Source organism: Pomacea canaliculata, linkage group LG9 (assembly GCF_003073045.1).
Source record: "Pomacea canaliculata isolate SZHN2017 linkage group LG9, ASM307304v1, whole genome shotgun sequence".
Classification (NCBI taxonomy): Eukaryota; Metazoa; Mollusca; class Gastropoda; order Architaenioglossa; family Ampullariidae; genus Pomacea; species Pomacea canaliculata.
The window spans coordinates 20,409,234-20,678,166 of NC_037598.1; the positions used below are offsets into that span (position 1 = coordinate 20,409,234).

General features: G+C 40.3%; 13 protein-coding genes across 27 annotated transcripts; 2 read left to right on the top strand and 11 right to left on the bottom strand.

Moving 5' to 3' along the window:
* Positions 1–3,083: 3,083 nt before the first annotated feature.
* LOC112572386 (UDP-glucuronosyltransferase 2B10-like) lies at positions 3,084–7,186 on the bottom strand. The gene is made up of 2 exons (XM_025252040.1): positions 7,066–7,186; positions 3,084–5,095 (listed from the first exon to the last, which is right to left on the bottom strand). The coding sequence occupies exon 2, from the start codon at positions 5,083–5,085 to the stop codon at positions 3,559–3,561; it is 1,527 nt and encodes a 508-aa protein (XP_025107825.1). The 5' UTR covers positions 5,086–5,095; positions 7,066–7,186; the 3' UTR covers positions 3,084–3,558.
* Positions 7,187–8,440: 1,254 nt separating this feature from the next.
* Positions 8,441–14,578, bottom strand: LOC112572387. 4 transcript variants are annotated; one of them, XM_025252043.1, is made up of 5 exons: positions 14,181–14,578; positions 12,759–12,980; positions 12,258–12,404; positions 10,288–10,586; positions 8,441–9,933 (listed from the first exon to the last, which is right to left on the bottom strand). In XM_025252043.1, exons 1-5 carry the CDS (start codon positions 14,181–14,183, stop codon positions 9,441–9,443), a joined length of 1,164 nt encoding a protein of 387 aa, XP_025107828.1. In that variant the 5' UTR covers positions 14,184–14,578; the 3' UTR covers positions 8,441–9,440. The 4 variants fall into 4 exon arrangements, with proteins under 4 accessions (XP_025107828.1, XP_025107826.1, XP_025107827.1 ...); XM_025252041.1 differs by having other exon boundaries at positions 12,759–13,019; positions 14,181–14,577; XM_025252042.1 differs by lacking the exon at positions 14,181–14,578 and having other exon boundaries at positions 12,759–14,164.
* A 1,887-nt stretch (positions 14,579–16,465) lies between these two features.
* LOC112572388 (ninjurin-2-like) lies at positions 16,466–25,026 on the top strand. 2 transcript variants are annotated; one of them, XM_025252047.1, is made up of 3 exons: positions 16,466–16,621; positions 22,981–23,160; positions 23,514–25,026. In XM_025252047.1, the coding sequence occupies exons 1-3, from the start codon at positions 16,571–16,573 to the stop codon at positions 23,676–23,678; spliced, it is 396 nt and encodes a 131-aa protein (XP_025107832.1). In that variant the 5' UTR covers positions 16,466–16,570; the 3' UTR covers positions 23,679–25,026. The 2 variants fall into 2 exon arrangements, with proteins under 2 accessions (XP_025107832.1, XP_025107831.1); XM_025252046.1 differs by lacking the exon at positions 16,466–16,621 and adding an exon at positions 19,772–20,069 and having other exon boundaries at positions 23,514–24,799.
* Positions 25,027–27,726: 2,700 nt separating this feature from the next.
* Positions 27,727–52,894, bottom strand: LOC112572512 (potassium voltage-gated channel protein Shaker-like). The gene is made up of 3 exons (XM_025252224.1): positions 52,329–52,894; positions 41,012–43,857; positions 27,727–32,409 (listed from the first exon to the last, which is right to left on the bottom strand). Exon 2 carries the CDS (start codon positions 43,286–43,288, stop codon positions 41,954–41,956), a length of 1,335 nt encoding a protein of 444 aa, XP_025108009.1. The 5' UTR covers positions 43,289–43,857; positions 52,329–52,894; the 3' UTR covers positions 27,727–32,409; positions 41,012–41,953.
* A 20,368-nt stretch (positions 52,895–73,262) lies between these two features.
* LOC112572607 (neuroglian-like) lies at positions 73,263–243,543 on the bottom strand. 8 transcript variants are annotated; one of them, XM_025252357.1, is made up of 26 exons: positions 243,412–243,543; positions 242,378–242,592; positions 240,918–241,007; positions 240,358–240,463; positions 239,634–239,829; positions 238,622–238,796; positions 238,226–238,354; positions 237,532–237,631; positions 236,858–237,042; positions 236,478–236,609; positions 236,093–236,251; positions 235,491–235,672; positions 235,006–235,191; positions 234,491–234,683; positions 234,224–234,384; positions 233,322–233,531; positions 232,836–233,073; positions 232,386–232,519; positions 231,884–232,097; positions 231,272–231,394; positions 82,002–82,184; positions 81,601–81,720; positions 80,882–81,040; positions 80,339–80,530; positions 75,690–75,771; positions 73,263–75,494 (listed from the first exon to the last, which is right to left on the bottom strand). In XM_025252357.1, the coding sequence occupies exons 3-26, from the start codon at positions 240,967–240,969 to the stop codon at positions 75,005–75,007; spliced, it is 4,101 nt and encodes a 1,366-aa protein (XP_025108142.1). In that variant the 5' UTR covers positions 240,970–241,007; positions 242,378–242,592; positions 243,412–243,543; the 3' UTR covers positions 73,263–75,004. The 8 variants fall into 8 exon arrangements, with proteins under 8 accessions (XP_025108142.1, XP_025108147.1, XP_025108148.1 ...); XM_025252364.1 differs by lacking the exons at positions 73,263–75,494; positions 75,690–75,771; positions 80,339–80,530; ... (1 more) ...; positions 81,601–81,720; positions 82,002–82,184 and adding exons at positions 226,977–228,757; positions 229,177–229,237; positions 229,599–229,775; ... (1 more) ...; positions 230,566–230,685; positions 230,840–231,022 and having other exon boundaries at positions 240,918–242,592; positions 243,412–243,542; XM_025252362.1 differs by lacking the exons at positions 242,378–242,592; positions 243,412–243,543 and having other exon boundaries at positions 80,375–80,530; positions 240,918–241,171.
* LOC112572610 (neuroglian-like) lies at positions 82,608–114,955 on the bottom strand. Of its 3 annotated transcripts, none has more exons than XM_025252368.1 (19): positions 114,803–114,955; positions 113,952–114,047; positions 113,563–113,668; positions 113,253–113,448; positions 91,028–91,202; positions 90,593–90,721; positions 89,818–89,920; positions 89,140–89,330; positions 88,733–88,864; positions 88,323–88,481; positions 87,945–88,126; positions 86,401–86,586; positions 85,921–86,113; positions 85,634–85,794; positions 85,242–85,451; positions 84,586–84,823; positions 83,869–84,002; positions 82,976–83,188; positions 82,608–82,730 (listed from the first exon to the last, which is right to left on the bottom strand). In XM_025252368.1, the coding sequence occupies exons 2-18, from the start codon at positions 114,001–114,003 to the stop codon at positions 83,063–83,065; spliced, it is 2,673 nt and encodes an 890-aa protein (XP_025108153.1). In that variant the 5' UTR covers positions 114,004–114,047; positions 114,803–114,955; the 3' UTR covers positions 82,608–82,730; positions 82,976–83,062. The 3 variants fall into 3 exon arrangements, with proteins under 3 accessions (XP_025108153.1, XP_025108154.1, XP_025108152.1); XM_025252369.1 differs by lacking the exon at positions 114,803–114,955 and adding an exon at positions 114,468–114,490; XM_025252367.1 differs by lacking the exons at positions 113,253–113,448; positions 113,563–113,668; positions 113,952–114,047; positions 114,803–114,955 and adding exons at positions 92,179–92,374; positions 93,414–93,519; positions 93,785–93,873; positions 94,630–94,766.
* Positions 99,386–111,187, bottom strand: LOC112572612 (neuroglian-like). Its single transcript, XM_025252370.1, has 14 exons — positions 111,058–111,187; positions 110,040–110,142; positions 109,318–109,508; positions 108,904–109,035; positions 108,488–108,646; positions 107,762–107,943; positions 106,733–106,918; positions 106,216–106,408; positions 105,977–106,086; positions 102,677–102,727; positions 102,276–102,485; positions 101,512–101,749; positions 100,732–100,865; positions 99,386–99,991 (listed from the first exon to the last, which is right to left on the bottom strand). The coding sequence occupies exons 2-14, from the start codon at positions 110,111–110,113 to the stop codon at positions 99,773–99,775; spliced, it is 2,079 nt and encodes a 692-aa protein (XP_025108155.1). The 5' UTR covers positions 110,114–110,142; positions 111,058–111,187; the 3' UTR covers positions 99,386–99,772.
* On the bottom strand, positions 123,809–136,690 carry LOC112572613. 2 transcript variants are annotated; one of them, XM_025252372.1, is made up of 5 exons: positions 136,639–136,690; positions 136,044–136,299; positions 135,446–135,669; positions 135,130–135,192; positions 123,809–124,100 (listed from the first exon to the last, which is right to left on the bottom strand). In XM_025252372.1, the coding sequence occupies exons 2-5, from the start codon at positions 136,256–136,258 to the stop codon at positions 123,952–123,954; spliced, it is 651 nt and encodes a 216-aa protein (XP_025108157.1). In that variant the 5' UTR covers positions 136,259–136,299; positions 136,639–136,690; the 3' UTR covers positions 123,809–123,951. The 2 variants fall into 2 exon arrangements, with proteins under 2 accessions (XP_025108157.1, XP_025108156.1); XM_025252371.1 differs by lacking the exon at positions 123,809–124,100 and adding an exon at positions 133,883–134,631.
* Positions 138,197–141,919, bottom strand: LOC112572614 (short-chain collagen C4-like). Its single transcript, XM_025252374.1, has 5 exons — positions 141,812–141,919; positions 141,223–141,475; positions 140,628–140,848; positions 140,312–140,374; positions 138,197–139,847 (listed from the first exon to the last, which is right to left on the bottom strand). Exons 2-5 carry the CDS (start codon positions 141,435–141,437, stop codon positions 139,393–139,395), a joined length of 954 nt encoding a protein of 317 aa, XP_025108159.1. The 5' UTR covers positions 141,438–141,475; positions 141,812–141,919; the 3' UTR covers positions 138,197–139,392.
* LOC112572615 lies at positions 143,991–148,139 on the bottom strand. The gene is made up of 5 exons (XM_025252375.1): positions 148,068–148,139; positions 147,503–147,769; positions 146,408–146,583; positions 146,004–146,066; positions 143,991–145,513 (listed from the first exon to the last, which is right to left on the bottom strand). Exons 2-5 carry the CDS (start codon positions 147,730–147,732, stop codon positions 145,059–145,061), a joined length of 924 nt encoding a protein of 307 aa, XP_025108160.1. The 5' UTR covers positions 147,733–147,769; positions 148,068–148,139; the 3' UTR covers positions 143,991–145,058.
* Positions 154,799–176,653, top strand: LOC112572608 (receptor-type tyrosine-protein phosphatase kappa-like). Its single transcript, XM_025252365.1, has 29 exons — positions 154,799–155,332; positions 159,060–159,134; positions 159,508–159,753; positions 160,447–160,623; positions 161,059–161,154; positions 161,509–161,643; positions 162,023–162,157; positions 162,684–162,821; positions 163,525–163,656; positions 163,955–164,092; positions 164,419–164,556; positions 164,941–165,058; positions 166,152–166,276; positions 167,248–167,570; positions 167,858–167,945; positions 168,394–168,473; positions 168,998–169,034; positions 169,368–169,465; positions 169,842–169,970; positions 170,489–170,631; positions 171,182–171,317; positions 171,547–171,690; positions 171,990–172,089; positions 172,425–172,498; positions 172,769–172,909; positions 173,225–173,350; positions 173,715–173,869; positions 174,138–174,273; positions 174,502–176,653. The coding sequence occupies exons 1-29, from the start codon at positions 155,230–155,232 to the stop codon at positions 174,571–174,573; spliced, it is 3,738 nt and encodes a 1,245-aa protein (XP_025108150.1). The 5' UTR covers positions 154,799–155,229; the 3' UTR covers positions 174,574–176,653.
* LOC112572609 (neuroglian-like) lies at positions 203,610–213,578 on the bottom strand. The gene is made up of 19 exons (XM_025252366.1): positions 213,487–213,578; positions 212,818–213,002; positions 212,451–212,582; positions 212,069–212,227; positions 211,452–211,633; positions 210,959–211,144; positions 210,435–210,627; positions 210,168–210,328; positions 209,268–209,477; positions 208,598–208,835; positions 208,133–208,266; positions 207,633–207,846; positions 207,126–207,248; positions 206,606–206,788; positions 206,331–206,450; positions 205,881–206,039; positions 205,369–205,545; positions 204,939–204,999; positions 203,610–204,514 (listed from the first exon to the last, which is right to left on the bottom strand). The coding sequence occupies exons 1-19, from the start codon at positions 213,558–213,560 to the stop codon at positions 204,244–204,246; spliced, it is 3,162 nt and encodes a 1,053-aa protein (XP_025108151.1). The 5' UTR covers positions 213,561–213,578; the 3' UTR covers positions 203,610–204,243.
* LOC112572616 (neuroglian-like) lies at positions 214,140–217,288 on the bottom strand. Its single transcript, XM_025252376.1, has 5 exons — positions 216,927–217,288; positions 216,326–216,431; positions 215,538–215,733; positions 214,578–214,752; positions 214,140–214,310 (listed from the first exon to the last, which is right to left on the bottom strand). Exons 1-5 carry the CDS (start codon positions 216,976–216,978, stop codon positions 214,171–214,173), a joined length of 669 nt encoding a protein of 222 aa, XP_025108161.1. The 5' UTR covers positions 216,979–217,288; the 3' UTR covers positions 214,140–214,170.
* Positions 243,544–268,933: the final 25,390 nt, after the last annotated feature.

The window sequence follows — 268,933 nt, forward strand, 5'->3', positions numbered from 1 at the left end:
GCATTCAGGAAACGTCCCATCATTCACACCCTTTCATTCGCACGTGCTCAGTCCTAGTACTCTAGGTCCCTGACAGAAGCCATGACCAGACAATGCGCTGCGACTGGATAAGACCGCAGTTTTAATCAAAATTTTGGATGCAAGTACACGTGTTTGTCCTGAAGAAGATAGCCATGGATAAATTTGTGCTGCGAAAAGGAACTGATTGCGGTGGTTTTTTTGAAAGAAAAAGTGAAGAAACGAGCGATGTGCAAGTTTTGGGTGCTGGAGCCGATGAAAAACCAGAAAGGCCTGCTACGAAAGTAAGAAGGTATGACAATGAATACTTGAAAACTGGTTTTACAAACATTATTGTTGATGGTAAAGAACGGCCACAGTGTGTTGTTTTGCCTCGCAAATATTAGCTCCAGAGGTATGAAGCCAAACAAACTACGGCGCCATTTGGAAACTCAGCATGCGGAATTAGCTTGCAAACCTCTCGAATTTTTTGAAAGAAAATTGCAAGAATACAAAAGAGCCAAAAAAACATTTGTCTCACATACATCAATTCCTAAGAAAGCTTTGATGGCTTCGTATCAAGTTTCCTATCGCATTGCTCAAAACAAAAAAGCACATACGATCGGAGAGTCATTAATACTGCCTGCAGCAATGGACATTGTACGGACCATGATAGGAGAAGATGCTGCTACGCAACTGCAAGCCATTCCTTTGTCAAATGACACAGTTCGCCGAAGAATAACTGAGATATCTGAAGACGTGTCTGATCAGTGATCAGTCGTATAAAAAGCCAAAATTTTGCTTTGCAGTTAGATGAAGCTACTGACACTGCAGGTGACTCACATTTGATTGCTTACATTCGTTTACGTGTGGGAAAATACTCTTCTGGAAGACTTTTATTTTGCAAGAAAATTGAACGCAGAGCAACAGCCCAAGATTTTTTTGGATTGTCGATGACTTCCTTAAGGACCAAGGCATTTCCTGGAGTTCCTGCGTCGGCTTGTGCACAGATGGCGCCCCTGCAATGGCTGGAAAGAACAAGGGTTGCAATCTCTTATTAAAAAGGTTGCTCCAGATGTAGTTGGACTCACTGCATGATCCACCGTGAGTTCTAGCTTCCAAAGATTTGAGTGTTGAGTTGAACACAGTGCTAACAGATGTCATAAAAATGGTGAACTTTGTAAAGAACAGTTCTGCCAGATCTCGAATGTTTTCTCTTATATGTCAAGACATGGGAGCCGACTATGACACCTTGCTCTATTACTGCGAATCAAGGTGGTTGTCGCGTGGAAAAGCTCTCGCAAGAGTCTTTGAATTGCGGGAAGAATTGTGGGTGTTTCTGAAGGAGAACTCTTTCAACAAGGCTGACCTGCTTAAGAACGACCGATGGCTGCTGCTAATGGCATATTTATCTGACATATTTGAGAAGCTGAACGTTGTGAATACTTCTCTGCAAGGGAAGGACACCACCATATTACAAACAACTGACAAGATGAATGCTTTCGTCCGAAAAATTTCGTTGTGGACGCAAAAGATACGCCAAGAAAATATTTTTGATATGTTTCCGTGCTTGTGTAAGTGCAAGGCTGACAACTTGAATCTTGATCAGGTGAAGAATGTGATTATTGCCCATCTAAACGGACTGCAAGAAAGGTTTCAGCATTATTTCGCTGAAATTGATGTGACTAAATACGATTGGATTCGTAATCCATTTCTGGCTGATCCTAGCACAAGCGGGTTGTCCACGCAAGAAGAAGAGCAGCTCATCGACCTTTCGAGTGACCAATCCCTGAAAATGGTCTTCCAAACAACACCAGTGCCAACATTCTGGATTAGCATCAACGGTGATTATCCTCTCCTTTCTGAGAAAGCAATGAAAGTTCTGCTGCCATTTTCAACTTCATATATGTGTGAGCAAGGATTTTCAGCATTGGCAGCACTGAAGTCTCAATACAGAAATCGTGTGGACGCAGAGGCTGAGCTGCGAATAGCAGTGGGTACGAACATCGCACACAGGTTCGCTTCTTTATGCAACAGCAAGCAGGCTCAACCTTCTCATTAATCAAAGTGAGTGTCCAATAAAATAATATTTATTAGCTTTAGTAAAATTTCATTAACAGTTATACTTCTTGCAGATACGAACTTTGCTCTTCCGTTGTTGAATTGCATTGATTTCCTCGACGCGGCGTTCTAGGTTAGCTAAGGCTCCCCCCCCCCCCCCCCCGCTCTTCCACCGACCTAGCCGGCTAAGGGGGGTCGCGGACGTACCGGTGTTCGTCAGGGGGGTCGCCACATGTAAAAGGTTGAGAACCGCTGACTTAGCCCATCCAAACACCTATCCTAACACAGTACCCTACATAATTATCAATAAAAACAAGTACAGTAAAATATTGTCTAGTACACTACGCTTTGTCATCACTGTCGCCTTCATAGGAGCAGATCCTGTCACGTGTTCAAGGATCTTTATCGTTGATAATCGTAGCGACAGTCGAGCGACTAAGTCATAATGACCTGCCAATTTCTGTTGCTGTTTCCCCTTCTCAGATTGCCTTAGGATATCCACTTTCACCTCCATGGTGATGGCCTTCCTTTTCTATGATGCACTGACCTCGTAAGTCGGAATGAGCGTAATATAAAGCGTCGTAACCACGAAACGACGTAACTCGAGACCGTCGTAACCCGAGGACTGCCTGTATTAATGGACACTGATTTTCCCCCCTCTTGTCGATGGCGCTTAAAATACATGTCTAGTGCCTTTCCTTGTTTTGTCTCAGTCGGCAATAAATAAACTGTGACAAATCACATTAAAGATTTCTCACGTTGTCTGCTGTAAAGTTACAGATCCCAGTTCGATACCCTTATGGTTCAGCGAACATTCCCCAGTGGACCCAGCTGTCGGAGATGGATACCTAACTCCATATGAGGCTCGGGTAGGCGAAGTAGCCCTCACACTAAAATGATCCCGAGGCGTAAACAGACGTACCCGACTGTATATGGGAGTGAGTGGGTCTAGGCCTCATCAACTTTAGAGTATGTGGCTGAGGGAGAAATAAAAGCTGTGCAGACAAGAATAGAAACGTCAGGTACTTTATTTTTTTACTGGTGTACAGCTAGAAAACACAACATTACAAGACGTCGAGATTTGATGTGTACGGGGTACATGATAAGTCAGCTTGTAAGGCTACTGTCGAAGATTATTTCTCCCTGGTTAAAATAATAGTTAAAGGTTAATTGGTTAATCAAGATGGAGTAAGTCCGTAAGAGCCTTGGTCTGATCTCTTGATCTTGCTCCTCTTCTGATATATGCGCTCATCCTCTCGTGCTTTCCGTTTTTGTTTTGTTTACTTATAGATTTGGCTTGTGCCATTTATTGTTGTTTACGAGGAAGATCACGTGACATGTCACTGCTGATGACATTGCTGTGACGCGGCGGTCGGGTGTCCGGTGTGCATGATGTCGCGGTGATGGCCAGTCAACGAACTATATCAACGTTTTATTTTGTTTCTTTGCCTTTTCCAAGAACTCTGATCACAATCTCAAAATTGTTTTAAGATTTCGTGCTTAGTCAGCTTTTGATTTTCGTTGAAAGCACTTTCCCCAGAAACACCACAGTGCAGCAGACATCAAACACAAACAAACAATAAGCGCAGCGACGATGAAGAAGACAACGTCCAGCAATAAGAACTGATACAGTGGAATCTCTTGGCCCGCAGACCTCATGTAACCGCCGCCATATTTCATCACGTGATCAAGCCAGTATGCGCCTCGTTCTGCCGGCACACCCATCTGGTCGTGGAAGAGGCGAGACGCGCGTGCGATGGCGTCGCGGTAGGCTGAGCTTTTCCACAAAGTCATCAGGGCGCTGACAATGTCCGACACATCCGCAGTGCGCAGGTCCAGTGTCAGCCCGAAGCCTTTCTGTCGAACTCTTTCGGCGTTGTAGAACTGGTCGTAAAACAACGGGATGCTGAGCATTGGCACTGCGTGATACAACGCTTGGGCCTGGCTGCTGGCTCCACAGTGGGTCACCAAGACCTTGGAGTTTGGGTGAGCCAGGAGATCATTTTGTGGTATCCAAGGCATGATCAAAATTCTGCCGGGGTCTGGTGATGTCCTGTTGGCACGAAACACAACTTTCATTGGCATGCTCTCCAGAGCCGACAGCAATTTACTGACAGCGCCCTCGGGCAAGTCGAGAACGAGAGAGCCGAAGGAAACAATGACGACACCGTCCTTGGCGTTGTCCATGAATTCCTGAAGATCCTCAGACAGAGGTTTTGCTGGCGAAGCCGCTATTCCGCCAGTGACTTTAGTATTGGGTAAAGATGGTCGAGGATAGTCCAGAAAATGGTCATTCTCAGACAGGTACACCTCCGCCCTGGCTCCCAACATAGTCATTGGAATATAGGGCATCTCAGGTGCATACAACTCCACGGCATTTTCCGGACAAAGAGGATGCCCCATGTAGAGAGATACATAGGACAGAAAGTTGTTCAAACGCTCCGCGAAGGTCATGTGCTGGCCGAGGGGAAGGAACTCGATGGGGTCGACGGCGGGAGAAAAAGGAATTCTGCGGAAGAAGGGGTCCTGTGCGAAGTGCAGGCCGGCAAAAGGTATCCCCATCCTGTAGGCGAAGATAAGGTAGATTCTCGAATGATCACCATCGTCGCACATGAAGAGATCTGGCTTGGCATCTCTCATTGTCTGAAACAGCGACTGGTTGGTCATGATCTCGTCGTTCAGCTGCCACATCAACTGGATGTGATTCTCTATTTCTGGTTCTCTCCCCTCGAAATATGGTTTCAAAAACAAGGGCAAGGCAATGTCGTCTTGCATGGAGATGCTGGTGGTGTACTCGATGATGTGCACTCCCTTCAGGTCAAGGTAACCCTTTCTGACGACGTCGGTAGACAGAACGACCCACACCTCGTGACCTTTGGCCCTCAATGCTTCCGCGAGCGTCAAGTGCATGACGGCATGACTTGAAATAGGGAGTGACATCAGCATGACACGCTTGGTTTCGCATGGTGCCGAGAACATCATCATGACACACAAACACAGATGCCAACACGCTGTCCTGCGTTTCATTGTGTGAATCCTGCAACAAATGATGTGTGTCTAATTAATACTTTCGTGCTGTATTCAACCCAAACTCACACAAAGACACAGCCTGCAGTCAGTAGTAGTATTAAGTAGCTCTAGAGCGCACTTTCCCCTCTACAACCCAAGGTGGATGCCCTCACAAGCAGGGATGGGATGGGGGTGTGAACAACGATGTGCATGCGATTCAGCATCAAACCGAAGCTACCAGTTGTGTAGATAAAACAAAGCAGTCCGCAGCTCATAAAAGCGATGTACAAATATACATACATATTAGGGTAATCAAATAAAATGAAGAAATTTTTATGAACGCGCCTTTGGAGCAGGTAACTATCTACTGAGAATCTGTCTAAAGAAAGCGCCTGGGGCTTGACTTGGTTATAATAACCGTCTAAGTCAGTGGTTCGATCGAACCCTAGGGGTTCGGTGAGTCGATCTCAGGGGTTCGGCGGAGCCTCAGCCACGGAAGTCAAGACACACCCGCAATTCGTGATGACACTAAAGAAGGGTTCGGTGAATGTGCATATAAAACTTGTGGGTTCGGTACCTCAAACAAGGTTAAGAACTAAGTCTAAGTGCTACATGATCGTTAGCTGTAACTGTATCTTTCTTTGTCACCGTTAGGGACAAGTGAGGCAAGATATTGTGGCTAAGGACCTAGATAAAATTACTCGAGGTCAAGACAGCTCACTTCTCTAACCCTGATAGTGTAGCCTTCAGGCGACAGAGCAGTTGAGCAAGTACCCGTGACAGTATTTTTCTAGCGCTGTTGACAACTCGCATGTCCTTGGGTACTGTAGGTACATGGCCTCGCTTCTTTCTTCGGACAATATTTGTTCATTAGATAGTGCAGTGCCACATATTTTGACACTGACATTGCTCATGCTACTGACAGAATTTAGTACGTGTCCCGTTAGTCTACAACGTGAATTCATTCTAAAATGACGTTGCTTTCGACTCCCTGGTAGCAGATGATGATGATGATGATGATGATGATGATGATGTCTATTTATAATGCACAGGTATCTATTCAGAAGAATGCTCATTGCACAGAAAAAAAAAACAAACAAAAAAAACAAACAAACAAACAAACAAAACAAACAAACAAACAAAACAAACAAACAAAAAAACAAAAAAAAGAAATAAAAAAGAAGAAAAAGATAAAGTGAACAAATATATAAAACACCAGAAAAGTAAAAATAAAGACAGAAGTGTTGCTGGGTTGTTTAAGTCTGTCTTAAATAAACAGATAGGTCTTCAGTCTTTTTCGAAACAATTATATGCACAATAGTCAGAGTTTTCAGTTTGATTTATTGAAAGAAAAGTATGCAAGAAAGAAGCGATCAAAGAAAATTTTTTTGGTGGGAAATGGTTGATTTACAATTGTGATGCTTACTGGTGTGTGTTGTGGTGAATCTGCTGTTTACGTGGGTTGATTGGTTCTTGTAATGAGTCTGGCGGAGCCAGCTGCTCACATCACTGGTACAGCCAATGAGATGCTCATGGGATGAGCTGATCGCGTGATGTGATGTGTGTTTGGGGCAGTAAAATGCTCACATGATGAGATGTGGAATCACTAGTCACCCCTAATGGCAAGCTTTCGTTCAAGATGGCTGTGTCAGCGAAACAGTCTTGTTCTTTCATACAAGTCCATTCTTGTCAAATAGTGACGATGCTGACTTTTTTTTCATTTACTATTTTTTGACTACAAAATGAAAAAAAAAATCTTTTTTAGTGTTCCGTATTGAAACTGAAAGAAAAAACTGTATTTTGTGTGTGACTTTTGTTCGATATATCCAAGGTCAGAACTAAGAAGAAGTCGACCCTAGTCGGCCATTTCTTGTGTGCTTTGCCATTTGACCCTGCTCTTAGATAACTGTAAGAGTTGGAAATACAAGTGAAAATAAACGATACACTTTCATTGTTAGAGGATGAAATTCAGAAGTAGCTGTAGTGTGTCATGCGTACCTTGTTCTCGCGTAGCAATTTCCCTCGTAGTCCTCAAACTTGAATTTTGTGGTCGACCTGTCAACCTGTGCTTTCTAAGTTCTTCGCTCTGTCTTAGTGCGTGTGTGACAGAAAGATTGCGAGAGGGATTGGTATATAAAGGTCATAGGTCATTGCCGCAGTATAACTCGGTAGAATTTTTATTTCAGGTGTCAGTTAGGAGTGAAAAACAGATAGAAACATAGTACTTCTATTTTTGTCTGTTTTTTTTTTTTTTGTTAGTTTTTGCTTTCAGTCAATAAAACTATGAAGGACGGATCGACTTGTCCACATGACTGTGATGTCACGGTGACATATTACACACAGCCTAAATGGATGCGCCTCGACAGACGGTTTCAACTTACCGGTCTCAACATCTAAGACTGATTAAACTCAGCAAAGAGAAATTTCGAAGTAATATCTATTTAAGTTGGTTGAAATTAGCTTGAACAGTAAGGAGACATAAAGAGGACACACAAATCATATTCAACAGTTCTTCGTTCGTTACAATAACAATATAAAGCCATCGCGTATCTAAAGGTTAATTTTAAAGAAAAAGAACACTGAATGCTAATCTGCACACTGCATTTTATTGCTTTCTTTTCGGCTTTGCATAGGGGCATAAATTTAGAAAGAAAATAGAAGTGAATAATTTACTGACTCGTATCTCACACATGTGTGTCTGTGTGAGTGCGCATGTATGTATATGCATGTTTGTGTGCATGTGTGTGTGAGTGCATGTGTATGTGCATGTGTGTGTGAGTGCATGTGCATGTGTGTGTGAGTGCATGTGTGTATGTGCATGTGTGTGTGCATGTGTGTATGTGCATGTGTGTGAGTGTATGTGCATGTGTGTGTGAGTGCATGTGCATGTGAGTGTGAGTGCATGTGCGTATGCGTGTATGAGTGCATGGGTGTGTGTGCATGTGTGAGACAAAGAATGAGGAGGGGGTTACGGGGTCCTCTGCAGTGAGTGGTTGCAGACGTCACTGGTGTCTGGCTAACCGCCCGTTAGCGTGTAGGGAAATGCCTGTCGCCACAGGTGGGTAGAGTTAGTTCTCCACTCTCGGACAGTCGTCCTCGCGATCCGACTGCACCCAGCTGAGGCCGGTGGGGCACTTGCTCTCGTCCATCTTCTCCTTCAGACCCGGGAACCGCCTGCAGTCGTCAATGGCTTCCGCCAGGGCCTTGCAGTTCTTCTTCTTGTCAGCACCGGGCTTTGGAAAACCACTACACACCCACTCCACACATCTCTGGTGACCAGCAACAACATTTAGTGTACATTCGGTCTCACCCAGGGACACAAGCAAGATTATATTTTTTGCTAAAAGAAACAAAAGTAGCACAGAGACTCCATATAGGTTATTTATAAATACAAAACTGATGCGCTGCAACTTCGTGGGGGTGCATGAATTTTGCTGTCATTAAAAAAAATTACATGCATTAGGCGCATAGACAATTACAAAAAGAACAAATTTTTACAAAATGTTTGAGGATTCTAGATAAATTTCTAGATAATACCTTTTTTGTGAAGGGGAAAATTACTTCCAAGGATGTAATCTATACAGTTCCTTAATATATGGAAATTAAAATTAGTGATACAGAATCTTATTTTAAATTGGCGATGCAAAATTAATTTGCATTCACAACATTTTTTAAAATCTTTATTTAATAAAAGCAGACAGCTGTACATACCTGGTCAGAATTATTTTAACGGTTTTCAGGATAGCAACGTTTACTCTTGTTTATTTTTGTCAAAACTGTGGTTAAGATTAACAGTGTGGATTTGCCGCGCGTAAAACATACACAGGGGAGGAGATATAGTAAAAAGAAGGAAAACACACAAAAGCAATGAAGAGTGCTAAATTCCTTGGCGGTAGTATTTTTATATAAATCCGGATATATCCTTAGAAGCATTTTTGAAACTCTATTACACGCTAGCCTGTCTTGGTTGATGCTGCTTTACTAATCCGCACTGTACTTGTAAAACCGGTTTTTCATCTTGACTGAACAGTTTGATCAATAGGAGCGTTCAGTCATAAAGCAGGAGTGGACAAACACCGTCAACCATGGATGACCCATGAAGCAATGTCATTAATGTAGACCTATCGCATACCTGTGTTGATTATGATCAACGTGAATGGTAAAGATAAAAACTAAAGTATGTTACAAGGAAAGAAGATTATCTGGGTTTATTTTCCATTTGTGTCGTCGATAACGGATGGCCGTGTCATTGAAAGCTACACCGAGTGGTGGAGCTGCAAAGTGTTGCCATGGAAATAAGGACAGTATTTTGACACAAGGGCAGTCAAACACTACTCAGCAATCATCCCAGGTGCAGCCCGTCACCTTTGACCTCAAGTCAGTCCCACGTCCAAGCTCTCGCCTCCGTCAGCCACCAGAGCTCGCCGCAACAAGCTGATCAACGCATTTTCATTGGTCAAAAGTCGCTCGAGGGCGCTGCGAGCCACCGCTAGTTGCTTGGGGGTCAAGGCCGCCCACAGGTTCACCGGCTGGAGGTCAAAGTGCGGCAGGTTCTGTCTCTCCAGGAAGTGAAGGAGGGTGGCGAGGATGGAGTGGACGCAGCCCTCCAGGGTCCGCCGCTGCCAGCGCGGGGAGAAGTCCACGTGGAAGTCCACGTCGTGCAGCACTGCAGTCTGCAGGTGGTAGCACGTCAGCGGCCGCAGGCGCCAGTCACGTGGTAAGACGTGGCAGAGGAGGTGCAGAGCGCGCATGCGCAGACTTCCGTCCGTGCGGCAGATGGAACAAAGGAGCTGGTATTCTCGCGAGCTGAAGCATGGCTTCCAGGTCAGATCATCCTGACCCTGAGTCTCAAAAGAAGCGTAGTCCCTGGTGCAAAACAATAATAATAATAGTAAGACAGAAGAAGAAAAATGAGCTGCTTCCTCTAACGTCCTCAAAACATTTCACACCCAATAGCTACCTCATTTGTCCATTTTAAAAGTATTCGTCGGCGTTTCATCGCTTTTAACATCATTTCCCACAATATGTGCACATAAAGTCATTTTTTTTACAACGATGCGTTTTAACTTTTTAAACACAGTTTTACGTGATCTATGGCCTTATCTGAGTATTCATTAAAATATGTACCTTTTTAAATTTTATTGTGTTGCAATCTGATTGATATTTCAGATAATGTTGTCTATTGTTTTCGTTTGGGTTTCTGTATCTTAAAATACTTACCTGGTGACGTAATAGATACCGTCGTCCTCAGGTAGACACAAGCAGGGCACGAGATCGGCATGCCACCCACATGCCAGTTTGATGCTGAATCTGAGGTCGCCAGGTGCGAGGCTGACCGTGATGTCGGCATCAGACACTCCATGCTTCATCAGCGCAGTCTTCCACAGTCTGGCGCAGGTGACGTGCAGCTTCCGTGGTGACGCCAGCTGACCATCGCTGGTACGCACTTCTCTCGGCAGGGTTTGATGAAGCCGCCTCGCGTTGGTTGGTAGTCTGATTAAAAAACGGCCAGCTTGTGTCTGAGGAACGATTGAGTGCAACAGGTCAGAGCAAAGTCCTGGTCTGTCTGTTTGTCTGTCCGTCATAATTATTTTTATTTGTTTATTTTTATTATTTTTATTTTATTTATTTATTTTTATTTATTTTTTTTTTTTTTTGCTTTCGCTCCCTAATTGAAACATACATAAAGTCTAGTAAAAAAAAATCATTCCTTTCTCTCTCTCTTTTTTTCCTCGCTGCTTTCTAGCTCTCTCTCTCTGTCTTTTCTGAACTGCTGAGCACCGCCGACAGTAAGCGATACCTTGTCTTACTGTAACTAGACACCTTGGAACCTTTCTGTTTATTAACACACGGCAGACACACGAGAAACATAAAATGTCCTGCCCACAGTCTCTCGCCTTTTTCTCTTAACTGTTATCTCCCTTCAACAAAGGGCCCGCAATAAACCACGTCTCAAATAACGGGTGGCGTCCCTTTACATAAAGCTTCTACCCGACGTTACACGAATTGACGGACATTAAATAACGGAGCGTGAACAGCGTTCGTTGACTGAGCTAACGTCTACATGTAGAAAATAGCATAAAGTTCAAAGGTGAAGGCCTCCATAGCCAAGACGCAGTTGGGTGGGGTGGCAATAAGTATAAGGGGTTCAAGGTGGTTAGGGTACGACAAGTTTTTACCTCCAACTGCTTGGGTGAGGATGGTTGCCTTTCAGTCAAATGACAAATTATTTTACTAAGTAGGGTCACAATAGGCAAAGTTATGCTGTTTTATATCTAGCGTTCGATCTAAGGAAAGGAAAATAAAACGCTACTTTACTATCAAAACAAAGGTAGTAAAGAGGGAAAATTAGAATATGTACAAAGATTGAGGTTGTCTAGTTTGATAGGGATTTTTGACTACTTAATAAGTAACATATGGTTAATAAACATTTTTTATTGCTAGTAGCGCGTGTTGACGTGGAATGGTAGGTCTATGCAAGCAGCCAAAGGTTTAAAAATAAATGTTTTTAGAAGTCCTGCTTTGAATAGGTATACACTGTATAGTCTGTTTGTTGGAGGTTTGAAAGAAGACTGTTCCACAGGACGGTACTCGAATACTTCAGACTCGTCTTGAATAAGTCGATTCCTGGTATGGGGGCTTTAATTTGAGGCAACCTTTTCTTAACTTGGTATAAAATAGTATATAAAGTCTAGGGGACATTTCGCCTCCTAGTATTTAATTGAAGAAAAGTACTTTTGTTGTAACTTTATCTGGATATAAATGGCAGGACCCTACCCTCGAGATATCATGAGGGTATAGCAGAGATCTCCAGAAGGTTTTCTGCTCCTCAGTCAAGGGTACTTACCGTTGGTATACTCTCTGATGTCTCATGAACCTTTCACACTAAGGAGGATTGTGACATGTTTCGTAAGCAGTTTTTTTTAGATGAACAGTGTTAGGCTTCGTAAATGTTCGTAAACATGTTTGATTAAGGTTCACCGTTTGACGTTTTGTAAACATTTACACTAAGGTGCACCGAGTGACGTTTCTTAAATATTTTTCATGGAGGTAAACAGTGTGACGTCTATTAAGCACTTGAAGATGCACTTCTATGTTGTGTGAGTAGTGAAGGTTTATAGTACATAGACACGTTTCCATGTTGTATAGGTGTAGACAGAAACATTTAGATAGTAGACGACATCACATACCGGCACCAGCGCCGCCTGCTGAACGTTGCATGGCATCAGACAGGTAACAGTCGTGGTGGGCCTCACCTGCCAGTGCGTGAAACACTGCACGTGCACCGGCGGAAGCACGTCCAACCCCACACGGTTTCGCCGCAAAGAAAGCTCGATCTTACCACAGGAAACACAAATACTACGAAAGGTAGAAATGAATCGTTAGCAGAACAAGAAAGATCAAACTATGTACAATATTTTTTTTCTCCGTCTCCATCTTTTCTTTTGCTTTCTTTCTCGAGCTCAAGCATAATAAAAATGTTTATTCTTATTTACTGGTTTTGATATGCTGCTTTACTATTAACACTATACTTGAATCTCCTTCATTACCTAACAATGTCATAAAAATTATTAACAAAGATTTCTTACTTTTCCGTTTCTTGTTGCTGTTGGTTTCCACTCAGTCTCCTTTGAGGTTAACGGTAAACAAATAAATAAGATGAAATGAAAGATGAAGTTCCTCAAATTTACCTTCTTAAGAATGTCATGTAGCTGGGCTCTGGCAGTGGCAACAGCTAGCGGGTCCTCTGCCTCCCCAGGCCCCAAGTCCACAAATCTCTGCAGGGCTCGACCCACAGGCCCCACAGGTGAGCGTTCGGTCAACTGGCGATGTAACTCCGGCAGGTACACGTGAGTCAGTCGGGGCAGAGTTACTGGTCCTTCCACAAAGCGGACATTACCGGACGGCCCCCTCTTTGGAAACGACATTACTTGCGTTACACTGCCAGGAGACTGTTACCAGGGCATTACAGGAGAGTTATTTTAGCAGCAAGAACATCTGAGTAACATAAGGCTACGACTTAAGATAAAAAGATTAGAATTTTATTTTAATGCATTCTCCTCACAACCCACTAACCTGTCTCGAAAGAAACTGCAAACATTTGTCTGCTAACCAACGCTAAATGATTTATAGGTGGCAAGTGACATGATGATTACCTACACTAATAGTAGATAAAAATTACTTCAAAGGAACAAAGAGAATGAAAGACATCCAGTCAATGTCCGCCATTTCATAAAACTTCAAAGGAAAAAACGTTATCATGTTATCACTCTTGCAAATTAAATATCGCAGTGACAGTCTGGGACTGTTTGTACCGAGTTCCCTCGGTAGCGAGATTTTACAACCCACGAAAGAAATCGAATATTCAAATACATTAAATTGCATAATGTGTACCTGAAGCAAAAAAAAAAATAAATAAATAAATAAATAAAAAGCAAAAAACACAAGTCGTATTTACAACACATTGAATAATCTTGCTGAAGATATATCTTATATTTCAAAGGGAAAGTGTAAATGTGGGGCATATCAATGATAAAATAAAAATAAATATTTTATCGTCTAGGGCCTGCCTTCATAGTAGGAGGTCAGTGAGTGCTAAAGTTCCCAGTGTTTGCCGAAGCCAGGTACAGAAGTGTTCTCTCGTGTTTTTACAGTAAAGCGACGCCTGAGCTATATGGTTATAAATATATATTATTATTGTTCATATGAAGCCGAATATTATGTTACTTACAAACATCTTTTAGTGCACATTGTTTGTTACATTTGAACAGCTCCTTAAAGGTTAATAGAAACATGCATGTGCGCATGCGTGTGTGTGCGTGTGGTGAGGGAGGGTGTGATGGACGTGTGTACCGCGACATGAAAATGAAAGTAGGTAATGTCAATAGGCCGCAGTTTTCTCCTCTGATGTTTATGTCGTAAAATTTTATGGCCTAATTTTCTAAAGAAAAAGTAAATCTATGTGAGAGCAGGAAAGAAAGAAAGACAAAGAATAGGAGATAAGAAAACGAAAAGAAAGTGGGTAGATATGAGAAATGAGTACCACACATGATATAAACTATGCAAATCATGAAAAGATAAGCTTGTTGTTTTCATGAAACATTATTACTTACCATTAGAAAATGCGGCTTACAACAGACTGGTCATGGCTGGGGCAGATGAAAATCCAAAGAAAGACACTAATCCTTTAAAAGCGACAACATGATATCAGATAAAGAAGGCGCCTGTACCCTCTTGCCACAAGTAATGGCGAACTCGTCGGCTTTTATACGGGTACCAGTGCTGCGCATATTCAGGTGAGAGAGAGAGTGGGGTGGGGAATATATTTAGGGGTCCTGAATGTGGGGTCTTTATACCTTCAAGGCGACACAAGACGGAATTCTTGTCGTCACCCTTCTGACCTTTTGGAAAAGACGGTTGAACAGATCAGGCGAGTTCGTCTTTGCAGTTGCTTCATTCATGCATGTTGACAATGTAAGCATTGAGGGTATGGGGAAAGTGACTGGCCCTGTGCTGTAGTGAGATAGGTATACAGTAAGTTACGATATTGACACATCGACATTGACACATTGACATTGACACATCGATATTGACACATCAAGTATAAGTATGCATGCACTGCAAGATACGATAAAATAAACAAACATGGACACAAATATCTTCTAACATAAAATTATACATGTATATACATGTGTATAAATCAATATGTACCTATACACGTACATATATAAATCGATACGCGTAAAATTCGATACATATATAGATCGATATAACACACACACACACACACACACAGAACCATTCACGCTATTTTCTTTATGAAGAATTCTTTTTCTGTTCATGTCTAAGAACAAGTCGCGATCTCCAGTAAACACTCGTGCAGATTACAGACAACAGGCGTTGCTGCCAGCAACGTGTCCACAATGGTTCTCAACGGGATTATTGTTGCAGATTCCTGACTAAATGTCACATGACACGCGATGATTCTGACCGACGAAATTCTTGCACATAACATAGTCTACAACTTGAGAAAGAAACTGTGTGCCTGGTTGTCATAAATAACATGTTAGGAAACCTTTTTTTTATTGCACATGAAGCAGTCACATCAGTTCAGGTCTATTACTTCCCTTCGAGTTCAGCGAGCCATAAAATCCGATTACCAATATCACGGGAAATAACTCTTATTTTTGGCCTTATAGGAATTGAGTGGGAGGTTGTCTCCCATTTAATGTTGCGTTAAAGCTTCCTACAAACATCCGGTTAGCTTCTGAAATAAAAATGACGGAGGATGAGGGGGCGGTCAAAGTGATCAAACCTTCTCTTTTGTTCCTTTGTTTCCTGCTTCAGTTCGTATTATTAACGACACCCAAGCACACAATACGTAGCTCACCCTACGTTTTGTTTGTTTTTATTTTTATTATTAAGGGAGAAGAACCGAGTTAATTATTACAGCGCAACGTCGAAGACGGCTAATACCACACAAGAGACAGGATCATTTTTTCACTCTAGAGGAGTAGCTAAAAGAAAACGGAGGGAAAGAAAGAAAAAGAGGAATGACAGAAAGAGAAAATAAGCAGACAAGAAAACATTTTGAAAATATGGACAGAGGTGTTGCAGTGAGGGTTGGAAGTTAATTGTCCTTTAATTTGGGGTGAGGTAACATTTGTGGCCCTGTTGAAGTGTGTTTGAGAGTGAGTTGTGGATGTGTTTGTTGATTTGTGTATTCTGTTTGTGTGTGTGTGTGTGTGTGTGTGTGTGTGTGTGTGTGTGTGTGTGTGTGTGTGTGTGTGTGTGTGTGTGCGTGCTATATCTCTGTCCTCATAAAGCCAGAAACTCAAGCTGCATCACAATCTATTGTTCCACATGCAGAAAGAAATTAAGTATGACGAACACGATTTTCTGCATCGAATTGTCAGACGTATGACTTGTGGCGCCTGAAGGGAGTGTTAAGCCAATGTCTGATGCATGATGTGTGTGAGAATAAAGTTCTGTATTATCCAGTATGTGCATATTGCATGCACATAGAATAATCTAAACAACAACTAACTAGCTAGTTAACTAAGAAAATAAAAGGTGCCTAAGCAGTCTGGACCACATCCAGCCCAGGTGAACCTATAAATCTGTCAGCAATCCTATTTGAAGATCTTAAAATAGGTTTTGCCCATCGGCTATTCGTGTGCCTTTAGAATATTAATATGTTTGATTGATATTGAGGGTCGCTGAATGGAGTAAGACTGGTCACATTTTCTCACAGACATATTTACTTACGCATATAAGCACACGCATACACACGAGCGCACACTCGCGAACACACACACACGAGTGTGCACACACGCAGACACACTATCACACACATGTGCGTACATTAGAACTGGTACAGCAACGTTTGGAGGACGACAGCCCAGTGCCTGTGGTCACATAATAAGCAGCTTCCCTTGTGTCACCTGCAACACTCATCTCCTGACATTTCGCCGTCAGCAGCCCTCGTGAAGCTCGCGGCATCATGGCAGGCTTCGGGGAGCGTATTACCGAGTCTCCATTCGAAGGACCGAAGGTAGGAAGGAGATTTCAAATAAATATATTGCGGAACTTTAAAACCTTATAAGTGGAAGCCTAGAGAGGTTTTGATGTCTTTAAACTAAGCTCCAGACTTCTCATTTTGACCGTTTTCTGGTGTGTGTGTATGTGCGCGCGCCTGCTTGTGAACGTGCGTGCAAGTGTTCGCAAGAGAGGTGAGGACTTGCCACCTAGTCTGTTACCTTTGTTTTCACACTTTCTTGTATTCCTACCTCACCTTCCTTACCATCTGTTCTGTTGTGCTAATTGTTTCTCGGCTTTTATCACCATGTCTGTTTGTATTTTTCCTGTCATTATTTCTCAAGCAACCTCCCACCGTATTTTGCCGTTTTTCTTAGCAGACTTTTCCCCTTCCCTGATCTGTAACTTTTTCCCCTGTTAGTCTTATCGCCCTGTCTGTTGCTGTTTTTCTTGTCATTCATAAACCCTACCCCTTCCCAAGTCTTTTCACTTAATTGTTTGCTTTTCAAGTCATTGTTGCCTCTCTGCTTTCTCTAGTTTTTCATTGCTGCCGTCATTTCTTTGCTGCCTGTGGTTTTCAACCCTGCTTTCCCATCCCTTGGTCTAATTCCCATTTTTTACTCATCTATACGCTTTTGTTTGTTTGTTTTTAAAGTCTTATTAGCTTTGCCTCTCTGTGTTTAAGCTGCTTTGAAATGCAGAGCAAATTTGCTCCGGTCACATTGTGTGGAGTCGCACGTTCTCCTGACAACCTCAGTGCACATGTGAGGAGACTTCTGTCGAGCGAACTTAGGTGTTTGGGTATTGAATGGGAAGGCGAAAAGCGGGTGGAGATGTTTACATTCAGCAACATTCTCTTTATTCGGGGTGGCTAGGAGCTTTGCGCTGCCTACCTTTCTACCTTCTCTTTTCTAAGTTCCAAAAAAAAAAATTATAATATTTTAAAAGGAAAGAAGAAAGTCGTCTACATTTTCTATTCAAGTGTTTTTAAGTGTGCGTCAACCCTCTGACCTCACGTGAAGCCCGTGTTTCCATGACAACACCCACCCTCTTTAACCCACTCCTTCGTCTCTTTTTTCAACTGGGTCGGTAACACCATGCAAGATTTCCCTTTACCAACACAAAGCCACCACACGGAGTAGCCGGCAGGGTTGTAATTACGGAGGAGGAGAAGCTTCTGGAAGCTTCAGACATGGACAAGCAGTCATCGTCTACAGGCCTTTTGCAGGTCGACCAGCTGTCACCTGCTAGAGATATCGGGGTGGAAGTGACGAAATCACACCCCCTGAGCTTGGAGACTGTCGAGGATGAAGAGATGACCGTTCTTATCGCCTCTCCTGCAGAGAAAGTGTTTGAGGACGAGGAGGGGGTTACCCCTGCCCATGAATGTTCGCTGTCTCCTGAAGGTAGAGATGCTGATGTGCAAGAGAAGGTTAGGGAACTTTGTTGAAAGATTATGCTTCGTTGTCCGATTTTTCTGGTTAGTGCCTATCACTAATACAGTGAGGGTTGACTGTCCTGGGTTCAGATCTTGTCTCGGGCACGCTGTTCTTTCTTTGCACGTTTACAGGGCTAGATGCTTTGCTGTGATACAACCTTGCTGGCTCGGCGTAAAACACAATTTTCCCCACCCACCCACCCACGAACCCACACACACAGATAAACAAAGTTCGGGGCACAACTTTCTTACAGAAGAACGGATGTACCTCAAAAGGTCGATCGATGATATTTGAGAAGAGGGATCGAGGTTCAACTCTGGTGTGATCAATTTTTCCAATAGGAATATAGAGTGGGACGTTGTATTGTGTGCCATTAATGAACTGCCTTTAATGAACCGCGTGATAGAGATATATGTTGTGTCCAGTAGAAGCTGATCGATTGTCCACCTGATGGAGTTCGGAAAGTTTGCCTTTCCCAGCACCTAAAAGTCTGCATGTTCAAATGTTACTCAACTAACATTGTTTAAATGAAGCAAACACTGTGATGTGGGATTGATGTGCGCACTCTTTTCACAAGAAAGGGAGTTTTGTTACCGTAGAACATGAAAAGCCCTTTTCGTTACCTTTAATTATAATGCTACAGTTCATTCATTGTTCGACTATAATACTTTTAATTAGAATGGTTAAAGTCTTTGAACACATTTTATCAGTTTAACGGGATCATGTGCTTTTTGAGCATCAAGATGTCATTTTGTTACCGATGAACTTAAAAAGCTGTGTCGCCCCGAACTACTTCCCTCTCAATGACCTCTTGTGTCAGGTCATGTGACCCCGGTATAGCGGGAGAGGCAATCAGCAGTCCTAATGGCGCCATCATCGGCAGTTGAGCTGAATTACCATGAGTCACTCTTCGCACCAATACTAACATAATCGCCCATGAAAATGCTGTTTTTAAATTATTGTACTGAAAAATGTACTTGAGATATCCAACATCGAATATCGCTCCACGTTTGCAGTCCCTGTTCTCTCCATTGTACGACTGGTTTCAGTTTTGGCAGTTGTGGACTGTTTTGTAGGAAGATTATTACCAAGCATTTCAAATGTTGCTGTCCAGCAAGGCAGAAGCTTTATGGATAACAAAACATGATTTTCTCATGTGAAGAAGTAATGTCTGCCCACTCCCTTCCGCGACCCACTCCCCCGTTTTAACCGCTTGACCAACTAAATAAATTTAATAAATAAATAAACGTAAATTTAAACAAAAGTGATATACTTGTAGAAAAATAACCAATCAACTCGTTAACCTGTCGACTTCTTCAATTTGCACATCCTCGTCATCGTCATCATTGTAATCAGTGTATCATCGTCATCGTTGTGATCACCATCATTGTCATCATCGTCATGGTTTTATCGAGAATGGTGGCTCCAAAACATTCTCAATTCTCTTTCTACCCAGTGACCAAAAGCAAGTTTAGGGACTACTTTTCCCTTATCTGTAAGGATACGTAGCATATATATATAATGCTTCTCTCATCACAAGGGAGCTAGTCATTTCCCGATCACTCTCCCCATATAAGTATGTAAGCAGTTAATCTTCCTGCTTTGTTGCAAGTGACTGTCATTCTTTTCAATTTATATTTGCAATATGGAGATACCGACTGTCCTCGAGTTAAATTTAGAGAGGGTTTTTTTTCAAACCTCTTGTGTAGTTCACAAACACGAGATCTGTACATTAGGCGAGCATTCGATAAGAAGTCACGTGGTTTGTTTCTCGATAACGTAGAGACAAGAGGGGCCCCATATTTGCGAGGCCCGCCCAAGCCAAACGGTTTGAACCCTCAGCAAAGTTGGGCATCGCCCTGGCGGTCGGAAGCAGCTTCTAGGTTTCTAAGTGCTGAGAGGGTCGCCATCGCAGACAACATGGCCGCCTGCTAGGTGATCGTTTGTTGTCTCCGCGTTCACCACCTGATGGAACTGGAAAACATGGCTGGAGAGGAAGGAAATAATGGTTCGTCAGCTGACAAGGTAGCCGCATGCTCATTGTTTTGAACTTCGTGTTGTGGGGTAGCTTTCATGGCTAATTTATTAAGTACTCATCTTTGTCTTGCACCTCTTTGAGGCTGGCTTTGGTGGTGTAGACGGAATGTAGGTGGGAGGGAGAGATATTGGGGATAGATGAGAGTGTTTGTATTCACTTGTATATATATAGTGCCTCTTGGGGTGAAAGAATAATAAAGAATATTGAATTGAGACCGTTGCTACTTATAGAATACTCAATACCCATCCTTATGTTAAGACGCAAGTACAGTTTTCAGGTTGTGTCCTCTTTCCCATCATCCTTTGCAAGCAAAAGCAGTTTTTTCTAAAATTTTTTATCATTTATATTTAATATGATACTTATCTGTCATATTGTTCTCCAAAACAATCGTTCAAGGGGAGCGAGGAGCTTGATCAGACTTAACGTTTGTCTGCGGTTTGTTTTTCTTTCTCCTTTCCTCTCTCGCTCTTTACTTTCTCTTCGTTCTCTCTTCTCTCTGGATGTGTCTAGCAGTCAAGGCGTGTGATGGCAGGAGCAATCGTGAACCGAGCAAAGCAGATCAGGTCTAAAAATAAGCACATTGCTCAAGCACCGGAGGGAGGAAGTGCGCATGTGTGTAGTGGAGGTGAGGAGTGCAGAGGCAGATGCCCGGGAGTGCACGAGCACTAGAGAGACAGAAGAGTGTGTGTTGGGGGACGGGGAGGGTATGTATTGCGCTCGCTGTGTTTGCGCATGTCTGTGTGTTTCTATGGCCCCGTCCCTGGCCCCGTGGGAGAGAAAGGCGAACTGAATTCCACACTACTTGGCTCGAGTTCAACCGGCATGACCCCCTCTTCTCAAGTACACACATTGAACATCAACAGTCCCTCCCTCCGTTCACAAATTAGAATTTGGCACAGCCCCCTCTCCCACCCCATTGTGTGTAGGGTGATATAAGCTGTAGTTGCTGCTAAAACACCACAACCCTCCCCCCTATCGTATGTAACCTCTGAGAAACCCTCCCCCTGGTCACTGAACAATCGTAAATGAATTAAACACGTTCCGGCGATTTTCCACACTTGAAATATCTTTCTTCAGAGAAGAATTCTGCAGAGTTAGGAGAAAAAAAATGTGAAGATGCCGAGACAAAGATGGGAGGATGCTAAGATTTTATAAAGCTGGCAGTATCGGATAGTTCGCGTGCACTTGGTTGCCGGGGGCAACGTGGTCTCCAGTTCAGTCGCTCTTGTAGAGAACATGGCGCGTTGCTAGGCGTTGGCCAAATGGTTACCGCCATGCAGTGGGTGGCAGGTGACTGTGGTTAGCTGAGTGCTACACGCTAACCATCCAATTAGTGTCTAGCGATATGCCAAGCATCCGGTCCCTGATTGAATAGCCTTATGAGTCAACCCCTTCCTCCTCCCATTGTATTGTTTTATTGTGTTAAATTAGATATTTATAATAAGAACGTGTAAACAGCTTACTTAAAATAGATGATACACGCATGCACTCACGCACGCACCCACACATGAACACATACACAATAGATATACTTAAACAGATTATTTACAATAGGTGACTCATCTGTAGTAGATATATATACAGACAGTTTTGAGATTATCTTGATAGCGAGTGACGTGCTCGTGATTTGCGAGCGGCTGGAGAAGAATGTAATCTCATGCACAGCTCGGCCAACCTCTATGCTCAGTGCTAAAGTACACAGTTAAACAAATCAGGTTACACCCACCTGGGTAATCAGTCAACTTCCCCACTCAAACACTCCACTCACCTAACACCCTCCTCACACCGGCTAGCGAGCAAGGCTGAGGAAGGAAGCGGGTATGACAGTGAGCATGCGGGAAGGAATACAGTGAACATATGTTCCATCTTTTTCTCATAAATCCTTGCCAGTAAAAATCTAGTCTTATTACCTTTATTCCCGCCCCATGGTCTCTGTCGGGGAAATGGATATCCGAGTGGTTAGAGCACTAGCGCTTGATCCTACAGGAGGTCAGGTTCGATACCCGTGTCGCGCAGTAAAATATCCCTACTCAACCCAGCTGCCGCTCTTTAACGGAATTATACAAACTGTTTTTATTTTGTGGGTATCGGCGATGGGGTAAAAAAGGGGAAAGTCATGTATTCACAGTTGCATTGCACGCCTGTCAGGTTTATGATACTCGAGGCAAAGTATACTTGACATTATCTGTCCATTTTGGAGTGTGGTTTGCGTGGAGGATTATTCGCGATTTTTATGACCCTATTGTTAGAAAGACTGATAAAAGAACTAGACAATGACAAGGCAGACGCACATGCAGCCATTAAAATAATGCATTCAAAAATTGTTGTTGAGGTTAGTGGACAAGTGCGAGTAATTTTCCCAGAATGTCTGTTTTCATTTACTCTATCACCGTTGCCGTGGCGAATGGAAGAGTTTTAAAATGCATGCAGCTGTAGTTTTTGTGGATCAGAAGTTTTATGGTGTAGTTTGATGGTAGTCTGGTTTTGGAGACACAAATGGATGTTTCCTTGGTGCAGACAAGGCAAGTGAACATCTCTGTAAGTAATCATGTAGACAGGCGTATTCACTTATGTTGATGGTCCTGAGGTCACCGCAGGTCACCTGACTTGTGTGTTGTCTCCAAAACTGGATTGCAAAATTGTTTTTAATTTTAATTTTTTTTAATTTTTAATTTAATTTTGATTATAATTTATTAAACAAGCATCCTTTGTGTTCTAATTGTTGAGTAATTTGATTTTCAAGGTGGTCTCGATCTTTTTTCAGCCTGGAAATTGTCTTAGATGTTGATTTCTTTGGTGTGTATGTTTGAGAGAGAGAGACATGGACACTAATTTTTGTGTGCATCGTTCATCACAAATACTAATATTTGTGTGAAATGTTTGTGTGTGTGTGTGCAGCAGTTCCAGCCGACTCGCTCGTACGCCACCAGAAAGACAGTCGCAGAAGGTCTGCTGGACATCGCCCTCCTGCTGGCCAACGCCTCGCAACTGAAGGCCATGGTCACCCTGCCTTCGGACAAACGAGACCATTTCTTCGTCGCACAAATAGTTCTCATCGGGCTCTCCATTCTTCTTCAGGCAAGACAACTCTTGTCGTTACACTCGTTGCTGCCTGTTCTTGTTCACTCCCCTTTTTTGTTGCCCTCCATGTTTATATATAGAGAGGGACAAGTGTAACATTCTCTACGTTGTAAGTCAGGTTGTTACATGGTTACTCTGTTGTAATGTAGTTAACTGTGGTGTTATCTGTTGTATATTGTAATGTAGAGAATAACAGGTGCAATATGCTGCATGTTGTAATGCAGAGAGTGACAGGTGTAAGATATTGTATGTTGTAGTGCAAGTTTATAAATGTGTGCTATGGCATAGGTTGTCTATTTAATGCAGGTAGTAACAGGTGGAATGTCTTCCATTTCCATTTCCTAATGCAGATAGTGACAGGTGTCATTCTCTTCACTCTCGGGATGATGAATCCCAAAGACGAAGAAGGTCATCAGCGGGCCATCAACCTCAACAACGCCTCTGTCGGCCTCATCCTCTTCATCACCATCATCAACGTCTTCATCTCCTCATTTGGCTTCAACTACAGCGTGTGACCAGCTCCCCAAAGACATTCAACCTTATTCCAGCTGAAATACTGTAACCATTACAGCCTGTGAACAGCTTCCAACGGTCCACCAAGTGTATTACAGCTGGAATTTTGTGACAATCTCTATCGTAAGCAGATCAAAACTCCTTTCAAGTAAACCGATCATTTTTTTTTCTCTCGTTTCAAAGGCAGATGGGGGACGAGAGAAACGATTGACAAACACTAGGTGTCCTGAAGTTGTAGGGTAGACTCGGGTACAGTCCATCAACTATAAATTCTTGTCACGTGACCATATGTGACATCATTACGTCCACAAACAGCGCACGTGGTTGTTGTTCCACCTGCCCACCCCTGCCTTCCAATCGATTCCTTATTTTCCCGTGCATAACCAAGAGCACTTAAGGTAATCAAACCATAATTGAAGTAATTGTTGCAGTGTGTGTGCAGTAATCGCTCCACAACGAGGCTCAGCAACTCAAACAACTCGACAAAATGTCAGAGAAACTGCACCCAGTGGTCGATGTTTCCGACGGTTTCATCAGCGCGATATATATTTCATTTGTGTAAAGACCCAGAAAATAACACCAAATGTGTTTTAAAATACTGAAGCAGCATTGTATTCACTAAACATATTGTACTTTATATTTATTCATTCCTGATTTTGTGTGTATGAGAGTGAGAGTGAGAGAGAGTGTGAGAGATTTACCCCCGTCAAGTATTACAACGACAAAAGCTATTTTGAATATTTTCCAATATTTTACCATAATTTTTCTGTTGATAAAACTTATCATTTGATAACCCTTTTCAGAATATTTTTATCAATGAATAAAAAACAAATTTAGTATTTTGAACAACTTACCTTGTCCATTTTGTATCGCAGAACACTGTTCTTTAAGCTAACCCTCAAATTTTAAATTTTTTTCCAGTTTTCTTTCGTAAGCAGCCCAGATTTTCACTCATTGTAGTGTTTATTCAATCCTTTTGTAAACAAACAAATTCTCAATTATCGTTCATTCTTTTAATAAAGAAAACAGGTTCTCAGTTATTAAGTTGTTTGTTCATAGTAAACCTTGTTTCATTGTTGTATTTATTCAATGTTTTGTTTAAATAGAATATTATCTAAATCGTCGATGAGTCTATTTACTGTCGGTAGTGTTTCAAAGGTTGTGTAAAGGTTTGAGTGTTTTATTTTTCTGTTCAGCGTAGGAGGTAGTAGGTTCCTTGATAGATACCCTCCATCACAGCACCCTGTCCTGCAATTTCCCAGAGATGTAATATGTTCCTGACCTGAATGACGAGGAACATCGTCCATCGAAAAAACAAACAAGAAAAATAAAGAGAAACTATTAAAAATAGACAGGATCCACTAGTTTGGTCTTGTGCAAGAACAGACTGAGACAATCAAGGGATGAGACAAAAAAGTGAGAAGACAAAGTGTGCAGACAGAATGAGACCACTAGTTGTGAATAAAACTGATTAAATACAACAAAATTGAAAAAAAAAAGCTTGATGAGTGGAAAATACATCGAGATACATCCAGACCCACAAGGATGCGAACAACAGACTGCTCTCACCCATTCATCTCCCTTGCATCGAGATTGAAACAACAGACGCTGCACCGGAATTCGCAATTCCTGGCTGTGTGAAGTGAATCATCATAAATCATTACCAGGACTCAGAGAATATTTTATTTATCTCCACCCTTGCTATTTCTCTGCTTCTGCTTCTCTCGCCAGCGGTAAGTGGGTGACCCAGCCAGTCCTCCGCAATCACCCGAAGGCACTGCCAGACACTGGCATCCATTATTTACAAAGAACATTCTTCCAGAGGGAGAGTACAGCATGGGTCATTCAGAACTTCACCTGCTCTGATCAGAGTAAACACTAATTTCTCGGTGGGACTTCTGTCGTGTTGCTCTTCGGATGCGGCTCCCGGGGTGTGCTTGATCACATCGGAGAGAGGAAGAGAGAAAAAAAAAACAAACAACCGTTTTATCACATGGTTATGGTTACGAGCAAGTGCCTTTTTGCTGACGATGATGTTGTTTGATGACCAGTTTTTTTTTCTAGTCTATGCCAAGCTGAAAAAGTACTGAGTTAATTTGTTTTATAGACTTTAAGAAGGCGTTGATGTCAACGTCGTGGAGGACCTGAACTTTCTAGAGACAGCATCTCTCAAAATAAATAGGCGACATTTTGAAATCAGTTCCTTAACATTAGCTTACGGGTATTAGAAAGGGAGCGTCGAAAATATATTTTTAAGTGACTTTGTTGGTTGAATTAGTGGGAAAATGCTTCCACCTTGAAGTGATTTGGGGGAAAAGGGAAGGAGGAGGAAACCGGAAAAGTTGTACAAAGAGCGTACCGAGACGGGATTTGAACCCTAGCCGCTCAGTTCAGTGATAACAAGCAATTGTTTTAAATACACTACCGGGGCATCTCCTTATCATTTTTAAGAAGCTACCTTGTAATGTAGAGATGCTGATCCAACTGAGTCAAGGGGAGGTAACTCTTCGTGATGCACTAGACGAAGTAATTCGCAATGGGTTTTCTTGGGGATTTATCGCTGACCAAATGGCTCTGGAGGCTTTGATTCTGAAATCTGGAGAGAAATGAGGGCAGTTACTGTTATTCAGCGCATGCGCAGTAAACACTAATGGTTAAAGCGGAAGTGAGGGTCAGTTTGTTAGCCACTCATCTGCGTTTTACCGAAAGATACGAATACAGAGAAATGGGCGGAAAAGATCACGGTTGTTTTATAAACTGTCACAACAGTAAATAAAAAAAAAAAGTTAGGTGAAAAGTTAATATCATTTTGCTTTAACGATGGTAAATACTCAAAAACTTTAAAGACAAAAATTTCAGGTGTAAGCGATAAGAAGAGGGAACTTTTTGCTGAAAGTAAACTCGATGGTATGGGGTGGACATTATGTATCAGGATTTCAGATAAACAATCCGCACTCAGTCAGCTACATTTCAATATTACATGGTGGGTATGACAGTGAAAACATACAAGCATCACCTCAAAGAGCAAAACAGCTGTTTGCAGTGTCATCTCCAATGTCTCCACCAAGCAGAGAAAGAGATGCATGGAAGGAAAAAACACTTAGTGAAAATTAGCACTCTCACAAAATATACGTCAATATACGTTTTTTGACGTAAAGAAAGACGGTCAAAATATACGTTTTTTGACCGTCTTTCTTTGTGTAGCTTCAAGCAGACATATTCCCCTGCCTCTCACTGACATCCATGTAAGTAAGATTCATGGTACAACTGATACTCACATGAGACCTACTACAACTCATCACACAGCCTCTGACACTCCTTCCAACACTCTCAACGCTGTCGGAGCCTAAAAGTCTCATTGTTTACAGTTTTAAAAACACATGGTAAACAGTCTGGCTTTAATTTCAGTCTGGCACTCTGTTACAGTCCAACAAGCTTTCGATCTCAATACCTTTCGGTCTGTGGATCGCAGTAAAACTGGTTACCATGGCAGAATTTTGTGTAGTACTAAGCTGATTGATCGTCATTCGGTCTGGACCATAGACAAATAACATTTTATTACAAGAGCAGCTTTCCTACCCAGCCATTCAGGTTTCCATTTGCTGCTTAAAGATCGAGGCTAGTCTTAAATGTTTTTTTTTTAAATGATCTGGTTCAATTCATCTCAAAACAATACTTCATGAAATTCTAGACACCAATACCTTCTCTACCTCTGGAGAGATTTTAAACAAATTGCTGTTTGGTCCTTGTCTGCTCTTGTTTATTCAGAACACTATTGCCAGTTGGTTGTGCTATATTCACTTTCTCATCATCTGTTTCATGACTACATGACTTTTTTATTGTCGAAAGTATATCATCCTGGTTTTATTAACATTGACAGTCAGAGTTATTCACGGTCTCCTGAGGTTCTCCTGGAAGTATGGCGATCAGAAAATTGTACTTGTTTGCCGAAGACTTCATCTAATTTTGTTTTCATGTTATTATCACGGGTTTCAGTTTGTCTGCATGACCAAATAAAAACCTGGCATCACAACAACACAACACGATGTACTTCGTTTTACATATTTTATTCGAGTATTAACAACGCTTCGAACAGTAGGCAGTCTGTGGAAGAACAAGGAAGAGCAATAAATATCGTATAGGAATGTAGTACAAATCAGTATTAGCGTATAGGAATTTAAAAAGATAATAATGGTGTAAGAAAGATAAAATCGATGGTACAGTATAGAAAGTACGACAACATAGTTTGTATACACACACGTGCTTCTTTGAAGTTCAGTACAAAAGGATTTGTCATTTTTTTTGCATAGTGGTCAGTGGATTTTTCTTGCATCGGAAAAGAAAGAAAAGTTCTACAAGAATTTACCGAGTTTCTGCCGTTTATTTGTTGAAGTTAATGTAGAAGGATCACTGGGGGTGTGTATGATTTGTCATATTATGGTGCCACATCATGTAATGTGCTGAACTCCAGACAATATAATCTACCGGTCTCTCCATCCCCATGTTATAAATATTTTAATAAATTGTTATTAATATTTTATGATGCAGGAGATAATCTTCACCTATCCTGGTAAGTGTCAGTAAGTGTCAGTATTTTATGACAAGTTTTCGGAACACACACGTGAAATAACTACACACAAAACATGCATAAGCACGCGCGCCCATAAAAGTCATGTATATAGCATACTCATACACATACACATACACATACACATACACATACACATACACATACACATACACATACACATACACATACACATACACATACACACATACACATACACACATACACATACACACACACACATACACATACACACATACACATACACATACACATACACATACACACATACACATACACATACACATACACATACACATACACATACACACACATACACATACACAAGCTTCGATGGTAGCAGCTTTTGACATCAATCAAGACGATTTACTACTTAGCTCTTGTTTATGTGGTCACGCGCACTCTGATTATTATATTAATTAATTAAGGACACCGTTGATCAGGTTGTGATATTTATCTTAACCCGACTTCTGCCATCATTTTGCTTGCTTTCCACTTATCCCCCTGTCCCAATGAAATGCGATGTGAATGATTTGATTTCCTCAGAAAATTTGTTATAACACTCTTTTGCTTAATTTGTGTAAGGAATTATTTGCCGAGGCAATTCTGCCAACCAGCGGCTTGTACAACTAGAAGCCAGGCTGAGTATTGCTCACCATAACATCTTATGCCACTTACAAAATGGGGAATGGATGCTTCTTACTGCTGTTTGAAAACCGGGAACAGAAGAAGAGTTTTATTTCCAAACAAGTGAAAGCCTAAAAGGTTTCACTAAAAGCTTCTTTGTCTTACATTTTACTCCTCTTCATCTCTTTTATTGAACTCGGTCATTGATAGAGAATGGCGGTTAACTGCATGGATCTTTTCATTTATGTTTCTGTTCCCCTTCCCCTCCCACCAAAAATAAAAATAAAAAAAAATAAATTAAGGATTTCTCACCCATCTTAGTGATAACACATGCTCTCTCTGACTCGTTATCTCTTTCTTCACATACACACTCACATACACATGGACATATTCACATGCACGCTCACAGACACGCATACACGCATGCGCGCGCGTGAACTACAGGCCAAAGACATCAACAGCTTTCAACACAATTTTGCGCTTTTTCAGTTGACAACTGCTCAGCATCGATTGGAATCTTCCCGAACAAACCTCTGATAGAGACCGTCAACCGTCGCCGATTCAAACCTTGGTTCAGCACGTGTAACACGGGAGCCCGAAGAACAAGGCCTCTGTCGTGAAAGGAACCTAATATTTGGTTATTATTTATTAATGTCTGGAACATTCTGCGCACCGCACAGCTGCCCATTCTTTTCTCAAGAACATATATCGAGCTTCTGCTGGGCAATGAAACGAATTCTTTCTTCCTTCTTTCTTTTTTAAATGGTCTTCGCGTCCAAGTAATTGGGTTTCCCTTACCGTTTATCATTACCATCGGTAGCTCATTTTTTAAAAAATATCATATATTTACCCTGTGTAATCATATATTGGCCCTGTGTTGTCTAATCATCTTTCACGTGCATTGTGGGTAATTTTTTCATCGATGGCTGTTCCACCCACTTTGTCTGACAACCACATCCCGTAAATCATGTTGACAGAATTATTCCTTCTACATATTGTTGTCCACGCAACCATATCCTGTAGCTAAACTCTGTATTTTTTCATGTTCTTTGTCCACGATGGTCGATAACATTCGTCTGCGTCCTACATTTTGAAGAGATCTCTACTAAAGCAATAGTTTCTACATCATTCAGCTATTTAGCAGAATTTCTCGTGGTCACAGCTACATTTCTGTATTTTCTTACTTAGAAAAAAGGCCCCGATGAAATGATGAACTCTTGACAAGATCGAAGCTGTACAAAGAGCAGCAATCTTGAGGGCGTGCATGTCCAGACAAGGGAGGAGAAACTACTGATGGTCTAAAGACTCCATGTTGGCCTGCTCTGCGCATGCGCTGTAGATTCCCCCTCGGAAGGTTGTTAATGGAGGGGAAAGGGGGTAGCCTTAGTTGTTTGCCGATCAAGCCATCATATCGGTCCGCTGGAGGACGGGACAATGGAAGCGAGTGATGGTGGGCTTGTGATCAAAGACAGGATTCCAATGTAAACGCCAGAGAAACCCAAACACCGACGGACTGATTAAAAATTTCGTTCATTTATGTCAGTGCAGGCCCGCTCACACTCACGCGCTCTCAACCACACACTGGCACGTGCTTGCACATGTGTACACACACAGCCATGAATGGGAGACTGGGAGAGAGAGAGAACTGAAGACAGAGATGGAGGGAAGAGGGAATAAACTGAAAGGGAAAGGTGTCACGTGGATTGGAAAGTGGGACCGACAGTGTGCTGGTCTTCCTTGTCCCCGTGTCAGTGAGGATTAAAAGGTTCTGGGTTCAGATTTCGTCTCGGTCACGTTCTCTATATGTGTTTAGAGGCTTGGTAGTAAAGGTTTTTTTTTTTCTCGGAGCATCCCAGTTCATGAACATCTTCGACATAGTGCGAAATAAACACTAGGTAGAAACATTGTTTAACCTACAACAACAACATAAACTATTCTGTGTGCGTGTGCATGCGCGCACATTTCGAAAAAAAAAACGGTGAATGTGACACAACCCAGAAAAAAATCAAAACTAAATTTACGGAAGAAAAATTCTTGTTTTTCTCTACTTTATAAATGGTAGAGAGCTGTAAAAAGTGTCAGAAGATGACTCAGTGTAAATCTGCATTAACAATACAACGCTTGCAACACATCCCCATGCACTTGTAACAGTTTTTTCCCCTTTATAATACAACCTCTTGGTTTTAATTTAAGATGCATTCTGGGAACTGTGTTCTAGACAGATGATGCATGCTAATTTGTTGTTATACCATTACATTCAAAAAGATATTCTGTTTGCTAGGAAAAATACTAATACAAAAACCGACAGAAAAAATACTAACCTAGTAGGTAATAAATTGCACTTATGCTAAACTTACTCCAAGAACAAATAATTAATTTGTCATAAGAACATGCAGACACCTGTACTAAAACAGATATATTGTATAACAGACTAAAAGATACCCAACACATAAAAAGATATGAAAAATTGTACAAATATATTATACGACTACTTAATAAAAAAGAGAATAAATATACTGCTACACATAAAATGGAATCACTGCGTGCTGCTAGCTTCTTTGGAAAAAATAAGGACCACTGGTAAAAGTATGCAAACAATATTTTAAAAAAACATGGTTTTATTATCATTTTCAGACTAATACTTACTGTCACTCTCCCTCCACCATTGTAAAAACTATGAAATACTGGCTACAGAGTTTGAACATGCCCGTAAATAGACTACCTAAAAAACTACAATACGTTATCATTATTTTTTTTTTCGTGACTTAAAAGCTTTTTTATTTATGAAACTGTAAAACTATTTACCCCTTGAAATGGGCTGGTGGTCTAATAAATATCGTTTGTTTGTTCGCTCACCCATTCACTCATTCACTCACTCGCACAAAGAATAAGAAAGATGTTTTTCCCACCTCACCCAGCTCCTACGATACCGTTTCTGCCTAATTTACAAAATTCCCCATGGTGTTGACCAAATTATCTTTCTGAAGACATCGCGATCATGTGTGGGACCATACACAATAAATTGGTCTCTAATACCTCACACCTCACACCTCACACCTCACACCCCACACCTCACACCCCACACTTTACACGCTGGAGCCCAGGTGTGGGTGTCCTTTGTAAGGGCAAAGGTCAATGTCCTGTCGAGTTGAGTGTCAGTGATGCTACATCAACATGCTAAACTTTGTGCCAGAAAATTTTGCTTCTACAATGAAAAGATGAATTAACCCCTAAGCCATGCATTTCAGTCTACATCAAGATCCTTCTCAATGATTTATTCATTCACCAAATTCAGTATTCTCTTTTCATAGTTAAACAACTCAAGTGTAGATAGAAAAATGAACAAATAAATACTTACTATAACAAATGAGTAGTCAAAAGTGAAAGCTTGAAAACTTTACTTGATAAAAAAATAAAAAACCGATGAAAAGAGAATCGTATAAAGTGCCCCCTATGTAATGAAAGTGCAGGTGATGGCATGGGATATTTTGGCCAGTGAAGTGTCTGCATGCGCCAATCTGCAACAGACAAACAACAAAGTATGTTAGACTGTCTGTCTGCGACACCCTCTGTCTTTCTGTCCATCTGCCTCCTCTATATCTATCACAATCTCCTTCTGACCTAAAACTGTTCAAGCCTCAGGCTAGGTTCACCCTTCTCTGATTAACTCTCATGTCCCCTCACGTGCACGAAGTCAACGACTGCCAGTGGTGTCCACTTCTACATTTTTACAATAATTCCGGCAAGAACACGCAGTCCTCACAAAAGATGGTTCAGGAGCCCTATTGTCAATATAAAACCTAAAAGAAACTCAGTTTTTCTTCTTAAAATATAGCAAACAAGGACAAAATCATAGCAAACATATGAACATTGTCTTTTTACAATAAAGTGAACTGAAAAATGTACATAAATGATAAGAGCTGATGATATGTATGCTGCATGACTAGTGAGGTCACTGGGTGCACAATGAAAGCCTTTCTTACATTGGTCTTCAGTTATTCAGAACATTTTTGGTGTTTCCAAGGCTTTACTGATTCAGGAATTTTTATTATGTCTACTTGTATGAAGACTTGTCTATCTACATATACGTACGAGTATATAAAACAATACATAAATACAAGAAGAGATAGAGGAATGGATATCTACACCAACACATCATCACATCGATGAACTTTTTTTTTCAGATATTTGTATCTAATACATTGTCAACAATTGACTACAACACAATCAGAAATTGCAGAGATTAATTGACAAATAATCAGTGAAACTTCTTGTGATATTTGTCACCTTCACAATGACTAAAGATAAAGGCAAGTAGTAAATAAATAATTAACAGACTAGATTATCAGACTGTACAGCTCTGCATCTGCTTCACATCTAAGATTAAGCTTTTATTTTTGAATATTGGATTTCTTGGTTATAATACTGGAAAATAATTGCTACCAACTCGTTTCCAGGTTGGGACCAGCATAGCTAGTTAGTATGAAGTACACCTTGAGGGAACAACTCTGTGTAACACTCTCGTACCCCAAGGGTTCAGAATGCTAATTGTCTTTCCACTCACGCCATTGCAAAAGCTAGAAATTATCTCACACATGTCCTGCACCCATCTCCGAGCCTTGTGATCTTTTCCTCAGGGAGGTTGAGGCTTCTCTCCAATAAAAACATGACCTTTTGATTCTCTTGCCATTCTCCGTAAAAAGTTCAACAGAAAAATTACACCACAGTAAATGAATCTCTCGCACCTGCCCTGTTTATTTAATCTTTCAGACCATCAGATATCAACCTCGTTCAGCAGAAATTATCTTTACTTTCTTTCAAATGACGGAAGTAAGATATTTACTGTAGTACAAAGGATGACCACTTGAAGTCACTTTCCAGAAAGGTCCTCAGGAGCGAGACCAACAGACGGAATATTGTATCCACTTTGTTCTGTAGTCCCTTGGGCGGGAGACAAGTCGAGTTCCTTCTCGTTCTCGGAGCGAATATGTAAATGAAAGGGAAATGGTGTGCATACAGATAGAGGGAAACTTCTGTAGGATGTCATGTCATCACGAGCAGACCTCAAGTTGCACACAAACCCTCTGTAACATTTAAAAACGCGAAACTGTAACACTTGCACTGAATCTTTAGACACGACCTTTCCGAGTAAATTCCAAAGAAAAATTGTTTTAAATATTAGAAATTAAGTTTTATTTTATTTTAAATACAGTTTTTGTTTAAGTTTGTCACAACACCATAAAGAAAGTTTAATCATCAAGCTTCAGTGTCGTACACTGGATCCAGCTTAACTTTTATGGTAAAATTTCTGTTTTGATTATTAAACATTTTCTTTGATGTAATTAACTTTCTGAAAAGCTGAAATCTATTCGTTTTAAGCCCTGCTTTAATGTTTCCAGTGATATTATTCGTTTAGATGTTTGATATGTTGAAAACGTGGTATTAGAATTCTTGAAACCTTACAGAGTTATCTACAAATAGTAATCAGATTTTAATTAAAAATTTTGAAATGTCAATTATTGATTAAATTCATCAGTTCCTTGCCCTATTTTATGATAGAAAAAAATATTCTAATTAAATTTTTCTTTCTTTACAGTGTGTCAGAGGTAACTCTACACTTTGTGGAGTCAGAAACATTTTTCTCTGCCAGTCGAGTAACATGAAGCTGTGCGAGCTCTCCTGTACTTTAGAACACTTAAAAATGCTATCGGCAAATATTTTTACCTCACCCAGCAGATGATGATTAATGAACAATTATGACTGTGCCATGTTGACCCTAATTATCAACGGGGTCTTGATGATAATGATCATTAACGGAAATCACTTACTGAAAGAGCTTGCAAGTTAAATACTCTCATCAACAATAACCAGTCAATTATATTAATGTTCTGATTATTACGAACAAGAAAAGCTTGTGCTAGTAGTCACAACCGTCCTTTTAAGTACCAAACCCTCGAACCAACATAAACCTCAGGGTATGGGAACATAGCTGAACTAGAAAGAACATGAAACCGAAAGAGGAACAGTGGAACTTTCTGCAAGACTGTAAATACCGGGTAGAGGCATGGAACGAAATGCCACCCGAAACCCATTAGAGAAAGTTAAAAAATGTTTCCAAATCCCACAGCAATCCAGTGACATGTCAACTGCTGTCTGATACTAAAAGGAACTGGTATGATTCCTGAAAACTCTGGGAATCGGTAGAGATCGGTAGAAAGAAAGAAAGGAAGAAAGAAATGGTTGACTGTCAAGAAACGGTCGTAAATTAACAGGATGAGGGGCTGGCACGTTTCTCGGTTTCCCACTATCAGGAGGCTGGAAATGAAAATTCATGTTCTGCCGTCTACACCCACTCACATCCCAACCACCACGACTCCTTCCTTCTCCCTTCTTCCCTCCTGCAGACCCAAATCGTTTCTTGCATCAGTTGCGCTGTTCACATGGACAAACTGCAGGCCGACAATGGCATGCGGACTAATTAATACGGATCGCTAAATGATTACAGTTGATCACAGTTACACATAATCACATAATCGCTGCCTTTCACGTGCAGCTGCTGTGTGTTTACAGTCACGTGAGGTCCACGTCATCCACCACAATATGGCGCTGCGTGTCCCCTTGTAAGATGTCATTGAGTGCCAACCTTGTCTTTCGCCGTTACCATTTAAAGGAGACTAGTCATAAGTTAAAGGAGACTAATGGTCACCCAGAAAAAAATGCTGACGATCCGTAGGAGACTAGTGACGATCTAGGAGAGGTTAGTGATGATTTGAGGGAGGCTAGTAGGTCTCGAAAGGAGATTATGGAGAATTGATAGGGAACTCAAGAGCTAAGGGGACAGATCGGGTATAATTAATTAATTAAACATATTTTAAGGTTTAGTCATTTTTAAACAGGAAAAGTGACAGTAAATTCATTATCTGATATTATATTTCATAACTGTTGTAATGTAAGCCTAAAATTTCAAGTGAAATGATGTGGAAATGTTTGAAAAGGGTCAATTAAAATACACTCATACACACCCAAAGAAACGAATGCACACACACTCGCACGCACGCACCCACCCACACACACCCACACACACAAGCAGCAAACTTAATAAATGATAAAGGTGACTGTTAATATTCTGAGCCAGAACAAGACAAGAGGTGCTCTTTACTTGACAGAGAGGGATGGAGAGCCCGGATGTTGGCTTCACGTGCAGCGGTTTACGAGCTAATTATGCATACGACATGCACGGTGCTGTAAATTCACCTCAGCATCTCTTTCCCTCACTGCCTAATGAAAATATATGACTAATTTCGCTGTGAAGTTTTATTTGAGAAATTGTGATTCAGGCACAAATGAGGACGAAGAAATGTTACATCTGTTGGCGAGAATGTTTCTGAGTACGCGTTCGTTCGTGCATGTGTGTGTGCGTTGAGAGAGTGTGTGTGTGCGTGTGTATGTGTGATTCTGAGAACGAAGAGAGTGTGTGTGTGGTGAGAGGGTGCGAGAGAGAGAGAAGGGTGGGAGTGTGTGAGAGACAGAATATGGACGTGAAGGACCGCTGATGTCTGAGCTTTGCATGTTACAGTTTAGTAAACGGCTATAGCTATCATCATTAGTTTGCTAATAAATTTACTGCGGGCGATGGCCTATGTCCCCCAAAGGGAAGACAATTTAAGTTTTTTTCATCGAGCATCGCGTGCTGATTTACACTGATAAAAGTATGAATATACTCCGTGAGTAGACTCATCAGTCATTATTTCCCTTGCATACAAGTAAGGCAATGTATGTATTTCTGGATACTTGGATGGAGCATATGCATTGATATATAGATGAACCCAATATTTTTTATTAAATGGTGTCTATGAATGTATAAGAGGATCTAAACGACACGTGCTTGCATATAGATGTAGCCTATGTGTGTATAAATGTGTGGATGGATTATAGAACCTGTGTACATCTTTGTGTCCTTTTGGAACTCAGCTCTACACAAATAAATATACGATAAGGTTGATTCCGAGACGGTCAGAAGAACCAACTGACAAACTTGAAGGAGTGGACTGGATTCCGTGCAGAACCTGCTCACCATTGCTCAAGGCCTGAGTTGCGGGCCTTGGCAGGCTTTATCCATGTGCTCTCCCCTACCCCAACTTTCTGAATGTCAAGAGATGAATGAATGAGGTTAATGAAATGATGCAGAAAATAGATAACCAAAACAATAATACATTATTATAAATAATTAACAGAAACAAGTAAACGTAATTTTTTATTGCCTTTTTCTAATTTCTACAACATTTCTAAAAAAAAATCTAATTTTATAATCCAGATATATTTGACTGCACCAACTTGATGGCAATAATCGTTTATGTCATGAATGACAACTAAAGCAGTGTTAACTTCAGCTCAATGCTGCCTCCCCCTCCCCATGCTATTTTACATATCAGAGTAAAAAGCTGACGAGGAGATCGACTGTGAAGCTGCCCACCATGATACGGGTGTTTCTGCTACCCCCAAGCGCTCAACTCCCCCTTTTCCTTTATTTTCGCCCAGCACGTGCCGTGCTCCTGCGTCCAGAGACACATTACGCAAATTGCACGTGCCTGCCTATTGCCTGTATTATCCTACAGTTGTCAGGGAGCCAGATCGGGACAGGGGAGCTCCCATTGGGCGTCGAGAAAGTTCTGGAGATGCCGCGAGCAACAGAATCGTGGGGTGGGTGGGTTTCGGCACCAGGTCAAAAGGTTAGTTTTGCTCTGTTGTGGTATTTTTTTTTCTTTTATGCAACAACTGTAGTTGCCAATCTTCGACAGACTTTTGAACAACGCTGAGTTTCTGGACGCGTTTGGGTTTTTGTTTCGTGGGTGGTCAACGAATCTAAACGACCAAGCGGAATAGTAGTAGAGGATGACGAGTGTTGTTGTAGTTGTCATTATTGTGAATTTTACTTTGTAATCGTCATCAGCAGCATCATCATTCGGGAGCCGAGATATGAACACACGACAGATTGCTTAAGTTCACCACTGCACCGCCATTGAAAGCATCCAGAGAACATCCCCGGATGTTTGTGAATGGACAGCTCTTCTGTGCGTTCCCTATCCCCCCCAACGCTTTTAACATGTCATGGATTAGGTACGATACATCAAGCATTGCCGTTTTCATGTGTGCGCATGCCCAGTAACGAGCCTGCTTAATATCGATAGAATGTTCGAGTTGTTTAATAAACAGTTTTGTTTTCAGCAGAAATGTATAATGCAAATCAATTTGAAACAAAAGAAAAACGTTTGTCATTACGGCCAGAAATCGATCGACTTTGGGCAGATCAACCACTGCGCATGCCCAAACGATAAAACGGAAAAGGAGGATCCCTGGCGCCAGCAGTGCTGAATCACGCATTGAAATATATGTTTGCAACATTTGCTGTAGAAAATTTGCCCTTTGATCCTTGTCGTATTTATTTTACTCCATTTACATTTAAAGAACTTTGTGCGAGTCTGGTCCCAAAATGAAATTGCGTGTCTCACACAAAGCTCCAGGAATTCCTTTGTTACCTTTGAACTCTGCATCAGAGTGGCTCCGAGCAACCGAAGGTCAGCGTATATACGTGATGTAACAACAGGATGATTCAACAGTAAATGATGGGATTTTTTTTTTTTAAAGAATCTCAGATTGTCATCCCTTTAGACAAAGTTGGTTCAGCAATAGTTCAGTTTACTTCGAGAGATGTGTTTATCCTCTTTCGATCATATTGTCGAGGGGAAAAAACCCAATATTATGTCTATTTAAACAGTTGCTCTATGAACTCATTCTTATTGAAAATATGAATATAATGTGCTGTCAGTGCGTGTTAAAAAATATATAGTACATTTCTAGCAGGACTTCAGTTTCCCACGAGAGCAAGGGGAGCTCAATATGAAGCTACATAACACGAGGATGCGCGTTCTCATCTCACTGCCGCAGCCTCCTACCAACTCTGCCGGCAGAAATAGGTGAAATACTAAAAAATGACCGCTGGATTGCTGATGGGTCTCCCTGTTGACCGGGAGGATCTGCATGGGGTGCGAAGGGAGTGTGGAGAGTGGGGAGAGGGGAAGCAACTTTCAGATGGGTTGGTAGTAAGCATGCGTGGTGTTTGCAGCACACAAGTGAGAAACTAGGTTTGGCGAGGGGGACTCATGGAGGGAATTTAAGTCATATAAGGATCACGTCGAAAGGAAGGACAATGAACTCACGCTCGCGAACAGCACGAAGAGCAGGTAACCCGAGAAAAGTCGCCGCTGACGCATCGCTACGTGTTGCGGGCCTTTGCTTACTGTTCCTCCCTCTACCCCACACCCCACCCCACCCGACCTCTCCTGGCCCCCAGCCATCGCCATTTTGGATATCGATCTTCACGTCTGCGCTTTAATCTCTTTATCTCTGAACGAACCGCAGACAAAGGCATGCTAACAAAAGCCCTCGACATCCTCATCACACAGGACACTTTCCAGAACACCACGTTAAAAAAAAAGAAAGAAAGAAATTGCAAACACATTCGAAGCTGTTGTGCGTTTACTTTATTCTGCATCCTCTTTCAGTCGGATAGCAGAGAACTGTGCTTAAAATTTGCGACCTCGTCAACCTCGTGCTAACATTTGTGACGCCTTCAACCTGGGGAATTGCATCCCTTGCTTACATCCAAGACCTGTTTACTATGCTAGCATTTGCGGTCTCTTTAATCTAGGTACTTGCTAAATGTGCTAACCTTTGTGGGGGAAAAGAAAAACAAATAGCAGAAGAAATAAATGAAAGTAAAGCAGGGAAGAAAGGAGGAAAATAATTAGCTAAATCATTAGTTTCTGTGTCCGTACAGACGTGTACTTTCATGTCCTTCGTGTTCGATTTTGCCTTTTTCTAACTTTTTTCTAACTTGTCAAAGAATGGAAGAAATGAACTAAAGATATTGCATGGTAAATGTTAATACAGTTATTTGTCAACGACTCTGCAGAGGATAATACCATAACCAGAATAACACCACTGGGTCTACCACATACATAAATATATTTACCAATGATGGAGAGATCAACCGAGGGTACACTACACAGTCATTTCCATTAAAATATCCCCAAGATTCACTACCCAGAAGACATTTTGCAAAAGGTCTAGTCATATCTCTACCTCTTTGAAGACTTGAACGATTTCTTGTGGACTGAGTCATTGTTGTTTAAGCATCCAGCGCCCCTGACTTTCGATCTGAGACTGTCTTGCGTAGGTTAATAACTGTTTTGCCATGACTACGATGGACAAATATTGTGAGTTTTCCTAGGAAATTATCGACCTTTTGTGCCAGGGACACATGATGGATATTTACATTCTAACTGAATTCAAACCGTTTCGACTTCTTACAAACGTTGAATTGCACCAGACAATGGCAAAAGCTTTTTGTCTCTCTGAAAGGTTCCCTAAAAGCAGAACTAAATATACAATAGTGAAGATGGAACTGCAAATTGTGCCAGCCATCTTTTGCATACAGGAGGTCATCCTAGAGAAACGAATCGACAAGGGACACAAGCTTAAAGCCTGATAACTTTATTTTTTTGAAAACTCAACCTGCACAGAGAGAGGTCAACAGCCCTGACATCAGAAAGGATAATGAATGTGCTTGTGTTATCAAAATTATAGCCAGTGGAATGAGGTTATCCAGCTGGGATCATCTGGTCTTTTGTACAAAGTCACCAAGAAAGGATAGTTAAAGCTATAACGACTTCATTAAATAACATCAGAGAATGAAACATTAATTAAACATTGACAGACAAAGGCCGGTGACCAACATACTCGCTGCAGGTCACCACGTTCCTTTAGCACACTGCTTGTCTTCATTAGAAATTTATATTTAGAAAATAAACCTTTAGAATTGATTAAAATTGTGTGGATTCACAGATTTTGTTGGTGAAGCAGGATAACGGCATCAGCGCTGGATCTCATTGGATCACGTGACCTAAGACAGAAGTCTATTACAGGTATACTCCTGCACCATCCAAAATCAGGTTTGTAAACATAGTAAAAGTTTTGATTTTTCTTTTGTTATTATTATTTTTAATTTCTTAAACTTTTTCGCTACCAACGTGTAAAATATGACATAACACATGTACTCACCATGACATAATCCTGAAGTGCAACATTTTCTTTTGAATCCCCAAGGTTGAAGAAGGTGCAATATGAAAGATCTGCCAGTGAATCGAAGGCGCGAAGCTGCTAAAATCTCCACGTGTTCTGAGTTGCTGAATTCGGCGAGAAAGAAGTTCTTGAAAAACCCGTGTCCTTATTTTGAAGCGTTCACATTTTGTCCCTCGTGTTCTCATCACTCATCCGTCTTCTGCTTCTTTCGTTGCTTGAAAACAGGGAGAGAGAGAGAAAAAAAAGATTGATAACAAGGAAAGTTCAAGCTAGAAACTGACAGAGAAAAAAGCCAAAAGAAAAAGAAACCCTAAATATTAATTTGAGAAAATTACAGGCCAAAGTCTGGGCACTCATTTAGAAGCCAGCTCGAGCACTGCGCTCCTGTGTGCGTTTTCCATATTCAACGCAGAATAAATAAATCTGCTGTTAGGTTTGGCCAATCGGTCCTCTTCTGTCCCTTGACCTGAGAAGTCGTTGGGTGGGGAAGGGTTGCGAGGGATTGGGGACTCAAGGGAAGCCACAGCGGACAGTTTTGGTAGACAGCATCGTCAAGCCCATAAACATACTTTTGCCAAAACGAGGCCCACTGTGTCCTCAAGAGACTATTTCTCGTGTCTAGAAAGGCGAGCGGTCCGTGGAAATAAATCAACAAAAGTTCGACCAGAAACTTCTTCGGTAGTGAAGAATCTAAGTTTATCCCTTTTTGCATTTTCTGATGACGCGACATTTTATTCGTTGGGGGAATAGATCCTCCTTCTCTTTGGATTGACAGAAGGATTGACACACTCAACAGATCTTTTCCTATGCAGAATACACACGAGATGGATAATTATCTTAGAAGATGTAGCAATAGTAGAACATCTTTATTTTCATTTCCAGCCACCAGAACTTTAAAGAATGTACACTCATGGATTCACATCATTGTAACCGTCCCCGGCCCGTCTTGTGAGCGTAGAATTTGTTAAAATTTTCCGTTATGAACGGCACGGGGATAGACAACGTCAGCACGCCAGCCAATGCACACATCATCCCCACCACTTTCCCCAAAGGCCCCACCGGAACCACGTCGCCGTATCCTATCGTCGCCATGGTAATGATAGCCCACCAGAAGCCTTCCGGGATGGACTTGATCTGGGAGCCAGGAATGCCTAGCTCCGCGAAGTAAACGGCAGACGAGAAGAGAAGGATGCAGACGACTAGCGCGACGAGAAAGAGGACCAGCCCGCCGACGCTGGCTTTGAACGTCAAGATCAGCACCTGCAGCCCCGCGGAGTGCTTCGTCAGCTTGAAGACCCTGACCAGACGAATCACCCGCAGGAAGGCAAGGCTGCTACCGGAAGTGGAGTTCTTGCAGTCCGTGGTGGCCAGCAGGTTGAAAAGCGTGACGTAGAAAGGTATAACCGCCGTAACGTCCACCATGTTCTTGAAGTCCTTGATAAAGTCCTTCTTGCTCGGGCAGACGATGCTTCGGACTATCAGCTCCAGAGTGAAGAAAGCCGTGCAGATAGTCTCCAGGATGAAGAAGGGTTCCACCAGGATCGGCTTGCCGTCGGATGCGCAGTTATTGACCTTGAACTGCGGCAAGGTTTCGATGCAGAAGATGGCGATGGATGCGGTGGTGACGACCACAGACGTCACGGCCATGACGTAGGCAGCCAGGGAAGTTTCTGGGTACTCCATTATCATCCAGATCTTGCGGCGCAGCCCCCGTTCTGGCAGCAACATCTTTTCAGCCACGTAGCCTTCGTTCTTGCGGTACTGTTCCACCACCTCCCGTTCGATCTCAAAAAAGTCCAACTCGGACAGGAAGATGTCGTCCGGAACAGGCGGCGGCCGCTTGAGCTGACCGCCATACTGGTAGTAGTTGAAGATTGCATCGAAGGTGGGCCGGTGCCGGTCGAAGAAGTACTCGTTCTTCTGCTTGTCGAAGAACTTCTGCCGCTTGCACGGGTCGCCCAGCAGCGTGTCCGGGTGCCGCTCCAGGGTGGTCCGCCACGTCTCGAAGTACTGACCACTGACGTTGATCGTAATTCGGTCGCAGGTCTCTAGCTGGCACTTGTGCCCTCGAGGTAGCTGCTCGCCGGTCTGGCTGACGCAGGTTGGGGGCCTGGGGGCCGTGAGCAGGTTCCCCCTCTGGCCGTCGCGGTCACCTCGATGGTGGAGCCACATTTCATCGCCGTCGGCATTGATGCGCTCGCGGCTGCTGAAGGTGCGCCGGTACGGCGCCTGGTTAAGGAGCGACACCACCGCCATGGCTGCAGCAACATTTCTGACGACCACCGCTACCTTCAAACTGTTAAGACACGCACGGTCTTCGATGTCACGTGAAACTTATCATTTCAGATTCTTGTCTGATTTATCGTGAAACATTAATAATTTTTTTCTAAAATGTTTAACAAGACATCAGGCTTCAGTCTTCTGGCTCCTGATGATGCGAACGTTGTATCTTGTCCTTCTCTGAAACATTGATATTTTAGAGTTTTCTCTGTGTTTCTTACTTTCTTTTTGGTTCTTGAAATATTCTTGTCACTGATTCTTACTTTTTGGTCAAGGACTGTGTACACGTTCTTCATGACCAATGTTGCTGACTGGTGAAGTCCAGAATCTTGACCACCCTGACCAGTTCTCTGATTGTTTGAGTTTATTTCTTGTTTCCTTTTCATGCAGATTTCACAAGATGCTGCAACGGATGTTGGCCGTTCCTGTAGGGTTTCTTTGCATATTTCAACCTTTCTCAGTCATGTATATCCACATGTGAAGTCGTCCTTTCCATCGGGTCACATTGTCTCTTTTATACTTCCCCAGTCTTCCCCTTGTGACTCCTGAAACACACACATGCTGAAGTGAGACTTCAAAACATTAATCCAAGTTTTCATTTCGATGATATATTTTCATTCTTCCCTCGTGAATTATGATCTGAACTTAATTTGATGTTGGTTAGGAAGAAGGAAGAGCGTTGATCCCCTAGGCACCGATAAATGACAAAATTTCAAGTATAGATAAATAATATGACAATAACGTTTCTCTATTATCAAGGATTAAAGGACAAGTGTGTTTTTGTGTAGCCATTACTCTAATTGTTAAAGGCATACACAGGTACCACAAGAACAAAATGCCTGAAAGAAGAAAAGAGGAAAATATGAAATAGAATGAGCAAAGTGGAAAAGTTGTTGTTGTTGCTGTTGTTGAATGTTTGTCAGCAATCCAGTTTCATGTGGCAAAGAAAATCTGAGATTGTCTTAACATTTCGGAGGAGAATGTTTTAAACTTACAATAAATGTCTTGATGATAAGATTGTCGGTTGTATCAATCTGTAACATCAGTATCGTACCTTTGAATGCATCATTCCGACAAGAAACTAGAATGGATATAACAATGACTACTTCCTTCAGTTATTTATAGTGAACATTCACTTTAGCCTTGTGGTTAATGCTCTGAACTGTGGTTAAGAAGGTTTGCAGGCCTGCTCGGACCTGACTGTGAATAATTATTTACAGGAGAGGTAAGGGCAGCTGTTATTGGACTTCTTACCTTTACTCGAAGAAAATTTCCTTCGGTAATGAGTGCGACAATCAAATTAAAGAATCTCAACTCAAAAAGTCTTCGATAATAGTGTTTTGCACACAATTTAATTAACTCGTAAGAACTGACTGTTTCTAAGGCTAAATATATCTTGTGAAGCAAAATCAGCAGCAAACTGAAGATGGCAATCAATAACAAAATTGTAGAGTGACTTAATTAGCCCTTGTTGGTCACCAGTCTAACTAGAGACTTCTGTTCAAATTTCATCCCTATTCTCTTTGTTGTTATTTATTTATTTATTTATTCATTTATTTATTTATTTATTTATTCCACTTTACAGAACAAAATAGAGTTTTGATACAACCTGACAACGAAAGGTCCAACATAGCAAAATAGTTTTTATCAAAGTAAAATATAATAAAGTTCATGACACGAGCGGGTTGTATCGGAAGGTTCGTGAAAGAATTTGACCTTATCTGATGCTGTACACTTTTTTAATTTTGCCATTTCCTGTACCCATAGTTCGCTGCGGCGCTCACATTTCCGGGCTGTAACTACTTGTCTGTTTTGATCGATGTTGCTACAGGGAAGAGGTCGTAGGTCAAATCGAGAAGCGACTTGGACCTTGAGACGTAAGAATAAAAGGACAGTTATATGTTAAGTTATATGAATGCCCTCGTAGAAGGTTATGACCTATTGAGGTTTACATTAACAGCGGCTTGTCTATTGGAGAGATTTTACAAATGAGCAGGACATTTGGAAAAGTCCATCGAGAACCAAAGGTCTGCAAACGTCTTGTCCAAGCAGCTCCAGAGATGGAGCTTGGATCATTTACCTAAATGAGACTGACGACTCGAAGCCCATAGAAGGGTTTGTTTTCAGAGCTTAAACGGATAATCCTTAGCGCGTATTTTACATAAATGAGTCAACTTCTACACCTCGCTAAGGCCACTCCTCAGTCTGCAGAACATGGAGAAGCTCCCCAAAGATGGCGGAATTTCAGTGAGTTTATGACTCATCCCACTGTTGCCTGCACTACAGCTTAACACATAAAGATGGTCAACATTCTCCTGTTTGCTGGTAAATAGATGTCATCGTAATAAAGTAACAGTTAGTAATCAAAGAATGGGCTTTAAGGGATTCTCCATTCGAGAAGCAGTTGAACGTCTGCGAAAACCTGCCAGAAGACCGGCAGTTGTGCAGTGATACACATCACCAGTAGTCTGGCCCCACAGGATGACAAGGCACCAAACAGAAAGGACTGGACAGCGATGTCAACAGTCTTGTGTCATCTGTCATTTCTAACCAACCACAGCAAACAGTTCACATCGTCCATCGATTCAAGACTCTGTGTCTGGAGAGTTTATTGAGATTTACGTGACATTACCTGACAATGATGGGAAGGCGGTGTTCAAAGAAAAGTTTGTGGTTACCAAGAGCTCAGTCAGAGCTCAAGTTGTCGGCGACACGGCCATCGGTTTGCTATGTTGTCCAGACGTTGCTCATGGTTACTCATTTGTTTGGCGTGAGTCTGTGTCCTGAGGTTTTCAAGTCCATACACCAGACCATTGTGTTTTACAACAGACCTAGCTACTATCTACATGGCAGTGATGTCGGCAAGTTTTATATAAGACTCTGCTGTCAATGGCATGTCTTCCATGTCCATCTGTTCCCTCTCTTTTGCAAGCTGCATCCCCTCTTCCTGCTGGGCATGCTGGATCCTATCAGGTTGGATCACAAAAGAACTAGAGAATTCCTGTTCCATGGCATCTAGCAATAACATTTATTTATTTAATAAGTTAAAACCTCGCTGTGATAGGAACAATCACACTGAGAAGCATTCTGCTTCACGTGGTACTTCGCAAGATGTAGTCAATGCAGCTACTCAAGGGAACCCCAGCATTCACAGAAACATTTTCGAAGCGCGCTGACGGCAGCCAAGAATCGAACTCTATTCCCGAGGAATGGGTAGACGGCTAAATGGTCCTCACATCGATCGCGTGCAACAGTCCTTGACTGAGGAGACCTCTTCATCATATAATCATCAACTGTTCAGCTCGTGATCAAAGTGACTATTCGAGTGTTTTTCCTGTTTTCATTCAAGTTCTCGTACGAGCTAAGTGTTCTGTATATTTATGAACAAGTTCGTCAGGCCGTTACTATGGTGACTGTGATATTTCTGACATTGTTTCGTGTATGGATAGTGACTTTGAATGGTTGCGGATTTTTTGTTGTATTTGTTTTTATTGTAGCGGTCTGTGTAAAGAGTTGTGTATTTTGATTGTGAAAGTTCGTGTGCGTATACGAGATAAAGACAGTCATGGCGCCTTCCCTAACAACTATTTGCGCTGTCCGCGTTTCTGGATTCTTTTTATTCTCACAGAATCCATTCACAGACTGCTTCTGGCATCGATCTTCGTGCATTGTTCCCATCATCTCCTTTATCACAAACTGATGAAAATTTCAAACTGGCCCAGACCTTTGCGACTGAAACCATCCTTGACAATGAACAACACCGAGTTCGACCAAGGTATCAGAAAAATAACGATTCCAAGACAATATTTTGATGTAAGACAAACAAACTTGTTACACTACAGTAGTAACTATCCAGTGTTCGACCAATCGTGTGCGTTAAGCTCAATGAATGATGTTTACACTTCCAAGCCTATTAACTGTTATTGTTGCTGTAGGCTTCATTGGTTCTCTTGGTAAAAGTTGTTTGTTCGAGGGAATACATATTGACAGGGTGTGTAACTGCCGGCTGCCTCATGGGGACATAATACGTCATGTTGACACTCACAGTGTCTAATGCATCCCCTGCACCTGATGCTCTCCCTTCCCACTCTGTCGGAACAACGTAAAAGCGTCTGTTTGTGTGTGTGTGTGTGTCAGTGTGTGTGTCAGTGTGTGTGTGTGTGTGTGTAATTTCCTACACGCTTTATAATTAATGATAAAAAAAAGTTTCTGCACTAATATCTTCCATTAATCAAGGAGGATGCACAAAAAATTCATTCTCTACAAACAGCTCATACAATCAAATCTGCAAAAAAAAGAACAACAAGAAGAAGAAACAAAAAAACCTTTATCTTCCAAAATCTGTCAAACGATCACCCTAAACATTCATTCAAACGCGCACAGCTATTAGAAAAAAGCCCAGAACAGAACAAAAAGAATGTTTCTTTTTTCTTCCTTTTTTTTCTTCTCTCTTTTGTTTCTTTCTCCTTTTTTCGTGGTAACGGAGAATGTTATCTTTAATACATAAAATGGTGATAAATTCTCCTCCTCTTTTTTTATTTCTTTTTGATCAGTGCTAGATCAGCGAGAAATGTCCAGCAATTAATTTAGAGTAATTCAGTTTTGATGTGTGGTACAAAAATATTTCAAGGTATGTCATATTGCCTTTGTGAATGACTATGAGGAGAGAAAAAAAATTAATTAAATTCATGGTTAATCAGCTTTCGTTCATTCAGAAACACGCATGTCGTCAAAGTCGGGTGGCTGGCTAGTCTGGTCTGTTGCTAAACAACTACCCCGAAATAAACACCAGCGATGATTCACTGAGGTTATGCAATCTCAGGAAACCATCCTATGATTAAAACCTGCTACACTCGTGTCCGTAAGTCAATACGAACCTTGCTCGACCCATTCACACAACACCAATGTTTTCACAGTTCACAAACCGTCCTGCTATTGATCTCGCCGTCATCCAGAGAAAGAAAATGTATATCTATACACAACGAAGTCAGACAGGCGGTTTGTCCACCAACACATCACAACTAATCTTTCATGTTAATCTGGACGACTGTATGCTGATGCAGTCAAATGCTGACGCAGGGAAAGAAGAAAAAAAAAAAGAACAGACTGAGAGAATATATGATTTAACCATGAAAACATCTATACAGTATACTCTTGAGAGGCTGGAACTTGCGTCAAACTCAGAAATAGAACTCGGCGATCGACATCATCGGGACAGCAAATCGCGGGCTTACACGGCTACCCGGCTGCTGACGTTGGAATCGTAATGACATTTTCAGCAGGTAAATAGATGAACTGTGAGAAACGGGCGATGTCGGGACGAGAGTGTCCCAGAAGACAGCTGGCACAACGAATGCGCATGAATCTGGGGTCACCTACCTAAAGCGCCGGGGTCACGAAGCGTGTCGGGGATGGGCTTGCACGAGATGACAAAGCAGCCATGCGGAGAGCCGGGCTTCATCAGCAAGCTCTGACGCACCCTGATATCAACTGTATTATGGAAGAGCATTTTACTTTCAGAATTACTGTGTCATTCTGTCTAAAGGTCTTTCTCCTATAAATTGTATTTTTTGTTAACTTTATAAAATGGACGACTCCATTGACACCGTGGGAGGCTAGAAAATTTCTAGAAAAGAAGTCCATGGAAAAGATGTGGAATGACCGAAAAAATTTTTTAAAACTTTAAAACTTCAATACAATAAAATATAATACAACTATTAATCCGCAAGGGCAATTCCATAAAGTGTTTGCGCTAAACAGACACATGTTGAAATAATTTTTTTCTCTCTCTCTCTCGTGTTTGTTTTTTTTTTATTTTTATTGTTTTGTTTTGTTGGTTGGTTTGTTTGTTGTGGGTTTTTTTTGTTGTTGTTGTTGTTGTCGTTTTTGCACTAGCAGCATGTAATGCATGTTTGCTTTGTGGTAATAGATGATTAAGCTGGATGGGAAACCTCTAAAAGATAATCAAAGGGTTTGGAGTAGATGTTGTAGGAATCCCTCTTTGAACTTTTACAGACTGGATTCCGTCCTGTGGAGATCTGAGGAAAGGTTGTACCAAAGAACACTGCCAGAATATTTCAGGCTCGTCTTAAACAAGTAAATTCTCGGTATGGGGATACTGAGATTGAGAGAACCGGTAAGCTGACATACCATGTGCACTGAGGCACTGTAATACAAGGTGTAATTTAAACACTGAGGCACTAAAACACTCTAAGGTGAGTCAACATCTCAGCAGGGATGGGCAAGCTACTTTTAATTTGTAGCTGGCTAGGCTACAGCTACTTTTTTTCAAAATGTAGCCAGCTACACTACAGCTACAATTTTGCAAAAAGTAGCCAGCTACTTTGGGCTACTTTTAAAATGTAGCCAGCTTTTTGGCTATTTTAAAGCGTGATGTTATAACAAGTTAGCTGTAGCCAGCTGTAGCAACATACACAAACATCAAACATACACACAAAACACTATTACTTGCTTTACAAAGTTTTATTATAATAATGAAACGGAGAACTGCGATATACCGACAATTTTATTTAGTGAATCCATAAATGCTTTCATTCATTCCTTGCACCCTTCCCCCCGGCCTTTTTCACACATAAGTACACGTATTTTACGATTATATTAAACATTCTGGATCTTTTTCCTCATCCTGTTTTAGTGACAAAAGAAATTATATAAGTTTTTCCGATAAACATTTGTTTTCTATAACTATTTGTTCCCTATTATGGAATTTTCATGAAAATGTCAACCTCTTATCAATACTGTGACAATGAACAACAGACATTGAAATAAATGATTAGCATGAATATAAGAAAAACACTGCTTAATCTAATTTAGGCAAGCAGATCATGCTACAGTCGTGAAGTAGCCAACATGTAGCCAGCTACAGCTACTTTCTAAAATGTAGTACGGCTACAAGCTACTTTTTTTTAATTTGTAGCCGGCTAAGCTACAAGCTACATCCCCATCTCAGCATCCTCTCCCAACAATGAAACTCAGATTCACCTCATGGCAGCTTTGTGCTGTACACTATGGAAGCTAATGCAAATATCAGCACGCCTTGCCTGCGAAGGACAACATAAAGGTAGCCATTACCCTGGGATAATGACACCCTCGACAGTAATCATGAAGGCGGCTTAATAGGATACAACAATGTGTGCCAAAAAAATGTAATAAAGAATTATGTTTCTACCCTCGCGTAATTGTTGGCAAATGCTGTTCTTGAGAAGGTGATGGAGGAGAAAGCTCTCAAGCAGCAACGACGGCCAGACTTCTGGTTGTGTCCAGAGAAAAGGCAATAAAGACTTGACAAAAACACAAACAGGAAGATGGTCGTTAGGTTTTATCTTCTCTTGATTGTATTTAATCTCCTCTGCTCTCTCCGACTTGCAAAGATAGAGTTCACTGAAACACTTTCCTCCTGAATGTTTACAAACAACCGATGGGAGAGAGAAAAAACAAGGCTGTTTGATTGTTTTGTCTTTTGCGTGGGACTTCAATGAGCTCCAGCCTGGGCCAGGTCTTTGAGTAGACGGTCGAATGCTTCTGAAAATAGCAGCAAGGCCGTTGTTGTTTGAAATGCAACAGATCCTGTTAGTGTTGATGCCGAGCCACGAAGCACTGAGTCGATTTTTCAGTCAGGCTTTCAGTGTTTGCGTGTCCGTGCATGCGAATGGGAGTGTACTGCACGTGCTGTGGACGTGTGCTAATCCAGGTGAGCACCGAGTGTGCGGACAGGGAGGAAAGCAAACACAGAGACATACAAAGCACACGGAGCATTATTCCCTCGACCGTCTCTCTCTCTATCCAGTCCGGTGTAGGTCAATACCATGGTCACCGTTCTGATGCAAGGAAAGTAAACATGGAGACATAGAGAATACATGGATTTCACATTCTCTGGATTGCTCTCTCTAGAAAGTTCTGAGTAGGTCAAACACGTGGTTAGAATTCTGCTGTGAGGTAAACTAAAATGCAGAGACAGAAAGAACACATTAAACTGCTCTTCTGTTTTTTCATGGATTGCATTTTCCCTGGATTCAGGCTCTGTCTCCTCAGCATACCAAGACTGGGTCAATCACTTTGTCAATGTTCTGATGTAAGCACGTTTGCGACTATATTTTGTTCCATATTTTGAGATTTTCCATTCTGCATGTCGTAAACATTGACCACATACTTGACCCACGTGCACTTGCTTCAATCCGTGTGTATAATACTGTTCAAGCAGAATTTAATAATTCCTCGATGCTCCTGATTACAATACGTATCGGAGAGGACAGTGTATATAAACACCACATTTACCGTTTAGTCTACGAGGCAACACACAGTCCTCAGAAAATAACCATCAGAAAAAAACCAAATAACCATCAACACTCTCAACATCACCCATCAGTTCAAGCCTATACAGCAAGTGGAACAGAGGGTGGGTGCGGTTTGGTTGGGTGGGGTCACCTAGAACAAGAACTTCAAAGTAGGACAACTCCTTCCAAGGATTTAACGGTATTGGTTTCTTCAAGATCTTAAAGGAATCGGAGGGTACAGGATAAAGTCTTTTAATATCTTATTTATTACTCCAGTTAATAGATACGACTTATTTGACGATGACCTATTAAAACTTTAATCTTGGAAGATGTATGAATTTCACAAGTCTGAGGTGAAAAAAAGCAGACATCAGAGAAAAAATTGAGATAAATGTTTATAACAAGACATGCATACGAAATCCTGTTTCTGGAAGAAAGAAAAGATTTTTGAACAGACACACAACAATTATAACGTGCACAGCGCAGACAAAAGATTTGCAGAGCGATTGACAGAGAATTTGGTATCGAGGCGATTGTCGCGATCCTTTGTCTTACTACCCGAGCTTTGACGAGCAGCTGTGGAATACCACACGTCATCAAAGTTTGATGTAGTCTATCGTCGTTCTCTTTTAGTTTAAGATTAGTTTTCATCCACGAAAAATATTCAAAAGAACGCAGCTGCCATGCGAAAAGAAAAAAAAATTACGTGAAGTTATACTCACAGAAAATATCTTTTCCTCCGGGACAGAAGAGGTTTTCAGTCTGTGACTGAACGATCAGAATCCTCCCACAAGACACGTCATAGGCACTTTAAGGGGTGGAGGAGGGGAGAGAGAGAGAGCACAAGGCTGTTCACAAAGGCGGGTACGAGCCGCTGATGTGGATGTTGTTGCAACTGTTAGTGACATGATGAGCGTTGCGACTCCGAGGTGGCGGAAATGGAACTGCACGAGCTGGCGGTGGTGAGGCGGCGTGCGACAACGCTGCGCGGCAGGGCGGCAAGACTGACATCTAGCACCTTGCTGCAGGATCTGTCGCAGTCGCGCCGCTGCAGCCGGAAGATGCCGCGGTCTGCGACAAGTTGGTCCTCTTTGTCCTCCGTTTCGCTGCGTGCGACAAGCGTCGTCTGCTTGTGCGGCTTTTTTTTTTTTTTGCAGCCGCTTGCTGCAGCCTCTACCACCCCCACCTTTCCACATCACCCACTCCCAGTCCCCGCGCAACGGACCCGTGGGAAGCTGCGTGCATCTTTCATTGACTGATTTTCCCCCCCTACAGTTGAGGGCCTCCTCAAGGTAGTTGACCTGTTTCCCCATAAAGCACACGTTAGATGGGTCGACTTTTGAATGGAGTGAAATGTGATGGGGAAAGAGTAAGTACAGCCATAGGGTTAAGGTTTGAAACCTAACTGCAACTTTGCTTCGTCGATGTTTGATGAAATCTTTGCAGAAGTTTAGTCTTGGACAGGAAAAAAATTTTGCAAAAAAAATCCATCAAAATAAGATTTCTTTGTAAAAAAGAAAGCCATTTATCGCAGACAGTTTTCATTAGTCGCTTTATTCGACTTAAAGTCTCACCGTGTGAAGCCGGCATAACTCAGGCGGAGGTGTCATGGGACGCAGGACGGAAAGAAGGTGTGTATGAGTGTGAGAGAGAAAGAGAGATTGCTGGTGGAGGGTAGGAGAAGGGGGTAGCTGACTGTGCGCGTGCCACACAGGTCACGTGGTGCTACGTGCGTGCGTGAGCGGGTTGGTGGGGTGTGGAAAGGGTGGAACTGGCATCGCTTCGCATTCAGACCTAACCCGACCGCCAGGCGGCCTGTAAAAACACCCGCGAAAAGATCGATAACTCTCATAGACAATAGCATCCGGGCCAGGACTATAGGTTTAGCATTATCGTTTGGTCACAGTCCATCAACGACGATGTTCGATGAAACTACGGTAAGTGTCCCGAGGATGACAAGAAACATCTCTTCGTTCATCAAACTCAAACGAGTTGCCAGTCGGGTACATTCTGACAATAATTGAAATAGGAAAATTTACTTCCAATCCCTACATTCACCCGATATTCCCAATCCAATATGGAGCAAACCTTTTGGTTGTGGCGGTTGAGGTGAAGTAGAGGAAGTCGCCGGTGGTGGCGCTGTGACGCCGACCTCGTAGCACGCGAACGGCTTTGCGACGGAGCGTGACAATCGATACAGTGGGGTGGGAGGGATGTATACCGCGGGCTTTTCCCCATCCATCCCCCACTCCCAGTACTAGTTTTTGTGCATGCACGTTGCGCCAGCGGGTGGCCTAGTGAGATAATGACAATTATGTTTTAGCATGTTTATACTGGGGCGGGTTTGTTTTGGGGGTTTTCAATCAAGCTCAAATTTCCATCTTGAAAGCGACCTTCGTGACGAGTGAGTGAGTAGGTGAGTGAGTGAGAGTGAGTGAGGGAGGGAGGGCATTTGAAATTTCTTTCACAGTCAATCGTAACTGTTTCGAAACTTTGCTGAGAAATGAATTCCAGTTCTGTTTCCTGTCAATTTCAGAATAGTCTAGGCTTTTCTCAACCAACATTTTTTTCTTGTAATTGTCCTCCTAATACAGTTTTGTTAGTCGTATGTTCATACATTTAGTATCAGAATCTGGATTGTAAGAAATAAAGACTGGGGTGTTTTGGCCGTTACCCAAAAATTCCTCCGCGGGCAACGGTCTGTTCAAACAGTTATTGGCTGAAGCCATATTTATTTTGACAGCAATTGAAAGCTGTGCAAAGACGTGGCCCGTTGACAACTTGAGCTCGCCGATCTCGGAAAACACTTCCTGCGTTTATGGATCACAAATGCAGTAAATCTTCCTTGAATGCTGAAAAATTGGATTTACCTAATTTTACTCCGAGATTAAAAAGGGCTTCTGTTCGGTGTCTTAAAATCACACCAGACTATTTCTTTCCTCTCTTTCATTTTCCTCCTTCTCTCTGAAACCATGGACGTGTATAGGTGGACTGCTGTCTGTCTGCCAAGACCAACGCTTAGCCTCTTGCGAAGTTCTCCGCTGTTAGTCTCGGCGAGCCTAAACAAAGAATATGACTAAACCGGAAGCTTTGTACACACCTGCCTCGTTTTAGTAGTTAATCTGAAATGTAAATAAACCGGAAGCTTTGTAGTCTCATTCCTCGTTTTAGTAGTTAACTGTGAAAAATCGTCTGCCAGCAGTCCAGTAATACAAGTTCGTGCTGAAGTTGTATCAATGACACTTTCTTTCTTTCTCTCTCTTTCTCTCTTTCTCTCTCACGCACACACATTCCCTGCTTAACTATAGATTTCTCTCTCTTACCATCCTTTCCTGCCCTCAACCCTGTTTAAAAAACTGCCGATTTTTTTCTTTTTTGCTTTGAACAACTGGTCCTCGCAGGATCTCCTCCTCCTCCCAGCCCTGCATTTACAGACACGGCCGTGAAGTGGTTTAGACACAGCAGTGTAAGCACCGACACATTCAAGACCGCTGACACTGTGAAGGTGATTATTGGGTGTGGCCATAGGGTGGTCGATGTGCAGGCCATTAATTATTACAGCTCCTGCTCGACCACCGTTCGTTTTCAGCCACCTCCTGATCAGGGGAATGAAATTCGGCGCCTTTCATCCTACTTTTCTTCTTCCCATGCTGCAAATGACTGGACTCTTGTCTTAACTGGGAATGCGTTGATGGCTTATTTACTTATTTATTTTTTAATTATAGTACTTTATATATTTATTTTTCTATTTTATTATGTTTAGTTTTAGTCGGTTTGTTAGTTAATTGTTTTTTTGCTTTAATGTAGGTCATTAATAATGAACACTTACTATAGTATTCGCACAAATTTGCAGATATGAAATAACGGAAATATTGTTATCGTTGTACAAAGTCCAAGGAGGTTAGTTGAACGACTAGGTCACTAGATTATGTCAGTGACAGTGAGTGGCAGAGATGCTCTCTCTTACACACGATTTTTCTTCTTCTTCCTCCACCAAGCTCATCCCATGGACCGGACACTCGAGTGGCAGGCATCGCTTACCCGGCAATTTGGAGGCTCCCGGCCACCAAGAACCCTCCAGCAGTCGTGTTCACGGGTTGAATGGCTGTCTGGAGAAGAGTGATGGACCTGGCAGTCTGAGTGTGAGAAGAGTGCAATCTAGCCTCTAGCACTTCCGGCCATCCAACGCCCTTTCTCCTGGTTTAGGGACATTTTATTATTATTATTATTATTATTAGAGCGCATTTCCTCGTATGAACGACTACAAACTAAATAACAGTCAACAAACATAAGCATCAGCAATCAGATGACACATTGGTAAACATCAACAAAGTGCATCGGTTAAGATTGAGATCATCAGGATATCTCCCCGATTTAGGATTTTTTTTATCATCATCATCAATCATCATCAATCATCATCAATCATCATCATCATCATCGTCGTCGTCGTCATGGACTGCGGAATCCAGTGATTCCAGAGAAGCTATTTACCTGACGGTTGCACACTCTTCCCTCAATAGAAACCGAGGGCGACAACAACTTCCGGCGATGTACAACAGTCTTATTCGGCCACATACCCTGAGTTTGTCTCACGACCTGTGTGCACTGAATCTGTCGTTCACCCAGCTTTTAGTTGCCGAAATATGCGTGCGTATACACTCCGAAAGGTCGAGAAAGAGAGAGAAGGGAGGGTGAATATAAAGGTTTAGTTTTCATTCTACAAAGTAGACGTTAGGGAAAATTTTACATTGAACAATATACTCAGCTGCAAAGCCAAAACAAAACACATGCAAACACAGAAAAACAAAACGTACGCACCAACATATACCAAAATGTATCAACCAACATAGAGACACAATGACAAGCATGAAAGAATCGAAGGAAGATGTCACAAAATGTTTTGAAGGAACATCCAACTGCGACACAGACGACAGCAGAGAACACAGTTGTCAGTAAGATGACTGGCACCGATGAAGCATTAGAGACAACCACGGAAGTCCAGAAAATTCCTGGAGCAGAAGGCAGGCTGACACAAAACACACTTCTCATCGGGGGTTCCATCCTTGCCATTGACCCGCACAGCTCCCACCCAAACCCTAGTCAGCGGCAAATGTAGCGTGGAGAATGTAAGCACAGGTCTGTGTATATCTCAAAAACATAATGGCATGGTCCGTGGGTGATAAAATGTGGAAACTGCAGAGAAGTGGAGGGTAGGCACATGGTTCGTAGACCAGAAAAAGTGAAATTGCAGCGAATTGACGAGAATTATTCCCGTTACGGGAAAAACTTCCGACAAGATGGCGGAGACAGATTAGGGGGCCGAATCCGTTAGCGGGCGATGGAAATGTGGAAACTGCCAGTGCCGACACAAAAAAATGTTCAATAACTGAAAGAAAATTCACAAATTATCAAGGAAAATCCTTGAGTCGAATATTTCATCATCATCATCATCATCATCATCATTATCATCATCAGCATCATCATCATCATCTTTCACAGAGAACTGGGTAGAAGCAGTATATAATTAAGATAACTTTGTGAACTGGATTAGGGTTTAGTTTATGGTGATCTTTAGGGCTAGGATTAAGATTAGGGTTTAAGTAAAGGCTTTTATAGTGGCCAGAAGAACTAATCAGACAATTAAAGCGATCGAGGTCAAGATTTGTTACGCTGGCAACCGGGTTTGGCTGTTCGCGCATGCGTAGAACGGGTCAGGCGCCCAAGTCAGTGTGAAAAAAAAGGTCGCACAGCAGCCAGGGACAATGACCGAGTGCTTGATTCCTCCCCACGTCCTCAGCTGTAATTAATCCGCAGTTCGCTGCAGGAAAGTATACCTTCGCCGACAGGTTGGCACGCACTCCGACGCGGAAAGCGGGACGGCTGATGGAAGAGCCGCGAGTCACGTGTCCGGCTTGCAGCTATTCTTTTGTCCGCACACGACCTTCTTTTTTCATGATCAGGGCTGTAATTCGGGTGACGCATCCTTCGAACAACCACCTCCTCTACCACACAAGCCAAGACATCCGTGAAAAATCGCCAGTGATGTAAACAGCAACAAAGATGCCGGCCTGACTGTTACAAATTTACAAGATGGCAAAATTTGTTTCAATCACTGGGATCGGCACAGTGTGAGGGCGGTTCGGTTGCGCAACAGTTGGCGCATGCCCTCAATATAATAAGGGTTGGCTGGACTGGGTTCATATCTTGTCTCAGGCACACTGTTCTTTCTCTGCATGTGACACCTAAAGCCTTATTGCTGGCTCCGCGTCATCCACCCCATCTACCCCATCAGTATAAGCACCTACAAGTGTTGTCTGAGGTCAGACAGGTGACTCACGGATGTTCTTCCACTATATTGACAATTGTATCTATTGTATCTATTATGTTCAGTAGTATTAATTATATGTCCAATGATGTTTCCTCAAAAATCGAGAAAAAAAAGGTTACTTACCCATATTTGAGAAGATCACTGGCCTCGATGCAGTTATTTCTTTTAACCCGTACCTTCAAATGTCAGTAACTTTTGCTAGAGAAAAATCTCTCATATTCCTGTGTGAGAGTGTCAAAAGCGAGATTCCGACAGACACTTGTAATTGTTTGCAGAGTCATTCCGAAAATCCTCCTGGCTCCACAAACATTGTGTGTCTCCCTGTTCTTACAACTTATCCCACATTTATTTCTCTGTCCTTCCACTTTCCTATTCTCTGTATTTTTTTTCGGTTGAATTAAGCTTGTAGCTAATTAGGAGAAAGGAAAAATGTAAAGCATCAGTGAAGGGGAAAAAGAAGGTGAATGAGAAAACGGGAACAAGGGAGTTAACTCAACATACTTCGGTCTGCCCCGTGGTGCTCTTACAATATTTACCAATCCAAGCTCTGTGATGCATAAAATGGCGAATTACAACGGACAGCGCACGTGCCACGTTCAGTTGCTCACAGACAATGTGCGAGAGAATATAAGAGTTTCAGGAATCAGGGTGTTAGTGTACCAGTCTGTCGTCACCCCACATCCTACACCCGGATGAGATGAAGACACCATCAAACTTCCGAAATAAATGTAGCATCCGAAATTACGCACAAAACATAATGACAAACATATGTCATATATATTATCACTAAAATCAAAATCAAAGATAAAACTCTGGCATGACAGTCTCTTTTGGGAGGAATTAGTTTTGTTGAAGTGAAGTACCTTCGCCTCAATGACTAGAGGGTGAGAGGTTTCCATGTTTGTTTTTGGTGTTTTTTTTTTTTTGGTGTTTTTTTTTGTTTTTTGTTTTTTTTGTTTTGTTTTTTTTGGTGGATCTGCGTTACCCTTTGTGTTAACTGTTTGACCTGAGTTTCTTCTATGATGTTATCTTCTGGATTATTCTTCTCTGTCTGCGCCATGTAACTTCTTTTCTATGGACCAAATGACTAGCTAACTACCAAGTCTGTCTATCTTGCCGTTTCTGGAACTATGTTTTAGCAGCATAGATTAAGCTCTTTGATAACTTGTATGCAATTACTCCATGAATGTTGTCTGCTCTTGATTCAACTGTTATGATACTCATCACTGTGAGGGTCGGAATCGACAGTAATATTCTTCGTAGTCTCGTGTCTCTGTCGCTGGAACATGTGTAACCACTCGGAGATGGTCAGATGTCTGGAGTCGAGATAGTGAGCACTGTGACTGATTCGTATGTTCTGCCGGGTTCCAAATCAGATATATGAACACATTTCTTCTCGAATTCATCTGTTTCCTCTCACAGTCTACCAGTCCTTTCCTATACCGAATCCCTGGCATGCTTCATGAGCAGATTATTCTGTCTTTTATGTCTGTTCATGTGTCTATAGACGTTTGCTTGCTGATACGTTTAGTCTGTTTGTGTGTGTGTGTGTGTGTGTGTGTGTGTGTGTGTGTGTGTGTGTGTGTGTGTGTGTGTGTGTGTGTGTGTGTGTGTCTGTTAGTTATTTACATTTTGTATCTTACTTGTCTTCCATCCCCTACTCTCTCTAGTCAACTCTACACGTCAGCAGTGAAGTTCGTGGTAGAAAGACACAGACCGCACACTTTTTGGTATGCGCATGCGGAATGGCCATGTTGCTCACAATCGATGAGGTAAATACATGTTTTCCACCACGGACATTATATAGCAAAAGATATTTGCTGAAAGAATGTTTGTTTTTCATCGCTACAGTTCGATCAACGAGGTAAATTGCTCATTCGGCACGTGAAATCAAAACCTTCTACCTCACTGTAACTCTGGACCTCTTTGAATCATGTGACCAGCAATCAAATCCTTTCAATGTTGATCTGGTTTATTTTATGAAGATTTTTTTCTGTCATGCTTGTATTTTCATTTTTCAACTCTTGGATATGTTCTAGCAAACGAAGACATGCTGACGACTGTTCTGGACTGGATTTAATGCAACATTTTCTGGAACAGGACAAAGGCTGGTATGACTGATTATTAAAGACGGAGATGCCTCTACCTTCAGACCGTCCAGACAATCAGATCCACACCCAACCTCACAGACACTAAACAGGTCACCCAGCTCCATCCTCAACCAACACACCCTACAAATAGAGAAAAACTATTATAATTATATGGATTCCTTAATATGTCCTTCACTACAAAGATATTAAACAGCCTCCAATGTAGCTACAATCACTTCCCCGTGAATTTGCGGTCCATGACTCAAACTCAAGGAAGGCATCAAGGATTTTCCACGTAAGCCCTCGCTAAGCAGTTTTTTTCCATGTCTTGATAATCAACACAGACTTATTATCAACACAGGTCATCTTAGGACTGTAGAACGTATGAAGATTTACATTGACATCTCAAACCCATCAAATGAATTTAAAGAACCATTTCCGTTATCGACGACGGGGGTACATCCGAAGTTTTCACAAATAACAATAATACAAAAGCGATTTACGAAAAACAAATAAAAAAAACTAAGGCCAATCCCTGATGATGAAAACAAACTGTTAGGAATTCTTATGTGGATAATTACAACCAATTAAATTCGATTAAATGACTACGTTGTATTGTGTTTATCTATCAAACTTCTTGAAGCAAGAACTACAACCCAGGTGATATTTTTAACATCATTTATTTGGCTGCTAAATAATTCAATAAAGGTCAGGCTTATTTTTTGTTAATCTGTACATTTCCATCTCTAACCGTAACTTTACTTGTTCCATTATATCCATCGACATCAATCAGCTGCAGATGTCTTCAGGGAGCATCAAAAGAAACATTATTTGGCTCCTATATATTTTTAACCCAACTGACATGTATAACACGAAATCGTACTGAAACAGGAAAGCTGCATAGTTCGAGCTGAACCTGATAAATGAGTTGCGAACTGACCAAAGCAATTTTGTTTTTGTTGTTTCTGTTTCTGGAAATGGAGTAATCTACAGAAGGTATGTTTTCTCTCTAAACGATTAACCACAACAAATCCAGCCAGGGACAACAAATCTGAGGGAAAACAGGAAAATACTAAATGACGAGGAGAGAGTTGCAGAGTTTTCGAATCCGGTTGTAACATCAACATCCATCAAAAGGAAAAGAAAGAGCCCCTTAGAAACAATCGATTTCATCGAATTCACCCGCTTTCCCTAAAGAGTAGGAAAACGTTGACATTTCATTTGAACTCTTCACAAGAAGATAGGAAAATAAAAACGGAATCGTGCCGTTACATTTGTCAGACGTCTTCGTCCGGTAAAAACGAAACAGGAGGAAAGAAAGAGTTACGCGGCTGATCTTCATTGTGGAGGTACGGAAAGTGTCTTGCATCACGTGATGTTTCTGTAGCTTTCAGACCTCGTTTACAAAGATGGCAATAGACTTCTTCAGTATCAAGCGTTTATATTTAGTTTATCTCTTTTATGGTGTCTTCGGTGCAGGATGAAGATTGTTAAAGGTCTACAAAGGTGCAGAAGATAGTTTTTCCAAACATCTGATTGAATACCAGCCATCATTCTCCTCTGCTGTTGGACTACAAGGCTACAGATATCACCACACTCAGAGAAAGGTAAAAATTATTAACATCGGAAGTATACATGGGTACATTTCTATCCATGACTGTAGGTAGGAGAAGAGCTTTGTCCACCTACCTGTTCATCTGGCATATCCGTGAACATTTCCATGGGTTTTGCCTCTGTCCAGGTATTGATGTTTGCAATTTTGTGTCTCGAAATGAAAAGTTTTCGTTTACTTTGGGTTATGTTACCTTGTACATTTCTGTTGTTATTTTAAAAAGTTGTAAAGTGTTTACAGTTTGATTTCACCCTGTGGCACGAGACCCTGTTAAAGACCATTTAGTCAGTTTACGATCCTCTTTCTTGCGCTTAATGTTGTCTGATGGCATGTTCTGGCTAATAAAAGATCCCTCTGTTGAGTATTAATTATTACTGAAATTTTTATTCTATAAAGTGTTTTAACCCTTTCTTTGTTAAACTGATTATGTTCAAAGCCCAAACCAGAGATGTGAAGGTTTTGCACTCTTGCAGGCCTTTAACATACTTGTCAGGAACGGAGAAGCCCGTCATGTGCCATTTGCTAGAAATTACAAAAACATGGTCTTTCTATTGGCCTGCTGTTTCCTGCAGTTCTCCATGAGCATCCCTGTAAGCTGTTAAAAAAAATTGATTCGGAGGGGAACAAATGGTTTGCTGTAAAGGTCGCTGACCCTTGCACATCCATGGATTAGTTTTCCTGGGCATGTTTGAAGATTATCTTCACTGCTGTAAATCTGCTCTAAGAGGAGATGTTTGCCTATTGGAAGAGACTCGTGTAAAAGTGCAAGCACACAAATCATTTTTATCCATCTTAAGCCCTTAATACACATCAGTCTAGTGATTGGCTTAAGGCAACATGACCGGACCCTTTCCTTTGTGCGCACGCGCAGTGGCGATACTGCTCACAGTCGATGAGATAAATGCACAATTCTTTCTTCCTCACCCAAATTATCTTTAATTATATATGTTGTGAAATAGAATGATCTTACTGCTACAATTCCATAGACATTAGGAGGATCGTTCACTGGACATGCGTAAGACAAAACAGACTTCCCTATTATCCTTCTCGGGCACTGCGATTTTTTTTTTAAATCACGTGACCAACGATCCTGTCTTTCCAATCTTATCCAAGTTTTTGTGGGAAAAGCGATTTTTTTGTAACTTTCACTCGTGTTTTTAAATTTCAAGTATTCACTAATTTTTTTATCTTCAAAGAGGACATTTCTAGACAGCCTGGAATGGATTTAATACATTTTAAAGCATTTACACAATATCATCAAGACAATACTTAAAAACATTCCAGTCAGTTATGATAAAAATCAGCACATGTCGTGAACATCTTCATGTTCATGTATGATACTCGGCCCTCGGACCCAAAGCCTCTCTGGTTTCGTGAGAAATCGATGTATGTCTTTTGATTTTCAAATATTCAGCATCGCGATTGAATTATCAGGCGATGCAGCATCGTCGTATCCTCTGGACATCGTCACGAGAGGAAGTGGGAAATTTTGCCATATCCTCGTTATTCAGAAAAGGGTGTCAGTTGTGATTGGAGGAGTTTGTCTAGTGAAAAGCGTATTGATTCATAAAATCGGACCCGGGGGCCAAAGCTGCAGTTCCGGTAAATGGGTAGGTGGGAAGGGTGGGGAGGGGATGATGGGTGGAAAAGAGAAAAAAAAAAAAGAGTGAAATTTGAGAAAATGAGATATCGTTCCCGTGTAATCTCATAACAGTTTTTCATTCATGGAATGTTTTAACAGCTTTTTTTATTGGCGCTAAGCACTCGAGATAGAAGATAACATTTACTACTTTAAGATGTCGATAAAATGTTGCGCACTGTCAGAGAGAAAAGGCTCAGAGTGTAATTTCAATGGTTTCCCAGAATTTGTTGGAAGTCTTCATACTGATGCTTAGGTCTATATTTCGCTATATTCTAAATTGTGGGTTAGTCGGTCGCTTGTACACGTGGAAATTCAAGTTTGGTGGCGGTGGCGGTTATGGGTGAGTGGCGGTGGCGGTGGCGGTGGCGGTGGTGAAACAAAGTAATATGAAGCAGGTCTCGTCACGGGTTTTCTATTTTTGAGCTCCACTGACAGGAAAATTCCAGTCGTGTCTGCTTTAAATATCACAGTTTTTCATCAGTTACACAAAACTTTTTGTCTCCTCCCCAAACTTCTGCTTCATGCATCAGGACCTTCTCTTCCACAAAAGTATCGATGACATCACGGCTGAAAAGATACTTTGTCAATGTCTGTTTAGTTTTACTCGGTAAACTTTTCTAAAATGAAAACAGCAATATAGCTTAGATTTATACTTATTTTTAAGAGGTCTAGAACAAAGTTCTGTGGTGCTCATCAGCAATTCTCTTTCCAGATGCTTCTGATTCCGATGAAATCGCGCCGGCTGCAGTTACCTCCCGTCGAGTGTAACGTCTCATGCGTGACGAACGTTCTTACGGGTGAAACGTATCACGTGGCTTGATCGACAAGACAGCAGATAAACAACATCAATGATGCCCTAAGAGTACAGCTTTTCGGTCTCACGGGACGTCCGTCCGACTGGCCTCGACCTGGGAGCTTCACTGCTTCCACTCCTCTCGTCCTACATTCCTGTCCTCAGGGACCTGCAGGACATTCCTGCACAGTCTGCAACAAGTGCTCGGGCAGTCGTGACATCTACTTGATTTGATAACTTCTAGTATATTTTTTTTCTTCACAAAAACGTTCTGGTGTTCATGTGTTTGATGATCACAAACACTTGGGGTTTTTTCGCATCAAGAATATGTAAACTTTTGAATTTCCCTGAATGTTAATTGTTCTTGCTAAGAGATGATGCCTTAGTTGCTGACATGGCGCACAACTCCCAGATACCACAGGAATAATAATAATAATAATAATAATAATAATAATAATAATAATAATAATAATAATAATAATAAGTGATTTCTCTAGCGGTTTTATTTCTCCACCATCAAGGAGGACTTAAGCTCATTACACAAAAAAAAGAGGATGTAATAATAACAATAGTAATCATCATCATCATCATCATCATAATCATCATCATCATCACTACTGCTAAGAGCACAAGGTCTTCCATTCAGTCATCAAAATATATGCTTGTGTTAGATTGCTGTCCGTCCACCTCTCTGGCCGCATGCTTGCCTACGGGTCAAAGAGTGGATCCACTTGTGGACGTTCGTGAGTGTACGTGGTGTTGAATTCAAGGACTCTTGTGTTAGGAAACTACTTCCGCTTCTGTTATTATTTCTCTCCCTTTCCAGACGTGTTTTGCGTGGAAGCGCGACAAGACAAAATCGATAACAGCATTAAACAAAATCTTTCTTTCTTTCTTTCTTTCTTTCCTGAGAGCGACGAGGGCAATAGAGTAGGGTAAGGGGGGGAATGGTGGTGGTAGAATGGAGGGGGGAAAGTTAAAGTTTTCATGAGCCTCACTAGGGAAAAAAGTGTTTTAAGCTGGACGAGAGAAACTTCTAAGAGAGACGCCTTCTAATGCGACAGTTTCAAGAAAAGGTACAGGGAAGATTTGGGGCTGTAGAAGATGGTAGGAGGAGAGACAGAGACCCCCCCCCCAGAAAAAAAAATTGAGAGGGAGGTGGGAAGGTGGTGGAGGAATGGTTGAAACGGTGCATGGCGCAACCGCAACTTGTTGCTGATGTTGAACGGACTCAGTAATCTCTGGTGGCGGTGCCGATCATGGTGGTTTGGAAGGTCAGGGATGGGTGGTGGGAGCGAAGAGAAGGGTGGGAACAGTGGCTGGCATGACAGCCAGTGACGTAACCTGCCGCGGACATTTCTGACACCCACAAGCACCGTTAGCAATTTTATTTCTTGCGCTTCCACGAGGAAGGTCCAGCATGTCTCCCTTAGGAGCTAGTCTAATGACGCATAGCGTGGGAATGTCATGTAGCTAACGCATGCGCACTGCCTACAACCCGAGCGCTATCGAATGGCTTCAAAACACACACACACACAAAACTTGCACATGTTTGTGCATCACCATGATCCACCCCCTTTCCAAACCTCCAATCTTTATCTTTGCTGTCGTTATTGTTGACCAGTCGAGTCCCTGGATGACAACAAAAAGTAGCTCAAGTTAGATGCACGTGCAATAACGGATGCATGGCATGCGCATGAGCCCACGTCATCAAGCGTATAAGAATCGTGGATGAAACTGAGGTCGACAGTCAAGTCGACAAACTCTGTCCTGCGTTACTCCCCCAACCCCGCCATTTTGTATTCCCTTTTGGACTCGGTAGTTCCCCGAATATTTTTTGTTCATGATTATTGAGGACCAGCCTATAAGTTAGTTACAGCCTGGACGTGAATTCCTGTCTCAGGCTTGTGTGTACTAAGCTTGTTCTTTCTTTGTTTCTGTCTTTTTTTTTTCTTTTTTTTTCTTTCTTTCTTTCTATCTTTCTTTCTTTCTCTCTTTCTTTTTCTTTCTTTCTTTCTTTCTTTCTTTCTTTCTTTCGTTCTTTCTTTCTTAAATAATCATGTATAGTTTCTTTCAAACACACATATATGCACTCTAGCGCCATACTGACACACAGGTCCATTTATCAGAATCGTGAGTTTGTCTCATTCCCATCGCCTGTACTCCCATAACGGGCCATCACTACCCAGCACTTTGTTCTCCAGCTCAAGGAGTACTCTGCCCACACCACCATCACTACCCCTTCAGTCCCCTCCTCCTACAGCTCCTCCCTCCAAGTCCACACAGTGACAAGGCCTGTATATGTGCAGAGGCGTCTGTAAAAATTAACGATAACATGTCAAAATAATTCTGACGCCGTCTCTCGGGGAATCTCGTCTGGCTCCAACTTGGTCCCATGGCAACTCCGAGAAGAGGGCATGTGCTCTTGAATCAATTCCGTTAGAGCAACGGTTGGAGGGCTGTCTAGATCCATTTCTAGTTTACGCTTGTCCCGAGGCAGTGGTGGGGATCCTGCCGTGAAGCAGAAAGAGATAAAAATGGTCCTGGACACGCATGTACACACACGAACGTACACACATATGAACGTAACACACACACACACACACTAAATAAAAGCTCACAGAACGACAGAGTGATGGAGAAGACCGCTAGGTGACCAGTCCAGCTAAGAAACCCGTTTACATAAATTCTTCTTGGACACGTGCCTAGAGTCCCACGTCTGGCCGAGTTTAAGCCCATCAGAACTAAAATACAATTAACCAAAAGCAAACTCTGCACTTGTGTAAGATGGCCGGACGTAAACGTGTGGTTGGCTGGCTGACTGGCTGGCTGGCTGGATAAGATCATCTTAAACACACGTTTTACGCCGAACAAGTTACTTGTGTGTATGTGTGTTTGCGTGCGCGCGCCAAGTTTACTTTGATGTTGAGAATAGAGAAAGAATATGTACATCATTATCATGGATGAATTCAAGGATAGAGTGACTTCGATGCAATCAGATAAAAAAGGAGTGTATAGGAGGAGTTAGATCGAATGTTTGATTATTTTCTAGCAGAATGTGTAGATAGACTAATGAACTCAAACGGATAGTCGCATACAGTTCTTCTTGTTCCTAGTCACCCTCAGTGGAGCATAGGGCCTGGCCCCATACAGTGCGACGGTTTTTTGGGGTTTTTTTTAAATTTTGCTTCTTCTCAACGGTGTGCGAGTCCGACCTCATCATGGCGGCGTCAGGCAAATGCCGAATGATCAATACAATGGTGTACTTATACTGCGCTGAACCATGAGGCTGGCCACCCAACGGGAGTAGAACATTCGGCAGATGCAAAATTCGTGGGGTTGGTGGGAGAAGCCAGAGCAAACTCTTTGTAATCGTCTGTTTGAACGCCGATGATCTCAGTTTCCGTTGCATCAGAGATCTGTTGAACCTGGATCTCATCCCGAAGCCGTTGTGAACCGGCTCTGGTGGCGCCATCTACGCGAACAAAAGTCGAATGGATGTTAGATACTTTCGCTTCCTTTCACGTTTGTGTGATTCGGTGGTCTGGACACACAACGCTCGAGATGTGAACAAGTGTACAAAACACAAAACACAGAAGATGACAGAAAACTACTCAATTATAGCTAAGAATAAAAAAAATTAAATGGATTTATATGATACCAAAGAATTTATTAATAAAACTTCAGCCCAGGACCGACATTCTTAGACATGGTGAGTGTTATAATGTTACTCACCGCAATGCCCAGTATGTAAACTACTTAAACTTTGCAAAGAATTTCTTTTTCTTTGGAAGAGGAGGGTATCCTATGTTATAAGCATAAATAAGTATCAAAATGCTGACAGACTTGGAAGAAGCAAGCTGGTTACGAACTTAAAGATTAAGTCTGACTTTCAGTCTCACTGTCTGCCTGACTTTCTTTCGACAGATTTTCAAGAGCGACTCGCCGTCTCCAAAGAAAGACTAAAAGGGCGGCGGGACAAAAGGAATTAACTCTGAAGTCTTGATATTGATCAATTCAGATAAGTGGACACGGATGTAATGGCAGGAAGGGACGGAGAAGGCAGTGCGAACTGTAGGACGTGGGCTGCACCTTGGGCTGGAGACACCGCCATCCAAAACGTTTTGCTTCCTCAAGAGACCTGGGTAGCACAACGAAGAAAGACAGCTGTGAGAGAGGGGGAGGGGATGGGGTGGACTGACTGATTGGAATAGGATGCAAGACTGTCGAAGTCTGATTAACACCAAGAAGACTTCGGTAAACAATTGTAAGCAATTACATTTTCTATAAACAATGAATCATTACATCATCGTTACCAGCTCAACTAGCACCGATTACATGAGTTTCAAAATTAATTTTACAACGAACAATGAAGTGGCAGTTCGATCGTTGTCACGACTACCTTAATCATAATTAACTGGTTTAATAAATTCTCTAATTGTAAGGAGTCATAAGTTAAGCAGGCTTTTATTTATTTTATTTTTCCCCTTCAAAGACTCGGCGCACTTCGATTCTAAGGTGCACAAGATTTAGGATGATTATGACAGGTACTCATTTAAGCAGCTTCACAGATTGGTGGTAGTAAAACAACATCTTAACTTTTTAAAAAGAAAATGAAGCCTTTCTGTAAAGCTCGTGACTGCGTTTTTTCCACAGCTGATGGCAATTTCATTACTGCCACCATCATGGCTTTATTGGCTTAATGGCTGCAACATTACCTTCTGAATGCTCCACAAGTACTTCCTAAAACCAACAGATTTACTAACGAACACTATTAAAAAATATTGCTAAGAAAGTTTGTCAATCGACAAAGTGGAAGCTGGAAGCTTTCCGTAAAGATTTCTCTGATTCTAAACTGATTTTTTTTTCCAAACCTTCAAAAGTATTTTCTGTCCTTTTTTTTTTTTTTGGAGGGGGTGTGTAATGGTTCCATACAAATAAAATTCAGTGCTTCTACTGATAACGTTTAAGTGAGGCTGTATATTTTCCTGTGGTGGGTAGAACTGTCTGGTTAAATTATTTTTGAGCTTGAGGATAAGATTGTATTTAAACAAGAAGGCTTTTGAAATAGTTTGATTGGAATGTACTTATTATGACCGTATCCGTATTAAAGTTAATTTTTCTGGGCGCTGCAACTGCTGTCCGAAGTGATATTTTAGGCGGACATATAGAGTGGAATGTCACTATACTATACTTGGGAATGTTTTACTGGACGATAGTGCAACCAATAACATAGGTATTTAAACTAATTTCCAAACAAATATTTTACTATGTACGCCCAGTACACTAAACTGCTCATATTACTCTTTCGTATCCGTAAATACTTGATTATGTGTGTCTGGTAAAAGAAAGGCAAGCCAAGTCGGGACTGGAAGGAGGAGATCTCGCAGTCGAGTTTGATGAATGAGGAGGAAACGAACGGAAAATTACCGACAGCTTTTTTCGTGCGAAGTGTCACATCCAGGGACTGTGCCCCCGAAACGAGATCTGAACCCTGAACCATGACATCCTCACTGCGGACGTTACGATCGGGCATCCTGTCATGAACCCTATAGGACAGCCCGCAGCGCGACTTCCAGCCAGTACCTGCCCCCAGACTCTCATTAATCATCTCGTACTGAATTCGTTACCTCATAAACCCATCCACACCTCTAAATCCCATCACGGTCATTCATCATCATCACATTTCTAAATATTTTTTTATTTTTTATTTATTTTTATTTTTATTTTATTTTTCGTCTCCGTGCGTACCTGTCCAGAGATGCGTGCATACTTTTCAAGGTTGCATCTCTTTCTCTCTGTCTGGTCAAGTGCCGACCACTCAAGACACACCCTCGCCACACTCCTCACCCACCCTCACCCTTTCTTCGGTGGAACCGCTGTTGGCGAGATAGAGTTCTTATTCGCAACGTTGTCGCCGATGTGAAAACGCTTTCCTCGGGGAAATCAGACAAGGGGCTTAACCTCGTTACGCGCCACGAGGATCGACTTTCTTTTCTCCTCATATTACGCCCCCTTTCTTGGCTGGCGACCTTATTAGCCGCGACCTTGTTTCAGGTTCGCGCGCGCTGGGCGTCTGCATGTGCGAGCTTCGTCGAGTATATTTGTTGTTAAAGGTCTACAAAGGCGCAATACTTTTCTTTTTGAAATCACTGAGCTTAAGGCTCAGCACAGAAAATTCTGAAATGCTCAATGAATTCCCCTTTTTCCGAGATTCAAACTTAAAACCATTACAAGTCTGTGCCAGCCTTTCCTTTTTTAATTATATATACTTAATAGCACAGTACAAAGTAATGCTAGACCAAATCCATTGTCGAGATGCACCTAAAATATCAGCATGCAAAGAAAGGGGTCAAACTCGATCGCAACGTCACGGCTGCCTCAACATTGTAAATGTATTGATGTATATCCGAGATAAAACTATGAAACGGGAAAAGTCCGGGGTTATGCCGGAAATTTCATTAGTACTGACGGGAAACATAGATATGAAACGGGTATATAATGGATACCAACAACCAGAAAACCATGGTGCCATTGACAGCGCTGAGAGCGTGAAGGGCAGGCACGTACGTTCCCCTCACGAGCTTACCCTTCAGGATCGCACTTGGTCCCCCACCCCACCCCCAAGTGACGCTAGCTTTTTTATGTTTATTTATTTTTTTTTTTTTAGAGGGGGCATAGTCCGATAGCTTTGCATGGCCATATAGTCCTGCTTCATGCATGTCCTAATGTTTTCGGCGTCTTTCTGTGTATGATGATGAGTGCATGCCGATGAAGACAGATCTGAAGTATGGATATTCAACCAGATTCGGAGAAATGTAATATCTAGCATTGAGTTCTGCCAAGCCATATTATATTTAAAAATAAACCATTGTAGTAGACCTTTAAATATAAGGTATCAGCGGCCTGGTTCACGTCGAGTCTGTTAGATTGACTGCTAAACCTTGCCGCTAGCAAGCGTGAAAGCTGACAGCTAAAGATTAGCCGTAAAGACCTCTCCCAACATATGTCGAATGTTTGATCAAGTTTGGCAAAGCTGTGTGTGATGGTCTCCAGGCCTAAGCCAAGATTTGTCAGCCACTGTGTCTATCAGCCGCTGCCAATATGTTTGCTAATACATATGTCAATACAATGGAGCACAATTACTAAGGCACACATCCCAAAGTTAGCGCCGGTCTCCGGAGTAGATATTACAGTGGCTTATGAACCAGGGGACAAAAACGATACTAAGGAGATTAGAATGTGAACGTAGTTCACTGTCAGCAAAGCTGATCATCCTCCTACAACATTGTATAGCCATACAAAACAGCAGACAGCTACATTGCTGGGACTGTCAGGACCATGGGTTGTCAGTACGATCGAACGACTTAGGATTTTTATTAATATGCATTGAGTGGTTCTCACTCTTACATGTTGAGGCATGAACGCCAAAAGACATGATAATTTTGTATTTTACTTTTATCGTTCTTATGTTTCCTACACTCACATACAAACAGCTAATTGCAGTGAAACAGTATCAAAACTCACGAAAGAAAGCTGAAGCAAAATAATGAAACACATAAGAGTGGTTTCAGGGGACGCTACTCTCATCCATTTACACGAAGTAGTTCGCCCCTTCAAGTATGGCGTCAACGCTTGTAATAAAAGACTTCTATCACACGTCTGTGGGTTAATGGCCAGAAAGATCGATTTTTTAATTGCAGAGGACCTTGCGTTGATAAAAATCCTCCAAATAACTTTAACAAGCACGTCAAATTCAGATCAACAATCACAAGCAAAGCTGCTAAATCAAAATCTCATGCACCAAGAGGTCTCTGCCACTGGGTGGCCTCAAAGTTTTTTTGGGGCTGTGTAGATCAACTACATCGTTTGCTTCTGTCGCTGGCTGCAGCTTCCAGATCTTTTACTCACTGCATACAGGACACCACAGGTAATCTTCCATGAAATCATCAGGATCGTCCTTGTATGGATTGAATCAATGTATTCCATATTCTTTCATTGCTGGGGTTTTCCTCTGGAAAGCAATCATTTCAACGTTTATGTAGCCGTGATATAGCGTTAGTTGATGGCCTGGCGTAAAACACAACCAGCCAACCAGCCTCCCATGTTTATGTTCGGGTAGACACAGCTTCCCTGCACAAACTAAATGAGGACAGATATTGCGTCTTAGCGGCAATGAATCTCGACAACCCTCAAGTGATTCCTAAAAAAACTAATTTTTCGATATCAAATTTATACAAAACTGCTTTTCAGCTCACTCACCTCTTTCTTACACTTGTCATAGAGTTTAGCTTATATTCTTCATATATTCAAAATACAGCTTTATCTGTTAAAACCAAAATTTAGAGCATTTTCACATGTAAAAGATTATCTCTACTGGGCAAGAAATCACTAAATTTCATATTCCTAGGCTGTCCTCAAAACACTAGCCTCTAGCTTTGACAGCTGTCTCGTCAGGAATGCAAGACTTTCGATCTCCCCTCAAAAACTAGGAGGGGATTTCCCCTGAACTGATATGCACACAAGTTCACATTCCTCCCCCCCCCCCCATTTATACCCATTATAGTACTAACAGCTACTACTGACAGAGCAATTGAGATTGAATGGTATTAAGTGTGGATGAAAAGTCCATGAATTGGATGCAAAAGTTTATGTACCAGTGCCGTCCGCTCCTCTTTTTGCTTTGTATGAAAACTTTTAAGGATCCATTTGACATGACAATGGCAATGACGAACTTTATTAATCCCTTTGGGCAATTTATCAGCAATGGCACTAACTAGTTGGTTGCACCAAAGAGGATACCAAAATTAATGACCACTTAGGAGGGAAAGTGAAGCCACACTGACCCGGATGTATCTGCTGTCACGCCCACCTTTCGACGAGTATCAGCAAAGTTGATTCTATTTGGTATCAGTGTTCTACAAGTAGTTCAGCCTGTTACAAAATGTTATAGGCATTGAGTTTGCTGGGTTCAAACTACAAAATTTATTACATTTGAAAGATTTTATTCAGCACTGTATAACTCAGTTTTAAGAAGTGAATGAAAGTCTTTTGTATTTTCCCTACAGTTTAAAAAATGCATTACACATTTTATGTGCCCTTCATTTATATTTTTTATGTAATGTTATACTAATGCCATCAATCACCGACCAGACTAAAGCCATACACATACAAAAATTGAAAGAAATAGGTATTTTAAAAAAATTTATTAAGGGTTATAATCAGGTTATAGCCTCCAGAAAAACCTGTTTTTCTTACAATGGTTTGTTATTACAGGCTATCAAAAGCTTTCTAAGACAATAAAAGGTCCATATGCAAGATGGATGAAGTTTAATGAACAATGAAGTAAAATTAAAAATGGTGGCATCAGAACAAAAAACAAAAATGCTTATTACTTTTACTTCTTTATTTTTGCCAGATCTAAATATTGATATCTTCATGTGTCCTCCTTCCCTAATCTTTCGGCATTTCTTCACACACCCTCTGAATTAGTTCCTTGTTTAAGCCACCAGAATATGAATGTATAAACACGTTGCATATGAACATAATACAAAGGAATGTATGAGACTGCATTCAGAGGATCATATCTTAATAATGCACCTTGTTTGCAACCTTCATAAACATACATCTCAAAATTATTGAGCGATACACATAGGAATACAAAGACATGCATGTCTTCACTCACACATACAGGATGAATTACACATGTAAAAATCTAGAAAATGGGGTTTTGTACAGAAGAAATATGTTGTTATAGGCACTCCAAATGTTTGTACTCCAACAATTGATATGTATCTATGATGTTCATGAATGAAAATATGACTGTACATTTGGAACAGAACAATTATTTACAACTCTGTCTCCTATATGTGAAGCCAAATTATATTTTACAAACATTTTTGCTGGATGGAAAAGAAAGATTTGAGGCATAATGGAAATTTGAACGCCAAGAATATATTTAAAAGAAAAAGTTTGTAGCATACAGCTTAGGACTTCATAATCTTACATCACTTGTTTACACTTTGTCCTTCCCCAACCAGCAGGCATGAAAATCAAGCATATAAAACCTACTTCATATAAATTCTTATTTACTATTTAATAAAGCTGTAAAGATACGTCTGTGCAAAATGAACCATTTTATCTTCCCCCTGTAGGAGCAGTTTTACACCTTAACACATCTTGAGGACTATTCAATACTTGATCTACTCATCTGAAAGCAATGTCCACAAAGAATCATCCTCACAAGGAACTATAAGGAGATTTTTTCAATGCAGATTCCCAGTGTACAAAACAGTAGATGGCCGCTTAGTTTTAAAGAGTGTGACAGTATGGACATAAGACATCAGGCTACATGCATTCCAGTTAATATTCTTCAGGTTTAACTACATGTGGAGTTTGGTTTATTTATTAGTATGTCCAGCGTTTAAAAATTATTTTATTTATTCATTCACATCAGGGGTAGGGAAAGAATGGCTGAAACTTAAACGGAGGGCAATCTGATGCCTGATCTATTTCAAGCAGGGTTCCCTAAGTCCTGTTTCAGTTGCACTATCATAAACTTCGTTTATATTTTCACCCAGCTCCATGAAAATGTCTTATCATTCAACATGAACAAAAAACAATTCTACTGGAATGTACTGTCTTATTTCTGTCTCAGCTGCCTGTTAAGTTCTCAAAAGATGCGGTTTTCTTCTCTGACCTGTTGGAAGCTACATTAAGCTCTTTAAAATACACACAAGAAGAAACTCGTATTACACATGCTGAAAACAGCTTTTGCCATGTATTACAAATGGATATGACATTTTGTTATACAAATCCATGCTTTCATAAGACACTTCCCACTGCATATAGATTTCTGCAAGGCAGCCCCTTAGCAGTGAATGCTAGGGGCATGGATTCAGGGACTGGCTTTATATATCCCTGCAACGCTTTTCTACACAAAAGTGGAAGAGGCAGGGGGTCCACTACCATGAGAATCATTGCGCGGGCGGCTATCTTTGGGTGCTCCATGGCGGTCAAAGCGGGTTGGTTCATTCATGTCGACGTCGGGGTCATAGCTTCCAGAAGGCTTGCGTTCATAGTCTTCATAAGGTGCATCAGAAGGCATGCGTCCTCTTCCACTCTTCGGGTAGTTCTTGGCATGGTTTTCCCTATTGTCATCATAGTCATCATAGTCACGGGAGTAATCCTTGTCTCTGTAGTCATGGTCATTGCGTCCACCCCTGTGATCGTCATAGTCATCATAATCATCACGGCGGTCATAGTCGTCACGGCGGTCATAGTCGTCACGGCGGTCATAGTCGTCACGGCGATCATCATAATCACCACGACGGTCATAGTCACGATCATCATAATCGTCACGACGATCATCATAGTAATCATCCTTAGGCTTTTTGTCATAGTACTTGTCATCATCATACCTGCTGAGACAAAAAAAAGAAACACCAAATTGCTAATGTGATGATCAAAAGAGCAGCAAGATGGATCATCATGAGATGACACACTCATTGTGTTTGCTACTGAAAGTTTCTGAGGTTCAAATCCTGTATTTTCTAAAAGGTTCTATAAATTATGTATGTTTATGCACAGGAACACAGAATACAGTAAAAGATACTCACTCCTTCCTTTCATAGTAGTCATTGCTATAGCCACGAGGCTCTGGACCAAAGTCTGATGAACGTTCAGGTATTCGAGAAGTGTCTAGAATCAAAACAAATCAAGGTCATTTTCTTTCTTTTTTAAGTACACAAACATTTCAGCTTCTGTTTAAAAACAAAACCAAAATGGAGTGTTTTGATGAAGTGAGAGCAATATGAAACAGCACAAGAAAAATTAACCAAGGACTATTCCCAATCATAACCTATGTACTTTACAACAAACCTGTTTTGAAGGGTGGATGCAGTTAGTTGGAAAAAAAAAAAGAAGAGGGGTGGGACATGGGGGATAATCACTATTCCGGATGTCAATTTATGTTGGAACTTTCATTTGGTTGCCCTAGATTTTATGTCTTGCAAAACCCACATTCTGACCTTCATCTCTTCTGACAATGCCTAACAGATATTTACATACATAACTTCTGTAATGTCATATTCTGAAGAGGATTAGACATACTCAGCTAGGTAGAACAGAAGCCACTAATATTACAAACATTTAGCCATCATAGTTACTGATTAGGATGTTTAAAATGCCTGTCTTGGGCACAGGATTTTCTCCCTGGATTTAATTTTCACTGGTCTTTTCAAAAAAATAAAAAAAATACAACTATATTGAATGTTATGACTCATCTCCTGGGCCTGGATGTAGAAATGTGCTAAGCTGACTTGCTTTATCTCTCTCTATCAGTCAACTAAGCTGCAAATATTTTATGACAGCTAAGATAGCATCCAGCTAGGGTGTTATCTTACTTTGCTGGTCCTACCCATGAAGATATACACACTTGTATGTAAATGTAAATGAATCTTTTTTTTCTATTGGGCCAAAAGGGAGGAGAAGAGGGAGAGAGAGAGAGAAAAAAAGATGAAATTGTTTGCACAACATTTGTCTATTATTAACTTAGTAGAGCAATACAAATCAATATTTAGTCTAAAAGCTACAATCTGCTACTACTGGTCACTCAAGCAATTTTGCAGCCACTAGTGTTCAGTATCTTGTTCTTGAATGAATTTGAGTGAAAACAAAAGGGAAAGGGTGTTACAATTTATCAATATATTACTTCCAAGATTTTGCAAGGCTGTGCACACCTAAAATCTTTTTAAAGTCTTCATAGTGTGTTTTTGTGTGAGCTACAAATCACAGCACAAATGACTAACAGATAACGGAAGGGCAAGTAACATTAAAAGGGTGAATAAATTAAAGTAGCACATCTTTTTACCTTGACCTAAGGAGTAAAGGATGATCATTTGGAAGGAAGAAATTGAGGGTATGAATGCACTATGGAAAATTTTCAAGCTTGTTGCTATTAAGAGTTACTGACTCTAGTAGCTGCTCAAATGCTCTGACCAGATTGTGTTTAAGAACGTTACATGGCTGATGAGCAAAATCTGAAACGGCATACAGCAAAGGGAAATACTGAAAGTTCTATAGTACAATCAAACTCCACAGCTGACCAAAAATACAGACCAGTAAAACTTTTACTCAGTCTCATGCTATAAAGTTCTGTAATATCAAGCATTGAAATCATTTAAAAGCACAAAAATATTCCTAATATTCCTACTGTGTCCTCAGATGTAAAGGAAACATGCTCTTTTCTATATTTGCTTTTCATTTGTTTACTTTAAACTATTTCACGCTCTCAAGTTCCTACAATTTATATGTTTATGCCAGGTTTTATTCTACACAAAACACTTTCTATGCCACTTCCCTTGAAAGCCCCACCTCAGCCATGCATCAATTTTTTGGGTACTGGCCAACTGAAAATTGTTTAGGGTCTGCCTTTTCATAACTCTAATGTTGTTTCCACCAAGTTCCATTTGCTGTCTGCTTCTTCAGGTGTTGTGTAAAAATGGTGAAATTTTGACAGAGTATTTCAGTATCAAACCATCCTGGATAAACAATGGCCATGGTACAAATGACCATAATAATTTGGCCATGACAAATCTCAACCTTCTGTACAGGGTGAAGAGAACTATGCACATCTTTCATTTGCACTGCGAAGTCATGAGACTCGAAACGAGCAAAGAAAGCATTAAGAGCATTAGGCAGGGCTGTACTCTCAACGCCTGAGATCGAGATTTTGGCTTTCGACCCCTTCCTCCGATCATCAATATTGGCCATGTTGTTGAGTCTCTGCCAAGCTACTCGGATGTTACCTGTAGCAAACTGAGACTCTATTTTTGACTTGTGTTTTACCTTGACCCAACGGATAGCATCATGGACCTCTCTATGTACCAATTTTCTGTCGTGGGCAGAACCCGTGAAAAACACATGTTTTTTTTTTGTTAAGCACTGCTTTTAGGCCCTTGGTCACCAAAGGTTTGTTGTTAGGATAAACATAAACTGCTTTGATGGAACGGTGCAGTCTACACTTTTTTACTCCTAACTTTTACTCCTGTGTGTTAAATGTCTGTATGAGAATGTAAGCATGCCCTTGTGAGCGAAGACAAATTTCTGTCCTGGGTCTCCTGGACAGACAATAAAGTCTGTTTTGATTTGATTTGATTTTGATTTGATTGTACTTTTGTCAAGCATATACCTGCATGTTTCTAGATGTTTTTCACATGCTCATACAGTGGTTCATTTCTTTGCAAGCAAAACCTATCAGTCTCTATGAAAGGGATACCATTTAAAAACAAAATAACTAAAAGATGTTGCATTAGGGTCAGTTAAGGTTAGGTTATATCATGCATGTAATTGATACAAAGTGCAGGAATCTTCTAAAGGTTTAATTTTAAAAATGGAGACAAGGCTTTTACAAAAGCATGTTTTTTGCATATACCTTCCCATGCATATGAACCAAGCTAAACTTTTAAGCCTCTTTCTCTGTCTCATCATGTCACAGAGTTCTTTATGTTGTATGTCCCAAACAACAACCTTTTCCTCAATGTGTACGCATTTAGGTAATCTCTAGAGTTCCTGCACTTTGGTAATATTAATCACTCCACATGGTTAAAAAAAATAAGCATGCATAAATTACAGCCATAATTTTTATCAGGACAATACACAAAACCACACACGCACATGTTTCTGGCATTTTACTAACTCCAAATCATCATCTCACAAATTCGGACCTATGTGGAATTTGATGATGGCTTTGCCTACTGTGGTGTACATAAATGCCGAAAAAATAAACTGTATTTAGAACAAGGATTTTAAAATAGCACTTCAAAATCAGCACATTATCAAATTACAAAAGATATGCCAGACTAAGAGAGTAGTGCATAATTCTTCAGAATGCAAACTGTCTCTTGGTCTACCTAGCATTTGCAATTTCCAATGGATCAAAGCACCAAAGCAGTGATCTCACATGGCAAGCATGTATAGGTCTGAAAGCAGTGAAGTATGTGCATGCATTTGAATATTCTGAAGTTAAATTTTGGTTTCTTCATTACACCGGAACTGATTAAGTGCATTACAGATAATTAGGTGAGTTTATATAGATATGTATATACAGGATGTCCCAAACATAATATATATACACTTAAATAGCAGACAACTTGGTTGATGTTAATTTCTTTTTGGATTTAACCTGCTGGAACAAATAATAGCAGCCATACCAAGTTCTGAACAAAGAAAATTAATGCTAATGGCTGTTTGGAAACGCAGTTGAGGTACAAAGACAGTGTCTTAATGTTTGCGATCCCACTGCTTTCCATTATAAGCATTACAAGAACAGACTTGCTTTGAAAACAGACGTTCACAAAAATAAGTCACATCTGTAGATTCTATTATAAAAATAGAATGAACAGAATTGCCCTTTGCTGCTGGAACACAGTCTTCACATTGCTCTTCCTGACTATTTCATGAATCATGTTCAGCGCAATGAGCTCTCCTTTTGACTGAGATATTGCACTATACAAATTAACTTATCATTATTATTTAAAATGTAGTTAAATGCATACTGCATTTATAGTCGTTCAAAGAAATGTATAATTTTTCCGAGGACACCCTGTATATTTCACAATATCTTCATGCAAGAGACACTTCCATTTCAAGATTAAATGCAAGAATTAAGGAATTAGGCTCATGATACATAATGATAACTGATAATGCCAGTAACACTGTTTATGCTTATCTCTGTGACCTCTGATAACCAAGCAGCAGAATTCCACCTAGCCTCATCTCCCAAAAGAAAAAAGGAATTAAACACTGATAGATTTTTTTTGCAATATTATCTTCAAAAGTATGCCAACACTGGTCTGATTTGTTTCAGAATCTTTTAGTACAAGCTGATATAATCTGGACTAGGTTGCACATTCTAAACTGCTTGGCACAATCTTGAGGCTGTGATAACTTAAAGATCTAATGCACTCTATTAGACCTTTAAAAACCAGGGACCAGTTCACAGATGCAGACAGTAAACAGTCTTAGATTCTGGGACTTTTCAGGAGAATGACAATCAAGAGAAAGAAGTTAATAGTTCTTTACAACATACTATTGCCTCATCTCAAATTGCTGTGACTGTCTCTGATCCATGACTTAGACCCTGGCACAAGAAACTCAAAAAGCATAAGCATGCAAAGTCAAAAGAGTGTGCAAACAATGACTGACAGAGGGAGAAGAGCCCTCCAAAGCAGCGGAAGAAAAGATAGGTAAGTGGACATGGGCTTACTATCCGGGTATGTACCAGTGTAATTCGCAGCATCACCTCCGTAGTAGGAGCCTGAGGGTGAAGACCTCGGTTTGAACCGCTTTCCTTTGCGAAATAACATGATGAAGACGACAATGAGAGCAATCAGCAGGATGAGCGCCAGCAACATCCCCACAAACCAGCCGATGTTGCCAACCAGTGCAGATGCTATAGCTGAAATGAGAAAATGGATTGTTAAGTACACATCTGTGCCACAGTTTCTGCAAGTGTGTTAATGAATGTCAACAAAATGCTATGCAAATAAGAATTTGTATGTTTACATCCCTAAGCTAAGGGTACAACATTTTATGTTCTTATACTATGGGCTACAAAGCAACAATATTGATGTATTGATGCAAAGCTTCCATTCACAATATCGATCTCCCATCAGATAAGTGAAATAATGGCAAATGCCTTGGTTTGAAAATACACAAAGGGAGACACCTACAGGCATCTATATAAGTAACAAACAGCAAAATAATACTGTGGGAACATCTTAAGACTTAAAAAAATATATTCATTTACCTATTCCATCAGTGGTTACTCGTTCAATGTGAGAAGCCTGTCGCACATTACCAGTGGTGGCAACAACACGCAGTTCATATGTGGTGCCCGATTCAAGTCCACTAATGTTCTTCCAGGTTGAGATAACTTCATCTGTTGATTTCAACCACTCAGGAGCATCTGAAGAAGAAAATGCAATAAGTATTTGCTAATAAATATAAATTTCACATACTTTTACCATTACTCACACCTTGCATGTAGTGGAGTGTAGTTCTTCAAAGGCATCACAGGACTGTAATAGAGGTCATGTAGCTATCTGGCCACCAGGGAATGAGATTCTAAAATCCACCCTTGCAACAGACCACGAGGGCAGTCTTTATCTCCTTTCAACTACATTTCCTTCCCCAACCAGTAAAAGCTCAGATACCCATTCCATAAGCTATATCAAAAGGCCAAGGCATACCACTCTACACAGGACATCAAATTGGTTAGTAGCTATTTGTATCTCTAGCCTTGAATGCCGGTGCTCTCACTACTGACCTATCTGCCCGTACTCATTTTTTTTTACATGTTTCTCAAAAAGGCACAAATCACCTGAAAAAAAGGGGTTCTGGCAGAAACACAAGATAAATGAGAGAAGGTAGTCGGCAAAAAGATTTAAGATTTCTGGTAACACAGAAAAGAAACTAATAATGATGAGCAGAGTACTATTTTACACATTGGTATGTTACTGACTTTACCTTCTCTCCTGTACTCCACAAAGACGACAGTGCCTGACTTGGCATAGGGGTTTATCCACCAAGTAACATTGATGTAAGTCCGTCCAACATCAGTGATGGCAAAGCGTGGTGCTTGAGGGTCTACAAAATGTTAAAATTTTTTAAATGACAACAGGGCAAATCCACAAAACATTCACAAAAATATGTTAACAGCAAAAATCCAGGTAAAATTAAATGTGCATTATCAAAACATTTGCACTTAAATCTTCAAATTGCAAGTGACAATTTGTTTTAAGGCCAGATCAATGATTTGTTAGCTTCTCCAGGCTGTGATGCTGCATTTTGACATGCATGAAACCAACAATTCATACTATTAAGTTTAAATAAGTGCAAGTGATGAAGCACAAGAGAGAGACACGCACCACCAGCTTCTGTTGTAATGATCTCGATGAAGTAGCTCTCACCCCGGCCCTTAGAAGTGCGAGCCCAGATGTAGACACGGTACCTGTTTGTTGACAAGAGGCCACTCAACATGGCAGTGGTAGCATAAGGATCATCAATCTGAGGGTCTCGTTCTTGCATTTCACCAAGGTCCAAGCCTTTCACTGATATCCAGAACAAATATAAATGGCTAACAATGCACATTTCAGGTACAGACTAAGAAATTGTCTAAACACAACAAAAACAAAATAAAATTAAGACCACGATGCTCGTCCTGACTTACAACTACAAAATGTCTAGCAAGACAATGATAGATAAATGATTGTTTGAAGATTGCACAGAATATCTTTTTCGCTTATTGCTACTTCTCTACTTGTCTTCCTTTTGCAAAGTCACAATACTCTCAGTCATTACTTGGTTCCTCTTAGCGTGGGTATGTTTTTTTTCTCTCCTTCGTATGTTGCCCATGTCTTGTTCTAGTTATTAAGCACAAAGAGCATGTTCTTTAGAAGTGCACACTATAAAATTCTTCTTTTATTATTATTGTCTAAAACCTATTTTCACATCACCCTTTATAGTAGCCTTACCAAGTTGATATCCAATGTCATATCCTAAAATATCTCCACGATTTTCATCTGGTGGCTTCCACTCCAAGTTAACATGGTTGTCTCCAATATTGATTGGTCGGAAAAAAGCCACTGGTCCAGGGACTGTTAAAAAAAAAGGATAAAATCAGAAAACAAAACAAAAAAAAACAAAAGAAGCTAAGGTAAAAACAAAAACATTAAAAATCAAAACAAATCACCAAAAAAAGTATCTGAAATTTTCATTAACTAAACAATTTTCAAAATAGACCTCACAATTTTAACTAAGCTTTATATGAGGCTGAATTAATGCATGCATCTGCACTTGTGCAAGTTGGTGTTTTGTGTTTATTTGCGCATTTTCTCCTCACATCCTGCTTTTGTTTGGAAGGTCATAACATCTGTTGGCCGTGAAACATAGTAGTTGTTCATCACAGAGATTTGTGCCTCTACAGTAGTCATTGGTAGAAGATCTTGGACAGTTGTTCGAACTGTCTGCCGTTTCGTGAGGCAAGGGCCTCCTTTGGTAAGATATTCCACTCTCTCAGTGTGTCATCTTTGTACCCTCTCTGCCAAAACTGAATCTAATAATGGGAAAAACAATTTGAAAACACAAATTCAGTCAAAGATTTACATTTGTCATTTAAGTAGCTCTAAGTATCATTAGCTTCAGTCACATTGCTAAGCTTCTTTCACAAAGATCATTCTGGATTTTGTACCAGGAAAGAGCTGAACCAAGTGTTCACACATTTCCATTCCTGCCCACTTTATATAAGAACTGCATTAAATGCAACAGTGTGCCTTATTTAAATTTCAACGCTGCTGTTATTTACACAAATCAGTTATATTTACCTGTTCTGACCTTTATATACATTAGTTGACATGTCATTTTTGCATGTATATATTAGTTGATACTTTAAAAAACACTAATTAAAAATACTATATATAATCTCTTAGTCATGTTATCAATATACATTAATGCAATTCAGCTTTACATCATACAAGTCAAATGTCTGATCCTCAATTTTTTTATTTTAATATTCATTACCTTTGTATTCTTTAACCTCTGGCTCAGTGACTGAATGTGATTTGCATCATAGAGTGTTTATAAGAGAGAGCCACCCACTTTCCTTGTAATGCTGAGCGATAAACATGTTCTAATTATTATTATAATATGGCAAATACTGCGCTCTTGTGTTGTATAAAAGTCACACTAATCAGTTATTTTACTGCAAAAATTTGAAAACAGAAAGACCCTTCCAACCTTGAAACCACGAAATTCCCCATTTATTGCTGTGGGTGTTTTGTTAATTTGTTGATAGTCAAATTCCCAAGTTAACACTGCATAGGTGTCTTCCACCTGCTCTGCCTGGAAAGTCTCAGGCACAGTGTTAGGAACTGAAAAAGAAGGAAGATTATAAAAAGAAGGCTTACAATTTTCTTTAAAAAATAATTTTTTTAAATCAATCCAGGATAAACTGAAATAAAATCAATAGTAACTAAACCCATGATCATTATTATTAATAAATAATTTAATAGTAAATAATAATAAACATGCGATTATATAGCACATTCTCATGTTTATGAAGGAGCATGCCTGCACGAGATTGACAGCATATCAAAGATGGAAAGATAAAAAACAGTACTGATAACTAATAACAAAAGTACTAATAAAAGACATACAGAAGAAGCAAAAAAGAATCAGGTAACAAACAGTAAGGGCGGAGAGTTTCGCGAATCTGCAGACAAGATAAGCAGGCAGATTAGTCAACAGACAAAAAGTGAAAGAAAGGGTCAGATTATTACATGTGCTCTGCACCCATTGTTCGTACCAATCTTTGACATACTAAAGATCAGCAGTCTGTACTGTTTTCATCTCATCTCTGAAAAATTACAATTTCTTATACCTTTGTATTAATACATATACATTACAACTCTTATGAGACAACTTTACAACATGAATTAACCACCTACAACTTACTTGATTCAGCTGTGAAACCTCGAATTTTAGGAGGATCTTGCATTGCATCACCCACACTGTTTTTGGCTTTCAAGGTAATAATATATGGTTCATAGATCTGGTTTCCAACTGCAAAGTATTTTTCTCTCACTCTCCAATCATCAATTGGAAATTGCTGCACACCGGTTGGATACCCTTCTCGCTCATACTGCAAGATGTACTGAAAACCAGGGCCATTCTGCTGAATCTCTGGCATTGGCTGTAAGAGAAATGCAAAAAAAGTATGAAATGCATGCAGATGACTATCAAATTATCAATCCAAAACAACGAAAAAAGCATACCTTGCAAAACTAATCTGATTAACCCTCTTAGCACTGCATAAAAGTTTAAGTATTACAAAGACTGGCTAGTAACTGAAGACTGTGAAGATGACATTAGGTGAAGCTTGTTTGTTATTATTGCTGGTCTCAGGCAAATATAAGACCAAGAAACATACATTTTTTTGAAAAGGAGAAAGCTTGAACTTCACAATAAAAGTAATTAAAATTGCCTTTCCCATGCTTCCCCTCATCATGTTCTATGGGTTAAAAATGTTCACACTTTCAGCAGAAATCTTAAAAAAGACCTAATCATCATTTTAAACTACAGATACATGTTTCTAGGCTCAAACCACTTACTGTCCATTCGATATGCAGAAAGCCAGGTCTGTCTCCAATCGTCCGCAGATTCTGAGGGTGGATTCTCGGACGTTCTGCGTTAGTTTTGCAAATGATTGGGTTAGGAAAGCTGGGGTCACTCTCTCCAATCTTGTTGTAGGCAATGACACGGAAAGTGTAGTTAACCCAGGGAGTCAAGCTCACATTTGCTATACTGTACATGGAATCAACCTGAAAGAATGAAAAAATTTGTAAGCTTGAGGAATTAACATTTAATACAACATTAATATGCAGAACAAAGATAAACTATAAAGATTACAGAACAGTTATAAAACAAAGTAATTCATCATTATTATCAACTTATGGTTATGTTTAAACTTTCATTTTTTCTTTGTAAGTGCAAATATACTTACCCTGACTCCAAAATTCCATGTATCTGGACTGAAACTTGTGTTGTACTGAATCACATAGTACTGCACTGGGGCATTGTTGTAGCTGCCAGGTATCCAGCTCACCGTAGCATTCTGGGTGGCACACTTTTCAACTTTTACCTCAGAGGGAGAATCAGGTCGATCTATACAATGGAAAAAAAAAATCAATAGGATTGTTATTCCCTCTATGCCATGATGTGCAAGTTCAAAAGTGCCAGCACCATAGACCATTTGCTTCTTGGAAAAGATTGCAGATGCCAGAATCTCACCTCTAACTGTCAGCATTGCTGAGGCCTCCTCCTGGTCTAAGCCGTTGGTAGCAACACAAGTGTATGATCCAGAATCGCGTACAATGGTTCCTGATATTGTCAGAGAGTTGTCCTGTTTGTTAGTTGTCATTCGCTGCACAACAGCGGAGATTTCCTTGTTGTCCTTCAGCCATTTGATTTGCAACTTGTCCACCTGTGAGCCCAAGAAATCAGGTTTATTTTCCCTTCCAATTCTCCAATAAAAATGCACATCTTTCCACAAACTGAAAATATTTTCTGAATCTTATTGTCCAGAGTTGTTCATATCTTGCTTTAGTTACTGATGCTACTTTTTTCATAAATGTATCTGTGTATCTCATGTATCAGTGAATACAGATCTCTGCAATAAAGGCAACTGCTTGGTCAATGCTAAAAGAAACAGATTTTCTTTTGCAGCTCTGCAAGATATCACACATGCCTTCAATAGATACACTTGCTTACCTCCTCTGGATCAGTGGTTCCAGAACATGTGAACTTTGCATCTGTGCCTGCATTGACCTCCAGATCCAAAGGTTTCTGCTCTATCAAAGTCTTGCGCCTTACCAAAAGTTTCCCTGAGCTGCTGGTCACGTTGAAGATATTTCTAGCTTCGCATGTGTATAGCCCCGCATCTGACAATACTACTTGCTGTATTGATTAGACAAGGAAACAAAATATATTCTTAAATCTTTATGAAATAAAAGAAAACAAAAGACATGACTTCTGATACAGTGGGCCACCTCATTAAGACCTTCCCTATTGCAACACCCTCTGAGCTCTGACCCACAAAATTTTCAGCAATGTATTTTATCTATATGAATGCTTTATAGTTGACAATATGCGCTATATTAAAACCCTTTGCAGAAATCACGTGCTGGGAAAAAAAAAATAACGTTCACTTTCAAATAGAATGCTTCTGGCCAACAGTTTGCAACATATTATCTTTCTACAGAAATAATGTCAGATAAGTATATTCAGAAGGAGACTACTTGTTAATTGTTGTCTTTTTGTTACTCTTTGTTTGCCGATGCCTATTAGACAAGTGTGCTACATTACGACCTGTAATAATTCACGTTTATTTTAAAAAAAATTGTGACCAGCTATTTGTGCTATATTGGGACTTTTCTTTTTTTTGCAGAAATCACATTTAAAGATATGTAAACAGTGAATGTTAAGACAACCTCATTATCTACCACAGCACACGAGTATTCATTGCTTCCCTTTACCTGGGGAGGTATTCCCCTATAGTCCCTTCACCAAAGTGTAACAAAAAAGAAAAGCATTATGACATGGTTTTTCAACAATGGTAAAATCAGCAAGAATGGCCAAATTAGAGTGAAAATATCAAAGAAAAGCAATTTCAGTGCTTTTTAATTTTCAATGTTTAAATAAATGAACTTGAAATTCTAGGTATTTGAACTTGTGTTATGTTGAATGAAAGCATGGTTGAATGGTGGACTGATCACTATTAACACCAGATTTTGGTGGATTATAGCAAGTCTTGAAAGGGAAGCTATTTACTACTGGTATTTAAAAAATGGAAATGTGTAAACTAAGGGCACCAAACAAGAAAGGCTAACGGTAAAAATACATATATACTATATAGATGTTACAGGCTGCTTAAAAAAAAAAAACTTTCTTAATCTGTATACCAGCTCACACTATAACACACTCCAGTATTATGTGTCAGGCTGCTTATGTTATACCAAATGAGATATGCTGTGGGTCATTTCATTATCTGGACAAAAAGGTTTGAGTGCAATAAATTTGTGTATATGAGAATATGCGTGCAAGTCTGTAGAAACACAGCATTTTTTTAAAATATCATTAGCTTCAGTGAGAGAATAGAATGTGCATTAGAATTATTATCTAAGATCATATTTGCCTTCAAACTGACTAAACACTAAGCTTTTCAGTATTCTGCAAAATATTCTCTTTATGTATATCACAGACTCGCTGAACAAGAAAGTTGTTTTAATAAAAATAATTTGAGCAAGTCAGTTTACTTTTATATAGAGCTCTCCTGAGGGCATAATCTTGTATCTGCCACCGCTGATCTGCTGATTGTCCTTGTACCACGTGATGATAGGATCTGGCTTGCCTGCTACCCTGCAGGTCAAGTTTACAGAAGTTCCCTCTGCTACAAGCTTTTCTGGATCCGGGGGAGTGAGGATTGTAGGAGCCTCAGCTGCAAAGAAATATGCAGGGCAACTTAATGAGCAAATATTTAAATCAATAATGTCTAAATTGCCAAGTTAGCTGTGCTTCATAATAATCTCCACCATTGTCAAGTCTGCTCAACTACATGGTTCAAGAGATGGCGTAAAACATACACAAGGAAATTACAAAAGGAAATAAACTATAAGCTGGTCATAAATACTCACAAAGTACGTTCAAGTAAACATCGCCCCAAATGTAGCCATGTTTGTTTGTGGCATTGCACTGGATCACCATGGCATCCTCCCGGTTGACATTTTCAAACACAATGCGATCAGGACGTGGGCGCTTGAAGCGGTCTGGGGTAATCCTGCTGTCTTTCACATCTGTGGAAAAATTGAGGTAACTGTTCAACATCAAAGAAAGTCAGTTATAATGCTTTTAAAATCCACAAAAAACATACATATTATTCTCCTTGCATTTGACACTTGACCACTGCTAATCCAGTTCCCTGGTGTATGCTATTCACCTCTACTTGTTCAGCAAGATAAAGAGAAGATATCCATTGATAAATGTTGTTACAAGCAAATTATCATGCATCAGTTATCAGAAATAAAAAAGAAAGCCGATATAGTACTTTGTAAGGGGACCCCATTGATGAACCACCAGTACTCTGGTGTTGGTACAGCCTTCGCCAAGCAGTCGAACTGTGCTGTGCCACCAACTCCAATCTCCACATCTTGGGGCTCCAGCAGCCAGTAAGGTACAGCTAAAAATAAATCAGAAAAAACAAAGGTTTTCATTGGTGTTGTTCCATATATCAATGTTGCTAATCATTCCACCAGGTTTTGCAACCTCTGAACCCTAATATATCCCAGAAAATATGTCCTTACAACCACCAGACTATATATTTCTTTCTACCTTTTTTGATAAACTTTCTGAGAAAAGAAGACATTTACAGCAAAGAAATGATTTTTTACGCACCAATTCTATGAATTTAAAAAACAAATTTGTTTTTAAATGGTTAAATGTACCAATACTCACACTCTACACGCACAGACACAGTTCTCTGAACTCGTGTCTGAGTGTTACTGTTGGAAGCCCAACACTCATAGGTTCCTGCATCCTCAAATTGTAGATTATCAATCACCATCTCCATCCCAAAAGCTAATATTTTGGCTCGATCAGGCAGTGGTGCACCATCTGTTCTTACCCAGTGTACATCTGGTGTTGGACTATGAAGCAAAGAGTATATTGAAATCACCACATATTCTCCAGATTAAAATAAAATTGAAATAAAAATAAACGTCTGTAACAAATAATTATAAAAAACAAATGATTTTATATTCTGAGACTTATTTTTCTCTCTTCAAGGAGAAAAATCATTTAACGATAACAAAAATTAGTGTTGATAATCTTACTATTAATAAAGGCATTAACTCCAAGTGTTCAAATATTTATACGAGTCAGTCAAGATAATTAACTGACCAGCTCTCATCTGAATGAACATTATATTATAGGATGATCTTGTCAGTGTGTTTGGTGTTCATTATGACTCGGTAATTGCAGCAATATATTTAACATTGATGAATAATAAATATTAAACTACGAGAACAAAAGATCTCAAAACAACAATTGTGTCAAAATCTAGTCATTGTGAAAGGTCTTCATCAACCCCATAATCATAGCTCACTGAATCTAAAACAAAAATGATATACATACTTTCCAGAAAAAATGCACTTGACCTTGAACTGATTTCCACGAAGACCAAAGTGGTCTTCTGGAGAAGCCCACATGTAGGTCACTGGACTGAGCTCTTCAGTGGCTGCAAAAAAATAAAACCATTTTCTCCATCACAAATACATGGAATTTCTGCTTGTGCACTATGCCAACACTTTGCTTAATCATTCACTGCCACCGCAGAGGCATGCAATGGTCTGTTTTGAAATCGGTGTCCATGATTTTTGTTTAGTCTTTGTGTTGGTTTTTTCGAGAGGCACTTGGAGCCTTTGATGGTGGGTAAAGTGCTTTCTTAATCAACTTTATTTATATTTTGCTGTGCTTCATGTCTAAATGTTTATGCAGGTGTATTTGATGCCTGTCCTAAACCACTGAGCTTGCACACCTATATGTATGTGAAGCACTTTGAGTCTGGCTGATGCTGTAGAAAAGCTTTATACAAATGTGCTTATATCACTATAAATGATGAGACTATTGATATTAGCCATAGTAATTATTTTTTGTTCTTGATAAGTCATGCTAATTGCTCCCAAAACACTGTGGACATAGAATTTATCCTTGTGTAAGAAGAGAATCTTGGACTGGTCTAGATATATTTTCAAACAGTATTAACGTCTTCAAGAAAATGAGTAAACCTGTAAATTCAAAAAAATGTGTAAGCAATACTATTAAAAGACTATTTAAAAACAAGTATTTAATTTTATATGTAACAGTTCAAAGTGGGCAAGTTTAAAGACGTATTTATGAAGCAACTCACTTCCTTGTGGTCTTATGAAAAACTGTGGACCCTGGGTGGGTTTCCTCATCATTTCATTAATTGCCATGCACGCATATGCTCGTCCGTCCATATAGTCAGAAGCCTTGACGTTTGTGATTCGAAGCCGGTCTGTTCATAACAAATGGGCTTGAGCTCAGTTCGATATACTCTTTCCCAATATGTAAGTAAATAACAGTATTCCATACATACCTACAATCATCGCCATACATAGAATGATAGAGAATCCAGTCATTAGAAATGTACATGGATATTGGTACTTTGACAAAACATTTATCATGATCTGTGTTCCACTGCACAAAGTTTAGGAAAAAATAAACATCCTCTACAGAATCTTTTGCAGATATACAGCAAATAGCATATCTTACTTTCTTGATTTATAGTTACATGCATCATACAACAAACAGCATATCTTACGTTCATGATCCATTGTTACACGTGCATCAAGATTCAGCGCATCAAAACCTCCTCCTGTCTTTTTAGCAATCCAGAAAACTTGTGGTGGAGGTATACTCTCAGGTGGAACACAGTTGAGTGTCAATGGTTGTCCAAGCCTAGGAGACACAGTTGTATCTGGTCCAATCTGAAAGTCCTGAAACGATAATCATTCCTCTTTCTTTGTCATAAAGCTTCAGAAATTCTGGAACTTGTCTCAACTACCTTCCCAAGCTAGAAAATCTGACAATGCCACATCACTCCTGCATGCTCAATACTGGCTACATTTAATCAACTCTAGCTGACTTTAAACTCTTAGTTCGCTTCTAATTGGCACTTCCTCTGTTTTTCAGATCTACTCCATCAACACTCCTGCTAGAAATCTCTACTCCTGCACTCTGTCCGTTCCAAGTAAAGGACAGTTTCACACAATATATGTTCTTCTGTGCTTCTAAACAATGGAACTCTCCCCTTACAACAATTGTTACTTAGACTGAAATGCAGAATTTAAATATTTGTTAAAAATTTGGGTTTAAAACATACTATATATTATTTTTCATACATAACAAATATAAAGCATCTGAGCAATTTATTTTACTTAGTACTTTAAATGAGTCAAATGTATTTTTTTTACTTGGTGTTTTTACTCTGGTCTTACTTCCTATCTCTTTTAAGCTTGTTGATGGCATGTTTTATTTAGTAGCTGAATTTGTTGTCAGCATCTTAGTGTGCCATTATTACAGGTTTTAGTGGCTGATTTTTCTGTGTCCACTACAGTGTGCCACTGCATATTGCAAGTTTTAGTGATTGAGTGTGTTGTCAGCCTCATAGTGTGTCATTGTTAGTGTGTTTTCTGTTTCATTTTCTAAAGATTATTATTTATTAGTCTCTACAGACAGCGCAATCTGTTTCTGATATGATCCTGTGCGATATAAATACTCAAATTAAATGAAATTTCCACTAAAAGAGTGATTGAAAAGCTGAACAATACTATTCATCTATAAAAGTTTTATCCCAACACAAGCCTTTCATGAAATACAATTCTACTCTAATTTCACAAATCTAATTTTGCATTTCCAAAAAATGTAAAAACATTGGAAATAACTTCTCCTGAAGGTTTAAAGATGCCTTACCTTCAGCTTTGCCTCTCTTAAGTTCACTTTGATTGAGGTTGACACACCATAGTTGTTTTCAGCAAAACACTGAAATATACCCTCATCTTTATCTTCAGGCTTTGTGAAAACAATCGTGCCAACATTAGCAAGCTGGACTACACGATCATCATTTCCACTTGGGTTGAACTCGATTCCGTTACGTTTCCATTTGTAGCTAAAATTGAAATTGAAATATGCCACCATTAGTTTTTTGTAATGAAGACTGGTGTAAGACAGGGTTGCATATTATTACCAACAATCTTCCTGATGGTCACAGACTGGATTATGCACAAGACAACCCAAGACAACAACAACGGTATTCAGTGGACCTTCACCAAACAGCTAGAGGACCTGGATTTCGCAGATGATATTAGTCTCCTATCTCATCAACAGCAAAATGCATAAACCAAATTAAGTAAGCTAGCAGAGGAAGCAAAGAAGACTGGCTTAAAGGTCAACAGAAAGAAGACTGAAGTAATGAGAATCAACAGCAAGCAGGAACTCCCAATCCATCTTCAAGAAGAGAACATCCTGGAAACAGATTACTTCGTGTATCTGGGAAGCACTGTCAACAAGTATGGTGGAGCAGGTGATAACATCAAAATCCGCATCAACAGGGCCAGGCATGCTTTTAACAGCCTATGGCCCATCCGGAACTTCCGAGCATTATCCTTCATCTTCAAGACCAATGTGAAAGCAATCCTACGGTATGGATGGTTCTGTAACCTGGAGAGTGACAAACACCATCAACAACAAGCTCCAGACCTTTACCAACCAATGCCTATGCCATATTCTGGGAATAAGATGGCCCTAAAGATCTCCAACAGCAGCCTATGGAAAAGAACAAACCAGAATGCCACTAGCCAAGACATCAAAAAGCACAAATGGGGCTGGATAGGACACACCCTGCGCAAACCAGCTGACACCATTTCCAGGAATCCTCAGAAGAAGAGAACTGGGAGACCAAACGAGACTTGGAAAAGAACAGTAGAGAGTGAGGTAAAGGTCGTCAGAACCACATGGTCCCAAAGGAGGAGCCTGCCCAAAATCGGATCCGCTGGCAAAGTGTTGCTGCAGCTATATGCTCCTCGAGGAGTAACAAGAAAATAACTAGAACTAAACCATTAGTTTTATTTTACAAAATTCTTTCAATGTCTATGACACAGTTTGATCAACCACTCCTTATTTATTATTCTTTGACGAATTAAACTTACTTTGGACGAGGAATACCGTCTGCAACACATTGTATTTCCACTGTTTCTCCTGCCTTGTAAAAAACATCAAAGGGTGCTTGCATAAAAATGCCTGGTGGGATTGTGACTGAAAAAAAGGTGACAAATATTTTAAATTAAAAATTACATAATTTATAACACATTTATCTATATGTATATATACCAAGTATTTTGCTTACATATACCCAAAATAATCATACGTCTCATTCAAATTCAGTAATTATCTCCTATATAACTCAGACTTGCACCTGCCAGGTATCAAGACCCTTGATGAAAGTATACTGTGGTGTTGTAGAAAGTGAGGCTTTTGGTTTATAAGGCATACCATGGAAGCAGTAACCAGTTGTTCTTACCTGCACTGATTCGAGTCACAAGACTCAGCAAACTTAGGGACAGCCTCCACATTTTTACAATCAGTCTAGGAACACCTTAAACACTTCATCTGAAAAATGCAGAATCCCATTGGATATCAACACAACAAACATGATTGTTAACAATAACAAAATATTGACTTTTTTGTTATGTTATATTTTAATTCGATTTAGTATCTAGATCAATGTTTAAAGGTAACGCATGAATCAAAAACTATCTGGTCATTCTATTACAAAAAACACAAAGCACTAATGCAATTGGCTACCCGTGGTTTACAAGTTAATAGGTTATAAGTTTATTCAAATCAAAAATGCCTGAAAATTTAATTTCTGTGCACACATTCCAAACGTCGGACGAACAAAATGTTACGAAATGGTAAACTGTAGCTAAACAACAATAAATTTCACAAACTAATGAGCTTTTAACACCTGCAACCATTTTGTATTTCCGGTATTTGAACTTTTTCCCCAGGTGATTATTAATAAAATATTACATCAATAAGTCAATACCATGTCATTTCTGATCGTCAATACAGATAAAGGATAATAAAAAAATAAAAATTTAATGTTCAAGTGTAAAATGCAGTGAGTGAAAAAAACATTTCAAAAGTTTGCATGTTTGACGAACATGGAGGACAAAGCTGACCCCGGAAGCGAGTTATTTGACAATGTGATGAAAACTCTTGTGACAGTCAACATCCTGAAACTTCTTGAAGCTGACACTAAAGTATTTCTTTTTCCTAAGAACTGTGTTACTAGCGGGTCGAAAGTTGTCTTATGTATTGACGAATTCTCCTAAGGATGGAACATAAATGTGCGACACATACCTGGGCTCCATTTGCCTCGGTCTGTTGAAGTAGGTCAGTGACAAGGGGCAGGTAAAAAGGTGACTTCTGTCAGTGGGGACACACCTGTGTCAGGTAAAAAGACAGATCGGACCCAGGACGCTCTGCTAGCGTCTGTGAATCGGACATAACAGTCTTTAGGTACCTTCGAGTTAAAACTGTTCGATAAAGTGTGCTGTCTGCAGTCAAACAATTTTTTGTTCATTTTATTTAATAATTGAGAGCCGAACGTTGAAAAATTAAGCTGCAGTAGTTCACAGTTGTTATTCTAATGGTTATGTTGCGTTGTGATATCTTTGCTTATTCCGAACACGGGTAGAGTGACAATCAGTGCAAAGCTGTGGTGGGTAAGATGGAAGTGTGGAGCCACAAAATTAGTTCGCATATTTTAGTCAGCTTTTACGTAAATAATTTTTTTTAAATAAATGTCGATTTTTTCCTTTATTTTTGTTTCTATTTTAAGTTACCGTCCTAGGTTACACCCGGGGGTAAGGAGATATATATAATCTCTACCTACCAACGTCCCCCAGAGCCACCTCGCATTAATCGTTCTTGCCGTGAGCTAGTTGTATTCAAGGAAGCTGTAACATATATGATTGTGTGATTTGTGTCTATAGTTTTGTGGTGGTTGCGACATTTGTTTTTCCAATAATCATATACTTTTATCTGAATGTCGTTTTTAAGGAGCTTCGTGTAATGTTTATTTGTTTCACGATAAAGAAGAGAGGAGGAAAGTTTATAGATGCGTTATGACACAAATGTTAACTTAGTTTGTCATTTTTATTATTTTTTATATTATTTGTGTCTATTATGTGTGTCATTATTATGTCTAGGGTTTTTATATTATATGTTATATTTTATTTATTATTTATATTATTTATATTTATTTTATATTATAGGTTTTTTATATTAAAATTCTCCTAATTGTCTTGACGCCCACAGTCTAGGCACAATCAGATTAAATTATTTTGGTCCTGTTTTGGGTTTAGAAACCAGCGTCTGTAATTACAGCAACTTCCACCCAGGGGCCGGAATGCGCGTTATTGTTGCTGCCCACCTGACAAGACTCGATGGGATGGGATTTCATGGAAACAAAAATTACGGTCGGGGTTTGGAGGTATAGACCGACATTTTTATGAGCTAGTTAGATGAGTCAGCAGTCAAGTAGCTGAATGTTTGACCAGCTGATCAGTGCTACACTCGTTTAAACCCCTTCTCTGGTCTACATGCATATGGACACTTAATTCCCCCCACACACACACACACACTTACTTTTGGTCGGAGTCCTTGGACCAAAGAAAGCTTGGACGGTTGGGCATCGATACACTAAGTTTTATATCTTTTCACGACGCGCTCTCTTGTATGTCGCATGCTGTCTTCTAAACTGGAAAAAGCTCATATTGTTACAAACCCTCTCCCTTTGATCTACTTGAATACTAAAGTTAACAACAATTACTGCTGGTTAATGAGTCTTTAAAAGATTTGCTTTGTCTTCTAAAACTGGTCAAGCATTTTAACGGATAGTGGCTGATGTCGGTCTCGACTGGCTCTAGCCTTTTCTCTAATCTGTCGAAGTTTTGACATCGTTGTTGACTATGGGGATTTTTTCTATGTACCAGGGTGATACAAGTTTGATCCTTTAAGGTCATTTTTCCTCATTTACTAACCCCTCACGTGTAAACAATTCTATGTTCATGCAGTGATGTAAATCCTAGTGCACGTGTTTTCAGTCTCTATTACGTTACTGAACGAAATGTAGATATTGACAATCGAATTGAAAACATTGTTATTATGCACTGGGAAATAATTTACCATTACAATTACAAGGGGCCGGGAGAGTTCTATGACCCGGGGTTCGTGCTGGCTCTCGGCGGCCTTAGTCTAGGCACGAACTTGTATTACTGTTGGCAGACGATTTTTTTTTTCCCCCACTAAAACGAGGTAGGTGTGTACAAAGCTTCCGGTTTGGTCACATTCATTGCTTAGGCTAGCCGAGCGGAGAACTTCGCAAGAGACTAAGCGTTGGTCTCGGCAGACAGACAGCAATCCATGGTCTAAGCTTCTGAGGTCACTCCCGCTATTCTCCAAATGTCGAGAATGGGCAAAGCTGCTTGAAAATGTTTCTAGCCTGTTACAAGCTTTTAAAAACTTGAACTTGACCTAAAAACTGAATTAGAGTCTATACCGAATCGAAGACATGTTAAAGGTATATTGGCTTTTATCTCAAGATTATGTAAGTTTCCAGCGCAGTCCACAAACACCGTATTTGTGTTGGAATCAAGGGACAGTAGTAGGTATCATTTAAATCTCTATGGCATCGCTATAACTTCCCCTTTTCAGACACTGTGAAATCACTTTTGTCCTTAGTCCTTTAACTGGCCAGGGTGCCGTCAACATTCACATTATTCAATCAATGAAAACCGTTTTCCTGATAGTTGATAGAATATGCATACATACATATATGTTTCATTGTTCAAACTGTCTACATTTTCACAGGTTGCAAGACCATTAAATTATGCCAGCAGCCTGTGTACGATTTTGACGAGTTGTGTTTGTCAAAAATATATATAATAAGCCACCGTATTTTTATTCCCTTTTTATTTTAAACGAGGCAGCTTGCGCACATACGGATATTGTCCATCTGTTAGGAACGTGGGTTATCACCCTTGTCTGTTTTAAGAAGCATGGATTGTTCCCTTGGCTGTGTCTGGACTGAATGGTAGCGAGCATGACATATGAAAGAGACATGACTGAACGATATGTTCATTGCGAACTCAGTTTTGTGATTTCCAAACAAGTCGTCGAGGTAGAAAGACATGGTGAAGGTGAAGATTATTTTGTAAGAGACTAGGAATGCCAGTGATTTTTTTGCCTACACAAGGTAAAAGATATGTATTATTATTATTGTTGTTATCTCTGGAATGGTCGGTGAAGAATTTTTTTCTGTTGTAACATAGACATCTGTTCGAACTGTATGTTTACCAAGTTACAAGGATTTTGAGGAATCACTTGGAGGGCACAAAGACGGGAACAAGGAGGATTATAATTCAAGAAATTGTAGACTTTATAGGTTTGAACTCGTATGGAATTAGAGAATAAACTTGTGTTGTGTATGTATAGTTCTATGACTGGAAGGTTGAGAGTAGCTTATGTGATGTGTAATACGTGATTGGTTGTTTTTAGAGAGGTATTTATTTGAGTTTCTTGTGTGTTCTTAGAATATTTTACAGCCTCCCGATTAACAGAAATGTACAGGTCTTGATTTGTTGTGAGAAAGAACACATGTGGGATACATAGTTTGCCGGTGTCGTTCTTAGACAAATAAGGACGTTTGACTTTCTTTGGAAAATGATTCTTATGATTGTTTTATACAGACTTTTAAACTTGGTCAAACGCACTTCTTTATTCGTGTAGTTAAGAAACACTTTAAGCCAGGCTATTGACGGCAAATTACTTAACTTGTCCACTCCATCGGCTGAGCCTCAGTCTGCTACGAGCTCCATAGAAACCTGTATTAACGACGCCAAAGACTGGATGGTAACAACCTTAAACTCAACGATGATAAAACGGAAGCCCTCCTATGTTCGAGAAAAAGAAATTCATCTTCACTCGTTTGTCCACCAAATCTACTTTACATCCTCTGTCAGGAATCTGGCATTCATTGTCACTGCAGACATGACTATTGCTGTCAGTCTACCGGTCATAATAGACATGTTACAGCTGTCAGGCTGTCTATAGTGAGCTACGCAAGATCAGCGCCATCCATCACATTCTGTCTACACGCACTACCAACACTCTTGTCTGTGTGTTTGTTTTATACAGACTTGATTACTGCAACTCCTTGCTTGCCGGGTACCCTGAATACCTTCTTCACAATTCCAGAAAGTACAGAACTCTGCTGCACGTCTGGTGCTTAAAGCTCGGAAACGGGGATCACGCCGCCCTCCCCTCTCCTTCGTTTTCTACACTGGCTTCCCATCCGTTCTGGTATCCTGTACAAACTGTCCGTGCTGTGTTTAATTTCTTTGCTGGCACCTGCCCTGATTATTTCTCTGAACTGCTCTTCCCCTACGTCCCAGCTACACAGCTCCACTCCTCATTTGATGATTGTCTCCATGCTCTTCCTGTTATCAAAACAACAACATATGGCCACATGATTTTTGGTTATTGTGCAGCGAAACAATGGAACTCTCTCCCTTTCCATATCCGCCACCTACCCACTATTGAATCCTTTAAACATGCATTGAAAACACACTCTTCCGTAAACATTACACCTAACAACCTTTCCCATATTCTTGTCCTTTTTCACACCCTTCCTTTTTGATTATGTTACTCTCTGCTCTTGTTTTTGTTACTGGTTCTTCTTTGCGTTTTCTGTATTTGATTTTATTCTTCGTTAATACTCAGTTTATTCTTGTATAGTTTCATATGTTATTTGTTTGTATTCCTGTCCCTCGTATGTTTTCCATGTTTCGTTCTTTCTTATACGCTTAGAGCATGCTCCTTAGGAGCGTGAGTATGCGCGCTTTACAAATTTTGTTAAATCAGTAAATCTAATTCAGAAAATGGTTATCAAGTAAAGACTAGAAAAGAAAGCAGCAGAAAAAGGAAGACCAGCCAGATAGCTAAAGCCAAAGGGACGCAAAGGGTTTAGTTATCGCAAAGAAGAATAGTTAAATAGCTATTAATACCAAGCTGACACATACTTCCTCAAAACAAAAAAATTCAAGACCAGAAGGTAATGATAAGGAATGTAACTATTCACATTAAGCATGGTGGACAGATTGATGCGAAAAGCATTTAAATACATTAATCACAAGATAGAGACAAAAACAATTGAAAAATGGTGTAAATCAAAGTCATCGTCTAATAGCATTAGTCTACAAACCAAAAAAGGAAGAGCGGCATCCCTGATAGCATTTAAATATTTTATAAACGCTTACAAAGCGTCTCTGCCATTTGTAAACGTTTACAAAATGTTTAAATATTATCTGGGACAGACTTCTGGAATCACTAGACTAAAACAGTAGACACTATGAAAAGAATCAAAACGAAAATATGAATCAATACATGCATCTGCACTTGTGCAAGTTGGTGTTCTGTGTGTTTATCTACGCATTGATTTCTAAAGTCCTGCTTTTGTTTGGAAGGTCACAACATCTGTTGGCCGTGAAACATAGTAGTTGTTCATCACAGAGACTTGTGCCTCTACAGTGGTCATTGGTAGAAGATCATGGACAGTTGTTCGAAACTGTATGCCATTTCGTGAGGCAAGGGCATCCTGTGGTGAGATATTCCACTCTCTCATTGTGTCATTTTTGTACCCTCTCTGCCAAATCTGAATCTGAATATGGGGAAAAAAATATGAAAACTCTAATTCAGTCAAAGATTTACATTTGACATTTAAATAGCTCTAAGTATCATTAGCTTCAGTCACATTGCTGAGATGCTTTCACGCAGATCATTCTGGATTTTGTACCAGAAAAGAGCTGAACCAAGTTTCCACATATTTTCATTCCTGCCCACTTTAAAGAAGAACTGCATCAAAGGCTATGAAAATGTTTTTTAACCACACAGCCTGCAACAGTGAGTTCTATTTACATTTCAACGCTACTGCTATTTACACAGATTAGTTGGCATATGTCATTTTTACACATTTATATACTGGTTGATACTTTATAAAAACTAATTAAAAACACTATAATTGATCTCTTATATTATCATTATGCATTAATGCAATTCAGTTTAAAGTCATATGAGTCAGTCTGATCCTCAATGTCTGATCCTCAATTTTTTACTTTAATATTCATTACCTTTGTATTCTTTTACCTGTAACTCAGTCACTGAATGTGATTTGCATCATAGCATCTTATTGTTAGCCAGTGTTTATGATGGTTTTTTTTTTTTATTATTAGTCAGCAAAGAGAGTGCCACCCACTTTGGTTGGAATGCTGCAGGATAAACGTTCTAATTATTATAATATGGCACTTACTGCGCTCTTATTGTGTGTTACATAAAAGTCACACCATTCAGCTTTATAACTGCAAAAATTAAAAATCAGGAAGACGCGAAGACCCTTCCCACCTTGAAACCACGAAATTCCCCATTTATTGCTGTGGGTGTCTTGTTAATTTGTAGGTAGTCAAATTCCCAAGTTAACACTGCATAGGTGTCTCCCAGCTGCTCTGCCTGGAAAGTCTCAGGCACAATGTTAGGAACTGAAAAAGAAGTAAGATTATGTTAAAATGCATTACAATTTTTCTTTGAAAAAAATCAGTCCATGATCAACTGAAATAAAATCAATAATAACTAAGCCCATAATTATTATTATTAATAATAAATGCTAAATTTGTAAAGTGCATACTCACACTCCTAAGGAGCATGCTCTTAGCACCCAAGAACAAGAACGAGATATGGACAGCATACAAGGGACAATAACTAAAAATCATGTGGCCATATGTTGTTGTTCTGGTGACAGGAAGATAGACAGCATATGAAGGATGGAAAGATAAACAACAGTACTGATAACTAATAACAGTACTAATAACTAATAAAAGACATACAGAAGACAAAAAGAAGAATCAGGTAACAAACAGTAAGGATGGTGAGTTTCTCGAATTTGCAGACCAAGATAAGCAGGCAGACTAGTCAACAGACAAAAAAGTGAAAGAAAGGGTCAGATTATTACATGTGCTCTGCCCCCATTTTTTGAACCAATCTTTGACATACTAAAGATCAGCAGTACATACTATTTTCTTCATCTCATCTAAAAAAATTACAATTTGTTATGCCTTTGTATGAATACATATACATACAACTCTTATGAGACAACTTCACAACGTGAATTAACCACCTACAACCTACTTGATTCAGCTGTGAAACCTCGAATTTTAGGAGGATCTTGCATTGCATCACCCACACTGTTTTTGGCTTTCAAGGTAATAATGTATGGTTCATAGATCAGGTTTCCAACTGCAATGTATCTTTCTCTCACTCTCCAATCATCAATTGGTATTTGCTGCACACCGGTTGGATACCCTTCTCGCTCATACTGCAAGATGTACATAAAACCAGGGCCATTCTGCTGAATCTCTGGCATTGGCTGTAAGAGAAATGCAAAAAAAGTATGAAATGCATGCAGATGACTATCAAATTATCAATCCAAAACAACGAAAAAAGCATACCTTGCAAAACTAATCTGATTAACCCTCTTAGCACTGCATAAAAGTTGAAGTATTACAAAGACTGGCTAGTAACTGAAGACTGTGAAGATAACATTAGGTGAAGCTTGTTTGTTATTATTGCTGGTCTCAGGCAAATATTAGACCAAAAAACCTACACATTTTTGGAAAGGAGAAGACTTGAACTTTGCAGGAAAAGTAATGAAAACCACCTTTCCCATTCTTCCGAGGCAAAGCCCTGATCCTGGCTCATTGTGCTCCAAGGGTTAAAAATGTTCACACTTTTAAGCAAAAATCATACAAAAAGTCTAAACCATGTACACTTGCAAAAGTAGATTGATAAAAATGTTCACACTTTCAACAGAAATCTGTTAAAGGTCCTAACCATTATCATTTTAAACTACAGATGCATGTTTACACATGTTTTCCTAGGCTCAGATCACTTACTGTCCATTTGATATGCAGATACCCAGGTCTGTCTCCAATCGTCTGCAGATTCTGAGGGTGCATTCTTGGACGATCGGGTCTAGTTTTGCAAGTAATTAAAGTAGGAAAGCTGGGTTCACTTTCTCCAATCTGGTTGTAAGCAATGACACGGAAAGTGAAGTTAGCCCAGGAAGTCAAGCTCACATTTGATACATTGTAGTCAGAATCGACCTGAAAGAATTTGTAAACGTGAGGAATTAACATTTAATACATCAGTAACATGCAGAACAAAGATAACCTATAAAGGGTACAGAACAGTTATAAAAAGGTTATTTATCGTTATTATCAAGTTATGGTTATGTTTAATCTGTATTTTTTTCATGGTATTTTCAAACAGGATTTCTAAGGGTAAATATACTTACTCTGACTCCGAAATTCCATGTATCTGGACTGAAACTTGTGTTGTACTGAATCACATAGTACTATCTATCTATCTATTCCTCTTCGTGCATCAGGTTGCACATAAGGCCTCAACCAGAGTCCGCCACCGATGTCGATCGGCTGAAACCCGCTCTAGGTGACCCCATGTCCAGCCCTTTCCTTTCATCTCCCTTTCCACTGTTCTTCTCCAAGTTTCCTTTGGGCGGCCTCGTTTTCTTCGGCCGTCTGGAGTCCATCGTAGGGCGACTCTGGAAAGGTCTGCTGTCTGCTGGCGGAGCACATGTCCAATCCATCGCCAACGCCTTCGTTGAACCTGCGTGGTGATGGACTCGGTTTCAGTTCTTCGGTGGAGTTCTTCGTTGCTGATGGTATTTGGCCAAAAGATGTTAAGTATGCGCCTGAGGCATCTGTTTTGGAAGACGTCAAGCTTGTTACTGATGGTTTTGGTCATCTTCCATGATTCTGATCCGTAAAGGAGGGTGCTGATAACATTTGACTTGAAGATTCTCAGTTTGATCTTCTGGCTGATGTTTTTTGCCTTCCATGTGCTCCTGAGTGAGGCGAAGGCCTGGCTGGCTTTCGCCAGTCGGGCTCGAATCTCCACCTCCGCATCCCCGGTGTTTGACATTTTGGACCCAAGATAGGTGAAACTGTCAACTTCCTCAATCTCTTCTCCATTTAGTTTGATGCCGTCTTGGACTCTGGCGTTCACTCTCATACTTTTCGTTTTCTTTGTGCTGACCTTCAAGCCAAGGTTTCCAGCTGTTTCTGAGAAGGCCTTTGTTTTTTCATGCATGTCTTGGGCGCGTGTGACAGCAGGGCAATGTCATCAGCAAAGTCCAAGTCTTCCAGCGTTGTTGTTGCTGTCATAGTCATGGTCCATCTGATCCCTCTCCTCTCACTGTCGGTGGAAGTCTTCATGATCCAGTCCATGGCCAGGATGAAGAGGAACGGCGACAGAATGCAGCCCTGCTTCACCCGGTACTGACGTTGAAGGGTCTGTGAGCTCCGTGTCACAGACAACCTGGGATTTGAAATCGCTGTACAGCATTGCAATGACCTGAACAAGTTTTGCAGGGACTCCGTAATGCCTCAGGATCTTCCATAAGGACTCGCGGTGGATGCTGTCAAAAGCCTTCTCCAGGTCGATGAAATTGATGTACAGCGGTGTGTTCCATTCGTTGCTCTGCTCCAGAATCTGTCGCAGAATGAAGATGTGTTCGGAGCAGGATCGCCCAGGACGAAATCCTGCTTGCTGTGGTCGGAGGTCTTTCTCAAGAGTTGCCGTCAGTCTTGACAAAACAATCTTGCTGAAGACCTTGCTGGTGAGGGAAAGAAGTGTTATGCCCCTCCAATTATTGCAGTCTCCAAGATCTCCTTTCTTGGGTAACTTGAAGATGAGCCCTGTCTTCCAAGCAACAGGGAGCTGCCCTGATTCCCAAATTTGCTTGAAGATTTCAGTCAGCTTGGGAGCTGTCACATTTATATCTGCTTTCAACATCTCTGCTGTTATTCCATCTGCCCCTGGTGCTTTGCCGCTCTTCATTGTCTTGACTGCTGCTGTCACTTCTTCCAGGCTTGGTGGGTCTGTGCAGATGTCAAGGTCTATAGCTGCTGGCTGGATGTCTGCAAGCTGAGGGGGATCTGGTCTGTTCAGAACCGACTCAAAATGTTCCTTCCAGCGCTGTAGTTTTTCTGCCTCTCCCTCGATGACATTACCGTTCAAGTCTTTCACTGGTACATCACTGTTCTTAAACCCGTTGTTTAGCTGTTTGTTTATCTTGTACAGTGTCTTCAGGTCATTTTTACTTGCTGCATTTTCTGCTTCATCTGCCAGTTTCTCTATGTGGTCTCTTTTGTCGGTTCTTGCCATCCTCTTTACCTCTTTGTTTAGTTTTGCATATCTTTGTCTGAGTTGTTCTTTCAGGCGTTCAGATCTGGTGCTGTTGATTCTTTGTTTGGCTGACTTTCTCTCTTCTATCTTCTTCCATGTCTCTTCTCTGATCCACTGTTCTTTCTTTTTCCGTTGGAAGCCCAGTATTTTCTCTCCTGATTCCTGTAAGACTCGATTGAAGTCGTCTAAGGTCATCTCTTGTTGGTCTCCTAGTGCTTGGAACCTGTTCTTTACTTCCATAGCAAAGGCCCTTTCGATGACTGGATTTTTCAGTTTGCCAGAGTCCACTCTCTGCTGACGTGCCTGTTTTCCTCGTGATCGACGTAGCTTCAGGGAAACTGTGGCTATCACAAGAGTGTGGTCACTGGCAACGTCTGCTCCTCTGTAGGCTCTAACATCTTGAAGTGAGCTCCTCCATTTTCGGTTGATGATGACATGGTCTATCTGGTTCTTTGTGCTCCCATCTGGTGATGTCCATGTTGCCTTGTGGATGTCTTTGTGTGGGAAGAGTGTGCCACCAATCAGTAGGTTGTTTTCTTCACAAAAGTCTGCCAGTCTCTCTCCGTTGTCATTGATGGTTCCGATTCCATGTTTTGCCCATGACATGCTCCCTGCAGGTGTTGTCACTTCCCACCTTGGCATTGAGATCGCCGATGATGAGCAACATGTCATGGGCTGGAACGCTTTCTGAGGCTGCTTGGAGCTGATCGTAAAAAGCATCCTTGTCTTCTGCCTCAGAGTCATTTGTTGGTGCATAGCAAGCTAGCACTGTCAGCTTGGTGTACTTTGAATGGAATCTTGCTCTCAAAAGCCTGGGTCCATAAGGCTTCCATTCCAGCAGTGCCTTTTCCGTTTTCTTGTTGAGGAGTAGAGCTACTCCTTCAGAGTGCTGAGCGTCTGATCTTCCTGAGAACAAGATGGTATGTCCTGACGCTAGTCTCCTCTTTCCCGTGCCGGTCCATCTGACCTCACTGACTCCCAGGATGTCCAAGTTGTAGTTGTCAAACTCCTTGACTAGTTGGAGCATCCTGCCAGTCTGGTACAAGGTCTGGACGTTCCAGCACCCCACCCTCAACTTCTGCCTCGGCTTCAGTAAATCCACTGTCGGGGCGCCAGCTCCCTTTCGGGTTTGGCTGTCGTCCGTCATTAGTCCAGTCACCTGGTGTGCTTCATTACCTCCGCCATCTGTGACGAGTTCTCTGGTTTTAGTTTCTGTAACATACTTTTTTTTTTACATGGTGGGGTTGTTAGCCCTACCACAACCTAATTTACCTCTAGGTGAGGTGTCCACCTTAGTCGCCTCTTACGACATGCCTGGCTGGATGGCAGGGACCCTATTCTTACAATGCTTGCTAGGCAAGCATACCCCGGGGTCCCACAGGGGAACCACATAGTACTGCACTGGGGCATTGTTGTAGCTGCCAGGTATCCAGCTCACCGTAGCATTCTGGGTGGCACACTTTTCAACTTTTACATCAGTGGGAGAATCAGGTCGATCTATACAATGGTAAAAAAAAAAAATCAATAGGATTGTTATTCCCTCTATACCATGATGTGCAAGTTGAAAAGTGCCAGCACCATAGACCATTTGCTTTTTGGAAATGATTGCAGATGCCAGAATCTCACCTCTAACTGTCAGCATTGCTGAGGCCTCCTCCTGGTCTAAGCCGTTGGTAGCAACACAAGTGTATGATCCAGAATCGCGTACAATGGTTCCTGATATTGTCAGAGAGTTGTTCTGTTTGTTGGTTGTCATTCTATCTGCATCAGCGGAGATTTCCTTGTTGTCCTTCAGCCATTTGATTTGCAGCTTGTCAACCTGCGAGACCATGAAATCAGGTTTATTTTCGCCTCCTTTTTCTCCAATACAAATCTACATCCTTCCGCAAACAAAACTATTTTAAAGTGTTTGTCTCTATATAGAACATCTTTGTTAAATAAAATTTTTTGCCAGACTTAGACTTTTATTATTCAGAGTTGTCCTTATCTTGCTTTAGTCACTGATGCTGCTTTTCAATTGTATCTGTGGATGCAGATATCTGCATGAAAAGTAACAACTGCTTGGTCAATGCCAACAGAAACAGATTTTCTTTTGCAGCTCCACAAGATATCACATACACCTTCCATAGATACACTTGCTTACCTCCTCTGGATCAGTGGTTGCAGAACATGTGAATGTTGCATCTGTGCCTGCATTGACCTCCAGATCCAAAGGTTTCTGCTCTATCAAAGTCTTGCGCCTTACCAAAAGTTTCCCTGAGCTGCTGGTCACGTTGAAGATATTTTTAGCTTCACATGTGTACAGCCCTGCATCTGACAATACTACTTGCTGTATTGATTAGACAAGGGAAAAAAATATATTCTTAAATCTTTATGAAATAAATGAAAGCAAAAGACATGACTTCTGATACAGTTGGCCACCTCATTAAGACCTTCCCTATTGCAACACCCTCTGAGCTTTGACCCACAAAATTTTCAGAAATGTATTTTCGCTATATGAATGCTTTAATTATTACAGCTACTTCCCCAATGCAACTCATGGTTGACAATCTGTGCTAATATTACAACCTTTTGTAGAAATCACAGGTTGGAAAAAAAGTTCACTTTAAAATAGACTGCTTCTATTTTCTGCAGAAATAATCTAAGATAAGTATATTCTGAAGGAGACTGCTTGTTGTCTTTTTATGTCACTCTATGTTTACCAAATCCTGTTAGACAAGTGTGCTACATTACAACCTGTAGCAATATCCACATTTAATTTTTTTTTAAATTGTGACCAACTGTTTGTTTTATATTGCGATTTTCATTTTTGTAGAAATCACATTTAAAGATTTGCAAGTAGTGCATTTTACGATGGTTATCTACCAGAGTACACGCGTATTCATTGCTTCCCTTTACCTGGGGAGTTCTTTCCCCTACAGTCCCCTTCACCAAAGTGTAACAAAAAAAAAAAGGCATTATATGGTTTTTCACCAATGGTGAAATCGGAAAGAATAGCCAAACAAGAGTGAAAATGACAAAGAAAAGCAATTTTCAGTGCATATTTTATTTTAAATGTTTAAATAAATGAACTTGCATGGAACTTGTGTACATGTTGAATGAAAGCAATCTGGTGGACAGAACTGAACAGGAAAGTTGTTTTAATAAAGATAATTTGAGCAAGTCAGGTTACTGTTATATAGAGCTCTCCTGAGGGCATAATCTTGTATCTGCCACTGCTGATCTGCTGATTGTCCTTGTACCACGTGATGATAGGATCTGGTTTGCCTGCTACCCTGCAGGTCAAGTTTACAGAAGTTCCCTCTGCTACAAGCTTTTCTGGATCCGGGGGAGTGAGGATTGTAGGAGCCTCAGCTGCAAAGAAATATGCAGGGCAACTTAATGAGCAAATACAGGCAGTCCTCGACTTACGATCGACTTTGTTCCGTTAATTCCTACATCGCCTTGTAAACCGAGTTTCGCTGGAACATACATACATACTGTACACAAATCCTATCCTAACACAGTAATTATCAAAAAACACTTATAAAATACATGTAATAATGAAATGAAACAGGAATAATAAACAGTAATTAAAAAAACACGAAGTTCACGTTACAACGTTTACGACGCATATTAATTTAAACCACTTAAGTCGAAACGAGGCTTTATACAGTCAATGGGAGATGTGTCGCAACCACGAAACATCGCAACTTGGAGCTGACGTAACCCGAGGACCACCTGTATTTAAATAAATAATGTCTAAATTGCCAAGTTTGGTAGGTTTCTTAATTATCTCCACCACTGCCAAATCTACTCCGTTACATGTGGTCAGAGAGATGGCATAAAACATACACACAGTTAAATTACCAAAGAAAAGATGTTTGGAATAAACTATAATCTGGTCATAAATACTCACAAAGTACGTTCAAGTAAACATCGCCCCAAATGTAGCCATGTTTGTTTGTGGCATTGCACTGGATCACCATGGCATCCTCCCGGCTGACATTTTCAAACACAATGCGGTCAGGACGTGGGCGCTTGACGCGGTCTGGGGTAATCCTGCTGTCGTTCACATCTGTGGAAAAATTGAGGTAACTGTGCAACATCAAAGTCAGCTATAATGCTTTTAAAATCCACAAAAACATACATAATATTCTCCTTGCGTTTGACACTTAACCACTGCCAATCCAGTTTCCCTGGTGTATGCTATTCATGCACCTCGAATCTACTTGCTCAGCAGCATAAAGAGAAGACATATTGTTGATAAATGTTGTTACAAGCAAATTATTATGCATCAGTTATCAGAAATAAAAAGGAAAGCTGATATAGTACTTTCTAAGGGGACCCCATTGATGAACCACCAGTAGTCTGGTTCTGGTACAGCCTTCGCCAAGCAGTCGAACTGTGCTGTGCCACCAACTACAATCTCCACATCTTGGGGCTCCAGCAGCCAGTAAGGTACCGCTAAAAATAAATCAGAAAAAACAAGGGTTTTTCATTGCTGTTGTTCCATATATCAATGCTGCTAATCATTGCACTAATTTACAACCTCTGAACCCTAATATATCCCAGAAAATATGTCCATGCAACCACCAGACTATATATATTTGTGCAATTTCTCCCTTTCTTGATAAACTTTTTAAGAAAAGAACATTTGTTCAGCAAAGAATTGTTTTTTTAGGCTCTGTTTCTATCAATTTAAAAAAACAAACTTGTTTTCAAATGGTTAAATGTACCAATACTCACACTCTACACGCACAGACACAGTTCTCCGAACTCGTGTCTGAGTGTTACTGTTGGAAGCCCAACACGCATAGGTTCCAGCATCCTCAAATTGTAGATCATCAATCACCATCTCCATCCCAAAAGCCAATATTTTGGCTCGATCTGGCAGTGGTGCACCATCTGTTCTTTCCCAGTGTACATTTGGTGTTGGACTATGAAGCAAAGAGTATATCGAAATCACCACACATTCTCAAGGTTATCTAGAAGTAAACGTCTGGGACAAATAATTATCAAAAACAAATGACTTAATATTCTGATGAATTTATTTTTCTCTCTTCAAGGAGAAAAACCATTTAACAATAACAAAAATTATGTATCAACAATGAACTATGTGTTGATAATCTTACTATTGAAGAAGGCATTAACTCAAAGTGTTGAAATATGGTATATGTGTATAATCAGCATAAAAAGAAAGAAGAGTTTGTCAAGAGAATTTTAATTGACCATCTAAATGAACATTATATGCAGGATGATTTCGTCAGTGAGTTTGGTGCTCACTGTCATATGACTCGATCAGTGCTTGAAGAAATGATATTTAACTCTGATGAATAATAAATATTAAACTACGAGAACAACAAAAGATCTCAAAACAACAATTGTGTCAAAATCTAGTCATTGTGAAATGTCTTCATCAACCCCATAATCATAGCTCACTGAATCTAAAACAAAAATGATATACATACTTTCCAGAAAAAATGCACTTGACCTTGAACTGATTTCCACGAAGACCAAAGTGGTCTTCTGGAGAAGCCCACATGTAGCTCACTGGACTGAGCTCTTCAGTGGCTGCAAAAAAAAAAAAAAAATAACATTTTCTCCATCACAAATACATGGAATTTCTGCTTGTGCACTATGCCAACACTTTGTTGCTTCATTTTTCACTGTCACTAATGTGTATCACAAGACCAAGGTTTTAAAAAAAATAATCTAGTATCATCAATTAGTCCAAAATTCTATAAAACAATTTTTACTTTACATCTCAGTGTAATCACTCTTCAGCTACATTCCCGAGCATAACCTTTTATCAAAGACTTTATGCAGTGGACTCCTTTTACTAACAATATCAACTGTGCGGATGGCATTCACCTTCTTCACTTGAATGGCTACAATATAGAGGCAGGCAGGTCTGTTCTGAAATCAGTGCTCATAATTTTTGTGTTTGTCTGTGTTTGGTTGGGTTTTTTTTTTTTGTGAGGCACTTTGAGCCTACCTTTGAGGGTGGGTAAAGGGCTTTCTTAATCAACTTTATCAATATTTTGCTGTGCTTCATGTCTGAATGTTTATGCAGGTGCATTTGATGCCTGCCCTAAACCAGTGTGTTTGCACACCTATGTGACTGTGAATCACTTTGAGTCTGGCTGATACTGGAGAAAAGCTCAATGTTAATGTGCTTATTTCACTATAAATCTGGAGACTATATTGGTATCAGCCATAATAATTTCTTTTGTTCTTGATAAGTAATTCATACTAATTTGCTCCCAAAACAATGTGAACAGAATTTTTCATTGTGTAAGAAGAGAATTTTGGAGAATCTATATATATATATTTACGAACAGTAGTATTGTCCTCTAGAATATGAGTAAACCTGTAAATTCAATAAATGTGTATGCAATGCTATCAAAAGACTACTTACAAAAAAATACTTGATATGTAACAGTTCAAAGTAGGCAAGTTTTAAGACATGGTTATGCAGCAACTCACTTCCTTGTGGTTCTCATGAAAAACTGTGGACCCTGGGTGCTTTGCCTCATGATTTCATTCATTGCCATGCATGCATATGCTCGTCCATCCATAGAGTCAGAAGCCTTGACGTTTGTGATTCGAAGCCGGTCTGTTCATATCAAACGAATGTGAACAATGATCAGGTGGTAGACAATGTGTAGTCTAGCAAAAGTCATGGTCAAAGGGAAATAGATTCTGGTGGCAAAGTTGTTTCCACATGAATAAAATGGTCATCTCTCTTTGCAGGTAAAATTAAAAGCTTAAGGAAGGAAAGAATGGTTTGACTTGAAGCAGTGAAAGTTCTACATTTAAGGACATTATATTTATTACTATAAAATGTTCATAATGTTCATCAAACAATTCCCAAAATTATTACTATATGCATCCCAGCAATTTCATCCTAGGCATGACAAACCATCTAGAATGAGGTTGTTCTAGACAAGGTGTATCAAGGTGATTATGTGTCCTCATTAATCAATCATGCCGTCTACAATGTGTACAGGAACAACTGTAAATGCTGCATTAAAAATCTAGTGGAGTGCAATTTTCTCACAAATAATGGGATTGAGCTTGGTTCACAATACTCTTTCCAATATGTAAGTAAATAACAGCATTCCATACATACCTATAATCATCGCGATACATAGAAAGATGGCAAAATTGATCATTAAAAATGCACATGGATATATCTACCTTGTCAATACTACAACCAATGGACCATGCGCAGTAGATGTATACAAAGATGTTATTTCACTGCTTTGACTACTTATTGCATATTATGGTGTCTGCAGGTGTGTGTTTTTTAAACAGGTATTATTCACTGAATCAAACAGTCAAGCTCATCTCAGTTATCTGGCAGAAAAATTGCAATCCACTAAATGAACCAATTATAAATACAAGAAATAAGTAGCATACTAATTTTATGAAAGTAACCAACACAAGTTTGTAGTTGTAGCATCTGATAAAGGCACTTTGACAAAACATTTATCACGATCTGTGTTCCAGTACTCAAAGTTTAGGAAAAAATAAACATCCTCTACAGAATCCTTTGCAGATATACAAAAAACAGCATATATATATCTAACATGATCTATATAGTGACATGTATCATACAACAAGCAGCATATCTTACATTCATGATCCATAGTGACACGCGCATCTAGATTTACGGCCTCAAAACCTCCTCCTGTCTTTTTAATAACCCAGAACACTTGTGATGGAGGTATACTCTCAGGTGGAACACAGTTGAGCGTCAATGGTTGTCCAAGCCTAGGAGTCAAAGTTGTATCTGATCCAATCTGAAAGTTCTGAAACGATAACCATTTCCTCTTTCTCTGTCATAAAGCTACAGAAAGTCTCAAACTTGGCTCCTTGACTCCCTTACCAAGCTAAAAAATCTGACAATGCCACATCACTCCTGCATGCTCACTACTGGCTACATTTAATCAACTCTAGTTGACTTAAAACTCTCAGTTCTCTTCTTATTGACTCTTCATGTTTTTCAGACCTCATCCATCTACATTCCGGCTAGAAATCTCACTCCTGCACTGTGTCCATTCCAAGTAAAAGACAGTTTCATAGGTGCAATATATGATCCCCTTTGCACCTAAACAATGGAATTCTCTCCATTACAACAATTGTTATTCAGACTCAAAGGCAGATTAATTTAAATACTTGTTAAAAAGTTATGTTTCAAAAATATTCTACTTTATTTATTTTCATGCATAGCAAATATTAAGCATCAGAGCATTTTATTTTACTTAGTTCTTTAAATGACTCAAATATATTTTTCTTTTACTTGATGTTCTTACTCTGGTCTTACTACTTATTTCTTTTAAGCTTGTTGATGGCATGTCTTTTTTAGTGGCTGAATTTTTCAGCATCATAGTGTGCCATTATTACAGGTTTTAGTGGCTGATTGTGCTGTGTGAACTATAGTGTGCTATTGTTCATTACAAGTTTAGTGACTGAGTGCGTTGTCAGCTTCAGAGTGTGTCATTATTAATGTGTTTTCTGTTTCAGTGTCTAGAGTTCTTATTATTTATTGATATGCATGGAGAATGCAATCTGTTTTTGCCTGTTACTTTAATTTCCCAAATCTATACTCTAATTTTGTGTTTCCGAAGAATATAAAATTACTGGAAATATCTTCTGAAAGTTTGAAAATGCCTTACCTTCAGTTTCGCCTCTCTTAAGTTCACTTTGATTGAAGCTGACACACCATAGTTGTTTGTGGCAAAACACTGAAATATACCCTCATCTCTATCTTCAGGCCTTATGAAAACAATTGTGCCAACATCAGGAAGCTGGACTACACGATCATCATATCCCTGTGGGTTGAAGTCAATTCCATTACGTTTCCATGTGTAGCTAAAAACGAAATTGAAATATCCATTAGTTTTGTTTTACAAAATTCTTTCAATGTCTACAACACAGTTTGATAAACTACTCCTTATCTTTTATTATTGGATGATAAAAACTTACACTGGATGAGGAATGCCATCTGCAACACATTCTATTTTAACTGTTTCTCCTGCCTTGTAATAAACATCAAAGGGTGCTTGTATAAAAATGCTTGGTGGGATTGTGACTGAAAAAAAGATGACAAATATTTTAAATTAGAAATTACATAATTTATAACACATTTATCTATGTGTATTTCTAAAACTGTTTTGCTTTTATATACCCAAAACAATTTACATGTCTCCTTCAAATTCAGTAATTATCTTCTATATAACTCGATCAGACTTGCACCTGCCAGGCATCAAGACCCTTGATAAAAGTATACTATGGTGTTGTAGAAAATGAGACTCTGTTATAATAGGTTTTGGTTTATAAGGCATACCATGGAAGCAGTAACCAGTTTTTCTTACCTGCACTGATTTGATTCACAAGACTCAGCAGACTTAGAGACAGCCTCCACATTTTTACAATCAGTCTGACAACAGCTTTAACACTTTATCTGAAAACTGCAGAATGCCATTGGATATCAATACAAAGATATGACTATTAATAATAACAAGGTTATTCACTTTTCTGTCATTTGCTATATTTTAATTCAGTTTAGTATCTATTTAAAGTTAACTCGTGAATCAAAAACCATTTGGTCATTCTATTATAAAAAAACACAGCACTAATGCAATTGGCTACCCATGTCTTACAAGTTAATAGGTTATAAGTTTATTCAAACGAAAACTGCTCTGCAAATTTAATTTCTGTGAATATATGTAGACAAACAAAATGTTAGGAAAATGGTTAACTGTAACTAAACAACAATAAATTTCACAAACTAAACAAGCTTTAAACACCTGCCACCATTTTGTATTACTGGTATTTGAATCTTTTTCCTAGGTGATTATTAATAAAATATTACATCAATAAGTCAATACCATGTCATTTCTGATCGTTAATACACATTATTTCCAAACTTAAATAAAACTATAAATTCACTGTGCAATTGTAATTAATTCGTAAATTGCAGTGAGGGAAAACAGAATTTCAAAAGTTTGCCTGTTTGACAAACATGGAGGACAAAGCTAATCCCGGAAGCAAGTTATCTGACAATGTAATGAAAACTCTTGTGACAGTCAACATCCTGAAACTTCTTGAAGCTGACACTAAAGTATTTCTTTTTCATAGGAACTGCATTTTATTAGCAGGTCGAAGGTTGTCTTGTGTATTGCCGAATTCTTCTGAGGATGTAACATAAGTGTGCGACACATACCTTGGGCGTTATCGGCCTCTCATCCCTGTGAAGTAATGAACATTCTGAATGTTCTCAATCGTAAACAGTAAACAACACGATGACGCGCCTCTGTTACTACGAAAACTGTCGTGTGCGCATGCGTAAGTAGCAAGGTTAAGCCAGGGTGACAGCAGTCATAAATTTTAAGACGGAGACCGGAGTTAAGACGGCCCATGCAACGCGCTTTTGAAGTATTTACTGATAAGGGAAAAGTAAAAAAAAAGTTATTTGAGTGAGTAGAGACACGTGCACTTGCGTAAGGGAAAAAGGTAGATCGGACCGATTATAAGGACGATCTATACAGGTAGTCCTCGACTTACGACGTTGATCCGTTCTTATGCGGCGTCGTAAACCGAATTTCGACTAAGTCCGATCATACGTTCATACAGTATTGTACCAAAATAACAGTACAGTACTGCAAACACTTAGCCTATCCAAACAGCTATCCTAACACAGTACCCTATATAATTATCAATAAACATAAGTACAGTAAAATATTGTGCAGTACAGTACGTTTAATAGATTGCCTTATGATATCCACTTTCTACTCCAAGGTTATGGTCTTCCTTTTCTTTGATGCACTGTTATCAGATGAGTCTACCTTTCGTTTGGGAGCCATAATGAAGGGTGTTATGATGTGCAGGAGACTCGTTTTCTTTGTGTAACCGGGTACAGTGTACAGTACACTGAACTCTATGATTTCCGCCGCACGTATAACAGCACAGGTAAGGGTAAACAACACACCCAAGGATCGAACAGACCGGTTATCAGTTCTAATTGCAGCAAAGAAGGCCACTACTCACCTAGCTATCCACAGAAGGGAAAAGTTCAAAGCATAACCGAAAATGTCATACTAGGCCAAAAAACGGACGATTGAAACGTGACCACTGGAAAGGTGAATGGTAGATGTTATTCCATATATTAAGATAGCATTGTTATAAACTTCCCTGCTTTGGGATTTTTGTGCTGTTTTGGATTTGTAAAAAAGGGTCTTTGGTAGCACACAGGTGCTTGTAGTTTGAACATAACATCTATTAATTGGGCTCTCTGTGTTCATTGGAAGGTCGGTGCAACAGGCCTTAAGCAACAAGTCATTATATTTTCACTGTTACTAGGAAATGTTGTATAAGTTCCTGTTCTAGTAGAAATAGATTAATTTTTTTTTTAAATCAACTTTTATTGCTGCTTGAACATTATGACTTAATATAATGAACTTATATTTGTCAAAAGATTTTAGAATGTTCAGGATTACAAATTCCCATCTGAAATAGTAAACAGCTACTTTGGGGTGGGGGTTGGGGGGAAGAAGTCAGCTTTCTTTTTAAGGTTTGGGTATTTGGGAGGGTTGGTTTCTTTCTCACCTTTCTTTGATAATACAAATAACTATTAGTCTAGAATCATCGCACCTGTAATTAAAAATAGCACACTGATTTTGTGGTTGCACTGCTTGGAATATATATCAGTTTCATTCACAAAAATACTGCATACAAACAGTGAAATGTTTATTATCATAAAACAAACACCAGATAAAAACCGTCTCTGGTAGCTCAGGATATCTTGTATAAGACCGCACAAGCATCTAGTGAGTCAGTGCTGAGCGTGCCTTAGTAGCACTAACCAGTAACAAAGTACAAAATGTCCACATTCACAAGGCATGAAGAATACTGAGGTAGGTGGGATGGATTGAGGGGCAGAACCGTGAAAACTTTTTCGCCGCACGATATGTGCTAAGTCCTGATGGCGCTGCACGTGTCTTGGACTGTGTTAAGTCCACAGACAGTTCTGTCACATTTTGATTCCAAGTAGGTTCGTTGAAATGAACCCGGCTTACATGCAAAATCCGTCCCACACTTGACTGTCAAATACAATTGTGTCACAACATGAGCAGTCACAATTGTTGCAGTTGGTTTCTGTGAGTTTTTATCTAGCCTTAAACTTTTTTTGTGCATGTTCACCACAAAGTTAATGAAAGGCAGGTCTCTTCCTGACTGCCAATGGGCTGTGCAAAATTCCATCTCTCTTTTAGACAATGCGAAATTCCATGTTTCTTTTAAACAGTGTCATCACTCTTTGTAAAGCGTGGATTCGCATGTATAGAGGCCTCTCCTCCCTGTACAGCTGACCAGCTGACATCAGCTTGAAGGCAGTCCTCCATCTTGCACCTAGGCACAAGCAAGCTTTTCTCCCTGACAAAAGCCCTTTTTAGGCTCTCCTGGGAGCGTGGATCTCAGGGATGCCTAATTTTAGGAGGTCTCCCTCGCTTCCTTTTGGGAGGCTGGCATTCTTCATTCGGGATCTCATCTTTCTCCCAAGGCCTGCTTGCTGGCTGATTTTGCACAAGTGCGAAAAGGTCCACACCAAAGTTAATTTTTTTCTTTACGCAGTACCTTTTCAGCTCGGTCCTGGAGCGAAATTTCGTACCGCCAGGACTGGAAAATAAAAAAAAGAAAGGAAACATCAAACAATCTGACGGCTTTGTAATTACAGAAAATTGGGGTTATTAACTGATAGCTTGCTATAGACCGAGATAGGACAGAATAGCTATTGCCTGCTTTCCACAAATTGTCAACGATACACGTAAATAACTTGCACTAGCCGACTCGCTATCGATGAATATTCTTATAGAATATAGGATGGAGAAGACACTTACTCCTAGATGCAAATTAAGGGTTCAGTGAAAATGCAATTGTTTCCAAGTTATTGAGTGATGTTCAACATATTACTTCTTAAAATCTGAGTGAACCGCATAGCAGTCCTCCTTTCTCGAGAGACAAGTCTACAGAAATCGCTGAATTTAGAAAGATGACAGACATAACGGACTTTAAGCTACATTCACGATGCCAAAGCTACAACCAATGGGAGAGCTAAGATAACATATTGACCTTTAGTATTTGTGACGTCACGTGAGTATAGAGCAGGAGCACGCAAGGATCACATTCACTTAGACTTTGAGAAACAACATCTTGTTTCCATTTCAACCTAGTTAGTTGAAAAACAAAACCCTGTTGGCCACACTAGAAAGCTACAAAGTGTCGTAAGATAATGTAGGTGCAGTGTTTTGTCAAAGTACTTACCTGTAGATATACACATCACATCTTCCAGCGCACCTTCCCCCTTTCCGCACGACTCCTTCACCCCGCCATCCCTCTGGCAAACGGTGGGTGGAGCTGGTGTCCCTAGCAACGTAACAGCAAATATTTGTATGACATTTATAAGCATAGCATTGCGAGATGTAAAGCTAAAAAAAATGAGCTCTTTTTAATTCTCTTTTCCGGATCCAGATTGTAACTGATATCATTAAATGCTGTAACTACTCTGACATAAGGAACTTAGAAACCTGTCAACCATTGAACTGATGGCTGTGACATTTACCAGGTGAGTTTTGCTCAGACAGCTTTCAGCTACCCGCTGATGAGCTATTTATGATAGTCCATATAACACTTATCTGCCTACTTATGGTTGTTTTTGGTAAGAACTCCGTCTAAGCCTACTCCATACAATAAATAATAGCTCACCGGTGTGCTGGGGTCCGTAAGGTTTTTTCCTCGGGAAGCACCTCAACGTCAGTAGTGACCTCCTCGAGAGAATGTGACCTGCAAATAAAAGGGTGAATAAAGAAAATGCGTGAGCATGCACACACACAAACACACATTAACCTAGTCCATTTACAGAGTTTAAAACTAGCCCATACAACACGTATCTACCTCCTGATGGCTGTTTTTGGTAAAAACTGAGTCTAAACCTACTCCATACAATAAATAATAGCTCACTGGTGTGCTGAGGTTTCTACGTTCTCTTCCTCGAGAAGCAACTCCACGTCGCTATCGACGTCCCCGGGAGAATGTGACCTGCAAATAAAAGAGTGAATGAATGAAAATACACACACAAGAACGCATATTTACCCAGTCCATTTATCAAGCAGCTCGCTTTAACAGAGTTGTAATCTACCATGCTTAGATACTTTAATAATACTTTAAGTAGATGAGCCTCACCTGCTCTCCTCTACGATCTTGCACTCCAATTCCACAATTTCCAACAAGCTGCTCGGAAAAAAGTACCTGAGGGAAAGAAAAGTTAAATCTCGATAAATCATTTAATCTTGATTAACATTTCGGACTAAACACAACAGGAAGTCATTCTAAACTAAAAGCACAATTAGAAGAAATCAGACAAATGTTTACACAATCTTTGAGGTCAGTAAGTACGGAGACTTAATTAATTGTTGTCAAATAACAGAATATAATGCGACAACTTTTATAAATAAAGCAGTGCGAGAGGATAGGAGGCGGGGGAAGAGAGACACAAACAGTCAAACGATTTTTGTGTTTGACTCGTCATCACTATCATCTGTTCCATCTGTGCTTTAAAAGAGAGCTAGGAGCTTTCATCCCTCCACCGTCGGTTAGGTTTACTCTCAATATAAACCCGTGGACCAAATAATAACAGCTCCTGATAAGCGAGTGGACCTAGTCATCGTAAATGACGCTAGACGTTACTTTATTTCCTTCATGTAGGTTGACTTTGTGGAGATATCTAGTGCTAGAGAAGCAGTTACCTACCTCCCCTTATTCATATTATGTATGCCAGTAACTGGCGAATATTTCAGACCTCTAGCACGATGGGAAGTGGATGAAAAATCAAGTACAAAATTCGACCAAACATACATACATAAACAGAAGGAAGCTGTACTCACTCCAAATCGATCAGACATAACCTGTCCTCTTCCGCAGACATCTGAGAGGGTTTATCATCCATGTTTGTTAGTTTTATGTAGGGCGTCCAAACTTTGAACGAAACTCACAGTTGACACTGTTGGTAGGGCACGTGGTTCCGCTCTGAGGTTCGCAACTCAACTAAACCGGTAGTGACGAGGAGCGGCTTTTACAGTTCTAGCTGTGCCACCCAGTCCACTACCCTGACACTATCATCGCACTCCCACCCAGCACGGGAGGACCCTATGATCCCTACCTGTGACATCACCGCGGGGTGTTACGTGTTGTCCACCGACCACCCGCCGCGGGTAACAACTTGTTTTCACACTAGCAATTAATGTGCCCCCATACCATACCCACTCCCCGATCAGTGTCAATCGTTGGGGTTATAGGTCACAATACGCAACAGACAATGGAAACCGGGGGAAGGGGGAGGATTTGCGGTTCGTTAAGAGCGAGTTAATGAGCTTAAAGTGTTCTTCGCACTGTTAATGCAGCTTTTTAGAATGGTCTTTTCATCTTCTTTCCTTCTATTGTGTACTCTTCTGTCATCCTTAAGGACAAAACACCTATCGACTCTGGTTGTTTCAATGTTTATTATCTTAAAATAAAAGCGAGCAAATTTATGCATGTTTTTTTTTTTAGGACAATGAGGTGGATGGAGGCTTCATTAGCGATATGCCACGCGAGTTAGGAATGTGGACAGAGTGAGATCCAATACGCCACGTATATCTTTCACCTAGGTGTCACTGTGAAGTTTGGGGACAGCTAAGTTTGAGAACAGGGAGAGGACAGTCAAAGCTTGCTTTGAACACCGTCAAAGAAAGGCGAGCTTAAATCTTTTCTAATACTGTTGTTAGCTTCCCTGATAAAGCAGATATCAACCTTTGCTGGGATGTGGGGGTGGCTGGGGTAGTTTACAGTTACTTTTAGTATCGAGACTTGAGTCAGTTATGTACTTAATAAAACAAGTGTTGAACGTTGGACCAAGTTTGGCAAAGTTGTGTAATGGGTTGTCAACACAAAGCGCGCGCTCACGCTCTCTCTCTCCTTTCCTCTCTCCCTCTCATCCTCTCTAATCTCTCCCTCTCTAATCTCTCTCTCCCTCTCTCTCTCTCTCTCACTCACACACACACTGTACCTGTATCAATCAGTTTTTGAGGGGAGAGAGAGACGCGGAGAGTGGGGTTTAAGGATGGAAGGATCATTGACTTCTTGATCCGTCTTTTCGGCGGGTGCTGATGAGAAGAAGACGGTCGTGCCTCAAACTATTGCTTTCCACCAGCCCTGAGGGTCAATTAACGACATGAAACAATCCCAGCAATCATCAGTGCCGTCGCCGTGGTTGACCGTCTCGCTTCACAGCACCCACAGCATGACGTCTGGCAGGTGCTAACAGGTAGCACACCAGTCACCTACCCCCACCATGCACCCTTCTCTTGGTGTCAGCAGGGGTCAATCACACACCAAACAATGTCCGTCGTGGATAGGATTTTGACACCTCGAACTCTGCGATTGAAAGGCGTGAAAGCTTGTCATTTGCTTGTCATTTACGGAAAGGACGATATACAAACCCACCATTGTCTCTGGGTACCCAGGCCTCCAGCTAGTACCTACTATCACACAGGGCCACGTGCTCACCTGACGTCATACCCTTGATGCTAAACCCATTCAACCGAAACCACTACGCATGCGTCCTTGATCAAACAGTTCTGTTCGGCCGGTTACTTGCAAGAACAATAGAAGAGATTCTTCCTTTCATCTTTCTTTTACCTAAGTATTTTGTGTTTAAAGCTGTTCGTTTTGTAATAGTTTTTATACTTCAGACACTATTCTCTCTCTCTCACACACACACACACACACAGACACGAGAACGCATAAGAATTTGTAGACCACCAGAACTCGATCATCAATAATAAAAGCCACAATAAGTTAAATGTGATAAAATCTGTGGACTGTAACCAACAGCTGTTACTAAATCGTGTTTGGTAACCTAAAGTGTTTTTCACTGCTGCTTATTTTAATTTATTAAACTCAACGTTCTCTTAATCAAGATGAGGCAATTAAGAGCGTGCAGGTGTGTCGCAAACTTACAGTAACGTGCTTCAGTCACCCGTATCGGGGAAGCGGATGTGGGGGATTGGTGTTATAAGCCGAGACGGGGGGGGGGGGGCATTGGTGTTTTACGCCATGTCAGCAACTAAGGCTATATTACGGCAAGCAGCCAGCCCTGTAAACAGATGCCACGTGCAGAGAAAGAACAGAGTGCCCGAGACGAGAAATGAACTCTGGGCAGCCAACCTTCACTGTATTGGTGACAGGCGCTAACAGCGTTAACCGTTGCGCCACCGGGCCGCTCTTATAAGCCGAGACAACCATAAGACTGTATCATGGCAAGGCGGCTAGCCCTGTAAACAGATGTCACATGCAGAGAAAGAACAGCGTGCCCGAGACGAGAGCTGAATTCAGGACAACCAACCCTCACTGTACTGGGATTGTCCTCAAACCACACTGTACTCCCCTGATTTCAAACCACCGGTGTTACCATGAATGCATCGTGTATATATATATAATCGAGAGGAAAGGTCCTTATAATTATAATACGTCGAGAAAATAGAAATTAATAAAATAAAATTCCTAAAAATGCAGAAATGCGTGGGTCAAGTACGGAATAACTATTTTGGGCATTTTTCTTACGCTAGTTATAGAGCTTTAGAGTTTCAACAAACAAAGTTCATGGGTCATAACAACAACAGGCAATAAATCTCTAGGCAACAACCTTTGCGTCGTCTGCTGTAACCCTCGTAGCACTGCACAAAAATAGAATTACGTAATAAAACAATGACGTGACTCACGCCTCGAGAAAATATCGATTTTCGGGCGTGTCATGAACCAGCCTGGTTCAAGGCCATGACAACCGGGTAGATAATTATGGGTGGGTGTAACGAGACCCAAGGTAGCCGAGTAGTGCTACCAGTTCCAGAGCAAGGAACAGTTGGTGACTCGGGGTCATAACAGGTCACGAGACTGTGAACTGTGGGTCAAGAAAGGACGAACCGTACCGGACTGGGAAGAAAGTGTGGTTTTCGCTTTGTTGACCTGATGTTTGGTCGTTTATTGGTGTATCCATAGTGTGTTTTATAGTATTCAACCTCATTTCTTTCTAAATTTTTTGTTTTTAAATTATAATTTGTTGACTCAGTAACCGCGTTGTCGGCTGAGTTTGCGCACGCGAGTGAGTGTGATTACTAGTGATACACGTGTACGTGCGATTAGGTGGGTGCGAGGACGTGAGTGTGCGAAAGTCGGGTGAGCGAGCCAGCAGGTGTTCCCTTTACCCTCGGGTGAGTTGGGCCCATCCAAAATTAGGTGTACATAAAAGACTCGCATTATACTAAGGATGCGTAAAACATGTTGGAAGATGCCCATCGTGAAGTGGTCAGACGTTACAAGTGTACTCTCTCTCTCACACACTCTCTTTTTTTTTAACTCATCAAATATCCCAAATAATTTGGAAAGGGTTTGTGGAAAGCGTATCGAAAGCAAGCGGAGTCGAAAACAAAACGAAGTTGATTGTCATTTATGTTTGACTTTTTGTTTGCGACAAGAAAAAGCAGAAGATGCCCCAGATGCACTGATAACACTAATGATGATGAAAGATGATTTAGCAAAGAGAAAAAAGTACATGTATCTGTGATTAATCTTCAATTTCTTGTGATTAATAAATTATTTTGTTGTATATCAAATATTTACCAGAAAAAGTAGTGAACGTGTGTTGGTTTCAAGGGGCCCATCATTTCAAGTATAAAATGTAGTTAACTTTGATGATGTTATAGTCCTCTTTAAATTTTCAAATATTAATACAAAATGTAAACAAACCATTCAAATACAAAACAACAAAAATCCCAAAAGATGTATGACATGTAGGAATGTGAGTGTATTTTTATTTTTTTTTCCTCTTCCATCAAAAAAAAAAGAAGAAGAAGGTAACACAAAAAGGCCTCACAAATCTGAGACAATGTAAAAATTGTCATTAGAAATGAAAACTAGTTTGTCAGGTTCTAAAGAAACTTTTACTTCACAGTGTGTACCATCGCAAAATACAGTCTGACCTTTAGTTTCCTCAATCTCTATTGTCTGGAAGAGTGAGTCATGCATATCATAATCGAAATCACTAAATTAGTTTTGTGATCCCTTGCCACGCAAATTTTTTTTTTTTTTTTTAATTAAATTTGTGATGGACGGTGTTAGTTAAATGCAGTTGAGAATGTAAACAAGAGAGTTTATGAGCACGAAATCTTTTGTCAACCAGTGATGATTACAGTGTTCTTGTACACATTTCTGCTCCAAGAAACACTTTCCCGCTTACATATGGTGGGCAAGGGAGACTACCGCACACAGCAGTGATGTAATGAATCAGTTCGCCGTCGTTATTCTTGTCGGACCCGACGATCGTGTGCTGGTCCTTGTCAACACAGACGAACTCTGTTGATGAGGGGTCAAGGGCAAGCACTGGGCGTTGGCGGATGCTCCAGCGTGATCGTAAAATGAGCCGCCAATGAGACCTGAACAGAGGAAAAAAAATTCTGATTCATCTGCATTAAAAGAAACTTATTGCTGACATTATTCATTTAATAATATCTGCTTTCATTAGAGTCATGTCGTGGCCAGAACCAGGATAACACAAGAAGCCATTTTCGGTATCAAAGATGCGATTGTGCTCCTGTATGTTTACAGTCTGTGTCCTAGTGATTGTTGTGTGTTGCTAGGTGTATGTTCGCGTCTATGCACGTTTTAATCTGTATGTGTGTCTGCATGAGCGTGCGTATCTGTGTGGGTAAATATGTACGCGCATGCGCGATGGGAAGTTTAGACCACTGCAATAAAGCTCATCATTTGTCACATCTTCCTATCATATGACCTTCCCCATCATGAGATACATAACCGTTTATTGTGATTATCCTTCTTGTCACCCCGTACTATGTTATTCCGATACAATCTCATTCTAACGCCCACTCGCCCACACACCTCGGTCCTCTAGCATCAAATGTAACCTCAAGCTCGCTGTCATGGTAATGAACTGTCATGCAAAGCTGCTAGCAGATTCCAAAATATAATTACAATCATTAACAACTCGGTCAAAACAAAGCTCTTTAAGCACAAACACACTGACTTACGCTCATGAAGTTGAGAAAGGTCTCTAATCTGGCATGTTGAAGCTGGTGGGATTTATTCATCACACCATGTCACAGGCATTCCGTCACAGACAATGGAGTTGTGGTTCTGGGTTTGCAACTTATGTGTGCGTCTGTGCGTGTGCATGCATACTCTTAGAAAAAAGCAAAGTGTTGAACATCAAAAGTATCAAGATTATGTAAGAAACACCAACAATATTTTTTAAGTAAACGATAAACGATAATTTTTTTTTTAAATGGCGATGTTAACAGTTCACATGTTTGAGCCTACACGAGATTTTGAACACCCTAAAGCTAGTTTTACATTCTAGTGACTTGACTAAATTGTAGACAAAAAGGTCATTTGAGTATTAAAACACACATCAGGGACACAACTCAACACGTACTTTAACAATTTCGACTGTGAGAATCTTTCGTGGTGGCTACGGCCTAGTTGCACGTGTTTAAAAATCTTTAATGGAAAAAAAGTTTCCACTAATATCGTCATTCTTTGACATACCTCTGCCTCCTCATTTTCCTCTCTCTTCTCATTTGGTCATTGCAGCTGTTGGTACTAGTTTCTCTGATGCTTTTCGACTAGAGTTGTTTACGAAAAAGCGTAGCGTAAACTAGCCAACCCACCCACCCGCGTGAGTTTGGTGAGTAGTGTTCACTCCGAGGTTTCGTGACAAGTCCCAATCGCTTGCCCTTCCCGCCCCCCTCTCTCTCTCACACACACACACATGTTCATGTGCAGCTAAAACGCCACGCGCGAACACATTCACACATACTTTCACGTGCACGCACACACACGTGTGTGTATATATATATCTACACACGGGGCGAGTAAGACATAATTTTGCACTTTTCCGTGCCGACCGCTGACCGTTCTCGTTGCGGTCATTGTCGGTGTGTTCTTGACTGAAATCTTATTTTTTAAAATTTGAAATATCAAGTCAGAATGACAGTGATCGACCAATCGTTTTTCGTTTATACAAAAGCCAGAGGAAATTAATTTCATCAAGAGGAAAAACAATAAAGACAGCTAGACCTTAAAGCACGCTAAACTGTAAGTTTTACGACTACTAAAGTTACTGCTACCTCCGATAGTTGCATCCGCGTATGTGACGACAGTGATCGACACATAACACAGGCGCACACGGGTGAAGGATAAACACTATGTATTGTCTTTCATATTCGTTTCTTTCTTTCTTTTTTTTTTCATCCAATGGTGAAATTTTACTACGTACTGACCGCTCAGGTGTGCACGGCTCTCAAATGTTCGTCCTAGGCTGTTGTGGACACTCTTCCCAATGTTTGTTGTCTTTATTAAGTTACTTGACAAAATGAAGATATTGCCAGTGGAATTATATCTTTTAAGCATACTGTTATATACTGGAAAAATAATAAACCATTACAATTAATGGTTAATGTAAGGGAACGGAAAGATCGTCGATCTCGGGGCTTGTGCTGACTCATGGCGGCCCCGTCGAATGGTGATGATAAATATAAACTTTTTTAAGTTTTTGAAATTTCGGAAGTTTTGTGAATAAGAAATAAACTCCAGCCTAAAATAATTACAGCAATAGTCGGCGCTTAAGAAAAACATGTGAAAACTGCAACTGTTTCCCCCCTCCCTCCATCATACAATAACGATAACCCAATTAACTAGAGTTACCTTTCCGCACGTTTGATTTGATCTACGCATGGACGTGTACAGTTAGATATTAACCATTTGTACAACAACTAAATACCGTCTTTTCATTAAATGTTATAACCTGATCAATTCACAGAATAAATAATTCTAGCGATAATTCTACATGTGAAATAACGGGTTGTTTTTGTTTTTTTTATTCTAATGCATATACATATATTTTGGAAATGTAACACAATTAGCCCATTAGAATGCTTTGTTTTTATTATTAAATAATACATACACACAGCATAAAATACTATCACATAAAACACTTTACATAAATAAATTAACAAACATATCCCTGGCAATGCATACAGTACCAATCTTTTCTCGACCTCATCATACCCTACCATTAGATTAAAAAAACTTTCTTCTGTTCTTTCCATTTTTAAAGGCTTATCGTCAACGTTAAAATTATTAGAATTATTTGAGTCAAAGCCATCTTTAAATCCCTGAGCACAATAGCCTGCAAAAATGATAAACGATCACACCAGTCGATCATCCACTTTTTGTGTGTGTGTTTTTTAGTCATCAGTCAAACTTCTGTATCCGCGCAATCACACAGCCTGACATGGTACACCCACCCTTACCTGACAGTTACATTAGACAAAGATCTTGCATGGTCGCCAGCGTGCAGTGGTCCAATTCTAAACTCATGAACGCCTCCCTCCTGCTTTGTGGCGACCCGGCCTTTATACACTTAGAGACACAGATGATGCTTTGAGCATACAGTGAGAGTGGATTCAATCCTTCCGCTTTGTACGCAGCCATCGCAGCGCCAAGTATTTCCTCTCGTGTTTTATAATCTACTTTAGTACAGTCCCTCATGACGACTTTAATGCTGTAAAGCATTCTATTCAGATTTCGGGTGGTTGTGGCCCCGAGGCGGTACAGCTTTAAAAGGATGGACACGTCATAGTTGCGGCAAAAGCCTACCAATGGGCAATAGCATGAAAAAAAGGGCGTATTCAGACACGAGAGAGCAGCTCCACATCTTAGAAGAACGTCCACGAGCTTTTCACGGACCGCCCTGTCTTCAGGACACGCGGCATAGTACAGCGGCGTTCTGCCCTCGTCGTCCTCGACCAGGACGTTGGCCCCGCAAGCGACCAGCTGCTCAATAAAGGCATAGTGCCCAGACTTGCAGGCAAAATGTAGCGGGGTTCTCCCTTGGCAATCTCTCGCGTTGAGATAAACCAAAGGTTGCTGCAGCAAAAAGGACACGCAGCTTTTAAAGCGATAGCTAAGCTGCACTGTGCTGTAGCAGAGGGAGCAATAGTATGCCGTCGTGGGTAACTTGTAATGAAAGAGAATGTGAAGAGCAGTTCTATACAGCCGCTCACTATTTCCAGACATCATGGCGTTGACGTCAGCACCCAAACTGAGGAGGATCTTTATAGCTTTCAGGTCGAGGTTATAGACTGCGGAATGAAGAGGTAGGTAGCCTGCACCGTCGGGTACGTTCAGCAGCAGTGTCTGCTGCTTTTCAGAGATGATATCAGACAAGTCAACGCTTCTCTTAACTGCCAGGTGCAAAGCAGTCCCTAGGCTGTTGGTCTCACCGTCATACCAAGCTCCGTATGAGGGAAGCAGCAGACGTAATAATATGTAATTGTCCAAACCCGGGCAAAGCCCGCAGGAACACTCTCTAGCGATCATCACGTGAGGCAACGTGTTGACGGCTACGGCGGCCTCCAAGCTGAGGTCCGCTCCTGACTTCACCAGAATTTTTGCAATGCTGGCGCCAGGAAGCGTGGCCTTTAGAAGGGCAAAGTGTAAAGGAGTCAAGGCGAAACGTCGGTTCTGCCAAGTGGTGAACTGCCCGGCATTGACATCAGCCCCCACAACCAGCAGCAGCTCCGCGACCTTCGGGTCATCGCTCAGAGCCGCGAAGTGCAGGGCCGTGAGTCCGTCCTTGTTCTGGGCGGTCACTAGCTTCTTGCGTTCGTCTTCGTCCTCACACATCAGCAAAAGGAGGGCAACCATGGTCATGGCAGAGCCCGAGGCAGCGGCCAGCATAAGGGTGGTGTTGTCTCGGCTATCCCTTGCTTGAATGTCAGCTGTCTTCTTCTCGAACATCATTGTGGCCAGATCCTTGTGGCCAAAGAGACAGGCCAGGTGTTGCGGGTAGCAGGTGTAAGGCTCCATGCACAACCAAGGGATGTAAGTTGCCTGGGCCACTAACGACCAGGGTATCTCATCCAGCTGAACGGACATCTTGGAGTGTGGATCGAGGGCTTCTAGGAAAGAGCAGTCTGAAAAGTTAGAAAAAAACAGCAGTGAATGAGTCGTGCTAGTTGCAAAGTGTTAATGGTAATAAGTATCAAACAGCATAATATATAGTACACAGAAACTAATGCCTTTAAAGCCACGAATGCACGTAACCTAACTTTTAAGAAAACTTCATTTAACCTACCGAGACCCAAGAAGTATTCCAAATATATGTTGAAGCTGAGGACATTTTTCACAGACTTTTCGAGCAAAACTTGACCATTCGTTTTCGATAACCATTCCTTTACCTTTACCACGGTATACCAGTGCGTTTGTCTTAACAACTACTATACATTAGCTCATTTATCTCATTAGCCTATTCTCATTAGCAAAACCTGCTGTTTAAGCCTCCCTTACAGTAATACGTAGTTGCTGAAAGAGTTAAAGAATCGAATCCTTTTCTAAATAAAGAACGTGCTTTCGATCTCGCTTTTTTCTTGTCTTTTTACACTTATAGCAGGACGACAAGAATAAAAATTTGTGATACAAATATAAACGTATGTTGAGGTCCTTATGCATACCAGCATCCTCCAATATGCTCCGAGAGTATCCTCCTTCGTTGTCAGTGTCGCTCCTGTCGTTGCTTTTCTCACATCCACAAGCCGACTCCGCTGCAACTCTTCGTCGCAGAGCCTCAATATGCTGACCTCGGACATCCTGAGGGTTATTCTGGACATACTCTGCATTTGCTCTTTCTCGGAAATCTCGGAAGGGGCCGTTCAGAAAGTCAAAGTCTGGAGGAAATAGGTCATATCAAGTATTTACTCTTTCGTCTGAGATATACATTCGGAAATAGACTCGTTTACTCGGCGGTTAAATATCAGTTGTAAAGAATTAATCGAAAACAATTAACAGTTCATGTCTTCCTTATTAAAATGTAGCCCACAGGTCACCTGTATAAAAATAGACGGTCATAATAATCAACTAAATTAAATATTAGACACCTCCTTTTCTTTTCCAAAGGAAAATTTTTGCTCCACTGTAGAATTCTTACTGCTGGAGAGTCAAAAAATTTAAAATATCCTGCCTGCTATTTTCTAGTTGTTATACATTATTATTATTTTCTTGTTTTAACCTATAAAAATCCTGCTTATTATTTTCTATACATTTTTTGTTAATTTTCCGAAATTTTGATTTTTTTAAAGTTTTAAGTACATGACCAAACCTATAAAAAGTATTTAACATCAGACAGAGTACGAAGACGGAGAAAGGAGACCTCTATATGAGAACACTGGGTCGCTTTCACGTGACGTCATCAGTTTTTGCGGGCTGCTTCAGCGGCCATGTTGACTCCCCAGTAAAAGTGGCTTGCAACTGATGGATATCATGATCGTTTGAGATATTAAAGTATGCGGAAACATGTATCTCTAAATGTATCTTTTCATAAGATTCCCCAAATAATTGTGAACCAAGGGGACGAAGCAAGAAAACTTAAGTCGTCTGCTGCGGAAGGCAGCCGTTGACAGTAAGAAACTAGTTTTCGTTACACCAGTAGTCCGTAGTTACTAGTTCAGACACGGCTAGTCGCTAGCTTAGTCCACAGCAGTGCAACCAATGAGGAGACTAGTTGGTCGGGTATAGCGGTATTCACTCCGGACTGGCAGGGCACTAGCTGCACCCGAGCAATGCAAGCGGATCCTGACATAAGTAAAAAAGTAAGTAAAAAACAAAATAACAAGTATTACATACCGCTGTAAAACCGGTAAATCACTTTTGCTGTCATTCTCGGGAGTTGTCCGGTACACAACGTGAAACTGCCCGGATCTGAAGCACACATCAGAATAAAAGCAAATGTTTTCGTCCTATTTGTTTGGATTGCCATAATTTATTTTGAAACATAAATATTGAGATGGCACGTCAGGATTTCTTTTTTAAAACTGAAATTATATTATTTCTTCTCTTGATGCCACCTCCACCATTAGCATTACCACCACATTTTTTCAATAGAAAGAAATTTACAAGCGAATCTGATAATAAAAGTGTCATAAATTAACAAAACAATGTTCTTTTAACTTAAAATTGAACTGAATACTGAAGGTTGACCAGAACGCTGCAAATTACGGTTTCAAATATTTGATGTAAGAGGGAAGACCCACTCTACAAAAATTTAACAAAAGATTTGCTGTCAAAGTTTTCACGAGTATTCTAATATTGAAATGCAGTTAGCTATAAGTAGATTTCTATCTTCAAATTACTTGCCTTTTTCTGCACCTTCGTCTTGAGTATATCACTGTTTTTTCTTTCCTCTGTAGGTAGTGACTGTCACACGTGTGCCGTCTGCACGGAATTATCTCAACTGTCTTCTTTGACTTTTGCGACCAATCCGTACAGCGCCTAAACTGTCACGTGACTTATGTTTGCTGATTGGTTGGTTTGTTCAGTTGAGCTGCCACCTTACGGCGATTACTCACTATGTGGGAGGGGAGGTGATGCGCGAGGAGGAGGAAACCAGAATACCCGAAGAAAAGCCCCGACACCCCCCGGCTGACCCGGAGGCTTATGAGGCGCTAAGATGGTCTGCGCAAGTTCATCAGCTCACATTTATCCGACCAGTCGTCATGGCCGTCCCGCACTGACTATCAAGCATGGCCAAGAGTTATGCAACTTTAAATCCCACGCCTGCTGAGACCCTCAATCTCCTCCTTGCCACCATCCTACCCCAGTAGCAAAGAAAGATGGGGTACATCTGGATTCCATGTCATGATTATCGGAGAGGCATATGACACGTACATCAGCCTGGGTCTCATGGTGAAAATGCGAAATGGCAAAATGAAACCATCAAACACGTTTTGGAAATGTAATTATGTTTAAGAATTTTAGAAAGTGTTACAAAAGGGAATGTTAATAAATGTTAACATATAAATAATTTTAACTGTCATACAACACACTTATTTGGATAAAGGTAAAATGCCCTAATTGAAAAATTAAAGTGTAAGGATTAATAACAATCATAATAATTGTCCATCAGACCAAAGCATTCACTAGGGCTTTTACATCGCTGCTTAATCTTATCATTAAAAAAAAATCAAAGAGCGAACTATAGCTTCCACTGACATTCAGTTTTCTTAATAATGATGTTGTGACAACGGCTCAGTCGTGTGTAAGGTGTGTGTGTAAAAAATAAAGATTTAAATGTACAAATCCTAGATTATCTCGTCTTTAGAAAACAGTTTGCCACAAGTATATTCAATTATAGACATTTTTGTAGTTTTTATTTAAAAAAAAATATACTATAGTCGCTTTAGTGGTAGAACAACCTCAGTCTTAATCTGATAACGCGTACTGACGCAGGCGCAAAACACAGCAAAGATTTAAACATGAAATAAGTGTCGTCTGCATTTAAAAAAAAATCCTGCACCTGTAATAGTTTACTTGCTGTTGCCAAAGTCCCAAGGCTGTCTACGGGACATAAGTCCATGAGTCAAAGGTCGCACGTGCCAAAAGTAAATTACTGGGGTGTAAGGGTGGAGAGAAATAAAGTGGGGAGGAAAATAATATCTTTTGGGTATATTTCGCAAATTCTGTTCCATCTTTTATTACGTCATAGGTTAAAGGTCAGGCTTGAGTGTAGTCACACCTTGCGTCAGAGTCGGCGAGCGCTTCGGGTAGCTTCCTGGCCGGAGGCGCAGCAGGTGACTAAATCAGGTAAACATCTCTTCCACGGTGTAGGTCGAAGACCTTTATCACCAGCCCTGATTATGGGGCACAACAGACTTCTGTCTCTAGTTTTAACTGTTGCTATGGCTGCGGCCTTGCGCTGTGTCGGAGCCAAGCTGAGAAAGCTGGACATAAAAATGCCCTGCATAAACTTGTAACAATGTTGCCCTCTCACCTGGTGTGCTTTGTAGTTCTCAATGATATGATTATTTTTCTCCTTATCACGTAGTAACCTTAAAGAGATGCAAAAGTGCCAACAATTAGGGTTGAATGTGACAGGTCGACAAGCGAAGAACAGCTTACGCAAGAAAAGGGGGCGTGCGTGTCAGGTCACATAGAGGTCATGTGGAGCAGACAGCTTGCGGCGATTTCCCACTAATGGCGGAGAGGGAGTGGGGAGGAAACCTCCGACGCAAAGCACTGCGGACAGGTGTCACATACATACAAGTTACAAATTTGAGTAGTCCTGACCCCTTTTCCAGGGGAACAACAGCATCTATCATATTTAACATTTTCATAAACTGTAGTGTGGAAAAAATACAATTAACTTTCGATAGTACAAATATATAATATGTAAAGCAACATTATTATTTTACATACCAACATGACAGTAATTGAAATTAATTATGTTCATAAAACTACATAAACTAAATAGCATTCTGTGAAAAGGTATAAATGACTCGCACAGAAGGAGATAATAAGATGAATTGTTTCTAAAAAGAAAGAAGGAAATAAGAAATCAATAAGGAAAAGTTAAGGAAGAAAAGATGAAAAAATAAAAAAGGAACAAAATAAGATTGAAGTAAGTAAAGAAAAAACGAAGAATGAAAGCAAAGAAGGAAGAATGTCGGTGACAAAATTAAAGAAGAAGGAATGTAGAATGGAAGGAAAAAAGAAAAGAATAAAGGAAGAGCAGGAAAGGAAGTAAACAAGTCAGATTGGGAGAAAGGAAGGACGGAAGAAATAAAGAAAAAGAAGAGAAAAAATGTAAAAGGGAAGAACGGATGAAAAATGCAAGAAAGCAAGGAAGGATATAAAAACGACAGGAAGAAAGGAGGAAATGAAAAGTGAGGATTAGGAAAATAACACCAATAGTTTGTTACCTAACTGTTTAAAATAAACTGCAGTTTACTCGTCCCGTAAGTCCATGAGTAAAGGGACATGACCTTAGTGAAATGCAGGTGGCTTTCAGAAAAGTCGAGGTTACCAATGATTTTGCATCTAATTCGTTAGTGAAAGAAGAAAGAGGAGACAGAGAGGAGAAGAAGACATCCAGCATTCCCCAGCTTCTACCGGATCGGATGCTTCCCACTCCCCCATCACACACACGAACATGTACACAGACACGCAAACGCACATACGCACATCAATACTTATACACACATACACGTTTCCACACGCATGTACGCTCTCTCTCTCTCTCCCACACGCGCTCACACATATGCACACATATGCACCCACTCACACAGGGGTAAACTATTGTTAATATGTTTATTGCCAACACAAAGAACTGTAATAAACAACAACAAAAACTTGTTTTCCCTTTTCGAGATACCGTCGTTTTGCGTCTCTCGCTTGTGTGTATGTAATTCAGGACGTTCCCATGTATACAGTGATTAAAATGCCATTGCCAGCTAGTCACGTAAACACGTGTATGTAAGCGGTAAAGTAAATGAGCTAGCTACAATATTTAAATATCTGCTAATAAAAAAGGAAACAGAAAAGGTTAAGGACTCGGTTGCTTGGTTACGACAGAAATACAAATGTTACTAACTTAAGAGCGAGTTTGAAGTATACAATATTTATCTGTCCTAGTGACATCTATCCTGCATGTGTATGGTCGTTACTTGGAGCAGACGACACAAGGTAACACTTTCCCGCTTACATATGGTGGGCAAGGGAGACTACCGCACGCAGCACTGACGTAATAAAAGAGTTTGCCGTCGTCGTTCTTGTCGGACCCAGTGCGCGTGTGCTGCTCTCTGTCGACACAAATGTATTCTGTCGCTGCAGTGTGAGTGTGGTGTCCTGCCATGAGGTACCCGGAATACTCCACTATCCATCCAGGGAGGCAAGCGCTGGCAGCGGGTACCATGACGATTGTCGCCCGTGGACTGCGGCATACAGCGCACAGGGGGTCATGGTCACTTTTGGGAAGAGGGTGGATTTGGAGTTCAGCTCCATAGATATAAGCGACAAAGCTCGCGCCGGGGACGTTCTCTAAGACAGGGTTCAAGGGCAAGCAGAGGGCGTTGGCGGCTGCTCCAGTGTGAGTGTTCTCTGAGCCGCCAATAACACCTGAACAGAGGAAAAAAATTCTGATTCGTCTGCATGAAAAGAAAATCTCTTTCATCGTCATTGTAGTCAGTCTGGTTGGTTCAGGGAACGAGATTATTGTCTTCAGTCTAGACCAACGTGCTGCAAGGTCAAGGTCCTCAGCAATGTTGACCGATGATAACAAACTGTTAAGATACTTCGTTTGAACACAATCATTCCAATTTTCTGTAGTTCCAATATTTTCTAAATACGTAGTGTTATACGTAAATCCGTGTCTTGTAAATTGTAATTTATTCATGTCCGAGGTTTGAAGGCAATGTTACGTGAAAATTACTGACCACTGAAACTGGCACCGACACTGCATTTTTACACCAGTGACTTTGGCATGAAAAAAACTATTTAGCATTTTACGAATACTTAGCATGAAAAAAACATCTGGCGTATGTACTAATCTGTGTCTTCGCATGTATTGCCATAGACGCACATACTAAGATAATGACACACAGACGCACATACTACCTGAATAAACCAGCTCTGTGCCATTAGGACAGCCACTGTTGCCCCAGCGCTCGTACACGGCTCCTGTAGACAGAAACACAGTTGAAGCCCTCCGTAGTCGCTGACGTAATCAACATTCTGGGGTCAGAACAATCAGGTCAGCGCTTGTGCTCGTATTAGCTTTAGGAGCGCAGCTCTCACTGACAGACTGATTAACAAACAATGAATACAGTGAAGATAACAACTGATGTAAATGGCAGCATTAAAAGTCAGTTTAAACAAACGCAAGACATTAGATTGCTAGCATCTGATTCTTTCACAGGACGAAGAGTAGAACCTGTGTTCATGATGGTAGAAATGTTCTCGGCGACACGGGGAGGCTCACTGCTGATCTGCGGTGTTCTGCCCACAGGCTTACTTCCGGTGTCCGCCAGCATGGCTGACTGGGCGAGAAGATCTGATCGCAGGACGGACAACTCTCTTTGCACCTGCAGACCTTGAAACTGTGAACGGAGCGCTTGTATTTCGCTCGTCACTTCTCTCAAAAAGTTTTGATGTGGACTGAGAAATAATAATAAACAACATAATGACAGTATATTGTCATTATTTTAGCAAGCATCATTTCTTCTTTGTCATTTCCATTGATAATTGTTGTTAAATATGCAATTTTTTCAAGAAAAAATTAATATTGCAAACTGAAGAGTTAATATTAGTCTATCCACCACAGCGGTTTTTAAAGGGCTCGAGAGACAACAAGAAAAAAGGGAGAGATCCACAAAAAGCAAAAGTGAATCGAATAAAGCAACTTGCATAGGAAAATAAACCAAAGCTACATTAGTCCGTGCCGGTATTTTTTAGCTTAATATCTGCACAATAGTTTATATAAATATACTTGAACAATAAAATTCAGATAAGAGTTGTAGCATTGCACTGACCTTTGTGCACCGCACTGCTCGCCAGCTTTCATTTCCGTCACTGTTCTCCTCAACACCTCGAGCTCCGCCTCGATGTGACGTAACTTCCTCATCTCCAGACCTCCAGACCTTGATGCGGCGTCATCAGCTGTAACGTTTGTCTCCAGACTCCTTGTGTAGAGCACAGGAAGTGACGTCAGGAAGCCGACAAACGACAGCAACGCCATTTTATCCATGAAGAAGAAGGTCTTCTTTTTTATTGTGTGGTAAGAGATTTCTAAAGAATAACAGGAATAATACAAGGTGATCATATATTCCATAGCTTGTATTGAGATACTTTACACCGTGTGACTTTGTATCTGGAATCTTGGGTATAGACTTTAGTGTAGACATAGTGTATAGTGTGGACATTCAAAGACACTTCGCTGAACCAGTGATGTAACGGAACGACGGGAGAACTAAACCAAACGAACCAACTTATCCAAAGTTAACGAGCAAACGAATGAATCAACTAGGTAGCCGTTTCAGAAAGAAAATAAGTCTTTTTTCACTTTTCTACCAAAGAGTTCCTTTACGGAACTGACTAAGTTTGGAAAGATAAAGTTGCTCATCTTACCGTTTATGCGCTGTGATGTGATGGAAGTGGAGAACGTTTAGTGTCTTCTTAAAGACTGTCTCACGGACCTTTAATTTATACAAGTCCAGGACAGGAAGGCTGGGAGAAAAAAATACTGAGCAGAAATGCTAGTACAACTATCTTTTCGTGAGAAAGATTTGTGTTGATCTTTAACACTCATACTCCGGCTAATCAGCGTGTGAAAATATTCAAGACTAATAAAAATCGCCCCTAGGCACTTCGTTCAAGAAAAACATTGTTTATGGGAGGTGTCTTTGTTCAGTGGAGAGATCTGGAATGTATAATATTCTACTGCTTCTACGAATAATTTTACATGAGTCTTTAAAACATAAAACATTGAACTAATTTTTTTTGTTGGAAAATGTGTATAAAGTGAAGCAAGAAAAGATGACAAAATAAAAAAGGAACAAAATAAGATAGAAGTAAGTCAAGAAAAAGCGAAGAATGAAAGCGAAGAAGGAAGAAAGTCGGTGACAAAATTAAAGAAGAAGGAATGTAGAATGGAAGGAAGAAAGATAAGAATAAGGAAGAGCAGGAAAGGAAGTAAACAAGTCAAATTGGGACAAAGAAAGGAAGGAAGGAAGGAAGAAATAAAGAGAAAAGTAGAGAAAAAATGTAAAAGAGAAGAAATGATGAAAAATGTAAGATAGACAGCAAGGAAAGATATAAAAATTACAGGAAGAAAGGAGGAAATAAAAAGTGAGGATTAGGAAAATAACACCAATAGTTTGTTACCAAACTATTTAGAATGAACTGAAGTTTACTCGTCCCTTCAGTCCTTGAGTTGATTGAGGCCTTATGTGCAACCCAGTGTTGTCCATAGGAATGGGAATCCCATGGGAATCCCATGGGAAACGTCCCATGGTATGGGATGGGACCGCACACATTTGTATTTCCCATGGTAGTCGATACTTGATATTGCAAAATAAATTTACTGTTATTTCATTCATCAATGATTTAAATCTTTCCTCTGAATCATCTATTGTATGTGAAGTAGCAAGAATTATAGAACAAAAGCCGAAAAGTGGTTTTCAGTGTTGTCCATAGGATTGTTAATACCATGGGAATCCCATGGGAAACATCCCGTGGGATGGGACGGGATGGGACAAGCATAAATTGCCATGGGATGGGATGGGACGGGATAGAAAAATATGTCCCATGGACAACCCTGGTGTAACCTGATGAATGAAGAGGAATAGATAGATAGATCAGTCCATGAGTAAAGGGACATGAACTTAGTGAAATGCAGGTTGCTTTCAGAAAAGTCGAGGTTATAAATGATTTTGCATCTAATTCGTTAGTGAAAGAAGAAAGAGGAGAAAGAGAGGAGAGGAAGATATCCGGCATTCTCCAGCTTTTACCGGATCAGATGCTTTCCCCCTCCCCCATCACACACACAAACATGTACACAGACACGCAAACGCACATACACACATCAGAGCATATATAAACATACACGGTACATAGACACGTTTGCACACGCCTGTACGCTCTCTCTCACGCACTCACACATATGCACGCACGCACACGGGTCAACTATTGTTAATATTTTTATTGCCAACACGAAGAACTGTAATAAGCAACAACAACAAAAAAACTTGTTTTCGCTTCTCCAGATACCGTCGCCCTGTGTCTCTCCATGCTGACATTATTCATTGATAATATCTGTTTTCATTCTTGTCAGGATGTGGCCACGACCAGCCTGGATATCACAAGAAGCCGTTTTCTGTATCAAAGATGCGATTGTGTTGCTGTGTGTTTACACTCTGTGTCCGTGTGATTTATTCGAATTTCCTTTTTTCTCGACAAGGAAACTCAATGCGTATATGAAGGCAAAAGGAGAAACACAAGACCTGGGAAACAGGCTCAGCAATAAATGTTTGGCGAATGGTTTGAAAATATGGAAAAAGGTAAAATGTCAGTTCTGTACAGAAGCATTGCTGTCATTTTGTCATTTTGGCTAATGCAGTACAAAAATAATAAAGCTAGAAAATATTTATTATCTTAACAAACAATGAGATTCTATAATAGTATATAGAAATGTCTTTTGTTTATCTTCTGACTAACAGATTGGTGGATTGGTTGGTTGGTTGGTTGGTTGAGTGAGTGAGTGAGTGAGTGATTCAGTGAGTGAGAGAGTGAGTCAGTCAGTCAGTCAGTCAGTCAGTCAGTCAGTCAGTCAGTCAGTCAGTCAGTCAGTCAGTCAGTCAGCGATTCATTGACTATTTGAGTAGTTGACTAAGTCACTTACACAGACAGACAGATACGCATCTTTACCATTTGATCTTTCTCATCTTATTTCAGCTTGTTTTGAATACATGTTTAATTGTTTACTATTGTTCTGTGAACGCAAAATCGTTCAGAATTACAATTTTGTCTGCCATTTTCCTAACTAATCATAAATTCCAGTTTCTAACAAGCCAGACAGGTGAAGGTCTACTACAGAGTCTGAAGCAGCCCGGCCAGTGTGTAATTCAGGGCGTTGTCAATAGAAGTTCCTACGAATAGTGATTAAAATGCCATTGCCAGCTAGTCAACACATGTATGTAAGTAGTAAAGTAAATGAGTGAGCTACAATATTTAAATATCTGCTAATAAAAAAAAAAACAGAAAAGGTTCAGGACTCGGTTGCTTGGCTACGACAGAAATACAAATGATACTAACTTAAGAGCGACTTTGAAGTATACAATATATATCTGACCCAGTGACATCTATCCTGCATGTGTGTGGTCGTTACTTGGAGCAGACGACACAAGGTAACACTTTCCCGCTTACATAAGGCGGGCAAGGGAGACTACCGCACTCAGCAGTGACGTAATAAAAGTATTTGCCGTTGTCGTTCTTGTCGGACCCAGTGCGCGTGTGCTGCTCTCTGTCGACACAAATGTATTCTGTCGCTGCAGTGTGAGTGTGGTGTCCTGCCATGAGGTACCCGGAATACTCCACTGTCCACCCAGCGAGGCAAGCACTGGCAGCGGGTACCATGACGATTGTCGCCCGTGGACTGCGGCATACAGCGCATAGGGGGTCAAGGTCATTTTTGGGAAGAGGGGTGAGTTCGAGTTCAGCTCCATAGATATAAGCAACATGGTTCACGCCGGGGTTGTTCTCTAAGACAGGGTTCAAGGGCAAGCAGAGGGCGTTGGCGGCTGCTCCAGTGTGAGTAAAATGTGAGCCGCCAATGAGACCTGAACAGAAAAAAACAAAAAAATCTGATTCGTCTTCATTAAAAGAAATCTCGTTCATCGTCATTGTAGTCAGTCTTATGGCTCAGGAAACGAGGTCAGTGCTTTCAGTCTAAACCATCGTACTGCAAGGTCAAGGTCCTCAGCAATGTTCAACGACGATGACAAGCTTTTAAGATACTTCGTTTGAACACAATCATTCCAATTTTCTGTAGTTCGAATATTTTCTAAATACGTAGTGTTATATGTAAATCCGTGTCTTATAAATTGTAATTTATTCATGTCCGAGGTTTGAAGGCAATGTTACGTGAAAATCACTGTCAGTGGCACCGACACTGCATTTTTACACCAGTGACTTTGGCATCACTAAACTATTTAGCATTTTACGAATACTTAGCATTAAAAAAACATCTGGCCTATGTACTAATCTGTGTCTTCGCATGTATTGCCATAGACGCACATACTACCTGAATAAACCAGCTCTGTGCCATTAGGACAGCCACTGTTGCCCCAGCGCTCGTACACGGCTCCTGTAGACAGAAACACAGTTGAAGCCCTCCGTAGTTGGTGACGTAATCAACATTATGAGGTCAGAACAATCAGGTCAGCGCTTGTGCTCGTGTTAGCTTCAGGAGAGGAGCTCTCACTAACAGACTGATTAACAAACAATGAATACAGTGAAGATAACAACTGATGCTAATGGCAGCATTATACGTCAGTTAAAAGAAACGCAAGACATGAGATTGCTAGCATCTGATTCTTTCACAGAACGAAGCGTAGAACCTGTGTTCATGATGGTAGAAATGTCGGCGACACGGGGTCGCTCGTTGCTGATCTGCGGTGTTCTGCCCACAGGCTTACTTCCGGTGTCCGCCAGCATGGCTGACTGGGCGAGAAGATCTGATCGCAGGACGGACAACTCTCTTTGCACCTGCAGACCTTGAAACTGTGAACGGAGCGCTTGTATTTCGCTCGTCACTTCTCTCAAAAAGTTTTGATGTGGACTGAGAAATAATAATAAACAACATAATGACAGTATATTGTCATTATTTTAGCAAGCATCATTTCTTCTTTGTCATTTCCATTGATAACTGTTGTTAAATATGCAATTTTTTCACGAAAAAATTAATATTGCAAACTGAAGAGTTAATATAAGTCTATCCACCACAACGGTTTTTAAAGGGCTCGAGTGACAACAAGAAAAGAGGGAGAGATGCACAAAAAGCAAAACTGAATCGAATAAAGCAACTTGCATAGGAAAATAAACCAAAACTACATTAGTCCGTGCCGGTATTTTTTAGCCTAATATCTGCACAATAGTTTATATAAATATACTTGAACAATAAAATTCAGATAAGAGTTGTAGCATTGTACTGACCTTTGTGCACCGCACTGCCCGCCTGCTTTCATTTCCGTCACTGTTCTCCTCAACACCTCCAGCTCCGCCTCGATGTGACGTAACTTCCTCATCTCCAGACCTCCAGACCTTGACGCGGCGTCATCAGCTGCCACGTTTGTCTCCAGACTCCTTGTGTACAGCACAGGAAGTGACGTCAGGAAGCAGACAAACGTCAGCAACACCATTTTATCCATGAAGAAGGTCTTCTTTTTTATTGTGTGGTAAGAGATTTCTAAAGAACAACATGAATAATACAAGGTGATCATATATTCCACAGGTTGCATTGAGACACTTTACAACATGTGAGTTTGTATCTGGAATCTTGGGTATAGACTTTAGTGTAGACATAGTGTATAGTGTGGACATTCAAAGACACTTCGCTGAACCAGTGATGTAACGGAACGACGGGAGAACTAAACCAAACGAACCAACTTATACAAAGTTAACGAGCAAACGAATGAATCAACTAGGTAGCCGTTTCAGAAAGAAAATAATTTTTTCACTATTCTACCAAAAAGTTCCTTTACGGAACTGACTAAGTTTTGAAAGATAAAGTTGCTCATCTTACCGTTTATGCGCTGTGCAGTCGATGGAAGTGGCGAACGTTTAGTGTCTTCTTAAAGAGTGTCTCACGGACCTTTAATTTATACAAGTCCAGGACAAGAAGGCTGGGAGAAAAAAATACTGAGAAGAAATGCTAGTGCAACTATCTTTTCGTGGGAAAGATTTGTGTGTTGATCTTTAACACTCATTTTTTTTCCATGTTTGTTTATTCAAACATTAAAAACAAAGGTAGACAAAATATTTACAAGTATGTACAAGTGTCAATAAAAAAAGTTTCTTTCACATATTCAAAATCTGGGAGACGAAAAGTCTTTGTTCATTCGCTGCTTTCACATGTTCTTCTTTCGAGTTGCGTGAGGTGCGGAGGGGAGGATTTCCCCCTCTCGCACTGCTGCCTTCACATTAGCTTACCCCACAGATCGTGGTAGTGCTCTTCTGGCAAAGTGTCTTTGTCCTTCTTCAATCTTGCGTTGACCCTCGAGGTGAAGGCGTCTGCTATCTGGGGTGGTGATACAATGAGTCTGTGGAGGCGTGCTTTGTTTCTCAGTGTCCATATTGCTTGTTTGTACTCTGTGAGAACGATGGTTGCTGCTGTTTGGGATGCTGTCGATAGGGCGGGTGGGAGGGTGTTGAAGCGTATGCAGGCCAGTGTGGGTGCTGTGTTTGTGAGTTTGTTCAACAGAGTGGCTAGTTGCTTGCGTGTTTGCTGTATGCGCGTGCAGTGGAAGAGGACGTGTTCTGTTGTTTCGCTTTTGTTCTGGCAGAAGGCGCACATCTTTTGTTTTGTTATGCCTCTGTGGTGTAGGGTGTCTGCGACTGGGAGGATGTCGTGTGCAATTTTGAAAGACGTGTCTAAGGTGCTTGGGTCTATGTGTTTGTTGCTGAGGTGTTTGAATGTGTTTGTGAAATTTATTTGTGGGAAGGCTTGGGGTACTCTTGGGGGTATGGTGCGTTTGGTTAGAAGTGCTTGATATAGAGTGGCAATGACGAACAGGACTGGACACACTACGGCCACCTATGGTTGGGGCTAGACCTGAGGAGGAGGTTCAGCAACTACCCCTTCACCAACAAGCATCCACACAGCACCGAAGACATACCCCCTTTCTACCAGTCTTGCCGCACAGCTCTCAACAACCTTCTCGCGGCAGACCCCTACTTCAGTCTGAACTCAGACACGAAAACGAAAACTCTATATCAAGCACATCTAACCAAACGCACCATACCGATCTTTAACACTCATACTCCGGCTAATAGCGTGTGAAAATATTCAAGACTGATAAAAATCGCCGCTAGGCACTTCGTTCAAGAAAAACATTGTTTATGGGAGGTGTCTTTGTTCAGTGGAGAGATCTGGAATGTATAATATTCTACTGCTTCTATGAACAATTTTACATGAGTCTTTAAAACATAAAACATTGAACTAATTTTTTTTTGTTCGAAAATGTGTATAAAGTGAAGGAAGAAAAGATAAAAAAATAAAAAAGGAACAAAATAAGATTGAAATAAGTAAAGAAAAAACGAAGAATGAAAGCGAAGAAGGAAGAAAGTCGGTGACAAAATTAAAGAAGAAGGATTGTAGAATGGAAGGAAGAAAGATAAGAATAAAGGAAGAGCAGGAAAGGAAGTAAACAAGTCAGATTGGGAGAAAGAAAGAAAGGAAGGACGGAAGAGATAAAGAAAAAGAAGAGAAAAAAAAGTAAAAGAATGAAAAATGCAAGAAAGACAGCAAGGAAGGAAATAAAAAACGACAGGAAGAAAGGAGGAAATGAAAAGTGAGGATTAGGAAAATAACATCCAATAGTTTGTTACTCAACTGTTTAGAATGAACTGCAGTTTACTCGTCCTGTAAGTCCATGTGTAAAGGGACATAACTTTAGTGAAATGAAGGTTACTTTCAGAAAAGTCGAGGTTACAAATGATTTTGCATCTAATTCGTTAGCGAAAGAAGAAAGAGAGAAGAAGACATCCGGCATTCCCCAGTTTCTACCGGATTCGATGCTTCCCCTCTCTCCCCAATTCCACACACCAACATGTACACAGACCCGCAAACGCACATACACACATCAATACTTATTCACACATACACGTTTCCACACGCATGCACGCTCTCTCTCTCCCACACGCACTCACACATATGCATGCACACAGACACACACACACACACAGGGGTAAAGTATTGTTAATATTTTTATTGCCAACACGAAGAACTGTAATAAGCAGCAATAACAACAACAAAACTTGTTTTCGCTTCTCCTGATACCGTCGCCCTACGTCTCTCCATGCTGACATTATTCATTGATAATATCTGCTTTCATTCTTGTCATGATGTGGCCACGACCAGCCTGGATAACACAAGAAGCCGTTTTCTGTATCAAAGATGCGATTGTGCTGCTGTGTGTTTTCACTCTGTGTCCGTGTGATTTATTCGAATTTCCTTTTTCTCGACAAGGAAACTCAATGCGTATATGAAGGCAAAAGGAGAAACACAAGGCCTGGGAAACAGGCTCAGCAATAAATGTTTGGCGAATGGTTTGAAAATATGGAAAAAGGTAAAATGTCAGTTCTGTACAGAAGCACTGCTATCATTTTGTCATTTTGGCTAATGCAGTACAAAAATAATAAAGCTGGAAAATATTTATTATCTTAACAAACAATGAGATTTTATAATACTATCTAGAAATGTCTTCTGTTTATTTTCTAAGAGACTGATTGATTGAGTGAGGGAGTGATTGAGTGACTGATTGAGTAGTTGACTAAGTCACTTACACAGACAGGCAGATACGCATGTTTATCGTTTAATCTTTCTCATCTTAGATCAGCTTGTTTTGAATACATATTTAATTGTTTATTATTGTTCTGTGAACGCAAGATCGCTCAGAATTACAATTTTGTCTGCCATTTTCCTAACTAATCATAAACTCCAGTTACTAACAACCCAGACAGGTGAATGTTTACTACAGAGTCTGAAGCAGCCCGGCCAGTGTGTACTTCAGGGCGTTGTCAATAAAAGTTCCTATGTATATAGTGATTAAAATGCCATTGCCAGCTAGTCATGTCAACACGTGTATGTAAGTGAGTAAATGAGCGAGCTACAATATTTAAATATCTGCTAATAAAAAAGGAAACAGAAAAGGTTTAGGACTCGGTTGCTTGGTTACGACAGAAATACAAATGTTACTAACTTAAGAACGAGTTTGAAGTATACAATATTTATGTGACCCAGTGACATCTATCCTGCATGTGTATGGTCGTTACTTGGAGCAGACGACACAAGGAAACATTTTCCCGCTTACATAAGGCGGGCAAGGGAGACTACCGCAGGCAGCAGTGACGTAATAAAAGAGTTTGCCGTTGTCGTTCTTGTTGGACCCAGTGCGCGTGTGCTGCTCTCTGTCGACACAAATGTATTCTGTCGCTGCAGGGTGACCGTAGTATCCTGCCATGAGGTACCCGGAATACTCAAGTGTCCATCCAGGGAGGCAAGCACTGGCAGCGGGTACCATGACGATTGTCGCCCGTGGACTGCGGCATACAGCGCATAGGGGGTCAAGGTCATGTTTGGGAAGAGGGGCGAGTTCGAGTTCAGCTCCATAGATATAAGCAACATGGTTCACGCCGGGGTTGTTCTCTAAGACAGGGTTCAAGGGCAAGCAGAGGGCGTTGGCGGCTGCTCCAGTGTGAGTGTGCTCTGAGCCGCCAATAAGACCTGAACAGAGGAAAAAATTCTGATTAGTCTGCAATAAAAGAAAATCTCGTTCATCTTCATTGTAGTCAGTCTTATGGCTCAGGGAACGATGTCAGTGCCTTCAGTCTAAACCAACGTACTGCAAGGTCAAGGTCATCACCAATGTTGACTGACGATAACAAACTGTTAAGATACTTCGTTTGAACACAATCATTCCAATTTTCTGTAGTTCCAATATTTTCTAAATACGTAGTGTTATACGTAAATACGTGTCTTGTAAATTGTAATTTATTCATGTCCGAGGTTTGAAGTCAACGTTCCGTGAAAATCACTGTCAGTGGCACCGACACTGCATTTTTACACCAGTGACTTTGGCATCACTAAACTATTTAGCATTTTACTAATACTTAGCATTAAAAAAAACAACATCTGGCATATGTACTAATCTGTGTCGACGCACGTATTGCCATAGACGCACATACTAAGATAAGGACACAGCCTCACATACTACCTGAATAAACCAGCTGTGTGCCATTAGGACAGCCACTGTTGCCCCAGCGCTCGTACACGGCTCCTGTAGACAGAAACACAGTTGAAGCCCTCCGCAGTTTAAGATGTAGAAGTTGACTCATTCCCCATTCTGATATCCCCACCTCGTCAGATACTTCAGGTCAGAGTTCATGTTTATATTACCTTCAGGTGATAAAAACTCACCAAGTCCTGATTAACAGAATGTAATATATATGGCCTAGCATTACATGCTAACTACGCTGAAGATTATGACCGATTATTCTGATTCTAATTGGCCATGTAATTAGCAAAAGCAACGATGAAAAATCGAGAATGTTTAACACATGGTTCTTGTACAGGGCAAAGCATAAAACCTGTGTTTAGAGTTAACGAAATGCTGTTTACCTGTCTGCGGTGTTCTGTCCACAGGCTTACTTCCGGTGTCCGCCAGCATGGCTGACTGGGCGAGAAGAAGATCAGATCGCAGGACGGACAACTCTCTTTGCACCTGCAGACCTTGAAACTGTGAACGGAGCGCTTGTATTTCGCTCGTCACTTCTCTCAACACGTTTGGATGTGGACTGAGAAATAATAAGAAAGAGACAGATAATCATTTTATTTAGAAAGCATCTTTTTATGCGATGCTGGTCTGATTAATACTTTTTTTAAATTGTATTCTTGTGGTTGGAAGGTGCGGTGTTGATAAGAAGGTGAGATGAAGGCTCGGACTGTTGGCCAAGGAGCCGAGAGGTGGAAGGTGGTTTTGAGGGGTGTATAAGAGCAGACCAGTATAAACAAATCAGACACCGTTTACAGTTTATAGCAAAAGAGAATTTCAGATTTCTGTTATCATTAGGCATTTTCCTTCGTCGCAAAAAAAGTTTCCCTTTAAATTTATTCGAGGTGTAAAGGTTGAGCGGGTTTCTTTGAATATTTTTGTAAATATTCAACTATCGAAAGGAATGCCTAAAACTTTGTTTACCTTTTCACATTACACTATCAGAAGAAAATAAAACGTGACCAGCCCCAACAAAATGAGACTTAACTCGAAAATAATAATTTTTAAAATGCTATCTTTTAAATCTTAAATTTATACCAGATTTTTCCTTGTAAGCCCGAGGTTTGAGGTGTGCAAGTACAGTAGGTGCGATTTTGAGAAAATTTGATTTAAAATGTTTCAGCTATAAAATTAAATGAGAAAAATAGTGTGTCATAATCAGAGGCTAAATTTTAAAACAATAGCCTCAAATGATAAAGTATAGTGTTCTAGCATTTCTAATCGAACTATGAATTTTAATGAAAAATGTCTAAAGTTTTTATGTCAATTAAAAACATTTAATAAAATACTTTAGTCTCACAAACAAAATGGCACATCCCTAAAATTTAAAATTAATTTTAATGGATTTAATTGTTATGCGAGTTGATATTTTTTGTCAATCGAGATTTGAATGCCAATATAAATATTGTAATTATAAGAGCTCTCTAACTTCGCACACTGACCTCTGTGACCCGCACTGAACACCAGCTTTGATTTCCGTCACTGTTCTCCTCAACACCTCGAGCTCCGCCTCCACGTGACGTAACTTCCTCATCTCCAGACCTCCAGCGCCTGATGCTAACGACGGCGATGCGACGTTATCAGCTGTGACGTTTGTGTCCAGGCTCATGGCGTACAGCACAGGAAGTGACGTCAGGAAGCAGATTGACGTCAATAACGCCATTGTAGCCATGGAGGGAGAGAGCTTCTACTTCAGTGTGTGAATAAAACTGGTTGTGGTTAGAAAAAGATAAGAAGGTGATGTTATGTGATCTTTATTTTCTTGTTGTTGAGTATTTTACACTTAATCACGGGTAATCTCAGTTCAAGGAGTAAGGTATCGATATTTAATGACCAACAGAAGCAATCAACAGCCACTCCAGCCAGAAAAATCATAAATTGTCTTACTGCATACAGTCGAGGGATGCAGATCGCCTAACAGACCAACGCTGCATTAAACAAAACCTCTCCTTATGCTAAAGTGCGTATAGCAGTTAAATATTTAATCGTAAAAAATGCTCAACTTACCGTTTATACGTTGTGCTGTCGATAGAAGTCGTGCTGTTCGATGTCTCCTTACCGAGGAGTGTCTCACAGCCCCTCATATTTATACAACTCTGGGGAGAGCACCAAGGAATAAGTATACCGAGCAGAAATGCAAGTGCATAGTCACAGATCACAAAATGTGGATGAGATATCAATGGTGTCCTGATACGACTGTGCACTTTTTCTAATGAAATATTTTATGGAACATAATTAAAAATTGTTGTTCTTTCAATGACGCACAGCAAAATTACCAGCTAAAATATTGTCATTAATCTCAGAAACATTTTGACATTAAATAACAATAAATAGATTCTCTGATATTTGAGAACACAAAACATGGATACAGAAGAAAGTTGGTTTGTTTAATCTATATTGAAAGTGTTTGTTAAAGCTTGTAAAGACAGCCAGCAGAATTGGTGCATAAGAAAAAGGTGCTCACAGATACTATTTGTGTTACAAGTTATTATGGATATGTATCACTACGGTATACATTTGATTCTACTTAACCAAAGACACCACCATCGTGCTAAGCGTAGGAGTCAGATTTTGGTCACACGATGAGCAGGCCACGCCACATCTAAAGTTTTGTAGGTTCAATATAATGTGTACCTTTATCTGTTTAATATGAAAAAAACTCTTTGTCCTTTTACTTTCTAAATTATCCTCGGTACTCAAATATACAAGGAATGACTTTTGCATACAATTTGGTTTCATGTTTAGTATGTGGTGAAATATAAAATAATGATAATATTTTGGGGCTCTAGTGTCAAACGTGTACTACTCTACACTGCAGTCATCTGAAATACATCAGAATCGACAATGCTTTGAGAGCAGTATGTCCTCGAGCACCTTTTCTTTTTCGACTGAGTATAATTTCGATGTTTACAAATATCTTTTCTTGCTGACATTCTAAACTTCAGCTACTCCCGTCCCCACGTGTGTCTGTGAAAGTGATCAAGTGTAATCCAAACCATGGGAACACTTTTGGTGCTGAGTTGTCTTGACTGTAGAGTTCTCTTCTGTTTTAATGATTGAAATGCGTTTTGAGGTAAATTATGTCAACTCAAGCTACGAGCTTCTTGTAGGTGAATACAGTTTGAAAGTAAACCCCAACCATGTGAACTTTCCATTTCGCAATTTCTCACATCGGGCTCAGAGTGTGAAAATAGATATTAATCTTCCAGAGCCGGCAGTTTCCGATACAAAAAGTCACTTTGTGTTTAAATGGCTAATTCTTATTCTTCCATCTAGTCTTCAGCACCAGTCTGCTTCGCTTCGGTTCCTTTGCGTATGTCGTTACATTGCGATCAGCATATTTACACAGTTTAGCGAGTGTATGAATAGAGACAAAGAGCAGTAAACGAGGAACTGAGGAGAAGAAGAGGGGATGGGGTGAGGCATTACGCCGTACAGCAACTAAAGCTACATCCCGGCAAAGCAGATAACTCTGTACACAGATACTACATGAGACGACGACGACGAAGAAGAAGAAGTAGAAGAAAAAGATGAGAAGGAGGAGGAGGAGGAGGAGGAGGAGGAGGAGGAGGAGGAGGAGGAGGAGGAGGAGGAGGTGACGACGACAATGATGCATAGCGATGTATAATATATTGAATCTTTAATTGGGTCTTATATAAGTTTTAGACGAACTTAACTGTGTAGATGTGAAGATTTTCCACAAATTTGTTACTGTAGAACGCGCGGTTTTACACAAACACTTACACCCATGTACGCGGAAAAAAACACACACTCGGCATGTCATTTACACACACACACACACACGGGTATGTCAGTAGACAGATACACAAGCGCACTCAAAGATATCATGCTCACACACACACGCGCGCGCGTGCAGACACACTTGCAAACACACATTGAAACATGTTGTATACATTCCTTTTTTGTCTACAAGAGGGACTGTAGCAGGCAGCAAGTAGAACCAGTCGTCTGCTTGTAGTTCTAGGCTTGCCTTCGTGTCTTTCCATGCTGACATTATTAAGTAATAGCAAGCAGCTGCTGGCACCCTTGCCTGCCACGTTGTCAACAGAAACTGGAGCAGCCTCGACAGATGTGGAAACCATTCTCAACTCGAAGGGAGTGCTTTACATTTTTTTTCTGGTGATTTTTTTTTTTTTTTACATTTTGCGTTTTCTTGAAGAAAGTAAACAAAAATCGTAGTTAGAGGTGAAAGGAGAACCACGGACAAATAATAACGACTTTGTTCTTTCCAACAACATTTGCTTGAAATTTCTGTTTACTGAGCAGCTTCGAGGTAAAAAAAAAATCGTCAGAATCCTGTTGAGACGACGGGTATCATTTTGCCCTTTTTTAAATTACCGTATAAGAACTATAAGGAGATGAAAATTGCTGTAACATTAGTTTGTTTAGTGTCTGTCTGTCTTTATATATGCACAATCTATTTGTGACATCTTATTTTCATTTCTAAGTCTTCTTTGTCTGAGCTTAAGACAAATTTTTGTTCTTATCACTTCCCTTAAACAATAAAGCTTCATTTATTTCTTCATTCATTTTTTTATACAAATACTGTGGCTAGAACCAAAGAATTTCAGAATGCCTTTCATCACTCTCTTGTGAGTGATTAATTAATCGATTTACTGATCGATGTATTAAGTGATTGGTTGACTGACTACTGATTGACTGATAATTAATCGAATTTAGGCATTGATTGGCAGTTGATTTGATTGATTTATTTATTCACGCAGACCGATATTATTGTATTTTACTTTACATTAATGTATTTCACTTTTTTTCTTATTTGTCTTTTACTTCTGACACCAGGATAGAGATACAAGTGTTTCCAGCTAAAGACCGATACAGTTCGACCCAGTAAAAGCTATCTGGTGTGTGTGTTGTCATTGTTGTCGTCATCACTGTTATAGTCGTTACTTAGAGCAGACGACACAAGGAAACACTTTCCCACTGTCATAAGAAGGGCAAGGGAGGCTACCACACACAGCAATAGCCTAAAGAAACACCTTGCAGTTGTCGTCCCTGCTGGACCCAATTTGCGTGTCTTGTTTGTCAACACAGATGTATTCTGATGCTGCTTTATTAAGAGTGAGGTGTCCTGCCATTAGATCCCCGGAGTGCTCCATCGTCCATCCGGGGTGGCAAGCGTTGGCGGCGGGTACCATGAGGATTGTCGCCCGTGGACTGCGAGATACGGCACACAGGGGGTCAAAGTTATGTTTGGGAAGAGGTTGCACTTCGAGTTCAGCTCCATAAGTGTTTGATACGTAGGATGCACCGGGGTTGTTCTCTAAAACTGGGTTGAAGGGCAAGCATAATGCGTCAACGGCTCCTCCAGGATGGTCGAAAAGCGAGCCGCCGATGACACCTAAAGTAAAGATAAACTAAAGATAAAGTGAAAATAAAGTAAAGATTAAGCACGGAGATGATTTGTCTTCAAACGTCAAAGTTTGTAAGTGTGTGCAAGAAGGAATTGTGTTTAATTGTAGATTGGTTTAGAAAACTAGGTTAGTATCCCTGAGCCTGAACCTTCTCAGGCAAAGGACTTCTTCTGGTAGCTACGTAACACAAAAATCTTCATTTTAAGAAAAACATACCAAATTATCAGACAACGCTGAAGTGTTGTGGAAGAAACACACATTTGCTGAAAAGGGCACACACACGCACACACATGCATCCATTGGCTCAAAATAAATACAAAGCATGATACAAAGAATTTTTTTTTTCTCTCCATCCCTGATACTCCTGTTCTGAAGGCAAGAGATTTAAATTGTCACACATCAAGTAGAAATGACTAAACATTACCCACAGTCACAAAAAGCAGCTACAGTCAATGTCGGATGTAGAGGCTCTTTCATAGACTATACTGATTGTACAAAGGGCGTTAAACAAGGTCGCTGTAATTTTCTCACTTGTTATTATTGAACTGGCTTGAGACAACAGAGAAATTATAAACAATGGAAAAAATGGGGAAAATCTTTGTTTGCAACACTGACCACAAGGACTGGGGTCAGACAGTTTTCTTTTAGAACACGTTTTCTCCGTCCCTCTCCCTTCATCTCTAGGTGGAGTCACATTCCCGCCAAACCAGCCATCCAACTTTCTGTATCTTGGGGTTTTGTTTGTTTCTTTCTTCATCGTAACTTTTTGTCTCCATACTCTTCTCTGCTGATTATAAATAAAATCATGCATTACTGCAAGCCATCTATCAAGTGTACCAATCAACAGGTAAGATGAGAAGGATGTAGCACAAAACTGTGTTAACAGTAGAGAAACAGTCGGGGTCTTTCTAAGGGGAGACAACGCCTGCTAGAGATCTCCAAAAATCTGTTGACGCTTTTATGTCCCCTACACAAGACTTTCCGACTCGGTTGAAAAAACAATCACGGGTATGGGACAAGAGAAAATAAAATACTAAAGAGACAAGAATGTGAACGTTGTTCGCTGTCAGCATTGTCTGTCTCCAGCATTCCCCCCACCAAAAAAAAAAAAAAAACCCCAACAAACCGAGCATCTTCCTACCCTACTCCTCACCCACTCGTACTTTCTTCATTCTTTCTCTTTCTTACCATATGATTAGAGTGGCGTCCCTTCGCCGAGCAGGTTTGTGGGAGGCGGCTATCCTCAATTTTGTGTGTGTGATTTTGGTGCCCATTGTGTAGGCTGGTGCTTTTTTCTTTTTTCTTTGAGTCTTTGATGTGTAGGACTGTTTAACTTTTGTTTTCTTCTGAGACCTTTTGATTTTCCGTTGGCTTTCTGACCTGTTAGATCGGAACTCAGGGCCGTTGAGAGCCAGCATGCTACCGGGGCAGACGACTTGCTAAAACTAGAAGCTGATCAAGTTCAAAGATTAAAGAGTGACAAGAAGCTAAAGACAGACAGACAAGAGTTATGTCAGACAAATCAGTAACAAAATACTGTGCTTGTTCCTTATCTCAACTGTCTGATTCTCCACCAGCAAGTCAGCCCTACGACCTCACCTCCCCACCATTCGCAGAAAACAAGGTGAAGGTAGCTCTCATAGTCAGTTATTGTCATCAGAAGTGGTCATCGTGCAGTTTGACAGTGTGGCCTGTGTCTATCAGCTATATACAGTAATAGACAAAGACACAACCACAGTGCATCGAGCTCAGCATCCGCCAACAGGACTGCAGGTGGCTGTTAAATGGATTGGTCTAAAAAAAAACTTACATCACGAGATGTCTTATGTACATAAAGAAGCTGTATTTACCAAGCAACTACAACATGAGACTGTTCTCCCACTTTGCTGTAGCTTCCATCACCATGAACATGGACAGTCAGGCCTCATGCTTTGTGCCCGCCTTTAACGGTGAGGAAAGCGCTATACAAATCAGCAATTAAATCGTTGTTGTTGTTGTTATTATTATTATTACTACTACACCAGGCTAACCGGAAGTCTTCATATTTCTCACTCGGTTATGTTCAGACAGGGCGGTTTCTTCCTGCCATGCAGTCACAACTTTCCTCAGATGATAGAGAAGTGAAAGCAAGCACAGAGGAAACTCATTAATGTTTGTCTGTTGGAACATTGAAGTCATTTTAAAGACGCCCTATCAAGGTAACATTAGACCGAGATGGTGCATTTTCTCGTAGATAATGTAGCATACGGTGATGTAGATGTCCCACTCATTTACCTTGGACAAATAATGTTATATTACCAACATTGTTTATTGTGTATTTTTAACATACGACAAGTAACAATGGACATGAGCTTCACTGAACATGTTTATCCCATGAGCTTAATTTTTTGAATGAAATTTAGTAGTCTACTCTTTGCTTTGAAGCAGGTGTCCCATCACGAGTGTACCGTTAACCAACATCATCATCAAACCCAGAAATATTCAGTGTGCGCATTTTATAACGAAGTTTATAGCACAGACGTGCGACGGATGTTCCTTGCAGCTGGGGTCGTGTGCACGAGCTAGAGGTCTCGATACCACGGGAGTAGCTTTATACCAGAGGTAAAACCACAATTTCTGGGGCGAGTGCGCACGCACACATACATGAACACATACAGGCTCTCTCTCTCTCTGTCACAAAGGTGCACGAGTACATGTACATACTTCTAAGGCGCACCTTTAGACACAAACACTCTACCATACTCCGCCCCGTAGTCCTGTGGGTGACAATAGGTATAGATAACTTCGTGGTACTTATACCTAGGTCTTTTTCGTGGCTATGGCCCCAGTCGAACAACCGACCTCAGTATTTGCCACGAAGCTGCAGCGGAAACCCGTAACATTCAGGATTTCGCCTTTGTTCAGGTCGTCAGGGTCGTACTTCCTTTTCCCCTTCTGTCAGTGGAGCGTTGTCTTGTGTCTTTGTGATTGATGGACAGTTACTTGAGTGCCTCGACAGTCTCGCTTTATTATAGTATATAGCACATTCTTTCTAAAACCTCATTTTAAATAAGCCGAACACACGCGCCATATAGTCTAGGTCACCGCTGCATCCTCGAGTGATGACAATAATTAACACTTAATATTGCTAAAGAAAGAAAACTCCACCCAAACTCTCTGTAAGATGATGTAATTAATCTCACTGATAACAAACAAGCAAACACTTTTAAAAAAGACATTTTCACGAATTAAAATGCATCGAGGAGCTATAATTATTTGATTATGGAAAACAAACCATCTTCTAAATTTTTTTAAAATGTTCGATTTTGTATTACTTAGGCTGGACTGTGTTCTCTGACAACGGTTAGGCAGCATGTCAAATGTACCTGATCGTGCCCACTGGTTTACTTAGCAGGAAAGTAGCTTTCTAAGGATGATTTCACGATAAGAAGAAGGCAAAAGTAACATCAGAACCAGCGACAGCGGTATTTGAGTCGGGTTGCTACCACTGCGCTATCGGGCTACCCTCGTACAACAACGGGACTCGGTTTACTCAAGCAGGTGAGTCTATCTGCACAACCCTGGCAGTTAACCTGGTCTGGGTTTCTCCAGTCTTTTTTCTCTATTTTATAGTCTCTAGACTAGACTTTCGTCTCAGCCAAGTCCGGCAGTCGTGTCCTCCCCACCTCGCCGATGAAAAGTGAGCGGGATGCTGTCGGTGACCTGTGACGGACACGCAGTCAAATCAACTTCCCGGTTGCGGGGCGGTTTTTAACGGCCAACATACGCAAAGCACCATGTGTCTGAAGAAGTCAGTCGCTATGAACACGAACAAGGGCCTGTGGGTGATTGTAGTGCGGGTGTGGATGTATGGATTGTTGTGCACCTCGTCGGCTGAAGGTAGGTGGTACATCTTGATATTGTTGTCAACGTCGTTGTGTGAGAGTCGGAGGGTTTGGTTGAGGAGACAGTTTGTGTGTACAATATTGTGCCGACATCCTGTTTTGGTCTCTGTGCTGGCATAAATATAACCCTTCTCCTTCTCTGTGTATAATTTATTATATATACACACATATGCATGTAGGTGGATTTAGAGATAGAGCAAGCACACACAGGGTCACGCAGCACACATAACAAAACACGCCTGTCTCCACAACACACACCTTTCTCTCTCTCTACACCTCTCGCCTCTCACATACACACACGTTTCGTTTTTTTCTGAAATTACTAACATTAAACACTTCATTTCGAAGAGAGTTTCGCAGCCTTAGCTTTCTCTCTGTGAAACCAGATCGTAAATGAACAAGGACATCTTCGCCGCTTCTCCAAGAAAATATTTCTCGGTTTTTTTTACGAGACAGGCCTGACCATCCGTTCAAGCGTGACATAGGCCACGCTGGGCGGTATATATATAATTATCTTTCTCTCTCTCGCACACACACACACACCTGACTTTATTAGGTATGCAAGGGAGGGACAGGTAACAACAGTCCTTAGTGCGCGACGTGCTCGAGCCCCCTTCTGACTCACCTGCCTTCTCCATCCCTCCCACAATCCCACTGCACACACTGTTCGACTGAGTTGAATGAAAGGAAGGAGGCAGTGGTTTTCCCGAGACAAAGGGCGTGAAACTGTGGCAGAGCCTTTACACTTGGGATAAAAAGCAGCTCTCACGAGAGCTTTCGACATGTATTCACATTCCTTCTTCATCTTGGTCTTGCTTCAGCTGAAAGCCCAATGACTGCTGTGGTTTGTTCAGTGCTCACTATCCTGAGCACGTGACTGAAGACTGTTGTAGACTAAGGGTAGGTGGTGTCACTACTGGTCTCTGTGGATGTAAACAGCTTCCTTCACCCCTGTCTGGAAACGATTTAAGATGGTGACACTATCGAAGAAGAAACTTTTATTGTTATTTTAAATAATATTTTGAATTTTTCACCGGAGGGAACGCCCTTCCGTGTTCTTTTAGTCAGTTACAGTTTTCTCTCCATTTGCTCCTCCCTCACCCTTCCCGCGCTGATAAGCTTGGTGACAGTCATGGTGACAGTCATGGTACCTGTCATGTCCTGTTGTCAGTCTTGTCTTTGGGTGTGACTAATCTGGAGAAAATAGTGTTGCAGGCTTGGTATGGGCACTAATCCCGTAATTCCTAATCCTACCGGAGATAACTCTCGTGACACCTCTGACGTAAGGGATGGTAACTCACAGCCCTCGTGTTCTCTCTGCTGAATGGGACACAAAACTGGTCTTGTTACAACAGAAACATTGACGATCTTTCAGAGAACTCGATGTGCTACTTTTCATCTGCTTTCAAATTTACGCGTGCACACACACACCAATGCAAACCGTGATCAAAGCCTCAAGGAAGACTTAGTTTGCAGAAGGAATGTAAACGGCAGCGAAATGAACCTGTACCTATGCCACTCCTTTGCCAAGCAAAGGCAACTTCAGAAAGGGAATGGGTGCAACGAGACTACACAAACTCAACTCGAAGCTCACGTCCGTGTCGCAAATAGTTGTTAGACAGGTACAATAGACGGGCGGTACAGCAAACAGAGCATGCTCTTTGACCTTTCTTGCCCCCTTAGTTACCTGTCTCCTCCCCTCCCGTGACACCTAATGGGATGTCACCTTCACTGTTTCGCAACATTCAAGAACTCGCTTGCTTCAAATTCATTGATGACCCCGGAGGAAATGACAAAGGTTTCCACAAGAATACGATCCCCGTGACAATATTTTTTCTTTTCTTTTTTTTTTTTTAGACAGTTCTTATCTTCGTGAGGTTAAATAGTCAGAATACAGATAGATTCTCATTGTTATGAGATTATCAGAAAACACTGGCTTAACCACTTTATATACAATGTAGATTTAAGTGGACTTTGATCGTAGGCAACAAAGTATCTACATCAACACTCACTGTGATATCGATGTAGTGTACGAAAGGCCTCCTGTCTGTGGTCTTGACAAGTCCTGTACGAACTTAAAATAAAAGCAGACTCTAGTAAGCCTTTAACAAACACCGCGATATCACAGGATGCGCTTCACTGCTTGGCATCTCATCATCTTTGTGGTTCTTCTTAGTCCTTCAAGGATGCACAGTAAAATGATCAGCACTCAGGGTTAGATGGTTAGATAGTTGCACTTACATTTTGCGGATGGCTTTTTAGCTTTGGCAGAATGTCGCCTTTTGCCGTAAAATTTCTCCAGTTACTAAATAACTTTTAAAGAAATAAAGACAATTGTGTGGTTGTTGCTATCAATATCGTTTTTTAACTTTCTTGAAAATAGAAAAATTAGGGGAAAAAACTTTATTCTTATTCATTGACTGTATCTTGTCTGCAATCTTCAGATCCTCGATACTTCCCTGCTAATGAAAACGTACCAACCATTTCATTCGTGTCTGCTTATTATTGTTATCGTTGTTGTTATTATTTACAGTTGTCAAATGCATGACACGGGGTCTCTTTATACACTTGTTTAAACTGTTGTTGCCGGATGTCTGTGCAAGGCAGCGTGACAGCTGCTTCATAAGTGTCACCGTAACGGTCAACAGCAAACCGTTGGTGGTTGACATCCGGACGTCACGCACTGGAGGGGCTGGCGACAGTTAACAGAGTAAACACAGGCGTGGCACACATCCGAGAGACACAAAGATCTTGGAAAAGGTCAATATAGGTCAGAGGCTACTACAGGTCACAATGCGGCCTCAGTAACCTTAACTCCCATCTACAGCTTTACCTGAAAGAAAAAAAATTAAAGTTAACGAATAAAATAAAATTTCATCATCGCGAAACTTATCGACGTTAGTTTTGTACCGGAACTTTACTGATCTTTCGTTTTATTTTCCGCTCCGCCACGTTTCTCCAAACACGTTTTTTTTTTCTGATTACATCGAGAAGACCCTTTTTAGCCTTATTAGTACACTAATATGTACAGAAATATGTATTAAGATGCTGGGAAAGTTAAAATCTGTAGAGAGAATGTAGTTCAAGAATTCAGGGAAAAGTATAGATAGATATATAGATATATAACTCAGGAAGCGCACTATCTGAATGAGCGATTTTTTTTTTGTCGAGAACTCATTCATCCTCAAGGAATTAAACCTTCATTTCGGGTTTGATTAATAAACAATTTTGTCGGACCAGTCCAAATACAAATTCTTAAAATACCCAACATGACAAGCCGGTTTCTTCTCAAGACTTTTCACGATGTTTTTGGTTTGTTTAAAGCTTACAACTAGAACATTCACACATAAACTGTGTTTTACTTTGTGCTGTTGTGTGTTTTAAGATGTGTTGCTGTGTATACATTCGTATAAAAGGATTCTTGAAAGCTGTCGGGTGTCATCGTAAGTGGGTTGAAGGAGGGAGGAGGAGAATCAAGCAATGTATAAATGCTCATTCTCGCTATATGGCACTAAATATTATACAGTGTTGTTGTTGTTGTTGTTGTTGTTGTTGTTGTTGTTGTTGTTGTTGTTGTTGAAAGTGTTTTTCCCGTAGAAGTTAGGTGTTCACAGTAGCTTTTGTTTCAGCTATTCAATAAGGAGGATTTCTTCATTTTGTATTTTAAAAAGACTTCCAATATCGAAATTTTGGCATTCAATATAAAATGTGTGATGTTGCAGAGGACTATTGCTCTAGTTGTCCTGGAGGTTGTGACTACAGTCGGAAATGTGCCCCAGTCCCTAATTGCAAAGAAGGTAAGAGACAATCAGAATACGAGAAAAGAGGTTAAGTAAAAATTTATAGAAATTAAAAGAAATAAAATAAGAATAACAAAGACAAACACATGCACACACACATGAGTGCACACAGGGACAAATGAACATACACAAACATGTACGCACATACGTTGAAAGAGTGAGACGAGACTAGCAATTTCTAGAGAGAAATACAAGTAGAGTATATTCGAAGTGTAGCTATGAACAGGTAACAGTATGCGAATTACCCTATTTAGAGGCATCTAACACAGGAATCGTCATCTGTTTGTTTTAATGATTAAAATAAAGTGCACCTATGACATATAATTAGCATACAACATCATGGTGTGTGTTTTTGTTGTCGCTTTTCCAGAAAACGTAGCCCTCGGAAAACAGGCTTACAGCAGTTCCTTGTACACATCTAGTGGCGATGGAGAAAAATCCGGGCCACCATGCCTTGCCGTCAATGGAAACACAGGAACAACATTTCGACCCATCAGTGATTACCCTGATTCTCCAAACTGTGTCCATACCAGGCCCGAATACAACACTTCTTGGTGGGTCGACCTGGGAACCATCTACCCCGTGTCGAGAATCACTATATACAATCGGGACACAAGTGAGTAATATAAATAAATGTTCAAAGCTTTTTCAAGCTTTATACATTCCAGTGTCATTTGATGACATTCAAATCCTGATGGCTTTTATTTCTGGTACGTCTGTCTCTCCAATTATCTCTTACAATACACTTAAACTATGGAGGTAAGGCGGATAACCATTGACACCCTCGGACCTCTTATGGCCAACCGGATCCTTAAACGTTCCACACGAGCACGAAACATGTTAGTTTGCTTTTGTATTGTAACCGTGCCATCCTGCTCTAATCGGGGCCTAGTTGCGATTAACTGAGAATATAGAGAAGATTGACAGAGGAGAGTAGAACAAAGGGAAAGAGAAGGAGCAACAGAAAGAGAATGGAGACAGCAATCTCACTGCTACACAGTTAACATCCAAAATCCGTTAATTAAACATCGATACTAATCATAAACAGATACTAAACTTATAGAATTCCACCCCGATATACAAATAACAATCATGTATAAGCCCTACAACAAACCTGACAAGTTGCCGGCTCAGATACGTCTCATTGCCCATCGACTGATCTCTCCTTTTTCAATGGCACATTCGAAATAAAACAGATTTATTTGATCCTCACTTCAACTGTCTGGACGGAGATAGAAGATCCCAAACGCCCATTATTATTTATTTATAAATCCATACTCATTAAATTCATTCATTTATTTTCTTTCAGACTCTGACAGGATCCGTGGGGCAAGAATTTATGTAGATAATCAACCGTGCTACACCTTTCCATACAACAATTTTCCACTCAAAATCGAGGTGACATGCAACATTCCTACAAGAGGACGCACGGTCACCTTGGTCAAGGAAAACAGTTTCTTAAACTTCTGCGAGTTTCAAGTCTGGGGTAAGCCACGGGAAGAATGAAATTAAAAGTTAACCCTGAACAGTTATTTAAATATTGAAAGAGGAATAATGAGGATAACAAACAAACAAGGTAACCCCTCAAATAAGTCGCATCATCCTGACTGTTGTCTTCCCCTTGTCCAGATTTTCTTCCTCCTAATGTTTGTTACGGATCGCAGCTACGAAGACAAATACTTATTTCTGTAGCTGCCATTCCTCTTACAGCTCTAGAGCTAGGAAGTGTTTTCTAACAGCAGCTAGAGACTTGTCACAACTAGTGTCTTCTTTTTTTGATTTGTCCTCCCCTCTGTATTTCCTACACTTGTTTGCATCTGTACGTTCAGGGAAAAAGCAATATCATCAATATTGGAATAAAGGGAATGTTGCTTTATTCATTTCAAGAATTCCAAACATCTCACTGTCCAGTCTTTTTCAGTCTGTCTTCCAGGTCGGTTCGGACCAACATGCGACCAGTTATGCAGGTGCAAGGAAAACGCTACCTGTGACCAATATTATGGCTACTGCTCTAATGGTAAGTATTGTAGAGTAGATAACTTGTTTTCAAGACTATTGTCTTTGGTCTGACAGTTGGATGCGTGTGTGTATGTGTGTGAGGTGTGTGTGTGTGTGTGAGAGAGAGAGAGAGGTGAGGAGGAGGAGGACAATTTACGTTATGATCACTGTTGAATAATTTATTTTCTGTCATTATTTAGTTTGAGCTTAATGATCGATGTCCATGGTTTAACAGTTTTGGTGCATCATCTGTATATAGCTCTGCTTTGCTTTAGACTATAAGAAACATCATGAAGATCAATCGCTTCATTCAAGATCCTTATGAGCGAAGACGTGGTCATCATTCATGACTGCTCATTGTTTGGGTTGGCAGGTTGTGAAGATGGCTTCTACGGTCTGTCCTGTAACCAGACCTGTCATTGTAAAGACAACTCAGCCTGTGATTTCACCACCGGAAGGTGTCCAGATGGCTGCCAGAGCGGATGGATGGGTCTCAGTTGTAACACAAGTAAGGAAAGCACAATGATCAACTATTAGTTAAGTTCAATATCCACGGCATCCACCAACCATATCTCTCTCCGACCGTCCATGGACATAGCGATACACCTTCTCATATATATTCAATCTGCTCCCACACCCACTCACACACCTTCTCACACCTTCTCACACCTTCTCACACTCTTTTCTTTTTTTTTTCGTTCTCTCTATTTTAACAATGTATTATGTAGCGCATACGGACATTGAAAACTATTCTGTAGTCATCAAGAGATAATTCTGATTGGTGTGTCTGTGGCCGTGGCTGTGGCTGTGGTTGTGGTTGTCGTTGATGGCATGGTAGCCAAAGGTATGAAACTATTTTACTTCCATCTGTCTTTTCCCCCTTGCAGCGTGTTCAGCTGGCACTTTTGGCCCCAACTGTCAGCAAACATGCGGCAAGTGCAGTTTATCTACCTGCAACGGAACGACAGGTGTGTGTGAAAGTGGGTGCGCTGTAGGATATACGACAGCTTACTGCAACAAAAGTAAGTATCTAGATGATATAGTCAGCTTTCACCACAATTATTTGACAATTTTTAAAATTCCATCGGCTCAATTTTTTTTAGTTCCGATTGGTTATTTTAATTTAGTAAAAATAAATTTTGAATTTTTGCTTCAAATTTGTGTGTCTTTACACACAATCCTAATAATTTCAATAGTTTTTTTCCACGTATCATAATTTGTATCAACAGTATTACGAAAATGTTTTTGTTAAATTACTATTTTGTACTCAAACACATCTATATTTACAAACTGATTTCTGTCGTGTGGTTTGTATTTTAATTCTGGCTATTAAAATGTTCTGAACTTTAAAAAAAAACTATGAATAATAAAATGTTCTATAAATCTTTAAAAAAAATAATAATTTAAGTGGTGGGAATTCTCTGCTGGACATTGAGAACTCAAAGCTGTGGATAAATGTAGTTATTTCAAAAGTAGTTAAAGGTGTGCATTGTTAAAGGTCGGACTGTGAGATTAAAGACCTGTGTGGTTGCTATGCCTCTTTATCAGCCTGTGACAGCGGGACCTATGGAGTGGAATGCAGAGGACGATGTGGAAAGTGCAAGAATGGCGACCCGTGTGACGTCACAACTGGTGTCTGTCCGGGCGGTTGCCAAGCAGGATGGCAGCTTTCCTATTGCGATACAAGTGAGATTTAATCCTGTGAGACTTGTGATAATGATGGTGGTCGGTGGGAAAGTAAGTATAACCGATGACTGGACAAGTGGACATGTGAAAAGTGTGACGTCACTGGTTACTGAGTTTGGTGACTAGAGCTATTCAGAAAACCGTGAAGGTGTGATGGTGTCACACGTGTAGGGCGTGGGCTGATGGTGCAAGAGGAAGAAGCTGGTGACGAAACATCGGCTCGTGACACTGACGAGTGTTGAGTGGTTCAAGAGTAGGTTCCGTTACAGTTGATGATGATTGGAGCGAGCTTTAAGTGGTTGTGGGAGGAGCGAGTTTACTGATATACTGTTTGTAGTGTGGTGATCGTGATGCTGACGGTAGAGGATAACCATGTAGATGTTGAAGATGAAGACAATAACGATAACGATGAAAACAACAGCGAACACAATAATAAAGAGGAAGATGAAGAACTTTGCTGTTCTTTGAAGTTTCAAACTTTATTTTATCAGGATAAACAATTCATACACTGAGGTTTGCTTTTTTTTGGGGGGAGGGGTGTATGGTTGAATATAGTTGACTCTTTTCTTTCAATTCAAAATTGTCCGACCAGGACTGAACTGCTGGGGCTTGCATTACTTGTTTCTCCTTTGAAAGATCAGTTGTCTACCAATTGTCCATCAAATAACAAAAGTTCAAATGTTTGTGTTGTTCTATAATTCAGGTTGCAGACCAAGAACTTACGGCGAAAATTGCTCTTTTACGTGTGGTCAGTGCAACAATGGGGAAGCGTGTGACGTCAGTTCCGGTGCTTGTGCTGCTTGTAAAACCAACTTCGTTGGCTCATTGTGCCAAGGTAAAAAAAAAATACATAAATTTGTAAACAAGTGTTTTATCGCTGAAGTGGCTACGAGTTTGCTCTTTAAACAATCATCTCTTTACCCCGTTTGTTCACAAAGAGTCGAGTGCATGAGAGTCTTATTTCCGGTCCAAGCATCAGTGCCCATGACGACGAACTGTCAGTTCATGTTTGTCATAGTGTCATCCTCTGGCTAGCACTTGTTTCTTGCGTGGTTGCCTGTCGGTTCATTTTATTATTTCCTGCTTTCAACACATTTTCCGTGGCGTTCACTTTGTGTATTTGGTTTCAACAGACTGCGTCACGGGCAAGCACGGGAATGCATGTGACCGGAAGTGTGTGAACTGTGACAATGATGGGTCATGTGACCGACTCACGGGGCAGTGTGTACACGGCTGTCTCGCTGGCTGGATGCCCGACAAATGTGTGGCAGGTGAGTGGTGAGTGATATTCAGGTGAGGGATGACACGGGTGAATGTGATACAGATGACTGGTGACTTTTGGGACGAGTGTATGCTGGTACAGGCCAGAGATGAAGCCACAGGTGAGGGAGGAAACAGGTAAGCCATGGTTAAGGTGAAAGGTCAAAGTAGAAAGATATATGAGTAGATGAGACATACGGTTGGTTTGCAGGTAGAACCAAGCTTATCACAAATAATAAACTTCTGATCCATCATTTTTTTCTCCGACAACATCCATGATATTAACAATACCTTAATATGAACCATGATGTTTACCTAGTGTCCACCGCTCTTGCAGAGTGTCCAGATGGAAAATTTGGAAAAAACTGTGCCCAGAACTGCGGCAACTGTAGCTCGTCGGCTCCCTGTCGCCATGACGACGGCAGGTGCGAGGGCGGCTGTGCTGATGGCTTCGAAGGCGATCTTTGTCAAGCAGGTATCACTCCCATCCCTCCCCAGGACCTACCTGTACCTACGCATATACCGAATAATTTATTACGAGGCAATAAAATATATGAGAGAAGCAAATGCCCAGGATTCTAGACACACGTGTTAACATCACTGACCTTAGTTTTTTTGAGCGAAATGCTACATTAACTAGTTTATTTCAAGGATCTTTCGAGAAAAAGGTCTTTGTTTGGAAGGAAGGATAATTCTTTTTGTCAAGCCATGCTTATTTATATGTATGCATTACCCATTACAGATGTTACTAATAAGTCGACTTTCCTTGAGGCTATTGTACTGGTTTCCTGATTCTGTCTTGCAGTTTTCGTTTCCCTCTGTTAAATTAATCACATGAGCTACTTCCTTGATTTTGCAGTTATCGGTCTTGAACCACCAAGTGAAAGTACACCAAAAGCGTTAATCATTGGTGTTGTCGTTGGCGCTGTTCTCCTGGCTGTGATCGTCATCGCTGTGGTCATCGTTATCGCCAAAAGGTATTTTTATTTCTTTTTTTTTTTCTTCTCAGTTTTATCTCGGGGATTGTTGTATAAGGCAAAAGAAAGACAAGCAGTTTTTAAAAGAAGGATAACTCAGATCGCATTATCTGTAAATAAAATGATAGAGACACGTGACTCATGTCCCTGTTAACGAGATGCCATAGAGTTTAATTTAAATGATGCCAGCTTCTGTTTCCGAACATGGTGTCTAGAAAGGAAAGCTAGGCAGGAGTAGTCCATGCCAATGAATCTTTATCTTTATATCCGTGATGTCAGTCTTGATGTTTATGAACGCAAGAGGTCAAAGGCAAGATTTCTACTGGAGGAAGTATACTCAATAGGCTGAGCATTGAAATCCGTGGTTTAAACTCTGGACCTTTTAATATTTTGTTGTTGTTGCTTTTGGAAGGGAAAGTGCTTCCACCTCGCGGTGATTTCGCATTGAGGGAAGGGGGGGGGGATGGGATCTTGTGGGATGTGAGTGAAGGAAGGGGGAAGTGTTATGTTGTCTAGTTTTAACCCTTTGCCTACCTTATATTAGAGTAGATTTCAATGGCTTGTCGTTATTGATGCTGCTAATGACAATATATTATGCCAAGGTTTTCTTAGGTGGGTTGAGGCAGTTATTAAGGTTTAGTGCAAGTCTGTAAAAGCAAAACAAAAATGAAAGCAAAGGTATTAGGAGATTGACGACCAACCTAAACATTTTAACATCGTACTTATTGTTCCAGTTTATGAACAATACTCTAGGACTCCCCCCCTCCTACTCCACCGCAACTGCTCTTGAACCTATGAATCCGAAAGTACCCGGATCTTAAAGAACTAATTACCGCATATTTTTTAACTAACAAAAAGACAAACAGGACATTTTTTTCTATCGCAACCCTTTACAACTTGTTCTTCGGTTTGCTGTGTCAGCTGAGTATTATGCAATAAATCATACAAACACTGCAAGATGTACTTTCGGTCATCAAACGTTGATGCCGAGTTAAAATATGATGCGAATTCTGGTGCAGGCTCCAATTGATATTGTTGTTAATATGATTAATATGTTAATATGCAAATGTTTGAAAGGTGATGTGTATTGTAGGAGGAAGCGGCAATCTCGACAGGACGCCACAGAAGACCATTCTGTCCTGCACAACAACCACATATACGCCAACCCCGACAAACAGGAAGAAACAGTCTTGTCATTCACTCCTAAAACTGTTGAAAGTGAGTATACTCCTTCTCTAGTCTTTGTTTTCTACTTTTTCCCATTTTTTCCTTCCTCTAACCTGACATGATATATTACAACAAAATATTTATGGCTTCAACTATTTCGGTTGCCAAAGGAACGATTTTTCAGAAAAGAAATTGTGAACTGTTTCTATAAAAATAAGTGCATTTCATCGTGTTTTTTTCTGTCTTAGAGTTCGTCGTGTATGGGAAAACAAAAGGGAATAGAAATTTTAACTTCTCTTTTTTCAAAATAATTTGAGTCAAAGTAATGGATTGTTTTCATGAAAAATATGATAAAAAAATCAGCTTGTGTACTATATGTTATTTCCTTGTATTGTATTCAGTCTTTCATAGCACAGACTAGTTTTCTCTCCTCCTTCTTCCTCCCCTCATTCCCTGTCTCCCTCCAACTTTTTTATGATGGGCCAGTGGCGCAGTGGCATAGCGCTTGTCACCAATGCAATTAGAATCAGGAGCGCCGGAGTTCAGGTCTCGTCTCGGACACGCTGTTTTTTTCTTTGTATATGACACCTGTTTTCTCTTGACGTAGTCTTAGTGTGAGAAACTCAGTCCGGAATCTCTCTTTGTTAGTCGCTTTTTGCGAGGAGGGTCTGTACCCTGCCTATTAGTGAGCTCATCTGTAAAGCAAAAGGTCGCTGACTCAAGGTTTGTTTTTGCCGGTGGGTGGAACCCCTCTCCTGTGCAGCAAAATAAATACCTAGTTTATCATGAAAGGTAAAGTAGTGTAAGAAGTGGACTCGACTCCTTTGATTAGTAATGCTTTAGAAACAGTAAACCATTTGCTTTCACTGCCTTGCAACCATTAGGCTTCAAAGAAAAAGTTTTTCACCATCACAACTTTCCTCTTATTTACAGTCGGTTAATTTTCTTCTCTTAGTTCTAGCTCCTTTCACCAAAGTTCGTTTTATTTCTGTTTTTGTTTACTTCACCCGCGGGCAAGGCAGACTACGGACAAGCCAAGGACAAGACTCCAGCGAGGAAAAAAGTCGAAAAAGTTCAAATCCTCCGGGAGGACGCCTCCGACAACATCTACGTCAACGTGGCTTTGGCGAAGTCGGCGAGTGAGAGCTCACTGGACACCCTCATCGACGACGACAATAACGGCCTTGACCGCTCCATGGAGTCACTGGGTGACGACGTGAACCTGTACGGAAATGACGAAAGCGTGTACGCCACCTTCCAGCAGTTGTCTGGCCCGCAGTTGGACAGCGTACAGCGCCACCTCGTGGACCGGTTGGCGTCTGGGCAACTTCCGGTCGTTTTTGATGTGAGTTGACGGTAGTAAACTTTTGGACACTGGTTTGCGAATATATCTGCATTTATTTATTTATTTGTTTATTTATTTATTGTGGTGCTGGTACCTGACTTCATCGAGGGCTGGGAAAGGTAAAGCAGGGAGGAAGAGATGGGCACCGCCATAACACAAAACTGTTCCCGAGAGAAGTGAGGTCTTTAACACCTCCCCACCCACCCCCTTAGACTGAAAAGTCCCAGAACTACTTTTATTTATGTTTTGTTTACTGTCGTAATTGTTGCTCTGTTGCTCATTTTCAGGAACTACCCAAAGGCTTGACTGACGACCATCACACAGCCAAGATGAAAGTCAACTTTAAGAAAAACAGATTTGCTTCTGTGTTGCCGTGTATGTTACTGTACATGAAAGTTACTTATGTTTATCTATATATCGTCGGCTGCTTTGTTACATTGTGAGGCACACAGAGTGTGAAAGAGGAGGTCAACAATATGAGTAGAAGAGTTCATGTGTGCGCGAGTGTGTATGTCTGCGTGTGTATTCGCTCTTGTCTATACGTGCGTGCATGTGTGAGCGTATGTTGTTCTGATGTTCATATTAACTCTGTCTTCTGCACGTAATATAGTCACAATGTAGAGATATTGCACGAAGGTACACACCCACCAACACACGCACGCACCCACACCAACAAAACAATAATAACACTCACGAAAAGCAAACAAAAAAATTATATTTGATATAAAGTTTCATGTATCTTTAACTAAACCCTTCAACTAAAGTATTTTATCACACTGCTCAAAACATTTAATTGTTATTATAATTATTATTCTGACACCAGATGACAGTTATCGTGTTGTTCTGAGCGATGGTTACTGTGAACACAATGCCACCGATTATATCAACGCTAGCCGCATTACAGTAAGAAAAACAATTGTTTATATTTATTTCTGACACAGATTACATTAAAGGACTTTCGACAGCGATATCTTAATGGTTTTATCTGACTGTCGACATTGTTTAGTCACTTATTTCGTTGACTAAGCCATTGAATATACAGTTTTGAAAAGAATTCAATGAGCTGGGAAAGGAGATCATTTCCTAGGTGGTAAAATCACGTGACTATTTTTTTCTTCTTATCATTGCTGATTTTCTTTGAACTATGGTGTCAGATGGCACTATTATATGGGAAGTGATCAGGAAATGGTCACTGAAAGGAATCCTAATGTTACTGAGTTTAATTATAATAATGGCAATATCAAGTGGGAGGGAGGTAGGAGAGATGACAAGACAGCTGTATTGTATAGGTCATATCAAATGGAGTGCACACCGTTTGAATTGATTAAATTAATAAAATCTCTAATAACTAAAACCTGCTGACATCTCAAAAGAATTTTTTAAAATTTATTAAATAAAATTTATAAAAAATTTTACTGTTTTAACAGGGATATCACAATGAAAAAACATACATCGCTGCTCAAGGTAAGCTGGCAACGATTTCTGTTTTAATTATTCAATAATTTAAACTCATGATTTGTTTTTCCTTTGTTTTCATTACCCCTTCTGTGACTATTTCTTTTAAATATATATATATATGCGGGGTTAAAGCATTTACAGAAATCAAATGTCTGCTGAAAGGTAATACTCAATTTTATAAAGGAGTGTTATAGATGTCCTGTTGCTAAAGGTAAAAGCAAGCTTTGCAACCCGAAATTTTGATCAGAAATGATTCAGAACGAATGTCGGTATCTATAATTTAACTTAGAATTGTATCATTCACTTGCTTTTCTCTTTTCCCTTTTGTTGAATTTTTAGGACCACGGGATAACACTGTGGTCGACTTCTGGCGGATGGTGTGGCAGGAGCAGGTGACTCAGATCATCATGTTAACCAAGCTGATTGAAGCAGGAAAAGTAAGTACATAAAACAGCAATGTACCAAAGCAAATAAATTCTTTTTTTGAACATTTCGTTACAAGAAACTGTTGCTAATCTGAATGACTGCTGATAAATGTTTGTAATCCGTTCATTGGTTTACAAGTATCTCTGCTCAGCTTATTGCTTCACACATATTTCTGCTCATCACCAGCTTACAATATATTTCTGGTCACTTGATTTTCTGCTCAGTATTTTGGTTAAAGCAATTTTTAATTTAGTGTATCAGTTCACAAAGGTCATTAAAGCGCCATGAGCTTGTTTATAAGGCTAGAATAAATGAGCTTTTTAAAAATTACTATTTATAATTCTTGTTAATTTTATTATAACACTGGGTTACACGTTCTGGTCACAGGAAAAGTGCTTTGAGTATTGGCCTTCTCCGGGGAGCTTGGAAACCTTTGGCCCCGTCACTGTCGCTGGGTCAGAGGTCAGACACAGAGCCAACTTCGCCATCAGGAAGTTCATAATCCGCATGGAGGGGGTAGGTGGTCGTTGTCGTCTGCCAGACATAGTTTTGTAGACACTGGTTGCAGACGAGACCTTACATGCCTGAGGTTACACTTCTTTAGCACGCACTGAAAATGGAACACATTATTAATGTCCTTCTTAACAGGACAAATTTCAGGAGAATGTTTGACCAAGCTTAATAATGTTTTTACAGGACGGTTATATTTATGGTCTTTACAGATCATGATTCTGGTAAAAGTAATGTTCAACACAAATTTTTTGAGTCATATCTGAAAAAAAAAACACCTGTGAAACTAATATCTAATGTTTATCCATCTTAATACCACGAAACACTCAAGTCACTGAGCATCGTCAAAGTTTGAAATCTCATAAAGCAACAGTCCTGAGAGGAAACCCAGCAAATTAAGTTGTCAGGATATTGCTGGATGACATGCACCGTGCAGGATAGAGAACCTTCTTGTAACTCATTTTTCTCGCATCATTGATCTGCAAGTCCTGAATCTTCGAAAGCCTTTGTTCTCACCGCCACAGGTAGAGCGAAAGGTGGAGCAGTTCCACTACCTGGGGTGGCCGGACCACGGAGTGCCGGCAGTCGCCTCCCTTCTCAGCTTCTGGCATTTCGCACGTGCACGGACCCCCCGCCGCCCCCACGGCCCTCTTCTGGTGCACTGCAGGTAACCCTTCACCTGCTCCTCCTCCTTACCTGTCCTTAACTTCACTTGTGGCGTGTTTCATGCATTCATAAGTACACAATATAAACATGCTATTACACAACACAATAAAAACATCACAGCTGAGGGTTTGGGTTTCGAGCTATGTGTATGGCGCACGTCCGAAGGCCTTTCAATACATTATCATTGTCAGTTGTCAACATGTGGCTTTTTTGTTTATTTTTTATTTCTCTCTCTGTATATATATAAACACATAACCCATCTCCCCCTGTCTCAGCCTATCTCTTTCTTCATTTCATTTTATTGGCTATAAGCCCTGGGGACATTTTTAGCCATACCATGATATAAAACATAAACCACACAATCAAAATTTCATATGTACAGCAATTGCTGACAACATGGCAAAAGATGATCCATGATGCTAAGTATATATTATATAGAAATTACTGACAGTGATAATACAATTTAGATAAATTTGCTTTCTATCTACTTGTACTTCCCCAACAAAGTCACATACTTCTCGTGTTGAAGTATTGTCTTGCTGCTATTCCAGTGCTGGTGTCGGTAGAACAGGTGCCTACATCGGCCTCGACATTGCCTTTGACCAGGCCATCAACAAAGCAGAAGTGAACATCGACACCATCGTGAGAAATATGCGGAGTGAACGCTGCCTCATGGTGCAGACAGTCGTAAGAGCAGCTTACTCTCTAGAATCTTTTCTTTCGATACTTAAAACTAATGTAATCATGAAATTTATAGAATTTTTATGACAGCTCTCTTGTATCTTATATCCACTATTTCTGTGATTAAAATAAACAATTACAAAAATCATTAAAAACTGTTCAATATGTTTTGATTTGACAGATTTAAGATAAGGATTTTTATAGAAAAATCTTTTTTTAATGATATTGTCAACAGGATCAGTTTATTTTTCTCTACAAAGCTGCACTAGAGGCGTACACGGGTCGGGATACTGTCATCCCGTTAGATCGCTTTGATGTGACATTCCCTCAGCCAATCAACGCTCGTCGAGATCAACCCCACATCGACAGAGAGTTCAGGGTAAACATCTTACTGTTGACCTTTTCACTATGATTCGTTTAATAAGTATTGATGTATTATTCTCTTATCTCCTATAAGCAGATAGGAGATTAATGATGTTATGTTGAGGCACAAATGTTTATGAACTGTACACGTGGGCGATCCAGAAAACAAAGAACAATACAAGTATCAATGATGCACATGGACAGGTCCATATGATCGCTCGTTGTCATACACGCACACACTCAGGAACACGCAGGCTATGCTACCACACAGACACACACTCTCACGGATGCTCGGGTTTCTTTGCCTCTTCCCAGACTCTGATGCTGATGAGGTCCCTGACAGCGGAAGTCCCTCGCAACGTGGCCAAGCAGAGAGAGAATCTTGCCAAGAACAGAAACCCCGACTGCCTTCCCTGTGAGTCCATTTTAATACACTCCCAGTGCCTTATTCTTATAGTATTTAATTATAGTACTTAATTACTTAGTTTTTTCTTTCCTCGTAAAGGACGAAAGATAAATAAAAAAAATCATCTTCATTTAACCTCTCGTCAATAAAAAATTGTCATTGTCTACAAAGTCGCTGAGTCCCTTTTTTCATTTAACACAGCAGCAGTACACACAATAAGTCTAAAATGACATACATGTAGTATTTTCTGGTCAGGTGACAGTAACTAAATATGAACATTTTATTCTCACATTTTTTCGACAGTCTTGATTCGCCCCAGAGCGTCTTTTATTTATCTTTCACAGCTGACGGTCATCTAGTCTACCTGACAGCTCACCTTGAAGGACGGAACCAGTTCATCAACGCCGTGTTCATGCCGGTAACAACAAGAATAATATGTAGGAACGTTGCTGATAACATCAAACACAACAATACACGATCATTGTAAACAAGATAACACACCTTTCAGAAGTCTTTAAGAAATTCCAGTATCCAACAGAAGGTCCATCGTACAGATTGTTTTGCATGGTAAATAACCGGAAGTTGAAAGACCTGAGACTGAGTACACAGCTTCTCTAAAAGTCAGCTAAAAAGATCTCAAAAAAAATTTGCAAGGTTGTCGACATACCTTTTTGTTATTGTGTTCCAGTCGTACCAAGAGCTCAGGGGAAATATCCTTACCCAGCTTCCACTCCCAGCCACACTTGTCGACTTTTGGCGACTTGTTGACGGAAATGACGTCAGTACTATTGTTTCCCTTGGTTTTGAGAACGAAGAGCATTCTGTACAGGTAAAAAAAATGTGTTTGAGTTTTCTGGTTCATTAGCTTTCTCTTGTGCTGAACTTAGTATGAACTAATTTGCTGACAATGTATGAAACTTGTGTCTTTCTCTTGATTTTCTTTATTATTTTTTTTTTAACAAAGATTTAAAATAATTACATGCACGTTTTACTTGCGAAGTCTACAGTCAAAGCACATTCATCAATCTGAAGAAATTAAATGATCACACCATAGCACTGGTGTCAGAAAGACATCCTCTAGAAAAAAAAACCTCCTCTGACAACTATAGCATCAAAACTAGTCCATCCATGGTTTCTCATTCAGAATTTTTGCAAGTACTGGCCGGACGAAGAGCGGGTCATTCAGACCGGTCCATACACGGTCCAGCATGTGAGGACGGACTCGCTGGGCGGTCACCTGGCTTCGCACTGGCTGCAGATGACCAAAGAGGTACAAACCTTCTGGTACAAGAGTTCATCATCAGCATCTCTGTTCTTGTGCATCCTTACACTGCAACTTGTAATCAACATCTGCATCTTCATCCGAACACAAAAGACAAAGGGTTATACTTGAAAATGTAAAACATGTTTTGTTTGGGGGATTTTTCGAGGTGGGTAATTTGGTAATAAAGTAAGATCAGCAGCCTTTATCTGTCATTCTCTCCCCTTGTTTTCATTAGGAAATGTTTATTGGCGCCTATGTGTATGTAAATGCTGCACTGGCGATGTGGGAATATATATGCAGGTGCGTGTGTGTGTGTGAGTGAGGAAGCCGACTTCCGCATTCTTCATGTTCTTAATGTTGTCATGCACAGGGTGAGACATGGTCACGTGATGTTCGTGTCCTGCGTTACAATGACTGGGCGGAGGAGGTGCCCTCTGACTTCTCTGACCTCATGCTTCTTGTCGAGACACTGGGTGCGGCACGTACGAAGACAGAAAAAACCCAGCCTGTTGTCATCCAGTGCATGTAAACAGTTTCCCCCGGTTTATTTTTTTTAATTTTTAATTTTTATTTTTATTTTATTTATTTGTGGGTTTTTTTGTTTTTTTGGCTCAAACATGTCGGACTGTGATATCTGTTGGGTTAAGTTTTATTTTTGTTTCTAGTGAGTACTTAAATTTAATATTCCACTAAATTGACATAAGGGGTCGTTGCTTAGAAGCGAGGGTAAATCGTTGCCCTCCCGTGGTAAAATGGGGAAATTAAGGTGGCAGTGCGGTGTCTGGTTTTGCAGAGATGGAGTGTTAAGAAGTGGATTGTTCTGCGCCATATGCAACATCCTCAGTCGTCTGACATTAGACCAGGATGTCGACGTGTTCATGACGGTGAGAGAGATACAGAGCGTCCTACCAGAGGCCGTGACATCAGAGGTAACTGTTCTCAATGCTCGCAGATTCTTGTGACAGTGTACACTGTACAGGTTTGTGATCTTGCCACCATCCGCCCAACACAAAGAGCGGCGAGAGTGGCGACACAAAGAGGGTAGAAAGCTTTCTTTATTTCTATATTTCGCTGCCACAAAGACAAACATGTAAAGCTGTATAAAATTTGTTGCTGTCTCTGACAAATGACATTCCGTGTTCTTTCTTTGTCAACAGACGCAGTACCGTTACTGCTACGTGGCTGCGCAACAATTTACGTCCGACGTCAACGTCTATGCCAACGCCTGACGCGTCTTCAACCTACACAGGTGATACCAGCGTCTCTCGGAACAGCCGTTGCCAGGCAACAACGAACCCAAAAACTTATATGAGCTTGTCGCTCAAGTCACGTGACAAACGTTTTATTGTAAGAGTCGTCAATGGAAAGGTTCCTACCTCGGACTCTTATCTAGTCACGTGAACCAACCCCTAACTGCCTCGCATACCTCACCCTAAGATGTTCTTTTCACCTGCGTTTCATCACGTGGTCACGTGGTTTCAAACAAAATGTGTGGTACAAACTCATTCCACTACGGGTGTGAACAGATCGTCTAACATACTTTCCTCTATATACAAGTCGTGCGATGTTATGTCTACCGACGCAGCCGAGTACTTCCTTTAGTCACTCCAGCAGAATATTTGACTCACAATTCATCATTAGATCATATTTTATTTCTTACAGATGCATCAAATTTAAAATTCTCCGTTAGGTTTTCAGTATCTAAAGTGGTTTTGGAATAAACAGAACGGAAAACCGAACCAGGTATTGAACTTCGATTCTACCTCCTTCACTCCTTCACAAATGACTGATGATCAAGTGAGGTTACGTTTAAAGATGTCCGACGACACTGTTAATGATTTAGTTGTTATTATATTTATATGTGGGTAAGTACATTCTCCCTCTTTCAAGATGTTCATGGACAAAGGGATGAACAATTGTTGTCACCCACTGCGGATGTTTAAAAAATTATATGACATAATTTGTTTTATCAAACTAACAATGAAATCTCACGAACATGCCTGTATGCAGCGGTTGAGTCTTTCATTTTATCTTCATACCTATTTGTACAGTGTATACATATGGATTACTTTTTAAGAAGATATTGTCAGAGACTGTGGATTTTCTAGATTGTCAAAACATTCGTAGCATTTACATACTTTTATATTTTTAGTATATTGATCTTGCGTGCAATCTGAAAAAAAACATTTTATAAGTACCAAAACAAGTGTAAAAAATTCCTCTACTTTGCAAGTGATCTTCAATAATTATTAAATACAGTTGCGTTTATAAAAGCTCCCATGAAAGAAGAGGAAAGGAGGTAAACAGAATAGTGTTTCCGAGATGTCTTCGCAGACCTCTATTTCTTAAACATTTACTTGCGCCGCTTTTCATGTGTAAATGCATATTTCTATTCTAGAACTAGTCACCTTTACTGTATTTTTACAAAAAATTATTTTATCAAATTTTGTAATAAAATGACCGATGCCTGTCCCACGTATGCCTCAAGGCCGACAACTGTGACCGTCTGTACGCGAGGTTGTCTCCCTGCACACAATCAGGCAGTAGTCTTGCTCTCTGGTGACTTTGCTCATTTTATTTTAATTATGCTTTGTCTCCCACACGTTGATGGGTGGGGGGTCTGACTGGTTATAACAATCCTGTTCACGATTCCTGATGCAAAACTTAACACTATCCCAGCCACTGCGATATAAATATATTCAGAATAAAAATCTTTTACATAAAGAATCTGCATACACTAGCACGCACATACATAAATATAAAAGATATACACAGATAAGACCTAAATTTGCTTTCGGTTAAAAAAAAAACTTTCTTTATTAAAATTAAAAATTAGCCATTAAAACGTAAATGCTTCATTAAGACTTTCAAATGTGTTAAAAGTCAGGATGTACTTGTGTTAAAATTACTTGGATGATTTACGAGAAGTAAATCTTTGATACACCTTTACTGAAAAGAAAAAAAAAAATCTTAAAATAGTCGATGCCGGGATATTTTTTTCCTTTTCAGAAGAAATGTATTCTTCGATGACATTACAGTATTGTCACTAAGGTTCTCTTGTCATGCTGGCTTTGTCAATGGTTCTCCACGAAACTTTTGATTAATAATGAAAAATAAAATGTTAAATTACCAGTGCAAATCTTCCTCTCGATGTCCTTTCGAAGGAAGAAAAATTGCTGTGTGTTGGTAGGTGTATGTTCGCGTCTATTCATGTGTTAATCTGTATGTGCGTCCGGATCACCGTGCGTGCCTGTGTGAGCGAATTCAAACAGCTTCACTTTACACAATAAATTCGGCAAGTGAAGGCCATTGTGTACTTATTTGTTGTCTATTCCATTATCACTAGGTTTGTTGTGTAGTCACCGGGGGTGGGGATAGGGTAGGGAGGAAAGTTAATGCCACGGGGAAGTGGGGAAACTCGGACAACCGTAACCAAAGCAGCTGACATCTGAAGAGGGACGATGTCACGGACAGTCCATGCCTCCCGTGTTTTTCAGACTATTTAACTATTTTGTGGCTCACGGACTAAAAGTGAATGTTGAATGTATGGCTGAATGAATGAAACAGTAGACAGGAAAGGGTTAACTGCGACAGAAAGTGTTTGGTGAACACAGTTCACCTGTAGGTTTTGGCGGGAACAAGTTGAGAAATTTATTCAGGCCCGGGATGCCGAGAGAAGAAGACTTGCCTGTCACGAGTTGAATCTCCCGAGTTGAGATTTGTGTAAAGTAGACGGGCGAGGTACTCACCCGTTGTTGGATTAACCTGGCCTAGACGAGGTATGACATCTTTTTCTGCTATTACTTATGAAATTGTATTAATGACATCTTTTTCTGTTACTTTCTTGTGAAATGGTAAAAGTACTTACGTAGGTTTTGAAGTTGGAAACATGAGAGAGAAAGATGTGTGAATTGAAGAACATTGTTTAGAAAGGTAGTATAGTGTAACCTCGTGTTACAGGTTTGAATTGTATGGGCTGAAGAATTGGAGCCATTCTGGAGAAGGAAGAATCGCCTCCCTTCCGTGATCCACGTGATTTTGGTTCAACACCCAGCAGCACGTGCTAGGATCCCAGTGACGTCACCGCGGATTACCTCCCCTGTGACCTCGGAAACCGCCTGAACGACACGGCCAGTGTGTTCGGCCTTCGTGTGTGTGTATATATATATTTGTGTTAATGGATTCTAGTTGGCTGGACATGTGAAGAGTGACAACCCTAAGAGGGACGATGAACTGTGATTAACGTTCTCAACGATTGGTAGAGCGGTCATAAGAGAGGAAATAGAACTGGAACCTCGTTGCTAGAAGAGAGTGCGAGGAGTGTAATCTTCATACTAGGGTTGTATGATTGGACTATGTTGTGATTGATGGACACCAGCGATGTACCAGCGGCACCGTGCAATAAGATATCGGCAGGCAGGTCATTATCTTTCTGGTTACTCGTCAAACAGCGGAGCCCGGGGAAGCGACGAAAAAGAAATAAAGATCAACAAGAAAACGCAAAAATGCAAAAGCCAACACCAAAGGCACGGATGTGAATCAGTGTACGGTAATCAGATTTTTCAATACAAGAGGGACATCGAGAGTCCCGCCCGGACATTGATGAGCAGGCGGGACACGAGGTCAAAAGTGCGAATGTCCTGACTAAATCGGAACGTCTGGTCACCTTTTGAAATTTGTCTTACACTTGATTTTTTTATATTTTTTTAACACAAAAATTGAAATTAACTATATGCACGTTTTATTTACGCCACACTGGGCGGTCACCTGGCTTCGCACTGGCTGTAGATGACCAAAGAGGTACAAACCTTTTGGTATAACGACCCCTTGCATCAGTGTGCACCCTGTTCCTGTCACCTGCAAACTATAAGTTTCTCCGGGTGGAATCAGCGCCGGTTTTATTTTATTTTATTTTTTATCAGATTAACGTGTCCGCTGCGCTGCCAAGAGTTGATCGTGGGTTCGCAGGGACAGAGGTCACTCTTCTTTTTCACTCGGATTTACGAGCGTGCTGTACACCTTCTTGGCCAGTCCCTACCCCACTTCTCTTCTACTTCTGAATGGTAGTATCTGATAACACGTGGTTGCGAAGACTTGAGTTGCGAATCTTTCGTGGTGGCTACGGCCTAGCTGCACGTGTTTAAAAACCTGTTATGGAAAAAAAATTTCCACTAATATCGTCATTCTTTATTGACATACCTCTGCCTCCTCATTTTCCTGTCTCGTTGCCATTGTAGTCGATAGTACTAATTTCTCTGACGCTTTTCGACTAGCGTTGTTTACGAAAAAGCGCAGCGTAAACCAGCCAACCCACACACCCGCGTGATTTTGGTGAGGAGTGTTCACTCCGAGGTTTCGTGCTAAGTCCCAATCTCTGGACCTTCCCCCCTCCCCCATATCCCTGCTCGCGTACAAACACACACACACGCGCGCGCACGTTCATGTAAGCAAAAACGCCAAGCGCGAACACATTCACACATACTTTCACGCGCACACACGTGTATGTGTATCTATATATATCTACACACGGGGCGAGTGAGACCACATTTTGCACTTTTCCGTCGCGACCGCTGACCGTTCTCGTTGCAGATCATTGTCTGTGTGTTCTTGACTAAAAACTTTAAAAGAAAAAAAAAAAAAAGAGGAAGAGAAAAAACGTGGTAAAGGAAAACGAGAAGTAATGTCGGATTTATAAATATATAATTTATTGTTGGATGACATGCACGGTGCAGTATCGAGAACCATCTTGTAACTTATTTACCTCGCTTCATCCTTTAATCTACAAGTCCCAAATCTTTGAAATCCTGGAGCGACTGTTTGCTACTTTGGTCGATCCCAAAATTGCATCTTTTGGTCTTTTTTTTTTTTTTTTTTTTGGCCTTTATGCACTTTGACGCACAGATCCCCCAGTTGCTATGGCTGCGCTGCCTGCTCTTGTGGCTACGGCTGCTCCTGGCGGCGCTCGCGCTCCTGGCGCTGGTGTCTTTCGTACCATACTGTCTTGGGTTTGTCGGTCATTTTTTTCTGATCCGCTAAAAAAAACGACGGAAACAGATTTTCGTCAAACTTTTCAGCCTTTTAAGTAGAAAAATAGTTCAGAAATGTTACCATTACGTGAAAAACAAATCTTAAAATAGTCGATGCTGGGATATTGTTTTCAGAATAAATGTCTTCTTCGATGACATTACAGTCATTATGTCACTGAGGTGACACACATTCCTGCTCGTGAACAAACACACACACACACACACACTCATGTAAGCAAAAACGCCACGCGCGAACACATTCACACATACTTTCACGCGCACACACATGTATGTGTATCTATATATATACACACGGGGCGAGTAAGACCACATTTTGCACTTTTCCGTGCCGACCGCTGACCGTTCTCGTTGCGGATCACTGTGTGTTCTTGACTAAAAACTTTTTTTTTTTAAATGAAGAGAAAAAACGTAGTAAAAGAAAAAGAGAAGTAATGTCGGATTTATAAATATATATAATTTATTGTTGGATGCCATGCACGGTGCAGTATCGAGAACCATCTTGTAACTTATTTACCTCGCTTCATCCTTTAATCTACAAGTCCCAAATCTTTGAAGCATGGAGCGACTGTTCGTCGATCCCAAAATTGCATCTTTTGGTCTTTTTTTGTGTGTGTAATTTTTTTTTTTTTTTTTTTTTTTTTTGCCTTTATACACTTCGACGCTCAGATCCCCCAGTGGCTGTGGCTGTGCTGCCTGATCTTGTGGCTGTGCTTCTTGGTCTTGTGGCTGTGCTGCCTGGTCTTGTGGCTGTGCTTTTTGGTCTTGTGGCTGTGCTTCTTGGTCTTGTGGCTGTGCTTCTTGGTCTTGTGGCTGTGCTTTTTGGTCTTGTGGCTGTGCTTCTTGGTCTTGTGGCTGTGCTGCCTGGTCTTGTGGCTGTGCTTTTTGGTCTTGTGGCTGTGCTTCTTGGTCTTGTGGCTGTGCTGCCTGGTCTTGTGGCTGTGCTTTTTGGTCTTGTGGCTGTGCTTTTTGGTCTTGTGGCTGTGCTGCCTGGTCTTGTTGCTGTGCTTTTTGGTCTTGTGGCTGTGCTTCTTGGTCTTGTTGCTGTGCTGCCTGCTCTTGTTGCTGTGCTGCCTGGTCTTGTGGCTGTGCTGCCTGGTCTTGTGGCTCCTGGCGGCGCTGGCGCTGCAGGCGTTCGCGCTCCTGGCGCTGGTGTCCTTCGTGTCTTCGGTTTGTCGGCCATTTTTTTCTGATCCGCTGAAAAAGAAACGGAAACAGTAGCCAGTGGGTGAACCACAAAAATAAAGATTTTCTTCAAACTTTTCAGCCTTTTAAGTAGAAAAATAGTTCAGAAATGTTACCATGAAGTGAAAAAAAATCTTGAAATAGTCGATGCTGGGATATTGTTTTCCTTTTCGGAATAAATGTCTTCTTCACTGACATTACAGTATTATTGTCACTAAGGTTCTTTTGTCATGCTGGCTTTGTCAATGGTTCTCCACGAAACGTTTGATTAATAAAGAAAAATAAAGTGTTAAATTACCAATGCAAATCTTCCTCTCGAGGTCCTTTTAAAGGAAGAAAAATTGCTGTGTGTTGGTAGGTGTGTGTTCGCTTCTATGCATGTGTTAATCTGTATGTGCGTCTGCATGAGTGTGCGTACCACGGTAGGCTTAACCGGAAGAGGTCTTGCATGAAGCCTCGTTCTAGCGGTTAAGTGAAAAAAGATTGTCTGCAGGGAATCCAGGGATATTATTAGTTCGTGGTATGATTCGAACCTTGGTCTCGGGGTCACACTTCCGCGAAATGTCCAGAATGGGTAAAACTGATTGCAAATGTACATACCACATCGATAGTTAATGCTTACAGCCCGTTAAAAGCTTTTTCAAGATCAATTCTACATAAAAACTGAATTATATCTATACTGAATCGATGAAATGTTAAAATCTTTTATATCAAGATCATTTAAGTTTCCAGCTCGAGTCCACAAACACTGTACTAGTGCGTTCCAGTCAAGGGAGAGTAGAAGTTAACATTTAAATCTCTCTGGAATAGAGAGTTACTTCCCTTTTGAACAATATTCACATGTAGCACTTTAGTGCTACTAAGTGTTGCTACTAACCTATGTCTTTGTCTGTAGAGGGTAGGGGTCGACAGCTCCCAGGACTGTCATTTTCTCACGCCGGCTGCTTGCGTAATAGTCACCCTTGACCTGCCCACCCGCGGCTACTGGCTACTGGGTCTATTGTTACGACGTTGTCTGAGCCACTTGGGGAAACAATGACCAGACAGGGCGGGGCGAGGAAGGTCGTGACGAGACCGTGGGAAAACGGGGTGGATGGTTCTGGAACATTCGACGGAAGATGAAATAAGTAGTGTAGATTTACAGTTCAGAGATATACATATATTCAATAATAATACAAATAGATGACAACTTTAATTTTTATTATATTTTTGGAAAACTGAATGTGTGTTGGTATCTCTGTACCTGCCAGGAAGCCTGTGGGACTTGTGGAGGTTCCGCTGCCGACTTGAAATCTCACTTCTCGTATATCGTCCCGTCATTATTTTCTAGTGGAAAATAACTGGTAATCTGGGAAATTAACGATATTTTCGTTCACAAAGTAACTGTTTTCAGAAATGCCCAAGCTATCATAACTAATCATTTTTGTTTTACTAAATAAAGCCCTGTAAACGTCTAAAAAAAATTACAACGCAACGGTTAAACACATCCGCCACAGAAAAGTTGTCTGTGCGCGGGATTAATACAAGCCGCCAAGTGCATGAAGAGTGGTATTGGAAAAAAAAGTTGAAGAGAAAGACATTACACGTTACTTCAGTTAACCTTTATTTCAAGTGCAGATAAAATAATTAGAGTAAACAAGATTTACAACATCAAGTTAGAAACACATCATCATCAAAATAGATGAGATAGATGCCTATAGCAATGCACTCAGGGACACAGTTTGCCATGATTTCCAAGACAATGTAGAAAAGTATGGTACCATCTTTCTTTTCCTCAGTTTTAAAGTTTACCTCGTCTAGATTTTTGACACATGTGCTGCCTCGCTGAAGGAATTGTGATCCGCGAGGGGCCATAACTGTCCAGAAGCAGACGTGCACAATCGCTCCAGGGGAGGCAACTGCATTAAGTTAGTACTGCGCAGAATGGGAAGGGAGTTCGAGTCCGTCTCCCACAAATTATACCAAGAGCGGGGTTGGGTTGGCCGAGGTGTTTGAGACCATCCACAGAAATAATCCAGGACAGGTGTGAGACATCGTGGGTATGTTGTTAACTTCACTACATTTACAGTACACATCGTGTTGGTTGTTATTAAATAACTGTCTTCGAATAAAATCGGCCCCATTAACGATTAGCAAACTAGAAGGGGCTTTCATTTTTAAGGCGTATAACCGTTTATCGTCAAAGTTAAAAATTAGATGAATTACAATTACAATTCAAAAATGATAAACGATCACACCAGTCTTTTGTTTTTTGTGATTTTTGGTCATAAGTCAAACTTCTGTATCCGCGCAATCACACAGTCTGACATGGTACACCCACCCTTACCTGACAGCTACATTAGGCAGAGATCTTGCATGGTCTCCAGCTTGATGTGATCCAATCCCAAACTCATGAACGCCTCCCTCCTGCTTTGTGGCGACCCGGCCTTTATATACTTAGACACACAGATGATGCTTTGAGCATACAGTGAGAGTGGATTCAATCCTTCCTGTTGTAACGCAGCCATCGCCTCGCCAAGTATTTCCTCTCGTGTTTTATAGTCTACTTTAGTATAGTCCCTCATGTTGACTTTAATACTATAAAGCACTTTTCTCAGATTTCGGGTGGTTATGGCCCCGATGCGGTACAGCTTCAAAAGGATGGCCACGTCATAGTTTCTGCCAAAGGCTACCACTGGACTATGGAGTGACAAATAGGGTGTATTCAGACACCAGAGGGCAGCTCCACATCTCAGAAGAACGTCCACGAGCTTTTCACGGACCGCCCTGTCTTCAGGACACGCGGCGTAGTACAGCGGTGGTCTGCCCTTGTTGTCCTCCACCAGGACGTTGGCCCCGCAAGCGACCAGCTGCTCAATAAAGGCATAGTGCCCTTTCTTGCAGGCAAAATGCAGCGGGGTTCTCCCCTGGCAATCTCTCGCGTTGAGATCAACCAAAGGTTGCTGCAGCAGAAGGGACAAGCAGCTTTTAAGATAGTGGCTAGGCTGCAGTGAGCTGTAGCAGCAGCCGCAATAAAATGTTGTGCCTAGCTTGAAAAAAAATAGGAAGTGAAGAGCCGTACAACCCAGCCTCTGACTATTTCCAGACACTATGGCGTTGACGTCAGCACCCAAACTGAGGAGGATCTTGATCGCTTTCTGGTCGAGAATCCTGACTGCGGAATGAAGAGGTAGGAAACCTTGACAATCGGGTACGTTCAGCAACAGTCTCTGCTGCTTTTCCGAGAGGATATCAGACAAGTCAACACTTTGCTTAACTGCCAGGTGGAAATCAGTCCCCGCGCTGTTGATCTTACCGTCATACAAAGCTCCGTATGAAGGAAGCAGCAGACTGGGTAATATGTAATCGGCCAATTCCGGGCAAAGCCCGCAGGAACACTCTTTAGCGATCGTCCCGCATGGCAACGTGGGGATGGCTGTGGCTGCCTCCAAGTTGAGGTCCGCTCCTGACTTCACCAGAATTTTTGCAATGTTGGCGGAAGGAAGTGTGGCCTTGAGGAGGGCAAAGTGCAAAGGTGTCAAGGCGAAGCGTCGGTTCTGCAAAGTGGTGAACTGCCCGGCATTTACATCAGCCCCCGCATCCAGCAGCAGCTCCACGACCTTCGGGTCATCGTTCAGAGCCGCGAAGTGCAGGGCCGTGAGTCCGTCCTTGTTCTGGGAGGTCACTAACTTCTTGCGGTCGTCTTCGTTCTTACACATAAGCAAAAGGAGGGCAACCATGGTCATGGCAGAGCCCGAGGCAGCGGCCATCATAAGGGTAGTGTTGTCTCGGCTGTCCCTTGCGTGAATGTCAGCTGCCTTCTTCTCGAACATCATTGTGGCCAGATCCTTGTGGCCAAAGAGACAGGCCAGGTGTTGCGGGTAGCAGGTGTAAGGCTCCGTGCAGCACCAAGGGATGTAAGTTGCCTGAGCCACTAACGACCAACGTATTTCATCCAGCTGAACGGACATCTTGGAGTGTGGATCGAGGGCTTCTAGGAAAGAGCAGTCTGAAAAGTTAGAAAAAAAACAGCAGTGAATGAGTCGTGCTAGTTTCAAAGAGTTAATGGTTATAAGCATTTAACACCATAATATATAGTGCACATTAAGAAATACCTTTAAAGCTACAAATGCATGTAACCTAACTTTTCTAGCAGAAGTTGACCATTCGTTTACCTTAATCACGGTATGCCAGTGTGTTTGTCAAAACAATTGCTATACACCTCTCATTAGCAAAACCTGCTGTTTAAGCCTCCCTTGCTGTAATGTGTAGTTGCTGAAAGAGTTAAAGAATCGAATCCTTTTTCGAAGTAAAGAACGTGCTTTTGAACTCGCTTTTTTTATCTTGTCTTTTTACACTAATAGCAGGAGGACAAGACTAAAAATTTGTGAATCAAATATAAACGTATGTTGAAGTCCTTATGCACACCATCCTCCAATATGCCCCGAGAGTCTCCTTCTTCGTTGTCAGTGTCGCTCCTGTCGTTGCTTTTCTCACATCCACAAAGCGATTCTGCTGCAACTCTTCGTCGCAGAGCCTCAATATGCTGACCTCGGGCAGCTTGAGGGTTATTCTGGACATACTCGGCATTTGCTCTTCTCCGGAAATCTTGCAAGGGGCCTTCCACAAAGTCAATGTCTGGAGGAAAAGGGTCATATTTAAGTATTTACTCTTTTGTCTAAGATATACAACAAACTCATCTGCTGACACGATAGCTTTCAGTCACTAAATCAGAAATGGCAGCAAACCACGAGCGTTACAATATGGCGGATACGCCCCACTGCTAATGTGTGTATCACATGACTGAAAACGACCCAATGGTAGGAAATTTTACAGTAACTCCCTGAGACCATTGCCTGGTTCCTGTTTGACAATTACTTACTAATTAGAATATTTGACTGGGACTTACTAAGGATATGCTATTAGTCACGTGTGCAGTAGACACGCGTGATGTTCACATTTCTGCAATTCACTAACCATTCACTTTTCAAAACCTTAAAGAAATGAAGTTAAAAACAAAATAACAGGTATTATACATACCGCTGTAAAATCGGCAAATCATTTTTACTGTCATTCTCGGGAGTTGTCCTGTACACAACTTGAAACTGCCAGGATCTGAAACACACATCAGAATAAAGCAAATGTTTTTGTCCTATTTGTTTCTGGATCGCCATAATTTATTTTGAAGCATCAATATAGAATAGATGGCATGTCAGTATTCCTTCTTAAAAACTGATATTATATTATTCTTTTCTTGATGCCACTTCCACCATTAGCAATACAACCACACATTTTTAAATCGAAACAAATTTCCAAGCGAATCTGATAATAAAAGTGTCATAAATTCACGAAACAATGTTCTTTTCACTTAAAATTGTACTGAATGCCGAAGGTTGACCACAAAGCTGCAAAATACGGTTTCAAATATTTTTTGTAAGAGGGAAGACCTACTTTACAAAAATATAACAGTAGATTTGTTGTCACGTTTTCACGAGGATCCTAATATTGAAAGGCAGTTAGCTATCAGTATATTTCTATCTTCAAATTACTTGCCTTTTTCTGGACTTTTCTCTTGAGTGTAGCTCTGTTTTTCCTTTCCTCTGTAGGTAGTGACAGTCACACGTGTGTCTTCTGCATGGAATAATCTCAATTGTCTACCTTGACTGTTGCCAACAATCCGCACAGCGCCTAAACTGTCACGTGACTTATGTTTGCTGATTGGTTAATTTGTTCAGTAGTACTGCCATATTACGGCGATTACTCACTATGTGGGAGGGGAGGTGATGCACGAGGAGGAGGAAACCAGAATACCCGAAGAAAAGCCCCGACGCCCCCCGGCTGACCTGGAGGCTTATGAGGCGCTAAGATGGTCCGGAAGTTCATCAGCTCACGTTTATCCGACCAGTCGTCATGGCCGTTACGCAAGGACTATCAAGCATGGCCAAGAGTTATGCAACTGTCAATCCCACGCACTTGAACGTCTGCTGAGACCCTCAATCTCCTCCTTGCTGCCATTCTTCCACAGTAACAAAGAAAGATGGGGGGCATCTGGATTCCATGTCCTGAATATCGGAGATGCATATGAAACATCAGCCTGGGTCCTATTTTGAAAATGCAAAATGACAAAAAGAAACCATCAAACACTTTTTTGAAATGTAATCATGTTGAAGAATTTTAGAAAGTATTAGAAGCGAGAATGTTAATAAATATAAACATATTGATTATTTTAAATTTCATCCAAAACACTTCTTATTTGGAAAGAGATAAACTGCTATTTGATAAATTAAAGTGTTAGGACTAATAATAATTATAATAATTATCAGTCAGGCAAAAGCTTACAAATGCGCTTTTCATCGCTGCTTAATCTTGTGATTAAAACAAATCAAAGCGTGAGCAAAAGCTTCCACTGAAATTCAGTTTGCTAAAGTAGCTCTTCTTTTGAAAACTGGTCTTCTGAAACGTTTGCCACGGGTATATTCAAATTATAAACATTTTTGTAGCGAAAGGAAGTTTTTCTTTAAAAAAAATATCATGTAGTCGCATTGGTGGTAGAACATCCTGGTGTGTAATGGTGGAAAGAAATAAAGTGGGGGAGGAGAATGCTATCTTCTTGATATCTTTCGCAATTTCTGTTCCAAAGAGTTTCTATTCCATCTTTATTGCGTAAAAGGTTAAAGGTCAGGCTTGAGTGTAGTCACACCTTGCGTCAGAGTCAGCGAGTGCTTCGGGTAGCTTCCTGGCCAGAGGCGCTGCAGGTGACTAAAGCAAGACAAGTAAACATCTCTTCCACGGTGTAGGTCGATCACCAGGCCTGATTACGGGGCACAATAGACAATAGACAAGCGATGGACCGCTTACGTAAGAAAAGGGGGCGTCGTTCCAGGTCAGAGAGAGGTCATGAGGAGCAGACAGCTTGCGGATATTTCCCACTACTGGGGGAGATGGAGTGGGGAGGAAACCGGAGTACCCGGGAAAACCTCCGACGCAAATCCCTGCGGACAGGTGTCACATACATACAAGATTCCAACTTTCTTTTTTTCTTTCTCTTTTTTTTTTTTTTTTTTGAGTAGTCCTGACCCCATTTCAAGGGGAACAGCAGTATCTATCATAATTAACATTTTCAAAAACTATAGTGTTAAAAAAACACAATTTACTTTCGATAGTACAGGTATATAAGATGTAAAGCAACATTATTATCTTACATACCAACATGACAGTAACTGAAATTAATTATGTTCACAAAACTACATAAACTAAATAGAAAAAGTGCGCGGTCAGTCTCGGCGAACCAGTAGTCCACAAACACTGTACTTGTGCGTTCGAATCAAGGGAGAGTAGTAGGTAACATTTAAATCTCTCTTAGTAATCGCTAGTTGCTTCCCTTTATAGGAAAGGTGAGATCACTTTTGTACTTAGGTATGTCGTCAATATTCACAGGTAGCACTCTCGTGTTGCTACTAAGTGTTTTTACTAAACTAAGGTAGAGGGTAGGGGTCAACAGCTCCCAGGATTGTCCCTTTCTCACGCCGGCTGCGTGCGTAATACCCAGCCTTGAACTGCCCACCCGTGGCTACTGGTTTTGGAATAAACAGAACGGAAAACCGAACCAGGTATTGAACATCGATTCTACCTCCTTCACTTCTTCACAAATGACTGATGATCAAGTGAGGTCACGTTTAAAGATTTCGACGCCACTGCTAATGATTTAGTTGTTATTATATTTATATGTGGGTAAGTACATTCTCCCTCAAGATGTTCACGGACAAAGGGATGAACAATTGTTGTCACCCACTGCGGAAGTTTAAAAAATTATATGACATAATTTGTTTTATCAAACTAACAGTGAAATCTGCACGAACATGCCTGTATGCAGCGGTTGAGTCTTTCATTTTATCTTCATACCTATTTGTACAGTGTATACAATTAGATTACTTTTAAAGAAGATATTTTCAGAGACTGGATTTTCTAGATTGCAAAACATTCGTAGCATTTTTTATTTTATTTTTATTTTTAGTATACCGATCTTGCGTGCAATCTGAAAAAAAAACTTTTTAGTACCAAAACAAGTGTAAAAGATTCCTCTACTTTGCAAGTGATCTTCATTTTTTTTTTTTTTTAATACAGTTGCCTTTATAAATACTCCCATGAAAGAAGAAACAGGAAAGGAGGTAAACAGAATAGTGTTTCCGAGATATCTTCGGAGACCTCTATTTCTGAAACATTTACTTGCGCCGCTTTTTATGTCTAAATGCATATTTCTCTTCTAGAACTAGTCACCTTTGTAATAAAATGACCGATGCCTGTCCGACTTAGGCCTCAAGGCCGACAACTGTGACTGTAGGCGAGGTTGTCTCCCTGCACACAATCAGGCAGTAGTCTTGCTCTCTCGCGACTTTTCTTATTTTATTATAATTATGCTTTATCCCCCACATGTTGATGGGAAGGGGTTTGACTGGCTATGACAATCCTGTTCACGATTCCTAATGCAAAACTTAACACTATCCCAACCACTGCTATATAAATATATTCTGAATAAAAAATCTTTTACATAAAGAATGTGCATACACACGCCCGCACATACATAAATATAAAAGATATACACAGATACGACCTAAATTTGCTTTCGGATAAAAAAAAAACCCTTTCTTTATTAAAATTAAAAATTAGCCATTAAAACGTAGATGCTTCATTAAGACTATCAAATGTGTTAAAAGTCAGGATGTACTTGTGTTAAAATGACTGGGATGATTTAAGTCTCCTTTGATAACACCTTTACTGAAAAGAAACAAATAATCTTAAAATAGTCGATGCCGGGATATTTTTTTCCTTTTCAAAATAAATGTATTCTTCGATGACATTGCAGTATTGTCACTAAGGTTCTCTTGTCATGCTTGTCAATGGTTCTCCACGAAACTTTTGATTAATAAAGAAAAATAAAGTGTTAAATTACCAGTGCAAATCTTCCTCTCGAGGTCCTTTCAAAGGAAGAAAAATTTCTGTGTGTTGGTAGGTGTATGTTCGCTTCCATGCATGTGTTAATCTGTATGTGTGTCCGCATCACCGTGCATACCTGTGTGAGCGAATTCAAACAGCTTCACTTTACACAATAAATTCGGCAAGTGAAGGCCATTGTGTACTTATTTCTTGTCTATTCCATTATCACTAGGTTTGTTGTGTAGTCACCGGGGGTGGGGTTAGGGTAGGGGGGAAAGTTAATGCCACGGGGAAGTGGGGAAACTCGGACAACTGTAACCAAAGCAGCTGACACCTGAAGAGGGACGATGTCACGGACAGTCCGTGCCTCCCGTGTTTTTCAGACTATTTAACCATTTTGCGGCTCACGGACTAAAAGTGTATGTTGAATGTATGGTTGAATGAATGAAAACAGTAGATAGGAAAGGGTTAACTGCAACAGAAAGTGTTTGGTGAACACAGTTCACCTGTAGGTTTTGGCGGGAAGAAGTTGAAGAAATTTATTCAGGCCCTTGATACCGAGGGAAGGAGACGTACCTGTCACGAGGTGTACATCTCCCGCCTTGAGATTTGTGTAAAGTAGAGGGCAGTGTCCATCGACGTTGGATGCGGCGCGGTACTCACCTGTTCTTGGATTCACGTGGCCTTGGCCTAGACGAGGTAAGACATCTTTTTCTGCTATTATTTATGGAATTGTATTAATGACATCTTTTTCTGTTATTTGTTGTGAAATGGTAAAAGTACTTACGTAGGTTTTGAAGTTGGAAACATGTGAGAGAAAGATGTGTGAATGGGGAACATTCTTTAGAATGGTAGTATAGTGTATCCTCGTGTTACAGGTTTTAATTGTATGGGCTGAAGAATTGGGGCCATTCTGGAGAAGGAAGAATCGCCTCCCTTCCGTGATCCCCGTGATTTTGGTTCAACACACAGCAGCACGTGGTAGGAGCCCAGTGACGTCACCGCGGATTACCTCCCATGTGACCTCGGAAACCGCCTGACCGACACGGCCAGTGTGTTCGGCCTTCGTGTGTGTGTGTATATACTTGTGTTTATGGATTCTAGTTGGCTGGACATGCGAAGAGTGACAATCCTTAGAGGGACGATGAACTGTGATTAACGTTCTCAACGATTGGTAGAGCGGTCATGCGGAGTGTAATCTTCATACTAGGGTTGTATGATTGGACTATGTTGTGATTGATGTACACCAGCGATGTACCAGCGACACCGTGCAATAAGATATCGCCCGGCAGGTCATTATCTTTCTGGTTACGCGTCAAACAGCGGAGCCCGGGAAGCGACGAAAAATAAATAAAGATCAACAAGAAAACGCAAAAATGCAAAAGCCAACACCAAAGGTACGGATGTGAATCATTGTACGGTAATCAGATTTTTCAATACAAGCGGGACATTGATGGACTTGCCCGAAAGAGGGACATTGAGAGCCCCGCCCGGACATTGATGAGCAGGCGGGACACGAGGTCAAAAGCGGGACTGTCCTGACTAAATAGGAACGTCAATGATCACAACATAGTAATGGTGTCAGAAAGACATCCTCTTGAAAAAAAAAAAAAAACTCCTGACATGTATAGCATCAAAACTAGTCCATCCATGGTTTCTCATTCAGAATTTTTGCAAGTACTGGCATTTTCCTCTCTCCTCTAATTTGGTCTCGTTGCAATTATCAGTTAGTACCAGTTTCTCTGACGCTTTTCGACTCGTTTACGAAAAAGCGCAGCGTAAGCCAGCCAACCCACCCACCCACCCGCGTGAGTTTGGTGAGTAGTGTTCACTCCGAGATTTCGTGCCAAGTCCCAATCGCTGGACCTTCCCCCCTCCCCCATATCCCTGCTCGCGTACAAACACACACACGTTCATGTAAGCAAAAACGCCAAGCGCGAACACATTCACACATACTCTCACGTGCACGCGCACACACGTGTATGTGTATATATATATATATCTACACACGGGGCGAGTAAGACCACATTTTGCACTTTTCCGTCGCTACCGCTGACCGTTCTCGTTGCGGATCATTGTCTGTGTGTTCTTGACTAAAAACTTTCAACAACAACAAAAAAAAAAAAAAAAAAAAGGAAGAGAAAAAACGTCGTAAAGGAAAAAGAGAAGTAATGTCGGATTTATAAATATATAATTTATTGTTGGATGACATGCACGGTGCAGTATCGAGAACCATCTTGTAACTTATTTACCTCGCTTCATCCTTTAATCTACAAGTCCCAAATCTTTGAAATCCTGGAGCGACTGTTCGCTCCCTTCGTCGATCCCAAAATTGCATCTTTTGTTCTCTTTTTTTTTTTTTTTTTGGCCTTTATACACTTCGACACACAGATCCCCCAGTGGCTGTGGCTCTGCTGCTTGCTCTTGTGGCTGTGCTGCCTGGTCTTGTGGCTCTGCTTTCTGGTCTTGTGGCTCTGCTTTCTGGTCTTGTGGCTCTGCTGTCTGGTCTTGTGGCTCTGCTGCCTGGTCTTGTGGCTCTGCTTTCTGGTCTTGTGGCTCTGCTTTCTGGTCTTGTGGCTCTGCTGTCTGGTCTTGTGGCTCTGCTGCCTGGTCTTGTGGCTCTGCTTTCTGGTCTTGTGGCTCTGCTTTCTGGTCTTGTGGCTCTGCTTTCTGGTCTTGTGGCTCTGCTGCCTGGTCTTGTGGCTGTGCTGCCTGCTCTTGCGGCTGCGGCTGCTCCTGGCGGCGCAGGCGCTGCAGGAGCTGCAGGCGCTCGCGCTCCTGGCGCTGGTGCCTTTCGTGCCATACTGTCTTGGGTTTGTCGGCCTTTGTTTTTCTTTTCTGTTCCGCTGTAAAAAAAAAAAAAAAACTACATTTCAGGTATGGGGCGATCGACAAATTGTTTTCCGTTCCACCCGCGTAGGGCTTCAGAAGCTTTTTGATTTGCGCACTGGACAAGGAATTGTCCACAGCGCAAACGTCTTATATTAGAAAAATTGTTTGAGATATTTTTAAAACCTTTCGCTATGGCAAAAGGTGATAGAGACGAGAGGGCCTGGGCCTGCTCTGCGCCTTCTACCACCAAGAAACGGGGCCAGGCCCCCTCAATACTGTCGAGCGGCCCGGTGGCGCAACGGTTAGCGCCTGTCACCAATACAGTGAAGGTTGGCTGCCCTGAGTTCATTTCTCGTCTCGGGCACACTGTTCTTTCTCTGCACGTGGCATCTGTTTACAGGGCTGGCTGCTTGCCGTAATATAGCCTTAGTTGCTGACACGGCGTAAAACACCAAATCCCCCCCCCCTCAATACTGTCCCTCACCTCATCTTCGCTATCTGTAGAATCGTCCTCTCTAATGCGTTTGCCTAGGTTGGATTGTTTTTTAGCCATGATAAAAAAGAGAAAAGTTTCGTTCCTTATGTTCCCCACCCACCACGGAGTCCAACGAGGGGATGCGACCAAGCGGTACCACTTTGGTATTTCCAGCAGGGTCGCACCAGGGCTACATAAAGAATATACTCTGGCCTTCCAGGTATGAAGGCCAGATTGACCCCGGCCGCAGCCTTCTAGTAAAGCTAGGGCAATGCACGACCAGCCGCATGGTTGGTGTGGGCCACACCAACCTCCCGTCTATGGGAAGTCCGGGCCAAAGAGGTGTGTTGGTATGATGGGCCGGAACCCATCAGGGACCTCAACCTCCAATGGCCCTGACTTTTAAATTAGACCATTTTTTTAAAATTTGTGCCCATTCCCTTCTTTGCTCTCCACGAGCATTAATGGCAAGTGCTATGTCTTTCCATAGCTGATTTTTTTTTTTTTTTTTTTTTTTTTTTGCGGTCCACGTATTTGAAAGGGTCGCAAATAACCCTTCTTTATGTTCTTCCACCAAGCTGATGAGAAGCCGAATTTCGCAGTCCCTCCAGTTGGCCGTACGGTCTTTCTTTTTGATAACTGTTTCCATTTTGTAGGCAAATACTTCGATCTCAATAGATAGTATCGTTATCCTTGAAAAGACTGAACGGAAGCAAACCATAAAAACCGCGCGAACTAAGCGATTGTTGATTGGCTGTTTATATATAAATAGCCAGTGACGCGAGAGAATCCCCGGCAAGTCCGAAAAGGACAAGGATGTCACTGTCTTGACCGATTTCTTAACTAAGCAAGCAGCTGAGTCCGTTTAAGAACACCGACGTCGATTCTCGCCAGCAGCGAACTCAGCTGAGTAAAGTTTGCGGTTAAGTCAGCCAACTTAAGTAAGAAATTTAAGTTCGCTTATGCACATCAGCCCAGGATCCCATTATTCCCCGACACAATCTTAGAATTATGCCTGCAGCCTGCAGATTTTACTGTGAGTTGTGTTTATCAAAAAACAGATATAAGAAGCCACTATATATTTTGTTCCCTTTTTATTTAAAATGAGACAGGTTGCCCACGTACTGATATTGTACATCATTTTATAATTTTTTAGTAAAAGCAAAATTAGAAACAATTCTTACAAATTATGAAAGCCTCGGTACATTATCATCATGTTAAATAAAGCTTCTTGCTCAGAATGGTCTTGCTGTAAAACAAAATATACCCACTAACTTCTTTCAATTTTTAACACTGTGAATCAGTATCAGTCACAGATGGCATAATGTTATAAGTACAATTGTGATATATTTATAATCAACAGCAGGATACCAAACATAATTGCCACTGTCATATGGTTATTTGTTCATTACATGATGTGCTTTTTCTATCAGTTGCAATTCCCGTAAGAATCAATTACTTACTGTATCAGATACATAGCACGAGAAGTTTTTCTGTACTCTCAATAAATACTTTTGGTGTAGATATAAATGTCGAGGAAACGTTTGAAAGCATTAATGTCGTTCGAAGACAAACATGGACGTTTGCCTTTATTTGGAAAAGTTTTCATATTATTGTTATAAACAGACTTTTAAACTTTGTCAAACGTACTTCTGTGTTCGTCTAGTTAAGAAACATGTTAAGCCAGACTATTGACGGCGAATTACTGAACGAAGAAGAGAAATCAGTGAATCTAGCTCAAACAATAATTGTCAAGTGAAGACTAGAAAAGAAAGCAGCAGCGAAAGGATGACCCACCAGACTGATAAAGCCAAAGGGACACAAATGGCTTAGTGACCGCAAAGAAGATGAGTTAAATAACTACTAATACCAAGCTGGCAAATACTTCTTCAAAACGAAAATTCAATACTAAAAGGCAATTACACGAAATGTAACTATTCACAGGTGTATAAAGACTCAGCTCAAACACGAGCGAGGTGAGTATGAAGTACACAACAGAAGAAAAAGATGGTCAATGATGAGGGAGAGGAAGTAGCTTTAACAATATCGGCAGGATAGACTAATCAAGAGACAAAAAGGAGGAAGGATGAGAGTGAAGGAACGGTTTAGCTGCTTTAAGTGGACTGTGTTCAGAAGAAATGCTGAAATAAGCGGTTTGTGTTTAGTGCACTTTTATAAAGCTTTAATGGCCGGCAAGTAACGGATATATATATATATTACTGGGTTCCTCTTTACGTTTTCTGTATTTGTTTATATTTCGTATTAGTAATGTTATTTCTTCTTTCATAGTTCCTATATCATTCGTGTGTTTTCTTGTCCCTCGTATGCTGTCCTTGTTTCGTTCGTGTTCTTAGGCGCTTTGAGCATGCTCCTTCAGAGTGTGAGTATGCACTTTACAAATTTTGTATTACTATTATTATAATTTAAATAGTTCTACATATTAAGTCCACAACTTTTCATTTTGTACATGAATCACTTCCCGCATTCTTTAAAACTTATGTACACCATTACAGATATGTTGTGCTGGGGATTAGGACTATTGAACCAATTGGTCGTTGTGCTGGACAGAATTATTAGACATTATAAGAAAATACACTTGCTATGATTTCATTAACAAATGTTACTTTAAAAAGTTAGGTGGTTGGTAATGAAAACCTTAAATCATATATTGGCCCCTAAGAATTAATTTGTATCCGCATTACATGTATGTGGTCAAAATTAGGTAGACCCCTCAATTGGTTTGAGTACAATGTATGCATGATGGACAAGTAGATAGGATCGAATACTTTGCACTTTCTATGCCAGTAAAGCGCCCTCTGTCGACACATACCGTCCACACCTCCTTGTTTCCCCGTCTCCATGTTCTACACCCCACCCTCCCTTCGGTGCGGATAGGGTAGCCTTATCACACCGAGGCGACACTGAGGACCGTGAGGGTGTTCACAAGATGGTGCAGGGCAGCAGATTGTCCGTCTTTCAAATTTGAACAGTTCGGTAATCCGAAGGCGCATGCAACAGTAAAAGAGTGAGCCAAGTGAGTGAAGGGGAAGTAACCAGCGACAGTCGCTTAGCAGCTTCACTTGAAATGTTATGACTCCTTTACAAAAACATGAGCTGTCAACCTGTCAAGTTAGGAAGGGATATCAAGAGTACAAATGTTTACTTCACTACACTGACGCCGCGCATGCATAAGCTTGACTCAAATGAAACAATAGATCAACAGTCTTAAAATCACCAATGGAAGAGTTAGCCGCAGTATACTGGATAAGAAAAAAACAACACAAATAGAAGAGAGCTGAACAAGAAAAATGAAAAGAAATTGAGAAGAAAAAGACGAAATAAATTACGGCAAAACAACTACTGTTGCGACTGTCTAATACTACTAATAATTCAACCACAATTATCAGTAATTATTATTATTGTAAGACAGGCGTCTACAAAATATTTTACTGTCCCCTTTGCTCTCTCTGTCTTCCGCTCTTTCTGTCCTCCCACTTGCACACAGGAGCGGTCCGGTGGCGCAACGGTTAGCGCTGTTAGCGCCTGTCACCAATACAGTGAAGGTTGGCTGCCCTGAGTTCATTTCTCATCTCGGGCACGCTGATCTTTCTCTGCACGTGGCATCTGTTTACAGGGCTGGCTGCCTTGCCGTAATATAGCCTTAGCTGCTGACACGGCGTAAAACACCAATTCCCCTCCCCCACTTGCACACACATGTATACCTTTCTACAAACCTCTCCACACTGAAACCATTGTGACAGGATCAGCTGTGGCAGGACATTTGCTGGTGTAGAGGTAGTGAAGAATACCGTTAAATGCCTCACACCTTGTAGCCAGATTGCGTTATTTGTTAAAATCATCATCATCATTACCACCACCATCATAGTCAATAATAAAACAAATAGACACAGTTTGTCATGATTTCCAAAAGAATGTATAAAAGTATGGAACCATCTTCTTTCTTTTCCTCAGATTTAAAGTTTACCTCTTCTGGGTTTTTGACACATGTGCTGCCGTGCTGAAGAAATCGTGTTCCGCGAGGGGCCATAACTGTCCAGAAGCAGACGTGCACAATCGCGCCAGGGGAGGCGACTTCATTAATACTGCGCAGCATGGGAAGGGAGTTCGAGTTATTCATGAGTTGTTGCGCTCTATTGTTGGTTGTTGCTCAAATAAAATCGGCCAGTCATGATTAGCAAACTAGAAGGGTATTCAGGTGTAAACATTAGGTACAAAAAAAAAGTCGTGTGATTATTTCCATTTTTTAAGGCTGTTGGGAAAATTTAACAACCGTTTATCGTCAACGTGAAAATTATTCGAGCAGAATGACAGCCATCATCAAATCCCTGAGCGCAATAGCCTGCAAAAACGATTAATGATCACACCGGTCAATCATCCATTTGTTGCAGTTTTTTGGGGTTTTTTTTAAGGTTATCAGTCAAACTTTGGTATCCGCGCAATCACACAGCCTGACATGATACACCCACCCTTACCTGTCAGTTACATTAGACAAAGATCTTGCATGGTCGCCAGCGTGAAGTGGTCCAATCCCAAACTCATGAACGCCTCCCTCCTGCTTTGTGGCGACCCGGTCTTTATACACTTCGACACACAGATGATGCTTTGAGCATACAGTGAGAGTGGATTCAATCCTTCTACTTTGTGCGCAGCTATTTTCGCGAAAAGTACGTCCTCGCGTGCATCCTCTTTTATGATTTTAATGCAATAAAGCATTCTATTCAGATTTCCGGTGGTTATGGCCCCGAGGCGGTACAGCTTTAAAAGGATGGCCACATCATGGTTATCGCCAAAATATATCAATGGACTATTGAGTGACAAACAGGGCGTATTCAGACACGAGAGAGCAGCTCCACATCTCAGAAGAACGTCCACGAGCTTTTCACGGACCGCCCTGTCTGCGGGCTGAGTGGCGTAGTACAGCGGCGTTCTGCCCTCGTCGTCCTCCACCAGGACATTGGCCCCGCAAGCGACCAGCTGCTCAATAAAGGCATAGTGCCCAGACTTGCAGGCAACATGCAGAGGGGTTCTCCCCTGCTGATCTCTCGCGTTGGGATCAACCAAAGGTTGCTGCAGCAGAAGGGACACGCAGCTTTTCAAGCGGTTGCTAAACTGCAGTTTGCTGTAGCACCCCTCGCAAGAGAAAACCGTGGTTAACTCGAAATTAAAGAGGATATGAAGAGCCGTTCTAACCATCTCACGACTATTTCCAGACATCATGGCGTTGACGTCAGCACCCAAACTGAGGAGGATCTTAACAGCTTTCTGGTCGAGGTAAGAGACTGCGGTATGAAGAGGTAGGTAGCCTTCACCGTCGGGTACGTTCAGCAACAGTCTCTGCTGCTTTTCCGAGAGGATATCAGACAAGTCAACGATTTTGATAACTTTCATGTGCAAAGCATTCCCAATGCTGTAGGTCTCACCGTCATACGCAGCTCCGTATGAGGGAAGCAGCAGACTGAACAACATGTCTCGGTCCAAATCCAGACAAAGCCCGCAGGAACACTCTCTAACGATCCTCGCACATGGCCACGTGCTGTCAGCTGTGGCTGCCTCCAAGCTGAGGTCCGCTCCTGATTTTATCAGCATTCGTGCAATGGTGGCGGAAGAAAGTGTCGCCTTGAGGAGGGCAAAGTGTAAAGGAGTCAAGGCGAAGCGTCGGTTCTGCAAAGTAGTGAACTGCCCGGCATTGACATCAGCCCCCGCATCCAACAGCAGCTCCACGACCTGCGGGTCATCGCTCAGAGCCGCGAAGTGCAGGGCCGTGAGTCCGTCCTTGTTCTGGGCGGTCACTAGCTTCTTGCGGTCGTCTTCGTCCTTACACATCAGCAAAAGGAGGGCAACCATGGTCATGGCAGACCCCGAGGCAGCGGCCAGCATAAGGGTAGTATTGTCTCGGCTGTCCCTTGCGTGAATGTCAGCTGTCTTCTTCTCGAACATCATTGTGGCCAGATCCTTGTGGCCAAAGAGACAGGCCAGGTGTTGCGGGTAGCAGGTGTAAGTCTCCGGGCAGCACCAAGGGATGTAAGTTGCCTGAGCCACTAACGACCAACGTATTTCATCCAGCTGAACGGACATCTTGGAGTGTGGATCGAGGGCTTCTAGGAAGGAGCAGTCTGGAAAGTTATAACAGCAAAAAATCAGCAGTGAATGAGTCGTCTAGTTATAATGGTCATAAGCATCATACAGCCTAATTTATGGTGGAGAGTAACTAATGCCTTTAAAGCTACGAATTCATGTTACCTAACTTTTCAATCACTTCTTCTAACCCAAAAAGTATTGTAAATATCTGTTTCAGCCAAGAACATTTTTCACAGACTTTTCTAGCAAAAATTGACCATTCGTTTTCAATAACCATTCCTTTACCTTAATCACGGTATGTCAGCGTGTTTGTCTATACAAATACTATACATCTCTCATTAACCTATTCTCATTAGTAAAACCTGCTGTTTAATCCTCCCTTGCTGTAATGAGTATTTGCTGAAAGAGTTCAAGAATCGAATACTTTTCGAAATAAATAACGTGCTTTTGATCTCGCTTTTCCCTTGTCTTTTTACACTTGTAGCAGGAGGACAAGACTATAATTTTGTGAAACAAATATGAGTGTATGTTGAAGTCCTTATGCATACCACCAGCCTCCAATATGCTCCGACAGTCTCCTGATTCGTTGTCAGTGTCGCTCCTGTCGTTGCTTTTCTCACATCCGCAAAGCGATTCTGCTGCAACTCTTCGTCGCAGAGCCTCAATATGCTGACCTCGGACATCCTGAGGTTTATTCTGGACATACTCGGCATTTGCTCTTTCCATGAAATCTCGCAAGGGGCCGTCCAGAAAGTCAATATCTTGAGGAAAAATGTCATATTTAAGTATTTACTCTTTCGTCTAAGGTAAACATTCGGAAAAAGTTTCTCGGCAGTTAATTATCAGTTGTAAAGAATTAATCGTAAACAATTAACAGATATTGTCTTCATTATTTAAATGAAGCTCCAATGTCGACGGTATAAAAATAGATGGTCATTATAATCAACTAAATTAAATGTTTCACGCCTTCCTGTCTTTTCCGAAGGAAAAATTGTTGCTTCACTTTAGAATACATACTGCTGAATGAAAAGTAAAAAAAAAAAAGCCGTTTTTAAAATTTAAAAATATTGCTTATTATTTTCTAGTTTTCATACATTATTTTTTCTGTTTTAAACCTAAAAAATTCTGCTAATTATTTTCTAAACATTTTTTTTTTGCTTAAGTATTCAAAGTTCTTTTTTTTTTAAGTCTATATATATATTTACCACAGACCGTAATGAAAATGCACGACGCATACTGTAGAGATAGGATACTGATTTTTGTTTCTTATAGTTAAATAAAAATCCTGACATGCTGTCAAAGTACTAGAAAAGGTAACCGTCAAGGTTTTTTATAAATAAATATTGTTATGCTACGCTGCGTTTACATAAATGACATGAACACATATTACACTCACAATGCTTAGTGTTTATTAATTACTACTTTCCTCCCCAAACCTCTATCATGACTTCTGTGCGGTGCCAGCTGCATCACTGGAGTTGTTATCTCATAGATAAGCATAGTTAGCTTATTGTATTTTTTCTTTCTCATTTTATTGATAATCGCTTGATCATGTCCTGACTGAAAACAACCCAATGGCAGGACATTTTACAGTAACGCACTGAGACAATTGCCTGGTTCCCACTTCACAATGACATGCTAAGAATATTTGACTGTGACTTGTTGAGGATATGCTATTAGTCACGTGTGCAGTAGACGTGATGTTCATATTTCTGCAATTCACTAACCATTCACTTTTTCAAAACCTTAAAGAAATGAAGTTAAAAACAAAATAAAAGGTATTACACACCGCTGTAAATCCGGTAAATCATTTTTGCTGCCATTCTCGGGAGTTGTCCTGTACACAACGTGAAGCACACATTAGAATAAAAGCAAATGTTTTTGCCCTATTTGTTTCTGGATTGCCATCATTTATTTTGAAGCATAAATATACAATAGATGGTACGTCAGGATTTCTTTATGAAAACTGATATTATATTATTTCTTCTCTTGATGCCACCTTCTCCATTAGCAATACCACCACACATTTTTCAACAGAAACAAATTTACAGGGGAATATAATAATAAAAGTGCATAAATTCACGAAACAGTGTTTTTTTTTTCACTTAAAATTGAACTGAAGACTGAAGGTTGACCACAAAGCTGCAAAATACGGTTTCAAATGTTTTATGTAAGAGGGAAGACCTACTCTACAAAAATAAAACAAAAGATTTCCTGTCAAAGTTTTCATTAGTATCCTAATATTGAAAGGCAGTTAGCTAACAGTAGATTTCTATCTTCAAATTACTTGCCTTTTGCTGGACCTTCCTCTTGAGTGTAGCTCTGTTTTTCCTTTCCTCTGTAGGTAGTGACTGTCACACGTGTGCCTTCTGCAGGGAATGATCTCAACTGTCTTCTTTGACTGTTGCGACCAATCCGCACAGCCCCTAAACTGTCACGTGACTTATGTTTGCCGATTGGCTGGTTTGTTCAGTTGAGCTGCCACCTTACGGCGATAACTCACTATGTGGGAGGGGAGGTGATGCACGAGGAGGAGGAAACCAGAATACCCGAAGAAAAGCCCCGACACCCCCCGGCTGACCCGGAGGCTTATGAGGCGCTAAGATGGTCTGCGCAAGTTCATCAGCTCACAGCTCACAGTTATCCCACCAGTCGTCAAAGTCGTCCCGCACTGGCTATCAAGCATGGCCAAGAGTTATGCAACTGTAAATCCCACGCACTTAAACGTCTGCTCGGACCCTCAATCTCCTCCTTGCCACCATCCTACCCCAGTAGCAAATTATGATTACGTCAAAGGTTAGAGGTCAGGCTTGAGTGTAGTCACACCTTGCGTCAGAGTCGGCGAGCGCGTCCTGGCCTAAGGCGCTGCAGGTGACTAAAGCAGGACAGTAAACATCTCTTCCACGGTGTAGTTCGAAGATTGTGGGACACAATAGACTTCTGTCTCTAGTTTTAACTGTTGTTATGGCTGCGGCCTTGCGCTATGTCGGAGCCAAACCTCGTTAAGAGGCTGAGAAAGCTGGACATAAAAATTACCTGCATAAACTTCTTACAGTGTTTCCCTCTCACCTGGTGTGCTTTGTAGTTCTCAATGTATGTGATTATTTTTCTACTTATCATGTACTATAATCTTAAAGGAATGCGAAAGTGAATACAATTAGGTTTGAACGTGGCGGGTCGACAAGCGAAGAACAGCTTACGCAAGAAAAGGGGGCGTGCGTGCCAGGTCAGAGAGAGGTCATGTGGAGCAGACAGCTTGCGGCGATTTCCCACTAATGGCGGAGATGGAGTGAGGAGGAAACCGGAGTACCCGGAGAAAACCTCCGACGCAAATCCCTGCGGACGGGTGTCACATACATACAAGATTACATTTTTTTTTTGAGTAGTCCTGACCCCATTTTAAGGGGAACAACAATATCTATCATTATTAACATTTTCATAAACTGTAGAGTGTAAAAAGTACAATTAACTTTCCGTAGTGCAAATATGTAAGTCAAGATGTAAAGCAACATTATTATTTTACATACCAACATGACAGTAACTGAAATTAATTATGTTCACAAAACTATATAAACTAAAAAGAAAAAGTGAGCTGTCAGTCTCGGCGAACCAGTAGTCCACAAACACTGTACTTGTGTTCGAGTCAAGGGAGAGTAGTAGGTAATATTTAAATCGCTCTGGAATCGCTAGTTGCTTCCCTTTGAAGGCACGGTGAAATCACTTCTGTACTTAGGGATGTCGTCAATATTCACATGTAGCACTCTCGTGTTACTACTAAGTGTTGCTACTAAGCTATGTCTTTGTTTGTAGAGGGATTTGACTGTGAGTTGTGTTTATCAAAAAACAGATATAAGAAGCCACTATATATGTTGTGCCCTTTTTATTTTAAAAGAGACAGGTTGCCCACATACTGATATTGTACATCATTTTATAATTTTTTAGTAGAAGCAAAATTAGAAACAATTCTTACAAATTATGAAAGCCTCGGTATATTATCACCATGTTAAATAAAGCTTCTTACTCAGAATGGTCTTGCTGTAAAACAAAATATACCCACTTATTTCAATTTTTAACACTGTGAATCAGTATCAGTAACAGATGGCATAATGTTATAACAGTTGTGATATATTTATAATCAACAGCAGGATACCAAACATAATTGCCACTGTCATATGGTTATTTGTTCATTACATTATGTGCTTTTTCTATCAGTTGCAATTCCCGTAAGAATCAATTACTTACTGTATCAGATACATAGCACCAGAAGTTTTTCTGTACTCTCAATAAATACTTTTGGTGTAGATATAAATGTCTTGGAAACGTTTGAAAGCATTTATGTCGTTCGAAGACAAACATGGACGTTTGACTTTATTTGTAAAAGTTTTCATATTATTGTTATAAACAAACTTTTAAACTTTGTCAAACGTACTTCTATTCTCGTCTAGTTAAGAAACATTTTAAGCCAGAGTACTGACGGCGAATTACTGAACGAAGAAGAGAAATCAGTGAATCTAGCTCAAACAATAATTGTCAAGTAAAGACTAGAAAAGAAAGCAGCAGCAAAAGGAAGACCCACCAGACTGATAAAGCCAAAGGGACACAAATGGCTTAGTGACCGCAAAGAAGATTAGTAAAATAGCTATTAATACCAAGCTGACTAATACTTCTTCAAAACGAAAATTCAACACTAAAAGGCAATTACACGAAATGTAATTATTCACATTAAGTGTGGTGGACAGATTGATGCTAAAAGCATTTGAATGCATTAATCACAAGTTGGAGACCAAAACAATCGAAAAAAGGTAATGGCACTAGTATCCAATCCAGAGAGAAAGAGCGGCACAGACGTCTGGAATCACTAGATATAAATGCCAACCTAGATATTTTATTAAAATATGACAACCAAAGCCATATATTTGAACAGATTTCCCACATTTGGGAAGATATTCAGAAAATGTCAGATCATATTGTAGCCTGCAGCCAGATTTTAAAACAGAGAAAAAGGTGATGAAAACTAACTGTAACATCAGTCGAAAGAGTTAAAGCATAAAAAACCTGGGCGACACCGTGTAACGGATGACCCTACCCCTGGCCACCGCCATCTTTATCCGCTTATAAATCCCTCCTTGGAAGATACACTTTCCATTCATATCCAACAACAACAACAACGACAACGACGACGACGATTTCTTTAGTGCCAGGGTTATGGTTCAGGGACTGATTGTAATAATCCATGCAGTGCTTTTCTACTCAAAAGTGGAAGAGGCAGGGAGGCAGGGGGTCCACCTCCGCGAGAATAATTTCGCAGCCTATTATCCTTATGTGTGCCATGGGGGTCAAAGGGGGTTGGTTCATTCGACGTCGGGGTCATAGCTTGCAGAGGGGCTGCGTTCGTACTCTTCATAATGTGCATGGGAAGATATTCGTCTTTTTCTACTCTTTGGGTAGTTCTTGGCATGGTTTTCACTATCTTCATCGGAGTCACGGGAGTAATCCCTGTCTCTGTAGTCACGGTCATCGTATCCACCCCTGTCATCATCAGAGTCATGATGGCGATCATCAAAGTAATCATCTGTGTGATTCTCTTTACTGTCGTAGTCGTAGTATCTGTCATCATCATATCTGCGGAGACAAAGAAGAAAAGGCTAATGTGAATAACAAAAGTACCATGTCATGCATGTTTAAATATGAAGAGGTCATACAGAGGTTGCTTGCTGTGATGAACGTTTGTTAATTCTCATTGTTTTCAGACATTTTTTTTTTAAATTTTACTTCCTTAGTTGGAGTCATACTGTTTAACTGAAGTGATTTAAATCTCTTCTCTTTTTTTTTTAACTCATACAAACTGACGCACCAGACAGAAAATGTAAGAGGAGGCAAGAATATATAGCATGTATGAAAAAATAATATATACACATACAAACACAGTTTCTATGGTTATATACATACACATAAACCCAACATACTACAAACATCAAGATATATATATAATGCACAGAGCTATCAATGTTAGATTGGGTTCATAAGTTTATTAAAAACTACTCACTCCTTCCTTTCATAGTAATCATTGCTGTACCCACGAGCTTCTGGCGAACATGTAGGTGTGTCTAGAATATAAAAAAAACAAATAATGTTGTTTCTAGCTTTCAAGCGCATTTATATTTTGACTTCAAAGTAAAAATAAACATACACTGGGAATGTTGGAAGAAGAAATAACAAGTAATAACCTAAGATAATATATACATATATATGTATGATGTAAATCTGCTCTGTTGGAGGGTCTTGCAGCCAGTGAAGAAAACCAAACAGGATTAACCGTCGGTGGTTGTCTCCGAGTTTCATCAGTCCTGTTTCTTTCTCTCTGTGTGTATGCGTGTGTTTGTAAAGAAAGTACATCTGGTTCTGTGGATAAACTCTATATCAACGTACATTATTCGAGGTAGTAATAGTAGTAGTGGTGTCAATGTGGTATATACCGATATAATTTGTAGCATCATCTCCATAGTGTGAGCTAGAGGTGGAAGCCTTCCGCTTAAATCTCTTTCCTTTGCGAAACAACAAGATGAAGAGGGCGATGAGGGCGATGAATAAGATGAAAGCTAACAACATCCCCACAAACCAGCCGAAGTTGCCATTCAGTGCATAGGCAATAGCTGCAACAGAGAATTGGATCATGAAGTACACACGCGTGTAGCGAGTTAGCAAACTGCTAATTTCAGTCACACAATACATCTGGAAATACTGATTTTAAAGACGTGTGCATTCCATGTATACTTTGTCCTTAAGCTACATGATATACTAGTTTACCTCCTTATGCTTCAGCTCTTATAAACTATGGATATTTGTAAATATTTCTTTCAAAAACGAACAAAAACCTAGACAAGTAGTGGCTTCGTGGTTGATCGAGAATGTACGTCTATTTATTCGTCTGTGTAATGAAAGCAACAAAGATATACACAACTGCCTGAGGGTAAATATTTTCGTTCACCTGTTCCGTGGGTTCGCACTCGTTCCGTGCTTGAGGCCCGTGAAGCATTACCGGTGGTGGCTACAACACGAAGTTCATAGGTAGTCCCTGGTTCCAGTCCCTTAATGTCCTTCGAGGTTGAGATGACTTCGTCTATTGATCTTCTCCATTCTGGTGCGCCTGACAAACATTACAATCATTTCAAATAAATAAACAAGCTACTGGTTGCAATGTCACTTTTAAAGATAGACTTTTACCAATAATTTGTATGGATTATACTTATAAATACATGCTTACTGGTTATTGCACGAGAAGGATGCTATACATGTTTCCCAAATGCAGTAAATTCCTGTTGGTAGGTAAATGAAAAAAGTACTCAAACAGAATTAAGAAGAGAATTAAATAATGCAAAAGAAAGAAAGAAGAGAGAGTGTGCATTGCAATATTTGCGGATCGTTTGCACATACTCACCTTCCCTTTTATACTCCACAAAGATAACGGTGCCTGACTTGGCGTATGGGTTTATCCACCAAGAAACATTTATGTAGTCATGCCCGACATCAGTGATCGAAAAGCGCGGAGTTCGAAGGTCTGTGGTGAAAGAAGTTAAAAATTACTAGCGATGTTTCATCATGGCGGAGGTACAAACTTTGAACACAAGCGTCCTGCAGAAAAAAAATACTCTAGCCCAAACTGTACCGGCCGACAAATGAATGAGAAATTATGAGAAAGGAAAAGGCACGCACCACCACCGGCTGTCGTAAAGATCTCGATGAAGTAGCTCTCGCCCCGACCTTTTGTGGTGCGAGCCCAGATGTGGATGCGGTACTTCTTGGTGGACAAGAGGCCGCTCACTATGGCGGTGCTGGTGTAGGGATCTCCAATCTGAGGCTCTCGCTCTTGCATCTCACCAAGGTCAAGCCCGTTCACTGATATTTGTCAAAACACATTGACAAAGGGTCAAAATTCAACAATTCAAGATTATAGAGAGGCTGCGGAAATAATTATTATTATTATTATTATTATTATTATTATTATTATTATTATTATTATTATTATTATTATTATTATTATTATTTATTATTATTATTATTATTATTATTATTATTATTATTATTACCTCTGGTACACATTATTATTTTTTAGAGCTTATTCGTATTTCTTCATAGCAATCGTGAACAAAGCGCAAAGACTAAGCCGGGCAATCAAGGAGTGCTGTGCGTGTTGCATCACGAACACTGTTTGTACTTTCTGTGGCGGACTTACCAAGCTGATATCCAATGTCATATCCTAAAATATCTCCACGATTTTCATCTGGTGGCTTCCACTCCAAGTTAACATGGTTGTCTCCAATGTTGATTGGTCGGAACAAAGCCACTGGTCCAGGGACTGTTGAAAACAAGGACAAAATAAAAAGTAAATAACATTAAGTGTAAAACCAAAACATCAACAAAACAAAATAAACAAAAATCCTGAAAACTGTGTCTAACATTTTCATTAAGTAACTAAACAATTTCCAAAATGGAAATAATAAATTTTAACTAATATGTGAGGATGCAATAATGCATGCATTTGCACTTGTTCAAGATGGTGTTGTGTGTGTTGCAATATTGTGTGATAAGTCCAGTAAAAAATGACATTTCATTTTGGACTTTAGGTAAGTTCTTTGTGTGCATGAGATAATACGTTAGGTTAGACGTCCACTCAGTTGTCTGCCCTTGTGGCAGTTTGTGCGCATAAGTTTGTGTTTGCTGTTGAACATCATTTTCTCACGCCCTGGCTTTGTCTGGAATGTCAGGACATCTGTTGGCCGCGAGACATAGTAGTTGTTCATCACAGCAATGTGTGCCTCTACAGTGGTTTGTGGCAGAAGTTGGTGGATCGTTGCTCGGAACTGTCTGCCTACTCGCGAGGCAAGGGCATCCTGTGGCGACACATTCCACTCCCTGAGTGTGTTTTCTTTGTACCCTCTCTGCCAAAAGTGAATCTGGAAACAAAAATGGAAAAAGGAATCCTCAAATATGTTCCCAACCTGTTAATATTGAATGAAATCGACAAAATATTAATTAGAGTTTAACACGACGTTCAGACCGACAGATGTACAGAGAAACCATGGGATTGAAATGTCAATCACTTTTTCACATGTTCAGTGCACCAGTTCCAAAAGGTGACAGTCTCGTGAAGATCCGATTCATCAGCTACATACTGCAATAAAAAAATATTTCCAAGCTAAAGCTTTTTCAGATGCCATAAGGTTCAAGTCCTTAGCTTACTTTAAATCCACGGAACTCTCCATTGATGGCTGTGGGTGTTTTGTTAATTTGTTGATAGTCAAAATCCCATGTTAGCACTGCATAGGTGTCTTCCACCAGCTCTGCCTGCAAAGCTTCGGGCACAATATTGGGAACTGAAAACGAAACTCAGGATGTAAAACTTTAGAGGAGATAAAAAAAAAAAAAATTAAAACTGAAATAAAAACTGAAAAAAAATCAAACACTAATAAGACTCTGGGCCACCATTACTAGTGTGCTCAAGTGATCTTTAATGATCATAATAATCATAATATTTCATGATCGTTGATCAAAGTCAATTGTTCAAAATTTAAAATTCAGCATTATTCATTATTCTTGTCAGATCATTTCCCCCACAAAAAAATCACAACTGAGCACACATTAGAACATACATATTATATACACATGTATTTCACAGTCTTATTTTATTCAATTTATTCAACTTACTTGACTCGGCTGTAAAGCCTCGAATTGTGGGAGGGTCGTGCAGAGCATCACCAATGCTGTTTTTGGCTCTCATGGTGATAATGTATGGTTCATAAATCTGGTCTCCAACTGTAATAAACTTCTCTCTCGTTCTCCAATCATCGATTGGAATTTGTTGAACGGTGTTTTCATATCCTTCACGCTTAGTCTGCAGTATGTACTGAAAGCCAGGCCCGTTGTGCTGGATCTCTGGCACTGGCTGCAACAGATGCATTGTAGAAAATCTTACAGAAAACTGCCGATCGACCACTTTAAAAGGAAGAGAAATGATACAAAGGATACAAATCTCGTTACACCAAAACATAGGGGAAGCGGATAGCCGAGTGGTTAGAGCACTGGTGTCTAAACTGAGAGGCAAGCAGGTTCGATACCCGAGTAGCGCAGCAAACTTCCTCCAGTCGACCCAGTTGGCGGGAATGGATACCTGACTTGGCAGCAAGGAAGAAGAGATGGGCAAAGCAATCACATAAAGCTGGCCCCGAGAAAAGCGAGATAATGACATGAGAAGGCTACGGGATGACCTTTACCTTTACACCAAAACATACTTTTAACAGCAGTCTTAGAATGGACCACACAGGTGTGTGTGTCTTGGTGTTGGATGTGCATATATTCATATTCTTAGACCACCTACTGTCCATTCTATGTGAAGGAGACCAGGTCTGTCTCCAATGGTCCGAAGATTCTGGGGATGAGCTTGAGGGCGATCTGGTTTAGTTTTGCAGCCAGTTGGACTATGGGCGCTGGGGTCACTCTCTCCAATTTTGTTGTAGGCGATGACACGGAAGGAGTAGGTAACCCAGGGAGTCATACTGAAGTTAAACTCAATTTCGGAGGACTCCACCTTCAGGAAACAAAGCAGTTGCAAGAGTGGGTCATTAGCTTGTCATGCTGAATTTAAATTGAATATTACTTTAAACTGCTGTAGAAAATGTACAATACACAAAAGGTTTAACAAAACACCTCGACAAATATTTGCTTTTCCTTCAGTATTATTCAATTTTGGTTGTATCTCATTTTGAAATTTAAAATTTATGATTATATTTTTCAGGCATCTACGGTGTTTCCCCTAAAATAAGACTGGGCCTTTAATAATTTGTGCTCAAAAAGAGGTATTATGGCCTTTTTTCTAGGGATTTCTTATCTTCTTATGTACAAAAATCTACATTTATTCAAGTGTCGATGAAATTTTACAGAAAATAGAGGGAAAGTGTATACTGCACATGTGCCACCAAGGTTTGCGGTACTTATACAGATGAGTATTCCTATTGTCAAAAAATGTCGGCTCGGGCATTTACAAATCCTTTATATTATCATGTATCATAAGCATTGATGAAATAATATTATATATATTAATATAATTGCTTTATAGTTCAATGCGTCCTTCGTGTGTTTCAACAGACGAATTAAATGTGACTGGCTCACTAGGGTTTATACATGGAGTGGGGCTTATATTACGAGTATCCTGAAAAATCCTTCTAGGCTTATTTTCGGGTTATTTTCGAGGAAACAAGGTAAGTGTAAATATAGTCACCTTTGCTCCAAACATCCATTTATCCGGGCTAAAGTTTGTGTTGTATAAGACTACAAAATACTGAACAGGTGCATTGTTGAGGCTGCCTGGTGTCCAGCTAATTGTTGCATAATGGTTGGTACACTTGACTACGTTCACATCAGTTGGAGAATCAGGTCTGTCTACACAGAAAACAAATGGATGAAGCGTTCTTTAAACACCGACGAGGTGAAGAATTTATAAACTAAGGTACTAAGCTACTTAAAAAGTCTGACATCAGGAACTAACCTTTGACAATTACCATCGCAGATGCCTCGTCTCGATCTAAGCCGTTGGTCACAACACAGGTATATGATCCAGAATCTCTTACAATGGTTCCCGATATTGTCAAGGAGTTGTCTTGCTTGTTGGTAGTTATTCTATCCGAAGTTGATGAGAGTTCCTTGTTGTCTTTCAGCCATTTTATTTGCAGCTTGTCCACCTAAAAGGCCAGTAAAATAATAATTTTACACAAGCCGAAGTCTTTCTTTAATGAATATATTACGTTTAACTTTTCAGCTGAAGTGTGTATCCTTTATTTGCTTTATTTTAGACAAATAGGTTCCCTAATTCTCCCATTTTTTATCTTTATGTTGCACTCTTTTGGTGAAAACCATTAAACTCACTGCCAAGCCCAAACAAATTTTTTTAACTTAGTTTGTGGCAGAAAAGTGACCTGACCAATCACTGATTGAAAAAGTAAGACATGGAGATGCTAGAGAATGAACACTCTTTTAAGGCTAGTCATTAAGACATTTCCAGTGAAAGTTCACCTCTGCTGGGTCAGTTGTTCCAGAGCAACTTAGTTTTGCATCATTCCCTGCGTTCACCTCCAGGTCCAGAGGCCTCTGTTCTATCACCGTCTTGCGCCTCACCAATAGTTTCCCAGAACTGCTGGTCGTGTTGTAGACATTCTTAGCCTCACATGTGTACAGCCCCGCATCTGACAGCACTACTTTCTTAATTAAATAAAAATATGTTTTAAACACAAAATTAAAAAAATTATAAAAGTAAATAAAAGAGATTCAAAGCATACAAATTTGTAGAAAATTCAACGCTTTGCCACAAAGGCCAGCGAAAAATCAACATCATGTGGCTATGGAATTTTAAAGTAACAAAAGTTTTTAAAGTCTATCTATTCCTTTCAAGGTCTTTGTTTACAAATATTTTAGCGCAAAATATTATCAGATTGCAGCTAGAGATTGTTAGAAACATTCTAACGACAAAAACGTGGTTGAATTATTGTGAAGGACAAGTCGTGCCTACTTTTATATAAAGGTCTCCTGTGGGCATGATCTTATACCTCCCACCACTGATCTGCTGGTTGTCTCTGTACCACGTGACGATAGGGTCTGGCTTGCCCGCGACCCTGCAGGTCAGGTTTACAGACGTTCCCTCCGCCACAACCTTTAGCTGGTCTGGAGGAGTAAGGATTGTTGGAGCTTCCGCTGCAAAGACAAACGATGATTGCATTGTCTCCTTGCATTGTCTCCTCTATATCTAATCAAGAAACAATAAGAAACACACAGCTGACAAAGGTTCTGTCATTTTCTGTTGGTTTCAGCATCTGGTTCTTTGTCTTTTTGTTCACCATTGTATGATGGTTATGGAAGCCCAATATGGACATCAGATGATGTTTAAACAGATGATAATATGCATGTGTGGAAGTAGTTAAACAAAAAAGTCATTTACAACGTGTATACAACATTTCAAAGGTGTGTGGGTTAATGTTGGGCAAAACATGCTTGTACACGCACACGCACACAAAAACATACATCCCCCGAATGCTCTCATGCTCACGGAGAGAGAAAGAGAGAGATCCACACATAAGTTACAAAATCGCACGCTAACAAACAGCTACAGCTACAGTAATATCCACTCACAAAGCACATTCAAGTAAACATCGCCCCAAATATAACCATGTTTGTTGGTGGCATTGCACTGGATCACCATGGAATCCTCCCTGTTGACATTTTCAAACACTATGCGGTCAGGACGTGGGCGCTTGAAGCGGTCTGGGGTGATCCTGCTGTCCCTCACATCTGTAAATTACAAAGAAACAAAATTTTAGCTCATTTAGGGAAAATTGAACGAGGACTATGACCTTTTAGACAGGTTCTAGTCAGTAACTACTATACCTAGATACCCGTGATGTATACCATTCACCAGTGCATTGTGGGAATCACTGATCAAAGCACCGATTGATGAAGCCGATTACAATGAGTATTCACACAAATATCCAAGTAAGAGGAAATTTGTTAGTACGTTCGAAGGGGACTCCATTAATGAACCAGAAGTACTCTGGGGGTGGTACAGCCTTTGCCAAGCAGTCGAACTGTGCTGTGCCCCCAACTCCAATTTCTACATCCTTTGGCTCCAGCAGCCAGTAAGGTACAGCTGAAAAAAAAATTGAGAAAACATAGATGTTCATTTCTGTTTGTTCACATCATCTATGTAGCCATCCTTTGCACTTGCTTTCAACACTCGGAAACATGTCCTTGTTATGATAAATGTTATTTGAATCAGACGAAACTGATAGAATTACACAATCATTGAAATGTCTTATTCGCGTTTTCACGTGTTTTATACTAAAAATAAAGCTTTTTAATTTATGATTTTTCCCAGTACTCACATTCCACACGGACTGAGATAGTTCTCTGAACTCGTTTACTTTGACTTGCGACCCAACATTCATAAGTTCCAGCGTCCTCAAACTGTAGTTTATCAATAAACAGTTCCATCCCAAAAGCTTGTATTTTGATCCGATCAGGGATGGGTGTACCATCAGCCCTCTCCCAATGTACATCTGGTGTCGGGCTGTGGAGTACACCCAGAGCAAACATATCCTTGAGAGAGAAGGTCTGGGGTAGACAGTCCTAGCAAGTCAATGATCTTACGTTCGGAGGGTTCTTTCCCTTTGAGAAGGGTGGGAACTGTTTCTTTGAGGTAACACAAATCAACAAGATCTTTTTATTTACTAGGTTTAGAATCAACTTTGTTCTCAAATAGTAAAATAATGACTTTGTAACCTAAGAGATTTATATACTTCTCCAGACCTAGGCAATGTTACTGTTATCTCCTCCATCTCTCACAATAAGAAAATTCTTCATCTGCCTACACAGATAAAAAAAATTAATACTTTGCCATAAAAGTACCCTGGACTCAGTTGAATAATTTATGTTAAATTTCACAATGCAGCAAATAAGAATGTTGACCACAATATTGTCAAAAAGTAGTCATCGTGAACTGTTTGTAAAATCTCACACGGTCACAGTCTTACTGTCTCCTCCACAAAACATACTTTCCAGAGAAGATGCACTTGACTTTGAACTGGTCTCCAAGAAGGCCAAAGTGGTCCTCTGGAGATGACCACATATACTTCGGAGGGCTCGTCACTTCAGCTGAAAATAAACTTGTATTGTTCTCTCTAGAAATATAAAGTGTTCGAACATCCACCACGCCATTCCAATGTTCTCCACAAGTAATCGCTACTACAATCCAGCTGACAAGAATTATTTCCAAAAACAACTTTATGGGAAGTACATTTCTTGCACAAATTAAAATATTATTAACTCCAATTAACCAATAAATTTGAATAAAATAAAAAAAATAAGAAGCAATTGCAGTAGGTATGACTGCATAAGACTATACCTTTATTGTGATATGCACCATCAATCAGTTCCACATTCATTAAGTATGATGCTAGAACTCATTGTTTTACAAGAGTGAAAAAAAGCGAATCAGAACGGAAATGTCTCTAAATTAATAACATAACTAACTTATAGTAATCTGCTTTTCACAAACAGTGTAACCAAAATATTCTCCATCACACAAAAATAGAATCTTGAAATGACCCAGAAATATTAAAGAATTAATTTTTTTAAGAATTAAATGTGACCTGATACTGTGGTGCCAGTTTAACAAGAATCTCTACTTTTCTTACAACAGCGGGCAAAGGGCAAATTCTTAACGAAACTTCCTATTACTACGACTCACCTCCTCCTGGATTAATAAAATACTGTGGACCTTGAGTAACCTTTCGCATGAGTCGATTAAACACCATGCAAATATAACCCCGACCATCCATCCGGTCTTCCATCTTGACATTTAAGATTCGAAGGCGGTCTGGCAAGACAGAAATAGCGGAAAGGAGCTTCCTTAGCATGGTCAACATGTTCAGATGACATCAACAATGGCATTCTTCAGAAACATGAGCATAAACATCATTAACCACTCATCCTGGGATTTTCCATTTAATAACTGCCATAAACCTGGATACTTAGACTTCAAGGATAACCACGGACAGTTACAAAGACATGAGGGAGTTAAGAGTTATTTTAGCCAACATTCCATGTGTTATTGTCATTCGCTCAAAATGAAACAAATGCTTACGTTCTATATCCTTGGTGACACGTGCATCAAGATTCAAGGGATCAAAACCTCCTCCTGGCCTTCTGAGAGCCCAGAACACCTCTGGTACGGGTATGCTCTCAGGGGGAACACAGTCCAGTGTTAAGTCTGAGCCTAATATAGGGTTCCTATGGACGTCTGGCATGATCGGAAAGTCCTGAAACATTCACATTTTCTTCCTCTTAAGAGTCATTGTGCCTTGATGTTTTGAGTAGGTAAAAAAGCCATGAACATTTCAATTAGTAAAATCTTTATGTTATTAATTCTTAAGTCAAACCAGGATAACCAGTTTTTAATTTTTAATAAAAGCAAAATAAAAGCAATCCTAATTGACAGCTGTAAATCACTTAAGGTATTGGTAACTGAATCATCAGTAGTTCATGTAGTTTTCTACGGTAAAAGGCTGTCTTGTAACGGTCGTGTGTCATTGAAGTGTTAGACTCTCCTGTATCTTAGGGCCAGCTTTTGGTAAGGGTGTTCACCATCTACTTTCATTACATACCTTACATGTGCCACAGCCCTGACATAGTTCGGCAGAACAGACTAAGATAAAGACAACAAATATTCAAAACATTTTAGTGGAAGATAAGAGCTGATTTATGTCACCACATTAAATCTGGCATAGAGAAGGAAAATTACAAATCAATGAGATATATCTCAACCAGGTCAGTTGGGAGGTGTTGTTGCAGCCCTATGCTCCTGGAGGAGTAACAAGGAATAAACTAAATATATCTTGTAGGCGTAGGAAATACATAATACCTTTGAAAAATTTGTACATGTTCTGTTTGAATGCTGCAATATATATAATTTAAATGGATTTACTTATACATATATTTACAACATATATATATATATGGTAAATTCTATTTTTATATTTTCTGCAGAATTACAGACATCGATAGTGAAAACACATCGTCTCCTAAAGCCTTAAATATGGCTTACCTTTAGTTTTGCCTCTCTTAAGTTCACTTTGACCGATGCCGACACACCGTAGTTGTTTGTTGCAAAACACTGAAATATGCCCTCATCTTTAGCTTCGGGCTTAGTGAAGACAAGTGTCCCAATATTCTGAAGCTGGACTACGCGATCGTCATTTCCGCTTGGACTGAAGTCAATTCCGTTACGTTTCCAGGTGTACCTATAAGTAATAATGATGATGATGATGATGATGATGATGATGAGGAGGAGGAGGAGGAAGAGGAGGAGGAGGAGGAGGAGGAGGGGGAGGATTGCAATTCTGACACTAAACGTCTTCTTTACTGTGTTTATTCTTTACTACATTGCGTGTAGCCATTAAAATCTACTGAATATCGGACTAAACATCGCATTTGTGCGTAAACCTGTATCGAAAGCTTCTTTGTTTTGTTTTGTTTTTGTTTTGTTTGTTTGTTTGTTTGTTTGTTTCTTGTTTTTGTTTTTTGTGTTTGTTTGGTGTTGTTTGTTTGGTTTTTTTTTGGGGGGGTGGGGAGGAGGAATACGACTTCGTATACTTCATTTCCTTTCGATTTAAAAGAAAATGTGATTCACAATGGAATAATGTACGAACAGTTTCTTTCGCTTAACTTTGAATTTATATTAAAATTTTGATTGATCTTTCATTCTTGATTAGTTTATTATTTATGTTTTAAATACTTCAGATTCCATGTACTGGGGTATCAGAGTCAAAGGTCAAGTCCCGGGGCTCAATGTTCTTTGTCTATACGTGACTACAAATAGTCCATAAGACTTACACTGGTCTCGGCGAGCCGTGTGCTTCACATGTTATTTCTACAGTTTTTCCTGCTTTGTAAAGAACATTCTTAGATGCCTGCCGAAAAATGCTTGGTGGGGTTGTGACTATAATAAAAAAAAATCATAAGCAGCAATTATTGTCATGTAAAATATTCAATCCACTATTATCCATTGTGAAAACAATAAATAACAAGTAGAGAACTATATAATTGTAGCAATAATAAACCGAACTATTCATCCAGCTGTAAATAAAATATAACAATGGTCCACGAAGAGTTTCACATGAGAAAACTAACATTAACTAAGGGTTAAGATTTGTCAGTCAATGTCTTAACTCTGATGTTGCAAGTAATTACCTGAAGCTGTTAATGTAAGACCATGAACGTAGATCCCCATCTACGTCCATGGTAAGACTTACCTTTCACCAAATTTCAGTTGCCAATGAAACATAGCCATGTTCCATGAATATATTCACTAGAGAAAACAAACATACTAACTAAGGCTTAGAATTAAGGTTAGACTGTCCATGTCGTAACCTTGCTGTTGTACTAAGGTTTATGTGAAGCTGTTAGTGTAGAACTTATCGTTCACTGGTGTTACCTGCACTGATACGAGTCACAAGACTCAAGAAACATAGTGAAAGTCTCCTCATGTTTGGTAGCCAGTCCTGTAAGACACTGAACTCTTCGTCTGAAACCAAAAAAGTGGCAAGGCATTGCTACGGCGCACATAAACGTGTCAACGTAGTCGCAGCCATTGACATCAGTCTTCATCTGAGCTTTGTGAGGTTTTTAAAATTTTAACGAACCTTGCCATCTGCCATTTCAGGACATTAATATGGCACGAATTCCTTCTCCCTACCCATCCCCAACGCCCACGTGACACGGATCATAGCGCATACACTCCTGGCACCCTCTTCCCTCCCATCGCACCCTACTCGCACCCAGAATGTGTATAAGGGTGAGTATTTGTGGGCATTTGGGTCAACTTGATACCGCAGCTGCTTGTGCATCAGAAACAGAAAAGGTTCTGGGTTCACATCTCTGGCCAATGTATGTGACACCTGGAGTTGTTTTCCCTTTACTCTGTTTTCCTCGTCTCTCAATCACACATCAGTTTCCTGTATCAGAACTAAATACACACTTGCTAAAAGCAAGGACAGACATGGCAACCAAATAATTTCAGACAAAATGGAAAATACTGCGGCTTAGAAGAACAAATGGCAATATTAAAGAATTTGGCTTACCAGATATTGAAGACCATCACCAAGACGCTGGAGAAAAAAAAAGCTTCAATTATTCCGTTCAGACAACAACTCGCGTGTTAAATATTGCAGAGATCTTTAACACTAAAGACTGAAGAATGAAAAAAAAATCTGCTAAAAGCAGGATAGGAATGAAACAACAAATCATCGCTTCTTTGGTCTAGACCAGTGGTTCTCAAAGTGTGGTCCGTGGACCACTAGTGCAGTCGTCATATGTCAGCAAAGTGATGTTTAAAGTGGTGCAATCCTCGTATTAACATTTTAATTACAAATAAGGAGATAGTTTTATGTCAACTTATTACTAGACTACTGTCATAGAAGGACATTTAGTTTTGAATTGTCAAAATGCAGCAATTTAAATTTGAAATTCATAGTACAGAGTTATTTTTAGGCCTTGGTGGTCCGCCATATTTTTACTTATGTAAAGTGGTCCGCGGTCCGAAATACTTTGAGAACCTCTGGTCTAGACGATCCGAACAAAACAAATGCCCCACTATCCAGTTGAGAGGCGGAATTAATTTGCATGTGCACATGTCGTAGTTCCCGAGTACGCTTCAGTTTTTTAAGCATTCAGTATATAATGGATATAATCAGTATATAATCGGTTGAATAGCTGACAAAAAAAAAACTGTTGTAAACTATCACATCCTGATCTTATTCAAAGGACAAAAGCCTGTACTCAGAAACTTCACAGCTGAAGGGTGGTTGATAGCATCCTACCCACCAAACAAGCGTGCACCCTTCCAATCACGTTATCATAAAATTCGTTATCCTAGTGAAATGAATTTGTACAACGCAGCAAAAAATAAAAAATAAAAAGTATTTTTGATTAACGAACGTCGAGGAGACAATATTTTATGTTAATGATATATATCAATATTTTATATCTATATATATATATCAGGAACTCTATTTCATTTAGTCTCTGCATATGAATAAAAAAATTGTAGACTAGCAATTTGTTATCCAAAGGCAGTGAATTCTTCCAACGCAGGAAAACAAAAAATTTAATAATTATTCATGTTTTATGAGCATCGAGCAGACAAGACTAACCCCGGAAGCGAGATTTGAGACAATTTGGTGAACACTCACCTGAAAGTCACCAATCTGACAGTTTTTCGGACTGGTAAGTTAGTGATTTCGTGTTAAAGAAATTAAAGAAAAACTGCTCAAACAAATTCTTGTCGAATGAATTAATTTTTCTGTGGATAAAATTCCAATCTGTGACACAGTCACCGTGCTCTCTGTCGAAGTAGGATAGTGAACAGGTCGACAGTTGACTGAATGTGTTTCGCAAGTCTAAACACCTGTAAAAAACATGAACCGGACAATAAACTGGGTGTGGCTCATTTTGGTTAAAAATGAAGAATGCTTCTATTAACTTTTCTATATCTGTAAGATTTTAGAAATGAACTTTTAATAATGACAGCGTAACTTGAACAATGGAAAGAAGTAGATAATTTTTTTAAAATATGTTTAAACCACGAACGCACCCAATATTTTTACAAGTGCTTTCATTCACAACATTAATTCAGGAAAAGAGTCTAATTACTGCCCCTCTGTCAAACCTTCTGGGATCAGAATCATCTTCAATGCATAAAATGTACAAAGTATGTGACAGACAGGACATAACACTGTTCCTTCACTTCTTGGTAACACTACTGCATTATTACAGCCGATTAATGTTCAGTAAATCAAGTATAACAACATTAGCACACATGGACAGAGTTATCGATCATGCTTTACACCAGTGATGCACAACCTTTTTCGGCCTGAGGGCCATATTCCCTTCCGACACGCGTGTCGCGGGCCGCTTCACCGCAAAAATTACAACAACAAAAATAGAACATACCTTTTTTATTAGAAAAAAGTTGTACTTAGTGGGATATTTGAAGCTGCTTTTCCGAAACCAGCTTCTGAATGTCTGGCTGGATCGAAGAAACACCAAGTCTGAGCACTGAATCGAAATGTTCGTCCGCGAGGCGATTACGTAAGATGGGTTTCGCTCGTTTCATCACTGAAAACGTTTGTTCGCACACATAAGTACTTGTAAACATCGTGATCATCCTTAACGCTTGTTTTCGGAGATTTGGAAAAGTTTCTGCAGGCAACACTGCGTAGAAAGCAATTGTCTGCATCGCTCGAAATTTGTCAAGTATGGATGTCTGGCCTTGCAAGTCAATCAGTTCCAGTTGCAGGTCTGTCGGGGCACTTGACATCTGCCACAAATGGATTTTCGAAGAGACGTATTTCATCCTTCAAATCATGAAAATCCTTAAATCTTTCACTGAAACTATCCTTCAAGAGCCCCAAAAGTTCTATCATTCTTTCTTTGGGGAAAGACATATGTTGCTGCTGATCCTGACGTAGAGATGTACACGTTGGGAAGTGGACAAGCTCCATCCTTCCCGCCTGCTGAATGAAGAGTAGTAATTTCTCTTGGAATGCTGTTATGTCCGCATACACATGCGAAATCCACTTGTCTTTCCCTTGTAGTTTGGTGTTGAGTTCATTCAGATGTCACGTGATGTCGCATAAAATCGCCAAATCCCACAGCCACGAGGGGTCGTTCAGCTGAGGCACTTGCTTTGATTTCTCCGTCATAAAAATTTCAATCTCATGTCTCAAATCAAAAAACCGTTTAAGTACCTTTCCTCGGCTTAACCAGCAGACTTCACTGTGAAAGAGAAAGTCTTTTGGTTAATTGTTCTTCGTCTACTCGCCTGATCCGCCTGGGGTTCCTGACCAGCGCTGAGTTGAAAATAAATTCAAGAAGATTCCTCGTCTGAAAGGCACTGTAGAGTGCAGGTGACATACTAGAGGCCCGAAAGGTGTTGAGGGTCAATTTTGTGCAGTTTGGCTTTTCTTTAAAAATGGATTCCTTGGTTATTGAACTAACAGGAAAATACACTGCTATGTTAAACTAAAAGTAAGAAATTGTCTTAAAATACATTTTAATCGAGGTACCCCCAGGCGATCAGTCCTGATTTCCACAGGAAAATGACGAAATTCAAACGCTGTTTTGGTATTGTTTCCCTGTAAGAACCCCACTGTTTTATACCTTGCTAGAAAGCCCGGAGTCTGTATTTTCAATCTGTTTAACGACTGATTCAAGTATTAACCAATCAAAAGACCACTAATCCCCTGTGGAATGCGGCGTCCCTCGTTCTCAAACACTGGTTTCCTCCAAAGACGAAAATCAAGAATGAAATCTATCAAAAGATTGAGAGACGCCCCTACGTAGAGATAAATACTTCTTCTTCCCTTTTTTTCGTTTTTTGGGGTTTTTTTTTTTCATTATTATTACTAACATGCCGATTTCCTGTACTGTGGGCAGAAGCTTCGCGGGCCGGACGGCACTGCTTCGCGGGCCGGATATGGCCGTAGGTTGTGCATCCCTGCTTTACACGATACAAGCTCGGTTGCCTCCCTTCTTTTCTTGAAACATTTGTGTATACACCGTGCTAGTTGTCGTGTTCTTTCTGGGCTATCACATGAAAGTACTTGAAGAAGGTACTGTTTTTTTTTTATTGTATGTTGTAATATTTAAAATACTCTGGGCGAAAATCTACATATCGGGGACAATAGAAAAGGTTGTGAATTTCGTCTTCTCTAAGACTTAATCAGAAAGGACATTTACTTTTGCTCTTTGTCCTATCCTGTACAAAACGTTTTATTTGCTTGGAGATTAAGACCCAGAGATTCTCAAAAATGTGTATTTTGGTCTGTTTTCTTTTTTAAGATTTTTCCAGTAATCCCAAAATTCAAGCACGATTTAATGAATGTTCTGACCATCACTTACCTAGCCATGACGATAGTCCCCTAGAAGAAAGCGTAGGCAATACCTGTTGAATAGGTGGGGAGTGCAGGTGTAATGCGATTCTTTTGCCACTAAAGGACCCCGTTCCCCAACCACAGGCAGTGACAAAAGAGCGTCCGTCGACAGAAAGAAAGACTTGTCTAACTTTCCCTAGTCATTGCCAGGTTAATGATCAGACCCGCCAGCGGTAGACGACGCCAAAGCAATAAAAGAGAAAAAATGTTTAAAAAAATTACGAACGCACTATAATAAAAGTACATTAAAGCTCGACCTCAACAATGGTGGATGGGCAATCACCAGTGCAATCCTGCTTGTATTCAGACAACAACTGAGAAAATGGGCGTGAGTCTGAATTACATAATTTATTTGTGCGTGCGTTGTTTGTGTGGAGACGGAAAACGCAGTACAGGAAAAGCATGTTGATGATGATGTAGTTTTATAACGCGCTAGTATCCACATCACAAAGATGCGCTCAATGCGCGGTGATCCCAGCAGCCACCAAACTGCAGGTCAAATGATAACTTCAAAATAGTTTAAACAAGTGAGTCTTAAGATTTTTCTTGAAAGATGCAATACTATCAGACTCCTTGGTCGAGAGGGGAAGCGAGTTCCACAAAAGCGGGGCTACATTGGAGAAGGATCTGAAACCCGCAGTCTTCTTGTTAGCATTCCCTGACTGAACACTCAGTCGTTCAAGTCTGAAGTGTGCTGCTGAACGAAGGTTCCGCTGGGGTTGGTAACAGCGAATGAGTTCTTGCAGATAGACAGGCGCAAGGTCGTGAAGACAGCCATATGTTAAGGTTAACACTTTGTGCTCAATTCTCTTCTCCACAGGAAGCCAATGGAGGTCAGGTAGTACAGGAGTAATATGGTCAGTTGTTTTCTTTCATGCAACTATCCTCGCAGCCGTATTCTGCACTCGCTGTAGCCTCGACAACTCGCTCTTTGAAATCCCCCAGAGGCAGCTGTTGGCATAGTCTAACTTAGAACCGATGAGGGACACAGCAACTGCATTTGCAGTCTTCTTATTAAGACTGGGTCGGAGTCGTCCAAGAGTGCGGATATGGAAATAACATGCCTTGACTACAGAACTGACATGATCAGACATAGTTAGAAGATTGTCAACATAGAGTCCAAGGTTCCGTACGGAGCTGGAGAGGGGGATTCTAGCTTGACCCACTTGGATGGAGTCTAGAGAGACTTTACTAAGGCTAAGCTTGGAACCACATAGCATCGCCTCTGTCTTCTCATCATTAAGCTTGAGTTTATTCCTCAGCATCCATGACTTGACCTCTAAGCAACAATCTTCTACAGCACAAACTGCCTCACGCACCGACTCACTGTCAGTACTAAATGAAAAATAGAGTTCAGTGTCATCTGCAAACATCTTACGGTTCACATTATGCTTCTCAATGAGAGGACCAAGCTGAGATGTGTAAATAGAAAATAGAACCGGGCCCAAAACAGAGCCCTGCGGGACATGTGAGTCATAAATATATACATGAATAGTTAGACTAGAATTTAGAGGAAAGGAAGGGCACCTAAATATATTCACGATTAATTAGACTAGAATTTAGAGGTTAGGGAGGGAACCCTTCAAGCGTCAAATAGTATTGTTCAACGGTCATTTAAGGTAGGTAATCACGTAAATGACTAACTACTCTTCTGGTTGTTGTTTTTTGATTATCAATCACTTAATCATAAAAACCTCAATTACTCAATCTATATTTTGTCATTATATTAGAAGTAGCAAGATATTCATGCCCAATGATTGACTGAATCTGAGTCGATTCGTGGCAAGATTGATGAGCTTGAGGCGTGGATAAACAACTTTCGACTGCACAGGGATACTTGTTTGTTGGCGTTGACGGAAACATGGCTACACGACGGTGACGCTGATCTAGACATCGCCGGCTTCTCTGGACCGTTTGGCGGAGTGTGTTTCTATGTCAACAACAGGTACTGTAAAACGGTTATTCTTCGTGAAAAGATGTGTACTAGTGACCTTGAACTTCTCACAATTTCGCTTCGCCCATTTTACCTCCCGAGAGAATTCCCCCAGCTGTTTTTCACGCTTGTGTATATTCATCCCAGGGCAAATGTTTCCAATGCGTTACAGTGCATTGCAGATGTGACTCACAATGTCGACTCGCTTTGTCCTGATGCTCCAAAGTTTATTTTGGGAGATTTTAACCACTGTGATCTGACATCAGTTCTCCCTAACTACGACCAGTATGTGACTTGTCATACTACACTGAGTCAGACAACACTCGACCTCGTGTACGGATCTGTACCACATGCGTACAGATCTCTACCCCTGCCCAGTCTGGGTGCGTCCTATCATACGAGTGTACAACTGATACCCGTTTATAAACCTGTGATCAGGCGGGTACGCCGAACAGTTCATTCCACTAAATGCTGGGCTGCCGACAATGTTGCACACTTACAGGACTGTTTTCAATGTACTAACTGTGATGTCTTTTTAGAAGCATGTCCTACTCTGAACGACTTAGTGAACACCATCTCTTCCTATATCTCCTTTTGTGTCAATTGCACCATTCCATCCAAACAATTTGTGCTTTATCCTAACAACAAACCCTGGGTGACCAAGAGCCTGAAAGCTGTGCTTAATAGAAAAAAACGTGTGTTCTTCACAGGTTCTGTACACGACAAAAGAATAGTAAATCGAGAGGTCCGTGATGCTATCCGTCGAGCCAAGGTGCAATATAAGTCGAAAATCGAGTCTCAGTTTGCTACAGGCAACATCCGAGAGGCTTGGCAGGGACTGAAGAACATGGCCAGTACTGTCGATCGGAGTCAGGGGTCGAAAGCCAAAATCTCGATCTCAGGCGTTGACAGTGCGGCCCTTCCTAATGCTCTTAATGCTTTCTTTGCTCGGTTCGAGGCACATGACTTCTCCGTGGAAGTTCACGATGTGCTTCGTTCTCTTCACCCTGTGCCGAAGGTTGAGATTTGTCGCGAGCAAGTTGTGGAGCTGTTTCAGGGAGTAAATATTCGCAAGGCCTCGGGTCCGGATGGTATTTGTGGCAGGACATTACGTTTCTGTGCGCACCAACTTGGAGGCATTTTTCAACATCTTTTTCAGCGCTCTATGGATTCACTCTCCATCCCAGCTGCTTGGAAATTATCTACCATTGTTCCAGTTCCCAAGATAGTTTCAGCTCGGCATCTCAGTGACTTTAGACCGGTGGCCTTAACATCGTTGGTCATGAAAGTATTTGAGACAATCATCAAAGCATTCATTCGTCTTGATCCCTTGCAATTTGCATACCAGTCCAAGCGAGGTGTTGATGATGCTAAACTGTTCATCCTCCACACTTTAATCAAACACCTGGAGAATCCTCAAGCCCATGCTCGACTATTATTCGCTGATTTCTCTTCGGCCTTTAACACTATCCAGCCACATCTCCTAGCTCGAAGACTCCTCGACGAGTTTTCCCTTGATCATCAGCTAGTGTCATGGATAATTCACTTTTTGGTCGACAGGCAGCAACGAGTTCTTGTCATTGGCACTTTTTCCGACTTAACCACCACATGCACCGGCTCACCTCAGGGATGTGTTCTATCCCCGCTTCTGTTTATCCTGTATACCAACAGTTGTCGCAGTACTCATGAGGGTCACTATCTTGTCAAATTCTCTGATGACACTGCACTGCTGTCTCTCCTTAGCGGGCCGGTGCACACTCACGGTGATGCTTTGGAAGAATTCATTGTTTGGTGCGATGACAACTTTCTAGAACTTAATGTGAGTAAGACGAAGGAGATTGTCTTTGATTTCCGTCGGAATTCTCCACCGTGTCCCGTCTGTGTCATCCATGACAAGGAGGTGGAAATTGTTTCTGCTTTTAAATACCTGGGCACCATCTTCGATAGGCGACTTTGCTGGGATGTCAACACTCAATCTGTCGTGAAGAAGGCTCAACAACGCCTCTTCCTCCTACGGAAGCTGAGGTCTTTCTCTGTCTCCCCCCAATTTCTTCAGCTTTTTTACAGATCACATATAGAGAGCGTGCTGTCCTTCTCGTTCATCTGTTTCTATAATAGTTTATCGGTGAAGGACAAGAGCAGCCTACATCGTGTGGTATCCACCTGCTCCAAAGTCGTTGGATCCACCCAGAGTTCTCTGCAGGATCTGTATAACAGGAGGACTCTTCTGAAAGTGTCTGCCATCCTTCGTGATGACAGGCATGCTCTGTCGAGTGAACTTGTCCAGCTCCCATCAGGTCGCCGATATAGTATGCCTGCATGCAGGACAAACCGACTGCGGCTGTCTTTTGTTGCTTCAGCCGTCAGACTTTTGAATGGATTATGAATGTGATGTGCATGCGATCATGTATGACTTTAATCGAGCTGGTATGATTGACTGCAACACGACTGCCTGTGGGTTTAATATATATAATCGAGCTGCAACTGAATTGCCCTCTAGGGATCAATAAAGTATTATCTTATCTTATCTTGTCTTATCTTATCTTATCTTATCTTATCTTATGTATGTGATTATTTTTCTCCTTATCATGTACTAATCTGAAAGGAATGCGAAAGTGCCAACAATTAGGGTTGAATGTGGCGGGTCGACAAGCAATGGACAGCTTACGCAAGAAAAAGGGGCGTGCGTGCCAGGTCACAGAGAGGTCATGTGGAGCAGACAGCTTGCGGCGATTTCCCACTAGTGGTGGAGATGAAGTGGGGAGGAAACTGGAGTACCCGGAGAAAACCTCCGACGCGAATCCCTGCGGACAGGTGTCACATACATACAAGATTACAAATTTTCTTTTTATTGAATAGTCCTGACCCCATTTTAAGGGGAACAACAGTATCTATCATAATTAACATTTTCATAAACTGTAGTGTTTTAAAAATACAATTAACTTTCCGTAGTGCAAATATGTAAGATGTAAAGCAACATTATTATCTTACATACCAACATGACAGTAACTGAAATTAATTATGTTCACAAAACTACTTAAACTAAATAGAAAAAGTGAGCGGTCAGTCTCGGCGAACCAGTAGTCCACAAACACTGTACTTGTGCGTTCGACTCAAGGGAGAGTAGTAGGTAACATTTAAATCTCTCTGCAATTGCTAGTTGCTTCCCTTTGAAAGCACGGTGAAATCACTTCTGTACTTAGGAATGTCGTCAATATTCACATGTAGCACTCTCGTGTTGCTACTAAGTGTTGCTACTAAGCTATGTCTTTGTTTGTAGAGTGCAACCCTGAATAAAATCTACAGTTGAACGGCAATTTCCATTTTTTGTGTTCTTGTGTGACTAGACCACCCCACGTAGCCATCAGGGACTGACGTGTAGGTTACACACAATATTCAATCAATGAAAACCATTGTCCTGATAGTTGATAGAATATGTGCATACATACGTATATGTTTCATTGTCAAACTGTTTATCTTGATCGTGGTCTTGCGCAATAAAATACTTATTATTATCACAGATTGCAGCAGTCTGCACAATCTTAAAATTATGCCAGCAGCCTGTGTACGATTTTACTGTGAGTTGTGTTTATCAAAAAACAGATATAAGAAGCCACTATATATTTTGTTCCCTTTTTATTGTAAATGAGACAGGTTGCCCACATACTGATATTGTACATCATTTTATAATTTTTTAGTAAAAGCAAAATTAGAAACAATTCTTACAAATTATGGAAGCCTCGGTATATTATCACCATGTTAAATAAAGCTTCTTGTCTTGATCAGAACTGCCCAGCAGTCCCTTATTAAACAAAATATACCCACTAACTTATTTCAATTTTTAACACTGTGAATCAGTCACAGATGACATAATGCAGTAAGCACAGTTGTAATATATTTATAATCAACAGCAGGTTAGAGAACATCATTGCCACAGTCACATGATTATTTGTTCATTACATTATGTGCTTTTTCTATCAGTTCCCATTCCCGTAAGAATCAATTACTTACTGTATCAGATACATAGCACGAGAAGTTTTACTGTACTCTCAATAAATACTTTTGGTGTAGATATAAATGTCGAGGAAACGTTTGAAAGCATTAAAGTCGTTCGTAGACAAATATGGACGCTTGCCTTTATTTGGAAAAGTTTTCATATTATTGTTATAAACAGACTTTGTCAAACGTACTTCTATGTTCGTCTAGTTAAGAAACATGTTAAGCCAGACTATTGATGGCGAATTACTGAACGAAGAAGATAAATCAGTGAATCTAACTCAAACAATAATTGTCAAGTAAAGACTAGAAGAGAAAGCAGCAGCAAAAGGAAGACCCATCAGACTGCTAAAGCCAAAAAGGGACACAAATGGCTTAGTGACCGCAAAGAAGATTAGTTAAATAGCTATTAATACCAAGCTGACTAATGCTTCTTGAAAACGAAAATTCAATACTAAAAGGCATTTACACGGAATGTAACTATTCACATTAAGTGTGGCGGACAGATTGATGCGAAAAGCATTTAAATACACTAATCACAAGTTGAAGACCAAAACAATTGAAAAAAGGTGTAAATCAAAGTCATTATCTAATAGCACTAGTCTACAAACCAGAGAGAAAGAGCGGCACAGATGTCTGGAATCACTATATATGTATATAAATGCCAACCTATACATCTGGTAAAAATTTGACAACCAAAGCCACATATTTGAAAAGAATCAAAACACATTTGGGAAAGTATTCAGAAAATATCAGATCAGATTGTAGCCTGCAGCCAGATTTTAGAACAGAGAAAAAGGTGATGAAAACTCACTCTAACATCAGTCGAAAGAGTTAAAGTATAAATAACCTGGGCGACACCGTGTAACGGATGGCCCTACCCCTGGCTTATAAATCCCTCCTTGGAAGATACACTTTCCATTCATATCCAACAACAACAACAACAACGACGACGACGACGACGACGATTTCTTTAGTGCCAGGGTTATGGTTCAGGGACTGATTGTAATAATCCATGCAGTGCTTTTCTACTCAAAAGTGGAAGAGGCAGGGAGGCAGGGGGTTCAACTCCGCGAGAATAATTTCGCAGCCTATTATCCTTATGTGTGCCATGGGGGTCAAAGGGGGTTGGTTCATTCGACGTCGGGGTCATAGCTTGCAGAGGGCTTGCGTTCGTACTCTTCATAATGTGCATGGGAAGATATTCGTCTTTTTCTACTCTTTGGGTAGTTCTTGGCATGGTTTTCACTATCTTCATCAGAGTCACGGGAGTAATCCCTGTCTCTGTAGTCACGGTCATCGTATCCACCCCTGTCATCATCAGAGTCATGATGGCGATCATCAAAGTAATCATCTGTGTGATTCTCTTTACTGTCGTGGTCATAGTATCTGTCATCATCATATCTGCGGAGACAAAGAAGAAAATGCTAATGTGAATAACAAAAGGACCATGTCATGCATGTTTAAATAAGAAGTGGTAATACAGAGGTTGCCTGCTGTGCTGAACGTTTGTTAATTCTCATTGTTTTCAGACATTTTTTTCTAAATTTTATTTCCTTAGTTGCAGTCATATTGTTTAACTGAAGTGATTTAAATCTGTTTTTTTAACTCATACAAAATGGTGCACCAGACAAAAAATGTATGAGGAGGCAAGAATGTATAGAATGTATGAAAAAATAATATACACATACAAACACTTTCTATGGTTATATACATACACATAAACCCAACATATTACAAACATCAAGATATATATATATATATTTTATGCACAGAGTTATAAATGATAGATTGGGTTCATAAGTTTATTGAAAGCTACTCACTCCTTCTTTTCGTAGTAATCATTGCTGTAGCCACGAGCTTCTGACGAACGTGTAGGTGTGTCTAGAATAAAAAAAAAAAAATAATGTTGTTTCTAGCTTTCAAGCCATTTATATTTAGACTTTAAACTTAAAAAAACATCCATGGGAATGTTGGAAGAAAGAAATAACAAGTAATAACCTAGGATTATTTATATATATATGTATGATGTTGCTGCTCTGTTGGATGGTCTTGCAGCCAGTGAAGAAAAGCAAACAAGATTAACCGTCGGTGGTTGTCTCAGAGTTTCATCAGTCCTGTTTCTTTCTGTGTGTGTGTGTGTTCGTAAATAACTTTAAGTACATCTGGTTCTGTGGATAGACTCTATATAAACGTACATTATTCTAGGTAGTAATAGTAGTAGTGGTGTCAATGTGGTATATACCGATATAATTTGTAGCATCATCTCCATAGTGTGAGCTAGAGGTGGAAGCCTTCCGCTTAAATCTCTTTCCTTTGCGAAACAACAAGATGAAGAGGACGATGAGGGCGATGAATAGGATGAAAGCTAACAACATCCCCACAAACCAGCCGAAGTTGCCATTCAGTGCATAGGCAATAGCTGCAACAGGGTATTGGATCTTGAAGTACACACGCGTGTAGGGAGTTAACAAACTGCTAATTTCAGTCACACAATCTATCTGGAAATACTTATTTTAAAGACGTGTGCATTCCATTTATACTTTGTCCTTAAGCTTCATGATATACTAGCTTACCTCCTTATGCTTCAGCTCTTATAAACTATGGATATTTGTAAATATTTCTTTCAAAAACAAACAAAAACCTAGACAAGTAGTGGCTTCGTGGTTGATCGAGAATGTACGTCTATTTATTCGTCCTTGTAATGAAAGCAACAAAGATATACACAGCTGCCTGAGGGTAAATATTTTCGTTCACCTGTTCCGTGGGTCCGCACTCGTTCAGTGTGTGAGGCTCGTGACGCATTACCACTGGTGGCTACAACACGCAGTTCGTAGGTAGTCCCTGGTTCCAGTCCCTTAATGTCCTTCGAGGTTGAGATGACTTCGTCTATTGATCTTCTCCATTCTGGTGCACCTGACAAACGTTAAAATTATTCCAAATAAATAAACAAGTTACTGGTTGCAATGTCACTTTTAAAGATAGATTTTTACCAATAATTTGTATAGATTATACTTATAAATACACGCTTAATGGTTATTGCACGAGAAGGAGGTTCTAGATGTTTCCCCAATGCAGTAAATTCCTGTTGGGGCAAATGGTAGGTAAATGAAAAAAGTACTCAAAGAGAATTAAGAAGAGAATTAAATAATGCAAAAGAAAGAAGAGAGAGTGTGCATTGCAATTTTTGCAGATCGTTTGCACATACTCACCTTCCCTTTTATACTCCACAAAGATAACGGTGCCTGACTTGGCGTATGGGTTTATCCACCAAGAAACATTTATGTAGTCACGCCCGACATCAGTGATCGAAAAGCGTGGAACTCGAAGGTCTGTGGTGAAAGAAGTAAAAAATTACTAGCGATGTTTCATCATGGCGGAGGTACAAACTTTGAACACAAGCGTCCTGCAGAAAACAATACTCTAGCCCAAACTGTACCTGCCGACAAGTGAATGAGGAATTACGAGGGAGGAAAAGGCACGCACCACCACCAGCTGTCGTAAAGATCTCGATGAAGTAGCTCTCGCCCCGGCCTTTTGTGGTGCGAGCCCAGATGTGGATGCGGTACTTCTTGGTGGACAAGAGGCCGCTCACTATGGCGGTGCTGGTGTAGGGATCTCCAATCTGAGGGTCTCGTTCTTGCATCTCACCAAGGTCAAGCCCATTCACTGATATTTGTCAAAACACATTGACAAAGGGTCACAATTCACCAATTCAAGATTACAGAGAGGCTACGGAATTTTTATTATTATTGTTATTATCATTATCATTGTTATTATTACCCTGGTACACATTATTATTTTTTAGAGCTTATTCGTATTTCTTTATAGCAGTCGTGAACAAAGCGCATAGACTAAGCCGGGCAATCAAGAAGTGCTGTGTGTGCTGCATCACGAACACCGATTTTACTTTCTTACCAAGTTGATATCCAATGTCATATCCTAAAATATCTCCACGATTTTCATCTGGTGGCTTCCACTCCAAGTTAACATGGTTGTCTCCAATGTTGATTGGTCGGAACAAAGCCACTGGTCCAGGGACTGTTGAAAACAAGGACAAAATAAAAAGTAAATAACATTAAGTGTAAAACCAAAACATCAACAAAACAAAATAAACAAAAATCCTTAAAACAGTGTCTAACATTTTCATTAAGTAACTAAAAAATTTCCAAAATGGAAATAATAAATTTTAACTAATATGTGAGGATGCAATAATGCATGCATTTGCACTTGTTCAAGATGGTGTTGTGTGTGTTCATCTGATTGTCTCCCATCTAAAGTGCACGGAACAAAGCCACTGATCCAGGAACTATTGCAAACAAGAAGAATACAGCAAAAGTGGAGGAAGGAGAAAAGTCCTACAATATTGTGCGATTAGGACAGTTCAAAAATGTCATTTCATTTTGGACTTTAGGTAAGTTCTTTGTGTGCATGGGATAATACGTTAAGTTAGACGTCCACTCAGTTGTCTGCCCTTGAGGCAGTTTGTGTGCATGAGTTTGTGTTTTCTGTTTCACATCATTTTCTCACGTCCTGGCTTTGTCTGGAATGTCAGGACATCTGTTGGCCGCGAGACATAGTAGTTGTTCATCACAGCAATGTGTGCCTCTACAGTTGTTTGTGGCAGAAGTTGGTGGATCGTTGCTCGGAACTGTCTGCCTACTCGCGAGGCAAGGGCATCCTGTGGCGACACATTCCACTCCCTGAGTGTGTTTTCTTTGTACCCTCTCTGCCAAAAGTGAATCTGGAAACAAAAATGGGGGAAAAGGTATCCTTAAATATGTTCCCAACCTGTTAATATTGAATGAAATGGACAAAATATTAATTAGAGTTCAACACGACGCTCAGACCGACAGATGCACAGAGAAACCATGGGATTTAAATGTCAATCACTTTTTCACATGTTCAGTGCACCAGTTCCAAAAGGTGACAGTCTCGTGAAGATCCGACTCATCAGCTACATACTGCAATAAAAAAATATTTCCAAGCTAACGCTTTTTCAGATGCCATAAGGTTCAAGTCATTAGCTTACTTTAAATCCACGGAACTCTCCATTGATGGCTGTGGGTGTTTTGTTAATTTGTTGATAGTCAAAATCCCATGTCAGCACTGCATAGGTGTCTTCCACCAGCTCTGCCTGCAAAGCTTCGGGCACAATATTGGGAACTGAAAACGAAACTCAGGATGTAAAACTTTAGAGGAGATAAAAAAATTAAACTGAAATAAAACTGAAAAAAAAATCAAACACTAATGAGATTCTGGGCCACCATTATTAGTGTGCTCAAGTGATCCTTAATGATCATAATAATCATAATATTTCATAATCGTTGATCAAAGTCAATCATTCAAAATTTAAAATACAACATTATTCATTACTCTTGTGAGATATTTTCCCCCCTAAATTACAACTGATCACACATTTGTATACACATATTATATACACATGTTTTTCAGTCTTATTTTATTCCTTTTTGCAACTTACTTGACTCAGCTGTAAAGCCTCGAATTGTGGGAGGGTCGTGCAGAGCATCACCAATGCTGTTTTTGGCTCTCATGGTGATAATGTATGGTTCATAAATCTGGTCTCCAACTGTAATAAACTTCTCTCTCGTTCTCCAATCATCGATTGGAATTTGCTGAACGATGTTTTCATATCCTTCACGCTTAGTCTGCAGTATGTACTGAAAGCCAGGCCCGTTGTGCTGGATCTCTGGCACTGGCTGCAACAGATGAATTGTAGAAAATCTTCCAGAAAACTGCCGATCGACCACTTTAAAAGGGAGAGAAAGGATACAAAGGATACAAATCTTGTTTCACCAAAACATAGGGGAAGTGGATAGCCGAGTGGTTAGAGCGCTGGCGTCTAAACATACCTTTAACAGAAGTCTTAGAATGGACTGCACAGAGGTGTGTGTGTGTGTGTGTTTTGGTGTCGGTGTGCATATATTCATATTCTTAGACCACCTACTGTCCATTCTATGTGAAGGAGACCAGGTCTGTCTCCAATGGTCCGAAGATTCTGGGGATGAGCTTGAGGGCGATCTGGTTTAGTTTTGCAGCCTGTTGGACTATGGGCGCTGGGGTCACTCTCTCCAATTTTGTTGTAGGCGATGACACGGAAGGAGTAGGTAACCCAGGGAGTCATGCTGAAGTTAAACTCAGTTTCGGAGGACTCCACCTTCAGGAAACAAAACAGTTGCAAGTGTGGGTCATTAGTTTGTCATGCTGAATTTAATTTAAATATTACTTTAAACTGCTGTAGAAAATGCACAATAACACAAAAGGTTTGACAAAAAAACCTCGACAAATATTTGCTTTTCCATCAGTATTATTCAATTTTGGTTGTATCTCATTTTGAAATTTAAAATTTATGATTATATTTTTCAGGCATCTACGGTGTTTCCCCTAAAATAAGACTGGGCCTTTAATAATTTGTGCTCAAAAAAAGGTATTATGGCCTTTTTTATAGTGATTTCTTATCTTCTTATTTACAAAAATCTACATTTATTCAAGTGTCGATGAAATTTTACAGAAAATAGAGGGAAAGTGTATACTGCACATGTGCCACCAAGGTTTGCGGTACTTATACAGATGAGTATTCCTATTGTCAAAAAATGTCGGCTCGGGCATTTACAAATCCTTTATATTATCATGTATCATAAGCATTGATGAAATAATATTATATATATTAATATAATTGCTTTATAATTCAATGCGTCCTTCGTGTGTTTCAACAGACGAATTAAATGTGACTGGCTCACTAGGGTTTATACATGGAGTAGGGCTTATATTACGAGTATCCTGAAAAATCATTCTAGGCTTATTTTCGGGTTATTTTCGAGGAAACAAGGTAAGTGTAAATATAGTCACCTTTGCTCCAAACATCCATTTATCCGGGCTAAAGTTTGTGTTGTATAAGACTACAAAATACTGAACAGGTGCATTGTTGAGGCTGCCTGGTGTCCAGCTAATTGTTGCATAATGGTTGGTACACTTGACTACGTTCACATCAGTTGGAGAATCAGGTCTGTCTACACAGAAAACAAATGGTTGAAGCGTTCTTTAAACACCGACGAGGTGAAGAATTTATAAACTAAGGTACTAAGCTACTTAAAAAGTCTGACATCAGGAACTAACCTTTGACAATTAGCACCGCAGATGCCTCGTCTCGATCTAAGCCGTTGGTCACAACACAGGTATATGATCCAGAATCTCTTACAATGGTTCCCGATATTGTCAAGGAGTTGTCTTGCTTGTTGGTAGTTATTCTATGCGAGGTTGATGAGAGTTCCTTGTTGTCCTTCAGCCATTTTATTTGCAGCTTGTCCACCTAAAGGGCCAGGAAAATAATAATTTTACACAAGCCTTAGTCTCTCTATAATGAATATATTACGTTTAACTTTTTGTGTATCCTTTATTTGCTTTATTTTAGACAAATAGGCTCCCTAATTCTCCCATTTTATATCTTTATGTTGCAGTCTTTTGGTGAAAACCATTAAACTCGCTGCCAAGCCCAAACAAATTTTTTTAACTTAGTTTGTGGCAGAAAAGTGGCCTGACCAATCACTGATTGAAAAAGTAAGACATGGAGATGCTAGAGAATGAGTAGTCTTTTAAGGTTAGTCATTAAGACATTTCCAGTGAAAGTTCACCTCTGCTGGGTCAGTGGTTCCAGAGCAACTTAGTTTTGCATCACTCCCTGCGTTCACCTCCAGGTCCAGAGGCCTCTGTTCTATCACCGTCTTGCGCCTCACCAATAGTTTCCCAGAACTGCTGGTCGTGTTGTAGACATTCTTAGCCTCACATGTGTACAGCCCCGCATCTGACAGCACTACTTTCTTAATTAAATAAAAATATGTTAAAATTAAAAAAATTATAAAATGAAATAAAAGAGATTCAAAGCATAAAAATTTGTAGAAAATTCAACGCTTTGCCACAAAGGCCAGCAAAAAATCAACATCATGTGGCTATGGAATTTTAAAGTAACAAAAGTTTTTAAAGTCTATCTATTCCTTTCCAGGTCTTTGTTTACAAACATTTTAGCGCAAAATATTATCAGATTGCAGCTAGAGATTGTTAGAAACATTTTAACGACAGAAACGTGGTTGAATAATTGTGCAGGAAAAGCCGTGATTACTTTTATATAGAGGTCTCCTGTGGGCATGATCTTATACCTCCCACCACTGATCTGCTGGTTGTCTCTGTACCACGTGACGATAGGGTCTGGCTTGCCCGCGACCCTGCAGGTCAGGTTTACAGACGTTCCCTCCGCCACAACTTTTAGCTGGTCTGGAGGAGTAAGGATTGTTGGAGCCTCGGCTGCAAATACACACAATTATTGTATTGCCTCGTCTATATCTAATCAAGAAACAATAAGAAACACACAGCTGACAAAGGTTCTATCATTTTCTGTTGGTTTCAGTATCTGGTTCTTTGTCTTTTTGTTCACCATTGTATGATGGTTATGGAAGCCCAATATGGACATCAGATGATGTTTAAACAGATGATAATATGCATGTGTGGAAGTAGTTAAACAAAAATGTCATTTCCAACGTGTATACAACATTTCAAAGGTGTGTGTGGGTTAATGTTGGGCAAAACATGCTTGTACACGCACACGCACACAAAAACATACATCCCCCGCATGCTCTCATGCTCACGGAGAGAGAAAGAGAGAGATACACATAAGTTACAAAATAACACGCTAACAAACAATAAGCTACAGTAATATCCACTCACAAAGCACATTCAAGTAAACATCGCCCCAAATATAACCATGTTTGTTCGTGGCATTGCACTGGATCACCATGGAATCCTCCCTGTTGACATTTTCAAACACTATGCGGTCAGGACGCGGGCGCTTGAAGCGGTCTGGGGTGATCCTGCTGTCCCTCACATCTGTAAATGACAAACAAATAAAATTTTAGCTCATTTAGGGAAAATTGAACGAGGACTTTGACCTTTTAGACAGGTTCTAGTCAGTAACTACTATACCTAGATATCCGTGGTGTATAAACCTAGATATCCGTGTTTTCTGGAAATCACTGATCAAAGCACCGATTGATGAAGCCGATTACAATAAGTATTCACACAAATATCCAAGTAAGAGGAAATTTGTTAGTACGTTCGAAGGGGACTCCATTAATAAACCAGAAGTACTCTGGGGGTGGAATAGCCTTTGCCAAGCAGTCGAACTGTGCTGTGCCTCCAACTCCAATTTCTACATCCTTTGGCTCCAGCAGCCAGTAAGGTACAGCTGAAAAAATAATTAAGAAAACATTGGGTGTTCATTTCTGTTTATTTACATCATCTATGTAGCCATCCTTTGCACTTGCTTTCAACACTCGGAAACATGTCCTTGTTATGATAAATGTTATTTGTATGAAAGGAAACTGATAGAATTGCACAATCATCATTCAAAGCATTGAAATGTCGTATTCACGTTTTCAGGTGTTTTATACTAAAAATAAAGCTTTTTAATTGATGTTTTTTCCCAATACTCACATTCCACACGGACTGAGATAGTTCTCTGAACACGTTTACTTTGACTGGCGACCCAACATTCATAAGTTCCAGCGTCCTCAAACTGTAGTTCATCAATAAACAGTTCCATCCCAAAAGCTTGTATTTTGATCCGATCAGGGATGGGTGTTCCATCTGCCCTCTCCCAATGTACATCTGGTGTCGGGCTGTTGAGTACACCCAGAGCAATCATATCATTGAGAGAGAAGGTCTGGGGTAGATAGTCCTAGCAAGTAAATGATCTTACTTTCGGAGGGTTCTTTCCCTTTGAGAAGGGTGGGAACTGTTTCTTTGCTTTCGAGGTAACACAAATCAACAAAATCTTTTTATTTACTAGGTTTAAAATCAACTTTGTTTTCAAATAGTAAAATAATGACTTTGTAACCTAAGAGATTTATATACTTCTCCAGACCTAGGCAACGTTACTATTATCTCCTCCATCTCTCACAATAAGAAAATTCTTCATCTGTTTACACAGATAAAACACTTCATACTTTGCCATGAAAGTGCCCTGGACTCAGCTGAATAATTTATGTTAAATTTTGCAATACAGCAAATAAGAATGTTGACCACAATATTGTCAAAAAGTAGTCATCGTGAACTGTTTGTAAAATCTCACATGGTCACAGTCTTACTGTCTCCTCCACAAAACATACTTTCCAGAGAAGATGCACTTGACTTTGAACTGGTCTCCAAGAAGGCCAAAGTGGTCCTCTGGAGATGACCACATATACTTCGGAAGGCTCGTCACTTCAGCTGAAAATAAACTTGTATTGTTCTCTCTAGAAATATGAAGTGTTCAAACATCCACCACACCATTCCAATGTTCTCCACAAGTAATCGCTACTACAATCCAGCTGACAAGAATTATTTCCAAAAACAACTATATGGGAAGTACATTTCTTGCACAAATTAAAATATTATTAACTCCAATTAACTAATAAATTTGAATAAAATAAAAAAATAAGAAACAATTGCAGTAGGTATGACTGCATGAGACTGTACTTTTATTGTGATATGCACCATCAATCAGTTCCACATTCATTAAGTATGATGCTAGAACTCATTGTTTTACAATTGTGAACAAAAGCGAATGAGAACGGAAATGTCTCTAAATTAATAACATAACTAACTTATAGTAATCTGCTTTTCACAAACAGTGTAACCAAAATATTCTCCATCACACAAAAAGAGAATCTTGAAATGACCCAGAAATATTAAAGAATTAATTTTTTTAAGAATTAAATGTGACCTGATACTGTGGTGCCAGTTTAACAAAAATCTCTACTTTTCTTACAACAGCGGGCAAATGGCAAATTCTTAACGAAACTTCCTATGACAACGACTCACCTCCTCCTGGATTAATAAAATACTGTGGACCTTGAGTACCCTTTCGCATGAGTCCATTAATCACCATGCAAATATAACCCCGACCATCCATCCGGTCTTCCATCTTGACATTTAAGATTCGAAGGCGGTCTGGCAAGACAGAAATAGCGGAAAGGAGCTTCCTGAGTATGGGCAACATGTTGAGATGACATCAACAATGGCATTCTTCAGAAACATGAGCATAAACATCATTAACCACTCATCCTGGGATTTTCCATTTAATAACTGCCATAAACCTGGATACTTAGACTTCAAGAATAACCACGGACAATTACAAAGACATGAGAGAGTTAAAATTTATTTTAGCCAACATTCCATGTGTCATTGTCATTCGCTCAAAATGAAACAAATGCTTACGTTCTATATCCATGGTGACACGTGCATCAAGATTCAAGGGGTCAAAACCTCCTCCTGGCCTTCTGACAGCCCAGAACACCTCTGGTACGGGTATGCTCTCAGGGGGAACACAGTCCAGTGTTAAGTCTGAGCCTAATATAGGGTTCCTATGGACGTCTGGCATAATCGGGAAGTCCTGAAACATTCACATTTTCTTCCTCTTAAGATTCATAAATTGTGCCTTCGTCCACTGATGTTTTGAATATGTAATAAAGCCATCCAAATTTCAATTAGAAACATCTTTATGTTATTAATTCTTAAAGTCAAACCAGGATAACCATACAAACTAGAAGAGATAAATAAATTTTTAATTTAAAAAAAGCAAGATAAAAGCAATCCTTCTAATTGACAGCCGTAAATCATTTTAGGTATTGGTAACTGAATCATCAGAACGGTTCATCTAGTTTTCTACACTAAAGGGTTGTCCTGTAACGATCGTATGTCATTGAAATGTTAGACTCTCCTATATCTGAGGACCAGCTTTTTGTAAAGGTGTTCACCATCTACTTTCACTAATTATACATGCCTTACCTTGCCACAGCCCTGACAGAGTAGAACAGACGAGGATAAAGACAACAAATATTCAAAACATTTTAGTGGAAAATAAGAGCTGGTTTATGTCATCACATTAAATCTGGCATAGAGACGGAAAATTACAAATCCCTGAGATATATCTCAACCAGGTCAGTTGGGGAGGTGTTGTTGCAGCCCTATGCTCCTCGGGGAGTAACAAGAAATAAACTAAACTAAATATATCGTTCAGGCGTAGGAAATACATAAGACTTTAAAAACATTTGTACATGCTCTGTTTGAATGCTACAATATATAATATTTAAATGGATTTGCATATATATGAATTTACACACACAGATATATATATATATCTGCTAAATTCTATCTTTATATTTTCTGCCCAATTACAGACATCGATAGTGAAAACACAGCATCTCCTAAAGCCTTAAATATGGCTTACCTTTAGTTTTGCCTCTCTTAAGTTCACTTTGACCGATGCCGACACACCATAGTTGTTTGTTGCAAAACACTGAAATATACCCTCATCTTTAGCTTCGGGCTTAGTGAAGACAAGTGTCCCAATATTCTGAAGCTGGACTACGCGATCGTCATTTCCGCTTGGACTGAAGTCAATTCCGTTACGTTTCCAGGTGTACCTATAAATAATAATGATGATGATGATGATGATTGCAATTCTGACACTAAACGTCTTCTTTACTGTGTTTATTCTTTACTACATTGCGTGTAGCCATTAAAATCTACCGAATGTCGGACTAAACATCGCATTTGTGCGTAAGCCTGTATCGAAAGCTTCTTTGTTTTGTTTAGTTTGCTTGGGTTTTTTTTTTTTTTGTTTGTTTTGTTTTGTTTTTTTGTTTTTGTTTTTTTGTTGGGTTTTTTTTTATTTTTTTTTTGGGGGGGGGGGGGAATACGACTTCGTATACTTCATTTCCTTTCGATTTAAAAGAAAATGCGATTTCACAATGGAATAACGTACAATAGTTTCTTTCGCTTAACTTTGAATTTGTATTAAAATTTTGATTGATCTTTCATTCTTGATTAGTTTATTATTTATGTTTTTAAATACTTCAGATTCCATGTACTGGGGTATCAGAGTCAAAGGTCAAGTCCCGGGCTCAATGTTTTTTGTCTATACGTGACAACAAATAGTCCATAAGACTTACACTGGTCTCGGCGAGCCGTGTGCTTCACATGTTATTTCTACAGTTTCTCCTGCTTTGTAAAGAACATTCTGAGATGCCTGCCGAAAAATGCTTGGTGGGGTTGTGACTAAACAAAAAAAATCATAAGCAATAATTATTGTTATGTAAAATATTCAATCCACTATTATCCATGTAAAAAAAAAATAACAAGTAGAAAACTATATAACTGTAGCAATAAAAAACTGAACTATTCATCCAGCTGTAAATAAAATATATCAATATTACACGAATATTTTTACATGAGAAAACTAACATTAACTAAGTGTTAAGATTTGTCAGTCAATGTCTTAACTCTGATGTTGCAAGTAATTATGCGAAGCTGTTAATGTAAGACTTACCTTTCACCAAATTTCAGTTGCCAATGAAACATAGCCATGTTCCATGAATATATTCACTAGAGAAAACAAACATACTAAGTACTAAGACTTAGAATTAAGGTTAGACTATCAATGTCCTATCCTTGCTGTTGTACTAAGGCTTATGTGAAGTGTTAGTGTAAAACTTATCGTTCACAGGGTTACCTGCACTGATACGAGTCACAAGACTCAAGAAACATAGTGAAAGTCTCCTCATGTTTAGTATCCAGTCCTGTAAGATCCTGAACTCTTTGTCTGAAACAAACAAAGTGGCAAGGCATTGCTACAACGCACATAAACGTGTCAACGTAGTCGCAGCCATCGACATCAATCTTCATCTGAACTTTGCGAAGTTTTAAAATTTTAACGAAGCTTGCTATCTGCCATTTCAGGACATTCATATGGCACGAATTCCTTCTCCCTACCCATCCCCATCCCCAACGCCCACGTGACACGGATCATAGCGCATACACCCCTGGCACCCTCTTCCCTCCCATCGTACCCTACTCGCACCCAGAATGTATATAAGGGTGAGTATTTGTGGGTATTTGGGGACAACCTGACACCGCAGCTGCTTGTGCATCAGAAACAAAAAAAGGTTGTGTGTTCACATCTCTGGCCAATGTATGTGACACCTGGAATTTTTTTTTTTCATTTACTCTGTTTTCCTCGTCTCTCAATCACACATCAGTTTCCTGTATCAGAACTAAATACACACTTGCTAAAAGAAGGACAAACATAGACGGCAACCAAATAATTTCAGACAAAATGGAAAATACTGAGGCTTAGAAGAAAAAAATGACAATATTAAAGAAGATGGCTTACCAGATATTGAAGACCATCACCAGGACGCTGGAGAAAAAAAGCTTCAATTATTCCGTTCAGACAACACCTCACGTGTTAAATATTGCAGAGATCTTTAACACTAAAGACTGAAGAATGAAAAAATATGCTAAAAGCAGGATAGGAATAAAACAGCAAATCCTCGCTTCTTTGGTCCAGATTGTCTGAACAAAACAAATGCCCCACTATCCAGTTGAGAGGCGGAATTAATTTGCATGTGCACATGTCGTAGTTCCCGGGTACGCTTCAGTTTTTTAAGCATTCAGTATATACTGGATTGAGAATCAGTTGAATAGCTGACAAAAAAAAAAAAAAAACTGTTGTAAAACATCACATCCTGATGTTATTCAAAGGACAAAAGCCTGTATTCAGAAACTTCACAGCTGAAGGGTGGTTTATTTCATCCTACCCACCAAAGAAGCCTGCACCCTTCCAATCACGTTATCCTAAAATTCGTTATCCTAGTGAAATGAATTTGTACAACGCAGCAAAAATTAAAAAAATTAAATGTATTTTTGATTAACGAAAGTTAAGACAATATCATATGTTAATGATATATATATATATCAATATTATATATATATATTATATCAGGAACTCTATTCCATTTAGTCTCTGCATATAAATAAAAAAATTATAGACTAGAAATTTGTTATCCAAAGGCAGTGAATTCTTCCAACGCAGGAAAACAAAAAATTTAATAATTATTCATGTTTTATGAGCATCGAGCAGACAAGACTAACCCCGGAAGCGAGATTTGAGACAATTTGATGAACACTCACCTGAAAGTCACCAATCTGACAGTTTTTCAGACTGGTAAATTAGTCATTTCGTGTTAAAAAAATTAAAGAAAAACTGCTCAAACAAATTCTTGTCGAATGAATTAATTTTTCTGTGGATAAAATTCCAATCTGTGACACAGTCACCGTGCTCTCTGTCGAAGTAGGACAGTGAACAGGTCGAAAGTTGACTGGATGTGTTTAGCAAGTATAAACACCTGTAAAAAACATGAACCGGACAATAAACCGGATGTGGCTCATTGTGGTTAAAAATGAAGAATGCTTCTATTAACTTTTCTATATCTGTAACATTTTAGAAATAAACTTTTAATAATGACAGCGTAACTTGTACAATTGAAATTTGTAGATAATTTTTTTTAAATATGTTTATACCACGAACGTACCCAATATTTTTACAAGTGCTTTCATTCACGACAGAAATTCAGGAAAAGTTTAATTACTGCTCGTCTGTCAAACCTGGGATCAGAATCATCTTCAATGCATAAAATTTACAAAGTATGTGACAGACAGGACAAAACACTGTCCCTCCAGTTCTTGGAAACACTACTGCATTATTACAGCCGATTAATGTTCAGTAAATCAAGTATAACATTAGGATACATGGACAGAGTTATCGATCATGCTTTACACGATACAAGCTCGGTTGCCGCCCTTCTTTTGTGTATACATTTGTGTATATACCGTGCTCGTTGTCATGTTCTTTCTGCGTGATCATGAAAATACTTGAAGAAGGTACTGTTCTTCATTGTATGTTGTAACATTTAAAATACTCTGGGCGAAAATCTACATATCGAGGACAATAGAAAAGGTTGTGAACTTCGTCCTCTATAAGACTTAATCAGAAAGGATATTTACTTGTGCTCTTTGTCCTATCCTGTATAAAATGATTTATTTGGTTGGAGATTAAGACCCAGAGATTCTCAAAAATGTGTATCATGGTCTGTTTTCCTTTTAAGATTTTTCAAGTAGTCCCAAAACTCAAGCACGATTAAATGAATGTTTTGATTATCACTTACCTAACCTGAAGAAAGTCCTCTAGAAGAAAGCGCGGGCAATACCTGCTGAATAGGTGGGGAGTGCAGGTGTAATGCGATTCTTTTGCCTCCAAATGACCCCGTTCCCCAACCACAGGCATTGACAAAAGAGCGTCCCTCGACAGAAAGAAAGACTTGTGTAACTTTCTCTAGTCATTGCCAGGTTAATGATCAGACCCGCCAGCGGTAGACGACGCCAAAGCAATAAAAGAGAAAAAAAAATGTAAAAAAAAAAAATTACGAACGCACTATAATAAAAGTACATTAAAGCTCGACCTCAACAATGGCGGAAAGGCAATCAACAGTGCAATCTTGCTTGTATTCAGACAACAACTGAGAAACTGGGCGTGAGTCTGAATTACATAATTTATTTGTGCGTGCGTGCGTTGTTTGTGTGGAGACGGAAAACGCAGTACAGGAAAAGCTTGTGAGTCATAAATATATACATGAATAGTTAGACTAGAATTTAGAGGAAAGGGAGGGCACCTAAATATATTCACGATTAATTAGACTAGAATTTAGAGGTTAGGGAGGGAACCCTTCAAGCGTCAAATAGTATTGTTCAACGGTCATTTAACGTAGGTAATCACGTAAATGACTAACTACTCTTCTGGTTGTTGTTTTTTGATTATCAATCATTTAATCATAAAAACCTCAATTACTCAATATATATTTTGTCATTACATTAGAAGTAGCAAGATATTCATGCCTAACGATTGACTCTGATTTCTAAACTACAATTTTAATGTACACGATTCTGTAGGGTGATATTAATGCTCACAAGATATAGTGAAAATATCAATAGTATTTTTCGTCAGGAATCTAATATTTAAAAATTCAGAAACCCACTTCTGATTCTGCATTTTTAGACCATGAACAAAACTATTTTTCTACACATATCTAAAGATCTCTGGTAAACACAATAAAGCAGAAATAGGTAGACGATAACTGAAATGAATTTTACCTGCGATCAATCCACGTTCAGCCTTCAGAAAATAAGGAACAACTAGGTAACACTTAAATCAAGGGAGAGAAGTAGGCATCTTTAGCTATCTTTCTCCTCAGTTTGTCTCCCTTGTATCTGTGTTTCGTTGGGTGGGAGGAGGACTCGTACTGTGACATGTTTACTTTTAGTTGATACTTTTTCATTCTTTTTTTTTTTTCTTGTGCTGGGTGTTGTCAATACCCAAATCAAGCATTTTAACAGTCTTGTTGAATGATAGATAAGACCTAAGTGAGGTTACACATTCATATGTAAACATGTTCCTTACCCTCCCCTACTTGCGTTGGTTACTGCCTGCATCAAACATGCCGCAGTCTGCATTTGGCTTTGTGTGCAAATGTTTTTGAGAGAGCATTTAAATCACTCAGACAAGGCAATAATATCGTCCAAGGGTTAAGGTTGAATAGGAAGCTGATCTAGGGACAGACACAAGGCATCGTGTATAGAATGTTAATTACTTCATTTTGAAGCAGGTTACATCGATTGTGTTCGTCCCACAAAAAGAAAGATAAAAGTATATATATCTACGTATCTTCTTTTCATATACCTCTTGTCTCTTTATGCCTGTCTCAGAGTGCGCGGGTTCGTGCATGCGTGCGTGCGTGCGTACGTGTGTGTGTCCTTCAGTGCTTACTAAATTTCCTCTCCATTCCCACAATGCAATAAAATAAATTCCGCTTTTCGGACAGAACGGCTTGAGCAGAAATTGGAGTCCAGAACCGACAGTGTGCAAACATCTTGTCATTCCTCCCGAGAAGCGCAAAGACATTCTGAAAACATCGTTTTGGGCCGATGTTCACTGGTGTGGATTACAGCTGGCTACAGGGTTGAGCCAGGCCTCCATGTTTGCATTTCCTCCTTCAGCAGTGAGTAATGATGGATCAGCTCTGTGACAGAAAAATGGCGGAAACGAAGGAAGTCTTCGACATTATATTGTTGCACGGTTAATGAGAAGGAAGAAAAACGAGGCTATAGAGCTACCATTGTATGAGCAGGAATATTATATGAATGAATAAATATCACCCCTTTCATTCTCTTCGTTTTTTCTCTCTCTCCATTCCTTTTCCCTCCCTTCCATATTTTCCTATCTTACAGATAAATTACATGTTATAAAGCACCGAAAACGTTTCATTAGCACTTTAGAATTAAGAGTAAATATTGCTGAGAACTGGATAATTTTTTCCCCAACTTTCATGCAACAGCACAGGGATGTATTGTACATGGTTCAAATCGTTTATTCTATAAAATCACAAGTGTTATCTTCCTTTGCAAAAATACAAACAATCTTTAATGGATGAAAAGAAAGTACGATTGCCTAGTGAGCCAGTGAAAGTCGTGTTGTTGCTATTTTAACCTTACAAGTTACTTTAGACTGTTTTAAAAATTGTTTCTTCTTCTTCTTCTTCTTTCCTATACGCCCCCAGTGGAGCATAGGGCCGCAACCACACGCCGCCATCGGACCCTGTCCTGGGCGTCCCTTTCCAGCTGGCACCATGTCATGCCAGCTGTCTCTCCTCTCTGTGACTGATCTCCTCCATGTCTGTCTGGTCTCCCAACCTTACGCCTCCCCTGTGGGTTCCAGCCCAGAGCCTGTCGCGTTTAATTGTCGACTGGCTTTCGTAGGGTGGCCAATCCAGCCCCACTTCCGCTTCTTGATGTCTAGGCTGGCAGGGTTTTGGTTGGCTCTCTCCCACAGGTCCCGCATTGGAGATCTTCTCAGCCATCGGATGTTAAAGATGCGGCGCAGACAGTTGTGATGAATGTCTGTATCTTTTGGTGATGCATTTGTCACCCGCCATGTCTCAGATCCATACAGAAGGACTGACTTGACATTGGTATTATAGATGCGGATCTTGGTGTGTAGAGACAAAGCCTTGGAGTTCCAGATAGGTCTTAGGGTGTGGAATGTAAGCCTGGCTTTGTTTATTCGGCTTCTGACATCGTCATCTGTACCTCCGTCTTTGCTGCTGACTATGCTGCCAAAAATTGTTTACATGTAATTAATTCTTTTTTGCAAACCCTCACTCCTCTTTCCCGCATCTAAAATAAACACAATGAGGTCTTTGGCTCTGTTTTAAATAAAGCAGAATAGTTCCAAGCATGTCTCCAAAGATGTTCATGTATTTATAACATCTATTATATCAGCAGTCGTTTTGGAAGCTTTTAAAGCAAGGAAGTCGGGATGGGCTCCTGTTTGACTTTAGCTCGAGTATCATGTTTGCTAAACTCTATCTAGTTTTAAAAGCTGTTGTTTTATTGTTTGCATTTCGCAACGTACCCTGTTTCTAAGTCCACAGCGTGTTTCCCTCATGGCGCCGGAAGCTGCACAGTGATCACGTCACATCCGGGACAGAGCACAACAAAAAAGCGGGCAAGGCGACCCTAACAATTCTCGCACGCCGATCACCTCCCTCCTGGAAGATTCTTGGCTTTCCGTTCAGAGGGGCACAGCTTCCGCTACTTATGAGGGACCCGGACCGTTTAGGAAAACTTTTTCCTCGCGTGCCCTTAACTACATCCGGTCTTGGCTGATGCGCAGGGTGGGCATTCTCCATAAAAACATCCAGTTTTGTTCTAGCCATACATTATTTAAAGGCTCAGTGGGATGTAGACTTGTTTTTAATATCTATATAAAATTCATTTCGAGGGAAAATAAGCATCGTCATACGAAAAAACAGGTAAAAATCGTGACATCACGTTTGTACACAAGTAGCTTAATGGACAAATGCTTCAGCTTTCAATAGGCTGTAGCTTTGGCAACGTAAACGTATGCCTGTACAATCTGGACTTCAGTTGTGTTGATCTCTGTCTATGCATGATGTGTATCTCGAGAACGGAATGGGGTGTTTATCCATATCTGGAGAAACAGTATCTTAAGCCGAGCTTTCCCCAGTTATTAATAAAAATGTTGCACCCCAGTAGACCTTTAAACGCTGGTACTTAAGTCCCGGTAGCTGATAAGCACTTGCCATCAGAAACTTTAACTTAAATATTTTCCCCACTCCTCCCCGCAACCATCAATCGAATCATTCTGCCATCGGTCGATGTAGCCTATTTTTCTGAAGTGGCGGCTCTTCCTCACCCACCAACCTTCCAAAAATACCTTGTCCACTCTAGGAGACATCAGCTGAAAGAATAAATAAAATAAAAACAGAACAGGTGCCTCAGCATTTATGTGGTTTTCCTGGCGTTCAGGTGAGAATTTGACGACATTTCCCGCCCTCGCCAGGAATGTCACTCAGCCGTGATGCTGCATTTCTTTGTCCACGTGCGATGTCATACAATCTGCCTGGTCATATGCAGCTTGTAGCGTGAATAGAAAAGGACTCAAAGCACGTGGGAAAACTGAAATGTTAAATAAAGAAAGCATGATCATCATAGCAAGGCGTATCAGGGGCATAGTTGTCACAGCAAGACATGAAAGTCACCAGAACAATACATGTCAGAAGCATATTCACAACATCAAGACATAAAATGTAACACAACAAATTTATTTAGAACTTATTTATAAGAAAATCATACTTGTCAATATTGCTATTTTTTTGTAAATGAAGCAGAATGTGGTTATGTAAGTGTACGGTTCTGGCTGAGCGCTATGAAAATTTACATCGTTTATTTGGTTTCAACCAAATTTTGCAAAACGTCTTTCCTCTACCAAAACGTGGTAGATTATGTTTGGCTTTATTATTTTTCTCTGTAACATGTTTTTAATGTTTGTTTTACTAGTTATATGATGATACCTGTGGCTGCAAACTGTAAAACAAAACTAAAAATGTTAGTAAGCTAAGCAGCATACCCTTGCTGGCAAAGTGTCCAATGAGAGAGTGAGGGACACTCACCCACATCATAGCCGGCAGCACCGAAAGTTCATATCTTCATTTTTTTTTTTTTTCACTATCTCTACTTCACTAAAAACATCGACTTCGCTAAAAAAAAAAAAAATACTTTGTTTATTGTTTTTGTCCGCGAGTGCCCTTAGCAACGCCGGGTACCACAACAAGTCCATCAACAAAACAAACTGTGACATAAGAAAGTGAGACAGAGAAAGAGATAGAAACAGAGCATGGCAATGTTTTTCTCCTTCTCGCCGGAGAGGTGCTCTCTCTCCTTTTGTTTCTTTTGGTCTTGACCGTGAATGCACAAAGCGTTGATCATTCCAGATTCTAGAACTTTCTAAAGTTTAGGCGTGAGTAACGTTACCTTCATTGTCTAGAGAGCTGTAAGCATGGGTGGGCATCGATAGGAACTGGAAAACAGAAAATGGTAGTTTTCATGCTCCTCCTTGAATAGTATATCAGCTGTGAAGGTTCTTGAATCATGGAGAGAAGGAATGGGAGAGACGGAGATGAATAAGTGATCGCGGGAACAGGAGAACGATCTGTCAGCCTCAGCAAGTAAGGGAGGGACCATCAAAGTACAGCAAGTGCAAGGAAACGAATTTTTAATTATTTCGATACGCTGGAGCCACATATGGCAGTTACTGAACTCAATAAGCTTGTCTCAATCGTGCATTCTTCTCCTGATCATCTTTATTTGAAGGTTTATTTTTGCCACTCAGAAGTTATCCAAGAGCCCATATTTAAAAAAATTTACTACGCAAATCACATTTTGACATTGATGTCGTTATGGCTTTTACTAGTTTATTACTATTCTATATTTCTACCTATTTGGCCCTCTCATAAGGAACAGATGTAAGCGTGTTGTTTACTGGTCCTTTCACGTTTGTAAACAAAGCTGCTGCTTGTGCTGTTGTCCCTCCAAACACGTACTTGTGAAAGATTAAGATTAACTGACATATTCGATAGACATAAATCATCACAAACTAACAGTACTTGTAAACATGGATTTCTCAGGATGCAAAAACCACACGTCTACCCCTGTCGCTTGCTTTAAAATATTAAATAGAAAGAATTGGTGACAACAGCAAAATCGAACGTTTCCAGTCGCAGAAATTTTTTTCTTTGAAGTCTTCGGAGAAAATGAAATCAAACTCTTAAACCTGATCACCACAAAACTTTTTATCTTTATCTCTTATTTAACACAGCAGGTAGTATAGACTGTCCATGTTGTATTAGGACATGTGAATATGTACATCTTATCAAATATTATTTTACTAAGTACAATATAAAGACTACGAAGATAACCCAAGCAAGATATTTCTGCGCACTGGCAACTTACGCCAAATGAACAGTTAGCAGTTGTAAAAGTCAGAAAAGTAGTGCCCTCAACATTACCTTCACATGGTATTAGTTTTAATGGCTGAGTGCAATCGCCTCGAAGGACCGCAAATTTCAATTTTGCAACCGATAAGCTGGGATTAAAAAGACTAGTCTTGGATCCTGGGCCGACATGAGAGCACCAACTACACCTAGAACCTAATAGGACGGATGGAAATATTCTGCTAACTGTTGTCGAACTTTCTCTTCCTTGAACTCATGCCGACTCTTTGGTGCAGTCTGTCGACCGTCTCAAAACAAATTCTCTCATCCTGCTTCTGAAAACTGTTTTCAAATATACTAATTTACTACTTCTTATGTATGGTTATTTTCGTTGTTTGTTTTTTTTTTTTTTTTTGTTTTTTTTGTTTTGTTTTGTTTTGTTTTTTTGTTTTGTTTGTGTGGTTTTTTTTTTTGTTTTTGCTTTGTTTTGTTTTTTAATTCTTTGTGTCTAGATTTACTGTTCTTCCTGTTCAGTGTTTATGTCACTATTGCTTATTTGGAAATTGCTTGTTTACTTCTATCATTTATATTTGTTGTCAAATAGCTACAGGTTGTACTTAGCATTCACATATTAAAAAAGTTTAGAAAGGTTATCATGACCAAAAAAGCGATTAAAAAATGGAAAGTGAGCAACTGCGAAGTGTGCTAATTAGACTGAGCAATCCAAAGGGTAGAATATAGTTGTCTCCTCAATGAAATTTCGGGCTTTAATTTCCGCATTAAACTCATTTTAGAAATAAAAAGTGCTAGAAGACTGAAAATACCCACAAAGTGATTCTCAACACACCATTAACATGTACGCCCTAGTGGTCGTTACTTTCTGCAGGGACGATAATTCCTGTAGGGGGGATAATGAGACTCTCGCTGGGCAATAATCGAAACCAATGGGCACATAACACAGGCAAAAGCACCACAATATTTCAGGGGCTGTAGTGAGGACGGGAGGCTGTCGTCGGTGGGAGTTATGCCAGCGGGTGAGCTGTAACTAGCTAATCAAGAGTGCTTCTCCTCTTCCCCTGGGCTGCTCAAAGGTACATCCAGCTGAGACTAAAACTGTTTTCCAACCGAGTCCAATAAACATCCGGTGAAAAGCTTGGTTGTCCGCCCGCAGCATAAACTTCGCTTAATATTGTGGACGAAGGGTCGTCTTCGACTCAAAGTTTGTGGGATGTGGGGAATATCTCTTATATAAAAACTTTGAGGAAGTCTACGTTGAAAACCTAACATAACATTAAATAACATATCATAACATGACATGGTTGGCTGCTCTCCTCCTGTTTCTTTGTTTTTTTATGGTGAAAATCACGTGGCGCTATAGGCAAGGTAAAGAACCTTGGGCAAAATATTACAAGTCTACAACTCTGCTATTTCTAGTTAGAGAAGTACATTGAAAAGGAAACTGTAAATTCTTGAATAAGAAAGTCTGGATCTGCGATTTAAATACAACAGTTGACCACGTGAGTGCCAACATCTGTCTCGACGGAGACTTTTGGAAAATAATGTTTAAAATCAGGAAAAATCAGTAAATAATCCAACAAAGAAATGTTTTCTTTATGACTAAAACTTTGTTTATTTGGCAATACACTGGGTTTTTAATTCTTTGGTCCACTAGTTTTAAGGGAAAACTCGAGAGGAGCATTCGGGAGAAATACTTTAAACTTTTAAAAAAATCTGAGGGCGTAGAAGAGGTGTGTGATCGACCCACCCACATACAACCTGGAGAAGTTTTCTCCGAAGTTCAACTTTCTGAAGTTGACCAATGCTATTAGCTTTTTTCTCCAAATCCTATCTTCGATGGCCTTTGACAGAGATTCTAACAGTAACGGTTCGCCGCCATCAAGACACCGATGTTCCGTGCACATGTCGTCTGCTAGTGTGCGAGCAAAGGACTTTTTTTTCCTCCCGCATTTTCCGAATTTTTTTGCTAAATCATTGATGTCACGGATCAGAAAAGGGCAACTAGCGAGTCTCTTGTCACTACAATCAAACTGGCATTTCTATGGGGCCCGTTTGAACTTTCAAGGCGAATTTAGCTGAGACAGAGGATCACACTTGAAGGTGAAGACATTTGCCTCCTTTGCTTCGGGTTTAAATTAAACTTGGCCTCCCACAACTCTCTCAATCTCTCGCTCTCTCCCCCTCATTCTTATGACGGGTTTTAATCTCTGTTTCTCTAAACACAGGGTCTTAATCACGGACATAAAGCAAACCATTAAATGTCGTTCATTGTTGTGGTATCATTTTCTGGCACGACCTTCTACCGATAAGGTCTTGGGTGCGGGCAAATAAAGGGAACGAAAAAAAGCATAAATCAAGCCATTGCTCGGTGAGAGTGAGGCTTGAAGAACATCATGAAGCATCGTCAGCTACATTTGCACTTTCGAAGCAAGTTTAGTCGCTGATTACACGTGTTTGTGCTCATGTTTGTACACGCAGAAAAACAAATACACAAACAAACAAATTAATTACCCATGTCTTTTAGGTAATTTTTCACTGAAGCTGAAAACTTGTTTCTTATTTCTGCAAAATGTTATACGCTCCTGTTGTTCTTAAAAGAGCATTAAAAAAAGACTGGGTAGAAATCCTAGTTCTTTCCAGAACCTTCTTTCCTGTCGGACGCCCGCAAATGGCGCGATGGTTTCCGACATATACACATTGGAGATTGTGGCTGGACGGCCCCCTGCCTTCAGCAATTTCCACCCTGAGACAGGCAAAGATCACTCTCGCCTTTCGATTCAGGTCCTTTAATTGTAACCTGGTCCTGCTTACGACGGAAGAGCTTTTCCTTCTCCTTTTCAAAGTAACATCTTCTCGATGTCAGTATGGCTGCGTTTAGGAAATGTTCCCTTGACTTTGCACTCAAATTGCGGTCTCTAACCATGACAAGGGAAAGGGTACCTCTTCTCTCTTTCACCTCATGTCAGTCAAGACCATGATCCAAAACGAGGCTTCTTTTACAATGATACCAATTTTATGTCATGATAAAAAAACATTCAGGACATAATACTTTAAACTTTAATTTTCGTAGTGTGTTTATCTTTGAGCTTTAGGTTTCGCTGTGTTTTTATGACTTACTGTAGGAAGCACGTAGAGTTTTGTTCTTCGGGGCATTGCCAGTGTCAGCCATTACTTTGACAGTTCCAGCGTTCCGTACACATGGAAACAAAAGGAGCATTTTTTTAAAATTATATGGTTGGTTGGTTGGTTGGTTGGTTGGTTGGTTGGTTGGTTGGTTGGTTGGTTGGTTGGTTGGTTGGTTGGTTGGTTGGTTGGTTGGTTGGTTGGTTGGTTGGTTGGTTGGTTGGTTGGTTGGTTCGTTCGTTCGTTCATTCGTTCGTTCATATAACTGTATTATTATTGTTATTATTGCTGCTGTTATTATTATTATTTTCGATCTCCTGATGGATGATACAAAAACTCTACACAACAATCAATCGATTTTAATAAACTATAACTTAAAGCAATAACTTTGAAAAATGTTGCGTATATATACATTTCAGACATTTCAGAAGTTAAGAAAAGGCTAAAGACAGACAATTATCACATTTTCAAAGATAAATCACGTGTCCTCTGGAGTATTTTCAACGCGATAAAATAAATCGACAGCCTATTGTAGTTGTATTTTGCATTTTCTCAAGCAGCTCATTTGGTGATAAGTGGGTAAATATAGACTCTCTACTAAGTGAGATTAATGGCCCCTAGACGATATTATGTGTCCTCTTAGTTAAAGTCTTTTCTTTCTTTCTTTCTTTCATTCTTTCTTTCTTTCTTTCTTTCTTTCTTTCTTTCTTTGTTTCTTTCTTTGTTTCTTTCTTTGTTTCTTTCTTTGTTTCTTTCTTTGTTTCTTTCTTTCCTTCCTTTCTTTCTTATCGGGGGCTGTACCTTTAGGCGTGAGTTGTTTGTTTTTGTGTGTGAGTGTGTGTGTGTGTGTGCATACGTGTGTCTATGTGTTTGCTTGTGCATACGTGCTTGTTTGTGCCTCTTCCAGGATACTAGTTCGTTGTACATATTCAATCACATTTAATTATAATCAACACGAACGCATTTGGATGCGGACATCCACTTTGTCTCAAGCACACAGCAAAACTCTTTCAACAATGAAAGCAAAGGAAGGTGAAGATGGAGCCCAGGTTTTCTCATGTCTCCCATGACTGTCAATTCATTGTGTTGCTCTCCGCCATCTAGCCTCAAAAACACTTGCGGTTCAGCAAATTAACAGATCGTCTTCTCATCAGACGCACAAGACGAAACTGGTGTGAATTCCATCAATACCCTAAAGAACATTCCCAAATTTCTCATTTCATTAGTTTTGCACCAGCGGGAGACAACTTACGGTCGTTTTTTCGACATCTAAAATGCATTTGTTACAACCTTTCACATTCAAAGCATTTTAAAGATCGCTCCTCTTAAAAAAAAAAGTTAATTTAGGCAAAAAGGAAAAATTTCAGCTTTGTTCGTAAGCTGTGACCGGGGTGCAATAAAAAATATAATCACATTTACAGTTCTTATTATTCCTCTCCTGTAACAGACAGATGATAAAGTCGTGTGTCAGTTGAGTTTTTCTTTATATTACAAACATTGGCATGTGGAGAAATTAGAAATTTTAAATTGAAATATCCGTAATTTACAACTGTCTTTTACTTTAGCTTTTAATCCTTATCGACACATTCCTGTGTTAAATGACATTTTTTTTAAATTTTCATGTATGTAGTTGAAACATATGATTGAAGTATTAAATGTTATGCTAGAACATGTTCTTTGGTTATTCAAAAGAATTATGTATTTCAGGGGCTGTCATACACCAGGATTACTGGAGAGAGCGAAGATGAAGTAGCTGTCTGGGACTAATTTCACCTTCTCACTTCGGGAAGTTTTCTGGGGTTCTTCAGCCGTTAGGAACAAAATATATGAGAAAATCAAGACACGTGAAACGGCATTGTGATGCTGCCAGCTTTTGAATAGGTTAAGTCGACAGACCTTATTAACAGTATTATCGCAAACACATTGACTTGCTGAAAGAAATAGTTGCAGTCTACCTCTCTTCCAACTGTGAGACGAACCGTTCTAGGATCCGAAATAAATCAGAAAAATCCTTGCAAAATCGCTCCCGCAAAATACAAAATTGAGGACTAGGGGCAACCTGTCTCTTATCTCCCCCCTCCAGAACAAGAGAAAGCAGATAGAAGACACACAAAATGAAGACTCTGACGATAAGTCAGCAGCTTGACTAACTGCCCGTCCACTTGTAGGATTAGAGTAAACACGGGTCCGCGGAATCTTGAGAGAAAGAGAGAAAGAAAGGGTGGGCAGTGCGAGTGTGGGTTGGAACATAACAAAGAGAGGTAAAGGATGTTATTAACTATCGCATTAATTGCCTCTTCAGGACAAAAACTAAGTATGAATGAGTCGGGACAAAACGGTACAAAGGTTCTGGCCTCGGCAGGCAAGGCGTGGGCCATAACAATTTTGGGGCTCAGCAATCCCCATCTTCAGCTCGTTTTTCTGGCTTAGATAGTTTGGCTCGTAGGTGACAAAGTGTCCAGGATGACACTAAGATTACGATCTGTTCTTCACGCCTTCACTGTACGGAGAGTCACTTAACCCTCTGATGAATGTTCTTGTGATGGCTTGTCGAGTGTTGTGGATGACTTGTAGTTCATGTCTGCATTTGTGTGTGTGTGTATATAAAACGTAAGTTTGGGGAGATGAATCATGGTCATAACAAAGGAGAAAACTTAGGTATATACTCTTCAGTTATATTTTCTGTCTTGATTGCTACGAAATGTCCTTCCGGAGTCAGGGAAGATTCATTCACCTAGGATCGGTCAGACATACCATTGCAATCAAAATTATATGGTCTGGGTTCAAATCTCGTCTTGGAACACACTCATTGTCTGTGACAGTCGGTCCCAGGGCTGAGTGTCGGAGGAGGAGAGGGGGGTTTCTAGTTCTAACTCTTTACATTAAAATGGCTCCAGCAAACAGCTGACATACTTCAGAGGTCGTTAACATTATTCTGACCTAGATAGACGTGACCTGAGAGTGTTCCGAAGTCGGGAAACAGAAACCAGATCCGTCTCCGCTGAAACCAGAATCCCTAATGACTGTCATGTGCCCATGCCCAAAGTAAATACTGTATTTTTCTGAATGCGTGATGGGGTATAAATACTGATACCGAGAGTTTTAAAGACGAAAACCAAATCAGAGGTTCGTCTGGACCGTAAGACTAGAGACACTGAACTAATTGTTGGTGAATATCATAAACCATGCGGATATATTTGCAAATAAGCAATGCTTCTTTCTATGGACAATCTATTTTGACATAACACCCATATATATATAATTAATATAGGTTTAACTAAATTAAAGCTAATATGTGAGTAAAAATCACTCATGCACACCAGAGAAAGATTTGTTCTTCTAACACAAGTCTTTTTGAATAAAGTATACAACAAAATAAATTATTCAATAAAATCTGACACTAAATGACAAAGGCTAGCCTGCACGCGTATTTTGAATGCTACATATTGACCATAGCTAATAGTTTAGCCTCAGCTAATAGTTTAGCTACCGCAATAAGCTTAGCAGTAAGTTATAAGAGGAATTGCTAATAACCATTTCCTAACAAGTCTATTACTGCAACATGTTGGAGTTATTTTTTTCTTTTTTAAATCCAAAGCGATTAAGTATGTCGATTGGAAATCTCCTGAGAATCACTCGATTGCGCCAGGTAATTGCAAGTATTTTTTTTAAGAAAAGAGAGCGGCAATAATTGATGAGATCAGGTCACGTGACAAGGCGCGTGCGGTGTGGGAGTCGCATCTGTTAGCGGGAACAGCTGGGAAGCAATCTGCCTTTGGTGGGAAGAAAACGCTTAACCCTTTCACTGTCAGTCGTCGCGTGCTGCGCTGGCAAACGAACGGTTTTTACCCGACACTGTATAACGGGTGTGTGGCGAAAACCGCTTGGACTCTCTCCTTCTTCTACATGCGTTCAGTCGTACACACAATCACACAATCAAGAATATCTAGAGGTTTTTTTTTTCTTTTTTATTTCTTTCTTAAGCATAAGCGTGCGTACATACACACAAAGGCAACAAAACAACACACGCCACCTACGAAGAGTGTAAAGTGTAAAGGGAGAGCACTGGAGGCAAATCTGACAATGGCAAATTTTCCGATTTTCGTCTAGATAATTTTGCAGAACATATTCTCACCAATCACTGAAAAAAGACGAGTTACAATTTTATCTTTTAAAAAAAGCGAGAGAAAAATGATTTCCAGTCGACGTCGATCGAGTTGACGGAGTCCGAGTCGCTTCAGATGCTGGCGTCGTGGATGTCGTAAACGCCGCATCGTTGTCCGATCCAGTATCTCAAACGACCTAAATGGGGAATACCGCAGATTAAACGACGAAGACCGATTTCCAAAACTTTGTAGACACCAAGTGAGACGAGGATATTGTCGATATTACAAATTCATAATCAACAGCAGGAGGTAATCAGTTGTTTCCCTTAGATGTGTACACAGAGAGTGTGTTGGAGAAATCCTGAAAACAAGCCAAATGCAGGAGAAGGCCCCTCCCCTGCGTAATCCTATTCTCCTTCAGACAGGAGAAACAAAGTGTGATGTTAGCTTCATTGCAGATGAATCAGTTCGTTTCTCGGTTCCCTTCCCAGCGGGACAGGAAACACTTGTCCAGCAAACCACTTTAACTGCTGCGTGTGGTTAGCTTTCATCATAGATCCAATCAAAAAGCTGTAAAAATGTCATTTCCATCCTGTATTTGGAAGGTTCTAGTGGTCTCATGATGAAGTCTGTTCAACATAAAATAATATTATTAATACAAATCGATGAAAGATTGGCAATTAAGTCTTGGTTTTCATTCTTAACTCAATCTGATAAGTGCTTAGATAATTAAACGACAGCGCCATGCAGATGGGTTAAAGAAAATAATATTTTTAAAAATTTGTTTACACATTGCTATTCCTGTTTGTGACATCAGCTTAAATACCTTCTTTGTCTTAATTTTTCTTATTTCTTTTGACACGAGAGCTCATCTATTCAGCTGCAATTATCGACGAGCAGACGACACGTTCTAATAGCACGTTGGAAGATACTTGTGTGTGTGTGTGTGTGTTTGTGAGTGTGTGTAGCATTTTTTTATTTCGTGTCACTGTTTTTCTCTCAGCAGCAAGACAACCGTGAGGCTGGACAAAGATTACAAGGACGAAAAACATCAACTGGTCTTCAGGAGAGGAGGTGCACGAAATCTTTGGACAAGTTCCTTGAATGAAAGGTGGTGGGTTCTAGTTCGAACAAATTACAACACTCGGCAAAACAGGAACTTTCCCAATGATCTGCAAATTAAAAAAAATCTTTTTCGGTGAATTATGACTTCTTAGCAACAAATCTGAATTATCTTAAATTGAAAAAGAAATATTAAAATAAAAAAAAATGCAAGAGCGTCCAGTGACATTTGAAGTGGCAACTTTCGAAAACCAACATCCTCACTTTTTGAATGCCTGGCGGTTGGAGCTCGTGGTGTGGGCACGCACCCTCCACAAGCCCCATTGTGCGCTATAACTACAGCTTCGGTTTGCACGTGACCTCAACAATGGCCACCCGGGAGTACAGGCAGTCGTTTACCGGATAATTGAACAAACAATATGTCCGAGTGGCGGGCGGACAGCACGTCCGTGACGGCGGGACCTCAGCGCGTGGAGTGAATCGTGCTCAGCTCGGCCGCACAAAGAACTGGAGCTTGCGGGTGTTTGGGCGTGCTTCAGGCTGGGTCTTTCTTTCCTTCCTCCTTTCTTTCTCTCTGCTTTTTTTTTTTTTTTTTTTTTTCATTTTTCAGCTTTTTTTCTTTCTTTCCTCATTGTTTTTCTTCTTTCTTTGGTGATTATTTTTTTTAGCTTTGTTTCTGCATTACTTTTTTATTTTTCATTTTATCTTTCCAAATTACCTGTAGTTTCTTTCTCCGTTGCTTATCTTTCTATATGTATGGCTTTTTTTTTTACATTCTTTCTTTGCATTTATTCTTTTTGTTTCTTGTTTTTAATCTTTTTTATGGTTTTTTAAATTCTCCCTCTTCTTTTTTTTTTTGGTTTTGTTGTTGTTGTTGTTGTTTTCTTTGTTTGTTTGTTTGTTGTTGTTTGTTTTGTTTTTTTTTGAATGGCGTTTATTTTTTTCCCCCGATGCTTTTATTCTTTTTTCTTACTTTCCATATTTTTATTTGTTTTTTTCTTCCAAATTGTTTACTTTATTTCCTTCTATCTTGCAAGATTTTTTTCCTTATATCTTTTTCCGCAATGATTTCTAATTGTCTTCTCTTTTTTTTTTCCTTTCCCCTGTTTTTATTAGAGATTTGTGTGTGTGTGTGTGCGCGCGCACATATACCTAGACGCACGTGCACTCACATTCGCACGAGCTCGACCTTTCTGAGTACAAGGTTCTCTCTTGCACGTACTGCCTGATGATGTCGCAGACAGGGCCTGCAGCTGTAACAAGCGAATGTCCGGGGTGACAGCCATCCAGAAGCCAGGTCACGTTTGGCAAGACTGTCTCTTCCACTCGCCTAGAAAATCATCCGTGTAGCCTGAACGGGTCTCGGGGACAAACTGTGGACTGGGAATTGACCTACAACAGTTTGCCTACTTGATTAGGAATATCTCTAGCGGGAAAACGAGACTAAACAAGTATTTAAACACTGGCTTATTCCTTCTTCTACCCTTCATCACACTCCACTCCAGTCCACGCCATTGCACTTCACTTACACTTCTTCTGTAAAAGAAGGTTGTTGTTGTTGTTGTTGTTGTTGTTGTTGTTGTTGTTGTTGTTGTTGTTGTTGTTGTTGTTGTTGGGATCTGTCTTCAGCGGGAAGTTGTACAGGTCTTTACAATATTCAGTCGATCGGTTGAGTGCAGCGGTACTTCCTGTGAGGTGACCATTGCTGTCATCGATGACTGAGGTCTTGTGTTGACCTGTCTTGTTGAGTATCCTTAGTAGTTGTTAGATCGTTTGCTGTCTCCCCATGCCATTCTCTATGGTCCGTCATTAGCTCTCAAACCAGTTTTCCCTACCTGCCATTCTCCCTTTCTTCATGACACACTTCATTTCTTCGTATCTGAAAGATGATTCTGGTTTGCTTGTCCTTCCTCTCTGCAATGACTTCTTTCGTCATAGAGATCTTGGATACTGTTTAGCCTTTAGTTTATTCCAAACCATTTTTTCCTCTTCCTTTACGATGAGACATTTTCTGTCATGGATGGATAACTGTCTGCCCATTTTCTCACTATAATGAGTCCCAGGTAGGTCAAAATCGACACATTTTTACTCTCTAGATAACCTAGCAGAGGTTGGGCAGACCAAGGACAGCGCATGAGAACAATAGAAAATGGACGTGCCCGTAACCTCGTGACATCAGTCAACGGTCCAGTAAATGTAGGAATCTTCAAAGGTTGCTCAATGAGTTCTGTGTTGGAAGACCGCAAACCAGAGCGAATACTAAACCAACAAACCTCGATGACCGAAACGTGTTGCGTGGTAGAAGCATGTGCGCCTGGAAACAGAAAAACCCTCGCCAACAACACACGTCCCTGTCATCCACGAACACTTTGCATGTCGGGGTGGTAAGTTGAACTTTTCCGAGGGTACCCTAAGCAAACAATGTACCTAAAAAAAGAAAATCCTTTTTGCACCGCGGCTGGTGCTTCTGGTGCTTCTGGTGCTTCAGTGGGTCGACGATGGGGTTAATGCGTAGTTGTTGGTCTTGCAGCCAGACTTGATGCAAAGGGGATCGCACGGTTGGTTGGTTCGGTAAACGTCCTCTGGCGGCGGTGAGGTGCCAGGGGACCCGGGAGCAAATATTCCACGTGAAAGCGCGTAGGATATCAATCAAAACCTGTCTGTTGTGGCGGGCCCAACTGTTTTCCTCTCTGGCATCATGGTTGCTGAGTTTTGGTCTGTTTCGAAGACTCGGATGTAGAGAGAGAATTTAACAGGACTATCGAAAATTTGTCTGGTGTTGTCGGTGCATTAACGAGAGGTCGCTAGATGTGTTTGCACATGAAGAAGTTCAATGCGTCGGGGGTGACTTTAACTAGAATCACTGAATGAATGAATATGTCGTTAAACATCATCATTTATCTATTAGTCTATATACAGTTACAATTAATACGGTTTACTTTTCTCCCCTTTTTTCTCTCTCTCTATTATATCTTTTTTCTCTTCTTTTTTTCTTTTCTTTCTTTTTTTTTTTTTTTTTTTTTTTTTTTTTTTTTTGTATGATGGCTTTTAAAAGTGACATACTATCAGTTGACTTTAGGTTTTGTGGTGGATACGTTTTTGATTGTTTTCTCTTGCACAGCATACCAAGACCTCGATATTTTCTTGACTCGAGTGTATGAACGTAGGTGTCGGAAGTAGGTGGCACTTACACAAAGGAATAGTAGTGAAAGGCAATCTTCTTGAGTACACACGCACACAAACACACACAGAACTAATAACTAAATATTTGGTTTCAGCATCGGTATTGCAGCCAGATGTATATATCTGGCTTTATCGATAAACTTTGGGCAGTGGATACAATTATTGTGTCTACATATACAGTATAGAGCGAAAGAGAGAGAGAGATGTTTTAATGCAGGTGCTCACGTAATTGTCTGAACAAAAAAGGAAAGTAAAAATGAATAAATGAATGAATTCATTAATTCATTAATGATAAATGAGTCAAACAAAGAAACAGAGAAACAAAAGGAGAGAAGCACAGAAAAGAAATAAACAAGCAAAAACAAAAGACAATAAGAACAAAAGAAAGAAGAAGCCAGCAAACAAAGACACAAAAAGAAAGGAAAAAGAGAGAACATGGGAACACAAAAATAAACTTGTGTCTTGAAATTGGGGAAATTGAGAAAAGAGCAACAAAAAAGGCGAAATAGATAAATTATGCAAGAAAATATGGCGATGAAGGAAGTTTAAGCATATTTCACTCGGAAATGGTTACAGGTTATGGCTGACTTCCTCTGGCGTAACCACCTTCCCAACAGCTTGTCCACCGCCAAAATGAACCAATCTCATCGTGTGAATCTGCTTCCAAACACGGCTGCCATTTCATCACCCATAAAATCATCTTCCTTCTCATCGGGGCCGTTCAGGCTTGCACTCCGGGTACACAAAATCTCGTTTTACGACCGCACTCGTCCTAGACCCCTGACCCCAGGGACCCCACATCACTTAGGGCCGGCGCGAAGCCCCCATTTTCCCCGTCGTTAAATCTGACTTGTCGAAGCGAAAGCTGCTGGCAAAACTTCTCCTCAATTACGGGAACGGTAAGGGGTTTGTGGTTTGTGTGACTAAACTTATTACACCCAATCCGGGCATTTGGACACAGCCCGTGGACCTAAGCTCTTGGAGAAGCACGCAGCTTAGGAAGCACAACATGGAGACAACGAGTGCATCCAGTGTTTGTCCTCATGGCGACGATACTCTCCATCATCACAACCTTCTGTCTCACCTTCGCTGAAAATCTCTGCAAATGGTCTTTTTTAAAGTGGTCAGCATGAGAACAGATTTAGTTTTGTTTTCTTAAAAGTTTTGAATCGGCGGCTTACAAAGTTTATGGAGAAAAGGAGTTTAATTAATTCTTTACAGTTCATTAGGCGGTTTTGGTTTTCAACAACAGTTTTTCGCTTGAGTGAACTGTTCAGCGTCAAAAAACATTTTACACTCCACGAAAATATTTGTGTTAATTATGGTTATCGTTTAAGAAATAAAAGTCTTGAAGAGCAAATAAAAGTAAGGAATAAAGTAAATGAATTTGATAAATTAAGGAGGACGGATAGATTGGTAAAGAGAACACAGAAAGAAAGAAAGAAAGAAAGAAAGAAAGAAAGAAAGAAAGAACGAACCAACCAACCAACCAACAAAAGAAAGAAAGAAAGAAAGAAAGAAAGAACGAACGAACCAACAAAAGAAAGAAAGAAAGAAAGAAAGAACGAACGAACAAAAGAAAGAAAGAAAAAAACTTGAAGAGAACAAAACTGGATACTTCTGCCACTGAGCCGCTAGAGTTGTGGTGGAGGAGTTATCAGGAGGCAAAGAGGGGAGAAGATGCTGCTTAACTGACAGAAATGTGGCCACGAATAGAATTTTCCAAGTGCTAAAATTTGATTTCATTTTTTGTTCTTCTCTCTTTTTAATAGGCAGAGGAAATTAAATGACTCTTGTGACGTGCTTGTGCCATGGGGGTGAGTAATGTAACAAAGTCTTGTGATTAAAAGAAGAAATTAATCTGTCTTGTCTTGTTACAAATCCTTTGTCAATTAACCCTGAACTCTTTCGAACAAGCGCTTTCGAAGCGAAAAACAACAAATGTTTGCAAGCCCTGACACTCTCCTGGCTCCGGCTTTATCACACAATGCTGACAATTATTGTTTACATTATAATTAGCAGTAGTTAGCTCGTTGTCGGTAGATCGTAAGATATTTTTTCCTCCGTTTTGTGACTTTCTCATTCATTAATGCAGTCGAATGTGCAAACACGCGTTCTGATCAGTTAACGACAAATCGAAGCAAGAGGGAGAAATCGAGTTTTGTTTTATTTTAAAATATCGAAGATAATGATAAAAGTGTAAAGAAGTGAAAAGATGCGAAGCACAAACTGTGGAGGGAGAGATGGGTTGGGGTGAGGAGGGAGTCGGAAAGATTACACGACAAAATCGAGAAATATTGCTGATTAAACAAAAAATGAACCACACAGGCAGATATCGAACGTAGCTGCCTTCCTATTGAGAATGTACGCCCTCTGCGCATGTCCAATACCGAGGAAACGATTGTCAACTCTTGCGCATGCGCGGAAATAAGCAGGAACCTCGTTCTTCAGCCCGCAGACACTTCACCAGCAGCAGCAACAGCAGCAGCAGCAGACAGGTTCGTCAAGTCGACTGCCCTTTCACCTATTAAGTTCGCATCTGTCATGGGGGCGAGAGACAGAGACTAAATTTGCGTGCCACCTGCCACGTGGCCATTGCACCGGGCCAGCTGTTTCCAGACCATTCTCCACGTGGGGGAGGGGAAAGATGAGCGTGAGGTCGGTGGTTCCAGGATCTGACATTCGTGTTTCTTCTCCCTGTTTCCCCAAATCACAAAATCTCATTTCCACACGGCGCTGCTGCTGCGTGCGCACGCGCACACACATGCACACAAAGTGAAAGTACTTATTTTGAGGTATTGATGGTTGTGTCAACAACTTTTTGTTTGTTCAAAGTCCACATATGGGAGGACTGTTTCTTGGATACCTAAAGAAGACGATGACATGGCATCGACTGATGACTAAAACTGCTTATTTCAGAACTTCATTTCATGCTTTACTCCGGTTAGGCTTTAATGTTCTCTGCAGACTCGAAGGAAGAAACAATATTTGAGTAAATTATTACTAATATAGCCTTATATCGTTATCATATGACTGGCATAGTCTGTAGAAACCACATCTGGCTGGGAACCGATCGGTGTCTGAATTGATGAAGTGCTGAGACAAGTTCTTGACCAGTCCTGGTCCATCCAAATTATTTATAACTAACCTGTATTCATGCCTCCTCCGGGCACTTTTTATGACGACAAGTTATATTTTGCACACAGGTGTGACAAGGACTTGTTATTTATTCATGTGCGTTTTTAATTAACGAACTTGTATCTTGTACGGAGATGAAAGAAGCACGAAAGACGGATTCAGACTGACGAACCGACAGATGACTGCACAACAGAATTATATGACTGGACTATTTTACCATCTCCCTGTAGAGACAATAAAATAGAAGTATGATGAGTAGGGTTTCAGAAGCTCGAAAAGCTTTTAAGATGTTTTCAATTTATTCCAAACCTTGGGGTGGAAAAATGTGTTTGTCGTGATGTGTTTTTGTCAGAATTAATTAAAAAGCCAGAAGTGCTACACAGTGATGTGTTCATGGGTACACCAGCCTGCGTGTGGGCTCTGGTAATGCATTGATACGTGTGAATATTATACAAATATTATATACATATAGATAAAGCGTCGGAGTGTGAACCTGCATGAGCCCGTAAATATGAGAAAAGGTTAAACGGATATGGTGGTGAATATTAAATTTGGCATAAATGTTGGTGTAAATGTTCACATAAATGTTGGCATAAGTGTTGGCATAAATGTTGATATAAATGTCAGAATAAGTGTTGGCATAAATGTAGAACGATACTAGCCTTACTAGCTGTATATGTATGCGTGCATAGTAGCATTTCTACACACTCTCTCTCTACTGTCCATTTCTTTCTCTTTCTCTCTGTTGATTTTATTTTTCTTATAAAAACAAGTTGTGACCTTCGTGCTCTTTCCTGCCATCTCTTGTAATCCTGGGCAAAACCTCAAATTTAAGACGCCATATTTGTTTTGCCACTCCAGCAGAGGCGAGTGTTGATACAGAGAACGCCTAATGTTCGCCATGTCGCTGAACGTTAGGCAGCCGGTGCCAGCTCCCAAGTAATCCCCACTGCTGAGAGCTAATGGAGTAGGGCTAAAGATTTGTTACATCTATTAGGGAAAGGTCCTGCTGGCACTGGCAGCTTGGCGAGGCTGATCGAACGAGCCTGCAGGGCTTGCAGGCAGAGTTATCGCTCCTTGCGCTCACCCGACTGTGACCTTCTGGGGAAGGTCTTCACACAGTCGCCTCATCGGTGGAGGGTTATCCCGCCAAACTTTTGCGCCGTCTGCTCCCTCCCATCTTTTAAAGCGCTATCCATTACATTGAAGAACAGGGTGATGTTTCCAAGAGAGATCTCCAGACACCCGTTTCTGCTAGACAGCCGGTGAGAGGGGTGGGAATGTGGACGTTTACCATTCATAGGCTTCTAAACAACCAACTTCCTCTCCACAGTGAAACTCATTTTTTTCAGGCTAGTCTCCCCTGTGTAATGAAACTTTATCCCACAAGCAAACTAATGGGTCCATTTTTCTAGTTTTCCCTTGTGTCACTGCAGAAAACGTTTAATTCTCAAGTTCTTTCCGATCTTTATTTTCCAGTTTCGTCAGACCAAAGCAAGCTTCTCAGCTGTCTGGCATCAGTTTTGTTTAAAAAAAACAATACTTTTTAAAGTCTTATCTTGCTTTCTATTTTGTATCATGTGTAAAATGTCAAACTCTTCTTCTTGTGTTTTGTTGTCCTTTTGTTTAACTTTCTTCTCAAATTTTGTTTTTGTTGATATTGCTCGTATAACAATTTCCTGAGGCACTGAACCGAAACTAATGAACTCGCAGGGTGGTACTAACTCAATATTTTGGATGACCTGCCACTGTATGTTCGCATTTTTCATTACCTATCAAAGAGGAATCTTTTATTTTTTTAACCACATTATTTCTATTATTTTTTCAAAAGTAATTTCTCTAAAATCACTTCTCTCACAAGGTTTCCACACTAAAACAGTCTCTGGTCCCTGAGCATGGGTTAGTGATTTACAACATCTATTCCAGCTGTTTGTAGATTCTTGTCACCTTCCTCATATTTGGAAACTTCCTCACGTTGTGCCAGTTCCAAAAATCACTAGGCCTGGTCGTTCTTACCTCAATCATTACTAAATCACTTGAGACAATTGTAGGGAGCCAGGTTATGACTGTTGTTGATGAACATCTCGACCCGCTGCAGTTTGCCCATACTAAATACTTTGTACAAATATTTGGAGAAGCCAAGAGCTCATGCCAGGCTTCTCTTCGCTGACTTTCCCTCTGCTTTTAACACTATGCAACTTCACATGTTGGTCAAAGAGACTAGTTTCAGACTTCCATTTGTCCCACCAACTCCCTGTGCTTTTGTGAGTGAGTTTTCTCTCTTACTAATTCTGATCACGTGTTGGCATGTGAGTTCTCTTGCGGTCTGGCTGTAGGTCTTCAGAATCAATCGTCACCGCAACTCATTTATTCCACGTGCCATTCACTTGATAAACTCTACTGGCCGTCATCTAGTACGAGCCTGAGGTCGCCTGGGGTCACCAACTGTATCTACTGTTGCTGGGAATGTTTGTGTCTGACACATATAGAGAGAGAGAAAAAAAAATTATTTCAACAGATATGTATGTATTATCTAGTTGGAGCACTATCTTGTCCTTGTGGATAAATAAAGTTGCACTGTATTGTATTGTATTTATTGCATTGCATTGCATTGTATTGTATTGTTTTGTATTGTATTGTATTGTATTGTATTGTATTGTATTGTATTGTATTGTATTGTATTGTATTGTATTGTATTGTATCATGAAATGTTTCAGAAGTCGATTTCTCTTTTAACTTAATTCTTCGTGAACTTTTTTCCTGGACGATCGAGAAAATAACTTACTTCATCAATACTGCAGTAAACTTGCGTGTCCACTCACCCTAAATTTCACATTCCTCGATAGTCCCTTATTTTAAATTAATAGCGCTCTTTCATTGCGAATTGCAGCTGTTGTAAAGTTGTGTCTCTTTCGCTGCCATTTTTTCTGATTTTGAGTTTTAAAACGTTTTCAAAATCACAAAATTTTTAGGTTTCGTCTTTTAAAATTGAGTTAATTATCAATCATACAAATAAAACATAAAGGTTTAGGCAGGGAAGGTTAACGGCATTTTCATGGACGACACACAGTCCACCGCCAGGTGGCGAGGTGAAGCCGTGACTGTTACGTCGGATTCCAGATTCCTTCCTTAGCCAGTGACATATTTTGGTCTTCACGACCTTTGGTCTTTTGCACGACTTGTTTTAAAGAAAGAGCAAACGAATATCGGCTTGGCTTTTCCGCCAGAATATCAGTCACTTTCAGATTAGTCCTCCACCAGTCTGCCAGCCGTCCTTCCAAGGAGGCATGCGCCTTGCGAAAGTAAACTTTTATTAAACTTTTATTTTATTTTATTATTTTAACACTCGTGTGTGTGTTAGAGAAAGAGAGAGAGAGAGAAAGAGAAGAGAGTTTTGTGTATTTGTGAGTGAGAAATTATGATACTGGTTTTTGCTGGCATAAATCCTTGTGATTTGTTATTACGTGAATATTAGGTAGTACCCTTTATTATCCTATGCTTACATTAATTTTATATTATTTTGTGATTTGTGCTGAATAAAGTTGTTGACTGATATTCACTTACCTCCTTCAGTGCTATCTGTTCTTGTGAAGGTGGAGGGTTTGGCCTTCCCTCACATCCATTTACGCCTTTCCTAGGTGCTGACATGCTTTTTGAGCATGCGCAGTAGGTGTTTGTTTATCTCTCCCTCTGGAGACAAAGATCTACGATGAGTCCCAGAAGATCGTTCTTCAATCAAATTGCTTCCTAGCATTTTTTTTATCTCGCTCCTGATAGATATGTTTTCGGAAGTACAGTGAGATCATATCTGCTTCATTTCATTGTCGAGTCCCAAACCCACGCCTGCCTGTCAACAAGTGAAACCGCGCATCAGGCTGAATGCTAGGAAGAAAGAATTCCAGAGGAAGCAAATCTTGTTGGAGGACCAGTCAATACAATCTGGACCTGTGCACAGAACACTCACATAAACGTTTCCTTCGAATCCAATGTGGCGGACACGCCAGGGAATGTGACCCCTGACCTCTAGAACCCCAACTCCTCTCTTTAAAGCGTTTACAAAAAAAGCAGTCTTTGATTTCTGAAGAACAATGTTCAAAACTGGGCTCTCTTCTCTAGCTAAAACTCGAAAAAAAAGCAGAAAGAGGAAAAAGAACAATAAGAAAATTGAATTGCCTTTCTGGAATTCGCTTTTTTCGTTCTCGCCCACTACCTTTACAAAGCAGGACATAGTGTGCCATTGATTCAGCGACATGTAATTAAGCGAGAATGAGTTGAGTTTGGGTCAGAGAGACTCTGTAGGGGCGCGGTGGGAAAGGTCAGATTACTGCCAACTGTTAGCGCCGCCATTTTCCATGCGTAATGATGTGTGTTCGAAACAACACCTTTCGATCAGCATGCAACACTGAGAACTGATAGACTACTTGTGCACACACTAGTGTGAGTGTATTTCTGTGTGTGTGTGTGTGTGTGTGTGTGTGTGTGTGTGTGTGTGTGTGTGTGTGTGTATGTTTGTATGTATTTACAACGTGTGTGAGCTTGTAACCATTTGTATGTATACTTATGTGTTTTATATGACTGCTTGTGTATAATCATAATGTGTGACTTGTGGAATGTGGTCACTCGTCCCCTAGAGCAGCGCCGACGTGTTTTAACGTCTATCCTCCATCGGAAACGTCTATAATTTATGGAATATATATTCTTTGATCAGTTCA

Bases quoted from the DNA above. Each gene is read 5' to 3' on its own strand.
- LOC112572612 (XM_025252370.1), bottom strand. From the start codon at position 110,113: ATGTGGGCTTCTCCAGAAGACCACTTTGGTCTTCGTGGAAATCAGTTC. The intron at 109,036-109,317 runs GTGAGTATTGGT...ATTTATTTTTAG, and splicing joins TGTGTCTGTGCGTGTAGAGT to CGGTACCTTACTGGCTGCTG. The intron at 99,992-100,731 runs GTGGGAAGGGTC...CCCCATATTCAG, and splicing joins GGGAATTTCGTGGTTTCAAG to ATTCAGATTTGGCAGAGAGG.
- LOC112572608 (XM_025252365.1), top strand. From the start codon at position 155,230: ATGTGTCTGAAGAAGTCAGTCGCTATGAACACGAACAAGGGCCTGTGG. The intron at 162,158-162,683 runs GTAAGTATCTAG...CCTCTTTATCAG, and splicing joins GACAGCTTACTGCAACAAAA to CCTGTGACAGCGGGACCTAT. The intron at 173,351-173,714 runs GTACAAACCTTC...TGTCATGCACAG, and splicing joins GGCTGCAGATGACCAAAGAG to GGTGAGACATGGTCACGTGA.
- LOC112572610 (XM_025252368.1), bottom strand. From the start codon at position 114,003: ATGTGGAGGCTGTCTCTAAGTCTGCTGAGTCTTGTGAATCAAATCAGT. The intron at 90,722-91,027 runs GTAAGATATGCT...TGTTATGAACAG, and splicing joins TGTAACAATGGATCATGAAC to ACCGGCTTCGAATCACAAAC. The intron at 85,452-85,633 runs GTAAGTATATTT...TCATTCTTTCAG, and splicing joins CATGGAATTTTGGAGTCAGG to GTTGATTCCATGTACAGTAT.
- LOC112572614 (XM_025252374.1), bottom strand. From the start codon at position 141,437: ATGGATAAAATGGTGTTGCTGACGTTTGTCTGCTTCCTGACGTCACTT. The intron at 140,849-141,222 runs GTCAGTACAATG...ATTATTTCTCAG, and splicing joins GGGCAGTGCGGTGCACAAAG to TCCACATCAAAACTTTTTGA. The intron at 139,848-140,311 runs GTAGTATGTGCG...TTTTCTGTTCAG, and splicing joins CACAGAGCTGGTTTATTCAG to GTCTCATTGGCGGCTCACAT.
- LOC112572607 (XM_025252357.1), bottom strand. From the start codon at position 240,969: ATGAGGAGACTTTCACTATGTTTCTTGAGTCTTGTGACTCGTATCAGT. The intron at 234,684-235,005 runs GTGAACTTTCAC...CTGGCCCTTTAG, and splicing joins GAACCACTGACCCAGCAGAG to GTGGACAAGCTGCAAATAAA. The intron at 232,520-232,835 runs GTAAGTTGCAAA...TTTCGTTTTCAG, and splicing joins AGGCTTTACAGCTGAGTCAA to TTCCCAATATTGTGCCCGAA.
- LOC112572613 (XM_025252371.1), bottom strand. From the start codon at position 136,258: ATGGATAAAATGGCGTTGCTGTCGTTTGTCGGCTTCCTGACGTCACTT. The intron at 135,670-136,043 runs GTCAGTGCAATG...ATTATTTCTCAG, and splicing joins GAGCAGTGCGGTGCACAAAG to TCCACATCAAAACTTTTTGA. The intron at 134,632-135,129 runs GTAGTATGTGCG...TCCTCTGTTCAG, and splicing joins CACAGAGCTGGTTTATTCAG to GTGTTATTGGCGGCTCAGAG.
- LOC112572388 (XM_025252046.1), top strand. From the start codon at position 20,013: ATGGAACTGGAAAACATGGCTGGAGAGGAAGGAAATAATGGTTCGTCA. The intron at 20,070-22,980 runs GTAGCCGCATGC...GTGTGTGTGCAG, and splicing joins ATGGTTCGTCAGCTGACAAG to CAGTTCCAGCCGACTCGCTC. The intron at 23,161-23,513 runs GCAAGACAACTC...TTCCTAATGCAG, and splicing joins GGCTCTCCATTCTTCTTCAG to ATAGTGACAGGTGTCATTCT.
- LOC112572387 (XM_025252041.1), bottom strand. The intron at 10,587-12,257 runs GTATGTGATGTC...ATCGTTCCTCAG, and splicing joins AGCAGGCGGCGCTGGTGCCG to ACACAAGCTGGCCGTTTTTT. The intron at 9,934-10,287 runs GTAAGTATTTTA...GTTTTGCACCAG, and splicing joins GGTATCTATTACGTCACCAG to GGACTACGCTTCTTTTGAGA.
- LOC112572512 (XM_025252224.1), bottom strand. From the start codon at position 43,288: ATGGCGGTGGTGTCGCTCCTTAACCAGGCGCCGTACCGGCGCACCTTC.
- LOC112572615 (XM_025252375.1), bottom strand. From the start codon at position 147,732: ATGGCTACAATGGCGTTATTGACGTCAATCTGCTTCCTGACGTCACTT. The intron at 146,584-147,502 runs GTCAGTGTGCGA...ATTATTTCTCAG, and splicing joins GTTCAGTGCGGGTCACAGAG to TCCACATCCAAACGTGTTGA. The intron at 145,514-146,003 runs GTAGTATGTGAG...TCCTCTGTTCAG, and splicing joins CACACAGCTGGTTTATTCAG to GTCTTATTGGCGGCTCAGAG.
- LOC112572609 (XM_025252366.1), bottom strand. From the start codon at position 213,560: ATGTGGTCATCTCCAGAGGACCACTTTGGCCTTCTTGGAGACCAGTTC. The intron at 212,228-212,450 runs GTACTAACAAAT...TGTAATTTACAG, and splicing joins TAATGGAGTCCCCTTCGAAC to ATGTGAGGGACAGCAGGATC. The intron at 208,836-209,267 runs GTAGGTGGTCTA...CATCTGTTGCAG, and splicing joins TCCTTCACATAGAATGGACA to CCAGTGCCAGAGATCCAGCA.
- LOC112572616 (XM_025252376.1), bottom strand. From the start codon at position 216,978: ATGAGGAGACTTTCACTATGTTTCTTGAGTCTTGTGACTCGTATCAGT. The intron at 216,432-216,926 runs GTAACACCAGTG...TTTTTATTATAG, and splicing joins TGTGACTCGTATCAGTGCAG to TCACAACCCCACCAAGCATT. The intron at 214,311-214,577 runs GTAAGCATTTGT...CTGTCTTGCCAG, and splicing joins TGTCACCAAGGATATAGAAC to ACCGCCTTCGAATCTTAAAT.
- LOC112572386 (XM_025252040.1), bottom strand. From the start codon at position 5,085: ATGAAACGCAGGACAGCGTGTTGGCATCTGTGTTTGTGTGTCATGATG.